The sequence below is a fragment of the Psittacula echo genome (assembly GCF_963264785.1).
Source record: "Psittacula echo genome assembly, chromosome: 8".
Classification (NCBI taxonomy): Eukaryota; Metazoa; Chordata; class Aves; order Psittaciformes; family Psittacidae; genus Psittacula; species Psittacula echo.
Window position 1 is genome coordinate 22789042 of NC_137744.1, and position 285240 is coordinate 23074281.

Consider the following 285240-nt stretch of genomic DNA (forward strand, 5'->3'; position numbering starts at 1 on the left):
CGCTGCTTAAACCAGGAGGGCTGGGTTTTGTTATACACGAGAAGTGTCGCAGCCGTTGGATGCGGGTGCCAAGGGGCTGAGGCTGCTCCCGGGGCTCTCACAGGGGCTATTTCTGGGAGCGGGACGTCAGAAAGGACTCGGCACCAGGCATTTTTGACTGGAAGTTTATAAATAGGGACAAGCGCACGCAGATGGGAGCGAGGGCTCCTCGTGGAAAGAGGCAACTCCGGATCTGGAAACTTCAGAGGGCTTTTTATGGATTGGGAATATTTGGGATCGCTTCCATCCCCTTCCAGCCACACAACTCTGTGTTATTTAATACAAGTGCGGGTATTCCCAGCTGTAATCAGTGTTTATCTCTCGGAACATCCAGCAGGGACTTTCCTCTTAAAGGAAACTTGTTCCAATCGTTCTTAGTACTGAGCTATCATTGCTTTTTAAAGCATCTCCTGGTGCTGATGGTCCTCAGGGTGTGTTCTGTAGCATGTTCATGTCTCCATCAGTGCCCTAAGCCCAGGTGAGCGTTTCTAATCTCTCCCAGCACACAGCCCCTGTGCTCGCTGCTGCTCTTCATCTCCTGTTGCTCCCAAGTTACTTTGTCCAAAGTAGTTACAGTGCATCCATAAAACCTGGGTTTAGTTTCCATCTGTTATGGGGTTTAAATCACAGCTGACAGAAAGGTGTAAGTGTTTCTGATTTGCTTCTATTGGTCACTGAAGGGTTGTTTGGATCCAAACCAGCTCTCAACCCAGGCCTGCTGGCTGAGGGAGTGATTCCATCCATCCTTGTGCTGCATCTATCCTTGGTCTCCTCCCGGGCTGCGCTTCCCTTCCCTATCAAATTCCCTGCAGTGACACCCTAGGATAACGCGCTGCCTTCTTTTTGGCTTTCTACATTTCCTACTGATTTAAGCTGCTGTATGTCTGCAGCCATGATGGGGGTCACCAGTTATTTGGCTCATCACCTTTCCCATTGGAAGTGTTGCTTCTAAAGGTGACATTTCATGTGCCAAAGGATTTTATAAGATGTAGGGAATTGCAGCACTGAACCAAAGGGGAAGTCACCAGTGCTGGTTTTACATACATATATACACACATATACATATGTAAGTATATGTATAACATCATATAGAATCATAGTATGGGTTAGAAGGGACCTCAAAGCTCATCCAGTTCCAACCCCTGCCACGGGCAGGGACACCTTCCACTGGAGCAGCTTGCTCCAAGCCCCTGTGTCCAACCTGGCCTTGAACACTGCCTCCCAGGGAAGAACTTCTGCTAATGCCTCATCTATTAGTTAATTGCAGTAACTCTGGTTGTTGCATTGCCCCAGCTCTGCTGATGGGCCATTCCCAAGGCATCAAAGCTGTAAACAGCCCTGCTCAGAGGGATTCCTATGTACCAAAATCTCTTTTACCCGGTTACACCTCCCTCCCCAACTCAAACATGGGCCTGGCTTGTTTTAGGAGGTGATGACAAGCAGATAAAATGGAATTAGAGCCTCCGCTGGCGTGTGGGCAGGGCTGCAGTGCTGCCTTTAATAGTTCCTCACCCGGGCAGTTTATATTGTGGTGCTGACGCTCCGGCTGCTGGAAGGCTCTTGATGGGAGATGGGATGAGCAGGGCTCAGAACTCCTGGGATGTGGACTTGGAGCTGTGTGAGCATCCTGCTCTGTGGACCTGAGCCTGCTCATGTGGCTGCTCTGCCTGCGGTGCTCACAGGAAGAGTTCCCTGGGGGACCCATTGCTGCGAGGAGCTGGGTATCGGGGTGAAAACGCTGCTGCTGTTTCAGGCTGTAGAACACGAGTGCCACCAAGGCTAATGCCATCTATGGCATTTCCCCCCTCGTTTTCCAATGGGCTGTCACAAATGGGGCTCAGTGGAGGCTTTGGAGCTGCGTGATGAGGCTGAGTTGGAGCTTGGCAGTGCTGACTGCCATTGAGGAGCATTGCAAACGGGAGAGTTCGGTGAAGGGCATTGGGAAAAGTGGGAAGAGTGATGGTGCAAGACCTCCGGGACCCGCCTGTCTTTGTGAGAGTTGATCCTGGGTTTCAATCAGAACCAGACCCACTTTGCTTGTGTCCCATCGGAAGCACTGCGGATGCACAGGTACGTTATCCTGCTGGGGTTTGGGTTCCTGCAAGCCCCAGGCAGGACGTGCTGTGCTGTGTCCTGTTGGCATGTGAAGGATCATGTCTGAGCTGCAGCCCCATTCGGATGCTCGTGTCAGGGCTGGCTATGAACTGTCTTGCTCCTGGCCTCGCAGCATCACCCGCTGGGTTACTGTCCTGGCTGTCACAGTGCAGGCAGTGTGCTCTGCTCCTCGATGCAGCCTGGTCTCTCATCAGGGCTGGTTTTTCAGTGCTGATTTGGAAGGTACCCATAAATCACTGTTTAAAAGAAGAGTTGGTGAAGCAGGGAAGATTCTTTTGTCAGATCTGTTATTTGCCTTGGTTTTACTTATTCTGGATCATGTTCATTCTGGGTAAAGCTTCCATCCCCTTTAATAAGCTGAGGCTGCCTGGAAACCCCTGTATGTAACATGGGTGCCATTGCATTTGTGACCAAGCCTGTACCCTCTTGGAAAGGGTTATCAGAGCTGTTCAAGAAAACTACTCAATGTTCTGCCCATAAACTGAACTCAAATGGGGCTTTTCGTGGACTGGTTTGGGTTGGAAGGGTCCTTAAAGCTCATCCAGTTCCAGCCCCCTGCCACGAGCAGGGACACCTTCCACTAGAGCAGGTTTTCCTCATTTCAGATGCTGGACCCTTTGCTCCGGTGCTGCCCTGGGCTCTGTTGGGTCACTTCCCTGTGGATACCAGGCGATTACAGGAGAATGGGGGGAGCTGATGGATGGGGAGGGAAATAGGCAGGGAAACGAGTGAGGAAGCGCTGTGTGCAGCGGGAGGGGGCCTGAGCAGCGGGAGGTGGTACCCGACGGGCTCCCGGTCACTGCTGCAGCAGCTCTATTGGGCGGGTTCAGTCCAAACTCCTCATCCTCCTGTTCCCCATTCACCACACGAGGGCAGGCGGCTGCTGAGCAAAGCACGGCGAGGCACCGGCTCACAGCGAGTGAAGCCTCCCCTCCGCGCTGGGGAGCGCTGGGTGCTGCCTGCGGCCCCGTCCAGGTTTCGGCCCCCATAGACCGGGGGCTCTGCAGTGGGTGAGGATGAACGCGCCTGTGATGGGTGTGCGAAGTCCACCCCAGCGCTGTCACCACTGCAGCAGGAGCAGGGCATCCCTTTAGCAGGGTTGAGTCCCAGAGGCACCAGCCCATGCAGCGGCTTCCCCGGCAGCAGCGCGCTGCAGGGGTTTGTCAGGTCACTTCGGCGTATCCTGGCCGGAATGAGCCAAAGCTCCACGGGCATGGCTCGGAGAGGGTTTCTGAGCGGTGTTTGATGAATTGGCCTCAGTTCAGGCCGAATCCCGGAGAGCTCAAGGACATTGGTGCCATAGGTCTTTTGATCTGAAGGGAAGTTGCTGTATTTAACCGTCAAGGGGTGATGCTAAAAAACGGTCACTAAAGCCAGGAGGCTGCGTGTTAGCAACACCAGCCTGTTGGAAAGCACGGAATACAGCGATTGCCCTGGTTTTCTGTCCCTGTGGTCATGCATTTACAGATGAAACCAAACAGCTAAAACCAGCCAGGTCAGGCAGTCTGTCTCCTTGGACATTTTAAGCCATTCTGGAGGAGCCCTGGGTGTTCACAGGCTTGGGTCTGGAAAAGAGCTGAGTCTTGAAGTTTAATCATGAGTATTTTAAAGGTGCAATGGATTGCAGCAGAGCCTGGTGCCAGCGTGAGGAGGAGCCAGGGAGGGACCCAGAGAGGTCACCAAGTTCCTAATCTAGCAAAAAGAAACCATAGAACCCCAGCCTGGTTTGTGTTGAAGGGACCTCAAAGCTCCTCCAGCTCCAACCCCTGCCACAGGCAGGGACCCCTTCCACTGGAGCAGCTTGCTCCAAGCCCCTGTGTCCAACCTGGCCTTGAACACTGCCAGGGATGGGGCAGCCACAGCTTCTCTGGGCACCCTGTGCCAGCGCCTCAGCACCCTCACAGGGAAGAGCTTCTGCCTAAGAGCTCATCTCAGTCTCCCCTCGGGCAGGTTCAAGCCATTCCCCTTGGCCTGTCCCTACAGGCCCTTGTCCCAAGCCCCTCTCCAGGTTTCCTGCAGCCCCTTTAGGCACTGGAGCTGCTCTAAGGTCTCCCCTTCAGGAGCCTTCTCCAGGCTGCCCCAGCCCAGCTCTCTCAGCCTGGCTCTAGCCCTCAGAACATCTCCGTGGCCTCTTCTGGACTCTTAGAAGACATCAGACCCTGATCACAACAGGGACATCCAGCCTGCTTCATAATCAGAACAAGCAAAAGGTGAACTCCTTGGACAAACCTTTGTAAAGGACCTCAGACCTGCCATTAAATACTGAGCTAACCTTGGCTTGTTCTGCTGTAACACAGCGAAGCTCTTGCAAGTCATAAGGGATGGTCTGAGGTCTCCACGGTAGTTACAGACTCTTCCTCTGTAAAGGCTGTGATGCATTTATAGACCGTAGCAGTCCAGCTGATATAGATATGGCAATCCCTGAGCTGACAGGCTGCAGCTATGGGCTATCCATCCTTGAAACACAGGTGCCCAGAGCAGGGACTGATCCTGTTGTGCTCAGCCCGGGCATTTGCTGTCCTTAACTCAGACCATGAAGCTCAGCATGGTTTCATCGCGGTGCATCCCAGTGTGATGCTGTGCTACCACAGGCTCACGCGCGGCAAAGTGCTGTTAATTTAATCATTATTCTGTGTTTCCACAGCAGATGCTGACATTTCACTCCTGTCTCGGAATGAAAGGTCAGAACTGCCACTGAAATGTCCAGGGCTCCCACCTGCAGCTGGATTTGGAGCTGCCTGCCTGCATAGGCAGCACTTCTGAGCAGGTTTGTAAATGGGTGCTGCTGAGCTCATGTGTGTGCTGGGGGCTGCCTGGGTCAATGAATTCCATTTGCAGACCCTATAACCTGCACCAGTGACTGCTTCTGTGCTCGGGTTTTTCACTTCTAAGACTCCTGCCTGGATACGCAGAAGCTCTTCCCTGTGAGGGTGCTGAGGCGCTGGCACAGGGTGCCCAGAGAAGCTGTGGCTGCCCCATCCCTGGCAGTGTTCAAGGCCAGGTTGGACACAGGGGCTTGGAGCAAGCTGCTCCAGTGGAAGGGGTCCCTGCCCGTGGCAGGGGTTGGAGCTGGATGAGCTTTAAGGTCCCTTCCGACACAAACCAGGCTGGGGTTTGCACTCACGCCTGCTTTCCATGGGATCACTTTGGACTGAAGCAGTTCTGTGGAAGGTGTCCCAGAAGGTCAGGTGCTGCTGGGCAATCTGCAGTGCATTGGTGCTGTGCTCGTGGTGAGGCCCAGGACCTCTCTGTGGCAGGATTTTGTTTAGCACCACGGCCTGCAGTGAGAACCGATCCGTGTTCCCTTGGCACTTGGTAATGCCTTGTCTGGCAGAAAGTCTGCAGAACAAAGCGAACCCTTTATGCATTTGCTTGCGCTGGCCCAGTGCGTTTGGGTCGGTTCAAGGGTTTGTATCGTGCAATGATGAGATATATTTGCCCTTAAACTGAATGCACTCTGTTGAATCAGGGTCTCGCTTTCCAGGGGCAGCTAAACCAACGCCATCCCCACTCACCCTAAATACCGGTCACTGCCAGCAATTCTTATTTATGAGAGCAGCTTTTAGCAGAGCCAAGCCTCCTTATCCCCGAGCCTTTCCTTCTTACTCTTGCCCAGGTCACATAAGGGGACAAAGCCCTGGAAGGCTGTCATTAGACCCAAATGCTGCTCGCTCCACTCGGCCAGGAGCAGCAGGATGTTCACTACTGGCCTCAGAGGAGCTGCAGTGAGAGAAAGAGGGGCACAGGGAGGAAAAGTCACTTGGCTTTAAGCATGTGTTGTTTAAATTATTCAGTTTCTCCTAAAACAGCCCATTGAATAATACATTGCGGTCATTTTTGCTTCTAAATGCTTGCACTTAGACTGAGGTTAAGATGAGGTCCTGAAATGCACTTGCACTCAGGTTCCCCTGCAGATAGATGCCCACCAAGCACTGCCTTGGTCCTAGCAGCTCTTCTCCTCCACATTTTAATGCTCTGCGTCCTGTGTTTGGGCAGTGCCAGCTCCAAGCCTGGTACTCAACACCTCCTGTACCGGGAGACCTATTCTGACAGCCCCAAAGCACTAACAGTCACAAGCTGGGGCTTGTTTCTCTTTGCTTCCTCTACTGCTGGCTAACCCCTCTGGAGTCATTTGTCAACAACTTTTATACCTTCTTCATTATAGTGGAGTTCTGGCCTAGTTGCAGTAATCCCTAAGTCTATGGAAGTGCCCTACACCAGTCAGAGAATGAGTGATGGAGCACAGCAACTCATTCTCCCTTTCATCCTCATCCTGTCCCCAAAACATGCGCACAGAGAGAGATGTCTGCAGCTGAGGAGCATTTCTACTTGAGACACCACAGCTCAGGTGTGGGTTTTCCAGTCTTATTTAAAGGGTAGGGGGAAGTCAGAAGAAAGGAGTCTGCTTCTCACTTACCTGCTTAATGTTTAATAGTAACCACAGAAAGAAATCCCAAAGAGCTGTTTGCAAGGCCTGCCATTGATGCCCTGTGTGCGGGAATGATTAAGCATTGAAAACCAGATATATGTAAGGGGGCTTACTATTCTGCTTGGAAATGAGACAAATGTGGACGTCCAGTGAGGCTCCTTTTAAAAGGAAGCTTTCCTTCTGTTGATATGCTGTCCTGCTCCATGGAAGGTGAAACCTGGCTGAGCATCCAGCCGGATAAAGAGTTGTGGGTTGGGAAATGCCCTCAAGTGGGTGAGTGTTGAATCTTATTGGGTTTTTCATTGGATTATTTGGCTTGTGCAAGACGGATGCAACGTGAATAGCCAAGCCCTCTGAGGTCTATTCATGTCCTCACATCATCAAGTGAGGATGCTGATAATGACAAACCACAATATGAGCTCCAAGCCTGGCCAGCTGGGAGCGGTGCTTGGATGGCTTCTGGTGTAGCTGCTGCTGGCATCACCTCTGGAAGGGTCAGGCCATGAATGCAGCTGAAGAAAACCAATTCAGTGCAAGGTCACGATGGGCTGGAGCAGGGATCAAGGACAAGGGAGCAGAGATGGGCTCTGCGATACAGGCAGGCACGCTGGGCACAGATGTGATGTCTGTGCTGGGAGACCTGGAGCAGGAAAAGCCCCAGCAGGCCAAGAGAGCCTCTGGAAGCAGCAGGCGCCTGCAGCAGAGGGGCAGGTTGGTGCTGTGCCCTGCTGTGAGCTAAATGTGTGGCCAGTGAATGCCAGGCCAATTCCCCAGCTGCAGGATAGGGCTCACAGCAGCCTCAGGTGTCTGTGGGCACTGGGAGAAAGTGGCTGTAAGAAGCAGAAGCTCCTCTGGTTTGCAGCTTTTGATCCTTACTGTGGTGTGCAGTGAATTTTCCTTGGTGAGAAAGAGGAGGGTGAGAAGCCTGAGCGGGAAGAAGGTGCGGGGCAGACACGTAGCAAGGAACAGAGATGTCCATCCTGCAAAGGGTAACTGGGCAGTGCAGGAGCCCATCACTGGCCCCAGAGCCACCGTACCATTAAGGGGGGCTCTTCATGGTGCTTCACATTGCTTTGTTCCAGGGTGTCCTCCCTTACCAGGGTTCATGGCTCTCTGGGGCTGCTCCAAATCCACCGGCTCCAGCAATGATTCCTCATCAGTGACGGACAGAAACACTGTGTCCCTATAATTCCTTGAATTATTGGGTATAAAAGTTGCCACTGAGTCACCCATCCACTCTTTTACCCGCAGAGCAGCATTTGAGGGGCAGTCTAACGCTCCTGATCCCTTTGGAAGCACCTCATTACCATGCAACTGGAGACAGCTTCTGCATGAGCCGAGCAGAAATACTCCTCCATTATACCTCTTCATAGCGTTTTTGCATATAATATGAAGCAATAATATAATGTAAGAAGGCATAAATCAAGTTTTACTGTGGTGCCACTGCACAGGACAAAAGCACTCCTGGAAAGGCACCTGAATACATCACGGCCTCCTTTGGAGTGGGAGCAGTTGATATATTCAGTAGAAGATTTGTCAGTTCTGCTGTAAATCCCATCTCAAAGCTCTTCACATCCTATAACGGGGCTCCCTTAGTGCGTGCAGCCACACAACTTGTACCTGGGTTACCTGCAATGATCCAGGCTTGCACTGTGACCACGGGCTTGCACCACGTCGCCTGCTGCTGCAGCTGCTTGCGGAGCTCACTCTGTGCTGCTGAGCCTGTGATGGAATCAGAAGTGCAGCATCTCTGCAGGGTTCAACCCAGAGCTGGAGGCACCGATCCGTCAGGCTGCTGGCTCCGTGCAGAGCCAGTTCACAGCAGAGCCCTGTAATTCTACATCCCCGCTCCCTTGTGAGCGGGGTGCCCGTGGTGTGACAGCCCTGTGTTGGTAATTGTCAGCAGCACTTCATTTCCATAGATGAATGCTCTGGGTTGATCCCTTCTGGGCTGTCTCCTGGCAGCGTCTCTTCAGTTGATTAATCACCAGGAGATGATAAATGAAAATATCAGCTTGAGAAACGCCCGCCCTGTGCTCCCAGCAGAGGCAGCAGTGCACGGGGAATAGTTCTCTCCCATCTTTTCTGCTTTGATTCCCTCTGTAAAGCATTCAGGAGCTCTGCTGACGTTCAGCCCCACTCTCTGTGGGCTGGAGGAGAGATGGGTGTTGCAGTCTGGGCAGTGGTGAGGAGTGCTGCGAGCATCCTTCCTCCCTGCGGGCTGTGTCGTGTGAGCGGCATGGCCCAAACTCCAGCACACTGCCGGTTTCATCCTCTGCCGTGCTTTGGGGTCTTCCAGTGATGGGGGTGTGTAGAAAAGCTTTTAAGCCACAATGGCTGTGTCTGTGCATCTTTAGTTTTACAAAGGATGCAAAACTCTTTAGATAACCAGGCAGGTTGGATGGGGCTTGGAGCAAGCTGCTCTAGTGGAAGGTGTCTGTGCCCATGGCAGGGGTTGGAACTGGATGAGCTTTAAGGTCCCATCCAACACAAACCAGTCTGTGACTCTCTGATGATGGGTAGCTGTGTATGTAGCTGCCCCTGCAAAACCTGTGCCCTATCCACAATTAAAAGCTGGTTTGGATCTGGCTGGAATTTTACCCATGAAATATTCTGTAATTTCAGCAAGTTTTGTGTCCTATAAGTGGGAGAGAAAGAAAGAGGAGATCCCTAGGACTGTAGGGCAGAGATTTTCCAAGGCTCTAGGAGGCATTTCTGGTATGAGTGTGACAGAAACTGGTACACTCTTGCAAGAACAGTTCCAGTTCTGAAGTATCTCATATTTGGACAGGCAGTGTGGTTTGTTTGTGCATTCTTGATGTACAGCTCTATTGGCATCTGTGGCGTCTTTAAGTGATGCATCTCTCTGAAGGCTTCGCTGCTTCTGCTGTATGATCTGTTCCCAACAAACCCTGGAGAGCTAGTGATTTATCAGCCACTGCTTTTTGGGGTGAGGAAAAGGCTAATGCTTTATGGATCTGTCAGCATTCCAATATGGCACATGGAATACAATATCCTGCCAAAGAGGGGAGGGATGTCTGCTACCTGGCCATCCATCATTCCTCGCAGTGCCCCATGGCAAATGTGCTCTTCTTTTTCAGACAATGTGTGAGTACTTTTACATAGTGAAGAGCTTCTCCCTTCTCCTCCCCCACAAAACCTTTATTAACACCTCAAAATGTAATTCTGCAAGGTGCAGAGTAAGATGGAAAGGGTCATTTTGACAGGGAGAAGCCATCATTGCCTGCAGCTCTTGATTTCAGCAGGACATAGGAGATCTACAGTGATGTAGCTGGGCCATAGTCAGCATAAGGTATTGCAAGAGGGGTGAGGAAGCCAGGCCAAACATGCCCATGCAGGCGGTCAGGTATGTGCTGAAAACATGCACATGGGTCAACAGATGCTCCAGGTTTCTTCTTTTCTTCCCAGCCCCATGGTGATTCCCTCTGCTATAGGCATGGCTCTGCTGGCCATGGAGCTCATCCACCCTGTTTACAGTGTCAAGGTGGACTGTGTTGATAACCTGGTGAGCACATCTACTGGGGAGTCTGAGTCCCTCTTCTATGTCTCTCCTTGGTGTTTTAATTGATTCAGGGTTTCCCAGTGGAGAGCTTCATAAGAGCATTTGATCACATCAGCTACACACGATCCTGCCTCTCATTACCCACAGGCTTGTGGCAGGTAGATGATGAAGTGAGTGTTTTATGGTGTGAGCAGTTGTAACAAGGGAAATGATCATCCTGGATATGAGACAACTTGGCTTTTACTGCATCTGCTGGCAGACAACTAGCTCAGTGACTTTGCCTCTGATCTTGGAGCAAGTCGCCTGCTTTCTCCTCTGGGACAAACCTGCACTTGCTACCCTCAGCCATTAAAAGGACGAGTGATGTGGATGGGCAGTGCTCAGGGAAATAGCTTCAGACTTTCTTTGGGTTGTTGCAGTCTCTATGCAGGTCAGGGAGTCTGCAGTTTTCACCTTGGGAACGCTTCTGCAGGCACCAGGGTGGAGAGCATCCTTTGGATGCTAGAGAACACAATATTGTTGGTCCATGGATGGGATACGATTCACCCCCCATCTCCACCCAGCTGCATCCTTGAGCTTATTACCGCAAGGAAAGTCAGTAATGCTGGAGTGAAAACTGGGGGAAACAAGTGCAAACCACTTGCTCCGTTAGGGCAAGTCCTCAGTTAAAATGGGAGCTCTTGTTTTTGCCTGCCAGTGGACTTCGGGTATAACCTAAACCAGTGCCTGAAAGAAGGGGTTTGCCACTCGGTTTTGTTGTACGTTTCCACAAGCGCTCACTCACTTCTGCCGTAACTGCTGGTGGATAAATAAACTTCCTTTTTACAGGGAGTCGTTGTCAGGATAATGACAGATCCCACTGTGAAGCCAGATCCAGCCATGAGCACTAATGTTGTTTGCTAATTTGGTTTGAAATCTGCAAGCGCTCGCTCGTCTTAGCACAGATCCCTGAATACGCCTCTTTGGCGCCGTGTGTAATTCTTTGCTCTAATGGCATGCCTGACAGCAGCCGTGTACTTACCTGCAACGGTAAAAGCCTCCTGTACTTAAATGCAATACACACAGAGGTTTGAAGATGAACCCAGGAGGTGCGTGAATACCTTTCAGACGCCTGTAATTCAGCTCACAAAAACAGTACAGATTGCAATAGTGTGTGTAAAGCAGCGCTTCAAACACCAGCCTTTGTATTTGGCAATTTGGTCGCATTGATTCCTAACTTAAAGCAATGCTGTACCTGAACCTCAGACTGTTGCATAAACATAACAAATCCATCACTGAATCAATGAGGGAGATGCAGAAAAGATGCGTGAACCACACAGTGCGATGCAGCTGCATGAGCTGAAGGATGTGTGATGGTGTTGCATGCGAGGAACTGGGAGAAATGGAAACGTGTAAAGGATGGATCCTCATCACTGAGCATCCTCCTGCCCTTCTCCCTTTTGAAATCAGGCACAATTTGCACTGTGGAGCACCTGCGCCTCAGAGCAAAATGAGATTTCCAGGTTCTTGTGAATTCCAGGACTTTCTGCTGGCCGGTTAATGAGAATCTTGTCAGCAGCACTTACCAGACACGATAAACGCGGAATAAATAGCGCGGGCTGCAGAAAGCAACAGGCTCCCACAATCCATTCACCAGCGAGACGTGTTGCACATTCCGGCTTATTAGTCTCATATCCATAATGTATTTTAACAATGTCTCCCTGGCAGGCATTTTCTTAGAACAAACACCCAGGTTGGGCTATCATTTGTCATCCCTCTTCAGAATTTCAGGGGGAAAAAGAGCTGGTAGCAAGCCATTAGCCATGATTTGATCCTGTGTTTGCACTGCAAATCTGACAGAGATTTTTCTCCTCCTTATACTTGCTCCCTTGTTGGTTCTCTGTGCAGCAGCAGCCTTGTGCAGGCTGCAGGGCAGCACCCCGGGCTGAACACATGCTTGGCAATTTTTCATACGTGGCTCTTGCTTTGTTTAAAATAAAGTCTTTCCTCACCCTGCTGGGTTTGCTTTGTACAGCTGAGGAATGAGCAGTGTGAGCCCTTCCAGCTCAGTGTGCACGGCTGGAATTCAGGGTTTATTTTCCTAGAATCATCAGAGAATCCCAGCCTGGTTTGTGTTGGAAGGGACCTTAAAGCTCCTCCAGCTCCAACCCCTGCCACAGGCAGGGACCCCTTCTACTGGAGCAGCTTGCTCCAAGCCCCTGTGTCCAACCTGGCCTTGAACACTGCCAGGGATGGGGCAGCCGCAGCTTCTCTGGGCACCCTGTGCCAGCGCCTCAGCACCCTCACAGGGAAGAGCTTCTGCCTAAGAGCTCATCTCAGTCTCCCCTCTGGCAGGTTCAAGCCATTCCCCTTGGCCTGTCCCTGCAGGCCCTTGTCCCAAGCCCCTCTCCAGGTTTCCTGCAGCCCCTTTAGGCACTGGAGCTGCTCTAAGGTCTCCCCTTAAGGAGCTTTCTCTTCTCCAGGCTGACCCAGCCTTGTTGAACTCCATGAGATTTGCCCAATCCCACCTCTCCAGCCTGTCCAGGTGCCTCCAGATCCCATCTGTTCCCTCCAGCATGCTGACAGCACCACACAGCTCAGTGTCATCGGCAAGCTTACTTAGGGTGCTCGATCCCACTGTCCATATCACCAACAAAGACGTTAAACAGGATCTATCCCAACACCGACCCCTGAGGAGCACCACATGTCACTGGTTTCCACTTGGACATCGAGCACAACTGTTGAGCACAAGCCTTTGCGCATGGCCACCTATTCCTGATGGTGACTCGGAGCTGGGTTGTGCTGCCCCGGCTGGGGGTGCCAGTGTCCCATTGTCCCCGTGTCCCCGTGTCCCGGGGGTTCATTGACTGCTCCGGGCAGCGCGGGATGGAAACTGCCGCGCGCGGGGCAAGCGTGCGGGTGGCGGGGCGAGCACCAATCAGCTTGCGGAACCGGCTGAGCGGGGGCCAATGGGAGCGCGGCGAGGCGGGGCGGGGCGGAGCCGTGGCGGCGCTCCGGGCGCAGCGCGGGGTTGGACTCGGCTCCGCTGCCGGTCGCGATGCCTGCGGGTCGGGAGTAGCTCCGCAGCCCCGCTGCCCGGGACGATGTCGGGGAGCGGCGGAGCGCTGCTGCTGCTGGCAGCGCTGCTCGGAGCGCCGGCGAGCGCGCAGCCGAAGGGGGAAGACTCCTGCCGCCCGGTCCGCGCCTCCTTCCAGGTGCTGCAGCCCGGAGCCAAGTGGGTGCCTGAAAGCCCAGTGCCAGGTGAGGCCGCCCGGCACCGTGGCGTCTGGCCTGCAGCCCTCCCCTCCAGGGCTCGCCGGTGCCCCGGCGCGGAGCGAAGCGGCGGCAGCGCCCCGGCGGAGGGGTGCGGAAGGGTGTCGGGGGGGTCTCTGCGCGGTAGCGGGACAGTGCGGAGCCGGCTCTCCCGCCGGCCGGCAGCTGGGGCTCGGGGTGCCGGGCTCCGCGCTGCCTTAAATCTGGGTCTGGGATCTCCGCGCTGTGCAGCCCAGGACTCTCACCCCCCGCCCGGGCTCAGGAGCTGCCACGGCTCGGGGAAACAGGCTGGAAACGGACAGCGAGCACCGAGCCGGGCGAGGCGTTACTCCGCTGTGCAATTAGCATCACAGGTGGTACCACACCAAACCTCATCACCTACACCCTGCTAGGCTGCTTTCCGTATATATGCCTCGTTGCTATTATAAAATGTAAGTGAAATACTTGAATTCCTGCTTTTTAGAGCTCCTTTTGCAGCTTTTTTGGTAACGAGTGAGGGAGTGTGAGCTCTTCTGGGTGGGTGCCTGTGTGTACGCAGAAGGATGAGGCTCTGGTGGCTGCATTATAGAGCTGCCTGGGGAGCTCTGGGGCGGTTGTGCTGGGTTAAATACGCAGCGGAGAAGCCTGCCCTGGAAAGCTTCTGATCAAAGTATGATAAGGAAGAGACAGCAGGCAAATGTGACAGGCAGGGGAGATGCAATGAGGTCATCACCAGCAGTAGCTGCTTCTAATAAGCATGTGTTGAGTTATGGTTCTTGTGTTCGGAGTCAGGGCCAGAGACGCAAGAGTTGCTCCAGCAGTGATCTGCTGCAGCGCAGGAGAGGAAGGGGAGAAGCTGGGACTGGAAGGCGGGGTGTCTGCTGGTGCACATCCCAAATCCTTTGGGCTCTAGGACTGTAGCAATGCCTGAGGTCATCAACAGCTGTGAGATCTAGGACAGCTGGGATGTAAGTCCCGGTGTGAGAGTACCTCCCCTATCCTTTCCTATCCTTACGTCCCCTTCCTATATAATATTAGACTTCTAATGTGCCCTTTGGACTAGCAGCAGGAACAGCATCTCTTCTTTCTCCGTTCTGCAGGGCCTCGGTCTCCTTGTCAGTACAGAGAGCTGGAAATACTTTGTGATTAAATGCTTGGATGGAGAGTTGCAGGGAGGGGAAAGAGCTGCTCTTATCACCACTAAACCGACAGATTTTGTTCTTTGTAATCAAAGAAATGCCTTCCCTTCCTCCTGTGGGAGGCAGTGAATGCCTGTTTTGATCCCTAGGTAACTGTCTTGGAGTGTATATTTACAGGCAGATGTGATAGAGGGGCCAGCAGTGGCTGTGCTGCATGTGGTGAGGGACTGCTGCAGCTTCTGTGCTGCACCGTGGTGGGTCCTTCCCAGGAACCAGTGGCATCCTGGCCCAGGCTGTGATTTCGGTGGGTGGTTTCACTTGGAGACTTCCTTTCCTGCTTGGGTTCAGGTTGCTGGAGTTGCTCATGCTGCTCTGGGAGCCCCAGGTGCATCCAATGCTGTTCAGGAGGAGGAAGGAGCCCTTTACCTCTCTGCAGAGCCTATGGGTAGCTGGATCAATATCTTGTAACAGGGCTGGTGTTTCAAGTGAATGCTTCCAGCTTGTTATGATGATAAAGTTCCCACATATCAAATCGAAGGTGGATTTTACGTTTGCCTAAGTACATAAACTTGATTATAATTAAAGCAATGAGTGCTTGCTTATACCTTGGATCTGGCCCATCTTGCATGACTCTGTAGTAATTACACTTCAGAGCGCTCGCTTCTCCTAGTAGCAGCTGCATAAATCTCTGCAATAGGGAAACATCACTCAAGGACTATTTCCCAGGCTTCTGTTTATTGCTTTCTTCCTTTCATACATCTGTCAATTAGAAAAGTTTTGGAGCTCCCAGCCACAAATCACCACAGGATCAATTCTGAGAGCCTCTGCTTATAGATCACATCACCCTAGAGAAACTAAGGGCTGAAACAACCTACTTAAAACGTGTCAGGGTGTTTTTGACACAGAAAACCGACTTCTGGAAGCCACGTTTTGCATTATGAGCAGTTGTGGCTCAAGGCATTGAAGTTGAGGGAACACTGCTGAGTTGCAACACATGCAGGAGAAATGTCCCACGGCTCCATTTTACTGGATCAGTGGTGCATGGGCTTGGGGTACATCAGCGCAGTGCTCCCTGGAGAGGATCCAGCCACACCAGGCTGATGCTTTGAATGATGAAAAAGGCAATTCTGATAAATGGGAGGAAAGTGTCGTGCTGTTTCATGAGCAATAGTAATGTTCCGGGAATAATTCTAGCTGAAGGCGTGCATCAGGCAGTGAGCAGGAACTCAGTCCCCTCTGGTCCTAAAGCCTGGGGACTGGGGTTTTGTAGCTCTGGAGCATGCTTCGGCGTGCTTGGAGGTGGGGAGCAGCACGACTGAACTACTGTCAGCTGTGGCTGACTGTTGGGAGCGGTGGGAGGATGTAATTCATGGCAACAGCTCGACTCGAGCTAAGATGAGAGGTCTGTGCTGGAGAGGAGTGAAGGCAGGGTGATGGGAGAGTGCTTTTCATAGGTTTTTGGAGTTGAGACTTCGTGCCAGCTCATGAGCCACCCGCAGTTCTGTGCTGGGGGAACTTTGCATTCATTAATAACTAAAGTCTCGTCTTGGTTTCCTTCTTCCTTTTCTCTTTTTCCCTGCGTAATTTCTCATGTATAAACAGTAGCTGGAATGTCAGTTTCTTCCCTGTCTGCTCTTCTCTCCTCCTTTTTCTTCTCTGTCTCCTCCTTGACGTCTGGATTTCTTTGTGGTGACGCTCCAGATAATGGGGCTGGTGAGTGTGGATAGAGGGGAAAGGGGCAAGCTGTTGCCTCGATGACTCGGGGGGACGGGATAGATGTGTCTGCTCTGGGCTGTGTGGATGCCGAGGAATACTCATCTCGGCAGAGATACCTGCAGCGTGTCTCTTCTCCTCCTCCTCCCACAGCAGAGTGCAGTTTCTAGCTTTTTGTTCATTCTCTTTGATGGAAGCAAATATGGATTCACCCAAAGAAAATAGAGGACACGAGCCTTTTGCTGTTGGAGTTGAGGTGTAAAGCTTTACAACCGGCTGCCTGAGCATGTCAAGCTTTCTTCTCTCTTTTCTTCCTTTCGACAGCTGCTGTGTGCCAGCACACAAACTAAACACCCCAGCTCTTTCCGCTGGATTCAATGCACCTTTGCTCATGAGCTGGTTCCCTTTGTACTCCTACTCTTTCAGTCTGCTTTTCCTGAGTGGGACTAACGATTCTCCTCCCCGTGCAGCCTTTCTGTTCAGCTTAGCGTGCTGGTTTCAGATCTTCGCTTACCAGCTAATTGAGTTTTCTGTTCTTCATTATTTCAGGCTGCCAAGTTGCTCTCTTGCTAGTTCAGAGAGCAGGAGCAGAACCCTAAACCTCAGTAACCTCCCCAGGCAGTGGTTTTATAGCGAGATCATTCATTTTATCTTTGTTCCCAAGGGTTGATGTTAACAGCATCCTGAACACTGTTCTTCCCAGCCTTTGGAATGGCTGTGGGGTGTGTGCATGTGGCTGCAGCAACCATGTGTGGTGAGTGGGTGCCCACAAGTTAAGCTCCATACTTCGGATGATAGTATCATTGATAGATTTGTTAGAAGGAAAATTCTACTCTGTCAAACCTATTTTCTCCACAACTTCTTTTAAAAGGCATGGTGTTATAGTGTTATATTTGCCTGGCAATGCTGCAGGGCTTAGGGAGGCATCCAGCGTCAGATGGCCTTCTGAAATGCAAGATGGAATAGAAAAGAAAGGATAATTAAGCACTAATAAATATCCCATGTAGTATCCATACTGTTCCGACTTGAATCACCTACCGAATGAGGTTGGTTTATATCTCTTTAATTAGGTTTTAAAAAGATAAGCACTTAACCTGGGTTCTCAACAGTTGCATTTCTTTCCCTCTCCACAAACGCTGAGCATTAAAAGCCAGTGGCAAGATGCATGGCCTCGTAGTCACATAAATTAAAAGCAGGGTTTTGATTTAAAAAGAGGGGAATGATTGAAATGGCTGGGGGGAAACCCACTATATTTAAAGGTTGAATCACTGCTTTTATCTGTTTAAAGCATGATGCTGAGTGTGAAACAATTAGAGAGAGAAAAGCAGCAGCTTTCTGATGGGTGCCATTAGCAAACTGGTGAGCTGGGAGGGGGGGAATGAAGCCCTCTGACATTTCCCGACTGCAGGAAGCGAAAGGTTCTGCTGCTCCTTGTGGAGGAGGCTGCGGCGTTGGAACACGAGGCAGGGATGGGTTCTTATTTAGGCAATGCCTGGGGTGAGTTTGGGGAATGTGAATCCGATCGAAGCTGCCATTGGATCTGGGTGGGCAGGCTCGTGTGATCCAGTGGGAAGCATGGCTCCTCTGTCAGGGTCTGATGACAGGGTTGGAGCTATCTTGGGATGCTGAAATCCAAATGCAATCCTTCAGGCTCACGAAGGAGCTCACAGCCGCCTGCACAGCATCTCAAGGAGGGGTTGACATTTAATCCACTGAAGTTTGACATTTAACCCACTGAGAAAGGGGAGGCGATGGGTGGCCATGAGGGGAGAGAGGAAGATAGTGAAGGGAGATGAGGGGTGGCAGTGAGGGGCAGCTATGGGGTGTGAGGGGTGGCCATCAGAGGAAATGAGGGTTGTCTGCGGGTGGAGATCGTGAGGGATGGCCATGGGGGGAGATCAGTTTGCCTTTAGTGCCATGGTTTAGTGGTGGGCTTGGCAGTGCTGGGGTAATGGTTGGACTCCAAGATCTTAAAGGTCTTTTCCAACCTGGTTGATTCTATGACATTATTTTCACTTCTGCTGTGCTAGCCACCTATCTGGGAATAACTGTGCACCAAAGTCACATTTAATGCTTTAAATTCACTGCTACCTGGGCTTCAGGAGAAATTCCCTTTGTGAGAAGGAGGAGGAGGAGGCAGAGCAGTGCTGGAATCACCAGAGCTGTTGAGATTGGTTCTGTCAGGTAGGAGCGGGTGCAGAACTGCTGGAGCATTTACACTGCGGCTCCCCAGGATGGCATAAATGGCACAGCAGTGCCTGGCACCCGTGAGCCTGTGGAAGGGGCCACATCCAGCTCCTTCCCCCTCGGAGCTGGCTGTTGAGCTTAGCATCCCGTTGGTATTGCCTTGCAGAGATTGGGATGTGAGCTTCCAAATGCCATTTCGTCAAACTGTTGGAGGAATTCGTGGGATGCTTCTTTCCAAAAATGAATGTGTGATGATTTATAGCAAAGGAGAAGGTTGTTTGCGAGGGAAGAGACTGGCATTCCAAGGTGGAATGGCTTGAATCTTTAAGTAAAAGGGGAGTGAGTAGGTTGGGAGATAAAACAGTAAGGGCCATTAGGCAGCTGAATGGGCTTTGCTATCTCACAAGTTGGAGCTATCACTGGAGGTGTTTGTGTTAGATAAAATGCTTGGAGGAGGTGGATTGGGAGGCAGGGGTAGGATTTGATGACTCACAGGACATTTTGCATTGCATTTATGGAGCCAGAACATGTGGCAGTTTAATTCATGCTGATGCCTGGTCCGTAGGCTTGTCGTGGCCCTGTCTCTGCATCCACATGCTTTGGAGCACACGTAGGTTGGGATGCAGGATCTGGGTCTCTTGGGTGATGCTGCAGTGTGAGTGCAGAAGAGGGGACCTCCAAGCAATGGTGTGAATAAACTGGGGTCTTGGGCATCAAAACCTCCTTTCCTTACTGTTGGGACTTCCAGATGGAGCTGTTAGGGTCTGCTCACCATCGGGGTCTGCTGAGCACCGAAAGTAGCTGACAGATGGGAGTCAGGCCCTTGTTCCCTGGCCCTCTGTAGCCGTGCTCTGTGCCAAGGAGGACATTGTCCCTGGTAGCTTCCAAGAACCTGTATTGACCTGTTGCATTTCCCATGATGTTTTGGTCCCTGGTGTTAGTTGGCTGTGTCTGTAAAATGTTTTAAGCTGTCTGATTTGATCCCCAGGCTTTTCCTCCTGCCCCGTGATGGCTTTGCTGCAGCATGTCTGTCTTTTCGCTTCACAACAATAAAGATCCACTTAAGGGGAGAAATTGGCTTAATTGCTGAAAAGAAGGATGGGATGCGAGGGGATGACCTTGCTGCTTCTTATCCCTGGCTTGAACTTGCACAGATCTCTTAATTGCCAGCTCTTGGATTTTCTATATTGGAATTTCCATTAACCATGGAAGGCTTTTTTTCCCCCTTCATTTGAAATGTGTCCTAATATGATAAATGTAGGAGGAAATAAGTTCTGTATGAACAAGGCATTTCCGGCTGTATTGTAGTGTTAAAAGGACCATGCTAAGCCTCTTTGTGGTGTAAATTGACTTGGACTTGACTTGAAAAAACCTCTTTAACTTGCTGTTACAGAGCTGCTGCTCTCATTAAGGCCATGCCTTGCTGTTAGGTGGTTTTATGGTCCCTGTGTTTTTGTTTTGATGCGTGAAATACCTGTCGCTGTGCTCCTCTGGGGTGGGTTAGTTCATGAGCCACTGAAAGTCGATCTTTAGGTTCGTGGTACTGACTTCTTTTCTCCAGAGGGACCGATCAGAGAATCCCGGACTGGTTTGGGTTGGAAGGGACCTTAAAGCTCATCCAGTTCTAACTCCCCTGTCACAAGCAAGGACAACTACTGTGACAAACTGCAGTATGATTTCAAAGGCCATGATCTAATGTGGCTTGTCTTCTTGGTGCCTGCTCCCCTCTTCCCCTTCCTCCAAACAGGAGAAGGGAATCATGGAATGGTTTGGGTTGGAAGGGATCTTAAAGCTCATCCAGTTTGAACTCCCTGCCACGGGCAGAGACCTTCCACTAGAGCAGGCACTAGCACAGGGCTCCAAGCCCCATCCAACTTGGCCTTGCTGATGGAGAAATCAGTGCTGCACATCCTGCGTTGCAGAAGGGGAAGCTGAGGCAGCCGGGATGGTGCTGTGGGCTTTCTCGCCCTTTGCCGTGTGTTGTTTTGCAGTGATGACAGGACCTGCATTGGTTAAAGCTCATTTCCATGTGTGATATTCATGTTGCAGATGAAGCGTTTCGTTTTGTTTCCCCCAGGCTGTGCCGGGGAAGGGATGGGGCTGAAGGCAGGAGGGTTTCTGCTGTCGCTGCTCCTGACAGCTGGTGTTCCCTCGTTGGTGTGCACGACTCCTCCTCAGGAGGTGCACGGTGGAACTGATGTTAATATTAAGCCCGTTGTACTTACAAAAGTGACCTGACCCTTTGTAGTAATTAGGGAGAGAGTGGATGTGCTAAAAGACTCTCGAGGAGAGGAGATCCTGAAAGGGTGAGCGATCCCTCCATAGCAAAGATGTAAATTACCAAAGTGGCTTTTGTAGAGGGGGAAAAAGGCTTCTCAGGCAAAGGGGAAGGCAAGGCGAAGGCTGAGGGGTACGGGGAGCATTTGCCCTGTCTGTGCTGTCAGTCAGTTGCTTGGGGACTGCTTCCTAATCCTCATTCTGTGCAGCGCTGAGTTTAAGAGGGAGCTGTTGCTACTCTGGGCATGGTGCACTTTAGATGGCAGCCACTGAACTGTGAGGTCCTCGCTGCTGCCTGGCCCTGGATAGCTGTTTTTAATGGAGTTGTTGCTTACTGTTTGAGTTCCCAACAGCAGCATCAGGTTAGCTGTGTTCTGCATGATGAAGGTTCTTTGCTTTGATAGGAGCTCATTGCTTTGCTTGTGTTTGTGGGGCCACGGTTTGCTATTGAAAGTTGATTCAGAAGGAGACTTCTTCTTGCTGCTACTTCCAGTTCTTCTGTCCCGTCTTCTGCTGTTGTCTGAATGCAAACAATGAGCATTCTTTTTTTCTAAATTTGATTTATTTTTGGCCAACAGCACTTTTCCTAAAATTTGTCTACTACCTCCAGGAGTAAGAGCTTTGGGAATGTCTAAAACCCAAAGTTTAGCATCACTGACCAGTGCTTTGAGTTACAGCTTGAGATGCTAGAGCAAGCGATGTTCCTCTTGCCTTTGTCCTCTGGCTTTTCTACCATTGTGGCGAATGGGTGGAGGGGGTTTGTTGCAGTGAGGGGAGGACGGAATGGTGGCACTGGTGGGAGGACTCAGGGGATGTGTACAGTTCAGAAGTCTGAACTAAGGAATGGTAAATTATTGTTGTGTCGTCCTGTTGTTGTTGTTGCTCTGTTCATTGTAAATCCACAGCTTCAAATCCTGCCTCCTTTCCTCATCTCTGACCCCATCTCTCTGGCTGCCTGCAGCTCCTTACCAGTGTGCTGGTCAGCATGCGGGAGCAGCAGGGTGATGCTCTGTATCTCTCTGCTCAGCACCAGCACGTCAGTGGATAGGGTAGCAGCGTGCTGGCAGGAGTACAAAACACGCTCCCAGGGGCTATTGCTCAGCGATCCTGGCTCTGCCTTATCAATCTGCTCCTTCGGCCAAGCTGCTTGCTCAGGACAATCCCAGAAAAGGCATCGATTTGCCCAAGCAGTGATTGCAGTGATACCGATGTATGGAGTTTGTTGTCTCCCACTAATTCCAACCCCTCAAGCAAATTTTGTGCCCTTCTTTCTTCTCCAGGCTCTGATCTGCAGGTATGTATCCCCAAGGGCTCCACATGCTGCTCCAGGAAGATGGAGGAGAAGTACCAGGCAACAGCCCGCCTGACCATGGAGCAGCTCCTGCAGTCTGCCAGCATGGAGCTCAAGTTCCTTGTCATCCAGAACGCTGCTGTCTTCCAAGGTGGGTGCTGGGGGTGGTCCGGAGAGGAGGAGGTGTTTCTGGTGCTCTTCCTCAGCATCTCACGATCAGAAGTGCGGGTGGCTGGAAGCTTTCTGGTTTTCATGTGATTATATATATATTATGTATGCTAATTTCTGATAAATAATACACCTCAGGTGGGATGTGGCTGCTCTGGCAGGCTTGTCCTATATATTCCTGTCGCTGGAACAGCAAATATGACTTTAAAGACTAAACCTCTTCAAGTGGAAATGTAACAATAAATGAAAACCCCACTTCTCCCAGCATTTTAATGTCTGTGCAAGCACCATCTGGGCTGACTCTGCCGGTCCCAGGCTGCAGTAACGTGATCTGGTTGTCACCCCAGTGTCATGCTTGGTAAGCATCTGACTGAAGTGTGTGCATGATCGTTGTTATCCACCGCAAAACAAAGTTGGTTGTTCCATGAGAGAGGCTGACACGTTCACAAGTGCCATCCCTGTGGCTCACCAGGGGTTATGTGAGGGCTTGGTAACCTGGTGCCGCTCTATGGTGGCAACTCTCTTCCTTTTCTAGTGATAATTTGATGTATTTTCTTCTTCTAATGTGATGTATTGTCCTTTTGGCAAAACTAAGCTTTGACAAATACCGTTCTGCGGATACACATGAGTTCATGGCACTTAAATCTGCTTCAGTTTTTTTTTAGGGCCTTTACACAAGCAAAACTTACTCCATCCATGGTTAATGATAATGAAATGATTGCTTGTTTATTAAGTGCTTTCCTATTGAGGCTCCATTGTTCCGTATTGATGGTACTTCTGCCCATATTTAAAGAAGGCACGAGCAGTCAAGTGGGGCGGTTTTTCCTTCATGCTGATATTTTTGCAGAGTAATCGATTCATTTTTGGCTATGCATCATTAATAGCAAGACCCAAAGCCTGCTGAAGCCTGAGAGATCATGGCAAAGCTCTGCTCTGGTCCACTGCTGCCTGATGCAGTCTAATGTGTTGTTTTATGTCAGGGTAAGATCAACTGGATTGCTGAGGAGTTAACAGTATATTTTTTCCCTATAGTTGTCAATGCAGTGACTATTAAGTTCCAATTCCTCTGAACAGAATGGAGTAAAACTACTGAGAGATTGGTTTTCCAGGCCTTGGAAATGTGGACTAACTTCAGAGATTAATAACCTGGCTGGAATGCAAAGTGCTGCCTCCTTGCCCTACCATTTAACATGAACATCGCAACGGCAACTCTTACTGCATGTAGGAATGACACCCTATGTTACTGCAGGTTGTGCACAGTATAGCAGAGTTGGGTGCTCTAGCTTGGAACTTTCTGCCTCTTCAGGAGAGTTGAATCCCTTGCTCTGATATTTTTCCAGCCTGGCAGTGAGAGCCCTTTTCCTGTGCAGGGATTTGGGAGCTGATGTTACTCTGGAAAGCCTTGGTATGCAGAGTTGCCATTCGTGGTAGTAGGGATGAAAAGCATTTAATGGAAGAATTCCTGACCACTTCTGCTTATAAAAAAAGTTTATGGCTAATTTTCAAGGTCTTTTGCAATCTGTTGAAGAAGAGGAATTCCTAGCTAGAACCACTGAAGAGCTCACTTTAATTACCTTGTATAAAGTGGTTTGGACTTGAAAGAGCAATTCATTAGACTTTGAAAACTGTGTACTATTTGTTATCTTTAAATTCAGTCTTAAAGTCTATAGAAAACCACTTTGTTAATAGGTGGATATGTTGATTGCTGCTTGTTCCAGAGTGTTTTGATGGCTTTAGTGCCAGAGGCTGTTCCAGCTGTAGAAAGTGGATTCAGCATACAGCAGTCTGATTTCTTGTTTCTTGGCCCTGCTGATGGTAGGGGACAGGTTTCTATCTCAAGAAATCGCTAAGGCTGTTGTATCTCAAATCAAATCCCACCAGTGTGCTCTTTGCTTCCTCCCACACTGCCAAGGTATGTGCTATGACAGCTCATTGCAGGTTGGCAAACCTGCTGTTGCTGTGGCACAGGTGGAGAGTGTGGGATGCCCATTGCAGGGGGTGCCTGGAGCTGAATGTGGTTACTGAGGGGATGCTGGAGCAGTCCTGGAGTGCTACTGGAGCCCACCGTGGTCCCCAAGCATCTCCTGCAGGTCCTGCTCCTGCGTGGTGCCTTTGCTTGGAGCTGGGGACGGATGCCCTGTGGCTTCAGGTGTTGGGACTGCAGGACACGTGTGCTCTGCTGGGAATCCTGCACAGAGGATGTGTAATACCCTGCCTGAGAGAGCAGTGCAAGGATGTTGGAATGGAAGCGTACCCTAACCGCTCATGGTAAAAAGAAACACAAATGTGAAATCCTTCAGAATGAATGTATTTTTAGCTTGGCATCTGAAGGGACTGCTGGTCTGACAAGTGAAATCTCACCCAGATGTTGTTGTTTGGCACCAAATTGAATTTCTTCCCACAGAAGCTAGAGCAGCCTTGCTGCTGATAAAGATCAAGGGAAATTGTCTGGCATTTACAGAAACTCTTATCCAGGCCTATCTGTTACAATGTTCGTGTAGCAAAGTTTATTGGATTATTAATTTTAGAGCCTTGGGCTTTTTCTTTATTGCAGTTAAGAAGGAAAAATCGTAACCCAAAGAATCCTCCCTTCACTCGGTCTCACTGGTACAGTTAACTCCTGGACTTCTCTTACAGGCATTTTTTAAACGATGAAGATTATTGAAGTAGTGATTTAATCCTTTGGAAACTGGCTGCGTTTGACAATGTTGGAATGGATCGTAGCTGCCTTTGACTGCACCTAAATCTTACACCGGAATGTCTTTGAGGGCAGGGTATTTTTACTTTCATGTATTGTATCCATGCTGGTATCTGCCTGTGTGCCCACCTCCTGGTTCGGGTTCTCAGCTGACAGCAGCTCTGTTGCATACCATGAAGCTGGACATGAGCTGAACTTGCTCATGGATCTTTTGGCAAGTAACATATAGCATTGCTCTGGAGTTCTCATCCAAACTAACCCTTGAGTTACTGCATTAACCTGCTGTGGCGAATGGTGAGAGCCTGGCCTGCCAGTCACCCTTCTCCCCTCTCTTTCTCTTGACCTTAGATCTTGGCTTTTTGGTTGGTGCCCTTCTGCAGCCTCTCCTGTTGATGTTAGTCAAACCTGGAGCAGCCAACCTCTGCATGGAGCACATGCCAGGCTGTCGGAGCGAGTCGATTGCTCTGTGATCCACTGGTGCTGATGCAGAGGTTGCTGGAGGCAGCAAGGTAGCAAAGGCCTGAATCTTGAGATACAGCATCGCCTGTTTGTGATCCTGAATCCACCCACTTCCCTGTAGGGCTGCTGGGACTTCGGGAATGAGGGGATGGTGGGAAGGCAGGAGTATAACTACTCAAACTGGAAAACTGAACAGGATGCTGCAGTTGAATCCCCCTTGGTGAAAGCTTGACTGAAGGCCTAATCTGCTGCCCTGCAAAGGCAATGGCATTTAACCTTCTGCAGATGGCAGCTGGAAGACAACAGGAGCTCTGTTGGGTACCTAAGGGGAGTTTGCAGGGACTAGGGAGATTTGAGGGGCTTTTGGTATGTGTCTTTGGGAGTAGTTTCTGGGAAGACCATGATAAGTCAATACAGAGAAACTTGCCTGTCTGTGTATGGTATCCTCTTATTCCTGGCAGAATCCTGTTTCTCCTCTCTGGAGCTGAGCCCTCGGTGGTTTGGGAAGAGCAGGTAGTGTGAGGAGGATGTCAGTTCATTCCCCTTGTGTGCTATAGTAGGATGAAGGCAGAGCTGTAACTCTTAGTCCTACCAGGTGGCTCTGAAGGCTGTAAATCCTCCACTAGGCATAAACCATAGAATCATAGAACAGTTAGGGTTGGAAAGGACCTTAAGATCATCCAGTTCCAACTCCCCTGCCATGGGCAGGGACACCTCACACTAAACCATGGCACCCAAGGCTCTGTCCAACCTGGCCTTGAACACTGCCAGGGATGGAGCATTCACAACCTCCCTGGGCAACCCATTCCAGTGCCTCACCACCCTCACAGTAAAGAATTTCTTCCTTATATCCAATCTAAACTTCCCCTGTTTCAGTTTGAACCCATTACCCCTTGTCCTGTCACTACAGTCCCTGATGAAGAGTCCCTCCCCAGCATCCCTATAGCCCCCCTTTTGGTTATTTACAGTTATTAGTACTGTCCATTCCTACCTGTCGGGAGTGAAGCTGGTGTTGACATTGTAAGCTTCTATCAGGTTATCTCTAATCAGCTTAGAGACACCTAAGCCACAGATGTATCAAATAGCCAGCCCTAACGGTGGAGGCCTCTAAAGCATGGCTGAATTATTTATTTTGGTATGATGCGAATGTCTGGGCTTTATTGGGTTTTCTTTGAAGAATTGGGTTCCTCTTGAAGTCTGGAAGATAAAAGATCAGTGATTGTCTCTCCAAATCTCTTATTCGGAGTCCTTCAAGACTTTTCCCTGTTCACAAGCTGCTGTTACTGCTTTAGAGGCAAGGTGAGGGAGTTGAGGCTTCTTTTATTCTATTGAAGAGGTTTAAGTATATAAAGCCTTCGATCTTTAGTAATGATGCTTTGGCTGGGTGAGTCCAGGATGCGCGTTGCATCCATTAGGAGAGAAGAGATGGGCACCATGGTGGGAGTGCTGCTGGGAAGGGTCCACTGGTACGAGTGCTGCGCAGCAGAGTCGTGTCCTATTGTTTGGGATAGTTTAATACTCCAGTGTCTTTAAGCCAGTGAAGTCTGACAGTGCGGGAGGGTCTCCCAGGTGTTGGCAGCAGCACTTCAGCACAGCACCATTCTGCAGGCCACTGTGTGGGGAGGAGGCTTCTTGCACAGCTTCCCTATGCAGGAGAGAAGTGATTGTGGTTAACTGAATACATGTAAAGCCAGATGCTCAGCAGTAGCCAAGTCTCACATGAGCGGGGTGGTCAGCTTCAAAGCTGTAGGTGTGTTGTGAGAGTGCACGTGAAAATGTGAACTCTTGCTTATGGGCTTGTGAGAGATGAAGCTGAGATTTTAGAGTGGATTCAAAGCAGGAATTCAGTTTTTGGAACGAGAATATTCAAACTAATTAGATTTTACAAGTAAACAAGCACCACAAATAGATCTTTGTGTCATCTTCTGATTCCTGCTCCTGATTACTCCTCTGCTGGCTAAAGCCTTGCTGCCTCCTTCCTTGCTGCCGTCCATACAGTGGCAGTTCTCCTCTTTGAAAGCTTCTTAATTTGTTGTTGATTTTGTTATTAATGCGTTAAAATAGTGCTTGTGTCACTGGGTCAGTCCAGGCTGGCGTCCTGCCTTTGGCAGGTGCTTAGGATACACCAGGCTTGCAGTGCAACACTACGGTGATACAGCTGCCAGGTTGGTGATGATGTTCTAAACTGATGATTACAGATAGGTGGAAAGAGCTGTCTGCATAATGAGAGCTCCCAGTTTGTCAGGATCAGTATAGGGAAGTGATGTTTCCTTTCAAATAACCAGGACTTATTGTTCATAAATCACAGTTAATCTGTTTATTACACTAGCACATGAAGCGGGGAGTCTGCAGTGGGCTATAATGCTTAGCTTTAGGAGCAGAGCTGTAATCGTAGCAGCAGTTTCAAGTGATTTGAAATTGGGGGATCAGCAAAATGCAGGAGTTTGTGGAGGCTCTGGGCATTAGAAATGACTGCTGAGGATTGATGAGTTTCTCTAACAAATTGTAAAATCCATCATGCAGGAGTTAGGGCATGAAACTGCCCTCCTGAGCCACATAAACCATGGCTTTGGAAGTATTGCATGCACACTGCTGGGAAGAGAGATTTGGGAAGATGCTTGCTTTTGCTTTTGTTTCTTCTTCTTTCTGCCTGGAGTTTCAATGCCAGCACGGCACTGCATGCAGCTTATGAGGCTCTGGGTGTGCTGGATGGGGCTGCTGCCTCTCAGTGCTCCTTGTGGTGCTGAGCCTGAGATGTGAGGCTGCTCCCTTGCCTGGGCTCCCTCTCCGCTGCTTCAGTCTGTACCAGAGTGGTCACGTTTCCCTTGATCTTCCAGAATCCTGGTGCATCTCAGGCAGCTTTGCACAGCCCTTGCTCGCAGCTGATGGAGAGCTCAGCAGGCATCTTTGGGGCCCTTCCTTGCAGGATGGAGCTTGTTGGCTTTTGCTGCTGTTTTCCTGCATCCTCATTTGAGATCTGCAATACAGCCCCACATCAATGGCCCCTTGTGCTCCCATCTGCGTTTCCACGCAGACCCAGTGGGGTGCCCATGTTGGGTATCCAGAGGCTGGCTGCTGTAGGAGGAAGCTGTGTTGTGCCCTTTGCAAAGGGCTAGCAGCAACTCCCTGGCACGTCTGTGGAGCAGTGAAGTGTGTGGTAGATGCCACCAGCCCCTCAGCCCCTGCTTTTGGGCCCTCTGTGGCTTGAAGGGTGCAGCCATAGGGCAATGTGTATGGTTGAGATTCCTCCATTCCTTCCCTGTGTCCTGCCTCTTTGTTCTTCCCCTGCAGTTAAATGCTGATGCCCTTCCCCTCATCAGTGAAATGAGGCTTGGAGGTTAATAGGAGGCTTTTTGGAACTGCCTATGTGCTGCTTCAGCAGCTTTTAAACACTGTGCTTGGTGTCTGGGCTTAGAGGTCCCCAGTCCAAAGTGTGCAGAGGAGTTCCTCGATACTTGTGGACCTGCCTTCTGCTGCTGGGGTACCAGCCCCTGCCAGCTCTGCTGCGGCTTTTCTGCTCTGAAAGGGGATGGTGCTTCCCTTCTTCTGCGGAGCATAGGGAGGCATTGGCCATGGGGCTGCTCCCACTTACTCCGTGTGGTGCTCTGCCCCCATAGGAGAGGGGGATGTTTTGGATGGGGACATGTTCAGACAGGGTCTCTGCAGAGGAGCATCATGGCCATGCTGAGATGCCTGCAGTGTCTCCTGCATGATGCAGCCTGGTGGTGCTGCCTCTGTCCCAGCTGCTCCAGCAAAACAGGATCCTCTGCCTGCATTCCCTGTGGGAACAGGAGTTGGGAGATACACGGGAGCCCTCACTCTCTGGTTTCCTCTGTTCTACAAGTGGGCTGTTCTCTGTAGTTACCTTCAGAGCTGCATCTTTTGACAGTTCAAGTAATAACATTCTTAAACGCCTCCTAATACTATAAACCAGTCAAATTACATTTTGTTTCGTTTTTTCCTTTGTAATTCTAGTGCAGAGATGGGCACGGTGGCACCTTCCATCTCTTGGCCTGCAAGAATAAATAGAGGCATTTTCATTGTACAAAGTGTTTAAAATACATTTGCTGTGCAGGGAAGGGGGGGAGAAGGCAGCACCCGGCAGTAAAGGCAAGGACTGTCTCCGTAAAGAAAACATTTTGCTTTTAAAGCAGCAATAAGCTCCAGCAATGAAATAGCCAATGGTGCATCTCATCGGAGGGAAATGAACTCTTGCGGAGCCCATTACGCTGTCGATACGCTGTGGTTTCGCATTCCCCTGAGCAGATGGGGTCACCTCAGGTGTGTTACTCACTCTGACTTCACTGCTGATGTGAAATCAATTTGAGCAATTTATAACCCTTCATTTTACTGTGAAAGTATATTAATCTGTGAAAACACGGCTCAAATAGGGCAGATGAGAGCTTTCCACATGAGTGTGCGTAGCTGGCAGAGCCTCCCGCATTATCTACTGCAGAGAAGCCTGTGGAACTTCTGGACACACTGTAGGCACTGACAATCCAGTTTTCAAGCTTTGGGCTTTATCCTTGAAATGTTCTAAAGCGATAGGAATGTCTTGGTCTGACTTTTCACAACTGTGCTGCTTCCCCTCTGCTCTAGTGCCTGGAAGTGGTGTTGGTGGGATGGTGATACCTTGGCATGCTCAGGTCTTATCCTAAGAAGGCCCAGGAAAATACTTCAGGGTATATTTATGCACTTACCTGAATGACTGCTAAATCCAGCCTTGAGAGTCAGAGTGACTCTGTCAGTGCTGCATTGTGCAGCAGTTCTTCACACAGGTTTGATGGGATGCTGGATTGGGCATTGAGAGTTAGAGTGACTGTCATTGCTGTATTGTGCAGCAATGAGAGTTAGAGTGACTCTGTCGTTGTGCAGCAATGAGAGTTAGAGTGAGAATCAGAGTGACTCTGTCATTGCTGTATTTTGCAGCAGTTCTTCACATAGGTTTGATGTGATGCTGGATTGGGCCCATTTGTCCCATGGAGCAGTGGTGGGTCAGAGCTGAACGGTGCTGGTGGGAGAGAGAAAGCATATGTGGAAGTAACTGCATTTCCGTGAAGGAATGCATGTAGGAATCAGTGCATCTTCTCTGAGCCATGAGATGTAGGAAGCACCACGTTTAATCTGTTAGTATTGAAAACAAAGTCTGAATTGGAAAACTGATAATCTGAATGTGTGTTTGGGAAAAAGCATCTCACACAGACCTGTTGGCTGGAAAGTGAAGAGTAGAAAAGCCCAACTCTGAGACAGAGTGCCCTGGGTTCAGCAGTAGCAGTCATTTTTCTCCTTCTTAGTAGCTGGTGCAGCGCTGTGTTTTTGACTTCTGGCCTGGGAACAGCGCTGATAACACCGATGTTTTTAGTTACTGCTCAAATGTTTACTCTGACCAAGGACTTTGTGAGTCTCATGCTCTGCTAGGGAGGAGGAGAAGCCAGGAGGAAGCAGAGACAGGACACCTGACCCAAACTAGCCAAAGAGGTATTCCATACCACAGCACGTCATGCCCAGGATGTAACTGGGAGTTACCCGGAAGGGCTGGATCACTGCTGGGTGGGGGCGAGGTATCAGTTGGCGGGTGGTGAGGTGTTGTATTCTCTTCCCTTGTTATTTCCTTTATCATTATTATTATTGGTGGTAGCAGTAGTGATTTGTGTTATACCTTAGTTACTAAACTGTTCTTATCCCAACCCATGGGAGTTGCATTCTTTTGATTCTCCTCCCTGTCCCTCCAGGAGCGGAGGGAAGAAAGGGTGGGGGGGGAAGTAGACTGCGTGGTTCTAATTTACAGCCTGGGCTTAAACCATGACACAGAGCAAACCAACCAGCAGTGCAGAGCAATTGTAACCGGGTTCTGTTGCTGGTTTCATTCCCAAACTTGTCATCTTCAAGTCAGGAAATCTGATTGAGTGTCACAAAGCAGCAGAGAACGGTGAAGCTGCCCCTAGGGTTACAGCTCCCAGCTCTGGAATTCCCTCTTTCTGAAGAAAGTTGGTGAAGAACAGCTTGCATTAATGCAGCATATTTGTATTGGTCAAATTCCTGCTATGATTAGAGGGAAAATTATGTTCCTTTTCTTTTTAGGGAAAGGAAATGAAATCAGTAATGCATGTAAGGAAATCTGTTGTCACTGAAAAGGGAGTCAGGAATGTGAAGGCTGATCAGATCAATGCATTCTCTGGAATCTGCCTCATTAAAACAACAAAATCAAATTGCTACTGAATTTGCAAGGAATTCAGTTGAAATGGCACATGTGTTTTTCCTGCCTTTGCATGATGAAATGATTCCAGTCTGCTCAGTCTCCCAAATTAAGTGGTTGGCAACTGGTGTTAAATACTCATCAGTTGCAAATAGTTCTTTAAATGGAAGAGAACACTGGTGTTGGTCCTTCATCCAGCCCAGAGCACAGCAGGGTGGGAGCTACCATATACTAGAGATAGCGTCAGTGGCTACTTGAGGTGCAGAGCTTCCCTCTGGATGAGGCTTTGAAGGTGATTATTCATGCTGTCATTGTCAGGGGAGTGCTGGTCTCTGATGTCCAGCTGCACAGCTGAGATCAGCCTCCTTATGGACCTTTGGGAATTACTCTGTACTTAGTGAGAGCTGACTGGAGATCTTTGAGATGGCCTGAGAGGATTTCCATGTGGTGTGGGGCATTGTCCCCCTCAGCTGGGGATGCACAGCTGGGGAGTGGTTCTGTAGCTCAGCCTCTTCTTGGGTAGCAAAGAAGTTAAAACCCATGAAATACAAAGCTCTTGTCTAAAGAGAAGAAATGACCAGGGGAATGCTGAATCTCCTGCACGGCATTTCTTCTGTCTGAAGTGTTCGCTGTAAGGAGCAGTTGGCTCCTGCTACTAATGCATCAGTAGAAAGCACATCCTGTTTTATTTCAGTTGTTTTGGCTGACGGAATGGCCAGAGCCCAGCACTGGGTGGTGGTGGTCTCCTGCTCAGCCTCTTGTGAGGCCAGGCTGAGAAGCGATGATCCTCCCTTTCTTTGCTTTTTGCTTTGCAGACCTTTCCCCCTTTTTCTGCCTGGAGAAGCACTTGTGCTGCTGTAGCCTCCGTTGTCCTTGGGAATCAGCTTTGTGACTCCTGAAGTGAGATTAAAGGTGTGTTTCCATACAGAGGAGCTCTTCTGTTCTCTGTGTTCACTGAGAAATGGCACTTGAGTGTTGGAATTTGCAGCAGCTTTAAGGCTGGAGGTGATAAGATGCTTTTCCCCTCTCTTGCTTTGTTCATAGGCTGTTTGTTTAGATAGCAGCCTGGAAATGATATTACTAGCCCTGTACCTCACATTGTGCTGGCAGTGAAGAACAAGCAGTGCATTTGACATTTGGGGAACTGCTTCATTTTCAAAGGGATGTGATTTAGAATCTACTTCTTGAACTGATAGACAGTAAAATGCTATTTTTTTTCTTACTGGCTTGCACAGATTTTTACCTTGAAGATGCCCTGTAAAGCTCACTGCATTACCAGTATTAAGTCAAAGCAAATGCTTCGCATCAAATGAGAAGGCAGGCTTTGAACTGGTGAGAGGTTGAAAACCATTTACTCCCTCCAGCTTGTGATGCTTCGCTGTGACATAGGCATGGAAAATAATTGGGCTCACTAGTGAGTAAATATTTGATCCTGAAATGCCTCTTCAAAATACAGAGCTGGGAGAGCGTAACTTCTTCAGCTGCACGCTGGTTCCTCTGGATTTGTCTCATGCCAACAGCTAGCTGGCAATCAGAACCACAGTGTTGAGGGTGAAAAGCCCATGAAGGGTGTGGAATAAACCTCTGTTTGGTTTCTTGTGTCCTGTGCATTAGAATACAGCCTTTCATTATCGCATCATGTGTATTTTCCCATCAACTTCTTGTGTAAGGGCACTGGGTGAGTGTCCTTAATGAGTCATTTTATGTCTCCTCCATGTTTGGTGCCTGGTTACTAATGCTTTAAATTAACACTTTAGGCCAGAGTTCTTCAAGACTGTCAATTCCATAAGAATTGACAATCTTGAAGAATTGACAATTCCATTGATTTTCATGCTGGTTTGTGATGTTCAGGGCTGATGTTCAGAGCTGAGCTGGTTTGTGATGTTCAGGGCTGAGCTGGTTTGTGATGTTCAGGGCTGATGTTCAGAGCTGAGCTGGTTTGTGATGTTCAGGGCTGATGTTCAGAGCTGAGCTGGTTTGTGATGTTCAGGGCTGATGTTCAGAGCTGAGCTGGTTTGTGATGTTCAGGGCTGATGTTCAGAGCTGAGCTGGTTTGTGATGTTCAGTGCATGTTTCTTCCACAGATAAACCCCCTGAAATTCAGAGGGAGCCTAATTGAGACCTTTCCTGACTGTGTTCAATGCAGTGTAGCAACACACATTCAAGATGTAGACCTTGGGTTTGGGTATGGCCTCTTTTGTACACTCCACATCTTTTGACCCCTGGAGCTGGCAAGGCTGGAGGAGCAGTGCCTGACTTCCAACTAGAATCATAGAATCACAGACTGGTTTGGGTTGGAAAGGGCCTTAAGATCATCCAGTTCCAACCCCCTGCTATGGGCAGGGGCACCTCACACCAGACCATGTTGCCCAAGGCTTTGTTCAACGTGGCCTTGAACACTGGCAGGGATGGATGCTTTGGGCAACCTGTGCCGGGCCTCAGCACCCTCACAGGGAAGAACTTCTTCCTTAGATCTAACCTGAACTTCCCCTGTTTCAATTTGAGCCCATCACCCCTTGTCCTATATCACTATAGTCCCTGATGAAGAGTCCTTCCCCAGTGTCCTTGTAGGATCATCTCCTTAAGTACTGAAGTACTTCAGCTTTGCCTTTAAGTTAATAAAAAGGAGGAATAATGCACCAAAACCTGGGTTCTCTTTTAAAAAAAAGCAGGAGGTTAAAGGCTGAAAACAAAAGGTTTCAGCTCTTCTCAAAGCACAAGTGAGTTGGATCTGGGTACATTCTTGCTGGTACAACAAAAACCCTAACCTCAAACTGCACCCCCAAACTGTGACAGTGCTTCACGTTCATACAGACTTACTCACGTCCTGTCGAAAGCTGAGTTCTGTTCCAAAGGCTGGGAAGTGCTTCAGCTCATTAAAGAGAAGGTCATCAGGTTACCTTACTGTAGGCAATAAAAGAGAGAAAGAAACCTTTCTCATCTGCCTTATTATCTGCCTTATTCTCGGGAACACTTGAACCATTTTGTCTGCAGTGCAAATCAGCCTGAGGCAGATAAGAGGCATGTAAAGTTGCAGTCCAGATGGTTAGAGCTTGGCAAAATCACAGGTAAGTAGGCATAGGGTCCAAAGATCAGAAGCAGTAGGCAACTGTGACAGGCTCTGCCTATAATTAGTTATAATATTTAATCTAAATGTCTGTCGAAAGATATTGTCCTGTTCTGAAGTGTGATCATTCATTCAGAGATGTGGAAGGGACTCAAAAGCTGGAGTTAAAGTGAGTTTGCTTGTGGAATATGAGAGGGGCTTTTTATCTTCTCTCGTGAGTCTTGGGTGACATGGTCTAGTGTGAGGTGTCCCTGCTCATGGCAGGAGGGTTGGAACTGGGTGATCTTAGGTTCCTTTCCAACCCTAACCATTCTATGATTCCATGTGGCAAGGAGCTGGCACAGAGAAGATCTGCAGTAGCCCAGTGTCACCCTTTGGTGGACAAAGCATCACTCAATTCTGTAACATCAGTCATAGGGCAATAACAAGTGGAAAAGCACCAGCAGGAAAGCTTCGTGTTTAAGTTGTACCAGAACTATGCTTTTGAGTTGCTGTGGGTTGGAGCTGATCTGCCCTGTTAATACCAAGTTTTGGCACTAAATCAGCTTCGGCTACACAAAACAATGAAGGCAGGTGGTGAGCTGAGCCCTTAGATCTTCACGTCGTAAAACTCTTGTGGAAGTGGGGTTGGTGTCTTCATGGCCAGTGCCTGTTGTGCCTGAGCCTTTCTGCCAAGGCTGGCCTGGGGAAGCACAGATACATCTCTTTTGTGTTTATATAGAGGTCTGAAAGTGCACATAACTCACTGTGCTGGATTTGAAGGCTTCCGGAGGAGTGTTTGTGCATGTCTTGGACCTGGGGTGTTAGTACAGCAGCAGCAGGTAAGCTCAGTGGTGAAAGGGGACAGAAAACAGGACTCCTGCGTGTTAATTCTGTACGTGACCCCCTGCCTTGTCTTGGGTGAGGCACTGAAGGGAGGCTTAAGGAATCCTTGGGAGACTCATGGAGTGAACATTGCACTTTCATCCTCTATCCCCTTAGTTTTGGCTTGCCACTTCTGCATTCACGGGTGGTACAGAAAGGATTGAAGAGTGACTGCGGAGCAAGTCTCGCCTCCCTGCTCTCCTCTGGGCTTTGCACCCCCCTTCTCCAGAAGAGCATCCAGCTCTGCTAAGGCAGAGGCACTGGCTCCATGCTCCGTGCGTTTTAACCTTCTTTGCTTTCCTACCCTGCCCGTGGCTAATGCTCAGCTTAGCTTCCTGTCCCCCTCCCCTCCCTGGCCTTGTTGCACTCCCTGCAGAGTGCCCGGTCTCCCTCTCCCGGAGCGAGGTGGTTGAGGAGGTCATGCAGCATTAACAGGGCAGCAGAGCTCTGCTTTGGCTTCTGCTGATGGGCTCTGACGTTCCTGACGTGTTGTGCAGTGTAAAACGTTGCAGAGAAAACAACAACTCCGCTTTGACTGAAAAATTAATTCTGTCGGCACTTCCCCTTTGTGGTGGGCTCTTGTCAGAGGGCAAAGCCGCTGACCCTGGGGGGCAAGGGTGAGATGGTGGGAGAACAGCAGTAACGTTAGAGAGAGGAAATCTGCATTAAGGATGCTGGAGAGGGACTCTTTACCAGGGACTGCCGCAACAGGACAAGGGGTGATGGGTTCAAACTGAAACAGGGGATGTTCAGGTTAGATCTAAGGCAGAAGCTCTTCCCTGTGAGGGTGCTGAGGCGCTGGCACAGGGTGCCCAGAGAAGCTGTGGCTGCCCCATCCCTGGCAGTGTTCAAGGCCAGGTTGGACACAGGGGCTTGGAGCAAGCTGCTCCAGTGGAAGGGGTCCCTGCCCGTGGCAGGGGTTGGAACTGGGTGAGCTTTAAGGTCCCTTCCAACCCAAATCAGGCTGGGGTTCTGTGACTGATTATCAGGGAATGATGTAAACTCTTCAGAAGGCATCGCCTTCTGTGCGCTTACTGTATAGAGAGAATTTTACATCCAAGTTTATCTGCTTTGTAAATTAGTCTCTCCTCTAATTATAGTTAATGGTCTATGACTTTCTCTGCTCTTCAGTGGTGTCCTGAGTTCCTCTGCTCCCCTTGATGCAGAGATAGACCTGTGCAGCAAAGCACATACTGTTCCTTCTGTGCTGCTTTGGGAAGTATGTGGAGGTGCAGGTGGGTTTTCCCATGTGTGCACTTCTTCAGAGTTAAGAGATCTAGTCAAAAGTACAAGGGGAGGTAAAGTACCCAAGGGCTGTGCTGTTGGTCCTCCTGACCTTTGCAATGTTGGTTTTCCTTTTGTCCTTCAAAATGAAGGGGTTGTCAGGGAGCCTCAGTTTAAGCATAAGGACATGATGGTGCAAGTTCTCCCTGCTGAAATTGAGGATTAGGGACACTTGTCCACCTGAATGACAATGATGTAGCATCAGACCATAAATACACACACAACTGTTTGTACCCAGCGGTGCTGTTGTGTTTGATCTTGCTTCTTTCTGGGGCTTGCAATCCAAGCGTGAAAGAGGGGACAGCAGTTGCATATGGACCCACAGGGCAGGCAAAGAAAGGGGTATAGTGATGAGCGTGTGAAGAGCTGTGGTCTCAGCATCACGGCAAAGAAAGGTGAGAAGGAAGAACCTGAAGGCAAAGCAATCAGTAGCTTTGCCGTGTGTGTGGAAGCCCTTCAGGTTTGGTGGAACATGGGAGGACATTTAGTCAGCTAGAGCATTCACATTCCTGGTTCAGTCCTTCAAGAAGAAACGGAGCTGCACTGTGGGCTGATGACATGAATGGGAAAAGGAATAGTTCTTGTACTGGGAGGCTACTTGGCCATTAATATTCTATTAATTTCCCCGCTCCTTCTAATGGTATGAGAACACTTAAAAGGATGATGCATATCATCCAAATGGTGTCTGACAACACTTCCCCCACTGCTTATGATGCTTCTGATTGTTAATATAGATAAAATGTAACTGATCAGAATATAAACCCTCTCTTTTGTCTTTGTAATGTTTTCAGCTGCCTGTTAAACAAATTGCATGGGAAAGTGAGTAGCCTGTTCTCAGTGCAATGGTGTCACCCAGATAGGTTGCAATGCTTAATGCACAACATGAAGTGTCCTTGCTTGTTTATTTTCTTAGTAGTAATGACATTTTAGGCTAAGCCATTGTTGCTCCTTCAGAATGCAGTTGCTTTGTCCTTATACAGAGTGGTATTTTTTATGCATTATAATAACGTCTTGCTGAGTATTATGTCACGGTTTAAATAAGCTTTTAAACCCCTGCAGCATAGAGGGGTGGTTCTGTTGGGCTGAATTCTCCTTCACTGTAAAGCAACCCTGCACAGAAGTGTCCATCTCTATTTTGTGATGTGTGTCTGCAGCCTAAGAGCATGCAGAGGATGCCATGTGGAAACGGTTTCCTGCCCAGGACCTTACAGCGTGTGCGTATGTCAGGCTCCTGTTTGGCTCTAAGAGGTGAAGGGAAATACTTGGGCACTAAATCTGTTTTCAGCCAACAGGCATCTTATTTTTCATTACTTGCTGCTGCAGGAGTCTGTAGGTTTTGCTTGTTTTGCCTCCTGGAATGTTATCATGGTCTATCTTAACTTGCTTGGAGGAGGAGACGATGACCTTTGGGTGGATACTGGAGAGGGGCTCTTCATCAGGGACTGTAGCGATAGGAAGGGAGTGATGGGTTCAGACTGAAACAGGGGAAGTTCAGATTAGATATAAGGCAGAAGCTCTTCCCTGTGAAGGTGCTGAGGCGCTGGCACAGGGTGCCCAGAGAAGCTGTGGCTGCCCCATCCCTGGCAGTGTTCAAGGCCAGGTTGGACACAGGGGCTTGGAGCAAGCTGCTCCAGTGGAAGGGGTCCCTGCCCGTGGCAGGGGTTGGAGCTGGAGGAGCTTTAAGGTCCCTTCCAACCCAAACCACTCTGTGTTTCTATCTCAGCCCTTCATCGACTATAGTAGGCCATAGTAGGGGCTGTAATAGTTGCTGGCCAACACCAGGCATATTCATGACACATATAGGTGCAACTGAACACTTCTGGCAACCATTCTGTTGAGAGGTCCTCTGCACGAAGCAGGTTTGGACTAGTTTGACTGAGGTGTAGTTAGTTACTGTCTCATTGCCCTTTGGAAACGGCTGGAAGTGGCTCTCCTGCGGTGACTTCCACAGCAAGACATCCTGTACCAAGCTCTCCCTCCTGCCGTTGGATGCAGCTATGGACCAGTGCTGTAGCCTCCTTTGTGCTGTTGAGCGAACTTCACAACTCCAACCCAAGGTTCCTACTGTTGCAGAAGCTGCTCATTACTTCAAACCAGATGTTATGAGTCATTGTGAGAAGGGTTGTCTAATATGATTGCAAGAGCTGAATAATTACAGATTGACAAAGCAGTTTAATACATGTTTGACATGCATGGTGTCTGGGGAGTAGGCAGGAGCCTTGTTTTAATCACTTAGTTTCATAGGCAAGGCAGTGTAGTGGGTTGAGGGCTGTTTGGAAGTGCAGTGATGCTGGAGAATTCAATTGGATTAAGGGACCAGCTCAGTAAACAGGAGCTGGTTTGCACTAGGGAACATCAGCGCACCTGAGCTGCCAAGTGCTGCTGCCCTGGGGCACGTCCTGACTTGTACCAGGATGGTTGTTGCAGGCCACCAGGATGAGTGGTGAATAGGATGCTGTAGCAAATAGCAAGGAGGCAGTTTTGAGACTTCCTTGTACAGAAAAGTACAGGTTGTTCAAACTTGAACATGCTGCCTTAAAGTCAGCTCCCTGTCTCTCACAAGGCCAGATTTGCCCTTCTTGATACAGGATTTTTGCATGCAGTTCCCTGAAGCATGGATCTTTTCTTTAAGGAAAGACAAATACCATCTGCTGCTGCACTGTAAGCAGAGTCTTGGGCAGATCTAATTGGTAGCTGTAAGGTCAGACTGATGCTTTCTTCTGCTTTCGTTTTGGTTCCTTCTGTCAGGAAAACTGCAGAGGTGTCCCTGGGTGCATGGCACAGCTTTTAGGTATTCCCTTTCCGTGTTAGTAAGGGTTAGATCCAAATGGAGTGAAGCGTTTGCCAGTCCACCCTCTGCAGGCATTAACATTTCACACTTCCAAGGCAGAGTCTTCCTTGGGGAGCTGTAACTGCATGCTGGCCTAGATACACATTAACTGCAAGGATTATCTTCCCTTTGCTGTTTAGGGTGCATGGAGCCTTGGGATCTGCTCTGTTGACACAAAGAAGTGCACCATTGCAGATGCTCAGAGGAAAGGCTGGTTCTCAGCCGTAGGGACCTGCTGGCTGCTGCTTTGCAGCGGTGGAGACTTTGGGGTGGTCTCTAGGGTGGCAGAGACCTCACCAGGCATCTTTCCATGACTGGTCACTGATGAATGCACACTTCTGGTTGCCAGGGTGGAAGAAGCAATTTGGGGGGTTTTGCATTAGTTTGTAGCTTTCCTGTAAAATAAATAATAGTGGTTCTGTATTGACAGCTTGTGCATCAGCCACTTGCTTGCCAGACAACGTGGCAGTGCCTTAGAAGCACTTTTGTGTTTTAATTCCAGGATATTAAGAGCCTCTTTGCAGCGGTGCACAGGAAATAGAGCACGATCTCTGCCAGGCACCAGGACAGGGAGGAGGAATCGCATCTCTGAGGGTCTGAGAAGGGCTTTGCAGAGAAGCTGCTACAGCCCCAGGGAAGGGGGAGCGCTGGCTTCTGGCTGTTCATTTGACTGTTTAAGGTCAGATTATGTTGATCTAAAGCAATGCAACTCATTCCATCATCAAGCAAGGTTATTTACACAGTAAATGGGATTTAATTAGGGTGCTGCCGCTCCTGCGTTTCTCCCTGGTTTTGTGTTTAGGATGCACCTGAAAAAACAAACTGCTGTGTGTGTTTGGAGTGAGTTTCTTACGCTTACCTGGCTGGATGGGTGGTGAGCTGGGGATTTCCCGTATGGCAACTTGCTTTCTAGTGGTGTTTTTACAGCCCTTGCTGTAGTTGCTATTCATCTTACTCGACTTCAGAACTGATCCTCCAGTTGCTCTGTTTCTTTGATTGCAGTGAAAGGAGACAGCTTCTTCTCCACATGTGGAATTGCTTTCTTTTGGCCTCCCTCCCCTGCTTCCCAGAGTCCTACCCAGAGTTCATTTTCAAGCCCTTGTGAATCTTTTCAGTGTATAACACAGCAACAGTGGCACTGTGTGCAGGGAGTCCAGGAAAAAATCGGTGTGAGAGCTGGACACAAAAGTGCCTCTTAGCTGGAAACATCAGTTCCAGCACAACCCAAATGTCACCGCCTCTGTTCTCCATAAGCCCAAACTGTCATCTTCCAGCTACTCTGACTGAGGAGAGCTGCCCTCACCTGGGTACCCGCTTTGTGGCCCCGGGTACCTGCTTCATGGACCGAGCTGGGGTTTTCCAGGGCATCCAAGAGGGGAATTTATGGGAAGGGCTGAGGTTGTGCGCACATCTCACTTCCCCTCCCTCTTGCTTTACTGCGTGATACCTTCTGCATACGGGCAGGAATGACGCAACACCTCCAGCATCAGAGGGCTGCACAGAAATGTTGTCCTCTGGCTGTTGTTTCCTCTGAAGGCCAAAGCAGGTGCCGGGATGTTAGAGTGAGTTTAAAGGGAACACGTAGCTTTATACAAGAACAGCAGCATGTTCGAGGTCAAAAGCTCAGTGCAAGGGGCTGTGATCAGCACTTCTGTACTTCTCAGATCAGCTTTCATTAGAAGATGAGTGGACGTGATAGGATCTGATTGTTCGTTAATGATTACAGTGTAGTAGACTTTATCCCATTAACTGAAATCTCCTTCATATTCCTCTTTTTGTATTCTAGTTACAGCAGCTTGTTTTGGGGGTGCCCACTCTTCTCTTTCCCTTCCTTCCCTCAAAAAGAAGGGAATCCCAGCCTGGTTTGTGTTGGAAGGGACCTCAAAGCTCCTCCAGCTCCAACCCCTGCCACAGGCAGGGACACCTTCCACTGGAGCAGCTTGCTCCAAGCCCCTGTGTCCAACCTGGCCTTGAACACTGCCAGGGATGGGGCAGCCACAGCTTCTCTGGGCACCCTGGGCCAGTGCCTCAGCACCCTCACAGGGAAGAGCTTCTGCCCAATGTCAAAAATCCCACAAAACTCTGGAGAAGCAGCTCAGGTTGGTTCCTTGGATTGGAGCATCCCACCCTTGAGGGTCTGCACTTTAAGGCTGCCAAAGGAAAGCATCACCCTTGGACCAGACACAGCAGCAGGGAGACTGGCCCCAGGGAATGTTTCTCCATCACAGACTGGTCGCCTGTCCCAGGTCTCATCGCTGGAGCTGACTGGGGTGGGAGAGCTGCTGCTCTGTTCCTCACAGGTGATGGCATTGTCTTGCCTCTTTGGATTCCAGGTAGATAAGATGTTAAATGGGACTAAACCAGCTTTCAGCTCCTGAGGGGGAAACGGAGATGTTTATCTCGCTTCAGACTGTTGTCTCTGGTATTGTCTTTCTCCCGGAGCCCTACTAAGTGTTTAATAGGAGCACTGGCTTCTGAGATTACACACACTTTGCCGGAACCCCCATTTTGGACACTGATATCCCCAAGGGAAAGCAGAGCTCGGGTGTTAACACACTGGATTCTGTTTCACCCACCTCATATTATTATTACAAATCATATCAACTCAATGAAACAGGGATCCGTGTCTGGGAGAATCCGTTGTGTTGGCAGAAATGAAAGGTGCATGGGAATTGTGCTCGTGTTGCAGTAATTGCCTCGGTGGTAACGTTAATGCTTTTTCACTTCAGTTGCTGCTTGTTGATTGAACAGCCCTTTGCTGTGGGCTGTAACCCTCAATGGCTCTGCTAATAAAGAACTAAATAGGCTAATAATGTTTCCAAATGTAGCATTGCTTCATTGTTTTAGGAGACTGCAGTCTTTCCTCCAACCCCCAGTCCAATCTGGAAATGGGGCAGTGTCAGAGCTACGCAGTGCCTTAATGCAGTGTCTGCGTTGCTTTAGCTCTTTGGGAGACAGAGTCAGGATTAAAAGAATTGTATAGTTCCCAATACTAGAGAATTTTTAGCTGTTTCAAGTGGGAGACCAAGAACCCCAGTGACGTGTGTGGTGACAGTGCCCTTCTTGCCGTGTATCCGGTGCAAATAAGCTGTGATATAAACATGGTAGATGCTTGAAACCTGTGTTTTATATTCCAACTGCAGGACTGGTTTGTGTTCCTACCAGACCAGTGCTCATGGCTCCGTCTGCACGGATGCTGCTGCAGGCAGAGGGACCTGGGTTGGATGCAGGAAAACTGGGCACTGGGGGTTTGGGGCAGGAGAGCTCTGGTCATGCAGAGAACAGGGCTGGTCACAGTCAGTGCCTTTCCTCACAGCAGAGAAAGCAAAAGCTCTCCCTGGAGCAGCCGTGCCATCTGCCTGGGCTGCAGGGAAGCTGTGGCTGCCCCATCCCTGGCAGTGTTCAAGGCCAGGTTGGACACAGGGTCTTGGAGCAAGCTGCTCCAGTGGAAGGGGTCCCTGCCTGTGGCAGAGGGGCTGGAGCTGGATGCGCTTTAAGGTCCCATCAACCCAAACCAGTCTGAGATTCTATGGATAACGTTTGTTTTCATATCCAGCTGACATTGGAGCCCAGCAGCACTCAGTGTAGCAATATCTATGGGATGTTTAGTGGTGGTGTTTAAGTGTTGAGTGTACCAATCCAGCCTTTTTGTAGAAATCCAACAGGAATTGAGTGTCTGAGGCAATGAGCAGCACATGCATTCTGCTCTCAGAGCTTGGCGTTCATGTGGACACATGGATGCTGCGGCGTGATTTCTGCAGATGCAGCAAGAGCTTCCTGGTGCTGAAGTCAGTTTGCTGCCTGTGAGTTGAGACTACCATGAATTCCTGCTGCTGAATCAAGAACACGGTGATTTTAAAGCACAAACTTCCTGTAGAAACACCCTGATCTTTCAGCCTGACAAGTGCCTGTCCTGTAGGCAGCTGCTATCTCTTCTGAAGCTTCGTTCTGCAGCTCTTTTTGCGCATCCGCTGGTCCCTGGGCTGGGGGCTGCAGCCTGTGCACATCCTCTCCTACCAGAACCAGTGCTGTCCCTGCTGAGGAGCAGAAAGCTTGGCTGGGTCTGCAAACCCCCATCTTATGCAGGGACTTCAGTAAACGGAATTATTACTTGTGAGTGTGTTATGAAATACAGCATTATATGGATATAAGGAAGAAGTTCTTTACTGTGAGGGTAGTGAGGCACTGGAATGGGTTGCCCAGGGAAGTTGTGAATGCTCCATCCCTGGCAGTGTTCAAGGCCAGGTTGGATGAGGCCTTGGGTGCCATGGTTTAGTATGGGGTGTCCCTGCCCATGGCAGGGGGTTGGAACTGGATGATCTCAAGGTCCTTTCCAACCCTAACTATTCCATGATTGTATTTTCGTACTTCTTTTCATGTGGGATAAAGAGCTTGGTAGGGGGATGATTTTGGGACTTGCTGAAAGATGGGCTAAAAGGGGCAGATGGAGAACACGGTGACATCTGATGCCATGGTATGCTTTCCATATAGCAAACAATCCTGCAGGCAGTTAGTGCTGCTCCTCTCTGTGAAGTGCTCCTGCGCACTCTGGTTCAGCTGTTAGGATCCCAGCTCATTACCAGGCTGTGCAGCCCAGCTCCTTTGGTACTTCACAAGGGTGGGAATGACCTTTCGTAGCTCTTTCTTTGTGCCTCTAGGATACAGCAGCTCCCTGTGCTGTGACAGACTACAGGAGAGCTAATGTGTTTTCCAGGAAGCTTATCTGCGGGTTAGTAGGCTGCAGAACATGAGCAGTGGTGAGGTTTACAAATGGGCTGACATCTTCGGTGGGCTTAGTGGGATTTTACGCACTCTGGCACTGCACTTAAAGCTCCACGCATGGAGAAGCAGGACACAGACCAAAAGCCTCCCTTTGCAGTGTTTTCTTTGCAACCTGGGAACTATTCTGGCAATAGATGATAAAGGAATGGGGCTTAACATGTAAGAGATAATGTTAAGCTTGCGCAGTGTTGGGAGCAGCTGAGCACAGGGAGCTTCGTGCCTGCATAATGTGGGGTTTGCTCTGACAAGTTTGACTGTAACTTCAGGGCAGGCTGGTAGGAGCAGAGAGGTCTGTGAGGGAGCAAGGCTCAGTGAAATCCATGCTAAGGGGGTGCAGGAGGATGGCTGCAAGTAGCAGAGTCCTTCAGGGAACTCAGAAAATGAGCACTTTGTGTTTGATGTCTTCATTTCACAGAACCCCAGACTGGTTTGTGTTGAAGGGACCTTAAAGCTCCTCCAGCTCCAACCCCTGCCACGGGCAGGGACCCCTTCCACTGGAGCAGCTTGCTCCAAGCCCCTGTGTCCAACCTGGCCTTGAACACTGCCAGGGATGGGGCAGCCACAGCTTCTCTGGGCACCCTGGGCCAGCGCCTCAGCACCCTCACAGGGAAGAGCTTCTGCCTAAGAGCTCAGCTCAGTCTCCCCTCGGGCAGGTTAAAGCCATTCCCCTTGGCCTGTCCCTACAGGCCCTTGTCCCAAGCCCCTCTCCAGGTTTCCTGCAGCCCCTTTAGGCACTGGAGCTGCTCTCAGGTCTCCCCTTCAGGAGCCTTCTCTTCTCCAGGCTGCCCCAGCCCAGCTCTCTCAGCCTGGCTCCAGAGCAGAGCTGCTCCAGCCCTCGCAGCATCTCCATGGCCTCCTCTGGACTTGCTCCAGCAGCTCCACATCCCGCTTGTGCTGCCCCAGAGGCTTCTGCTGCAGCATCCTTAAAGATCTCCTTATGCCTTTACCCATTTACAGGTAAAAAGTGCATTTTTGTGTTACAGACAACAAATGCATCCCCTCACATTCCTGTTCCCTGGCTGCCTGCAGAAAGCGAGTTAAAGCTTTGCAGGTGTACCCAACATTTCCATTCCCTGTCAGTGATACCACTCTGAGCTCTGGAAGCTGAAAACCAGTACCTGGCTAAAATGTAGTGGCAAAACTAGCTGGAAGCTTGTCTGATTTAGCAGGGGCTGGTTATGGAGTGTGGTGACCAACTCTGCTGTTCCAAGCAAGGCAAAACGCTGAGCCAGCTTTGTTAGTTGAAATGATTTAGGTGGCTTTAATGTTCTCATTGCTTAAAAGTGGCAAATGAGATGCTTTTTGCTGTGGTTTTAGGGGTTTTTTTTGGGGTGGGGAGGTGGTGGTGGTTGATAAAGTGCATAGGGAAATGCACTTGAAAATCCTTATTTTGCCCTCATGCCACTCGCATCTTAGATTTCCTGTCAATTTATCTGCTTTCTGATCTATGCTGCCTTTTGGTGTAAACCAACCTGAATATTTAAAGCATAGCATTTTGATTAGCTGAACTATGGATTTGCTTTGATGTGTCATTTCTTTTGTTCTAAACTGCCCTGACAATTCATATCTGTGGCAGCCAAACAAGAGCATTTATGTCTGAAGCTGTTGTTCATCCCCGAAGTGTCACTGCTAAATGAGACAGAGTTTAAGCATTTGATTTCCCTCCCTGTCTTTGCATGCTGGGAGGTCCATTTCTCAATAACAAAAGCAGTTTTCTTGCAAAATTCAATTAAATGGAATATCAAACATAAATCAGGACTGGGCTCTCATTGTGTTTCTATATGTGCCTACTGCTGCTGTGATAACACTGGGAGAAGCATCCTTCGACCTGTTATTTTTGTCTCAATATTCTTTTTCTGGAGGAAACCCACCCCATAAGACACCAGTGAAAACCAGTGGGAGCAGTTCAGTGGCTGCAGAGCCAGTCGTGGTGGTGCTGGGTCTCCCTGGCTCATAGATGCTATGTAGTAGGGTGGAGGGTGCTGAGGCGCTGGCACAGGGTGCCCAGAGAAGCTGTGGCTGCCCCATCCCTGGCAGTGTTCAAGGCCAGGTTGGACACAGGGGCTTGGAGCAAGCTGCTCCAAGGGGTTGGAGCTGGAGGAGCTTTGAGGTCCCTTCAACCCAAACCAGGCTGGGGTTCTGTGATTCTTTCTCATCCCCTTTCTACCTAATAGCAGGTTTAAATTCCCCTCCCTCACTCCTGCTGGGCACTTGTCCACGCTGGCTCCCAGCCTTGGAGGAGCATTGGTCCCTCCAGAGCACAGCGGGGCTCCTGGAAGCAGGAATGGTTCATTGGAAAATGCTGTTTTCCCATCCTCTGGGCTCACTCGGGTCACACCTGTGCTCCGTGCACTCCTCGCAGTGCCCTGTTTGTGCCTTTCTGGGAGCCCTAAAATTGTGCGTCTTGTTTTGAGACTTACTCTCAAGGAAGTGTTAATGCCTTTGGGAGCCTGATCCATTTGAGTGGAATGGGAAAATGTGACTGGAAAGTCCTTCCTCAGGTCCTGATTTCTGAAAACCTTTGTTGCCACCATAATGTTGGGTTTTCTTTAATCAAAAGCCTCTTCTTAAGGTTTAAAAATCTGCTGCCGGAGCTTTTAGTGTGAAAATTCATTTTTCCCATGTTAGAATAAGCTAATATAAATGGCTTGCAAGGAAAGAGAGGTTAAAACAGCCCAGATATATCTTTGCAAATCTATTTCAATTATGTTCTGTGTGCTTTTAGTGGAGACTATAAATCCTACGGAATTAAGAAAGCCATAAAGAGAAGTGTTAGAGGAGAGTGCACCTCACATTTCACCTTCAGGAATGAAAATGTTTTCTGTGAAATCAGACTCTGGAAGGGAAGGGTCACTGCACTGCTTGTGGCCATTAACAGCAGGAGGTGACTGGTAGAAGGACTAAGGGAAACCACTTTACATGACATGGAACTGAAATGTGCAGTGTACTGAAAATCCCCTTCCTTTGCTTTATACTTCACATTTGCATGTGGATCGTCTCAACTTCTGCCTGCCTCGTAGGAATTAGTGACTAAATTACCCTAATTAGGAATTAGTGATTAAATTACCATAACATGAGGTCATGCTTGGTCTGCCCAGTGCAGCTGGGCAGGAAGGAAGCCACAAAGGAGTTGGACCCAAGATGCTCGTGTTTGTAAGTGAGAGTACAAAGTGGCTCAGACGACCGGTACCACTCAACCATAGAGCGTGTTTGTGTGTTTGTGTATCTCTAGGGTGTACGTCTCTGGTAAATGCTGCTACTCTGCTGCTGTTGAGCTAAAACGTGTAGGACAAGTTGGCTGAAGGCGTTGTTACTGCTGGCATTGCGCTCAAAACACCCCCAGACCTTCATGTAACAGTGTTTTCCACCAAAGAGACAGTAAAAGCAATGAGGCAGAGCAGGCCTGGCCTCCTCCTTGTGTCTGTGGGGGTGCTGGTGCAGAAGTATTGCACAATATTTCTAATGTGAGACTTAACACTGTCACCAGGCTTTTGGATGCTCCCTTTGGTGCTCATCTTATTCTCGGCTAATGGGTTCCGGAGGGTTCCCATCCTGTGGGACAGGGACGCCTTCCCATGTAGCCCAAGGCTCTGTCTTCTATGCATCACTCAGCAGCACTGCTCGTACCACTTGCATGTTCTTGTCCCATAGGCAGCCTTGGTTGCTTTTGCTGCTGTGCCTCTGCCCTCCTGGTGTTTGGTCCATGTAGGTCCTGCTGTCCTGGTGGAGGGCATCCCTGGGCTCATTGAGTCATCTCTCCAATTTGCCAAGAGCATCTTGAATTCTAGCCTTGTCTTCCAGAAGCTAAGAGGTGTTTGACTTCCCCTCTCCCCAGCGGGGCAGTATTCGGGCTGAGGACAATTCCCTGTTCCAGAAAGAAGGACAGCCCCAGGCCAGCCTGTGCTATTCTCTGGCTCCTCCGTGGTGGAGCAATAGCCTCTCTGAAGTTGCGGTGTCTCTAACAACCACCCTCTCTGGAACTTGTGGTATCTGCTATTCATTAAGCAGTGAGACCAGGGAGAAGATGATTTGCCAAACCCAGCTAATCCTGTCTCATGCCAAGGCTGCTTTCATGCCTCCTCTGATGCTGTTAACCAAGCTCTATTGCAGAGGACAGTGGCTTGCAGGTCTGTGCTGTCCCTTGAGCCAGCCCTCTTGCCTGCCGGGATTCTGGGATGTCTCTGGGATTCACCAGCAGCATCCCCAGCACCATCACACCCTGCTTCGGGGTCCCTTCCCATGGGAATGTGTGAACCTCTTTCTGAGCCTTCCCAAGTCCCTCAGTTCATGTGGAAATAGTGGTCAGTCTGCAGCAGTGTCCCTGCATTCGTTCTGTCTAAAGCCTTGGGGTTTAATCTGTGGACCCCTTGCTGGGTCTGGGTCTGCTGCTGAGGATGCTGTGGAACTAAAGCCACCTGATTGTCACTTGGCACAAATTTGCCATCCGGGTGCCTCTCTGTGTCATCTTTTCATGATCTTTAAAGTGCAGGAAAAGGGATGATGTGGGAAGGCAGTGGGATGCTGGGAAGTGCTGTGCCTGGTGCTGTGCTCGGTCTCAGGAGTGCCTGTGCCTTGGCAGACCTCTCTTCTGTATTTGTGTATAGAAATAGAAACTGTGATTCAGAGGGGCCCAACCTGGCCTGGCCTTTGTGATTCAGTGCTGAGAGAGGCTGTAAATACTCACAGGGTGAACATACAGTGTGAAATGTGTGAGGTGGTGTAAGCAAGTCAGTGTGCTGAGATGCTGGAGGAGTGTGGTGTTCCTGAGTCCTCTGCTCCTCACTGGGCATCAAACACAGGCATGAGAGGAGCGGAAAAGAAATACCGGCCCCTTAGGAGCCTCCTGTGTAGCTGTGTCCTCTCCAGCCTGTTCAGTGACCGATTGAAGCTGGACAGGCTGTTTGGAGCCCATCTGGTCCTGCTGCCTTCTCAGGGCAGGGGTTGCAGATCCCAGCTCACCCATGCTGCCCAGTGCACTGCCCCAGCCCACCTCCAGGCTGGTCCTGGCAGAGGGAGCTCTGCTATGCACTGTGTGCCTCCTCTGCCCATCGTGGTCTCTCTTTATTAGTGTTGCTGTGTGCAAAGATGTCTTCTCCCTAATTCCCGATCCATGCGCAGCATTGCAGGGTTTAGATGCAGAGGTGTTTTCCCATTGATTTCACTGTGCATGAATTTTTCAGTTCAACTTATTGAATTAACTTGGGTCAGTAAGTTTGCAGGGGGCACCAGTTAAACCAATAGAACCAGCTTCAGATGATAACCAGTGCAGATTGCATCAGTTAACAAACATGGTTTAGGGCATGTAGGGCTCACAGGGTATAGTAATGTCCAAGTGCACATAACTGAAATATTAAGCTTCATCTTGACACCATTAGATGTGATGAATCTTTGCCTCTGACACCATCCTCTGGTGAGCAATGCCTTGAACATGCATGACTCTAATGTAAAAATACTCACTGTCTGGGGTGACATATGACCATTTGCAATGTTGGCTGCTTTGTGGAGTGCATTTCCTACCTTGGGACTGAGTTTCCTCAGATGCAGCCTCCTCGTGCTCATTCTCAGCATCAGGATGTTTATGTTCTCATTTCTCATTCTTCATTAATGATGCACACAAGCATCAGTGGAGCTTCCTCTTGCAGTCATTGACACACAGCCATGTGTGATAAAGACTCATCAAAGTTGTCGTTACTCTGCACTAATCTGCACTGAACTGTCTGGTTTGTGTGTAAACCTCTTTCTGATCCAAGCCTGTTCCTGGCTACGTGACTAATCATTTGCTTTCCTGTAGCAGTCCCTTCTGAAAAGCACACTTCTCCTCTTGTGTTTAATTCATGATCAAAATAGAGCAGTGCTCGTATCTGTCTCATTTCTAGCACAGTGCACACAGTAACTTAAAACCCACCCCGCTTTTCACTGCTGCTCTTGTCTTGGTCGCACACTCAGGTGCCTCGCAGCTCATCTCTGCTCACAGCCCCAGGCTGGCTGTTGTGAAGTGACTGTGGGGCTGTCTTGGCTCCTCACTGGAGGGGCTTTGATCACCGCCAGCAGACAGACCTGGGTGTGTGGTTGCCTCCTGGCACAGCACAGAATCCATGCAGTGAGTTTTATTTCAGGCATAGTTGTGTTTTGCTGGGGAAAACTGACAAAGCCAACAGCAGCTTGATTTGTCTCGTTTGGTTGTATTGCAAGGAACACGTTATATATCTATCCGGTGGGGGAAAGGATGTGATATGGTGGCGTAAAGCATGACCAATCCATCTCCTTCTTCAGGCAGATGTCCCATATCTGTCTTTAGGTGTGCGCCGGCGTGGCCCGTAGCAAGCACCAGCACGCTGGCACACAGCCCTGTATACGATCCTAGAGCATCATTCCCAAGCAGCTCTCCCACTGGCCTCCAGTGAGCTTGAGAAGGTGACTCCCTAAACATCTGCCCATCAAAATCACTTTAAACCGGGTTATGTGGAACAGTTGCTTGGTGCTGGATGGGGCAGTGGTGGCCATCGGTGGTTCTCAGCTCCCAGAACTCCTGTGTGCTCAGTGCATCTCCTCACCCTGCCATTGGGCTGCAGCAGCGCTTGGGGCTTTCCATGGATTTGTGTTTGGGAGAAGGAGGTGGCTGCAGGGAGACAGGAGAAGATAAGGCTGCTCAGATAATGTTCAGACCTGACGCTGTGCTTTCAGAGGCAATTTGCACACCGGTGAGTTGGCTACACAAGATTGTGAGTTTTCACTGTCAGTGTTTTCGGCAATGAAAAATCAAGGCTAAGGGATAGGAATCCAGGTTAAGGGATCTGGAAAAGTGTGTGATGGGAATTCTCTTCATGGAACATCTCTTTTGGGTGGTCTGAAGTCTGGGTATTCCCATCCCCTCCTCTGTTGTGCTGGTTTGCAGGTAGGTGGAGGTGTGGCAGCTCTTTGGCCGTTTTGAAGGATTTATAAAACAAGATTTATGTTCTCTAACTACTGTAGGCTACAACTAAACATGGCAACTAGCTGGGTGCTGTTCAATGCTGTGATAATTACAGAGTGTTACATGACAGTGAGATAAATCCCTGCTGAACGCACAACGGCTGTCAAGGTCAGGGTTTAGCAAAGCTTGTCATTCCCATGGCTTAAAATGCAGATTGCATCCCAAGTCCCAACTGGCTTCCTAACAGCTCTGAAGCTGTTCCCAGCCTGCTTTTCCCAGTTGGAGCATTCCCCCTGAAATTACTGAACCGTTCCTGAAGTCGGGTCCTGGTACAAATGTAGCTGGGAAGAAGAGGATTTAATCCTACATGGACACTTGGGAGCTCGCTGGTTAACAGCAGTGGTCGCTTTCATCCAGCACTTGGTATGCTGGTAAAGGGGAGTCTGTGCTCCTAGCTTTAGGCAGTTAATGAAGGAAGAGTGGGTTTGGGTTTTTTTTCCCCCCAAATAAAAACTTAGTCTGGGTAACTGCAGGGAGAGGCTGGAAACCCCATCCCCCGTCTTGCTTTACAGTCTGAGATGTCAGGAGACAAATCATGGAATCATAGAATCATAGAATAGTTAGGGTTGGAAAGGACCTTGAGATCATCCAGTTCCAACCCTCTGCCATGGGCAGGGACACCTCACACTAAACCATGGCACCCAAGGCCTCATCCAACCTGGCCTTGAACACCGCCAAGGATGGAGCATTCACAACCTCCCTGGGCAACCCATTCCAGTGCCTCACCACCCTCTCAGTAAAGAATTTCTTCCTTAGATCCAATCTAAACTTCCCCTGTTTCAGTTTGAACCCGTTACCCCTTGTCCTATCACTGCAGTCCCTGATGAAGAGTCCATCCCCAGCATTCTTGTAGCCCCCTTCAGATACTGGAAGGCTGCTCTGAGGTCTCCACACAGCTTCTCTTCTCCAGGCTGAACAGCCCCAACTTTCTCAGAGCCTGCCTTGGTTTTATTAAATGCTCTTGATTTTTAGCCGAATGACTTTCTTTTACTTTGGGTGGATGCACAAACCCTCTGCTGCAGAGCAGGACGATGTCTGTCCCAGCCCCAGCTCTCCTCTGAGCTGCTTTCCCCTCTCTCCATGTGCACTGATGTTGTCCCCAGTGTATGAGGTTCCAACCTGCCCAGGCTGCCTCAGGGAGCACCCTCTGTGTGTGCACAGAGAGGACCTCGGGCTCTCAACTGCCTCTCCAGCATCAGCTTGCTGACACATTGCCACATTCCCTGGTGTTGTGGGATGTGATGGCATTTGGAGAGCAGAGGGACTGCCACATAGGTATCACTGTGTGCCCCTTCAAATGTTCCCATCCTCAGCAGCTCACCTGGCAGCTCCAGCCGGGAATTCCAGCTCCATGCTTGTATGCTGGAGCTGCAGTGGCTGGGAGGCACATGCTTTATAACTTGGTTTAGCCACTCTGGAGGGATTACACTGCTTCTGCTGTCACTTTGACAGATGCCTGCGCTTCACCTGCTGAAGGGACTTGCTGTGGTTACACTTTAACTGAGGTATCACATGGAAAGAAGTGAAAATAAGAGAATCCCAACAGCATGCACAGCCTGGCAGGGACCACGGGCTGGTGGAGGTGGGGAAAGGAGCCAGCAGCCTGGGGCAGCAGTTTCTCTTCAGATAGGCATTGCTGACTTTAAGAGGGACTGCAGGCACTGGCTTTGCTTCTGCTGGCAAAGTCATGCTTCCTGAAAGGCTGATTGATCACAACAGTTTTACTGGATGCTGGAGAGGGGCGGTTCATGAGGGACTGTAGTGATAGGACAAGGGGTGATGGGTTCAAACCGAAACAGGGGAAGTTCAGGTTAGATCTAAGGCAGAAGCTCTTCCCTGTGAGGGTGCTGAGGCGCTGGCACAGGGTGCCCAGAGAAGCTGTGGCTGCCCCATCCCTGGCAGTGTTCAAGGCCAGGTTGGACACAGGGGCTTGGAGCAAGCTGCTCCAGTGGAAGGTGTCCCTGCCCGTGGCAGGGGTTGGAGCTGGAGGAGCTTTGAGGTCCCTTCCAACCCAAACCAGTCTGGGGTTCTGATTCTATGCTCAAGTCTGTTTGAAACTGGTTTTGGCTCTGAAATGGAATTGGATCTCTCAGGAGCATTGAGGTCGGTCAGGGTAGAAAGAGCAAGAGGGGAAAGTCACTTTGAAGTGGAATAAATTGTGGGAAACTTGCATTAAACTTTGCCTGGATTTATACCCAGAATACCTGGATTTATACCCAGGGCTTATGGTGTTAGACTTCTGCTGGTGTAAGAGCAGAATGTGGCCTGGGATTTGGGCTGCTGCTATTCACTCTGGATGTCAGCTACATCAGCCAACATGCTCCTCTTCCTCCCTTTATCCTGATTTTGTGCACCACACAATTGTCTGTATTGGCCTTGCTTTAATAATACCTGTTGAGAAGGGCGAAACTGCCCCACTGATTATGACTTTCAAGTAGAGTATTTGTCTGGGAGCTGTTGCTTGTTCTTTGTTTCTCAGCACTGTCCTGTCTCCTTCTGCTGCTCAGTGGTTGTGGGGTTGTGCTATTCCAAAATCCCAGCTCCCCTTTGACAAACCCCTCATTTCAGTCGCATGCAAGGAAGAAAGCTTTCCAAACCACAGGGTTGTCTGAATTGTTAGCAAAACTTGATGCAAGAGCTCAAAATTAGAGAGGGGAAATGATAAAATGCTCCTTTTCCCTCTCTTTTCTGAGTGAAATTAAAATATCCTCCTGGTGCAGATGGTGCCTGTGCTGCAGTGCCCCATATGTGCATCCTGTGTGTGCAATTACACATTTCATCTTGATGAGAAGTTCGTGTTTCTGTAGCTGCCTGTTTGTCAGTCATCCGCTCGAGCCCCCCTCCACAGAGCTGGGGTTCTTTGTCCTTAATGACATTTTAGGGCCTCTTTCTTCTCAGCTGAATGACAGGTATTAGCATGTTCCTTCGGAGGGTGGCTTTGGGTGTCTGTAGATGGTGAAGAGCAGTTGCTGGGGTACAGGCAATCACAGCTTGTCTGTTCATCAGTAAGCTCAAGAAGAGAGAAGTGTTTGCTAATGGAGAACACAGAGGCAGTGCTGGCAGCCAAACTCCTGCTCTAGCCCCAAATCCTTTCTTTCCTAATAGGAAAACAAATCTGAAGTGTGGCAATGCAATGGAAAGGCTTCATCAGTGGGAACTTGCAGGTACTGATGTAACTCAGCACATGGGGTTTATTGGGCTGAACGAGCTGTACTCCTGTTTTGGGGATTTTATGTTGTTTTGAATGAAGAAAACATGCTTTCTTTTGGAATAACTCTTTCCTGTGGGGCTGGGCTACAGTTCCTGTTGCTTCTAATGTGGCGGAGTTGGGTGACTGTAACTGCCCAGCAAACCCATCTGCTTGGGATTTGGAGGAAATATAGGAAAAGCAGGAAAACGCCTGCTGTGTCAGTGGTGTAGCGTTAGAGCACACAGTGGGAATAGTTCTAGTTCATCAGCTGCGGAAAGGATGTCCATAAGTAACTGCCACTTTCGTGCAGTATCTGCTTCACTCTTCATGTGTGAGCCTGAGTTAAGAGTTACGCTCTTGAGCTGTGAGCAGAGGGGAGTGTGTACACAAGGAGGGAAGGCTGCTCATGCCTGATCCTGCAAGGAATGCAAAGGGAGGCAGGTCCCCTCTCTCCTCACGTCTGGGGGGCTCAGCAGAGGTGTGCTTGTTGCTTTGCACGTTGCTTTGCTGAGCTCTTCACATTCAGTTGGCATTACAAGACAGAAATGAATAACCTTGTATAGAAGTTCCTGGTCCCCTTCCTGCTCAGAGGAAACAATCCCAGGTCACAGCTAACAGTGCTGTGCAGCGGCACAGATGAAGGTGGGGGCTGTGGGGTTATGTCTTTTCCCAGAAGAGGTAGAGGATGAGCAAGAAGCACATAGTTCCTGCTGCTGGCCATAGACTCATGGAATGGTTTGTGTTGGAAGGGACCTTAAAGCTTATCCAGTTCCAACCCCCTGACATGGGCAGGGATACCCTCCACTAGAGCAGGTCATTCCCTTCCTCCCCTCTGCCCTATACCCAGTATATACATCGCTCTCTTCCTCTGCTTTTGTCCTCACCTCTTTGTTGAAGGCATCTCAACCCACCTTAGTTGTTCCTTTGCAAGCCATCTTTTCCCCCCGTCCCAGGACTGGGGACAGAGTGTGGGTACCCAGGGCTGGTTAGGGAGGTATTCACTTACGTGCTGCCACAAGGACTTGTGGGGTTCTTTGAGGCAAGCACAATGAGGAGACTGAGTTTATTTCAATCCTTCTTAGTCTTCCATCTAAAAGCAAAGTTTTCTTTTCCTCCTGCCTGTCCTCCCCACAAATGCAGCCAAACCTGTGTGAGATGGCAGATTAAAAATGAAACCCTCATGAATGGGAAATGCAGCCTGCATTTTTTATGATGCAGGAAAAAAGTAAACGCCGTTTAAAATGTGCATATTTTGAAGAAAGTAAATGGCTAAGTAGGAGGGAATGTGGCTATCAATAAATATTTATTCCAGAGAAGTAATCTCTCGGCAGAATTGGGAATTGTCTCGTCCTTTGAGGCAATTAAATCAGTGTTTGGTTTTGGGAGTGGAAGTAACATTTTACAATCGCTTTTGGAACGTGGCCACAGTCAAATGAGAAGTTTCACCACTGCATGGCATTTGTTTCCAGAGTAACTGCACTTAAAGGACACACTGATTTATAGGATGGGTTGTAATGATCTTGAAATGAGGGGGAGGAAAAACGCCAGTGTTAGTCCAAATGCTGTGTGTGTTATGGCGAGATTATAGCAGCCTTCCAATACCTAAAGGGGCTACAGGAAACCTGGAGAGCGGCTTTGGGCAAGGGCCTGTAGGGACAGGCCAAGGGGAATGGCTTGAACCTGCCCGAGGGGAGACTGAGATGAGCTCTTAGGCAGAAGCTCTTCCCTGTGAGGGTGCTGAGGCGCTGGCCCAGGGTGCCCAGAGAAGCTGTGGCTGCCCCATCCCTGGCAGTGTTCAAGGCCAGGTTGGACACAGGGGCTTGGAGCAAGCTGCTCCAGTGGAAGGTGTCCCTGCCCGTGGCAGGGGTTGGAGCTGGAGGAGCTTTGAGGTCCTTTTAACACAAACCAGGCTGGGATTCTATGGAATTGCTGAAGTGCCTCAGGGCTGGTCAACACCAGGCTCTGTGGCCAGAAGCTGGTCCTGTCTTCCAGGAGTGGTCAGCACTGTGGGCGAGCTCACAACACCCAAAAGACTGCACCAGTTAGGAGAGAGGCATTTAATCCTATGGGAATAATCGTCAGGAGGCCTTTGCTTTCCTTCCCACTTATTTCTTTAAAAATGTGACTCCTGTTCCTGTGTGATGTGCACATACCTTGCTTAAATGGTGCTTTTCCACCAGCTGCTCTAAATGCGTGTTAAAGAGATGAGGAATGCATACCCAGCAAGGTCATATAAATTAATAACTATCTAAGTGCTTTTGCCCTTTTCTGCCTCCAGAAAAGAAGTGAGGAGGGAGAGATCTTAAAACTGCCTTTCCCAAACGAGATGTCAGCGAAGAGCTCAGGCACCATTGTTCCAGCTGCAGCCTGGGGACCATTTCTACTTGGTCACCCATTGCACTGTCACGTTGCCTGTACTTGAGCCAGCACGTGAGTTTTCATTTCCAAATGTGTTTGGGTTTGTAATTCACCCAGTGCAAATAGATTAATCATGAGGCACACAGAAGTTGTAATTATCCAAGCTTGGAGTACAGAAGAGGTATAAATCATGAGAGCCCTGCTTTCCAGCTGCCACTTAGGAATGGGAATTGAAGCTGCCTGAGCAGGGAGGGTTTGGGCTGGGAAGTGTCTGTTCCTGTGGCTTGCAGAAGAGTTAAGGAGGTAAAGGGCTCACTCATAAATGATTTCTCATTAAGGAGCAGCTGGATTTATGAGATGTTGGCACTACTGGAATCATTTGGAGTTTTCTATTCGTGGTGGGTTGGACTTTAAGAGAGAGATGCGTTATCTCCAAATGCCCAGATCCTGCCTGTGCTTCGTGCGGTGCTGGAAGCGTGCCTGAGCTGTGGTGCAGCACTGCTGTGCAGGGTGCTGGGACAGGAGTACATCATCAGATGGGCTTCCCTTGCTGCCAGGCTAAACATACTGTCTTTTAGGTGATACGGGGTCAGGCTGGTTGGGTACAGAGTGGGGAGCAGGATCTAAACAAGTGCGTACCTCCAATCCTTCCTCCATGCTCATCATAGAATCCCAGCCTGGTTTGTGTTGGAAGGGACCTTAAAGCTCATCCAGCTCCAACCCCTGCCACGAGCAGGGACCCCTTCCACTGGAGCAGCTTGCTCCAAGCCCCTGTGTCCAACCTGGCCTTGAACACTGCCAGGGATGGGGCAGCCACAGCTTCTCTGGGCACCCTGTGCCAGTGTCCCACCACCCTCATAGAGGTCACTTTGGGATGATGCTTGGGGGTAGGAGCATCATTTCCCAAGGGGTGGGGGCTGGCACTGCACACTGTTATCATTGCCTCCGAGCCATCAAAAGAGAAGGGTTAAACCTGATGAGAAGAGCCAGGAGAAGCCTCAAGTGCTGTTTTTTCCCCATCCTTATATATGTGTCAGTGATGCTTCAGCAGTACCTAGCACCCTGATGCTCTGGGCACCACCAAAGCTGTGCCCATGAAGCCAACATCAGTAACCACAACTGCTGCTGGCTGTTAGTCCCAGTCAGGATCCCTCACGTCATGGCAGTGGAGTTGCTCTTGCGGGATCCGGGGAGCCTCAGCCTGCAGGCACTGAGGCCAGGCAGTCCCATGTTGCCCATCACAGTTCCCAGGGACAGTGGGGACGTTGGTCAACCTTGTAAGCCTGCTGTAATTCAAAAGTGTTTTGCTAATGTTCCCCTCAGCTTTAATGTTACATATCCTGCGTATGCACCTCTGGAATTGAAAGGGATATCGGGCAAATTTGCTCTGTCTGCCTTTGACTTATGCTGTCCTTATCTTGGCCTTCGTGTCGTTAAGAAAAAAATTGCTATTGATCTGAGGCTGTAGCACTACATCGTGCTGCAATTTCTCTTCCTTGCTAGTAGAATATAAATCGATCCCAAGCAGCTGTTTGCAACACGGGCCAGATACAGTGCTGTCATTTATATATTGTAAATCCAATGATGGCTGATCAAATCAGTGTGGCTGCTGGTCCAAACCTGACATGATTGAATTGTCAATAAAGCAGACTGTACAGGAAGGGAGGCACTGCTGGCAGCATTCAGGCCTGACAGCATTACCACGGTTGAGCCAAACCAAAGCAAGAAGCGAGGCTGGTATTGTGGAATTCCAACAGGCAAGGTGTTTGGATACTTGTGTTGTTCTTACATGGATCTGGAAGGGTGTGGGAGAAACCTCTCAGTGACAACTGTATGAGAAATAGTTAGTCTGAGGTTGAGGAATATGAATGGCTTCTGAGATGTTATTGGTACGAGCTAATAGAAATGGTATAGGACTGGTTTGAATGAAGACGTGCAGCTTCAGTGCATTAAAGAGACAGGTTATTAGTGTTTGCTCGGAAACAAATGGTGTAAGAAGGAGTGTGACTGATAGTGATAGGACAACGGGTGGTGGGTTTAAACTTAAATGGGAGAAGTTCATTTTAGACATGAGGCAGAAGTTCTTCCCTGTGAGGGTGGCGAGGTGCTGGGCAGGGGCACCTTCCACTAGAGCAGGTTGCTCCAAGCCCTGTCAGCCTGGCTTTGGTGATGTTTTATATGTGGGAGACGTGGTCTCTCTCCAGCCTTCCCAAGGGATGCATGGGACTGGCAGGATGCTGTTAGCAGGAGGGTGAGGGCAGCTCTGTGCCCCTGTGCTGCTCCGTGCAGCTCCTTAGTGATTTCCCCCAGGCTCTGCTGGAGGAAGCCCCCTCCTCTGCCCTGCATTTCTGCTCCCCCTTTCCCTGCTTGGTTATTACTTTTGGATCTGCCGATGACTGGCAGCTTTTCCAGGATGCTCTAACTCAATTGCTTGTGATTGACCACACTCTTCATCTTATTACTGTGTTGCACCAGTTTAACTAAATCCTAAATCCATTAGGTGCTCTCAGATTGCTTTACGAGTGTCCAGAGGAGGTGTTTGCAATAAATCCAGCCTAATTCTCTCTCCAGACAGGGTTTTACAGCTTGAAGCTTGGGCTGGAAGCAGTGGAGTGCTGCAGGAGTGGGTATGCACAGGAATGCAAAGGGTGAGAAGCAGTTCAGCCTCTGCTTGTTTGCTTTTCCTACCACCTACTTGAGATGTCGCAAGTGGGGTCTCTGTGAACATGAAACCAGAATATGGGGCATGTTTTTATCCCCACCGTTTTAGGATGAACCTGTTCATGAGCCTTTTCCTGGAAACAAGGCTGGAATGTTCTGCAGCCCCGTGTCCCTGTCTAGTTCTCTTGGTGGACAGAAAAGCTTTGAGAGCAGACACATAAAAACCAGCGGTGAGGACTCCCAGTCCTCTTCCACCAAACCCAGTGAGGGCTGGAAGCGATGCTCTGTTTATGTGGCTTAAAAAAGCACCAAAATCTAAACTTGCAAATAGTTTTGGCCTTTGCCATCCAGCCTCAGCACAAAGAAATCCCATGGATGCACCCCATCCATGCCGAGACCGCTCTGCATGTGGCATGGGGTGATGGCTGCAGATGCCCTTCACACAAGGCATGGGGTTTGCCTGGCTGGTGATTTAAACCAGACCTTTTCTCCCTTGTATTGCTGTTGGAGGAGTGTGTGCAGTCAAATCCACGTCAAAGTACCTTTAGGAAGGCCCACCTTCTCCAGTGAGTGTCACTGACCCCTCTGTTAACGAAATCAGTTATTTGATGGTTATGTGTGGAAGTGAATTGCTGTGATATATATTCCATGTGAGGCCTGGGCTGGCTCTGCTTACAGCTACAGCTACACCTCCCTGCTCGGGGTGTTTGTGTGGGGATGACACAGCAGTGCAATAGCTCGGTGGGGTTGTAATAACTTTACATACATGAGGGATTTTCAGCTTTAACCTCCCATTTTCTGCTGTCAAATCTGCAATAGCAAAGCTCAGAGAGCAATAACAAAGCTCGACATCTCCTGGAATTCCTTTTGTGCTTTCTTTTCCTGCTGTTTGCAGACTAATGCAGTAGCATTGCTAAAGACAGACCTCCCTCTTCCTAACTCCTTTTCTCTGTGTCCACTTTGCATCGCTTTCCTGCTGCTTAGCCCAGCAGAGAAGCTTTGTTTAGGACAAGCACTGTAGCTAATGATTCATTCAGGATGGAAGGAAATGAGCTTTTTCTCCTGAATTTTCCTTTCCTAGCTGAGATCTTGCTGCTCTGGGGGGAAGGATCCACATCCCAGTGCTGGGAATGGTGCATTCCCGGCTCCGGTGCTGCTCAGCCTGCGGGGGAAACATGTTGGAGTTTCCAGTGCTGCATCTGGGAGGAATCATTTGTGGTTTGGGGCTGTTTGAAATCCCTTCTTGGGCTTAGATGTTGCTTGTTATGGCCAGGGGGTAAATAGTCCATCAGCCTGGGAAGCAGGGAAGAGTGAGCTCCCCATGCTTTAACACTGAGGCGGGGTTTGGGACTATATAAAAGTTAAGGCCGGGACTCTCCCACGTCAGCATGGGGTTGCCCTGATGTTTGGGACAGAAAAGGGGGGGAAAAAAATGCATGTTTTGTGACACTTCCCCATATCTCAAGCTGGTAAATCTCTGGGAGGCTGGTGAATTGTTGTCTTAGCAGAGAGGTTAAAGATAAGGGTAAAACACGAGTGTGTCTTCATAGGAAAGATGCATTTGCAGCATGTTTTGCTGTCTCTTTTGAGTGGAAGCATGTGGCTTTTAGTTCCCACAACCTCAGGGCATTCCAGAATCCTGATTAAAGCCCTAAGAACAATGTGATCAGCATTAAAACTGGGAAGTTTGAAAAATGATACATTGTGAGGTTTGCCTTCATTCGCTTCCCTCCTCTCCCAGCGCTACAGGTCACAGCTTCAAGCTTTTTCCCACAGCAGCAAGGGCTGAATTGTTTTGGTCTTTAACTGTAAACTCTGTCCAGAGCTGGAGCTTCAGGAAAACAGATTGTGCAAGATGTGAGAGCAATCCCAGTGCTTGGGAGTAGATTCAGCCTTTGTCCAAGGGGGAACTTTGCTACCGGTATCACCTATTGGAGTGGGGAATATGCCACTTTGACTCCGGATGGTATTTACATGCTTAAGATGATGTCCTATGGAAACATTCACCCTGCGAAGAGCAAGCTCTCTCATTAAAGCTCTGCTTCATAGGTATCTCTGTTTGAGACAGTCTCTTGTCTGGATATAGAAACTGGGCAATAATTCAGGTGGTACCTGATGACCCGGAATCAGAAGCGCAGCAGTAGCTCTGAGCAGCAGAGATGTCGATGCCACTTTCAGCCTTTTATATTGTTACCCGTGTTTTTAAGCTCAGTCTACCTGGATGGTTCATTCATGTGCGATTAAAACCTTAACGCAGACTTCATGGAGACAGCGCATGAAACACAGAGGCTTAGGAGGGTATCAGAGATGCAGCTGGGTGCCTGAACACAGAGGATCTTTGATTTGGTTTGTGTCTAAGTGCTCTTTGTTTAACTGATAGCTGCTAACATTGTTTAACCGGTACCACATGTTGTGCTGTTACTGGTCTTGACCTTTTCCCAGTTAAACTGGCTTCAAATGAGAGTGTTTATGGGGAGATTCTGCAGCCCCGGCGTACGTGGCCTCTTTGTCTGGCCTGAGGTGGGGGCTGCTGTCTGGGGAGAGTCAGCAGAGAGCTCTGTGTTTGCTAACCTTAATGGCTTCTGCTCCAGACGGCTCTAAACATCCACCCTGGGCAGGAGCTGCTTTTTCCATTGCCAGTTTTGGTTTTGTCCCTGTGGTTTTACTGCACTTTTAAGCTTCTTGGGCATGTAAAATGCCATCACGTCGGTGCCAGGGAGAGGATGGAGGTTTGCAGCGCAACCTCGGGCTTAGCAGTAGTGGAGGGGCAAGGGAAAATGGAAGGAATGCTTTGTGCTTCACAGAGAGGCTGTGCCTGTGTCCGTATGGACCTGCTTCGAGCCACTGCTTCTGGAAGTCAGGAGGAGCTTTCCCAAAGTCTGTTGCAGTGAATGGACCGTGTTTGGGAGCCGGGTCAGCAGCAGAGCGAGTCTGTCCATCTGAGCCCTGGCAGCAGTTTAACTCTGCCTTTGACTGAACCTGCAAGTGCTGCTGAGCAGCCCTTCTCTGTGCTGGGGATGCTGATAGTTTGGCTCATTTCATCTGCTCTGAAGACAGATTCCTGAAGAAGGGAATCTGTGAAGTGGTTTGTAATGGAAAAGCACATGGGGAGTGTTGCAATGTGTGGTCAAGTGTGTTTTCCAAGGCAGCTTTTGTGGGTGGGGGTATGTTGTAGAGCATCTTTGCTCCTCTGCTGGCCCCAGCTCTTTCCCTGCCTGCAAAGGTCCCTCCGTTAGCTGATGGATGGGGCGGGGGGTATCACCAAAGGAGCCTGGGGCACCTGTAGATGAAGGGTGGCCAAGTACCCATCACGTGGGACAGAACTGCCCTGATGCTTTGCCCTTTCTGGCCTGGCTCAGGGTGAGGCTGTTGTGGGGTCCTTCTTGTGTGAAAAGCTGAAAACTTTGAGGTAAAGTGAAGACGTGTGGAATAATGCTATTTACTTCAAATAGGAAAACGTATTTAGACCTACAAATGGGATAATCTTCCTGGCAGGAGCTGTGGGGGGCTTGTGGCAGTGAGGGCGGTTGCCTTTGCACCAGAAATCTCTGTGTTTGAGCCTTGAGCTCTTTCCCCACTGAGTTTTTTCCCCCATAAAGAAATATCAGGTGTTGATTCCCAAAGCAACTGAATGATTGTACCCAGGTTGTTGTAACCTCTCCAATATGCCAGTGCTTCCACTGCCAAAGGACACTGCGGAAGGGAAGAGAAGCAATGGGAAGGTTTAGGAGAAGGTGATGCCTTTTCTTATTCAGCAGCGTGTCTAGAGAGGGAAGCAAACACTTACCCAAAGCCTCACTAACTCATTAAGTACCTGGACTGGAGCCTTTTCAGGTGGGCCATGGTGCTGTATGTCTTTGAAATGACCCTCATGGGCTCTTCCCTCCCTGTCCAGCAATAAACTAATTCTCAGGACTGATGGTGAAATTCTGCAAGGCATGAATTCCCAACCTGAACAGATTTACAGTGAGTTAATAGATTTTCCAGCATATCTCTTGCAGCCTATTTGTGGTGGCATCACTTTAACACGCACAGTCATTGGAAAATTGTCAGGAGATAGGATTTAGAATCCTTTCTGACCAGTGTTTCTCCATCCTGGGGAAGGCTCCATAATAAACATGACATTTGCAGTAAGGGAGTAGCTTGTGTGGAAGTGTTCAGGTTAAGGAGTCTCTGGTGGTAGCTTCTCTATGGAAAAAGGTGATCCTGCCCCTCTACTCTGCCCTTGTGAGACCCCACTTGCAGCACTATGTGCAGTTTTGGTGCCCTCAGTGTAAGAAGGACACGGAACTGTTCAAGTCTGGAGGAGGCCACGAGGATGCTCAGGGGCTGGAGCAGCTCCCGTATGGAGCCAGGCTGAGAACATTGGGGCTGTTCAGCCTGGAGAAGAGAAGCCACGTGGAGACTTCAGAGCAGCTTCCAGTGTCTGAAGGGGGCCTACAAGGATGCTGGGGAGGGACTGTTCATCAGGGACTGTAGTGACAGGACAAGGGGTAACGGGTTCAAACTGAAACAGGGGAAGTTCAGGTTAAATATATGGAAGAAGCTCTTCCTGTGAGGGTGCTGAGGCGCTGGCACAGGGTGCCCAGAGAAGCTGTGGCTGCCCCATCCCTGGCAGTGTTCAAGGCCAGGTTGGACACAGGGGCTTGGAGCAAGCTGCTCTAGTGGAAGGGGTCCCTGCCTGTGGCAGGGCTTTAGGACTCAATGATCTTAATGTCCTTTACAACTGAAACCATTCTATGGTTCTGGAGTTAGGAGAAGCTAAACCAAATGCTACCAAGAGGTCCACATACTTGCATGTGGAGAGTTACAGAATAGGTGAGCTGGCACACTGTGATGATGGAGCTGAATCTTCAGCTTCATTAGATAACAGAGTCTGTGTTGGTTTCCAGTCTTCGAAATACAGTCTTTGCAAGGATTACACTGAAAGGACCCTTTGGAGAAAGTGTTCATTTTTAATCCCAAACTTATTTGTCCTTGCTCCTTTTGTTGTCATTAGTTATACATCCAAAGCTCTATTGATCTGGAGATGATGTGTTAAACCAGGCCTGAGCAGTGGCTGCTCTATCACTGAGGAAACCAGCTGCCATCAAGCTTTTGGTAACTATTGATCCATCTCCCTGTTCCTCTTTAGGAAAAGAACACGTTGAATTCTAATGCATTGGCAACGGGGCTGAGCACGTGCCCCCCCATTCAGCAGGGATTTGAGCCTGCGAGGAACTCGGGAGAGATGAACAGTGTCATTGCTTTGCAGGGGATTATTCATGTTCCTGAAGGAAAACCCATCTGGAGCAGGTGATGGAACCTTGGATCGATTCCTGGCAGTAGTGGCTGTGCGCTTGGCTTTTGAACACCAAGTGACCATCTTATGCTCCTGTTCCAATGCTGCCTTGCTCTTGCAGGGGGAGTAAGGAGACAATGAAACATTTTCCCTTTTGAAATGAGTGTTAATCAGCACACAGGGCTTTGAGCCAGGGGAAGCTGGCTGCAGGAGCCACGTGGGATGATGCTGGTTGTGGTCCAGCCATGGGCTCAGCTGGTGCCACCAGGATGTGGTGTCTCACCTTCTGCTCCTTCCGTAAGCAGGGACCTGCTCATGCATCAAAAGACAAAACCAAAACCAACCAAAGAAACCCCGTTAAAACCCACCGCAAAGAAAAACCCACACCAACCAAAACCCCTCAGCAAACAAACAGAAAACCACCAAATCCCCCCAAAGCCAACCAACCAAACCTCCCTACCAACCAAGCACATAAACTCCACAACAAACCCAAGCAAAAACCCCAACAAACCACCTACAATTGAGCAAACAAGACAATATAAACCAGCAAAACAGCTTCTGGTTTTGGGAGCTCTGCTCAAGATACCACAGAGAAGGAAGGAAGAAGTGAGTCCAGTTTTTGGGAAGTGCCAAGTCTGGAAACTGGGACCATGGGTAGGTCCTTTTTGTGTATGGATGAGATCAGTGCCTGGGGTTTGTGTGTCTGGGATGTCCTGAGCCTTGTCATGGTGGTGCTGGTGTGGGTATGGTGTCCTGTGTGACCCTGTGGTGTCTCAGGCAGGATGTGCATTGGGTGCCCTGCTCTGTGCTGAGCAAGATGCTCAATGAGTCGGTTGTTCCCCGGGGGGCATTGGAACAGCCGGTTGCACTTGTGCTCCTGAGATGATGCACAGTCTGATTCCCATGTTGGAAATCCCTATCCTTCCCAAGTTCTGCCAGCACAGGCAGGAACCTGAAATCTCAGAAGTAAAGGGGCTGAAGAGATTTAAAACCAGCCAACAAATGCCCTTAAATAAGTGCAAGTCCTTCCTGTTACTATAGGGATCAAGAGCTGGTCTTCTGCCTTTTGCTTTTCATCAGACACTCAGATAACTTTAAAGGGAATTTGGCTGGGGGAGATTACAGAGGAAGGAATTTGCTTCTCAAATAAATAGTCTGCTCCCCATTGTTGGAAGCTTAACAGGCTGATAAAAGCCCTCTGGAATGAAAGGGAGCCTGGAAACCCATCAAGAGCTGCCTTGCTCTAAGCTACTGAGACCAATGCACTTCCAAAGACTTTGGGTTTTGTGTTGTTTGAATACTTCAGCAAGAGGCTTCATCCTCATTTATTCTGATGGATAAAGGAATTTGCTCAACATGCATTGTTTTCAGAAGCTGCTTCTAACTTTTACTTGAACATAACTGGAGGAGTTCCCCAAACTGGTGTCCTGGTAGTTAGAAGTGCTTGGCCTGTAGATATAAGGATCTAAGGCAGAAGTTCTTTACTGAGAGGGTGGTGAGGCACTGGAATGGGTTGCCCAGGGAGGTTGTGAATGCCCCATCCCTGGCGGTGTTCAAGTCCAGGTTGGACAGAGCCTTGGGTGCCATGGTTTAGTGTGAGGTGTCCCTGCCCATGGCAGGGGGGTTGGAACTGGATGATCTTAAGGTCCTTTCCAACCCAAACTATTCTATGATTCTCTATGGGAAGGAATGCATGCATTTGTTTGCTTTCTGCTTGAACTATGGCTCATCAGTCATGTTTTAAGAGGCATGTGGCTTTTCTGATATCTCTGTAACCCCATCAGGTAGATGCTGGAGCCTCCAATTAGTACAACGTGGCTGGGAGGTGACCCCTTGCTGCTTTCCTTGTGTCTCCTCTCTTTATTTTTCTGTTTCAAAGTAAAACCCAACCAGAATAACCCCAGATGTGGCTTTGCAGTGGTAAAATACCTGGGTCTGACGTATCTCTGCCTGCTCAGTTACCCAGGGCGGGGATGCTCCTTTCCCAAGGGTTTGGAAGCTCTTCCTGCTGCTCTGTGTTCGGTGGGATCACTCTTATCCCAGCAGCCTCTGCCCTGTGGAACAGCAGTTTATTCCCTGCTCTCTCGATTGCCTGGACTTGAACCCCAACCCTTATGTGGGCTTCAGCACTAGGATGGGGTGCATGAGGAGGGGTTTATCTATCCTGGTAACAGGTTACCAGCACAGCACAGCTACCTTTTTGCTGCAGGAGCCTCTTGCATCCTTCTGTCTCGGCTTTTCCGACTTGTGCTCCCAAGGCTTGGTTTGGACGTGCTTCTCTGGGCCCTTATTCCTCACATTCCCCTTGATTTTAAGAGGGAATCCTCTTCATCCACCCTTTGTTCCAGCTCTGTTTGTATTTTTAGCTTTGTCCTCATGAAATTTTCAGGAATCTCTCCTACATTCACACATCTGTCACTGCACAAAGCAGAGTATCCCTTGATGCTCAGGGGAAACAAATTACATGTGTGCAACCTGTATTTCATCACAAGCACCACAGCCGTGTGCTCAAGCACGAAGTTCCCGAAGAGGTTTCCATGCAGAGTCATTCCTGAGAGGTGTTTGCTGGGAGCTATTTGGGGATTTCTTGGAAATTTCACTTAGAGTGTAGGTTTCACCACTGAAATGAGTACTCATAGAACCATAGAACGGTTTGGGTTGGGAAGGACCTTCACATCATCCAGTTCCAACCCTCTAACACCTTCTGCTAGACCATGTACTTCCGAGTGTCTCCAGGGAATCTCTCAAGGCATCCTGGTGCCCATCAAAAGAAAAGTTCCTTCCCTGTGCTCCAGCATCCCTGCCCCTGCCTTTTGCTGCTGTGAGCTGTGGATGCCTGTGTGGGGTACGGAGCGCTTCAAGAGCCCCCCTCCAGGCAGGGCTGGTCCAGGCTGGGGCTGGTTGGAGCTGAAGAGCTGCGGGAGCAGTGTTTCTTGTCTCCTTCCTTCTGGCTTGCAGCAGCTTGTGGTGCTGGGCTCTGCTGTCTGCATTAACAAAGGTTTTGTGCATGGGATGTAAATAATACATGGGTGAAGCACAGTGTGACTAATTGCTCAGCAGTCGGACTGTTACCTAGGATGTGACTGTGGTTTTGGGGTGTTTGGAGTGGGTATGATGAGATGTAGAATACAGGGGTTTTATTAGAAACCTCAGGGATTGCGTTTCAAAGTAACAGGGCACTAAATAAGCTGAGCAATTAAAAAGGAATGGCTTTGGAGCTTGGCGTTTTGAAAGGCACAGCTAATGAGGAGAAGATGCTTCCCTGACAGGAGCATAATGGTTTGGCTTTGGTGAGCAGCACTGCCTTTGGAGCCTAACTCCCATGGGAGCGAGAGTGGTGGGCATGGAGCTGGGAAGAGGAGGAGCCCCCTCTCATTTAAAGGCTGGACTGAGACCTTTGCTCTCTTGGTCTAATGGAGCAAAGGTACAAAGTGCAAACCTTGATGGCTTAAAATGTAGAAGAGAATAACTGAATTGTTCTAATTTTTATTACTAACAATTTGAAGTGAATCTCATAAGCTCCCGAGCTTATGAGTCCATAACTTTAATAGTGACAATATTGTAAAAGTAATTCCAAAAGCTCTGTCATAGTTGGGGCAAAAAAGAAGCATTTCCTAAGCTCTAAACCCAAATGTGCTCAGAGCAAAACCCTGTAAGAACAGCAGTGGCACCAGCTGATGGGGTTTGTAATCCTCAGACAACAGTAATTATGCTGTTTAGAAGAGCTTTTGTGCCCTGATAATGTTGTTGAAGTCTTGCAGTATCGTGTAAATCATAACAGAGCAAATCTGGAGTCTGCTTTTCTTGCTGCCAAGGGAAAACCTTTTGGATTTCGTTCCTTTTGTTCTCAATATATGGCAAACTTTCCCAAGATTGGAGATGAATATTACCTGCTGTTTGAGCAACAACCCGCGGTTCCTCTCAGCAGCAGTGCCTGTGGCAGCCAGCCCCTTCCTGCAAACACTTGTCTCTTGGTGAGCCCTTTTGTGTCTTGCAGGAGCAGGGGCTGCTGTGATGAGTCTGAAGCTGTCTGACTCATTGAGCTATTAAAGAAGTGTTTCCTCTTCAGAGCTCACTCACAGGTGGATGCTGATGGCTCCTTAGCTGGTTCCAAGTGATGCTGCAGCAATTGCCGTGTCAGAAAAAGCTTTTTACAGAACCTCAAACTTGTAGCGTTTCCTTTAGGACCGTTTGAATTCCCATCTGGGAACGCTGGTGGTTTCTTTTCTGAGGGGCTGAGCATGGTTTGAGGCCTGTGGCACTTGTACAGATGTAGAAAGCCTGAAGGGGATGCAGCAGTTGTGTTAGGACCAGATTAACTGAGGAGTTCTCCACTGCCCTGCCTGCAGACCCATGTTGTTGCCTCAGGATGGAAATAATTCCCATGGGCTGAGGGATTCCAGTGCCTGGTTCTTTGCTGATGTGATTTGTGTCCTAAGGAGTGAAGGGAGAGGGGTTTGCATCAATAGGTCATTGCAGGAGGTTTTGCCATTGGCAGGGAAGTGCCAGAGAGCAGGAATTGCTCACAGGAGAGGTCTGACCATGCCAGAGGCTCTCCAGCTCCTGTGCTTATTGCTATGCCTTGCACAGAGAGTTTGGTGCCAGGTCCTGTAAGTAGGGACCCTCCAGGGAAGAAGTCTGGGGATCAGACCAGGGACACGAGGAGAGGGGCTGCAGCAAATGCACTGAGCTGGTTCACTTGCAGCCCTGGAGCAGTTGCATCCATAGATGAGATTTACTGGGGCAGAAGGGGCACATTCACGCCTAAAAGGCGTTTAAAGTGTGTTTTGTTGTGTAGAGCTCCTGAGGTTTGAAACTGGTCCCAAGTGCAGCACTGGGCAGTGCTGTGTATAATGTTGCACAAGGGGCGCATCGGAGCAGCAGCATGCAGGGAAAGGTGCAGTGAATCACAAAACGCATCATGTGCGGAGGGTGGAATTCAGCTGGATGCCAGGGATCCATGCTGAGTGCAAGGGAGAGCTGCTGCATGGAAATCAGCTTTTTGTTTTACAGTTTGGGATAGTTTGGGAGCGTTTGCCACTCTGCCGTAAGGTCCTGGAGGAGATAGCCTTGAAGCTTTTACAGGGAGGTAGCAACATAATGGTGATGCTGTAAACTTGTCTGTGATGATCTGCTGGGCCGGCATCCAAAAGATAAAACTGAGCCTTGTCTTTACTAATGGAATAACAAACATGTTGTAGTTCCTCCACTTTGAAAGCTTATCTTTATGTGGTCAAGATAAGGCTTTAAATGTGGGGAGATGACTGCCTGGCCTTAGAAAACCATCTTTTGCAAAGGGGCAGAAAGAACAGAAAGGTTTGTATTGGAAAGGACCTCAAAGCTCCTCCAGTTCCAACCCCCTGCCATGGGCAGGGACACCTTCCACTAGAGCAGCTTGCTCCAAGCCCCTGTGTCCAACCTAGCCTTGAACACTTCACTTGATCACTTGAATGCAGTGATTTCCTTTTCCTGCCGGTGATCCGCACTCAGGGCACTGCTCTGCCTGCTTCCAGATGAAACAGGGGAGACTGAGATGAGCTCTTAGGCAGAAGCTCTTCCCTGTGAGGGTGCTGAGGCGCTGGCCCAGGGTGCCCAGAGAAGCTGTGGCTGCCCCATCCCTGGCAGTGTTCAAGGCCAGGTTGGACACAGGGGCTTGGAGCAAGCTGCTCCAGTGGAAGGGGTCCCTGCCCGTGGCAGGGGTTGGAGCTGGAGGAGCTTTGATCATCCACTGGATGATCTCTGTTATCACTGCTATGAAAGTATTTACTGTGTTTCATCTAGACCTGAGAACCAGATGCTCTTAAATTGCAGCTTTTGAAATGATCCTTGAAATGAAAAGAAAAAATTAATAATAGAACAAAGAAAATCTTCAATTGTCCTCCAGAAACAGGAGTTTCAGTAATGCTATGTTAGGAGAAGGGCAGGATTTTACCAGCAGCAAATCCAGGCTGTGGGATGCTGTGGGGGATCAGAAGCCAGTGGTGCTTTATAACAGGGCGTTCCCTCCATCTCCACACAAGACTTACTCATGGGAGCACAGGGGACGGACCCACACAGTTTCCTCCTCTTTGAAGCACTCAGGGTCTGGTCATGGTTCACTCCTGCTGCTGGAGCTTGAATGTTCTTGCAGCCAGCCCTTTGCAGGCAGTATTTCAGACGCAGCAGCCACGGGGCTGTTGGGTGCGAGAGGGTTTGGATGTACAAGATTCTCCTTTTATTTCCTGAGTTTTATTACTTCTTGCATGTATTAATAGGGCAGCAGGAGGCTTCATGTGCTTTTATGGTGCCTGTTGCACTCTCTAATGGGTATATGCCAAAGCTCCAAGGCACATAAAATAGACACACTTAGCCAGTTATTATGATAGAAACGATGTGCATGCCATGACCTCGGAAGCAGTGGGACTCTGTGTGCACGCTCCTGGGCTACGCCACTGTTCTCGGCTCCTTTCTGAAGCGTTCCTCGCTGCAGGAGGTTTACACAGGAGCTTGGACTGGTTTTCTAATCAGCAAAGAGTCTCTTGGCTCTGAGGGGAGCTTGCAGAGCACAGAGGAGCGAGGGAAGGGAAGAGGATGGCATTTTCTAAGGGAACTAAGAGAGAGGAGGTTAAAGGCGAACGGTGAAGCACAGCATGACAATTCTGGCACCAGCCGCAGGGCTGGCAGGAAAACACTGGTCCAAAAAGTTCTTTGTGCGCTTTGAGGTGAAAGCTCTTCTGGGGCTCTTGAGGATAAAGAAGGGAAAAGTTTCGTTATCCATGTGCCCTATTTAAAGAGACTTTTTTGTTGTTTTAAAACTTTTAATAGCAGTGCAACCAGAACTTGCTGTGCTGCACATCGTGTGTGTCAGTGCTCTGTAGGGAGTGAGGAGTGAGGTGTCTGCTGCGCTGCTCAGGCAGGCGTGGAGGGAGGGCTCTGTCCTTGCTCTGCTGCATCCCTCAGTCTGTGCTGGTGGGAAGGACTGCTCCATCTGGGAATGCAGATGGTTGCTCTGGGCCAGTCCTGGTGGGGGTGTTGGGTGCTGTGGACAAAATGCTTCAGTGGCACGCTTGGGAGATATACAGGCACCAGATGGGATGGAGACTGTTGGCAAAAGTATAGCTGTGCTTTGATCCCTGCTTCATAGAAGCATGGAATGGTTTAGGTTGGAAAGGACCTTAAGATCATCCAGTTCCAACCCCCTGCCAGGGGAGGGGATGCCTCACACTAGCCCATGTTGCCCAAGGCTCTGTCCAACCTGGCCTTGAATGCTGCCAGGGATGGAGCATTTACCACTTCTCTTGGCAATCTGTTCTATTGCCTCACCACTTACACCACAGCTTTCTGCATGCTGGTGTGGGGCTGCAAACGGCTTGAGTCTCTGTCCCTCCTGCACAGAATGCACCAGAAAGCAAAAGTTGGAAGTCCTGGAGATGTGATGGTTTCAAAAGCGCTTGAGGAACGTGAGGGGTCCTGCAGGGCGAGCAGCAAGGCCTGATGTTGCTCAGATTGGTGTTAATGCTGAGCCCCTGTGGAGATGCTCAGCTGCATCCCCAATGTAACAAATGAGAAAGATAACACTGAGGGGGTTAAAAATTAAGCGTTCCCTTGACATATTGACCATGAATATTGACCATGATGATCTTCATGCAAATTGAGCCTGGATGTGTGTTTCCAGAGTGACGCAGTTGGGAGCGGTTGCATGGCTGGGTGTCAGTGACCTGTCAGCTCAGAGGCTCTTCATTGTTCTTAGCATATTACGAACAGTATCCTGGAAAGGGGAACACAGGCTGGTAGAGAGAAAGCCTTAGGTTTGCCCTGGTGGCTTCCTCAGACTGGGGTGTCTGTCGATAGGCTCGCAGAGTCCCAGCCTGGTTTGGGTTGGAAGGGACCTTAAAGCTCCTCCAGCTCCAACCCCTGCCATGGGCAGGGACACCTTCCACTGGAGCAGCTTGCTCCAAGCCCCTGTGTCCAACCTGGCCTTGAACACTGCCAGGGATGGGGCAGCCACAGCTTCTCTGGGCACCCTGTGCCAGCGCCTCAGCACCCTCCCAGGGAAGAGCTTCTGCCTAAGAGCTCATCTCAGTCTCCCCTCGGGCAGGTTCAAGCCATTCCCCTTGGCCTGTCCCTACAGGCCCTTGTCCAAAGCCCCTCTCCAGGTTTCCTATAGCTCCTTTAGGTACTGGAAGGCTGTTATAAGATGGTTATAAGGTCTCCCTTGAGATGTTGTCTTTACATATATGGGTATTGATATTTTGGAAGCCTGGTGAGGAGGGCTGTAATGAAGGGAATAACTGCTGCTGCTGGAGGCATTCCTGTTTGCTCCGTGCAGGAGAAATGGGCAGAACGTCCTCAAGTCTTTGAAGGTGGAGAGGGGGAAATGCAGCCTGGCTTTTCCCAGCAAACTGATGGTCCCTAAGCTTCATGGGGCAGTGTGGCACAACCTGCTGTGTGAGAGTGGCCCTGGCTGGGCACTCATGCTGCATCTCTGATCCTCAGCATCACTTTGGACCACAGAGCAGCACATGTCCAGGGCAGATGCAACTTTGGATGTGTAGCTGAAGTGAGCCTACTGCATTCAGGAAGGCTATAGCACTGCAGGGGCTTTTCAAATGCCTTTGAGGACACTTCGTGCACGGCTGGTGCTGGGGGTAGAGTCCAAATATCCCGGGTGCGATTACACTCCTATAAATATTTTCCTTTTCATAATGGAATGTCAGCATTTACTGTTTCCTGATTTTAAACACTGTACACTTTGTGAGCCATTTATCTGTGTCTAAAATTAAGTCTGGAGATAGGATTCCTGTTAATATCAAATCAATGTGTAAGGGGGGGAGAAAGAAATTGCAGTCTAGCCCTTTTGTGGGATCAATATTTCCTTTAAAAGCTGAAATGCTGACTGGATCAGAGAGTTTTGCCATTTGAAACGGAGCTGGTGTTAAAGAACACAGGGGTTTCCCCTGAAGATGGGTTTGCAGCAGGCGCGGCTGCCAGCAAGTGTGTGACCCAAGTTGGGCAGGATGGGATCACTTTGCAGCAGCAATCCCTGTGACTGAGCTCATCTCTTCATAGCTCTTTCCTTTTCTGTTGTGTTTTGCAGAAGCCTTTGAGATTGTAGTGCGACACGCAAGAAACTTCACCAACAGCATGTTTCGGAGCCACTACCAGAGCATGGGGCCCAGAGCGCTGAAGTTTGTTGGAGAACTTTTTACTGATGTCTCTCTGTACATCCTGGGCTCTGACCTCAGTGTCAATGACATGATCAATGAGTTCTTTGACAGTTTATTTCCTCTGGTTTACTCTCACTTGCTGAATCCCGGCTTCCCCGAGCCCTCCGTGGAGATGGCTGAATGCCTGCGGGCAGCCAGGAGAGACCTCAAAGTCTTTGGGAACTACCCGAAGATGATGATGACGCAGGTGTCCAAGTCGCTGCAGGCCACCCGAGTCTTTCTGCAGGCTCTCAACCTGGGGATTGAGGTGATCAACACCACTGACCACCTAAAGTTCAGCAAGGACTGTGGCCGAGCCCTGCTGAAGATGTGGTACTGCTCACACTGCCAGGGGCTGCTCCTGGCCAAGCCCTGTGCCAGCTACTGTGCCGTGGTGATGCAAGGGTGCTTGGCGGGTGTCATAGAGATCGATAACCACTGGAGAGAGTACATCAGGGCTCTGGAGGGGCTGACCAAAGGCATGCATGGCATCTATGACATGGAGCATGTCCTCCTGAACCTGTTCTCCTTAGTACGGGATGCAATCATCTATGTGCAGAAGAACGAAGGAAAGCTCTCCACAACTGTGAGTAGTTCCATGAGCTTGCTGCCATGACAGGGCTGTTTTGTACCACAAACTCTACATGTTGAAACCAACCTCCCCCTTTCCTCCAGGCAACAAACTCTAAATGCTCCTATTACCAGCTCCTCTCTCCTTCCCCACCCCTCAAAAACTTCTGGTAGTATTTGAAACTGGGGTTTGTGGGGCCTGGGGCGGTCAGAGGAGAAGGACCATGGAAGTATCAGCTTATGGATTTTGTGTTGTGTGCCATTTAGCCAGCAGCACTCTCCTGTGCCATCTTATGTGCCACCTCTGCTTGGTGATGGCCTGAGACATACCAGTGCAGTGTGCAGACAGGACTCACGGGCAGCCCATGAGGCTCCGGGATACAGAGCAGGACACTGCTTTCAGCCTGCATGCCTCAGCCCCTTCCTGCAGGAAACCCCTGTTTCACAGCAGCCTGCCAAGCATCTCTCATGTCCCCAGGACCAGCTGATAGGGTCCAAGAGTGGTGGCTCTGCTAGGCTCAACTTCTGCTGCCATGGAGCCAGGGCAGGATCTTCTCCCATCAGTCAGAACCTGCCAACCCTCTGTGGAACAGCAGAGGGGCAGAGATGTAACTGTAGGTTTAGCTTGAGGTCAGGTGAGATGGAGAAGTCATGTTAAAGGTGTGATAATGGCATATGCAAGAGGGAGCACTCAGCTCAGCTCTAAGCCCAATTGGGACTTCCAAGGCAGTAAGAGATAAAACCTACTTCTGCTTGTAGTGCGAGCCTATTTGATCTCAAAGAGCAGCTGACATATTCAGCTGTGAGCGAAAGCATCCAGGATGCTATGCACCAGCAAACCTGCTCTGCTTTGTAGTTGCTAAGGCAGAGCAGAGCCCTTACACGCTGTATGGCAAGTTTTGCAAACACACTCATGTTCATTGTTCATGTTCATTACAGTCCTCAAAGGAGAAGTATTTGTCCTCCTTTTTATTGAAGATGTTAAAACTTAAACAGGGGAAGTTTAGATTGGATCTAAGGAAGAAATTCTTTACTGAGAGGGTGGTGAGGCACTGGAATGGGTTGCCCAAGGAAGTTGTGAATGCTCCATCCCTGGAGGTGTTCAAGGCCAGGTTGGACAGAGCCTTGGGTGGCATGGTTTAATGTGAGGTGTCGCTGCCCATGGCAGGGGGGTTGGAACTGGATGATCTTAAGGTCCTTTCCAACCCTAACTATTCTATGATTCTATGTATACAGTGAAGGAACATGGTTATCAGTTATATTATTGAATATTGAGACCTTGATCTGCCTACAGAGAAGGTGTTTGTGGGACAACAAGTAGCTGGAGTGCCTCTGAGGTCAACACAAGCCATGGCAGTAGAGCCATCATCTGCCCATCCTCTGCCAAAGCAGAACATTGACTTCCTTTAAAATAGGAAATTGCTGACGATTGCAAAACCACTCAGTGCTTTCATACTTACAGAGCTGTTTGAATTCATTACTGCCTTACAGAGGTAGGTACTCAGCTAAACATAACTCCTCTCAATTATTTAATACTTACTGATTCTTTTATTTGCTCTAAGGCAGTTTTTAGTTGTAGAAGTGTAGAGGAACAGAAAATCTAAGGCAGGCCAGCCAATTGTCTGGCAATTGGCACTGAAAGAGAATGGCCATTGGGTTTTTCAAGCTTACTTTTCAAACACCAGTGCTGCTCAGCCGAGGCTCTTCTGTCAAATCTGAGCCCAGAGCAACTTCTTCTACGAGTGAAGGACTGAGCTGTTCATAGAGAAGTATGACAGCATTGGCAGTGCTGACAGTTTGAGCTCCAGCCCTGCAGGTGCCTGATGCTGGTCTGCACCTGGGTCTGGAGTGAGCATCTCTGCCCGTGAGGGCTAGAATACAGGTTTACTCTTCAGCTGTGCTGGAATAGAAGTTTCTCTGTTAATCTTATCAGCACACATTGGGTTTTAAAGACTGTATCAGTGGCAAACAGTTGTATTTACTGTTATCCTGTAAATATGATTGGTTTTAGACATCATCATCAGATCAACGTGTAAAATGTCATGAGAGTTGTCTTTGAAAATGTGGGATTTTGCTCTTGTGCTGGATCCTCATATCAACCTCTGTTATTACTGACTATGGCCACCACTGCTTCTGTAGGCAAAGTTCAATGCACATGTATGTTATTAAGGCTAATGACAGGTTATTTAATTGTCTTTAAAATCCTCTGGAATTATGGAAAACTTCTCTTCCATGCCCATAGTGATTACAGCCTGAACAACAACACGACTGTCCTTGCCTGTCCTATGGGCTGCTTTGGTTTCTTGCAGCACTGGTGGCACTTCTGTGGCAGTAGTATTCCCTCCTGGTATTTCAGGTCCTTGGGTGCATTACCTGACCAAGCATCCTCCCTCCAAGTGACTGCTCCTCTGTCCCCCTGTCCTGCACCCCCAGCCTGGGTGCAGGTGTTTGCGTGGGGACATAGACCCCTTTTATAGCTTGCAGCAGACCTGGCTGCCAAGGGCAGGTGAGTTGAGCTGCAGAGGTGTTGCAGGGCCTCCAGGCAGGTGTCTGAGGAGCTCTGCAGTCCCCACAATGAGGAGTCAAAGTTGATCTGCTTTTGGATGCTGTGTGCCTCCAGGCATGCATCTCAATGTCAGCCTGTGCTGGTGCTGTGCTGCTCTGTACACAGCAATGTGGAAGAGTGAATTCACTAAGATGTCAGCAGGCAGTTCCCATCCCAAGCCCTGCTTTAACAGCTGATTTGTCAGGGATGGATGGGGTGTGTTAGAGCTTTATTATTTCTACACTTCGTTTGTTTAAAAACTTCCCCTCTAAAATGGGCTGTTAAAATACTGCACCAGGGAGGCTGAGTCTCAGGGCAGAGTGGGGAAATTTCTGTCTAGGGCTGTATCTCTGTTAATTTTCTTACCTGTTGTATTTTTTCTGGTTGAAAATGTGCCTGGTACATCTACCTCTTGTGGCTAGTTTAATCCTGAATGCAGAGGAGAGTGATTTCAGTCTGTTCATGCTCTCTAGCACTGACAATCAGAGGGATGCACTACACATAAACTTCATCAAATATTCAATCCCACCCCTCTTGAAGTTAATGCTTTGTCTGCTGTTGGAAGTGCAAGAGAGACAATAGATCTGGGTGTCTTACATAGCCAATAGTTGATCTCCTCTGGGGTTAGAATCACAGCATCCCAGATTGGTTTGTGTTGGAAGAGACCTCAAAGCTCCTCCAGCTCCAGCCCCTCTGCCACAGGCAGGTACCCCTTCCACTGGAGCAGCTTGCTCCAAGCCCCTGTGTCCAACCTGGCCTTGAACACTGCCAGGGATGGGGCAGCCACAGCTTCTCTGGGCACCCTGGGCCTCACCATCCTCTCCACTTGGCCACTGAGCTGTTGACCCCAGCTCTGGGTGCGATCATCATCAGTTCCTCATCCACTGAACGGGTTGAGCTGTCCCCGTTAAGCCAGCTCTATAGATGCGTTTGGAAAGGTTACAGAATTGAGGTGTGAAGGCTGTTGGATTATTTATCCAAGGAAGTATTTTTTTTCTCAATGCTCTTTTCCACCCCTGTAACCCATCAAGGTTTTGAGCCCATCCCAGCAGAGTGGGAACCATCAGCACCTCACAGCATAGTGAGACACGAACCAAGACAGGTGGGTGGCTTGTGGTGAGGCTGTACCATGTATTGCATGTGGAGAGGAGGATGCGCTGCAAGTGTGACTCATCAAAGAGAGGGATGGGGATGCTGGCTGCATTAACTTTTTTGTCCTGCATGCCCAGCCCTTTGGATGGAGGTGGCAGGATTTCTCCTGCCCTTTAGCTGTGGTGTGGTGTGTCTGCATCTGGACATGGAGCTAAAGTTACCTTGAATAGCAAGATTTTCTGCTTGGCAGGGCCTCTGCGTGTTAGTAGGGTCAGGCACAGGAGATGCTGTGGAGCTGATGTGTCTGGGAATCATACAATCATAGAATGATTTGGGTTGGAAGGGACCTTAAAGCTCATCCAGTTCCAACCCCTGCTATGGGCAGAGACACCTTCCACTGGAGCAGGTTGCTCCAAACCCTGTCCAACCTGGCCTTGAACGTGTGAATGCAGTGATTTCCCAGTCAGGGCACTGCTATGCCTGTTTCAAGCTGAAAAGGGAGATTGAGATGAGCTCTTAGGCATCACTTCTTCCCTGCGAGGGTGGTGAGGTGCTGACACAGGTTGTTGTAGCTCCCCAGAGAGAAGCTATTTGCTCTGTGGCAAACTAGTGTATAGGAATTTGCAGTACCAACAGATGCGCAAGGATGCAGATCAAGAATAGGTAAGTAAAAGGACTTTTAGCACCCACGGATGAAGATGTCACTGTCACCATAGTCACTCAGTGTGTTTGTGAGCACAGCCGTGCAAGGGTGATTTTGCCTGGGAGCTGCTTTTGGAGTTGGCTCACCTGAAGGCTGCTTTGCCTGGTGGGTTACAGCAGCGGGGAGCTCCAGTGAGCTTTTCCTACCTGCTAATGGATTTATTTCTGTGCTAGAGACTTGTGAGGAAAGCTTTGAAACTCCAGGGCTGTTCAGGAAGTCATTCCCTTTGAGACACCGAGGTTGTTTTCTCTATATTTTTGATACAGGTTGCTTTCTGTTGGCATCACTCCTGGGCTGGATGTACAGCCTCTGTATTCTCAGTTTCTTTATTGGCCAGGTTTAACCCTCAGGCTGTTCTCTATTGCTTGCTGGTAGCCAGCTCAATTTTTCACTTACAGCTGGGAAAACGGGAGGATTTGGTTTTCAGTAATCTCAGACCCACTCAAAGTTATCCCAAGGTGTGTTTAGCATCTACTTCTGTTAACCATTCTGTGAGAGGTGGTGGAACGTGCCTGAGAACGCAGAGGTTAAAGCAAGCCCCTCTTCCTGCTACAGGCAGGAAACAACCAACCTGCTCACCAAGGACAGTATCAGCAAGGTCATGAAAACACCTCAGTTGTATTATGATTAGTTTTCTGAAGAGGTTTCAGATAGTAATGATTTTCTTGTAGTTGGGAAGCACACGGCAAGGCTATGAGGTGTTGCTTTTCATATAGAAATCCCCATGTTGTTGAAAGAATAAGGCCATAAATTCTTCATGCCTGCAGTTTTGCAACCCAGTGTCAACTGTTTTTATCCGACATGATGCTGCTGGCCTTAAATCTTTGGTTTAATGTTGAATTACAGAGGAGCAAATTAAGGGTCTGCGTCTTGGTTTTGAAAGGGGCTTTTGGCATGGATGCTCTGGACCATCCCTTGCCTCTGGCACTGAATATCAACATGGGTTTTATTTGAAATAGCATTTGATTTTGCTTCTGTCTGTAAACTTTTATATTGTCCTCTTCTTCTTTGCTCTCCCTCTGTCACTTCAACTGGACGTGCTCTGTCCTCTAGCACCTTGTGCCATTGCAATGGAATTTGCAGTGATACTTTCTGTTTGTTAAATGAAAAGTAGAAGATAGCTGCTAACAGTTTCCCCTCCTCCCTGCACATACACACAGCAGCATGGGGGGTCATCCTTTGACAGTGCCTTTAATGCCCAAGCCAGCTTTGCACTGAAGCTCACACGAATCCTTTCATTGACTTCAGTCAGAGGCAGATCACTCAGCTGGTGACAACTTCATCCCTGCTGTGCAGCTTAGAAAGAGCTTCTGGGGCTACTGCATCTTCTGGGAGGGAATCTCATACATTGCCCGCTGAGCCTGGCTTTATTTCACTTCACATCATGCCTTGGTTTGCAGGTTGCACGTGGTGGGATGTCTTGCATCTTTTCTGAGCTGAAGTCAGAGCAAGCCCAAAGATCTCATGGAGATGTGATTAGTGGTTCTGTGTACCTGTCTGCATGTACTGTGCCTTGACCTCTGCCTAGTTTCAGTGGAGGAGCTGATTTGTTGTGCAGTGGGCTCCCAAGCATTTAAAAAGATGCTTGGTTCCAACATGCCCTGGCATTGTTAGGAAGAGCTGGTGGAGGAAGTGGTGCAGTATGGGGTCTTACCATTTGGAAATGAGGGCGCACAGCTTTGCAATAGTGAAACATCGAATCAACCCGGTTGGAAAAGCCCTTTCAGCTCCTCCAGTCCAACCCTTATCCCAGCCCTGCCAAGGCCACCACTAACCCATGGCACTGAGGCCTCATCTCCATGGTGTGTGAACACTTGCAGGGACGGTGACTCCAGCACTGACTTGGGCAGCCTGTTCCAGTGCCTGACTGCCTTATGCAGCTTCCTGCACTGCACAGAGCATCTTTTTTCCTTCCTCATTTCTCTTCTTTTTGCTGGCTCCCATTGCAGCTGGATTTGGCTGCTGGACATGCGATATTTAGGAGAGGAGAGAGCTGACGACCATGTCATCCAGTCCAGGCTGTGTGCATTGCAGGAGGGGCTGTACAGGGCTGTCTGTTCCTTGGGCACTGGGCTTTGAAACTTCAAACTGTCTCACTTAGTAATAAATTGTAATGATCAAGGACATAAGGTGAGGTCTTGAAACGAATCGGATTTAAGTGGAAAAGCCACGAGTTTCAGGCTGAACCAGAGATCATAGCATCGGAAAATTCCCTCTGGGTGTCTTGAGGCTTCTGCTGCTTCAGGAGCCATGGGAGACTTGCTGTTGCTTGGGAATGGGGCACAGCCCGTTTCTGGGGGGTGTTTGCAGCTGGAACTCCTTCACAGTTAAACCAGCCTCATGCTCAGGGTCCTTGCTGAGATCCAGATTTGGGTTACCTGAAAGATGCCACCAACTGATGCCGGAGAGAAACAGGAGGTTTTAGGTCAGGGCTGACCCTTCCGAGAAGCCTGCAGAGAAGCTACATCCGTGCCATGAACCGCCTTTCCTTTTACTTAGCTTGATCCAGATTGTCCCTGCGGACAAGCCATTGCCCTCCACACTTACTGGGGAATCAGGGAGCTGCCTCTGGGATTTGCTCTTAAACTGGCCACACATCTTTTCTTTCAGCAGAGCTAAAACCTCCAAGTAGCAGCCCCATGGACACGGCTTCCTCGGTCACTGTCCTGATTGCTGCAGCCTCTGCAACCTCGATTAACACAGATGTCTTATTAGCAAAATATATTCTGGCCCATTTCCTTTCCTGCAGATTTTTCTCCTTGCTAAGTCCAATATCCATCTCTTTATGCTTTTTAAGCTAAACCCTCTTTTGGCCTCATTATCCGTGACTGCAGTTTCCACTACGACCTCCATCCGGGGTCATTCGCCGGGCATCCTTCATCTTAACCACGCTGAGTTTACTCCCAGTGACAGTAACCCCCGTGAGTGTTGCTGCCTTAAAACTAGAACTAACTCTCCTATTAGCAATGCTGATGAATGAGCCAAGAACAAACCAGAAACTTCAAAGCAGCCCTCTGCAAAGCAGCAGTAGTGCCCAGAGCTGCCCAGGTGGAGCTGAGGCATCTTGTTTTGTGCTGGAGAGGATCAGTGGCTGGGTTGCAATGAGCGTTTTGCTTCATTCTGAATTCTCTGCCTGTGTGCTGTGAATTATATCATTTTTACATCTTATTGTAAAGTGGCTTCGAGGTATGAGGCGTGAAAGATGCACCCCTACAAATGCATTTAGCTGAAGGAAAAAGATTGCAATGAGCAATTGAGGCAGGTTTTCACAGCACCACAGAATCACTGGGGTTGGAAGGGGCACCTGGAGATCATCCAGTCCAATCCCATCCGCTGCAGTGATGCCCCCCTTGCTGCCAGCAGACCTCTCAAGCAGTCCTCTTGACCTCTCTGTGCTACTGAAGAATGAACCAGTGGCCTTTCCCATCCCTACCTCTTGTGTTGCTCCACTAATAACCCCCTGAGGGCTCAGCCCCTGCTCTTGGATGGTGAAGTTTGCTGCTAACTGCGTTATTCTGCCAAAGAGTCGTTGGAGTGGGAGCAGGCTGGCTGCAGGAAGCTGTGCTGATAGCCTACAGCTACTTTGGCAGAGTTATTTCTGTTTAGAAAGGAAAAAATGCGAAAAAGAAGGACTAAAAAAGAAGCAGCAAGCTGTGGCAGTGGGGATTCAGCTGTGCTTTGTGCAGAGGCATCTCTGAAACACAATCAATTTCCCCACCTCATTCTCTTTCCTCACCCTCAGCGGTGGTAGGGATGATGCTCTTAGCCACTGGCCTGGAGAATGTGAGGGAGCCTGCTGGTTACTGAGGGTAATTTGGGGGTGACCGATGTGCTGTGAGTGATGTCTTCCGAAAGCTTATTAACTCTTGGATTGCGCCTATTGATCTGTATCAGTGCGCAAATAAACTTCATGCTGCCACTCTCCAGAGCACCAGAGAGCAGGGATTTCTGTAGATACCTCAGCTGCCTGTGCTGGTATTTAAGTCAGAGCAGCTTCCAGGGTCTGAAGGGGGCTACAAGGATGCTTGAGAGGGACTCTTCATCAGGGACTGTAGTGACAGGACAAGGGGTGATGGGTTCCAACTGAAACAGGGGAAGTTCAGATTAGATACAAGGAAGAAGTTCTTTACTGTGAGGATGCTGAGGCGCTGGCCCAGGGTGCCCAGAGAAGCTGTGGCTGCCCCATCCCTGGCAGTGTTCAAGGCCAGGTTGGACACAGGGGCTTGGAGCAAGCTGCTCCAGTGGAAGGGGTCCCTGCCCGTGGCAGGGGGAGCTTTAAGGTCCCTTCCAACCCAAACCAGGCTGGGGTTCTATGATCCATCCTCTGTCTCTTCCCCAAGAGACAGCCCCAAAACCAGGGAGCGGAGGCTGGGATGGCTCTGACCAGCACCAGTAGCTCACAGGAGATGGGCGCAGAAGGGTTTGCCCAGAAGATGTTGACAAATGACCGGAATAGAGCCTTGCTTCATGCAGTTCCCATTGCTGGTCAGGAGCCAGACAGCACTTCAGTAGCACTTCCTACCTGAAGGTTTTGGTGCAAGGTCTTTCTCTCTTCAGGAAGCTGCAGCAATGTCCAACTTTCAGCTTGCAAGCTTAGTGGAAAGTCCAGAAGATGCACAAAAATACATATACAGATGCATTAAAAGCATTTAGTAATTTTTTTTGTTTTTCCTCTAATATAATGCTCCCTCCCCCCCCCCCCTTTGGAATTGTTGCATATTAGTTTATTGGAATTCACTTCTCATAATCAAATCCTAGTACTCGGTTTGACAGCATTAAGAAAGGTGTTGTGATAAATTGGAATTAATTTCCTTGCTGTCTGCAAACAGCCTATTGTTGAATGAGTCACGTTAATTTATCAGGCAGATAATACAGCATTGTAACGAGGTTAAAAGTGCAGAGCAATTTCCATGATAAAGCTATTCTCAATCAAGCAGAAGCTCATCTAATGCTGTAAATCATTCTTTAATTCAATTGTACTAACCACAGTGCATGTATGAACAAGTGGTTCAACAAAGTGGGTGAAAAAGCCCTGCAGATGTTTCTGTCTTTACAGAAAAGAATGATTTACATTCTCAATAAGCCTGATTTGTCCCTGGGAAAAATGTAATTCCTTTATCATGAGCAAAAATCTAATGGGAGTGTTTTTACCTTGTCTGCCATGTTTTGGGGAAATGATCTCGATGCTGACCTTTAACTGGGTTCGGGTAGGACTGACTGTCAGGGGGAACTATTACTGTGCATCTGGTACCTTCAAAAGAGACCTTCCAGGGTGCCCGGAGAAGCTGTGGCTGCCCCATCCCTGGCAGCGTTCAAGGCCAGGTTGGACACAGGGGCTTGGAGCAAGCTGGTCTTCTCCGCTGTGTGGAAGTATTCTCACCACTTCCTGTTAATAACAGCTATTACACTTCTAGTTTCGGCTTTGCTTGGGGAAGGCCATGGCATTGCCATGGGGAGAACCTCACCAGAGGATGCTGTGGCATTGCTCTGGGCTCAGCTGGAAAACAAATGCCTGTAATGTTTTCTGCTGAGGATATTCAGCAGCTTAAAACCCATTCAAATGATTTGGTGAGTTTGGTGCCTGCAGCATTGTTGCTTTAGCAGAAACTGGGCTTTGGAAAGGGAAAGGTGGATGGAGGGAGCTAAAGTGGGCTTCTGCTGGGGAGTGTGTTATTCCTATGGGGAGGTTAAAATAAATAGGGTTGTAGTCATTTGTAAGGGACAGGCAAGTGGGGAGGAATTTCAGGTACCAAACCCTATGGGGTTGGCAGGGTTTTCCATTCAGCACAGGAAGTGGGGATGGCATTTTATAGTGGAAAAATGCTATTAGTGGTGTAAAAACCTTTGGGATGGTTTCACTACAAGCATTTATTGAAGTATAAATCTGCAAATCTGCATATACCTGAGAGGTTGCAAGCCAGGCATTGCTTTTACCTGCTTGTTTTAAGGTGATAGCCTTGTGTGCTCTCTTAAATAAATACTACACTTGCTATTGGATTGCTGATAGAGAACTAATTGAGGAGATGGGATATCATCAGGAAATTCTTCTTCCCTGAGATTTTATGAGCAGCAATTTGAAAAGAGCCATATTAAAGTCATTGAGGAACAAGTTAATGCAGCGTTTCTAAGAATATTGCCCTTCTACTCACAGATTATACTGAAGAATAAACAGTGTACAGTAGCTAATTGCTGCTTGACACATTCTAATGGCTTTATACTTCCAAAATCGAATGGGTCTGGCTTAAAAAAACGACAAGAAAAACGTCAGGCAGTAACATTTTAATTATTAAAGGATGTATTTCTCCAAGACTGAATGAATCTCTGCAGATGGCTTCAGGGGGAAAGCTGGACTGGTAGGTATTGACCACATTTGCAACCCAGCTGACACAGCTGCTGTTAAATAACCTATTACAGGCCCTGTCTCTCGCTTTGCTGGCTCATGTTCCACACTGATGGCAGGTATCTGGTTTTCCTCTGCAAATTAAGCTGCTGGGGATTCCTTTCCTTGGTATTGTTCCTTTCTGTAGCGCCAGAGGCACAAACGTCGAGTGATATTAAACCCCACAGAGATCTGTGAAGGAAGCCCATTAACCAGGAAAGAGAAGAACAAGCACCCGGTGCCTTCCCCTTAGCCCAGCTTGGCCCCAGCCTGTTTCCTCGCAGGGCAGAGCTTCTGCTTAAGAGCTCATCTCAGTCTCCCCTCGGGCAGGTTCAAGCCATTCCCCTTGGCCTGTCCCTACAGGCCCTTGTCCAAAGCCCCTCTCCAGGTTTCCTGCAGCCCCTTTAGGCACTGGAGCTGCTCTCAGGTCTCCCCTTCAGGAGCCTTCTCTTCTCCAGGCTGCCCCAGCCCAGCTCTCTCAGCCTGGCTCCAGAGCAGAGCTGCTCCAGCCCTCTCAGCATCTTCTGGCAAGCTAGGTGCTTTGGGGCTCATGTTGCAATAACCTAGTCGAGTTTGGAATATCTTCAGCCTCTGCAGGGAATCATGGTCCAGAAGGCACAGCAGCAGCCTGGATCAGGAGCAGCCTCTGCCACGGTCCCACATCAGCCACACAGAACGTTGGGGACTTGGGGCTTCTCCATTAGCCTGGCTCCAGGTACTGTCACTTGTCACCCTGGCTTTGGTCAGTCTGTCACCCTCCAGCTTTTCTCTGGATCTTGCTCCTGCATCTTCCCTTTGGCTCTGTTGTCACCTTTAGGCAAGGCTGATGACTCCTTCCGAGAACAAAGCCTTAACTTTGGTTGTCTAAGAAACAGATCGAGCTGTTTCTATTGGCTCTTTCTATTGTTTCTGTCTGTATCTATTGTGCAGATCTATTTTAAACCCAGAATGGGTTCATTAAGTGATCCAGGAAACGTCTCTGCCTGGGCAAACTGCTGAAAATGAAGCAAATGCTCTTTTCTTGCCTGTCCCGGTTGGTCTGGGCCATGGCTGGGGCACGAGCCTCCTGCCCTGCGGTGTGCTGCTGAGGTGAGACCATCATACCTGAAATACCACATTCAGTGTTAAATATGGATTAGCAAAACACTGGAGGGAAACACTGACTTGAAAAGTTGTGCTTTAATTATATGTCATGGATTATAAAAGCAGAAAGAACAACTGTGCTCATTTAGTCCAACTTCCTCTCTACCTATAAATAACAATAAACAGCCTTTTGCTCAAACACAAAGCAGCTTTCTTCCGTGGGTGAAACGCTGCATGCTGGGAATGCCAGGAAGAAACAACATCTTGTTTGCATTATTTCATGTAGGTTTGAAAGGGCTCCACTCAAGCTGAGGTCACGGCTCCTTTGAGGGAAAGGGCATCCTGCCCTGGGAGAAGCTGGGTCTGCACAGGGGTCAGGATGTGGTTGGATGCAGTGCTGGAGGTACCTTGGATGCTGTAGCATGTGTATGGAGCACCGGGCAGCAGGTCCTCCTGGGATCAGGGTGGCATGTCCTAACGGGAGCAGTGGTGGAACTGCAGTCTGGTTTAAGCTATTTGAACCCTGATGCAGTAGGGGGAAATGCAAATGGGGATCATCCAGCTTCAGCAGTTAGCATCAAGGGTTCAAGCCCTTCAAAACTCCTTTGCTTCTCTTCATAGAAATATATTATGGAGTGGTTTGGGTTGGAAGGAATATAAAGATCACCTCATCCCAACCCCTGCCACGGGCAGGGACCCCTTCCACTGGAGCAGCTTGCTCCAAGCCCCTGTGTCCAACCTGGCCTTGAACACTGCCAGGGATGGGGCAGCCACAGCTTCTCTGGGCACCCTGTGCCAGCGCCTCAGCACCCTCACAGGGAAGAGCTTCGTAGTGTCTAAACTGAATCTCCCCTCTTTCAACTTACAGCCATTCCCCCTTGTCCTGTCACTGTAAGACTGTAAAAGTCCCTCTTCCATCGAGTCTTGAGCCCTCTCTTGTTTTCCTCTGTTGGTGGTCAGAGCTGTCTTTGCAGATGAGAAATGAGGCCAGGGAAGGAGCACCCATCGGTCCTTTCTGGGCCCCGTGTTCCTGCTGTGATGCTGCAGTGTCTTGTGATGCTCTATGTGAAGGATGGACTATAAAAATGAGGTTATATTTCCTTCTAAAAACGCTTCCTTAATGCCTTTATGATCTGGAGGAGTTTGAAGAGCTGGTGGTGATGGCCTTCAGCATAACCTGGTGTGGCCGCTGCAGGGGTCCCTGAGCATGTGAAGCGTGTGTTGGCAGCACGTGGGGGGCACCACCGCGGGCGCTGGTGTGACAGGCACTCTGTTATTTTAAGCATTAGTGTTTGTGTGCATTTTACACGTTATAGCGTTGCATTATTTAAAGGTGATGCATTATTAAAGGCTCTTCTCCTGGGCACGGAGGGGAGGAGGTCACTTCCTGCACTTCCTGCTGCTCCGCCTGACTGAGGATGTTGTCTGCTATGTAATCCTCCAAGGTGATGTCTGAATAATGGAGACTGGAATCCTATGGAGCTGATTAATAACACTGAGTACTCCATTAATGAGGAATTTCAGTGAAATGTCTGTAGAAGACATCTGTGTCACCATGCTCAGTTTGTTCCTTCTGCTCGAGTGCCTGGAACCAGCGCAATCATCGCTTAGTTAATAATGATGTGCTTCTGAAAATAAAGGCTTGTAAATGCATTTTTATGCCCGTAATCATATTTTCTGCTGTGAGAAGAGTGAGGGAGTGGGAATTGTCTCTTTGCCATCTTCCTGACAAAATGTATGTAATGGTTACAAGCACATAATAGGAATGTTTGTCCCAGCTAAGTGCTGCTTCGCCTCTGTTCGTCAGCTCTGGCTGGGGAGCCTGGCGTGATGCTGTGGAAGGCGATGCCATCCCTGGGCCACTGTGGCAGATTTAAATGCCTAATAAAAGCCCTGGGGAAATTAACACGACAAAACATTAACCACAGTCTAAACATTACCATAGATTAGCATTTTTATTACACCTGTAGAGATGGTGAATGTGCTTGGTTACTACTATTAAAAAGTTTATGTTCTATCCCACATCATCTCAATGTATAGTTTTGGTTTAAGCCCTTTAGAATTTAATTAAGCGGGTTTCTATAGCAGTAATAGACTGTAAGTTCTCTTTTATGGTTACTTTGAAGATAAACAGGGTGCAAATGTGTTCTTTGTAATGCTAATAACACGCATGATGTGTGGCAGAGTAGGTTGTTACAAGAACTGGGGAAGAAGCACCAATGCAGGCAGCTGCATTGTTGAGTCTTACTGGTCAAGCTGGGCTCCATTGCGGAACGATGCTCAGGTTTTCGTGGGCACCAGTTGAAGGCAGCAGGTTTTCTTGAGGTCTGAGGCTGTCTCTTCTGTGCATACCGTAGCAAATCACCTTTCAGAGGCTGTGTTCAAATCAATTAGAAGAGTTAATCGCTTTTCAGTTTCATGTGCAGCTTCTCCCAAAGGAAACTTGGGAATAGGTGTAAAATGACATCTGGGACCTCCAGAGAGCAGAGAAGATTGCAGGAGGAAATCTTCAAAAATGAGGCTATCCCCTCGAGGGGAAAGAAATACTGTGTCTTCCTGGAGAATGAATCTATAAGCAGAAGAGCACACAGAGGAGACAAATGGAAACTCCATGTAAAGTTTAAGCAAAGGTCGAATAAAGCAAGCTCTCCGTTAAAGCAGAGCAGAGCTCAGGGACTGGATGAGAAGCGTCAGCAGCAGGTATTCAGCAGTGTCTAATGCATTCTCTTCCGAGGGGAAGTTGATTAGCTGTTTTTGTAAATCTCCTGGAAAATTGCCTTTAAAACGCTCTTACTCTTCAAAGCGATGCTCAGATTGGTGCTGAGGATCACACGTGTGCTGCTCTCCAGTCTTTTTCCCCCTGGATTTGCTTGCTAATGTGCAAGGTGAGAGGTTTTTGCCCCATGCCTGGGCAGTGGAGTGGGTTCAACTGGTGGCCCCAGTGCTGATAATGATCCTATCCTGCTGTAGCTGGGTTGGGGGTGCTTATGGGGGTTTAGCCTTCCGTCAGCTGCACTGAGGCTGTGATGCTTTGCACAGAACCTGCTGCTGCAGTCAGTACTCTCCTTCTGACATGATTTAGAATCCCGGACTGGTTTGAGTTGGAAGGGACCTTACAGCTCATCCAGCTCCAACCCCTGCCATGGGCAGGGATGCCTTCCACTAGAGCAGCTTGCTCCAAGTCTGTCCAACCTGGCCTTGTAGTTTAACCCTAGCCCAGTGGTCCCAGTTTGTTGGCTTGCAGGCCCTCACATGGACCATTGTTGTGCTTTACCCTTGGAGCTGAGCCAGCTGGAAGCAGCCGTGGTAGCTGATCTGGTCCCTGCTGCTCGTGGTGTGTCATTTCCATGTGGTCACAAACAGGCTCCCTGCAGTCCTCTGGCACCTCTTACTTTAAATTAATGGGGAAGCATTAGAGCAGGCTGATAGTGCTACTCCATTAGTGTCATCCCTGTGCTCCTCTCAAATCAATGTTCCCACTAAAGCGGAGCCATTCCATGGCCTGCAGCTCCCGAGGGCATCAGGAACCAGCTGCTTCCCCATCGGGCTTAGGGACATAAGGATTGCTGGCCACCAGTGGGCTGGGGAGCTGCTGGATCCCCGAGGTGCTCTGCTGACCTGTGGGCATAGGCTTTCCCTGTGGCGAGAATAAAGAACTGGAGTGGTTGGCAGGAGGCAAAATGTTCCCCTCGTGGCATGGGTCACACTTGCAAGGAGGAGGCTGATGAAATTGGCTAATTAGTGGTTTGTTAATGAGCTGGGGCAGGGAAACCGTGCTTCGGCTGTTACAGTATTGGTGTTTGTAGCTCAGGGCTTTGGGAGGGTTTTGCTTGTGTCCCCTCGCAGCGGTTTATCAGTGACTGGCAGACTCTCTTAAAAGCAAGCAAACCCTCAATCCCCATTGCCTAAAACCACGCTGCTGTTTGGTTGATGTATTCCTCTTCCTGTGGCCTGATGTTTCAGACTGCAGCAGGTTCTGGGACTGTGTGTGTGACATCAAATAAGAGACTCTTGTGCCGAGTATACTTTAGATAAGGGCTTGTGTCTATTTAGGATTCCACTGATAGCGTGCGGAGCCCGAGGAGAGGAGTCAGTGGTGCCATTCTGTGGATTTGCTTTGAAGTTCCCATTTATGCTTGTGTGGCAGGAGTCAGCCACGTTCTACTGTTTAGTAGTAACTGAGTTTACTGAGTAAACTGCTGCTTAGTAGTAACTCAGTCCCAGTTTTGGCTGGGATAGAGTTAATTCCCTCATAGCTGGTGCAGTGCTGTGTTTAGTCTGGGAATAACATTGGTAACACACCGATGGTGTGGCTGTTGCACAGTAGCACTCACCCTGATCAAGGGCTTCTTGTTTTCCCATGCTCTGCTGGTGAAGAAGGGCACAAGAAGCTGGGAGGGAGCACAGCCAGGACTAGCCAAAAGGATATTCCATACCATGGAATGTCATGCTCAGTCTAGAAACTGGGGGAAGTTGGCTGCGAGGTACTGATCTCTGCTCAGGTTGGGCTGGGTATCAGTCAGCAGGTGCTGAGCAATTGTACTGTGTCTCACTTGTTTTCTGGGGAGTTTATTCGTCTTTGTTATTTCCCTTTTCATTACTATTATTAGATTTAATTTATTTCTATCATTAAATTATTACCTCAACCCTGGGTTTTATCTCTTTCCATCCTACGGAGGGGCAGGTGGAGCGAATGGCTGCATGGTACTCAGTTGTCAGCTGGGTTTAAACCACAGCAGCATCACACCTTTTCCCTCCCAAGCTCTGAGGCTTGTGTCATCCTTCTCTGTCTGCCCCACAGGGCCATTTTTGTGGACTTTGTAAAACTTAGAGCTTGCTTTAAAATAGGAGGAGACTGGGAAACCGGGTTCATGTGTTGCAGCAGGGACTCAGAAATGGGAGAAAGACTGAAACAGGGTATCTGAGCTGTTGTCCTCGGACCACTTGTGGCCCAGCAGACTTTGGCAGATGGTTTGTGAAATCCTTCTCTCCCCTCCCAGAGCACACGCCACGCTGGCCCTGCAAATGAGCTGCAATCTGTTACTGCTGCCTGTTCTCACTTTAGTTAAAGTTCACATCGCAGCCGGGTTGTTGTTTGACTAAAATGTGACAATCGTTTTCACCATGACTTTGCAAGATGGGCTGCAGGGTTGGGTTTTGTTCCTGAAAAGTTTACTTGGTCCTTGAATAGATAAATAAGTCAAAAGTTGGATGCTCTGCTCGAACTTTCCACCTTCAGATTTCATCTGCTGACCCATGTCAGGGACACTAACTCGAGCCTGTTTGTGGTTTCATCCCTTGCAGGAGCCTGTGGTACCCAGAGGCCATGCAGGGCTGTGAGGATGCGGCTGAGCTGCATCACTCCTTGCTGGAGCTGGGAGCAGAAGGGCTGTGATTCCTTCTGGAGACAAGGCAGCTCTGGTCTGCCCGGCTGCTTTGCTGTTGGAAGCATGCCCTTGGGGGGTGCCATTGTCCCCACTGTTGCTCCAGCCCTCCCCACTCGTTCGGTGCATCTCAGCATCCTTGATCCTGGACTGGCTCTTCTGTTGGGGTTCAATAGGCTTCACCAGCTGAAAGGCAGGCTTTGGGAAAGGGAGGGGGGGCTTTTCACAGAGCTGGGGAGAAACAAAGGGAGTCATCACAAATGGTAGCTTAAACTATCTAACCATTTCCCACCTCTCCTCTGCTTTCCATGCCCATGCAGAGCGTGGCTGCAGCGACGATGCTGTTGTGGCACTGCTGCTTCTGCGCTCACGTCCTGTAGCTCTGTGTACCTTGTGTCTCCTCAGGGTGGTTTCATGGCAGGTCTCATCTGTGATCTCTCCGTGGGCATCTTTGAGGAGGAAGGTCCACAGACCCCTGTGCACCCTCACAGTCTCCTGCTGATCTGCTCACTACAGGGATGGTGGCACCAGCCAGCACAGAGCATGGAATGTGCAGACCCATTCTGCAGCAGTGGAGTCTTGGGTATCCCAAATGCCCTTGTCCAGATCTCCTGCTGCCCTGTAGTTTCCTCCTAGTCCTGACTGCCTGCATCAGGGGACTACCTGGGAATGAGGGATGATAGGAAAACCCAAAAGGCAAAGAAAACAGCCCAAAATGTGGCATTTTTCTCATGCCTTTCCTCTGTTTTCAAGCCTGCCGCATGATTCAGGGAAGGCAGTAGGGCTGATACATTCTTCTACAAGACTTGGTTTGGCAAGGTGGAGAGGAAACACAGCCAAGGGAGGGCAGTGAAGACAAAAAGAGGTAAGATGCTACAGGAAGTGCTCCCTGGGCAGCTGCAGGAGCTGCTTCGGCAGAGGGAGCTGCAGCGGCAGAAAGGACCGGTGGCAGCATCTCTTCCCACTGCACTGTGGACCAGAAGCGGCAGCGCCCAGCTCCCAGGAGGTTTCTGTTTTACTCTTTGGTGTACAGCAGCCTGAGCAAACAAACTGGGCTGCTCTCGATAATGAAAGAGGTGACATTACTAATTCATTTGCCCACTCAAATGCAGGATGTAATAGAACAGAATTAATCTCTTCTCTTTACACATCAGATGCTTGTAGCTTCGGGCAGCGAGTGTGCTTTTAGCCTCCGGTATGCATCTACCTGGAGTTTAGCTAGCTGTCTTGGTTCAGTGTGGTGTGAAGATAAATGAGGTGCTGCAAGGAACAGGTATTTTATGGGTATGTGGCTGTCCCAAGCCTGGACACGGGTATGGGACGAGGCTCAAGGAAAGAGGGGTTGGTGTTAGCTGCGGTGTCTGTGGTCCTGGCAGTCAGAACCCAGCACGCTGAGCCCTGCAGAACAGCACAGGGTGGTTCTAAAGGTGAGTCTCTGAGCATTAGCAGTGCCTCAGGGGGCAGTTGGAAGGAAACTGCTGCAAATCCACGTGCAGCAGGGCCTGCAGTGGCAACCACGGTGCTGCTGGCTGAGTCTCAGAACAGTGGCCATGTGAGAGAGCTGTAATGAGGTGTTTTGGATCGCTTCCCTCACCACTGCCTCACTATCACCATCGTCTCTATGCTAATGAGCTAATTTGTGTCATTAACACAGCCCTGTTAATCAAGACCTTCCGTGCTATCACTCAGCTGTAGCCACACTGTTTGCTGTATTTTAGGCCCTGATGGTTTTTCATTGGAGATGATGTGTATGATGCTTGTCCCTGGGCACCTGGGAGCCCACTCAAGGTGCAGAACTGGGGTCTAAGGGTTTACCTTCAGTGTTACCTAAAGCCTGGCTAGAGAGGTGGAGCACAGAGTCTTGAGATGCTGTGGCTTTCAGCCAGGGAGGATCAGGGAATACCTTGAGCTCCCATCTGCCAGCATGGGTTTAATCTGGCACAGGGAGATTTGCTGGTCATGCCTGCAACCCAGAAGTCTACATTTTAATCCTACCTGGGTTTGGAATCATCTCACATGTAGTAATGTACTACCGTGGGTTTTGATAGCCACAGGGGCACTTTGATGCCCCCAAATCTTGCCTGAAGTTTCCTGCCTTCCCTCCCACATGGTATTTGTACAAGAGTGGCGTTCTATCCTTAGGGCAGCAGTTTGCCTTCAGATGCTTTTGAGAGATGGGGATGATGGGACAGCAGCGCAGCTCACAGGCAGGCACCAGTGCCCAGCTCAGCCGTGTTCCCGCAGTGTTCTGGTCCCATCCCTCCCTCATGCTGCTGTGTCTGTGTGTTCCAGCTCAGCCGGTTGTGCGGCCACGCTCAGCAGAGGCAGTACCGAGCAGCTCGTTACCCCGGGGACCTGTTCGTCGACAACAAAGTCCTGAAGACGACTCGCATCGAGCAGGAGGAAACTTTGTCGAGCAGGAGGAGGTGAGTGCTGGGGCTGAGCGCGGTGCCTGCATGGGCTGCAGGAGCGATCACCATACAGCACGGTTCTATGGAAGCTGATGGAGAAGCTCCTTGTTTCCCTTACTGCAGCAGATTTTGGCTCTGGACGCCAGCGCTGCTCTGTGACTGGCACTGAAGTGCACTGAGGTGTCTCCATGTGGTTTCTCACCCAGTGTGAATAGTTTGGTTTTAACCTGCAAAACTGCCTCTTGCATTTCTGCACCCAGGTTCATCCACCAAATGTCTTCTCTGGGTTTCTTGGGCGCTTCAGTGGCAGAAATGCTCTTAGGTGTAGTTATAGGTGGAAATGGTCCCTTGAGGCTGAAATGCTGTATGTAACACTGTGGGTGCAGGCAAGGAGGACTCATTTTGCTTCTTTGTGCAGCCTGATAGAGTAGCTCAGGAACGTTAACAGCCTTTTCCTGACTGTTACCCGAGTGAAGCAGGTGCCTCCACTGCCGGTGCTGCACCCTCTACTCCTGCCCTCTGTAAATAGAAGCCGTGGTTCAGTGAGCTCACATCGGTGTGCCAGGGAGAAGCATCTCCCCCCTGGATCTGGAAGCACACCCAGAAATGTGCGGTGCCTTTCCTGCTGGTTGAGTGCAAGGAAAATCCCTGTGGAAGAGAACCAGGCTTGGCAAGTTTTGGAGCTGGGGATAGATGGAGTTGGATGGATTTCTCTTTAAAGAGTAACAGGGCCACATTCTTGTTACACTTCCCACAAGATACAGCACCGGGGCCTGCATTCCTCTGTTGTCTCAACACGTTGGAGGGTCACACAGCCCAGGCTCTGCCAGAGATGTCCTTTGAGACTGGGAAGTCCAATGAAACCTGCTGCAATGAATTCTGTGAGCTCAGACCCGCAGGTACAGAGGAATTTCTCCCTTTCCTTCCCCTCCCTGCCCGGTGGGGAGCTCTGCCCCCAGGGAAGTTCTGCCCAGCACTGCTGGGGTCTGTGGGACAGGGAGCAGGGCAGTGCCTAGGATGTAAAGAGCTGCGTGTGATGGGCAGTGTAAGACTTGCCCTGTTTGGTGTCTGGCATAACTGAAGACTCAGGTCTTGGCCTCAGTTGGGCTTTCAAAGTGATTTTGTCAGGACCGCCGTAAGCCCAGTGCGGGAGATGCTGCGGGGGGTGGTTCATGCAGGAAGGGAATGTCTGAAGCACCCGTCCGGTCCATGCAGGGGGGTTGTGGGCTGAACTCCCACCCCCTGGACGTGCCTTGGCTCATCCCACAGGCTGCTCTGAGCGGAGAGGCAGAGCAGAACAGCACCGACTGCCTTCCCTGCGCTGCTTCTCCTTGTTTCGCCTGCCACCAGCTGGCCGCCGGGGGCCTCGGCTGGATGGAGAGGGAACCCCACGGGATCCCCAAGCAAACAGAGGCGAGGAGGGATGGAGGAAGCTGGGTGCCTGCTCTTGGTCCCAGCCTGCCCGAGCTTGCTGTGTCTGACAGCAGCTTCCCACAGCTGGCAGCACATGGAGTCCTGCCGCTGCCGGCACCCAGGGGATGCCCCTCACGGTGCTGCCACAAGAGGTGTTGCTCTCTCATCATCATCCCCAGAGAGGAAGGAAGCCAAGAAATAAGCACTTGCCAAAGGGAAAAATGGGCTGAACCGAAGGCAGGGGGCCATGAGGCCAAGTCTTCCTCCCTCCAATCCCTGCTATTCATATGATCATCTTTTTCTGCCATTTACCTGGTTAAATCTGCCAGTATTTTCCAGTGACAGCTACTGAGTGCCCCTGAGGGGACTGACCTGGGCTGGTGGACGGGCACATCCCACCCCTGTAGCCCCTGTCCCCTTCCTGGTGGTTGTGGGAGTCCCTGGGGTCAGCCTGTGTCCTGGCATATCTGCACTGAAGTGTACCTTGCCAGAGACAGAGGTCCTTTGACAGTGCAGCATGAAAGTCAGCGTGACCCATCTGTACAGGTCTGCGCTGAGCGTCTCTGCTCTGCCGCCAGAAATGCCACCTGCCGTTGCAGGGATGTTGAATGGCTGATGTCAGGCAGGCAGAGTGACAAGGCTGTCCCTTCCTGAAGGGCCTTCGTTGCTTCCTACAGAGCAGAGAGGACTGCTGGCAGCCTGGGCACTTGCTGCTCAGGTTCACCCCATGGGCTGAGCCAGCAGCACCTTTCCCTAAGTGCAGCGGGAGCACAGAGAGTGTATCTGGCTCTCGTGTGCTGCAAGGTCCTTTCCAACACTAACTGTTCTATGATTCTATGATTCTATGGTTGGGCTGAGGTTCTGCTGCCTCCTGTCACAGCCAGTTTTGCCCTAAGAAACAGGGATTCAGCCCTTGACTGAATGACATCAGGAGATGATGCCAAATCCTGCTTGAGATCAGAAATAAGACCAGCGCTTCATGGCTTGTTTGCAACCACTGCTTTCATGTTGCGCTTGTGTGACTACCCTCAGTGAATAAAATGCGCCATAAAAGAGGCTTTTCCTCTTTTCCTCTTTTAGCTGAGCACCGTTTTTTCCCCTTTCTTCCAGGGAGCTCATCACGAAGCTGAAGTCCCATGGCAGTTTCTACAGCAGTTTGCCAGAGTACATCTGCAGCCACAGCTCTGCTGTGCAGAACGACACTCTTTGCTGGAACGGACAAGAAGTCGTGGAGAGGTGAATCCCATCTCCCTTCCCTGCATTGCTTGTCTTATGTTAACCAGGCAGCGACCAGGGCGCTGCTCCTTCCCCTAAAAGCCCGGTTGCAGAGCTGGTATCCACCCGTGCTGCAGCTCAGATGGATGTACAGCCTGCACGGAGAGAAGTAGTTGTGTGCTGCCCTCCACCGAGCTTTCTGCACTCTGCTCTGGAAACCCTGCAGCAGTGACTGGCTTTGATTGGGGTGGGTTGGTAGCAGTGAGCCAGAGAGAGGAGAGCAACAGGAGGGTGCGCCGTGCTACGAGGGGTAGTGATGGGGTCATTGCCACCGTGGACTGCATTGGGATGGGGATGTCTCCAACCTGGCTCCGTGCAGGAGCATCCCCTGCGCCACCCAGGGAGTGACAGTGAAGACCACTTGTTGGGTTTTTGGCGAGGAAAACCACCTTATTGGGTTTCTCCTTGGCCATAGCTCTGTGCTAGAGGTCAGGACCACTGAGGGAAACACAGCATTCATAGCATAAGGAGGAAGGAAGTGTTAATAGAAATGAAAGTTTTTCTTGCAAAAAATGCCCTTTGGGAATGTTAAAGAATGTGGAAATAGAACTTGGGAATGGTTTTTTTAGAATAATACATAAATCTGCTCTAATCACCCTCGTGTTTGCAGAGCATCTTTTACTATTAAGCAGTTTGCAGAACTGAAGGAATAGCAATAAAATCAGGAAGTGATGCAGTGTTAAGGTATTAATTATGCTTAATTGCTCAGTACCCTCAGGTGGTAATTAGCCTGTACGTGCAGTACTGACCTGGAACACCAAAGGGACTAGAAAAGCATCAAGCTATAGTTTGAAACAAAATTGCACAAGCATCTAAGATCACACAGTTGATAGAATTCACTCACTTTGCCTAAGGAAAACTGTGTCCTCTAGCTGTACTTATACCTGGGAAATCTGGAGTTTCTATTCCTAAGAGAGATGTTCAGTTGGAAAAAACAAGATTATTTCAATATTGTCTCACTGATTCTTAATTACAACTTCTTAAGCAGTGCTATGAATAGTGCAGGGGAGGATGTAGGATGAGATCTTTGGTTAGGACAATTCACTGGGGCCATCACCAGTGTCTGGTCCAGGTCCTGCTGATGCCACGACTGGGTGAAGTGGCAGCAATGGAAAGGTGCTGAGTCCAGACCTTCCTACAAACATAAGTTCGGAGTTACTTGCAGGTTAAACATAGCTTTAGATGATATACACCTACAGCTTTCTGCTGAGAATGCCAGTGGACAGTCACAGGCTAAGATGTCGCTGAGGTCCCTGCTGCAGTACAGCGGTGTTGGTGGCACAATGCAGCAGGTCACGTAGGTGCCACAGTGCATGGAGGGGAAAGGCAGAGAGAGGATGAAGTGTGTGTGCATGAAGGGAGCACCAAGATTTCAGGTCCTTTAAGTTGAGAATTAAGTTGAGGGATGGAGCAGCCCTGCTCTGGAGCCAGGCTGAGAGAGCTGGGCTGGGTCAGCCCATACTGGACCTTAGAGCAGCTCCAGTGCCTAAAGGGGTACAGGAAACCTGAAGATGGGCTTTGGATGAGGGTCTGTAGGGACAGGCCAAGGGGAATGGCTTTAACCTTCCAGAGGGGAGACTGAGCTGAGCTCTTAGGCAGAAGCTCTTCCCTGTGAGGGTGCTGAGGCGCTGGCCCAGGGTGCCCAGAGAAGCTGTGGCTGCCCCATCCCTGGCAGTGTTCAAGGCCAGGTTGGACACAGGGGCTTGGAGCTCCTCTCCCAGAACCCAATGGCAGAACATCTCAAAGAGAAGCAAACATGCGGTTAAACTGCTCTCTAGAGCCATTGTATTGCTTCACGTGGAGCCAAACCTGCCTGCTTCACATGTTTGGACTTCCCAGTGCGGCGCCTCTTTCAGAGAGTCTGGGAGTATTCCTGGAAACCAGGATCATGTAAGGTAACGGTAACCACCAGCTTCTTGATGTCAGTGTTTTCCCCAAGAGGGAGCCAAGCAGCTGCTCGCTGTGGAGGAGCCCTGTCACAAGCTGCTCTGAGAATGTGCATCATGCGGGAGCGTTTCTGGCATGCCTATAGCAATTCTGATGTGCACTTGGTGGTCACAGAGCTCCATCGTGCTGCTTCCTGCAAGAAACTTGGTGGGTTTTGAATATCTCACTTGAATTTCAGAGCTGGTCGTTGTTCCACACGCGTAACAGAAAGAAGGGTCTGATTTTCTAGGTTTTGTGCGTGTGAAATCCACTTTGTATCTCAGTGTTTCCCTCTTTGCTTTGTTGGGTATTGGCTTTTGCACATTCCTGACTGAAGGGCTGGACTGGAGGAAATACTCGTGCCTTGCACTTGACCTGCCCTGCATGGTTGCTGTGGCTGGATTATGTTTCTCCTCAAGACAGGATTGAGTTGCCTCAGCTGCACCGTGTGTACTGTGAGACCCCTTTGAGTTTCTGGGATATCCATCAGCAAATCTAAGACCACCCATGTCCTTGTGTGGTGGCAGCTGGGGCTTGAGGGAGACACCTTATGATTCCTTTAGCAATATGAGGTGCCCACTCTAGGGATAGATTAGGAAGCTGCTGGAGGCCTTGCAGCATCAGGTGGAGACCAGGGGAGAGCAATGGTTGGGTGGATGCTGTGTTTCCCCGTCTGGTGCTGCTCAGATGATGGATAAAACTGCTTGGGCATTGCTGTGTCAGTGAGCTCGGTGTGAGCATCCATATGGGCATGTCTGGGCCCTGGCGGTGCTACTGGAGGGTTTGTCTGTTCATCTCTCACATCTTTAATGCTGTACCTGAGTGTTAATTAAGTTAGAGAGGAGTCCTCCTGGTTTAGCTGTGTCCTGACCCCTCTGTCACAACAAACTTTGATAGTTATTCTAAGCCCTTTTCCTGTAACACGTTAAATCAAGCCTGGAATAGCAACTTCACAGCCCTTTGCCAGTGCACTCAAGTGCAAGATAACACTGACAGTGTGCATCCTGCTGTCTGACACAAACAGTCCCTTCTGCACCCTGTGCTCCTCCTCTTGTGGTTTCTCTCAATCGGTGTTTACTTTGTCCTGTGTATTCCAGGGCTTTGTTATCAGCCTTTCACTGGGTCTCATTTCCCAGTTTGAGCCTTGACCCATCCTTCATTTCCTCCCCACTCTGAACTCTGCCCTGATGGATCACGTTCATCTGGGACTCCAGAGCAATACAGCTGGCTGGTTGAACCATCTAATGGCAAGAGTTCATCCTCCTTGAGGCTTGCTCTGGGGGTTAATAGATTGATCACCATCTCTTCTGTGGGTTTAGAGCATGCAGAGCAGTGCCTGTGTGTTTTGCTGTGTTGCTGCTGTGTGGTTGAAGAACATAAGCCAAAGTGAGAAGAAAAAATAAAAGGCAGCGCATTCCTGCTTTTCACACTTTTCAGAGTGTGCAAAACCACACTGTGCTCTTGTGGGATGCCACAAAGTTTCACAGCAAAAGCCACACACTGCACATTCCACCACGAGTGAAGAGCTGCTTCTGTGAGCACCAGGAGGGGTCATAGTGCTTGGGTGTTTGTGGTAGCTGGGGACCAGACCTGCTGGCTCTCCCTCTGTGCATCCCTGAGCACGTCTTTGCAGCTTTCCTGGGCTTAATCAATCGACCCGCACTTCCCCGAGATAGCAGGGGGCTGGATGTGTAGGATGTGCAACAGCTTAAGACAGGGTTCAACCTGCCTGAGAGAGGGCTCTTCCTTACCGCTGTCTTTATGCCCTGTCCTCCCACCTGCCCTCATGCTGGTGGTGTTGGATGCTGAGGTGATGTTCTCCGGCCTCTCTTATGTAGAGAAAAAACAGATGGTGATCCTTATCACTGAAGTTCTGGCTGAAAATTAGCTCATTTAAAGAGTACAGCTTAAGTCAAGTGTGTATTGAGATACTGAACTCGGTTTCTGTGGGAGTTAGGCATCTGAATCTCAAAGGTGATTTGAGCCTTATATATGGTATCAGGGTTTTGCAGCATTTAATACTAAAAGCCTCTTAAAATCTGGATTCTCAGACTTTAATAATCTGCTTACATGAGACTATTCCTTTCAAGCTGTTCTCAACAGAACAACAGCAACGTTTGCCCACTGCAAAACTTCTAAGCACATTAAGCTTTACTTTAGATACTGCCATTTCCACATTGCTCAAGACTAACTTGTACATCACTCTAAATCACCAGCATAACTCTTGTTTGCTTTACACTGAGTCCAAATCGATATAGTTTTAGCACCTTGCCAGATTCTCCTCTTTGAGTTTGAAGCATCAGCTTTCCCTGCTGTTGCCAGCGTACTGGGGTGTGTTTTAATCATACAACTCATAAACAATGAAAGCACAATTGGAAGCAAGGGAGAAAAATGCGGTTCTGTAATTGCAACAAAGGCAATTCCAGGCCAGCAGTAACCCTTTAGCTCATGAAAGGTTTGGCTATGTCTGGCAGTGCTGCGAAATGTCTGATACAGCCGTGTCCCCAAAGAGGCTGTGTAACTTCCCAAGCACATAAACCACAGTTCTGTAGCAAATGTAAGCTAGGATGAAAGGGTAGCGGTGAATTCAGTGGGTTATGGAGTGGCCAGAATTGTTTCCAGAGTGTTTCAGAATGGAAGATCATGAATTTTCCTCTATTAATCCTGCTTTTGGTCTCCGGTTTGGCCAATTTTTCCCTAATCTGTTTGTCTTGAACTTTACTCACCTGAAGCTGAATGGAGGAAGACTTCAGGCTGTCCTTTTATCCTGCAAACTCCCATTGTTTTGCTATGAAGATACCAGGTTTTGCTGTTCTTTCTTCAAGCCCCATCTCCCAGAACCAGGTGATTACCTGGGACTTCACCTTTATACCCAAGCCAACATCTGCAGCACGCTGTGTCGCTGCATTGCGTAGGGTGGCTGGGAAGAGGCAGCACTTCCCTTTGGCAGGGACCTGATGCAGCAGGACCTCAGCGGGCTCTCCTGATGGTGAGACCAGGCTGTGAGGTGTTGCTGTTTGGAAATCCAGCAGCAAAGAGCTCCTTTTTCTTTAGGTGAGAGTGCTCCCCACTGAGAGCGTTGGATCTTCCTGGTTGCTTTTGAAGCAGCTTGCTCAGAGCTGCTGCTTCATGTGGTGTAAATTGCCTGCAAGCACCCACTGCGAGCAAGCAGCCGAGCACGTGTTGCAGGCTAGGAACTGAAGTTATGAGCTCTTCTTGGTGGCTTATGGGCTCGCCCCTGTCTGTGGGATGGGATGAGTGTGTTGGAAGCAGCTCTTCCAGCCTTTTGGCTCCTGCTGCTTGTACCACTGATATGACACTAAGGTTGTCCCACTAAACCAGAAGGCAGCAGGGCCAGAGAATGAAATGTTGGCATCACCACTGCACCCGCCTTCACGGACTGACTGGAGGTATGGTTTGGGCTTGTGCCAGGAGTGTATAAGAGAAACTTTTCTTTCCTGTCTCCCCTTTTACATCTCTTTATTCCTCCTGTGTGCTGAGGACTCAGTGTCACCAGCCTGCATGGCCTACAGTAAGTCTTGTCTTGAGATTCAGGGTGGCTTCAGGGCATTGCAGGTGCTGCAAATTCTGTTCTCTCCTCCTCAGTTATTAAATCCTGTGCAATGAAACCTCTTGTATTGCAGTCCTGTCTTATAGCAGTCTATGTTGTATTTGTCCCCCAGCCACTCCCTCAAACAACTATCATTCAGTGAACAGAGATAGTAGAGGAAGAGCCTGCAAGGGATACTGCGTTGGTTAAACTGTAGAGCTGCATTTGAGTAAATACTTTGCCACTGGAAGGCAAGCCTAAATTAATTATGATTTGAATGACAAACTTACTTTCCTGCTTCTAAAAGGTGTAATTCTTTCTGTTTGACTTGCAGGATTACTTTCTCTAAATCACACGTCAGGCATTGCCATAACTCATCCCTGAGCTTAGCGTGGCCGAGTAGGATGAACACACATTTTACATTCGTTGCCATATATTTAAATAGCATTTGTCATCTTGTCTCCCTTGCTCTGAAATGAAAGCCTGGAGAGAGCTGTATTTGGGCTAGAACGACCAAACATTTGTTTGTGGATGGGGAGGAAAGAAGGAGAAAATCCCTTCATTTGCCTGCATACTTGGGCGTTTATGGGTGAGGAGGAGCAGGAAGGCTCTGTAGTTGTGCTCTTCCCGCAGAAGATCATTAGTGTTTTCATCAAGTGGGTGTCTTTTAAAGCCATTTTTAGCCGGGGCTGCTCATCAGCACATTTTACAACGTGACATTTGTCTGTGGAAAATACCACGTCCCCAGCAAGAGCCCATACCCAGAGAGCCCAGGCAGGGGGATGCTGCTGGCTGACGTCAGGACACGTCAAAGAGGGATATATTTTGGGCTTTGCTTATGAAGTGGAAGCCAGACCATGCTCATGTTGCAGCATTGATACCCCTTTGGTGCAGGGACCCCCTGGGACCATGGGGTGGTCTTGAACCACTGTGCATATTTGCTGTTCAATGCTGATTATCACCATGGCAGAGGTATGTGATGGGCTTTGTGGAGTGGCACAAGTGTTCTGTGGAAAGGGCTGTTTCGTTGGCATACGTTGAAAGCAGCTCGAGATGGCTCTGAGGTTTCTCCTTGTCTGCACTGTGGCTGGTGGGAGGAAGGTGACACTTTGGCATTGCATTGCATTAGGACCTGCGAGCCCATCAGCTGTGCAGCAGCTTGGTGGGACACAGGGGAGCTTGTATGGAGACCGCCTTAGGAACCCCCATCCTCCAGCTCCATGGGGGCTGCAAAGGCAGCTCTCTGCCATGTTAAGGGCTGGCTGCTTGGCCCGGGCTGCAGGGAGGGGTGCCAGCTGCCTTTTCCAGCTTTTCTGGCATTTCAGGAATGCCCATCCCTCACTGAAGCTGCATTTCAAAGCCTTTAACCCTTCGGTTGGCTGCATCCCATGCCTGAATGCATGTCACCAGTCCTGGTGCTGGGGCAGAGGAGGGCACAGCTGAGGGGGAGCTGGTGTCCCCCTGGTACTGAGCACACCAGGACACCTCATCTTAGCAGCACAGAGGTGTCCTGAAGCTCCCAAGCTACACAGGAGCATGTCTGGCTATTCGGACACAGCGTGTCCCTATGCATCTGCTTCTTGCATTTCATGCTCAGAGATGTGCAGCTTGCAGTGCCCACTGCCTTGTTGTTTCACCAGACTGGTGTAATGATGCAAATGGTTCATTTTGGGCTGAGTATGTACCCTGGGACCTGGGCGGTGAGAAGGTCAGCAATGGCACTCTGCTGCTCCAGCATCACTGGTTTAGGGAGAGATCCCTCTGTGGATGCTTTCAGGTTTCTCTGGTAGACTTGTCCCTATGGGGAGAGTGATCTGAGCTCCTCATCACCCTCCTGAGGAATAGTTTTAGTCTGTGGACGCGTAGTTATGGTGTACTACTGTGTTCCTCCCTCCTGTACAACACTGCACAGGCTACAGAAACTCTCTGGCAGTCATTGCATGGATTTCAGAAGGGGTTTTGCCCACCCAAACCCAAGCTATTGAGTTGCTATGGAACTCCATTTAGGAGAGAGATTGTATTCATTTAGGTGTGCACCAAATGGGATTGGTTCTGCTTTTGATAACCCTGTGCTAGTTAAATCTCTCAAACCACAGGAGACTTTTCAGCAACGTACTTAGGTTCCATCAGTGTTCCGTGTTAAATTTGCAGTAACACCAAAACTGGTGATTCCGTTGGCATCTGAAGTCATGCGTCTTGTGGGTGTTTATGTTCAGTGGCCAGATGTGTCACAGTATCACAGTATGTTAGAGATTGGAAGGGACCTCAAAAGGTCATCTAGTCTAATCCCCCTGCCGGAGCAGGAACACCTAGATAAGGTCACACAGGAATGTGTCCAGGCGGGTTTTGAATGTCTCCAGAGAAGGAGACTCCACAACCCCCCTGGGCAGCCTGTTCCAATGTTCTGTCACCCTCACTGAGAAGAAGTTTCTTCTCAAGTTTAAGTGGAACCTCTTGTGTTCCAGTTTGTACCCATTACCCCTTGTCCTATCATTGTTTGCCACTGAGAAGAGCCTGGCTCCATCCTCGTGTCCATCAGGTTGTCGCGGTGGCATTGAGGGGCTGTGACAAGCAAGCAGCAGGTTTTATGCTCTGCTCCCAGTGCCTTATTTCCCTGCTCTAAGTTAAGCCCGAGCATTCGCAGAGCCGGGCAGGTTTGTGCTTGCGGCAGCAGCGTCTTCCCACGAGATGGTGCTCTGAGCATGTGGTCCCGCAGCCAGATCTTCTGCCGGGCAGGGAGAGGGTCCAGCGGAGGCCACAGGGATGCTCAGGGGTCTGGAGCATCTCTGTTATGAGGAGAGATGGTGGGAGCTGGGCCTGGTTAGTCTGGAGCAGAGCAGATCCCGTCAATGCAGATCAGCGTCTCAGAGGCGGGTGCCAGGAGGATGGTGCCAGACTCTTGTGTGGTGCCCAGCAATAGGATGAGGAGCAGTGGCCATGAACTAAACCACCACAAGTTTCACCTCAACACAAGGAAGAACTTCTTTGCACTGAGTGTGTCAGAGCACTGAACAGGCTGCTCAGGGGGGTTGTGGAGTCTCCCTCTCTGGAGACATCCCAAACCCACCATGGACACGTTCCTGTGTGACCTGCTCTGGGTGGCTGTGCCTTGGCAGCAGTTGGACTGGATGACCTCAAGGTCCCTCCCCACCCTGATGGTTCTGTGATGCTGTGGGCATGTGCTGCTGCAGGCTGGCATCCAGCTGGGCGCTCTCTGGCCCCACTTCTTCCAGTCACTTTGTTGTCAGCCAACAAGTCTAATAGCATGCGTATGTGCTTTTCTGAGCTGGGAGCTCTGTGCTGCAGGTATAGCTGTGATTTGTGCTTCCCAGGGTAACACAACTGTTATAAATGTGTTTTCAAGTGTGTGTTTTGCACAATGTTGAGTCCTAACAGGGAGGCCCCAGCATGGGGTGAGGTGTCTGAGGGAGAACAGAGCTGCTGGAGTTGATGTGCTGTGCCTGAGCACTGTGCTGCAGCAGGGGGGGACTGCAGGCAGCTGCCCTGGGGCTTGGGAGACTCAAGGTGACGTCTCTGCTTTGCAGCAATGCTTCTCCTGTAGCTGGACAAGTTCTTTATGTCTAGAAACAGGAATATGTATAGGTGTGTGCCTCTCTGTTAGAGGCACAAACACTTCCTTTCTCCCATCCTTCTTTGTCACTCCAGGTTGGACACAGGAGCTTGGAGCAAGCTGCTGTAGTGGAAGGTGTCCCTGCCCATGGCAGGGAGTTGGAACTGGATGAGCTTTAAGGTCCCTTCCAACCCAAACCAGTCTGGGCTAAGTCTGAATTCCTAATTCAGTTTAAGTGGTGCCAACCCCCTGTGTATCCCCCAAACCCTCAGTGTGCCCCAAAGCCATTGAGGCTGCATGTTCTGTGCCTCTTGCTGTTCTCCCACAGCAAAGCATCCTCCCATAGCTGGCCTCACCATCCCTCCCATCTCCCTCCCCTCCTTTAATTCCCACTGCCTCCCCAAAGCCTGTGTGAAATGGAATGTCACCATCTGAGCTTGCCCAGCAGTATGGGAATGAAGTGGGCAGGAGAGCAGGGAGCTGGCAGACAGGGAGGCAGTCACTGGGGCTGGAAGTTCCATATGGACATGAGATGTAGGAGATGAACTGGCGTTATCTGGGTGATCTCCCTTTCATAGGCTGTGCTGTGCTTTGGCAGCATGTGCCCTGTCTGTCAGCTCTTGCAGAGGAGGACTCGTTTTGTGTTTTAAAGTGCCATGGCCCATCACTGGGGCTGCAGTGAATACCATTAACCCACAGCTCAAGATGGCACTGGTGTGCTCTGTGCCACTGTGCAGCCGTCAGTGGTGGCAGCCGCTTGCTCTGGTCCTGGAGCTGAGTTGGAGGTTGGTGTGGATGTGCTTGTTTCACATCCTGAGCATCATGAGCCAGGATCCAGTACCCATCCAGGTACTGAATGGAGAAGCACGTTCCTCCACAGGCAAGCATGCAGCAATCCCTCCTCTCCTCACTTCCATCGCTCTGATAAACTTTGCCATTCCATACGTTTTGCAGCATTGAATTTATGCTTCTTTCCCAATTGCTGATGAGAAAGCTGAGCACAGGCTTGGCTGCCTTGGAGAGCTGCATCTGAGATTTCCAGCCTCTTACCTACTGTCCGGGTGCTTTCCTGGCTTGCACAGTACCCCTGTAAAGGGAGATACTTTAGGTTGTGCAGAGCCTAGCACTGTACCAAAGTCAAGGTATGTTCTGCCTAAGCAATTACTTTGATCCCCAAGGCTGGATCTCATCAAAGGCTGAAATCAGGATTGTTTGACAACACCTATTTTCCATTAGCAATGTTGACAGCATTAATTATATTCTGATGCTTTAATTCTTTATTATTGAAATCACACATCAGTGGCAGGCATTGCTTTGCAAGGGGGGGGGATGTTATGCTAATTAGCTGGAGTTAACTGGGTCATCCCACTCAGTGTTTGGCTGTGGGCACAACACTCCAGCTCTTGTACTGGAGTCTCTGGGTCTGCCAAGATTCACTTTAAACAAACATGAGCAAGGCAGGATTTCTGAGCCAGCTTTTTGGGGACTCTTGGGTGCAAGTTATGTGAAAATATTTATGCTTCTTGTATACTGTTTAACGTCTTCCTTGGTTACTAATGGACTGGAAAGGACTTCATTGTCCTCAAGTGATACAAGTACATCATCTCGCTACTTTGCGAAGGCAGAGCGGGAATGTTTATGGGAATCTTCTGCCTTTTCTTTGTCATTATTAACTGTCTTGTGCTCTCTGCTTTGGACGTGGCTGGTGCTTATCTTGGGATTTCTTTTGTTTGCACTGAATTTTAAACATCTCCTCTATATTAGCCCATCACATTGTGGTTTCCTTTGTTCTCACTCCCACAGGTACAGTCCCCACATCACAAAGAATGGAGCAAAAGCTCAGCCTGGCAATCCTGAGGTGAAGATGAAAGGTCCCGAGCCAGTGATCAGCCAGATTATTGACAAGCTGAAACACATCAACCAGGTTTGTTGTGCCAGCAGGGATGGCTCCCGACTGGGTGGTTTCCAAATCACTTTGGCCTTCCCCACGCTGGGTCAGACAACCCGGGGCACTGAGGCATCTCCATCCTCAGCAGCAGGGTATGAAGTGATGCCATCTCAGCCCTGCACTGTACCAGGCTCCCAGCAGTGGCAGGTCCTGATACATGCGCGCTGGCAGGGTTTGTGTCGCATGTGCCCCGTGTCCCCTCTGGTTGGAGGAGTCCCCTTTGGTATTCCTTGTGCCTTGCAGGGAGGGTTACCCATTTCTTTGCTGTATCTCCCTGGGCATCCATTCCCAGTCACTGCTGGGACAAGTTACGTTGAGTGGGGATGTGGCAGAGCTGCATTAGACTCTTCCCACTGCTTCTTTCCCACCGTCTCAGACCTGGCATCCTTGCTGGGACAAGCAGCATCTTGTCTCTCCCCATTGTGCCAGGCCACGTTAAGCCTGTGAACAAGGCTTGCTGCTGCCAAGGGCTTAGGTGGCACCTCGGTGCAGTGTTCAGCTTGCGATTGTTACCCTCCCAGAGCTCTCTGCAGAGAGCCAGCCGAGCTCTGCTCTGCCTCTGGGCTCTGCTGTGCTCTCTGCATCGAGGAGCAACTCAGAGAGGGAATGTTTTCATGGGCTGCTAGCTTGGACCTCTCTGCTTTCCAGGGACAGCACTGGGACCTCACAGGGCAAATACCGGGGTGGTAATGCTGTCTGTTAACACAGCTGCGCTGCCCAGGCTCTCCCAAGAGAGCTCTTACCAGTGGGGACCTTGCAGAGGGCTGCTCCAGCACAAAGCTTTGGGCAGTGATGGGTTCCCCGGGTTAAGCCCAGCTTTGCTTCCCAGCCGGGTGGGCTGCGAGTGCTGCTCGCTCCGAGTTGCTGGCTTAGCGACTTTTCTGCTAACCTCTGCTTTCCTGCTCCACCACTGCCAGGGACTGTTTTCACAGCAGTTCCCAGTTTAACCCCTGTGCCCTGCGACACAGGCACGCCTCATTAGGCACTGTCTGGGAGCGGGATGCAGCCAGGGATGCAGGGTCCTTGGGAGCACCCCGACACGCAGGAGCCGATGTGGGCAGCGCATCCTGCTGTGCCTCCCTGTGCCAAGCTGTGCCATCTGCCAACAGCCCATAATTATTAGGGGGGGGAGAAAAAAAGCATCATCAGCTCCCTATTAAATGGGGTAGAGGGCAGGCTTCAACCTGCAGGTGATAATGATATTTTGCCGTTCACAGTGAGAAAGTCACACTGAACAAAACACGGTTATTAGTGTACTTGAAACTGCTGACATAAAGTGGTTGTGAAATGCTGGCTGCCAGATTGGGTCAAGTTAGGTCTTTGCTGAACAGTTCAGGCTGCTGAGGAGAGGAGATCTGTGGGATGGGAGACCCTGGGTAAACACTGCCGGGCTGAACTCAGCTGTTTGCAGCAGCAGAGTGTCTTTGCCAGCTGCTGCTCGGAGAAAAGCAGTGGTAAAGGGTGAACATGGTCAACTCAGTCACGGCCTTTTCCAGTGCTTCCCTTCCTCGGTGTGCAGCATCGGATTAGAGCGTGCTGGGGGGGGGGGGGCAGGTGAGTTCTTTTGGTTTAAATGGCATAAATGGGAGTCTGAAAGATATCAAACCCTCTTGTAAAGTTGTGTTGGAGAAGGAGGGAGTGTTGAGAATAAAATCAGGAGAGACTAATTTGTGAGAACTAGTTATGAACCCAGCTATTCCTGTGGAGGGTCTGTGGTCCATGGTAAGTGGCTTATACACTGGGAAAGTAACTGCAGAGCTGGGATTTGGGTGTCAGAGCTCAGCATCACACTCATTTTCTTGGCCTACCGAAGCTTTGTGCTCTCCTCCACATCTGGAATGCATCCTGAACACTAAATAGTAGGAAATGTGGAAGGAGCAGCAGCGCTGGCTGAATTACAGTTGTGTTTTTCAGGTGTTGGCTTCAGATCTGGGAAGCAGCAGGGACTTCAGGCTGGGGAGGGGTGAGAATCTCCTCATCCACCAAGCTCAACCCAAGGGGCTTTCAAACATCCAGAATCCTTAGGAGGAAAGAGCATCTTTTCAAGTGTTTGCAGTGCTCAGAGCTGTAAACGGGACTGTGGGACCAGTGAATTATGAATCTAGGACCATGTGATGACTTCTTCCCAGTGTGTGGTGTTGGAGATGCAGCTTGGGTTCTGTGGCTGTGGGTAGGCTCAGGACCCATGCTAGGCGGTGAGATTTTTGTAGGGTTCCATAGCTTTTACTTGTAGGTTTTTGCTAATGTCTGTAATTTGCCAGTGATTTGGCTTCAGTTTATTGCTGGCTGCTCACACTGATGAGAAGTGTGTGCTCTTTTAGCAGTGTACCATGGTTCTGAGCTCACTTGAGTTTGGCAAATATGTTCTGTATGGAAATCCTGCTCACTTATTAGTTCATATCTCCTCCAGCTGAATCTGGGTAAGTGTGCACATATGTGATGGATTCTCATTGAGCTTCTGCAGTTTGAAATGGGAATGGTGTTTGTGCATGGGGACTGAAAGGAGCATAGAAAACCTAATCCAGAGAGAAAGGGAAGTAAAAATGTGCCAGGTCGTATTAGCTTGGTTCAAGCACCTTTTATCAAGCTAAAGTAAACGAATCAGTAAAGCACGAGTAGTGCTGTCTCAAGACAGTGCTTTCAGGATGGGTCCCCCTCACCTTATCAAGGCTCCAGTCTATTTCTGTTTCACACAAACGTGTGGCTGTGCCTGGTGCTATTTTTCATGCCATGTTGGAAGTAAGGGTTATTGGTTTAATTTCTTTTATAACTTCCTCTAGATGCCCACCAAGTTTGGGGTTAAGTTATTTCTGCTGTCTGCCCAGAGGCATGAGCAGCCCATCCATAAATATTAACGTTGTTATCTCAGCTGGGAGGCCAAGGGTCACCTCCAGGAAAATGAGTTGGAATCGGTTCCTGACTTTTATTTCCCAGAGCGGATGGGCTCTGTTTCTAGCTAGAAGGGTTTTCACCCATCCTACGCATGAAACTATATTGAAACTGAAAGGTTATTTGGTATCAGGACAAGGTCTTGCTCAGGTTTTACTGGGACTTGGTAGCATCCGTAGGCAAAAAGCAGGGTGCAAGGTGAACTATTTCCTCTGGTCATTTGAATTTCTTCCCCCCATGGGGGCATTTGAATGGCTGTCAGATGGCGATGAGCTTCAGGTTTTAACATATGCATGGAGATGGGAGACATATGTATGTCCTGGGTGCCCTTCCATGTTGGTGACACCCTATTGATTCTCCTCCTCCAAGAAAGGCTCTGGAGAGCAGACCTGAGTGATGCTGGTGTGAGGATGCAGCAGGGATAGAGACTGCGGGTACCAAATCAGCCAGTGTGACCCCCTTGGTCCTCCCTCCTGTCCCTCTCCATCCCAAGCTGTGCTCTCTGCAGTGCTATGGGGCTCTGACACTGTCACAGCAGATGCTTTGCCCTACCCTTACCTGTTTAAGCCTGTGCCCAGTTCCAGTCCCTTTTTATGCTTAGGAAAATGCTGGTATTTATCACAGGACCATCTCTAGGAGGAAGAGGGCATTTTTGGAAGAAAAGGCAGGGGGAAAACCCCACCAAAAATGAACAATAAAATCCATAAAAGGAAATTTAACTGGGGAAGATGTATCTTTACAAGACTGAAGGGCCTGGAAACATATTGTACATTTCCAGACACTCGAGTTAAGGGCTCATTTAGATTATTTCAGATACACTGGAGTTTGACAGTTCCTTGGTTTCCACATCAAACAATCTGTAATTTATTGCCCCGTATAGGGACTGTGTTTTTATCATATTGCATATTCTCTAGCCAGAAATCTAACTACCATATAAGCTCTTGAAAAAAAGAACCCCTTTGGGGGTTGGAATCCAGGCAATGTGCCTTCCCAGACCCTGAGAAACCCCATTTGATTTATTTCCTTGGAAATAAGGGGAACACACAATTTCTTGGAGCATTACAGCTGTTCCCCAAGCAGGATCTCGCTGCCTTTCTTCACGTGCTTGGTGTAAAGACCCGGGTCCTGTGGCGAGCCCTGTGTGAAAGAGCCTCGTGTCCTTCTTTGTGGGGTTTACAGGGGGATGAGAACAAAACTTAGACCTTTTACAAGGCATAAACCACGGAGCTTTAGCGGCAAGGGAGCAAAAAAGACAAAGGAGGCCCAGAGGTGCAAATGCCCAAAGACAAAGTAGGCTGGAAGCTTACAGAAAAGCAAGCCCTGGTGTTTAAATAGGCGTTTGGAGCTGGTTTGATCAACCCATGTGTCCTATATTTGTTTGTAGGTTTAATGGGCTGTTTCCCTGGGGGCTGGCCGCTGGGAGAGGGCAGGCTGGAGGTCACCCAGAAGTTAATTTGGAAGAAGGCCAAAAGGCCACAACTTGATGGAATCAAATCTAAACAAGATAGGGCTGGGAACAGCGCGGTGCCCTTGTGCCTCAGCCTCTCACAGCTCCTCTGCTCTAAATAGAGTGTGATGGAGCATCAGGGACCGGCGATGGGGGTTTAACCTCACCATGGGCAATGATGCTCAGGGTGGGATCTGGATCCTGCTCATGGCATGCAGGGAACCTGGGAATGGGCTGCCCCAGCAGTGCAGCCGGTGCTGTCTGGGCATGGGGCAGCTCCCAGGGGGAAGATGTGGGGTCCCCAGGAGCTGCTCCACCAGACCCTGTCCCAGGCAGCTCCAAGCAGGGAAAAGAATTGAGTTCATTATGGGAGACCCTGGGGAGCTGGGGAGTTTTCAGGACTGTGTTTCGCCTTCAGCAACCTCCGTGACTTTGAGGGATTTGGTGGGATAGTGTTCCTGTGCCCTGCTAGGCCCTGTGAGCTTTATTACTCCCAATGTATTTCAGCTTCCTGACCAGAAGAAGCGGCATCTTAATGACAAAAACGCACAAGCTGCCAGATTGTTAAACCAAGTGATGCACAACACTTAACACTTGAAAATATAACCCTTCCTTTGCACCAAAACGAGTTGCTTTTTGTTATCTTCCCCCTTTTAAGTTCAGTCAGTTAACACTGCAATGTCTGGAGTGCTGCAGAGATGCAATAGAATTCATCAGGTCCTCAAAAGAAATGTTCGTAAAGACAATAACTACTTGGAAACGCCTTTTGTGAACATTATTAAACAGTTTGTAACAATTAGAATATTAAAACCACACGCTGTTGAAAGCAACCAGACATTGCAATTATTTCTTACTAAGGCTATTAACTAAAATGACAGAAGAGTTTTAGTTTAATGATAAATGCATTTTGGAGTGGATCAGCTAATTCTTCTTTTACTACACCAAATAATCTATAGCTCCACCAAGTCTGGGCCTGGTATTTAAAGATTAACTCCCTCATCCTTCTGAGCCATGCCTCAGCCCTCGGTAACACACCAAGTAAATGCTCTCCCGCTCTGTGTGCAAGTGGCAATTCCAGGATTTTTCCAGGCCAGTTAAATCGGGGGGAATGTGACCCTCTGTAACGAGAACATCGTTAAATTTGAACATATCTGACTGTCAGGTTGCTTTTTAAACCCAACCTCTTCCTTCCTTCTTTGAATCCTAGCATTATAGAATGGTTTGTGTTGGAAGGGACCTTAAAGCTCCTCCAGCCCCAACCCCTGCCACGGGCAGGGACCCCTTCCACTGGAGCAGCTTGCTCCAAGCCCCTGTGTCCAACCTGGCCTTGAACACTGCCAGGGATGGGGCAGCCACAGCTTCTCTGGGCACCCTGTGCCAGCGCCTCAGCACCCTCACAGGGAAGAGCTTCTGCCTTTTATCCAATCTAAACTTCCCCTGTTTCAGTTTTAACCCATTACCCCTTGTCCTGTCCCTACAGTCCCTGAGGAAGAGTCCCTCTCCAGCACCCTTGTAGCCCCCTTCAGACACTGGAAGCTGCTCTGAGGTCTCCACGCAGCTTCTCTTCTCCAGGCTGAACAGCCACAATGGTCTCAACCTGTCCTTATACAGGAGGTGCTCCAGCCCCTGATCATCCTTGTGGCCTCCTCTGGTCTCGCTCCAACAGCTCCATGTTCTTATGTTGAGGACACCAGAACTGCACCCAGTGCTGCAAGTGTGCCCATGGCAGCTATCGCCTGTCAGGACCATACCTGCAAACGCGCCGGCTTTGTTGGGGTTGCTGTGGGAACATGGTATCTGCACGTCACCCACAATGAGGTTTCCTTAGCAGCCAGAGATTAACTGGACCCAGTGTGTTTGTGTGTGTGTGTTTTCAAACAGAGCTGTCACCTGGGCTGAAGTTTCTCTCCTGTTTTACCTTATGGTCTTGCCTGACCCTCCTTCCTTGGAGTTCCCTGGTTCCTGTGGTCTTGTGCAGGAGAAGGGATTCAACTTTGCCCCCGTGGCTTCAGACTCAGCAGGGATCCAAGTGCCTCAGGTGTGTCCTGCAGGGAGCAGACTCCAAACAATGCCGTGGAAATCAGCTGGGAAAAACCCTACCTTTAAAGGGGATTCATTGGCTTTTGTGTCCAAAACATGCAGCTGATGCACAGCGGTGCTTTAAAACAAACACCAGACATCCTGTACCAGCGCTGGAGTTTATCCTGTTGTGGAGGAAACAAACCTGGAGGAATCCTTGTGCAGCAAAACACGGTGGAAGTGGAGCTGTTGATACCAAGTTAACAGTTAATTACAGCTGTTCTGGGCCTTGTTAATCACATCTGCTGTGATTGAGGCTGGTAACTTCATCAGTAGTTGTCTGAGGGAGGTGTCCTCTCTGCTGGTGCCAGTAAAAGCCATGCAGCAATCCCTGCCATTAGTGGGGTCATTGATAGGTTTCTCATTCATGTGGATTTTCGCTCCAAAAGTTGACTTACATCACGTGTGGTCCAGACTGGGAGGGGACTGGCATTCAGGGAGCTGACCTCCATCCTCCAGAGCAGGCCTGGCAGGTAACCTGTGGTCTTCTTGGCCACAGAACAAATCTGATTGCTTTTGTTCCTGAGAAGAAGCCTGGTTAACAATAATAATGATCCTTGTGATTCCAGGCTGGTGCAGCAGCACAGGGATGATGTTCTCAGGGGAAGGGAGGAAAAAGCAGCGCTGGAACCTGATGTGGGTAGGGAGGGCCAGCTCCAGCCAGAGGTCAGAGCTGCCTTCCCAGGCTTTGCTTTGGGAGCATTGCTGGGATGCTTGTGAGATTCCCACTCTATCCCTGGCTGCTCCATGTGCTGGGAAGGTTGGACCTGGGCATTTCTTCAGTGCAATTCTGCCACTTCAAACCATTCTGTCTGCAGTGGGAACAAGATGCGCTTACGGCATTTTCTTCTCCCAGAGGCATTAATGTGTATCTGATCCCCAACACCAGCCAGGCATGGGTAGTGGAGGAGTCCTTCCACATCCTGGCTGCTCAGCCTGCTATGGGTTTGTGTGTATCTTGTATTGAAGGAATGGAAAGCACTCACTGGGTTGGCATCCCTTTGATGGAGAGGGCAGTGTAAGGTGTCCTACTACTGTGTGCAGAAAGACGTTAGCCATCTGGGCTAAAGAAACCTGGAGAGGGGCTTTGGACAAGGGCCTGTAGGCACAGGCCAAGGGGAATGGCTTGAACCTGCCCGAGGGGAGACTGAGATGAGCTCTTAGGCAGAAGCTCTTCCCTGTGAGGGTGCTGAGGCGCTGGCACAGGGTGCCCAGAGAAGCTGTGGCTGCCCCATCCCTGGCAGTGTTCAAGGCCAGGTTGGACACAGGGGCTTGGAGCAACCTGCTCCAGTGGAAGGGGTCCCTGCCCGTGGCAGGGGTTGGAGCTGGAGGAGCTTTGAGGTCCCTTCCAACACAAACCAGGCTGGGATTCTGTGCCCTACACCCCACTGAGCAGCCCTGCTCTGGGAAAGGGTCGCCCATGTTTAGAAAGCATTTGCTTGGCTTGGTGAGGATCCGAGGCTGCCCCTGGTCCCTCTCCTGATGCTCTGTCCCACCTTGATGGAGGCAGTGGGCAATGCAGACGTTGCAGCTTTCATCCCAGCTGTGCTGCTGTCAGAAAGTGCAGGAGGTTTTGTCCATTTTAGGCAGTGAATAATTTGTAATCTCCCTCCTTGTGTTGTACCTGCTGATGAAGCAGATGGCTGGAATCAGGCAGGTTTCTGCTGGCAAACCCGGTCCCCACTCAGTGGCACTGCTTTGACTGCATTGGGGCAGGTGTAAATAACCCTCATGGCTCAGGAGGATTTGCTCAGTTAATGCTGTTGCTCATTAAACTTCTTAGCTTGGTTTTGACACACGACTGATTCCAAAGGCTGACCTGTGTTTTAGTGCTCTTGCCGTTGCAGCACGTGCTGCAAGAGATGGCCATTGCAGCGCATAAAGCTGCGAGCAGACAGGGAAGGTTAGGTTGCAGCAGTATTTATTGCGTGTGCCCTCACTGCACTGCATTGTGAGGGAGCAGTATTTAAAAGCAGCAAATGTGCTTGGCTGGCCTTTCTGAGGACACATGTGAGAAGATGCTGTCTGTGAAGCACAGTCAGCAGTGGAGGTGGGAGGCAGGAGGCAGAGGATGGGTACTGAAGCCATCAAGAAACACTGTGATGGGCAGGAAGTTGTCTTTCTGGCAGGGCTCCTGGAATGCCTCCTGCCTACGAGCAGGGAAGGAGTTTGCTGACCTTTATGTGCAGCTCCTACATGCTGAGGGTGAGACTCTTGTAGGTGTGTTTCGGGGCTTCCTCTGGGAGTGTTGGCTCTCACTGGGGGAGGGTGTAAAGTCACCAGCTTCAAACCTAATTTAAACCCTGAGCAGCTTCAGCTGCTCAGTTGGTGACTGTGGATCTGTGTGGGAGAACCACGCCGGGCAGGGCTCCTCCTGCCTCCAGCTCTGGAGACCTGAGGTTGCAGGATCTGTTTCTGTGGGATGCAGTGTGTATCGGTGATGGGTTTTACTCCAGTGTATGAGCAGTGCCCGTGCTGGAGCCTGAATATTTCCTTATCCAATTCGTATATCCCTCCTAGGTGCCAGTATTGACCCTGGGAACGCTGTGTCTGGGAAGTTAAAGCCTCTCCTGTTTGGGCTTTAGCAAGCAGCAGCCACTCTGAATGCAGAGAAAAGCTGTGACCTTGCCCAGGAGCCAGCCCAGCCGTCAGCCGATCATTGGGGACCATGGAGCTGGAGAGACCCTATCCCAAGATCGCTCCTGGTCTGACCTATCTCAGCTGGATGCCTGTTTAAAGTGCATAAATACCTGTGGCAGCAGAGCCTGGGGCTCAGGTCTCCCTGCTCCAGCTGGGCACCCTCCCCAGCAGCACCAGTCTCATCCTGCCTGCAGATCAGACCCCAGCTCTGCTCTCCATGCAGGAGGGAGCAGTGGCTGTTGGGTGGCAGAGGTGGCCATGGGATGCTGGAAGCCTGTGGCACCCCTCAGCTCCCATGGAGAACATCCAGGGCTCAGCTGGGTACAACCTGCCCCGGTGAGGTGGCCACGGGTCCTTATGGACTGCTCATCCCTTCCTGGCTAACAGGTTTTGGGGGGTGTTTGCCTCCCTCTGCCTGATTGAAGTCTCTGCTGATATCAGTGTCTCAGTAATCAGCCTAGCACTGGGTTTGTCTTGTCTGATAAGAGGTAACTGGCTCATGAGGCAGTTGTTCAGTCCCCTGTGACAGCTCTGTGGAGCTGAGGACGCTCGGCAGAAGTGCTTGACTCAGCTTTTTGGGATCCCAGTGTCTTGGGGTGAAGTGAATGCAGAAGTAAAGGGAGAAAGAGCAGCCCTGAGAGCGCAGAGGGCGATGGGTGCTGCTGCTCAGGCAGGAACCTCTGTTGAAGGCGCACAAAACCACATGGGTGGAGAAGTCCCTCTCTGCTGGGAGCTCTTAGGGAAGAAAGGAGTGGAACATCTCCCTTATGAGGAAAGGCTGAGGGAGCTGGGTCTCTATAGTTTGGAGAAGAGGAGACTGAGGGGTGACCTTATTAGTGTATATAAATATATAAAGGGGGAGTGTCACGAGGATGGAGCCAGGCTCTTCTCAGTGGCAAACAATGATAGGACAAGGGGTAATGGGTACAAACTGGAACACAAGAGGTTCCACTTAAACTTGAGAAGAAACTTCTTCTCAGTGAGGGTGACGGAACACTGGAACAGGCTGCCCAGGGGGGTTGTGGAGTCTTCTCTGGAGACATTCAAAACCCGCCTGGACACGTTCCTGTGTAACCTTATCTAGGTGTTCCTGCTCCGGCAGGGGGATTGGACTAGATGATCTTTTGAGGTCCCTTCCAATCTCTAGCATACTGTGATGCTGTGATACTGTGAAGGGAAGCGGATGGGACAGAGATTTACCTCTCATTTGTGTGGCAGAAGGAGAAGGGGGGAAAAAGATCCTTCCTGCCCAGCCCTGGGCTCGCTGTTTGCTACCTGGTGCCAAGGCCAAGATGTTTGTCTCGCAGGCAGCCGCTGCTGACAGCGGGCGAGCGGCCACGTGTGCCGGAGCCTGAGCCAAGAGGAAGTGTCCCAGGGCTCCAACGCGGGCTGGGTTGAGCCAGGAGGCTGCAGGGACCCACTCGCTGCTGCGTTTCCTGGGCATGCTGGGCTGTGGGGCTTTCTCAGTAGCTGGCTCGAGGTGGTGTGTGAGGGTGCTGAGGCGCTGGCCCAGGGTGCCCAGAGAAGCTGTGGCTGCCCCATCCCTGGCAGTGTTCAAGGCCAGGTTGGACACAGGGGCTTGGAGCAAGCTGCTCCAGTGGAAGGGGTCCCTGCCCGTGGCAGGGGTTGGGGCTGGAGGAGCTTTGAGGTCCCTTCAACCCAATCCATTCTATGATGCTTACATGTCCTCCAAGACACTCTTGCATTCAGGGCACCTTCCTTCTAAGCCATCCCTGCTCAGATGCCTGAAGGATGTGATGGCAGTGAGGTGGTTGATTGCTCCACCTCTACCCATGTTGTCTTCTTTTTCCTTGTGCTCCCATTTTGCTTGTTGTCTCATGTTTTACCTTTGGTGACGTGTGCTTTGGGCCTTCCTGAGCGGTGTTTGGGTGGCAGAGCAGGGCTCTGCTCCAACAGAAAGGAACAAAATATGGAAAATATGGATAACAGCATTGATGGGTCCTGGCCCATGTAGGCTCCCACCCCCCTCCTTCACTCATCTGCCAACACCCCAGGGGTGGCTGCTTGACAAGCGGAGAGATGGGTCTAGGTTCTCCTGTCTGGGGACGCAGAGCAGATGGAAAGGAGAGGAGACAGCAGCTGGGGCTGCTGGTAGGTGGCTGAGAAACTGTGGGGAGAAGGAGCAGGGATACAGTGCCAGTGAGGAAATGGGGTGGAAAGGGGTCAAGGCAAAGACAGGCCTTGCAGGTAGCAAGGAAGGGAGCATCTTTACCATGCCTTTTCCACCATCACCAGGCGTGGATGTACCTGGTGGGGATAGCTCTTCTGGTGACTTTCTTGGTTTAGTGGTTTGATCAATGATGGGTTTAACTGGCTTTTGGCATTTGAGGGGTGTCTGTGTTTGATGGAGGTGGATGGTGGTGTAGGAAGAGACGCTGAAGGACTGGTGATCGTTTGGTCTCAGAAATGCAAAGGAGGAGAAGGAGCTGTAGCAGCTCAGAGAACAGCAGTGTTTCTCCAGCATCAGCATGGCTGTGGGGCTTAGGGGGCGAGCCACAAGCAGATGGGGACTGCCCAGGTCCCCAGCCCTGCTTGGCACCCACCTCGGCCTATTCCTTCCTACCACGGCACAAAGCCAAGCCAGAAATAGCTGCGGGGTGGAAGGGGAAGGAACTGGCTCTAAGGTGAAGGAGCTGATCCGAAAGCTCGATTAATCTCTTTTTCGCATGTGCCCTGTGATGAATGAGCATTTGTTCGGGTCGGGGAAGTGACACTCCCCTGCCTGGGGACAGCGGCAGGAGCCGTCCCTCTGCCTGCACCGTGCCGGGGAGGGCTTAACCTCTGTGTCCACATCCACATCCTGTCCCGGGCATCGGCCTCCTGTCGCCAGAGCAGAGCGATTCATAACGGCCTGGCAGCCCCTTCTGCTGCTGAGGGAGATTTACTGGCCAGGGCAGGCTCGTTTTAATTACTGCCAGCACTGAGGGGTCTTTATCTGTCTTCCTTTACTCACTGGGATGGTGTCAGTTTTGATAGCTAATCTGGAATTAAGCTGATGATCCCTGAAGTAGGGCCACCCTTGGGCCAATAATTCACTGCTGTCACCAGCTCCTTTGTGCTATCCAGGGAGTGACCAGGAAAACTGATTTACTGGCAGCCGAGAGCATCTCCTCTGGAGTTTGTGAAGAAGTAAAGGGGGTCCTGCTGTGCTGGTAGACCCCGAGAGATGCACAGGAAGGACTTTTCCTGCTCCAGGAGATGGTATTATGAGTGCCAAGAGCAGTTCCAGTGCCTAAAGGGGCTCCAGGAAACCTGGAGAGGGGCTTTGGACAAGGGCCTGTAGGGACAGGCCAAGGGGAATGGCTTGAACCTGCCCGAGGGGAGACTGAGATGAGCTCTTAGGCAGAAGCTCTTCCCTGTGAGGGTGCTGAGGCGCTGGCACAGGGTGCCCAGAGAAGCTGTGGCTGCCCCATCCCTGGCAGTGTTCAAGGCCAGGTTGGACACAGGGGCTTGGAGCAAGCTGCTCCAGTGGAAGGGGTCCCTGCCCGTGGCAGGGGTTGGAGCTGGAGGAGCTTTAAGGGCCCTTCCAACCCAAACCAGGCTGGGGTTCTGTGGTTCACTCCTTTGGTCACCCTTTGCCATGGGCTGTTGTGGAGCCCCAGAGCAGGAGTGACCCCAGACTGGTGCATGGGGAGCACATCCTTGGGTGATTCCTTGCTCATAGAAGGTAGAAGGTGCTACCTGGGCTTGGTCTGATGAGTGCAGCTTCAGCAGTACAAAACCTGTGATGTCTCCAGCCTCAGCACAGGAACGTGCAGGATTTGCCTTTAGAGCAGCTGATAAAACAGCTGACGTGCCCAATTCGTTGTTTTTCCAAGCACTGAAATGACTTTTCCAGCTCCAAAGCCTGCTCCTACTTTATTAAGATCTGATTAGCGATCACTCCTTGTTGTGCTGAGCTTGAAACCAGAGTACAATTAGGAACAGGTTTCTTCTCTGCCACGTCTTGTGCTGCCAAGGTGCATGCAAGTAGAAGGGCTGTACGGAAACCACAATATGGGTGTCCTTGTGCCAAAATGGGCTCGTCTGTCCTTGGGCTAATGTAGTGGTCAGAAGGGCAGTGATGAAAGGGCTCACGTGTGTACAGAGAGAAGTACAGCTCCCGGTATTTACAGATACTTTTAGAAGTCTCAAATCTCCTCATTTTCAAATGATGTTTGATGCTTGGTGCCAGGAACATTGAGTTTTTCTGTAATAGGCATTGTAATTGTGGCTGCTCAAGAGGGGGAAAGTTCTCAGGTAATGGTGCTGTTGATGTTGCAGAGGGCTTCTGCCAGGGCATGGTCCTGTGCACCAAGGCCCCTGTTCAGAGGCAGCATCAATCAGAGCTGGGTGATAGGGAAGCCGAGTGGACAGCACCGGTGAATCCCATTGTAAGGGTTGCTTAAATAATATAGTATTTGCTAATAAAAGATAACTTTTTCCATGCTATTTCCAGCGCTCATAAGCAGAGGAAGTGGAGAGAATCGATTCTGCTGTTGCATGCTTGTGTGTGATCAGGCCACAAAATTCAAACCACATGAGTTTGCCCGGAGTCCCCAGCTTCAGCCTTTTCCAGTGGGTTCCTTTCCCCCGTTCTTGCCTGTGATCAGATAATGACCTTTGTGAGCAAACCAGCCCCAGCTGTATTTCATAATGGGAATATACTTCTGTACAGTGTAATGAGCTGTTAACAGGCAACAGCATCGTGTGAAAATCTGCACGTCTCCCATGATACTGCCCTCATTTAAAAGCCACCCATAAATTACTCAGTGTTGCAGATTTCAAGGTCAGGATTGCCATAAGAGCTAGGGGTTTTCTCCCCCCAAATCCAATGCTTTCAGCAGGAGGGAATTTAAAACAGAAAAACCTGACCTGTCAGGAGCCAGTGGGGTCTGTGTCAGGTACCTGGGTGCATGTGACCGGAGCAGGCGGCTTGTGTAAGCAAGGGAAATAACACCTTTGCTCCTCTCAAATTCCTTCTTGCCAAGGCTCCTGAAGAAAGGCATCCCAAGTGTTGTGGACAGTCATTTTGGTGAGTTTGGTTGAGTTTTGAGGGGTTTCTAGCAGAGCCAGGGACTGGGTTTTATGGCTGGGTTGAGTTCCCAACTCAGCCTTGCAGCCCAACTCAGCATCCCTTCAAGATGCCAAACAGCACATGGACACACGGCCGCGGATCCGGGGGAGTTTCTGCACTAAGGCTCTTTTTCTGCTGGGTGGGAATATTGGATTATTAAGCATATTGACGATTATTTTAGCTTCAGGTTCAGTCTCCAGCCTCTCCAGCTTTTTAGGTTTGATCGTATTCCAGAGGCTTACTAAAAACATGCGAGGAATTTCAGCAAAACTCTATGGAACACTTCTTGTTAAATTCTTTCAGTCAGGCAAGCTGAACTAAATGGCAGCTCTGCCCACCAAAGGATCACAAATATCACGCAGCCTGCCCCCCTAAACTCATGCAGGAATTAAATCCTTTTCTAAAAGTCTTCTGTTCCCCATTAATAATCTGTTTGCCTGTTCTCTTTACTTCGAGTATGTTGAAAAGTAACTTTACTTTTAACTATGTTGAAAAGGAGGATTTCTGCCCTAAAGGAGCACAGTGCTCGTAGCTCACTGTGGATATTCAATCTGAATTTGTGGGCTCGGGTTTGGGTCTTGCTCACATTGATATTTGCAATACCATGGGTGTAGTCTCTGGAATGAGAAAACAGCTCTTAAACGACAGTCCAAGAAACACAACGTTGGTTTCTTGTCAGAGACAGGAGATTAATGATGAAAAGTGTGTAGCAGCTCTCACTGTTTATGTTAAAATTGGGAAAACAAGCCCAGGTGGCTGGTGGGATGGTGAGCTCGGAGTCAAGTGGTTGTAAAGAATGAGGAGTGATAAAGATTTCAACATACAGTGGCCCCGTCCAAATCCAGCTGAGTCATCCCCCCACGTTGCTGCATCTGTTTTTGTCTGGTCACTGCATGGTTATGAATAATGGTGTAAATCATGCTGGGATGCCCTGGGGGGCTTCGCTTGCAGAAAGGCTCCGAGCACCGTTCCTGTCTGCCTTGGGTTTTAAGCTGTAGGGAGACTGCAGGACAAGCCAAGCAACGCAGATGTGTATGGACACCAGCCAGGATGGCCTGGGGTCCCTCGGACCGATCCCCTGATGGCTGATGTGGCAGCAGAGGTACCATGGCACTGCCCACGCTACTTGGGTGGAAATAAAAGCTATAAGGGAGATCTTGGAGCAGCTCCAGTGCCTAAAGGGGCTACAAGAAGCCTGGAGAGGGGCTTTGGACAAGGGCCTGTAGGGCCAGGCCAAGGGGAATGGCTTTAACCTGCCCGAGGGGAGACTGAGCTGAGCTCTTAGGCAGAAGCTCTTCCCTGTGAGGATGCTGAGGCGCTGGCCCAGGGTGCCCAGAGAAGCTGTGGCTGCCCCATCCCTGGCAGTGTTCAAGGCCAGGTTGGACACAGGGGCTTGGAGCAAGCTGCTCCAGTGGAAGGTGTCCCTGCCCGTGGCAGGGGTTGGAGCTGGAGGAGCTTTGAGGTCCCTTCCAACCCAAACCAGGCTGGGGTTGTGTGATTTTACACAAACATAAAATAGCATAGCCGAGCCATTGGAGCTTGTAGTCAGGAGCAAAGGAAGTTTCGTGCTATAGTGGTTGTGGAGATGGGAGATGCATGCCCTGCAGACACCTCAGAGACGTGTGCGTGCACTCGGACTCCCACAATTAGTGCTGTAGTTTACATCGGGTACATTACAGTGTATTTTTGCCATTATGGTTTAGCAAAGAGTAGAAGATACAACTGTAAATTCTTACGGCTGGATGAACTGTGATTAAGTTAAAGTTATCTCTCTTGCATACTACTTTAGTGATCACCAGACTATGTATTTTCCAGCCTCTTACCATAGGCTTTAAACCACAGGACATGAATAAACGGTAATGTTAGGGTACAGTCAGCTCTGCTTGCTATTTAAGGACGGGCAATCTTATGTTCAGTCCACCAAACATCATTCCATAAAGCATGCAGACCATCAGGGAGGTTGTATAATGGTCGATGTGCAGGACTGTGGCTGCTGCTGCAGCCAAAGTTGAGGCTTCCAGCAGCATTCCTGGGTCTGAAAGCACCACCGGAGCGGGGTGGGATTTGCACCCACACCAGGTCTCCTGCTAACGGTGCCAATAGGTTTTGTGTCACAGGCTTCACTTCTCCCAGAGCCAATTGAACCTCCCTGTGGTTGTCAGTAGCCGGAGAGCGTGTGGCCAAGGATGGAGCCTTGTCCTGGAAAAAGAAGGAGCAACTTGGCACAGGGATGTCACGTTCACTCCATCTCAAGTTGGGGCCCATGTGGCATTTCTCAGACAGTTCCTGTTTTATTGTTTCTACAAAGTGGGAGAAATGAAGCTGCTAATTTATGGCATGCCAAGAAAAAAGTAGTAACACAAGAAATGCTCAGTAACTTTAATGCTGGAGGACACACAATTGAAAAATCCTGATTTTCCCTCACCACCCGCTGAGTTTATTAAAGCTGAAAATATCCCAAAGCTTAATTCTCTCTGCCAGAAAGTTGTTCTGCTGCTTTGGGTATGGAATGAAAGTTGTGCTGCTGAGCTGCACAGTGGGGTCCCGGCTGGCTTGCTTCATGCCTTGGATACAGAGGAGTGAGCATCTTGCAGAGCATCCTGCAGAGGAGTGAGCATCCTGCTGCTGACTGGCTGTGGTCCACTTCCACCCTGACAGGCTTGGTTTTAGAGCAGTGGTGCAGTGGGTCAATGAGTTTGAACTGGTGCTGTGAACAGGGAAGAGCTTCCTCCTTAGATCTAACCTGAACTTGTCCTGTTTCAGTTTGAACCCCTCATCCCTTGTCCTGTTGCTCCAGCCCCTGATGACGAGTTCCTCTCCAGCATCCTTGTAGCCCCCTTCAGACACTGGAAGCTGCTCTGAGGTCTCCACGCCGCTTCTCTTCTCCAGGCTGAGCAGCCCCAATGTTCTCAGCCTGGCTCCATGCGAGAGCTGCTCCAGCCCCTGAGCATCCTCGTGGCCCTCTGACTTTTGGGGAGCTGAGCTGTGTTTTACTCCCTACCACGGGTGCAGGACCCAGCGTGGTTGTCGCGCACGCCATGAAGTTTGCCACATTGTTTGCCGCAGGCAGGGAACCCAAAGGGGTCTCACATCCAGCCATTTGGTTTTCATTATGTTATGCTCCTCTAATATAAACACTGAGGTATGTGGACATTGCCGTGGACAGGGCGAGCCAGATGCCAAAAGCATTCCTCTGAGGCTGTATAAACTTCAGCAGCTAAAGACTGGAGAAACTCTTTTCTAAGGCTAATAGTTTAAAAATACAACCTAGATTCCAGATATTAAAGAATGCCTTGAAAGGCACGGGTACTGCTGTGAGAGATGGAACTCCCTAATCCCTGGACTATGTGGAAAGCTCCCATTTTGCAATGTCTGTTCTTCCTTATCCTTTTCATTATTCAGGAGTTTTTTCCATGCTGAGATTAAATTCAAGAAGGTTTTTAATAGCAGAGTGGTAGTGAGAGAAATTTTCACCATATATTAACTGCCTGACTCACGCTTTTCCAAGTGGAGCTGGGTTTATGATGAAATAGCTGCCTGCTTTCAGCAACAGCACAATGGGAAAAGGCAGCGGGAAGAGGGAGCTGATGCCTTCAGACGTGCCTAATCCCTCTATATGCTGTGAAGGGGCAGCGTGGGGAGCTCCCACCCGTGTTTCCTCTTGCCACTGTGTTTTGCCCCATCTGGCCTATCTTTGGACATGTGTTCTATAGCCAGCTCCAGAGCTTTGGCAGCGCTGGGGTCTCACAGGCTGGTAGAGGTGCTCCAGCTCATGCAGTGCTTGCAGAGCAGAAACCAAAAGGCAGAGTTACTCAATGGGGTTTTTCTTACTCCTTTTGTTTCTTCCATTGTGGTTTTGTGTGCAACTTTGTCTGTGAATGAACCTGAGCTCATCAGTGCTTTGGCATGTGGAGCACCATGCGGTCCTATCCCACTGTCCTGGCTCCACTGAACCCCTCTTGTCACGCAATCGTAGGGATGAAGCGGGAGGGGAGGTGGATGGAGGCTGTTGAATGACCGTGGCACCTCTTGTCTTTCAGCTGCTCAAAGGGATGGCTTTGCCTCGCAGAAAAGCTCTAGGCAAAAGCTCAGAGAAGGAGGAGGAGGAGGAGAGTGGAGACTGCGATGATGAAGATGACTGTGGCGGAGGCTCTGGGGATGGAGAACTGCGAGTGAGGAACCAGCTCCGGTTCTTAGCAGGTGATGGGGATGGTGGTTCCGCAGTGGCTGCCCCGCTGTGGGCTGTAGGTCTTGGTGATGGTGCGGGGAGCTGCTCTCTGGGATCTGCTCAGTGCACGCACCACCGATGCCAAGGCCCAGAGGCTGTTGATGCCCAGTGTTGTGCTGGAGAACAAACGCTGCTGGTTTTCCAGGTTGGTTTTGCAGGGCTGTGTTGAGGGCAATGTTGAGGGCAACCCATGGCAGAGGGTTTGAGACAGGTTGCAAACCTACAAACCATCTTCTCTCCTTCCCATGGCTGCCCTCCTTCATGGGCTTAGAGATGAGCTTTTCATCTTTCTGGAGGGCATCAGAAAGGTGTAACGATTGTTTGACTGTAGCCATGGTTGTTTCAGATCCAGGCTTTAGAAACCTGTGGTCATTTTTTACAGATGACAAAGGCTCATTTTACAGATTTAGGTACTCGGCAGCGTTCAAGGCCAGGTTGGACACAGGGGCTTGGAGCAAGCTGCTCCAGTGGAAGGGGTCCCTGCCCGTGGCAGGGGTTGGAGCTGGAGGAGCTTTAAGGTCTCTTGCAACCCAAGCCGTTGTGTGGTTCTATTATTCTATGGCTACACTATTAGTAAGGTAATCCCTGGTTACCCATCGGGAGAAGAAAGCGAAGGACCGGTTGTGACTTGGGCCGTCACACGTGCTCTTGGTGTGTGCCTTCTCCCTGACCCACCAACCACTGTCACCATACTCCAGGCTCTGGAAATCTCAGCAGCAGCAGCAGCATCTTGCTCACATGAGCAAGCCTGGGCTGTGAGAGGCTGTGTCCATCATGGATGAGCGGGATCTGCTGGATGTGGGTCTGCAGGGGGAGGCCTGACCCAATTAAAGCTGCTACACCGGGCTCTTCAAGAGACCAGACAACTGAATCTGGATAAAATCAGCTTTACAGCTTTGAAGTTTAAGAGGCAAATTTGGGCTCTTAAACGAAGCACAGATGTTTATAAATTCCCTTCCATTGGTCTGGGATAATTAAAATATCCTTAATGAAGTGAGAGGTGAAATATTAAATGCCAGTTTCATATCGAAGATTATTTACACATTATGTAAAATATATCAAATACATATATTCAAATATTGGGTAAGGGAAAGAAAATACTTTTTGAGTCCTCCAATTCAGGTCTGAAATAGAAATATAGAGTTCAGAGAAGGATAAAATGTACTTTATTTCATCCAAAAGCTAAATATCAAAGTGTATGTTAAAGAGATACAGGTGATCCACAGCATCCTGAGTCGAGAGCAGAGATACGTGTTTCATTTTCCATGATCTCTGTGTCGCACCTTTCTGCTGTTTTAAATGTGTTTCTGATTCCTCTTATAGCCTTGTCTAGAATACCATCGGTGATCTGTGAAGCCAGGTCTGTAATCCCTTCTGCCTTTTTCTGTCTCTGTAGCCTCATTTAATCACTGTATTGATCTCCCCACCAACCGGCCTGTCTAGCGATTTAGACCTCTCTTGTCACTGCAGTATGTGAACATGTAGTAAGGAAAAAGGACTTTCTCTCCTGGGAGGGTGTTTACTATGGATGGGTAAATATTAACCTGAAAGCAGCAGTGCCTTTGGGGCGTTGTGTTCCTGGCAGGTTCCTGTGCTCCTTTCAGGTTCCTGAGAGCAGGAGGTTTGTCCAACACAGCTTTTAGGCACTGCCTGGCCTCAGAGGACAAGAGCTGTGCCATGGAGACAGCCAGGGAGACTTTGTGGTGCTTCCTCACTTGCCCATGCCATAAGGCTCTGCTTTCATGTCTTGCTTTAGAGCGGAAAGGCAAAGCTGATCTGACAGTGACAGAATCCTATTCGGTTGGTATTGGATATAAGCTGCGAATCTGCTCAAGTTTTATGTTGGAAACCAGCCCAGGAAAAGTTGCTGATGGTGTGGAAATCCTCACTTTCAACATTGTTGAGGATGAGGTCTCTTTTTACTTTAAAAGGATAGTTTTCAATTAAGGTTTTTTTCCCATCATATCATGTCATAGCACGAAATAAAAGGGGACCAGAAACCACTCCGCAGCTCCCCCCTCCCCTTCCCACATAGTCTAAATTTTAGGCTCGCATGCTGGTTTGAAAGGATGCCAGGCTGGGAAATCTGGAAAGAGTTTGCAAAATGAACTTTTACGTTTAGTGTGGCTTTATCTCTCTCTTTCCCAAGGTAGTTACTCAGTAATAGAGGCAGCAGCAAGGACTGGGAGTGGCTGGGGTTGAGTGGCTGCTTCCCTGGGTTTATCCGTACTGGATGCTCTGCGGCATTAAGGCAGGAACACCGCTGGATGGATGTGTCATAGTGCAGTGGTGAAACCCCCAAACCCCCTCTGAGTGTGTTTGAGTGCCTCTGCCAACCCTCAAAGGTTTGCAGTTGGGGAACACAGTTTGGGTGCTTTGCTTTCCTGTTCTTAGTGGCTTTGTTCAGCTTGGTCCTCTGATGGGGAGGTGTCCTCCTTTACAAAGGGTTTCCCAAGCCTTGCAGTTGGACTTGGTGGTGCCCTGATGAGGAGGAGAGGTGTCTGCATTGAGGTGGCAATGAGCTTGGTTGGCAGAGTTTGCCACCTTGGAGGTCTTTGCATCCCTTGGATGCAGTGGGCATTGCTCCTGCTCCCTGGTGTAGGTGCTAACTGCGAGCAGCTGCTCCCTCCTGCCCTCGCTGAGATGTCCCCTCGAAGGTCTTGAAAATGTAGAGATGAAAAAGAGCAAAAGAAAGGAAAAAGTCAATCTCAAACACAGCCTACCTGTGATTTATCACCTGTGGTATAAAATGTAACCTTTGTTTCCTATTTCTAATGAGCCTGTAATAACTGGACAGTCAACTTAAACTTTAATGATTTAAACATACTTGTAAACTGTCAAGTACCAAGTTTGTGAGTGACTATAAACATATGGTGGTGAGCCCTATATGCTAATAAATTCATTATTACATTGCCCCAGTGGGAAACACAGAGATGGCAGGCTTTTTTTTCTGATAGGTCTTTTATTGTTTGTCACATCTGCAATGCATTAAGGATTTTGAAGGCAGATAATGTTTGTTATAAGGGGAGGCTACTGCAAAGCTCCCAGCTCAGAGAAGAGCACATCCTGTTTGTCAATGGAGCACCCGGATCCTGCAGCTCTAAAAATAGAGCTGTGTCCATCCATCCACACAGAGATATTTTTGCCACACCGATGGCAATTCATGCCTGGGAAGAAATGATAGCATTTCCCCCCAAATAGTGAATCAGTGCAAATGTATTCCATGTTGCTTGTCCTGCATCGGGCACCCAAAGCAAAGAGCTATGGATGGCTGGCACTTCCCTGCCACCTCAGCCAACCACCCATGAATTAGCTCAGCTCTGTTTTCACTCAGATGCCACTTACAACCAACAAGCTTATTGCCAGGAAGGCTGAAAATGAAGCTGGAGAGGCTCCTGTGCTGGGTGGATGGCTCTAGCAGGCACTGGGGTTAAGGAGATGCAGGCTTTTTTGGGGGTGGGTTGCAAAGGTGATGTGGTCCAGCTCACCTGTGAGGGGATGCTGTGCCCCTGGGCATCGCACAGACTTTGCCAGGAGGAAAAGAATCCTTTTTAGTGACTGGAGCATCACCCAGGGAATGTTGTGAGCAGTCAGCAACCAGGGGGGAGTTAGGAGGACAAGGAGAAGATTTACCCCTCCAAAATGTCTGTATTAGGCAGTAACAAAAGTTGTCTTGGGAACAGATGGATTTGGCAGAATTAAGTAGAAATAGCTTGTCCTGGGAAGGGAAGTTGGCCTCATCCCATGAGATATGTAAAGATAGATGTGTGCAATATATAAAGATGGCTCTGCAAGTCTGTGTGTGTAAAACAGCTCCCCTGCCTGGCTGTTGCTGCTGCATAACCTGCACTTGGCTTTGCCTTTCTGTTCTCCCTTGGTTATTTCTAAGGGAGAGGAGGAGTCTGTAGTCCGAGCCCCAGGGGCAGCCCCGGGTTTTCCTGCACCCTGCCTGTTTGATGGGTAGGCTGGGATTCTGCACTGCTTCCCAGCTACCCAGCCATGCCCAGGTGCTGCAGGAAAGTCAAGATGAACACAGGGTGTCCCTTGATCTACCCAGATCTGTAACTCCTTAATAGCTCCTGGCTTGCTCTGCCACTGACTTATCCTCTTGGCAGGGGTTTTTGGGTGCCCTTACCAAATTGAAGGCTTGTGAGACCGCCCTCTACTGTACTAAATTCAGCTCTGAGGCCTCCAAGAGGGATGTGGAGTCTAGAGGAGGATGTGGATGTGAGTCTAGAGGAGGCCATGGAGATGCTGCGAGGGCTGGAGCAGCTCTGCTCTGGAGCCAGGCTGAGAGAGCTGGGCTGGGGCAGCCTGGAGAAGAGAAGGCTCCTGAAGGGGAGACCTGAGAGCAGCTCCAGTGCCTAAAGGGGCTGCAGGAAACCTGGAGAGGGGCTTGGGACAAGGGCCTGTAGGGACAGGGATTGGGGTATGCTGGGGCTCAATCTGTGCGTGTGCTGGAGGACAGACCAACAGCAGTTAAAGCATTTACAAGATTGTGTCTTCCCACCCCTTATCACGGTGATCACTTCTCTGCAGATAGCTTCAGGCTACCTTCTGACAGCGCTCTGCTCCATGTAGTGCTGGCCTGGGGATGTTCCTCTGGCTGCTGAGAGAGATGCTCTCAAATACCTGCTCGACTTCCCAAACACTCCTTCCGCAGGTGGAAAATGTCCCTCCCCACATCCCCGGCTGGATTTGGCTGGCTCGAGGCCACGTGGCTGCGTGCCTTCCACTGCCCAGCCTGCAGGCTTGGCTTGTCCTGCTGGAAACTAGCAATATCTATTGCGTATGGCTCTGCTCAGCCTTCAGCAGCGGTGCCCTGTGCTTGGCTCTTGTGTCGGTTTCATGCAGCAACTTTCCATTGTTTTTTTGCTGTTTTACTGAAAGCTTTAGGACTTTTAACTATCATTTTTGCAGCAGCACTTTTATATTTAACTATTTTTGTTATTTGTTTCCAAAGAGGGTGTATGGAATGCTTGACTGAAGCAGGGATAGCAGAAACATTACAAGACATTCATCCTGTCCCAGGGTGAAAAATGGCAAGGCCAAATGTCAGCTAGTTTATCCCAATGGAAGAGATGGAATCGTACCAACTAAAACCACGCAATAACTTGATTCCTCTGTTTCTGTTTCAAGTGTTTGTGTTTGTTGAAACATCTCCTTTTCCTGAAGATTTGGTCAGAAGTCAAGAATTCTTTGTCACTGACCAAATACAAGCTGAAAGATGGAGAGGAAGTCACATGAAGCAGTTGGATGGAGCTCTTAATTGAGTGGCAAGTTCATTAATTCACTTTTGACGTCAGCAAAAACGATTTAGTGTTTCTTTATTGACAGACTGGGAAATTATCAGTGCCTTTCAGAGATGAGCTGGTTCACAGCATCCTTCAGCTGCTGTTTGTGCTGCCGTGGCTCCTCCAGGCCTCGCACTGCACATAATGTATACATTGTGAAGGGTTCTTGTACCTTCTGTGCTGTGACTTGCTCCAAAGAAACCGTAAATCCACAACTGAAGAACTGAAATATATCTATTATAATGTTTGCACTTTGAGAGAAGCTACTCATATGCAACCCCCATCTACAAAATCAGCAAGGAAAGCCACTGGGCATGTTAATCCCAAGCTCCTAGTTTTCTGGTTTCCATTTTTAATTGTTTTTAGCAACTTTTCCAGTGTTGTGCTCGCAGGCTGCAGATTCAGGTCCCTCTGAGCAACTTGTATCTGGGATCTTTAGGAGCTGACTATCTGCTATCTTTAGGGTCCATTCTGACCCAAAGCAAAGAATGATGTACAAGTTCTTATGAAGCAGGATCATTGGAGGGCGTGTAAATCCCAGATATCCTCATCTCCGTAAGTCAGATGCATCGCATTCCCAGTGTGAGCACACCTTGGCCTAAGTCCTCTTTTTGGAAGCCCAGATCAGTGCAGATGAGACTGGTTCTTGGGCTCCGTATAAGGTGGCCGGATGAGGTTGAGGGGTTGGAGACACACTGAAGGTCAGACAGAATGATGCTTCTGCTCCTTTGAGAATCTGTGGCTTCTTATCAGCCCCAGATGTTTATAATGCCAGTCTGCTGGCAAAGGGTTTACCCTCTAGTTGGGTTGTGAGTTTGAATAATAGTGTGTGTATCAAGGAGATCCTTTGAACAGTGTAATTTGGGAGCTGATGCAGCTTTCAATGGTCACCAAGTGCAGCATTTTACATGACTGAAGGCATCAAACCAATTTCAAGCGTGCAAAAATCTGCCCAGTTGCAGTAGTGATAGTCACAGTTATCTTTAAAGGATGATCAGTCTGGTTTTGGTGGCTGAAAACACAGGAATTCTTCCAAAGCTGGGAAACACAATTCCCGACTTGGATGCAAACCTGCTTTTTGGTTTTTGTTGCGAGTGACAAAATAGTTGAACTGGGTTTCTTTTTAAGGGACCACAATAAAGAAATATTTCAGACAGAGGCAGCCCAGGTGCTACTTGCTAATGGACCGACAAGATAACCTTACACTGATAGTCAGGGCATCGTATCTGCGCGGGTTGTTGTACAAAGAGAGGTTTGTCTATGAGCCTGATAACAATATAACGTGTTGATTGACTTTTCCCATAGGAGAGGGTGCCCCTTTCATGAGTGGCTTGGCTTTTACTAATACCTGACTGCAGGTAAGCTGATAAGAGCGATTATGGGGATGCAATAAATGAGGCTGTAGAGTGCAGCCCTGCTCAGCCTTGCGGGAGAGGGTTCTGGCCCTGGAGCATGTGCCCAGCACTCATGTTGGTGTGCCAGCACTCAGCTCTTAAACATCACAGGGACATCATCCACTGGCACAGGGTGCCCAGAGAAGCTGTGGCTGCCCCATCCCTGGCAGTGTTCAAGGCCAGGTTGGACACAGGGGCTTGGAGCAAGCTGCTCCAGTGGAAGGGGTCCCTGCCCGTGGCAGGGGTTGGAGCTGGATGAGCTTTGAGGTCCCTTCCAACCCAAACCACTCTGGGATTCTATATCTGCTTATACTTCAGGGGTCTTAGACCACCTGGGCACCCCTGAAGGGCATCAGACAAGGGCCAGCACTATAACTGAGCTGCTGCTCAGTGATACTACTGAGAAACCACAGCCACCAGCTGAGCACTAGACTGGGGTCAGCAAGATTGGGATCCTATGGCACACACCACCATGGTGCTGGGGATTTGGCTATGGACAACGACAAGGATTGAACAGGAGGAGCATCACACAGCAAGTACACCCAAAGGTTACATGCAAAGACCCAAGAAGACAAAATCACGGAACTAAGGTCCATCAAGGACCATTTAACACAGCTTGGCTCAGGATGAGCTTGACATGTGTCTGCTCAAAGTGTTTTGGGGATATAGAACTAAGTGAATAACAGACACAACTGACATTGCACCAAATGGCCCTGTCTCACTGAGAGTGGCCTGGGATCTCAGCTGTGGCTGCTCTGTTATTATCCAGCATCTTGCCCTGAAGGAGATGTCCAAAAGAAAAGATGGTGTTTGAGTTCAATCATGGAAGCCAGCACTCACTGGAATACTTCTGGGTACAACTCTCAGAGAACTCTTGAACCCTAAAGGAAAGCAGATGGGAAATGCTGAAGTTCTCCAGAGCTGCCTTAAAACTCCTGCCCTCTCCATTCCCCTGTTCAAATATGAACCAATGTGTTTGTTTTCATACAGGACATTGTGGCAATGACCTGGCAGGGCGAGTTACAGCATTGCATTATGGCAGCAACTAAAGGCTCTGGGGTGCTGGTGTTTACTTAGATGTGGTTGAATGAGAGCTCTTACACGACAGCAATCTCGTTACCCAGGATCAAACAGGTTCCTTCTTGCTGCAGACAGCAGCACTGCAGTCTTGAAAATGAGTTTTTACATGTTTCCATCAATATAAGCATATATGTCTATACGCTACTCAAGCCTGATTAAATGAGGCAGTGACTTAATATCTGGAAGATATCTGCATCTTTCCAGACAGTGATGCTCCCTGGAAAGCCATGGGTTGTAGCCTTGTTGGAGGAAGAGCCCCTCACCTGAGATGCAGGTCTCAAAATGCCATTAATGGAGATACCATGCTGGATTTGTGCACAGGCCTGATCCTGGAGCCCAGCAGACGGTCTCCAGCAGAAGGAAACACAGATGTACAGAAAGCAGTCTGTCTTTTTAGTCCTTGCCAAAAAGTTATTGGAAAGAGGGAGAAGGATGCTCCTCCGGAGATATCTCTCAGGACTCAGTGTTTTTAATCCACATTTCTGCCTCTCTGCTTCCCAGCCCTTGCTTTGGAAGTGAAAATGGTGTGTGTTTGGCTCTGGCCTGCAGATCACTCATCAGTCAGGGTATTACCAGGACACGATCGGTTACTGAGTCAACACTGCTCTGTGTGTTCCAGAAAGGGATTCATCACCCGTCAGGCAGAAGCTCTCCTCAACTGTGGTGCATTAGCCCTGACCTGTGCGCGCACATCTGCCACAGTAACATGAACTGAACCAGATGTGTCCATGGAGTGCTGCCTCCCCCGTTCCCAGGAGGAGCTCAGCCGAGCCCTGACCCCTTGTGCGGCTGTGAGCTGCAGGAGAGTTGTCCTCCTTCCCAAGCAGTGGCTGCTGGTGGGCTGTGCGCTGCCTCCACCATCCACTGCAGGAGCAGTGCCAGGGATGGGGCAGCCACAGCTTCTCTGGGCACCCTGTGCCAGCGCCTCAGCACCCTCACAGGGAAGAGCTTCTGCCTTATCTCCAACCCGATCTTCCCCTGTTTCAGTTTGAACCCACCACCCCTTGTCCTCTCAGTACAGTCCCTGATGAAGAGCCCCTCTCCAGCATCCTTGTACCCCCTTCAGACACTGGAAGCTGCTCTGAGGTCTCCACACAGCTTCTCTTCTCCAGGCTGAACAGCCCCAATGTTCTCAGCCTTTGTATGGGAGGTGCTCCAGCCCAACCTTTTAAGGCAGGTTGGAAACTTTCTGATGGGAAGACTTTGTTCTGCAGAATGCCTCTCTGCTGCATCCGGGATGCAATGAAGGCCGCTGGGCTTTTGGATGGGCCTGTTCTGTTTTGGAAATCAATTAAGACATCTTTCCCTGCTCCTGCAGTGGGAAAATGCAGCTACAGCCTGACTGCCCATGCCACAAGGTAATGCTGTCAGCTTCACTCCAGCACAGCTTCTGGTCTGAAAGTCCGCTTCAGATGATGGTTTTAGTTATATCACAGGAAAACATGAAATGCAAGTGGATTGATTTGACTTTTTGCAGTGGGATGTTAACTTGCCTTATTGTTAAAACCAGCACAAAATCTGGATGGGTTTTGCCTTTGTTCAGCTTTGGAGCAGTAGCATATTCCCCCTTTTCTGAGGGAATGGAAATCTGGCATCTTGACCAGCTTCTGTTGGTTCAGAAAATGTCTTCAGTTGCATTCAGGGCTCTCCAACAACCTCTTGCTGTCTGCTCCTGCTTTTCCTGCATTCTGCTTCCCACAGGACCGGCGACGATGCTGTGCCCTTCTCTCCTGTGGTATGCTGGCTCTGCACCCACTGCAAGCTTGAATGCAGACCCAGCAGTGCCTCTTCTTTCCACACCTTCCTTCCTCCGAGGGCCTTTCTTTGTATCCTATCTCCGAGCAATCAGGAGCCAGTGCCCAAAGCACTAACTTGGGTCTTACTCTTTGATGCTGAAGGATCCTGTGCACTGCTGCGTACCCAGGATGCAGCTGCATCTCTTGGCTGGCTGTTCCCTTGGGGGTTATATGCCATGATGTTAGGTGTTAGTTACATGAGACATTAGGCAGTTCTTCCCTGTGAGGGTGCTGAGGCGCTGGCACAGGGTGCCCAGAGAAGCTGTGGCTGCCCCATCCCTGGCAGTGCTCAAGGCCAGGTTGGACACAGGGGCTTGGAGCAAGCTGCTCCAGTGGAAGGGGTCCCTGCCCGTGGCAGGGGTTGGAGCTGGAGGAGCTTTGAGGTCCCTTCCAACCCAAACCAGGCTGGGGTTCTGTGTGCAGGGATGTATGTACTATGGGGCAGCTACTGCTGGCTGCCATGGAACCTCAGCTGGACACACTGCCAGGGCCTCTGTCACCCTCTCAGCCCAGCACAGCAGTCCCAGCAGAATTCCTAAGCTGTAATTACACCTGCAATGTGATACACATCCTTCTTCTCTTTCTCCGCGCCCCCCCCCCCCTTTTTTTCCTCCCTCCTTCCTGTTTTAATTCAGTATCTCAAGTCTGTGTAAAATTGTTGGACTCGGAGCTATTTTGGAGTTGCTTGTGTCCCATGGATACTGGAGATGCTTCCTGTATGGGGAGGCAGACATCTGCTGCAGCCTGTTTTCCGACTCCTCTGTGTTAGGCAGGCTGCAGTTGGCAGGTGGGAGCTGGTGGTTATTATCAGAGTCTGAGTAATATCCTCTGCCTCCCCAATAACTGCGCCGGCTGCTCGTCCTCTTCTGGTGCTATGGAGATCACTGCAGTCAAAGGTAAATAAGTTGTGTGCTCCCCAAAGTGGCTGCAGAACACAGCCTGCAAGAGCTCTTCCTCTTCCCTTGACCACATAAATCATCTGTTAAGGCAAGTGCAGGGAATGTGAACAAATGCATTTCTATCTGAAACACTCTCCGCTCCTCTTCCCTCTAAGGGGAAACTTCCCCGCTCATGCTCCCACTTGTCAGGGAGCATCTGCTGTGCTGCTGTCACCTTCCATTCCCCTTCCTGGCACTTGCAGCTTTGTTTCTGCTGTTGCAAAGATGAAAAAAGGGTCAAGGTCCAGAGGAGGCCATGGAGATGCTGCGAGGGCTGGAGCAGCTCTGCTCTGGAGCCAGGCTGAGAGAGCTGGGCTGGGGCAGCCTGGAGAAGAGAAGGCTCCTGAAGGGGAGACCTTAGAGCAGCTCCAGTGCCTAAAGGGGCTGCAGGAAAACTGGAGAGGGGCTTGGGACAAGGGCCTGTAGGGACAGGCCAAGGGGAATGGCTTTAACCTGCCAGAGGGGAGACTGAGATCTCTGGTGGGACTTTCCTTGCCTGGTTTTGATGGCAGTCAGAAAGCTTTATCCTGGAGGTGCACGTGTCCAGGGCAGTTGAGGTCTCACAGCTCTTGTAGGGATGGAGGTCCTGAATCTGCCCTCTCCAGGCACCTCCTTTCTGGTTTTAGTTCCCCCTTCCTACTCCTCCTTTGCTTTATTTACCCCAGAAAGTCTGGGGAATGCTCTCCAGCCTCTCCATAAAACAAAGCTGGATTGTTTCTTCTGGGCCTTAGACCAGTGCCCCAGGTCTGCTGACCCTTGTGTTTCAATGACTGAGTAGCCAGCTGGTGGGTCAGGTTTTGATCTTGGCAGCTCAGCAGTGTCTTTCTCTCTAATTTGCTTCTCTCAATGTTTTTAGTGGCAGCACTGAGTGGCTGAAGGTGGCAGAGATGGGGTGGCACTGTGGGCAAAGGTAGGGCTGGTGCTGGAGTCCCCAGCGACAAATGTCCCACACACATAGGATCACAGCATCCCAGCCTGGTTTGTGTTGGAAGGGACCTTAAAGCTCCTCCAGCTCCAACCCCTGCCACGGGCAGGGACCCCTTCCACTGGAGCAGCTTGCTCCAAGCCCCTGTGTCCAACCTGGCCTTGAACACTGCCAGGGATGGGGCAGCCACAGCTTCTCTGGGCACCCTGTGCCAGCGCCTCAGCACCCTCACAGGGAAGAGCTTCATCTTTCACACAAACAATTCCACTCAACTCAGTCCTCGGGTTCCCCTGGATTGGACACCAGTGAAGCATCGTGCTGATACTGCAGCTTCTGCTGGGCCAGGCTCTTCCTGCCATTAGCAGACATGAACTGGGTCTGTCGTACTTAGTGGCCTTAATGTATGAAATCAGGCAGCAATGCTCTCGGAAGAGCAGTGCTGGGAAAGGGAACAGAGCGGGCTGGAGGTTTCCAATTTCTGCTAGATCAGGCCCCTGGAGATCCGTGTGATCTGGTGCACTGGAGGCAGTGCTGTTGCAGTGACTCATAAACAGATGTGCCCAATTTACATTGCAGCTTAATACCTTTGTTTAAAAACGCAGTGTTTTTTCAAGACAAATGTGTTAAAGCAGATGTTTCCAGTAAAACAAAGACTTGCGTGATTTACAAACAACTTCCTACCGCCAGAACTCATTAGAAAATGGGGGGTGGTGGGGGAGGATAAAGAAGAAAAGGCTCTGTATATGAACAAAAAGATGAAGTCCCAAAATAAGGACATAGCAAGGAGGTATTTCCACACATTGAACCGAAAGAACTGCGCTTGCATTGGAAAGCAGAAGGTTTGAGAGTGACTTCAGTTAGAAGTAGCAGTAAGACTAACCCTGACCAGTTGTGTACATTAAGGAGCAGAAACCAGCCTGTAGAAATGCTTAACCAGCTCCTGCAGGGTACAAGGTAACTGTGGCCATGGTGTGGGATCACCCAGAGGTTCCGAAATCACTTTATCCCATTGAAACCTACCCTGGAGGATTGCACTAACCCTAAAGCAAAGCAAACAGATGCATCCGCTATAGCAAGCCCTGCTCCAAGGAATCCCTACCTGGGCATCCCCCTACCGCATCCCACAGCAGGATGGGATGCGCAGGGGGATGCTGTCTGTGCCTTGACCTGCAGCTCAGGCTGTCTGGGGCCAGGGTGCCTCAGCATGGCTGTGCCCATTCACCTGCTCCTCACAGGTTTTGGGAGGCAAAGGCACGTTTGTGCTGAGAAACTCTGGTTTCTACGGACCCACTTTCCGCCTGGCTGCACTGCGGGGCTGCCCAGCATTCACGTTACATACAACTTGACACCCCATGTGGCCTTAATGGGTTTCCCAGGCTGCAGCTGCAGCACAGTCACCAGTTTTTGGCAATCCCCCTTTGCCTTGCACAGGTATCATGGGTTTTTATGCACTTGTCACCTACTTCATCCAGGCTACTCTTGCTAAAGAGACAGCGTCAGATGTTTGGGGTTGGCAGGCTCGTCTAAACCCATCCTTGCTTGGCACCTGTGGCCAGGGCAAACGGCTCACCCAACATCTGCTAGGACATGAAGGCATCCAGCAAGCCTGAATGGAGCAAAACAGGGGTTCAGAGAGGGGTTTCCTGCTGTGCTGGAGCATCGCAAGAGAGGCCTCTGGAGCAACCAAGGTTGAGGCACATGAGGAAATAGCAAGGGTGATTTAAGGAGCTTCTCAGCACATGGATGCAGGATGTCTCATCAGGGCTGTCAAGGTCATCGTTAGGAAAAATGACCACTAATGGCAGAGACCTCTTGAGGTGTCCTTAGGAACAGAAATTGAGAGGGTGCACTGGAAGGTGGCTATGGGACAGGACTGCTCCTCACCCTCCCTGCTCCCTGGTGTGTCTGGTTTCCATGTCCTGTGTCTTGCCATAAAGAGCATTTTCAGAGGAAAACGTTGATGGCTTCACAGGGAAACTTGCAGGGATGTGTCCGGAGGAATTAAAAGCATCCAAGGAGCAGAAGGCCACTGCTGTGGAGCAACTTGGGGCAGTCAGGTGCTTGTCCCAGCTCACCCATCAGTGCTTATGAAGCCCCATTGCAGCCTCAGCTCAGTGTTAGCCACTAAGTGAATGAAGGCTGCGCTTGGGGATGTGAGGCTTCGGTGCTTAATTAATCTCTGCAAAGCAGAGAATATAATTAATATCTGGAGTGTGCTTTGAGCCCCTTGGGTGCAAGGCAGGCACTGTGCTTTGCCTTTCCAGAGCAAAACCATACAGCTGGGTGTGTGAAAGTCATCACTGGCTGGTACCATGGGCTGTGCGTGGCCATCCCGGGATGGCTGCTCCTCCTACCGCAGTGTTCTGGAGTCTTTTGGTCTTTGTTGGTTCTGAGTCCTAGGCAGATGTAGCCCAACACATCTATTCCCTCCATGCTCCCCAGCCGGTGCAAACTGACCTGGGGACATAGAGCTGACCTCAGACCTTAAAAAGGGGACATCTCCATCTGCTTTCCTAGTGTTCCTACACAGGCTTTTGTACTTTCTTCCTGAAATACCTTTATTTTCCAGCCATTTCTTCAAACAAAGAGGGAAAATCGCCACTAGTTGCTTAATGCTGGTTTTACATTAAACCAACCTGCAAAGACTAAGCAAACTGGATTAAAAAAAAGACCCTACAAAGGGTATATTTTGGCAGCTTAAGGACAGGCAGGCAAATTTCCCTTGTGATAGCTATAACGCTTGTTTTCTCACTGTCAGCAGTGATTTGGTGGGTGTTAAACATAAAGGAGAGGCAAACAGATCGCAGGTACGGTGAGTTCCAGCACCATCAACTGTCCTGATTTCAAGAAGATGCTTTTAAGCAAGTCTTTCAAATCCCCTCCTCATTTCCCAGGCATCAGGTGTGGAAGTGCCGGAGTTGTTCCCTGTCACACGCCGCCCTGCCGCCGTGCTCACGCTCTGGGGGATCTGCAGGCGTTTTACACCACTTGCCACCGAGCAGTAACAGCAATAAATTAACACTTTAAAAGCATCAATGCTTTATTCCATAGGAGCCGGGCAGGACGTTTGGAAGGGAAAGAGATGTAAATAGAATGAAATTCTTAAGCAAGATTATTGATATGACAGGACTAAAGAGCTTGGGATTCTGTGAAAAGTGCCTCTTTTCATCCCTTTAATAAGTCCATTACTTGCACTCGGGAATATTTTAAGGTCCTTTTCATGCTGAATCTGGAGTTGAGCATGCTTTGCATTTCAAGCTTTGTCTATGAATCAGGAGAAGCCAAAGTTATTTCTGCTTTAAAATAACAGGAGCAGGGAACAGCTAATCTCTTTTCATTCGGAGTCCTTACATTATTTTACTGGACAGAGTTTGTGTTGGCTACAAAACAGGGCATTCACCAAATCTATGAGAAGGAATTTAGGCTAAGAATGAAGCCGAGATTGCAGTATGCATAAAGGCTCCTTCTCCTAAGGCCATTAAGAAATTCCAAATCGGAGCTATTTTGAACAGTGACATTAAATTAGCCTTGCTAATTCCAGTAATTCAAGCCGATAGCTGAGTTTACAAATCTACCAGATGAGGCCTTCCCATAATTACAATCTCAATGTGCTTTTCAGCAAAGGTGAGTCGACACAAGTTAAAAAGATAAATAAATGAAAGGGGAGAAAATGTTCTTTCTGTTCTGGCTTTTGAGATGAGTATCTCCAAAGGGCAGTTCACTGACTGTATTGCACCACTAAGATGTCCCCTGCCCTGGACTGGTGAGTTCATTTTGCCTCTAATGTGTGAGTGAAATGCAGAAAAGAGACGGGATTTTCCCCTGCTTTGTTTTCCCTCTTGCATCTTTTCAAAGGAGCATTGATGCTGCTGCTGCTTGTAGCTTGGGGTTTAGTTGTTTATTTACAGGTAGTAATTCCTACAGGGAAAAGAGAGAGTCTGACTGTGTCACCCTCTTTTGTGTGTGTGTGGGGAAACCCCAACCTTTTGGTGGGTAAATTCATGTTAGAGCAGGTGGAGCAATGATAAAAAGCAGCAACCCCCTTTATGTCATTATAAAGTTGATTTCCAGATCCCAACACAACATTCCCAGAGCAATGCAGAGGTTTGGAGGATATGTTTTCAAAGCCATAAGGCACAAACCCATGAAACAAAAATTGAGTGCGTTATTTAAAAGGGTGTTAATTTTATTAGAACTGAGCTAAGCTAATATAAGGGCAAATGTAAGTATTCACATCAGCGCTTAACTCGGGCTGCAACGTTCATAAAATGTCCTTTTGATCAAGCTCTGAGTGTTTTGATCCTTATTCTATGAACATCATTCAAAGTGACCTAACTGTAGCTCCAAACAGGCATCTGCAGCTGCAGAAGTCCTTGAGCAATAACAGGTCAGGAACTTGAATGTGTGCTCTGCTGGGAATGCTAATATTGCAACCCTCCTTTTTTTTCCTGTTCCAGCACAAAAACTCTCATGAAATAACAATTCCCAACAGAAAATTCTCCTGCCACCATTGCCTGTGGATACTTAAGTCAAATATTAAACCAAGCACTGATTTTAATCTCGCCGAATAATAACGCCATGGCTGCTAAATATTTTGATATCATCAGCACGTGAGTGGTTGGCCATTTTCCCATTGATATAGTTGTCACCATTGGCACAGCCAAGTGAAACATCTTGATTTTTAGGAGCCCACCCTGATTTCAGATGATGTTTTTCTGTGGGGCACCCACAGGGCTGTGTGCAGTTCCTGACTGCATGGTCCTGCAGAGCCCATCTGGAAAATGGATGGAGCACAAAGCTTGCAGGAGCTATCAGGCATCTCCTCTCCCTGATGCAGGCAGATTTCCCGCCACCAATGCATGTTGCCCATAGGCTTTGGTCCATGCAGCAGATAATACCCCCAAATGGTTCTTAGGGCAGAATCAGGGGCTGGAGGGAGCTTCTGTTGCGCCCTGAGGCTGTGGTGATGGCCAGGGAGGAGTGGGCACAAGCTCATCTCTTTCTTCTGGGAGGCTGGGAGGGGAGGGAGGCTGAAATGCAGTTCTTGATTTCCAGGAAACTCTTTATCTCTAATCTCTGTAATCCGTTTGAGAGAGGATTTTGTATTTTTCAAGGGATTTACAAACTGGATTATGTAGCCTTTTTATTCTGATTTTCCACTATGATTGTGACATTCCTGAGAGTGAGCCGAGAATGAGATGTTAGGATGGAGCTGAAGGCATTCATGGACTTGGACCTCGGAGCATTCTTGCCTTGCCACCTCCTTGTGTCACTGCTCTCAGCTGGATGATACTGGGTTTCCCATCGGAGCTGCCACTGCCATCCAGCTCTAGCGTTCAGCACCATTGTTCTACCGGAGCTTTGGGACCAGGGCTTGCTCTCGGTCCAGGAGGGAGGCAAGGAGCAGGAATGAGCCCTGGTTTTGCAGCTGGGTTTAATTCAGGTCTCTCTCTGCAGCCATGCAGAAGGCATTACAAAGCTAGGTCCTGGTTTCAGGATACAGCGGCTGTTCCTGGGGCTCCTTCCAGCACAGGGAACATGACCTGAAGCTGTTAAGTTCCAGCCTAAGAATTCAACCCTTCTTTTGCTATATAAAGTAGAAAGCCGGGTATGGTGATGTTTCCCAGGGCCTCCTGCATTACCCCATTTTTATCGGCTCAAGTCACTTTAATATTGGCTTAATGCAGGGCCAGGGTTTGGTTTATTTCTTTATTTATTCTAGCAGCTTAACACAGTTAAAAAGCCACCAGTGCTGGAGCCTCTCAGCTCCCTTCCCTTGGCAGCTGCCTCACCTCAAGCCCCTGCTCTTTTCCCCTGGCATAGGGAGCTTTGCTCCCCATCCACACCAGTGATCCCAGGCAGTGAAACAGCACAAAGCTCCAGGAGGCACTTTGTTCACGTGGGTGCTCAGGGAGCAAAGCGCCAGCTGCCTTTGATTTCATTTCTTCTGTACAAACATAAGTCAATGATGGCTGTCCAGGAACATCTGAGCGTAGGCATTGCGCAAAGACCTGGTTGCCTACTTGAAGCATGAATGCCACAAACCCACTCCACGGCCTTGGCCCCGTTCAAGTCTGGTTTCTGCACACAGTGAGTCACGAAGGAAGATGTCAGATGTTCCTGAGTGCCACCATGAGTTTTCTAATCAAGCATTGAGAAATACCCTTCTGCCTTGAGGGCTGCTTTTAGCAGCTGGCATCTGGAAGGCAGGGACCATTGCTGTTCCCAGCTGCCTGTCCTGGTCATATCTAGAGAGCTTTTAGGGGAGCAAATATGAAGGAGAACATTTCAGTTTGATGTGATGATGCTGTTTTCTGTCATTAGAGGCAATGTATGAAGCATTTCATTCTGCTCTGCTATCACTGGGAGTGTTACCTCCCAAACTGAAGACTGTCCTGAGATGTCTCAGGTGATAGCAGAGTGATCAGAAGGAATCACTTTGTGGATTTAGATCTTTAGGGTCTCCAAAGAGGGAGAAAGTGACTCCATGTCTGGGTGGGCTGAGGTACATGGGGCATCTGCAGGAATATTGCTTGAAACTTCACTTCCATTCATACTCTTCTGTTTCCAGTTTTCCTCTTGACTCCTGCCTCTGTAGATACTGTTGGCTGTCAATGTTTAGCTCGCTCTTTTCCAGTGCATCTCTCAAGAGTTCTTTGATGCAGCAGCTCTATTTCTGGGCAGTCCAGCTGATTATCAGACCAGGACATGCTGCTTCATCATCAAAGCACAAGGACTCCAGCTCATCCAATTAATAATGCTAATGAGATTTGTTAATTTTTAATAGGTTACATGAGCGTGTTTTGCTAAACACACTTCTGTGGCTCCGCTCTGCGAGCACAGTTCAGAAACCCTTTCACTTGCTGCCAAAGGGAAGATGATTAATGCAATTGCAGACGCCAGGTTCTCTTCAGGGTAAATCTAGAGCACACCAAGGAGCAAAGAGGAATTTAATGAGTATGTTTTCAAAGTAGATATAGCCCACGTTATAAATGATAGCCCTTCCTCGCCACCAGCCTCTGGCCAAGGTAGGGTAGAGGAGTAGTTGTTTGAATATGGGTCATGGTGCAGCCCCTCTGCCTGGACCATGTGATGTGTTGGGGTTTTGGGGGTGTTTTGTCTCTTTTCCCCATCAAAAGCTTGCGGGTGTCTGTGGATGAGACTTTAGTGGTGGTGCTGGAGGTTGGGGAGCCAGGGTGTGTGTACAAGCTGCCTCCCAGAGCTCGCATACCCTGAGCAGCACCCAGTTGTACCCTTGGCACGGGGCTGAGATGGAGCTTCCTCACCTCTCCATGTGCATGACTTGGTCCCCCAAATGAACCTGATTTCTGCCCTCTAAATTGCTTCAATCTGGGGGAACTTCTCCCAAACCAGTGCTGGTTTTGTAGTGATGCCTGAGGGCCTCAGGTCAATGGCAAACACTCTTCGCAGGCTGCGGGCCAGCAGTGCCAAAAAGGCAAGCAGGGGGGGAAAAGTCTTGGTTTGCAAATCAGCAATCCCAGACCCAATTCCCTTGGGATTCTGCCCAGGAAGTTGGTTTTACCTCTTGCTGCCGCGCTGTGCCAGGCTCCCTTGGCCACGGTGCCAGCAGCAGCAGGATGATGCTGTTGAGCTGGAGTTTTCCTTCTGTTTCTTTCCAAATCCATCTTGCCAAGAGCCACACCTCTTAAATTGCTGTGGAGGAGGTGGAGAGGCACAAGACCATGCACATGCTGCACATCCATCGTGGTGATCTCGCAGCCGTGCCAACACAAGCACCGTGGCCAGCCCCGGCTCAGAGTTTAATTACACGCCGGGGCGGCCGCACCTATGGCTGGGCTGTTGTAGCTGGTTGTGCAAGAGCACAACTGGCAAACCTGTTGGTGCTCCAGGTTTCTAGTGGTAATAAGCCAGGGGGCAAAACCTCCCTGGTGAGATGAAGCCGTGCTTGGCTCTTTGGAAGCGTTCAAGGTGTTTTGGAGAAGCAGAGAGCTGGGGATCCCAGCTGTACCGGGGCTGTGTGTGCTGTGTAACGCTGCGGATGGGTTCCGATGTCTTTGTGGAGGCAGGGTGTGTTTGGAGTATGAGCTGTTTGTATGAGAAGCTGGGTAACTGGAGGCTGAGGTAGGCAGAGCTTTCGGTGTTCCAACAGGAAGAGTTTGGGATGAAATCGGATTGTTCCAGCCTTCAGGTGTAAACCCCCGTAAGAAAGAAGTGGTTGGTGCTGTAGAGGTGGAGAGAGTTGGGAGCCGGGATCTCTGGAGTCACAGGCTCTTATGCTTTCCCTTGGAACAACTCAATGGTTTGGGCTTGACTCAACCATCTCTACCTTTAAGAAATCCAGCCTTGCTTTGGAGACAGCCAGAGTCTACTGCATCCACTGGCCGCTTGTTCCCCGCACTGCTGAGGCTTGCTGCTTACAACTAAATAAAGCAACACACCCTGGAGGTTGTAATTCTCGTTGGCGATGCAGCGTGTGCTTCCCTAGAGCAGTCCTGAAGGGCAGAGGCAGGCAGATGTTCACAACTGACCACGCAAGCTGCAGGAGCTTGCCAAGCTGCCCTACTTGTCCCTGACATTTCTGCTCCATGTGTTTTGTGCTGATTGGAAACAATCCATTCTCTTGTCCCTTCAACCACAGAGTATCCATCATCTGCAAACAAGGGCCATCACCACGTCCCCGCAAGCGCTTTGGCCCACTCGGTAGCCTTGTTTGGTGAGCACACACTGCTGGGCATGATGGTTTCACCTGAGGGGGATCCCATCGCACCCTGCTGCTGCAAGGGGCACCAGCAGAGCTATCAAGTGACATGGCAAAGTGGTTTTCATGCTTGGCCATCCATTATGACTCTGTTACTATATTGGGGCCATTGCTGGAGCCATCTGCCTTGGCAGGCGTGCAGCCCAGATGCCTGCCTGCGAGATGACATTCCCTGGCTCTGGGCAGCAGCCGAGCCAGCCTGCGGGAGCCAGGCACTGTTCTCTCGGAGGTCATTTGCTGCCAGAGGGGCATTTGCTGGCAGTTCTTTGCTGAAGACCGTGTTGTCCTTTTAGGGGTGAGAGGGGGTGTTTGAGGAGGCAGCAGTGGCTTTGGCACAGGGATGCTGCCCTAATGCAGCCTGTGCACAGTGCTCATCCTCCTGGGTGCTTCTTCACCAGCTGCTGTGGGACTTTCATAGCTTTAACCCAGCAGAGGGGAGACTGAGATGAGCTCTTAGGCAGAAGCTCTTCCCTGTGAGGGTGCTGAGGCGCTGGCCCAGGGTGCCCAGAGAAGCTGTGGCTGCCCCATCCCTGGCAGTGTTCAAGGCCAGGTTGGACACAAGGGCTTGGAGCAAGCTGCTCTAGTGGAAGGGGTCCCTGCCCGTGGCAGGGGTTGGAGCTGGAGGAGCTTTGAGGTCGCTTCCAACCCAAACCATTCCATGATTCTATACCTTAATAAACCAACTGAAATCCAACTTCCCCCCACTTCATCCATCTCCAAAGCTGGCTTTTAATGATTGCTGCCCGATAAGCTTGTGCAGTCACTGTGCTGAATTCTAGTCCTAATCCATGGCGGAACGCTGCCGCTTTACCTTGCAGACATGGGAAGTGTGTGTTGCAGGGCTGGCGGCAGGTTTTGTCCTCCACACTGCGAGACCATTGAAGCTTTTGCTGTCCTGGAAGCCCGGCACAGCAGCTTTGTGTTAGAGGGGCTTTTGTTACAAACGATGCTTCCGGAGGGACCGGCTTGTGTTTGACTGGAGACCTTTCACCAGCTGTGTAAGGACTCCGGGAAGCGGCCAGGCACGCTCGGCTCCATGAGGAAAGGGGGGGAAAAGCAGAGCTAATGATTGACTATTATTTTAAGGGGATTATCTAATCCGCAGCCCAGAGGACAAGAGGGGCCAGAAGGAGTGCAGATTGACTATGTAATTAGTGCAGCTTGTTGGGAATACCCTCTGGACTCTGATTATAAACAGAAACAGATTATTCTAGTTATCCCCCCCCCCCCATGAAAAAGCCTGTGCAGGCCAAAGGGTCACTGTGTAGTAGAAGCTGCTGTAAATTAAGTGGGTGAGCAGCGCTGGGGCAGTGGAGTGTAAAGGCAGAGTTTTGGGTGGAAGTGACTGAAATGGTGTTTGTGGGAGGTTAGTTTCTGTGACCCCACCACCCGTCCTGCAGCTCCATCTGTGGTGCTAGGGCTATGGGAGCAGGATGTGCAGGGATGCAGGAGCGACCTGGACTAACCAGGGATCCTAAGCTGGAAACCATAATGGAACCTTCTCAAGAAGTACCTGGTTAGGAACATTTGCAAATTTGGATTCCTGGGCTTGAGATATGATTATTATTGTTATGTATTTGTAATGTTGCTGTTGCCTGGACCTGCTTGTCTCTGCCTTGGGTCTGTAAGAGGCTTATTTTCCTTTCCTCCAATGTACCAAAGGTCATTAGGAGTGAAGTGAAAGGGATTTGCAACAGTTACTATCCATTATTAATACAAAATGAAAGATGTATCCATCAAGACTAAAAGTACAATTGGGTGCAAATTAGCCCAGAGAAGGAAACAATGGCAGGAACAGCGACAACAAATGGCACACCCAAGCACTAAACTTCTGAAGCAGTTAAATGAGGCTAGGGAACTAGCTCTCACATCATTGATGACAAGAGGGTTTCTGTTCAATTTGGTCAAAGAGAATGAATGAGAGAATCACCATTCGCATGGGGGTGGAATGCTGTGATTTTAAACATTGCCCTTACCCAAGTTCAGGTGAAATCTCAGAATCTGAAAAATTCCCAGGTAAAAGATGGTGTTTGAAGCAATCTGCTTGGGACACTTTGGCTGAGCGCTTCCAGCACAATGGAGCTGCTGCATTGCAAACTGAGCAGGAGCTCCCATCTCATAAATTACATTGCAGAATGAGACTTAAAGGGGAACGTCAAAACCCTTTGTGCTCTTAAGGACCTTGCTGAAACACTCTTTTGTTTCAACTTTCTTTCTAAACCGAAGGCAAGAAGAGTTACTCAGTTCCCCCGGAGTTTTCTAGCTTTGCCAGGATGTTTGATAAGAGACTATTCTGCCCTAAAAGCTCTGCTGATGGGCTGCAGATCGCTGGCCTGGAAGCCTGATTGTAGTGTGATCCCCTGGAGCATCTTTTAGGTTTTAGGAGTGTGTGGAGGGTGTAGAAACACTTTCCGAAGCATGCTAGGGCAGGCATCATTGCCCTGGTGGAACCTTGTATCAGCTGAGGGGTCTGCTGTAAACCAACCAACCGTGGAATAATCTGCTGTGATTTTTGTTAACTCAAAATCACTTATTCCACAGAAATGAGCTTCGGAAGCAAAATGATGCAGCCAGGCTGCTCCCAAACTGTCCCAGAGCCTGAGCATCCTGTGTGCCGGAGGGATGTGCTCTTTCTGTGCTTGGAAAGCAGCACAGGACAGGCAGTGGTGGCCTCCTGGAGCATCCCTCTCAGGGTGGCACCTTCTGCTCTGCCCACGGCTGTGCAGCTCTGAGCACAGCAGCGCATCTGTACTCTTGACAGTGGGATTGAGTGCGCCCTCAGCAAGTTTGCCGATGACACCAAGCTGTGTGGTTCGGTTGATACACCGGAGGGAAGGGATGCCATCCAGAGGGACCTTGACACGCTTGTGAGGTGGGCTGATGCCAACCTGATGAAGTTTAACCATGGCAAGTGCAAGGTCCTACACCTGGGTCGGAGCAACCCCAGGCACGGCTACAGGTTGGGCAGAGAAGAGATTCAGAGCAGCCCTGCGGAGAAGGACTTGGGGGTGTTGGTCGATGAGAAAATGAACATGAGCCAGCTTCAGTGTGCGCTCGCAGCCCAGAAAACCAACCGTATCCTGGGCTGCATCAAGAGGAGCGTGACCAGCAGGTCGAAGGAGGTGATCCTGCCCCTCTACTCTGCTCTCGTGAGACCTCACTTGGAGCATTGTGTGCAGTTCTGGTGTCCTCAACATCAAAAAGACATGGAACTGTTGGAACAAGTCCAGAGGAGGCCATGAGGATGATCAGGGACTGGAGCACCTCCTGTATGGAGACAGGCTGAGAAAGTTGGGGCTGTTCAGCCTGGAGAAGAGAAGGCTGCGTGGAGACCTCAGAGCAGCTTCCAGTATCTGAAAGGGGGCTACAAGGATGCTGGGGAGGGACTTTTCATCAGGGACTGTAGTGATAGGACAAGGGGTGATGGGTTCAAACTTAAACAGGGGAAGTTTAGATTGGATCTAAGGAAGAAATTCTTTACTGTGAGGGTGGTGAGGCACTGGAATGGGTTGCCCAGGGAGGTTGTGAATGCTCCATCCCTGGAGGTGTTCAAGGCCAGGTTGGACAGAGCCTTGGGTGCCATGGTTTAGTGTGAGGTGTCCCTGCCTGTGGCAGGGGGGTTGGAACTGGATGATCTTAAGGTCCTTTCCAGCCCTACCTATTCTATGATTCTTCAGATCTGTACTCTTCATCGGTACTCTTCAGAAGAAAATCAGGAAGGTTGTGGGCAAGGGGAATCACAGGTTCTGTGAGAATCTCCTGGAGAAGCCAGGGTTCACCAGGCGGGTTCTGCTTGCACCTGGCCCTTTGTGTGTGTGTGGATGTCTGCTCCCATTCAAGCATTTCCGACCCTCTGTGATGGCCTGGGCTGGCTCACTTGTCACGCTACCATCCTTCTGCCTTTGTTTTGCAATGTTTGGCTATTTTTGATTAAGAAATACTGCCTGTTTGCCTTGGCAGTGCTGCTCGTTGGATTGATGCGGCGTTCTTCAGCTAGAGTGTTTGTTCAGCCTTTTGGATGCTTTCTCAGGGGTGGGGTGGGATGATCCAAACCTATCAGTATGCTGCTGACCCATGGGGGCTTCTGAAAGGCTTGAGCCAGGGTATGTTCTGATGGAAACCACCGCCTTCCTCCACTTGAAAAGGCCAGGCTCTGGGGATGAGATGAACTGGCTTAAATGAGTCCCATCCAGGAGAGAAACGTGGCTCCCAGAAGGAGACTGCAGCAGCATGAGAAGGGGAGTGAGGGACCCATTGCCTTAAGTGAAGCATGGGGACACCCAGTCGGTCCAGATGCTTGGCAGGTACAAATGCCTCAGGTGGATCTGGCTAATGGATGTTAAAACAACTTGAACTTTTTGTTCTTGGCCCTGGTAATTGCTGGTTTCTTGCCTTTCCCCATGGTCTCTCTGGACTATTTTATTCCTCCCTGTCCCTGAGAGACCAGGGTGACTGTGACCATTAATGCCATGCTCCTCTGCCAGGGCTGTCATAACCTTTATACTGAACATGGTTTGGGCTTGGAGCTCTCGTGCTTCACCTCAAAGTCCCCATGTTGCAACGCCAGCATGCCTGTGGTGCGTGATCCATTCACATTCCACACTCTCCAGTGCTTTGATGAGGTGGACAGGGATGGGATGGATGTGTTGTAAGTGCTGCAAGGAGCATATTTTGCACGCACTTCACTAAGACTGCAGAAATGCAGAGCTCCTCATGTCCTCCAGCCGGGAGGTGTTTGGTGAGCAAGCTCCGGGGCTGGCTCTGGGTTTGGGGGAACTATGTGGGCTCGCCTGGATTTCCTCACTCCTGCTGTCCTGGGGACTCTGGCATTGGTGGGAGCTGAATGTGCCATGTGTTGGGATGTGACTAACACTAACCACCTCTCTCCTTTTCTTCCAGAGCTGGCATATGACCTGGATATGGATGACACCTCTGCAAACAAGCAGCTTCTAAACCAGCAAAGCAAAGGTGGTGCCACGATCTCCAACAGTGACCCCAGGAATGCAGCCCCCAGCCCCGGGCCTGCTGCTGCCATCACCCTGCTGCTGCTGCTGGGCCACAAGCTGTGAGCAGTGCTGGTGGCATTGCTCCATGTCCCTTTTTTTAATGAGGAAGACATTTGGAACCTCTTCTGGAATATATGCACATTTCCAAGGACAGAGCAAACGACTTGAGTGGGTTTTATAAAGGAATCTGGTATCTTCCCACAAAAAAACCCCACAACTAAAAGGGGTTTGTTCATGGTAAATGAGTAAATACGTAACAGTGCTTTTTAAAGATAATCCTGTTTAATATAAGAAGGTTCGTATTCAATTGAGTTCCTCACAGGTGTGGAAGACTAAGGTCTCCCTGGCTGTTCAGTCACAGACCGTATTTCATCTTGAGTCATTTGAATGTGCGTGGGGCTTAGAACACCTACGGTTTATGAAATGCTCTCAGCAAGTATCAGACCCCTGATCCTACTTGACTTAATACAGTTTTTGTCTGTAGTTCAAGCAGGTTTTGTACTAACTCCAGTTTCAAGGCTCACCCCTAGGAATCTGGCCAGGCACACAATACAGAGGGCAGGTGAAGACAGGGCAGAGAGAAAGTCAGACGTGCAGCAGGAAGAAAGATGCTGCAGATGAGGAGTTGTGGTGCACCAGGATTACCGTGGAGGTGTGCTCCCGTGGGCACCAAGTACACCTGCATTGTGGCAAGTTGAAGGTGATTTTGCTGCTCGCATCCCAGCCAGGTCCTGCAAAGCCCTTCAGTCCCCACAAGCATCCCCATGGCCTGTGCAATGCCCTGGTTGTGTTCTGCAGAAGAGGAGCACCTCCTTTCCCACGGGAAATCTGCAAACAGAGCTCCAGCCAAAGGACAGACAGCATGGAGATACACGCCGTGCTTTACAGGGATGAATAACAGCATCCAACTCATTGTGCTGCAAGGGAGGAAAAGAAAGGGATTTGCAGAAGCCCAAGGCAGATGAGACTCTTACTCATGTGTTTCTTTGCATGTTACTTTATTTAAGCTATCTCCGAAATAAAGATTGATTGCTCTATAAAGGGTGTGCTGGAAGTAGTCTCCCATGTGTGCAAGGTGATGCTCTGCCTTGCTCCTGGCGTGGGCAGCCTGGAAAAGCCAACAGTGCCCGGCTCAGGGACACCATGGAGAGGCTTGAGCCTTGGCTTAGCCTCATTAAAAGGATGGGCCAGGGCCAGGGAGGGTTTGGTTTGTTTCCTGGCCAAAATTGTTATGTGTTTCTGTCTAAGATGCTGCCTTTACTAGAATGATTATATCCACAATATCTTAAGCCACAGTGTGTACCTGCAGGCGTGCACGCACACATACACACATGCGTGCTTTAAGCATGTGTGTGTCTCAGACCTTGTTAAAAGCAATTTCATGTTTAGGAGAAAGCAAATAAATCCAAACCACACAATCAGATGGTTTGGAGAGCAGAAGCTTTGCCCAGCCTGAGTGGTGGGGCTGATCTGGTTGTCCCTGATTTAAAGTGCTGGGACTGTGTGAAGTGCTTCAGGAGCTGTGGCAGAAGGAGAGCTGGCTGCTCACCCCGCTCCTCTGCATGGGGACCTTCACTTCCAAGTCACTGCTCCTGATGGAGAGGAGAGGATTTGGGCTAAGCCCCGGCGTGACCTGCTGGTTAATGGTCAGAGAGCTGGATAGGGTCTGGGTTTCAAAGCCCTCGTATCCCACCTGCACTGGGGTGAGTGCTGGGACTGTCAAGGCATGGATGGATGAGGCCCTTAGTGACGTGGTTTAGCGGCGGACTGGGCAGTACTGATGAACTTAAAGGTCTTTTCCAACCCAGCTGATTCTGTGATTCTATGGATGTAGATGTGTATTTGTGTTTTATATGTTCACAAACCAAATTGCAATCCCTCTGTCTCTCAGGCCCTGCTCTCCCCATTAGCCCTGCTCTCTGCACAACAGCTGGCTGTGCCCATGAGCCTCTGCTTCACCAAAGGGAATATTTTATTAGCACCACTTGAATTTCCATCACTTCTTCCCTTCTGATCATTTTCCTTTCATCCCTCTGGAGCACTGGAGGTGGGAGCAGGATGCTGGGTTTGTTGGGAGATTATGTGCTCCCTCTGCCTCACCAGGTACCATCGCAGGGACATTCTCTCCTCTGTGTTGGAAATACTCTGTGTGCTGCTGCTGCCTTAGATAAGCAGCAGGATGGGATGGTGGCACTGGCTGTTCAGGCTAGCGTGCTTTCATTCTCTCCTAGGGTGATGGTGTGGGCTGTGCCTTGCTGTGTGTCTCACAAAGCCTGACTGCATCACCACAGAGGGATGCTGATGCTTCTCAGCAGAGACCCCTCTGTAGCGTGCTGAGCCTGGTTTCCCATTGCACAGACATGCTGTTTAGCAAAGCTACGCTTGTTGGAGACTTTGTTATGATAAGAGATCACAAAAAATACAGCTTTTGAGCTTGTTACCTGCCAAGTTTATAACGTAAGGCATTATAACTGGTAAAAACAGCTGCTGAATTTTACCCTGCAGTGGGTTTATGTGCATGTTTTAACAGGGTTTTGGCAACGGATGCCATGGCCACCAAGATGGAATAAAGCTGGCGTTCAGTTTGGGCAGTGTTTCATTCCCATGTCAGGAGAAATAAGGAATAATTGTTCCCTGTTGGTTTCTCTACACCACCTCTGCTTACTGTGACCTGCATTGGCATGGGATGTCTTCATCAGAAGATGGGCACTGTCACCTTCCTTGGACACATGTCCCTGGAGCCTTGTCCCAGGGCTCGCAGGTTTAACACTAACACAGGCAAGATTATCTGAAGTTTTCTTTTTCAACAGTAGTAGCAGTAATAGCAGCAGGAGTGGTGTATATTAGCATATGTATTGGTAATGAGTATACATATCATCTAGATGATAAAGTGTTTCTATGGGTCGAGGTGGTGCGGGATGGAAATGTCACGGCTGTACTCCCAGCACCATGATAACGTGGTGCTGTGGCTCCAGCACTGGCAGTGGCCGCGTCTGGCCAGCAAGGCTATCACCAGTGTTAATACCTGCCTGGTTTTCTACCAGTGGATATTTTCTCTTCCCAGCCAGGGAAAAGCAGCTGAACAGAGGGGTTACGTCATGGAGGCACATCTGGAAAAGAAAAAGAAACTTGGAAAACCCCTTTTCTAGCTGGTTTCAAGCCCTGCAGTGAAACGCGGAGCTGGTCCTGAGCTGTCAGTGGCTCTGATCCCTGAGCCTGGCTGCCAGCACCATGTCCTGGTGATGCCTCATGGCACTGGCACCTTGTGCTGGCGCTGCCCAAAGGCCCAGTGACCTGGGGAAGGTTTCCAGTCTTCTCCAGTCTCAGGCGGTTGAGCCTGTACTGGTTAACCTTGCTGCTTCCTGGCCAGAGCTGCAGCTCTCGTTAAGCTCCATTGGCAGCAGTGGGGTGACAGGAGCCCGCCACCACCGTGCACATCTCATGTGCAGGTAGGGCTGAGCAGCATCAAAGCCACTGCCTCTCTGGGTGGGTTTGCAAGCAGCCTTGAAAAGGTGCTGAGAGCAGCACCTTTCCCCGTGTCTGAGGCCGGGGATGAGATGCAAACATGTGCTTAGCATGTGTAATGTATTTCTGTACTAACTATGCACCAAATTAGAGTTTCAACCCAAAATATTGTTGTTGGATGGGAAGTCCCAGCTCATTAATCAATTGACTAATAGTTTAGTGCTGGAATGGTGTCATCGGAACGCACTCACCAGCTGCTGGGAACAGCTGGTGCTGGCGGCTTGCGCTGTGTTGGGAAGTGAAATCCAGTGTCTGGAGGTTGTTTTTCAGGGGATTTTTCAGAGCTGCTCGTTCATCTCCATGAGCAAACCCTCAGGCACTCTGGAGCGGGCACCCAGCAGGGATGTGGGTCTGGATTCACTGGGGCTTCCAACTGAATCAAAGTCCCCCCTGCATGGAGGATGCTGAGAGCGCCAGCTGCGTCTGCAAACATTTCAAGTGGACACAGGGTGTTCCTGAGGGTTTGCGTAAGAGGAACACGTGTAATCCTGTGCTCTCTGGTGGTTTGGTTTGCTCTTGAGTCAAACCGGTGTGTGCTGAGCTATGGGAATGGCAAGGGAGATGCCACCAACCCAGAGGGCAGGTTCTGGCTTGGAGGGCATTGGGTTGGGGCACAGGCGGGGGTCCTGATGCGGTGGCACTGGGGGCTGCTGTGTCAGGAGGGGAGAAGGTGGCCCCTTGCCCTACCTCCTGCCCTGCTTTCTCATCAGCTGCTGGTCCATGGTGAGACCTTCACAGCCATGCGGCAGGCGGTGGCAGATGGGGCATGAGATAAGGCTGCTGGTGGGGACCAGCTGTGGGATGTTGTTGAAGTCTCTAAAACAGAATACAGGAAACCACACAAAGACCTCAAAATGCTTGAAACAGCTGCGTGTGCTGCTGAGGTGCCTCCTTCCAACCTCGGAGCATGCAGCTGGTGGCGGGACCGGCCATGGCCAAATCCACTGGATGAGTCCTTCCCTGCAGGGTACCCAGCTCACCTCAGCTAAAGCACCTCAGAAACAGTGTTTGGTCCCTAAACACTTGGGTGCCTTGGTGGGAATTTCCATAACCTTTCCAGCAGGGCAGCAGCTTAATGATTGACAAATGCTGCTAAAGCTTTACCAGATCATGCACTGTACACCCAGAGGTGTCTGCTCCCAGAAACCCAGGGATTTATCCTTTTGAAGTCCATAGCTGAGGGGCACTCAGGTGGGGATCAGCGAAAACACCAACCCTCCTTGTGCATTATTAGTTCCCTTAACAAGGAGTCAGCTGTGGCGGTGTTGGGGGGGATGAAATGCGCAGCCAGAGGGCAATGAGGTGAAACCATCCCATTGGAGGATGGTCACTGGTCCTCAGCTTGGGAATTTGGGTTTTCTATCAGGGACATGGTGAAACTCTCCTGTGAAGACAAGTGGTGGGATTGGTTCAGCTCCAGCTCTTGGGAGACCTCACTAAGAAGTAGAAGTGGAGGGAAAACCTCAACCCAAACCCACAAACAACCCCCTAAATAAACTTGTCAAATGTCACTGAAGGACATTCCCTGGAGATGAGGTAAATGGGATATATGCTGGATACAGGCAGATGGAGCAGCCCTGGCGTGTTTACACAGGCAGTGAATTTACTGCCCTCAAAGAAGAAGCCCCGAGAAGCAGTGGGCATTAATCAAATGGAGTTTATTTGGTCAGCCATGGTCAACTGAAAATAAACATCTTGGTGTTGTTCTGCTGAGAGCACACCAGGATCTGGAGTACGCATCCGTGCCTCTGGGCTGCAAAGCACCGCATCCCATAGCCCTTCCCAAGGGCTAACACCATCCCTGTGAAGCTATGGCTCCCTGCGAGGCTCCTCTTGAAGCCTGTGCCAGCCCTGCAGCCCAAAGGGTTTGGAGAGGAAACAGAAATGATTCCTGATGTGGGGATTTGCTTCCCGCGTACCGTGTGGTGGGGTGGGAGCTGGGGCTGGGACCTGAGAGCACTGGCTGGGAAAGGAAGGGTCCCGTTAAGGACTATTCAGGGTTATTTCAAGGTACTCCTCGGTGGTCACAAGGCCACAGAAGACTTCTGCCAACTGCTCCAGCACATACCCGTGTTGGAAACCAGATTGTTCCATAGCAGAATCATGGAATGATGTGAGATGAAGGGACCTTAAAGCTCCTCCAGCTCCAACCCCTGCCACAGGCAGGGACCCCTTCCACTGGAGCAGCTTGCTCCAAGCCCCTGTGTCCAACCTGGCCTTGAACACTGCCAGGGATGGGGCAGCCACAGCTTCTCTGGGCACCCTGTGCCAGTGTCCCACCACCCTCACAGGGAAGAAGGTACCAACCTGGGCTCAACCTCGCAGGTTAGTGGCTGTCTCCTCCCTTGTAGGAGCCCAGCAGGGACCTCAACAAGTGCTTGCAGTGAGTCAACACGTTTGGGGATCTCTGCCAGTGGTTTCTGTTTGCTTTCACTGTCCTCTTTGCTGTTGTTATTTCAGCTCTCGGAGATGCTGCACATCCAGAGAGGAAATCAGCGCCGGATCCAGCAGCACAACCACCCTCCCCATCCAGCTCTCTGCAGGCACATCACCAAAAAGAAGTCCAAGGCCTTCCTGTAGCAGCCTGTATCCCTTCAGTGTCATATTATATTGCCATCCACCACATTAGCAAACAGGAGAATAAACATGGGCTGGATAGCAAAGCAAGAGGCTCTTTAACTACAGATGTTGAGGAGAGTGACGTTTGTGTACATTCCACCCTGAAGTGGATTAAAGTGGTGACCTTTCCTGTGGTGTGAAATGGGTTTGTTGTGGAGCACAGGCATCTCGCGTCACTTCAAGATCTGCCAGACATTTTGTTGCCCCCGTTGTTTATGGTTAACGTTGGATGATGTCTCTTGAAGCTGAATCTCAACAGCTGACAGGGTTTCCTGAGAGCTTGTCATCTGGACTCTATCGAGCAGAATTCCCGGGTTTGGGTGTATTTGTTCCCATCGGAAGGAAAACCAGTGTTTTCTGGAAAAGAAGAAGTCAAGGGAGGATGGTGGCGTAAGTGACTCCTAATGCTGAGCTGAAACCTGCAGAAGGAACCAGGATTTGACTGAGGGTACCAGACCTGTGGTGTGAGTCGCCGCTATTGCCCATCACTGTGTGTGTGATAAACATCTCCCAAGTGTGGCAGCCAGCACAGACACTTCTCCAGGATGATGCCAGCTTTGCCATGCATGGCCTCCCATGACCATGTCAGAGTAGAGGGATGCTACTGCCAGCACACCAAGGTACCAAGGTATAATCTTGTCTTGCTTCCAGCAGGGCCCTTGCTCCAGGTCCGGTTTTACTGTGCTGAACATGCACCAGGCAGCTCTTGGCTGTTCTGCTCCTGGCGAGGATGGTGAAGCAGGAGGACAAGGGAAGAGGAGCTGTCACACTGGTAGCACCAGCCTCGGTATTGTGTGGTGCAGTTGATACGCTGGAGGGAAGGGATGGGATCCGGAGGGACCAGGACAGGCTGGAGAGGTGGGACCTTGTGAACCTCATGGAGTTCAACAAGGCCAAAGGCAAGGTTCCACCCATTCCAACCCAAACTGCTCTGTGATTCTGTGATGCTCTGGGAAGAGATATAAGAGATAATATAAGAGATATATATAAGAGATATAAGAGATACAAGATATATAAGGAGAAACTTCATCAGCAAAGAGGGATTTCTTTGCCCCGCGGTGCTCAGGCAGAGCAATGAGCCAGGCTGTGCAGGGCAGCCGAGTGCTGCAGCTCGGAGACAAATGTTTAGCAGCCACATATCTGCTGGTGAAAGACTAAACAGAGACATGGATCTTGCACCCTTTAAACACTGCATGGCTGCGGGCTGCAGACGTGGGGATGAGATGCGCATGCTGCTTTATTTAGCGTTATATGAGCTGTGGTGCATTGATGGAAACCGCCCCGCAGATACCAAATGTGTGACTGCAAAGAAATGCAGTGTTTAGAAAACAAGGGGAAAAGAAAAAGGGAAAAGAAAGATAAAAAAAAAAAACAACCCAACAACAAACCAAAGAAAAAGAAAAAAAGGGGGGAAAAGGGAAAAAACCAGCAAGGAAGTGGAGGGAACCTCTGCTCTCCAGCCCCAGCTCCAGCCCTGAGGTGATGCTCAACAGCAAAGGATTGCAGATCTGCTTCCCCTCATGCTGTTGCTGTCATGAGGCTGGAGGAGCTCACCACAAATAATCTGTGCCTTTCCCAGGGACAAACAGAAGCCACTGAAGTCAGGGACTAACTCGTCCCCTGGTGCAGGGGGTAGACATGGGGGAGATGTCAGGGGATGCTGCAGGTGGCAGGGCTGGTGTCCCCAGGTCTGGGGGGGCAAAGCAGGGGGCAAGGGAGAAGCAGGAGGGCTCTGGGAGGTCTTGGCATAGGATGCTAGAAGGGTGTGAGCATCGAGGGAAGGAGGGGACCCTGAGCTGCTCTGTGTGCTGTGTGGAGCAAGCTGCTCTAGTGGAAGGTGTCCCTGCCCGTGGCAGGGGGTTGGGACTGGATGAGCTTTAAGGTCCCTTCAACCCAAGCCAGGCTGGATTCTAGGATTCACTCAAGCCCCGGTCCTGTGCTGTTTGTCTAAAACTGGTTTTATGACCTTTAAGGAATGATCGGTTCAGGCGAGATACTGGTAATTGAGTTACTTTTAAGGGCACTGATTGATCCCTGATCTTGTTGCCTGTTGGGCTGCCAGACTGCACCTCAGGCAACTGCCCGGCAAAAGCCGCTGGTCATTGTGACACTGACCTGCTAATCCAGTCTCCAAAGGAGTAACTCAGTGTCCTCAGGGTCCTCTGTCTGCTGACTTTGGGATGAGTGGATTCCAGGGCACTGTTTAGATGGCTCTTCCCACCTCTTTTACGCAGCCTCACATGGCATTTTGGTTAATGCTCTGCTGTTTGCTCTTGATCCTGCTCCTGACAGCGTGGGATGGCCATGCTGATGGTTTGCAGGGAGCGCCTAGCTGGGACTCACTCCTGATCCCCTCCTTGTTCCCATTATCCCGATGAAACCCAAGGGCAATCCAGCTGCACAAGCAGGGGCAGCCACTGCTTGAGCAATAAAATGCTGCTACCTGGGTTGCAAAGCAAAGTCAGAGCAAGCGATAGCCAGAGTGTCCTTAAGAGGGTGCCTGGATGAGGGGATGCTTCCCATGTCAGCCCTGCCAAACCCCCTTTCCAGAGGATCTCCACCACAACTCTGCTTGTCCCTGGGCAGTGTCTGGCCAAGGCATCCGTGCAGTTTGTGGTGCTCCATCCATTCTGTTCTATGATTCTTCAGCACTCTCTTCCCCATCAGCCTCCTCCCTTCCATGGGGCCCTGCCTGGGTACATCCCAACACTGAACATACCCAGCCCCAACACTGCTTATGGGGGCACCTTTCCCAGGAAAACAGTGCTCCAAGCCCTGGGGGGTGCTGCGGCAGGAGGGGGGGCTGGTGAAGCTGCCTGCAATAAAGCATCCCTAGGAGCCCGTGTTAGTGTGAATGCGGTATCGTCATCCCAGCAGTGTATGAGCTGGGGGATGAGGCTCCGAGGCAGCCTTAAAAACCAGAGTACATGTAAAAGAATGTTTAAATGAAGCGATATTTGGAGTCCCATTCCTGCCATCTGGCTCTGCATGGTTCGGGTGTGAGCTTTCAGTTTTCCCAGTGCAGCTCTGGAAGATGGGGAAAAAAGCCCTCAACTCTAAAGAGCTGAGACAACAGTTTCAAGTTCTGGGCTCTTGGATGAAGCATTGTGAAACCTCAGCAGCAAAAGCTGAGCAATGGATGAGCTTTAAGGTCCCTTCCAACCAAACCTATGGTTCTATGATCCCTGGACCTGCCATTTCAGACCAAGCTGGAGCCACATGGGTGCAGATCTTGGCTGTAACAGGCAGTGGGATGCCCCGTCACCCAGTGGAGGGCTGTGTGGCTCCTGTTCTGCACACCCATCATCCCCCCAAGTTACTCCCCAGGGGAAGGGGATGTGGGGCTGTGCCCAGCCCTGCACTGCTTATCCTGGGGGGTTCTGCACTGGAAATCCTGAGCACTGCTCCCATGGGTGCTCTGGGAAGTGGAAAGACGGAGCAAGTAAAGTCCTTCAATCTCCTCCTTTCTTTTCTTCCTCCCAGTTTTTACTTTCATCCTATCCTGTCCTGGCTGTGGCTGGAGGCCATGGGCACTCCCAGCCTCCATTTCCATGGTCGGGAGAGAGAGGACCTTCACTGGGGCAGCACATCAAAGGGGCAGTGGCTGCTCCACCATCTCACCTCATGTGGGGCACACTCCCAGCCCCATGGCCAGGACCCCCTTCCCCGCTCTGCACATCAATCACCGAGGATGCATCTCACCACTGGCCACCTCTCTGACCCCAGATCTTCCTCCTTTCCCCTGGGATTCAGGTGCAAACGCCTCAGAGCCATGGGCTGCACAGCTCCTGGCACCAAACAGCCTCAAGGTTTGCCCGGGCTGATGTGGGATGCGGGATCACTGCATCCCGGCAGGGAATAGGGACCTGCAGGGTAACGAATGCCTGATTCTGCTGCTGGTGGTGCTCTGTTTGGTTTTCTTTCCTTCCCTCCCCATCAGCTATTACAATAACAGGACTTTCATTTCCCCCACCCCCTTTTTCCCCCAATCTATGCCCAAACCGCAATATCGGTTAGAAATATCATCTGTGAAAAGAAAAGGCAAATAAATGAGCACATCAAAGGCAGCAGCCTGGGGCCGTTCAGTTGGGAGCAGGAACAGGGCTAGGCTCTGGGCCCATTATCTCGCTGATATCTAATGCCACCACTTCAGAGTGTGAGAATGGAGCCTTTTTCCCCCTGCAGCGGAGCGCGCTGGCCCCGCTGGTGTTTGGGAGCACAAAGGCCGCCATCCACCCGGCTCTCACACAGGCTGTTGACACGTTGCGCTCAGATTTCATCCCTGAAAACCTGGAACTTTATGCCGAACAAATAACAGGACCTTTTCCCTTCATCTGGAAAGGATAAAAACAATCGCTGGCACTTGGAGCGGATCGCTCTTGCTTTTCCTTCCTCCCCGCTCTCCTCCCAAGCCCCTGCTCGCTCCCCGCAAGTCACAACTTGCATATTTTCATCTGAGAACTTAAACCATGGGGGGTGAGGGGCAAGAGTGGAGGGGAATGAAGAAAGGAGATTAAAAAGGAGGGTTGTAAGCAGCACTGATGCAACCATGAATGCGTAGCAGCGTATGCGCTGCCCTGGCCCCACGGGCAGTGTTTGCTCTTTAGAGGGACATAGGCAAGGGCTGCCTGTGCTCCTCATGGAGGAATGGTACCCAGCCCTGCAGCACATCCCTGCTGTGGGATGGATGGTGCCTGACCCTGCAGCACATCCCTGCTGCGGGATGGATGGTGCCTGACCCTGCAGCGCATCCCTGCTGCGGGATGGATGGTGCCTGACCCTGCAGCGCATCCCTGCTGCGGGATGGATGGTGCCTGACCCTGCAGTGCATCCCTGCTGCTGGATGGATGGTGTCCTGCTTCCGCCATTTAGGGGCTGGAACATTGATCAGGGTTGCATCCTCCAGGAATCACACTGTACCCTCTGATGGGAATCACACTGTACCCTCTGATGAGCATCACACCTGGGATGGGGATGCAAGCTATGACTTCGTGGTCCAAGGCAAAGCCTGGTGAGCCCTCCTCAAGCAGCAGGACAGGCTGGCGCTCATCCTGTGCCCTGTTCCTCTGGGCTGCTCCTTCCTGGCCTTTGTTTTCAGCATGGCACTGTCGGAAGAGGAGCTGCAGCAGCAAATCCAGCCCATGAGCGGGTGTGCACTGCCCACACCTCCTGCTGCCGCCGGGTGCATTGAGCAGGTTTTGTTTCCTTTCACCCAGGTAAGTACACACGGTTTCCACTCTGTGTTTACAAACCCTTTTGAAACAGCCTTTAAACACAACGAGTGCCTGGGGGAACAAAAGAATCATTATTTTATTTTATTCATCACTATTTTACTGATACCGAAGCCCTGCACAAAGAGGTTCGTGGGTGCTGCGAGCAGTGCTGTGGCCAGCCCACACCCTCTGCCTGTACTTGGGTTGGTCTTGCCCGTTAATGGGAATTCTCCCAGTCCATGGATAAGCACATCCCGAAGCTGAGAGGTTCACAAAACCATGGAGCTGCAGAGATTAGGACTGGAAAAAGCTTCAGAACCCTGGCCCAGGCCCAGCAGCGCTGACCTCGAGCTGTCCTCTCTCTGCTCTCAGAATCCCTCCTCCATCAAGACTCCACAGCCTGTCCCAGCTCCTGATTCAGGATCTTGTTGCACAAAGGCATTTCTCCGTGGCTAACCTAAACCTCCCTGGCCACCACTCAAGCCCATTGGGGTTTTTTCTCCTATCTCCTATCCACGGAGAAAACAGACCCTGCTCTTGGCAGAGCCCAGGGCTCGGCACGTGCGGCTGGCACGGCACAGCATGGCTGGACATGGCCCTGTGTGTGGCACTGGCTGTGTGGCCTCAGTCCCTGCAGGGCTGGGGCAGAGGGGAACAACACCAAGTGCTGTCTGGAGAAGCAGGAAATAATCTCCTACCATGGGAAAGAGATAGGGAGAGGCACTCTCAGAGCAGCAGGTGATGCAGCCAGCTGGCACTGCTTAAAATGAGTAATATCTGGGTATACCTGAACACCCTGCTAAAAACCCACACAGCACAGCCAGGGGAGAAGGGACCCCGCTGCTCTCAGTTGTCAGCAGGACCATCCCAGTCCCCTCTGGTGCTGTCCATCCCTACTGTGGCAGTTGCTCACTGGGCAGGAGGCTTGTTTCCACCAGCAGCACTGGTGCTGTGCTCCGGGTCAAGCTCTGCTTGTCCAGGGATGGAGCCGCACTGTGATGATCAGCAGAGAGGTCAAAGCTGGCTTCTTATGAAGATCAGTGTGAGCTTGCTAGGGGCAGCTCCAGCACCCTCACTGCTGCAGCCACCGCTTCGTCCAGGGCCTTTCAATGCCCTCAAAGCGCTTCTACCCAGGCACTGGTCCAGCAAGCGCTTCATGCACAGACATCTGCCTCGCTTCAGCAGGGATGCGCATCAGCCCTTGAGGGCTCCATTAGCAGAGAGGAGCAGAACTGGCTCATCCCTTCAGCACCAACCAGGACACGGAAGGCAAAACGGGTTGAGAGAGAGAAGGGGAAACATCAGCTCCAAGTGGGACCTTGCCCAAAGAAGTGGTGAATGCCCCATCCCTGGCAGTGTTCAAGGCCAGGTTGGACAGAGCCTTGGACAACATGGACAAGTGTGAGGTGTCCCTGCCCATGGCAGGGGGCTGGAACTGGATGAGCTTTAAGGTCCCTTCCAACACGAACCAGTCTAGGACTCTATGGATGGAGGATTAAACTCTGTGGCTGTAATTCACACCAACAAAGGTCCCATCCTGTTGTCCAGCTTCCTTGCTGACATCCAGGTGTGTGGCCACCTGTGGTAGGGAAGATGGTGACACAGCCCCAGAGATGCTGGGCTTTGGGAAGGGATGCGGGTGATCCGGTGTGGATCCAGGATGCCAGTGCTGGTCCAGGGAAGCACGTGGTGGCCACTGGGGAGAGGCAGCCCAGGGACCTCCTCTGCAGAGCTGCAGTGAGGGAGTGGAAAGAAGAGGAAGCCGTGGCCAGCTCTGGAGCAACGGAGACTGACGTTCACTTGCCGGGAATCTGTTGGGGAATATTTTTACCCACTGGGTGCGAGTGCTCTGCACGTCAGAGCCATCTGCCTGCCACAGGGTCCCTTCTGCCAGAGCCGGGAAGTGCAGGCACCAGAGCCTGTGAGAACTAGTGCATTCCTGTGCCCTCCGAAGCTCTGTGTCCCCACGTCTCCTCCCTGCGGCGCCTGGGGACAGAGCTGGGACCACATCTTGTCCTGCTGCGGGAGAGACAAGTGCTTGTGTTCCCTAAAATGGAGATGGTCCCGAGCTCCGCACAGCAAGCCCCGTGCACTGCAAGCCGGTTTGGACATGGGAAGCTGCGTGACAACCTTGTTGCACATCCAGCTCGCTCCCCTTGTCCTCTCAGCATCTTCCCATCTTGCTTCCGTGGGCACAGCACTGCAGAAGGCAACAAGGACCTAACCCCAGTTAACGAACCAGCCGAGCAGCTCCGGGGGGTTCTGTTCACTGGATGGGGTGAATGGGCCCCAGGATAAAAATAAGTGGTAAAAATAAATGGAGCCGTCAGCCAAGGCTGAAACATCAGCTCTGCTCACCCTAAATTATCAGGCCATTGACATTTAAAACCCAGAGTGACAGCCTCATTTTGCAGATCCCCCCTCCTCGTGCCAGATGTCCTGCATTAAACACACCCCCGATCTGTGGGATCTGGGGTTTTATCAAAGGAGCCTGTTTCCACTGGAGCCTCCCTGGTTCCAGCCCGATCGCGCTGCCGCAGGATGGGGAACGCTCCTGGCTGGGGTTTACAATGAGCCGTCTCCTGCTGACGAGCTGGAGCTGGGAAGACGCCCGTCCAGCTCCCTTTCAGCACTTTCTAACCTCCTTGTGGCCCAGGCTCTCCTGCCAGTGTGCAGGATTTAATCACCCTTAATGATAGCCAGCCCAAGCACTGCATTCAGCCAGGTTTTCCTAAAGGGAATCTTTATCCAAGTACAACCCCTCCCCACTGTAAATTCCCTGACAGACGGCTGGGAATGCCGCAGGGCTGTGGCAGACCTCTGGCAAGGGCCAGAATTAAATCAGAACCAAAGTTTAAGCCCTGGTGGGGCTCCAGCAGGATTTTCAGATGTAATCAGTGCCTCTGCTGGGCTTGGGGCTCCCCTCTGCCGCCAAGGGACTGCCCCACTCCACCAATTGGAGTTAAAACCCACCCAGCTCACCCCACGCGGGTGGGAACGACTTGTCGTGATTTGTAGTGGAAGCTGGTGCATCACCAATGGGGACTCATTGGGTTTGTCCCATTTCCTCTAGAGCGGATTGAAAGTGGTTTTAGTTAAACTGACACAACTTTGTGTGTGGACAAAGGCTGTGGCAGGAGGTCTGTGCTGGAGAGAGGTGGCACAGAGGGGGAAGGTCAAGAGGAAGCACAGAGGAGCTGGGTCTCCTCTGCTTTCTCCTTTCCTACCCTTCCCTCTCTCCCAAGGGCTGGCAGAGCTGCAGTTTTTCCACTGAATGGGATGCCGGAAACTCGAAATGCCAAGACACCAAGGCATCTGCAGGAGGAGGCTCCGTGTCAGCGCTATGGGGTGACATCACCTTGTCCCTGTCCCTTGTGCCGGGGCCAATAGTGGCTCTGCCCAGCCCAGAGGTGCCCATGCTGGTGGCAGGGACACATTGGGGGTCCCCCACAACAACAGAGGAGCCTCGCACTTTGTGAGCCAAAAGCCCTGCAGGAAGCATGAGCTCGGCTCCCTGCCAGGTAGGGGAGATGGGGACATGGGAGCATCCCATGCATCCATGGCTGGAAAAGAAACCCTGAGTGTGGGGCAGAACTACTGATGGGGAGAGGAGAGCTTGGGGGAAGGGGGGGGTGTTCAGAAGTTTCCACCATGAAAAATACCAACCCTCAGCATCCTTTAAAACTGATCTCAAGGTTTTCCCCTCTGCTTTTCTCCTGGGAAAGGGAGAGGAGCGGGGAAGGGGAATCGCTCGAGTGGTTTGGGGCGAGGGGGCTGGGGAGCTCCTGCCAGATGTGCACAAATGCTGTAGAAGAGAAACAAATCTCTTCTTCTGAGCGGGGCGACTTTGCTGCTCCTTGAAAGGGAAAGTAAAAGGAGTTTTCTCATGAAAAATTTCAGGCAGAGCCATTGTCTCGCTGCAGCCTTTGATTGAGCGACTTGATCAAGCACTGGACAAAACCCTCCGTGTTTTTCAGGAGGTTCCTTAAATCCCGCCGAGGTATGGGATTATGAGGAACAACAAATGGCGAGCTGCCTCTAACCCCGCAGACTTTCTCACTCTTGTTTTCTCTCTCACTTTGGAATAAGAAATGCAGTGCTCCCTGCTGAGTTCTCTTTAAAATTCACATTGTCTCCTCAAATAAAGGCGGGGAGGGTGAGGTAGCGCTTTGAAAACCAGAACTCAGTCATACACTGCAGGGCCAGATCCTAGAGGATTATTCTCTCTCAGGACACTTTATAACTTCATGAGAACTTCTGGCCTGGCTCGTCTCACCAGCCCGGCGTGAGCGGCCCCAGCGGAGGGCAGGATGGCTGAGATCCCTACACCCCTTCCCATCGGCATGGCTGGAGTTGGCTCTGGAGGCTTTATAAAGTTAAAGCCAACTCCAGCTCTGCCCCTGGGGATGGCGTGGGCCCGTTTCCCATGCAGGCGGGAATGCATCTCTCCCGCAGCAGCACCCTCTCCATCGCAGCTGGACCAGGCCTGGCTGTGTTAATGTGACTTTCTCCTGCTTTTGGGAAGCTCGGAGCTGCACCAGCATTGTGCTCCTATGGCCTGGCAGGGCAGCGTGGCTGAGCTTTGCTGTTGGCATGCTTTTGCTGGGAAATGAATGGAATAGGAATGGTCTTTTCTTCCTGACACACACACATGGCATTCTGCTGACAAAAGCTTGAGAGCAAGGGGGTGAAGCTGGTAGCTTTGCTGTTGTTTCTCTCTGTCCTTCCCCAAAGTGGCAATGAGAGAAATAATAAAGGAGCATATTGAAATGTAAACCGCTGGTTTTAAATGGTGCTGCCACCAGGCCATTACACTGCCATGGGGCAAATGACACTGTGGACACACAGACACTGCAGCAGGATGCAGTTGCCTGCATCTGCATACAGATGCCTGTGCAGCATCTGCCCCCAGGGGACACAGGCACTGAGACCACACCAGACAGGGAGCAAGGTCTTTATAAGCAAAGCCTTGAAGTCACATTATACTGCTCCTGGAAGTGTTCGCACACCGTGTAGACGAGGCCCTCAGTGCTATGGGTTAGTGGTGGCCTTGGTAGTGCTGGGGAATGGTTGGACTGGATGAGCTTAAAGATCTTTTCCAACCCAGTTGATTCTACGACTCAATGGTTACAGCGCAATGACGGCAGTGCCCGTCATTCTTGCAGTGCTTTTTCTGTGATTGTCAGTAAACAGAAGCAGCAATTGTTGAACTTCAGTCCCTGGTTCAAGGGTTTAACAGGGCTTGTTTACATCTACGCATGTGTCTGTGTGCAGGGCCAGGGTACAAAGGAGGAGGAGCGGCTGGAGCACCTTGGTGTCTGTGTTGCCCAAGCCTCTGTCCTGCCAAACTCTTTGGGAACAGACCACCAGCGAGAAGGAACAGTTGGTTTTGACAACACATGGCTCAAACGTGTCACAATGATGTCAAAATCCATCACCTGAGTCGGCCTGTTAAACCAGGGGCAGAGCTGAACCATCTACAGCCCCAGTGAGGGAACAACAGCCTGCCCAGCCCTGGCCAACCGCGGCCAGGGAATTCCTCTTTCCCTTTGCTGGGGATGTGCGGGACCGGGATCTCCCGCGCCGGGGCACGCTCAGACCCAGCTCCAAGATGCGGGAGGTGAGGGGCTGGGTGCCCCACGGGGACCGGGCTGCGCGGGGCAGGCGGGGGGAGCGCGGCGATGTGGCGCCCGCTCGGGGCGGTGCGGGGCGCTGCGGGCAGCCCCGGGCTCCGCTCCGCCTCGCTGGGCGGGCGGATCCCGGCTCCTGCTTTTCCCGGGGGCTGTAGAGGCTTGTCCCGGCCCTGCGCGATCCTGCTTGGCTGCCGCCCTCCCCGCCTCCCTCCTCCCTCTCCTCCTCCCTCCTCCTCCACCACCCCATGTGCTTCCTGCCGGGCCAAGTTTGCAGAGCGCCGCCGCACGCCGGGCCAGCGGAGCGGAGCCGCAGCGGTGCGGGGCAGCGGGGTGCGGGGCAGCGGGCGCGGTTCCAGCGCGGCGCGGCGGGGCAGGCTCGGCCTCGGGCCGGCTCCGGCCTCGGGGCGCTCTCGCCCGGCCCCTGCGCGGCCGCACCATGCCGCGGCGGCGCGGGTGCTGCCTGCCGCCCCTGCTCTGCACTTTAGCCGCGCTGAGCCTGCCGCTGCTGCTGGCCGCGGAGCCCCGCGCCAGAAGTTGCTCCGAAGTGCGGAGGCTCTACGCAGCCAAGGGCTTCAGCCAGAGCGAAGCGCCCAGCCACGAGATCAGCGGTGAGTCGCGATCGTCGCCGCCGCCTTTGTGCGCGATCGGCCCGGACGCGGCCCCGCGGGGTGCGCGCCCGGCTCCCCCCAGCCCGGTTCCCCCCGGATCGGCTCGGTTCGGTTCGTTTCGGTTCACCCCATCCAGCGGAGCTCGGCGCTTGTCCCGCCCCGGCTGCACGGTGCCTGTTGCGGCTCCGCGCCTCGCCGCTCGGCCGGGGCTTTACGCGGCGCTGCCGCTTCCCGCGGCCCCGTCCCGGCGCGGGCGCCGCTCGCCCGGGGGCTCCGCATGCAAGGGGACGGGGAAAGGTTTCTTTCTTCCTTCGCTTCTTTCCCTTTCTTCCCTCCACGTCCGACCCGAGGTAGCGGCGCATCCCGGGGACGGGAGTGCTCGCAGCCGGCAGCGGTAGGAAATGGTAGCTAATGTGCTCCCACCCAAAACAGGTTATTCTTTTTTGTTCCATCCTTCATCTCCCTCCCAGGGCCGCTGCTTTTATTTCCCCTTCTGAATGACCTACTGGACCGCATTCTCCGCGGAACAAAGGAAGTGCCTTTTTAGCTGGAATCCTCGGAGACCACCAAGGACTCCGGCTCATGCACTGCAATTTCGCACTACTTTCAACAATAACAAAAATGCATGACTGAATGGCTCAAAAATGTGGAGTGTTAGGGGCATTCATTTCGGTCTAGGACACTGTCACAACACAGACAGACCCCGAGTAAATACCTTTAGACGGCTAAGAGAGGAGCTGGGGGTAATCTTTACCATTGGTGTGCCCTCCAGATATGCATACATTATCCTTTAGACTGACAAAACTGCAATGATTTCAGGCGGTTGCGCTTTTACATTGTCAGCCTAATGATATGCGTTTAGCTTACATCTGTTTGAATAAAATTGCAGGCCTGTTTGCTTCTCCAAGAAATATTTTAATGAGAACCGTCTGACTGGCTGCAGTTAAAATACTCACTCCCCCCTTCACCCTCCTTGCTTTTAAAATGGTCTCTAATAAATAGGCTGGGATTTGATTTGAGTCCAGCCCTCATCAGTGGAGGATCAGGACCCGGAGCAGGCTTCCGCACAGTGGTCGGTGGTGGGAAGGTTTGACCTAGTCCTTATTTTATATGTTGTTGTTTAAGATGACTGGGTGAGCTTTGGAGGGTGTCAGGAGTGGATTGTGCTGCCAGGGCTTCCATTTGAAGCTCTGCAGCTACGGTCAGTTTGACTGCGTGCTTTTGGAACAAGGGGTCAGAGAAATGTGATGAGCAAGGTGAGATTATGTGACAAAAGAAGGGCTTTCTGCAGAGACACGCTGGAAATACCAACCAGGGTTGTGTCGCCTTCCCAGGGGCACAGGGAGGCTGTGTCTGGCCTTGCTTGGAAAGCAGCAGGTCTTGCAAAGTTGGGTTTTAAACATCATCCTGCTCCCCAGGGTGTTCCGGGCGGGATGGTGGAAGTCTTGAGAGGACTTGTGCTGTGTAGAGCTGTAAAGTGTGGTGTGGAGGCACTCAAACCTCGAGCAGGGTGCTCTGTTGTTGTCCCAGGTGATGGTGTGTGTTTTCATTAAGGTGGGTAAATGGATTGGAGGGGCAGTTACCTGAGAGCCGGGCTAATAGGTAAGAACAAGGTAAATGTGTGTGAGGGGAAGAGCTGGCTGTGTTTGGATGAGTTGGTTGTGATGGTGGAAAGGGGTGATTTCTGCTTGGTAGCACCCCTCTGCTCACTAAACTGTGGTGGAGAAGTTTGAGTGAATTCAACAGGCTGTGATGCTGATGGGATGATGCATGGAAACATGGTTGCTACCGGTATGAAGTCCATCAAGCTCTTTAGGGTTTTGTTTGGGTTTGTATGGTGCTCTGTTCTCCCATTCTCTCACAGAATTGCTTTAGATGCCAGGGTGCAGACAGAAGCTTCCTACCACCTTTCCAAAACAGTGTCCTAAAAGCTGTGGCACTGTCAGTGTAGTGACTTCTGTCCTGTCGGGAATCACCGATCCTACAAAACATTGGCCTGGAATTGTCACAGTGAAGCAGCTGGGTGGCATGGGCAGACGTGCCCCCACACTGGGCTGTGGGACAGAAGTGAAACATCCCCACCAGATGGGCATGGGAGCTATTTGGGGTTTAGCAGCATCTCACATGAGGTTTTTTGGGCCAGTTTGACGTTCTAGAACAGTAGATACAACTCTTTTCCTTCAAGGAAATGCCTGTTCCAGCAATCTTTTCATCTGGATCATTGCTGTATCAGTCGCATTAAGAGGCTGTTTAGTGTTGATAATAACCCAGCAGTTCAGTTTAATATTTGTTTAGGCCAGGTTTAGGACCTAATTAGAATATGCATAAATGACAGGTTGTATCTTGCTGAAGTACATAAGCATTTTGGAGAGAAGCACGCGGCTGGTCAGCTCATTGCTGGCTTGATAAGAGGTGTAAAATGTGCTATCTGTAGCGTGGACCATACACAGACTGTTTCCTTTTCTGTTAACTTGGTGTTAGAGGTGTCAGGAGACTGATACTATAAATCTGCATGGAAGCATTTCAGAAGTCATGGCCCTTTGGTACCGCCTTGTGTCCAGGTGATCTTTACCTCCTGCACCTATAGCTGTGTGATGGGTACTTTGCAAAGCTCAGGGCAGTGGTGAGACGCAGTCTTGGTGCTGCTGCTGGAGAGATCAGTGTTTATGTAGAGCTGATGTAGATGGTTGGTTTGTGAAACTGACTCTTGATGATGTATAGAGAGTGGCTGGTATGGGGAGAGCACCAGCCTGTAGCTGCTTTGAAAATGACTTTAAGTCGTTTAAACTTTCAAGTTTCCTGAGGAGAGGGCACATCTTGGGAAGGTCCAGGTCCTGATGCCTGTAGCTACTCACTTTGTTCAAACACTGCCTGAAGAGTATCACTCCTTATTGAACCCATGTGTGTCCAGGCTGTGGTGATGATGGAGCAAACTCCGTGGGATGACCTTAGCCTGGTTGCCCTGCTGTGGCTGCAGAATGAAATGCAAAGCGAGCTGGTGTCAGTGGCATCCGGAGACCCACAGTAGGTGGCAGTGATTTAAAAACAAAAAAGTTTCTTTCAGGAGGCTCCTTCATGCCCTCAGGTGTTAAATGGATGGAAATTCCTTCCCTTTTCCTGCTAATTGGAAGGAATAGATGTTTCTTTTCCTGGATTGTAAAGAAACGGGTGGAAAGTGTTATCAGTTAACCCATGAGTTCCCTGCGGAGGTGTAATGCCTTCTCTGGCTGGCACTGCTGTCCTGAGTTCATGGAGGCAGGCTGGAGTGGAAGATGCCCTTTGGGGAGTACAGAATGAGCCTGGAGCTGGGTGCAGGGAGCTGGGCACAAGCACCATTCCTTGCCCAGTCTTGGTAAGGATGCTCAGTGTAATCTTTGTCTCTGAACTGGATTAATGTAATAGTTGCATTTATCTGTTGGGAGCAAGGAGAGCAGTTCTTGCACCGTGCCAGAGAGAGTCACTTGGCTCCTTATGTTTGCACTCATGGGATTTTGCCCATGGTGGCGGGGTGCCCCCATGTCCTGCTGCTGCTGCTTGTTGTGGTTGTGAACCGGGTGCTGGTGCATCACCTGGATGTGCCGCCTTGGCTGGTTGGGAAGGCCGCTTTGCAGGCACTGCTGTTTTATGTAGTGAGTTCAGCAAAGACTTTCGTAGTTTTTCATGTGCTTCTCTTCCATGTGGCCTCTTCCAACTGAGAAACTGGATCTTGTCCAGGCAGTCTGGCACTGTGGACCCTGTTGCAGTGGGTTTGCATGAGGCAGCTCCTGAGTTCCTTGGGGTATGAGAGGTAGCAGTCAGCGCCTTGTCCTCCTCACCATCCCTTTGAAGGTGTGGAGCTACCTTGCCACCAGCTGTAGCTATTTGCACTGACTCATCCAGTGAAGGCCGTGGTCCTTGGTGTTAACGCAGCGATCCCCTGCCCTGCCGTGGGTGGAGAAGTGCCCATTGCAGAACATCCCCGTGGCGAACACCAAGTGCTGGCCATGGAAAAACAAACGAGAGAATCGCTTGCAGTATTTTTAGCTGCTCCTAATGTCATTTAGCAACTGGAAACAGCGGGAGGGGGAGCTGGCAGCGTGCAGGGTGCCCGCAGGCCACTGGCGAGGCTGCACCGGGTCCCGGTGCTCGCTTGGGACTCCGCTTTCTCCCTCTGTAGCTCTGCAGCGCGGGGTTTGGTTGGGCGGCAGCAGCGCCGTGTCCTAGCAGCCGGCAGCGTGAAGCATGTGGTTAGCCCCGACTGCCGGCAGTGGTCCGGGCTGAGAGGGAGGATCGCTTTCCTTGGCACACGCTTCATAGAAAGTTCTGTTTTTTCTGCCAGAATAAGCAGTCATTACATTCCGTACAATTCGTAGGCAAATTATTATCTATTGTTCAAATTGCCTTAATTATCAGATGTTTCCTTAGACGTGTAGCTGTTTTCGAAGAGGCCCAGTGGATGTGTGTACATGGGGCAGGAGGCTGGAGCTGCACAATGTTTTCAGGGCTGTTTTGTAGTTTCAGGGAGATTTTCTGTGGCTTTCATATGTCAACAGACTTTTTATTCTTGCTGAAACAGCAGCAGAGCGGGGCCAGCGCGGCTGCGAGGTGCTGGGTTTGCCTCGGTTCCCTGCCTCTCCCCTCTGCCGTGGTATTTATCCCTCCTTCTACAAGGAAGTTGAGCCTGAAGCATCGCTGCTGCGTGCAGGCACTGGGTGTGAGATGGCTCCGATGGGAGAAGGTCCCAGACAAGCATCTTCTGTCTTGGAGGCGCAGGTAGCGCCTACCCAGGAGGCTAGAAGGGTCCCAGGTTGTTTTGGGTAATGATGTCCATGGTCTTAGCCTGCTCCGTGGTGTTGTCTGCTGGCTCGTGCAGACCCCACTGTCCTGGTTATGTCCTGGTTGCCAACCCTGGGAGCATCCTGGAGCCTGCACGGATGGGGAAGGCCTGCCAGGGCATCTGGAAAGGTGGTGGATGTGTGGCTCTTGCCTCCTGTCCCCTCCACCCGTAGCCATTCCCCTGATAAGTAGAGGGGTGCTTCCCAAGGGAATTCTATGGATGTGCACATTCACATAAATGTCGAGTTGCATGGGCTCAGTTGTTCGCATCTCCCTCCTGCTGTGCTCCCTGAAACCCACAGGATTTGGGATGGAGCATCAGGATTATCCCATCTGCTGCAAAATCCTTCCTCTCCTCCCAGAAGAGGAATGATGCTTCAGGCCCAGATTTCTGTTCCTTGCTTTTGTTCTGACTTTTTTTTTTGGGGGGAGGATAAGGGGGTGTTAGTTGGAGGGGGGGCAAGGAAATTCTTGTCAGCCAAAGGGGTCAGTGTGTGTCTCCTCGCTGGCTGCCAGCACTGGTCTCCGGGGCAATAACCTCCTCGCATTCCTCACATTCCTCCTGCTTTCTCTTTCTTTTGAGATTATGAAGATAACTTCCTTCTCCCATTGCTAAGCAATGCCAGAGCCCAGCAACACTTAGATTTCCCCCTTTGCTCCCTAAATTACCTTGTGTGATCCAACATATCCCATAGCAAACCCTTTTGGTGCCCTGGAAGGGGCAGTTTATGCTGTTTGCTGAGATTGTGCATCTTGGAAGAAAGCTGCTGCTTGTATTATTATTATGTTTTGTAGTTGCCAAGCACTTTAAGTAAAAGAGAGCAGCTTTGTTGTAGCCCATCTTTCCTGCTTCCCAGTTTGGTAAAGACTTTCCTTAGTGTTTCATGACACTATTTTGCCTTTCTAGCTGAGATTTTGGGCTGTCTGTGTTGTTTTTCTTTGCCCTTGCAGCCCCACAGGGGCTGGGGCTGAAGCATCGTGTTTGTTCCAGGGGATTTTCTCCTTTACGTCTTTCTAGTCTGGGAAAGCAACGTGTTGGGAAGAGGAGAACCAGAGAGGAGGTATCGGAGGCTTTACATGCGCAGAGGGGGCTGGTGGCAGCTGTGTGGGATGTCACGAGGGTTTGTCCCCACGAGGATATGGTTGTGATGGGTTTCATGGGATGGTGGTTTCTGTTTGCAGATGCTACAGGTGTCTTCCCCATCGGGTTGTGCTGTGAAGTCCTGCACGTTTCATGTCCCTGTGGGGCCCAGGAGTGGGGTGAGGTGGGATGGGGAAGAGGTGGTGGTCCCCATGGGCAGGGGTCATCCCCATGGGCAGTGATGCTTGAAAGGATGGAGATGGCTCTTAAAAAGTGCAGGGGGCCCGGGTACCTACTGATGGGATTGGCCTTTAAGAGCAGCCCAATGTTGATTATGATGTGAGATTCAGATTGTAGTGCCTCTGTCCCAATGTAAAGCATAGCCTGTCTCCCCAGTCACTCTTAGAAATGCTTTCTTGTTGTTCATCTTTTAAGCAGAAAGTTAAATCTGTTCCCTGTCTTTCTACTCGTGTTTTCTGTGGCTGTTACAATTGGGCTTGTGTTGGTTGCCTGTGAGGGACTTCTCTGCTGGCTTTGGTGGTGAAAAGGGCCATGGACGGCAGAGAGGAGCTGCCCTTAGCGAAGGGTGTGCAAGCAGTATTCCTCTCAGTGTTTCCAATTTAGAAGTTGAGAATTGTCTGGATTTTAAGCAAATTCAGATGGGAGCAAACAATGATGAAATGTTTAAAATATATTTCAACATTTTTGTGGGAATAGGAACTGTTCCTACCCAGGCAAGGCTGCAGCTTTCGGGAGGTGGAAATATGTGGCCCTTACACATTGTCAGCATTGTTGCTGTTCATTTTCTTCTCCTTCTTCTTCTTTTTTTTTCCTAAATGCTCATAGGAAATTGGCTTTGGTAATTGAGTTTCTACAGAACCACAACATCCAATAGCTGTTCCTTTCCAGGGGTCACACTTAGGTTAGCTTAAGTAATGTGCAGTCAGTTTAACCTCTTGTGGTTGGCAGTGCTATTCTAGAAATTACTGGTGATTTGGGGTGTGTTAAAGTAACAGCTTCACAGGAAAACCCCAAATGTCAGGGTGTCTGCTTTTCCCAAAGCTCTGACTGCGCTGTGAGAACCGGGCGCCTCTTGGTACGTTGGGCTTGCCTTGGGAAATGTAGTGAAAGCCTTTATGGCCTGTTGACTTTCCTTCTGGAATGAGACAAAGTTACCTTTGGTGAATTGTTTGCCCACATTGACCTGTAACATCCTCCTGCTTTGGATGCGGGATGCTCGGTGTTGGATCACCTCGCGATGTGACCCAACACCGAGCATCCCGCATCCGAAGCAGGAGGATGTTAAGGATGTTATAAGTCAATGTAGCAGCTCTGCTGGAGGAGCAGCAGTGCCCTGGAGCCCCAAATCCCCAGGGTTTAGGGGATTTGCTGGCAGCAGAGGGCCAGCTTTAAGAAATTATGAGCTGGGGCTTTAGCTTGGTAGCATTGACAGTTTGGTATAAAAAGCTCTGTGTTGCAGGCTGCGATGACAGGGGGTGATAAATCACTCTTGGCTGGTGCTACAGGTTCTAATAATGGTGTTTTAAAAAGATTACATGGGTTTTAATACAAACTTTTTGCTTCTTTGTACTCTCTTCTTTTTAAAGAGCAGAGCCTGTTTTGATTCAGCATTCTTGGAACATAAAGATGGAGCCAGGATTTTTACTGGGCTAAAAGGCAGCTTTTTGCTTCTCCTGCAAACATGAGGATCTTGTTTGAGTGTCTTTATAGCCAACTGGCTGGCAGTGTCCTCTTTTACAAGGGAGCTTGCTTGTTTGTTTGTTTTAAAGGTAACTTTGCTCCATGGAAGATTAAAGAGCAAGCAGCTTCATGCAGCTCACTGGGGCTATCAGAAAGAAATTGGTGATAGGGAGAGACTTTGCATGATAGCAGTAAGGGGGGAAAAATAACCTCCTGCTTTCCTTGGCCCGTTCCCATGGGAGGACAGGGTGTTTATGTGATCAAAGCAACCAGCACAGTTACAAGCCTGGTGGAACATAATTCCCTTGCCAGGTACATGTGGGCTTTACCTTTGCTCTGAGCAGTGTGGGGTGGATTTGCTTGCCCACCCGCCAACCTTTGAGTGTGTAAAGTGTGTTGGCTGGCAGTATCAGGGGAGCACAGTGGGAAGAGGTGGTGAGGCACCGATGGCAATGCCCCTGCCTGGGCAGAAACCTGCTGTGCAGATCAGAGCTCAGCACTATGGCACTGGTTTGGACTGGAGGAAAAGGAACGGGCATCCTCCTGAGTTCTGGCTTGGAGCTCAGGGTGCTTTTCCTCTCAGTGGGGTTAAAAAATGGCTTTGATAGCGTCTGCTAATGATTCAGTGCTGTTTACATAATAACTGTGGTTCGTTTTCATTAGCTTTCATAATGAGATCACTTTTCTTCTCCTGCAATCGCTTGCTGGTTCCATTGCCCACGTGTCTGCTCCCCTGAGCACACCAGCGGGCCCTGGCCTCCTTCCCCACTCTGGGTGTGGAAAGAAGGTTCACAACTTGTCACTGCATAGGAGAGGAGGCAAAGGGGGCTTGTGTTGCTGAGATAACTTCTGGAAGGACCCAGGAGGCAGTTTGGAGCATCACAGAGGTTTGGAGCATCTTCGAGGAGTTGGGTTTAAATCTGGTTTGGGTGATTTCTCAGTGCAGCGCTCATCTTTGTACTGAAAACTCTTGGGTTTAGCTATTTGCAAGGAAGGGAATCCACTGACCTGCTTCCACCAGGAGGAAGAAGCCAGGTCCTTTCACCTCCGACATCCACCATATCGGAAGCACTAATCTGTGACAGATGATGTGCATCACGGATATTGTTTGGGTATACAAAGCTACTGGATTAAGTGCTGCAGCCTAACCTTGATCTAGTACTTGCTTGCTTCCCGTGCGTGAGCAATTGTGAACCGTGACAGGCTGCTAGCACCTTCCTCCTGCAGCATCCTGCTGTTGGAGCAGCAGTGCCAAGATAACACCCACCCTTGAGCTCTTATGAAATAAATCATGGCACTGGAAGCAGAATACAACAGTGTGCGCGCTGCCTTCTGGAAAGGTAAGGCTGGGTGTTGGTTTGGCTTCTGTGTTTTGGTGGTTTTGTTCGCTTTTTAGCTTATAGGAGGCGCGTTAAGGTTTCGGAGCAGCCCTGACCCTGCTTGACAGTGGTGCTCCAGAGCAGGCTGAGTCCTCACAGGGCAGAGGGTGCCTGCCTGGTGAGTGCTATTGGGAGGATGGGTGGGTGCATGGGTTGCTTTGCAAATGCCTGTCCCAGGGAATGCACACCTTCTCCCTTTTGGCCGCAAGTGCCCGTTCCCTCAGAGATATGCCCCAAGCTATTTGCTGTCAGTGGTAGATGATGGGCTCAGGTGCTGGAAGGAGGGCCTGAGCAGAGGATGAGTTGACCACCTCTTCTTTGTGGGTGTTGGGGAAGGTGGCAGCGCTCTTGGTTGTGTGGCTTTGGCTGATTAAACGGAGTTAATTGGGGCTGGTTGAAGAGCTGTGGTTTTGCGGGTAGAGACGGCTCAGGACTAATTCTGCCCCATTGAATCCACCAAAGGGACACAGAGGTCCCGGTGGCAGGCGCCTCGCTAGCAGGAGCTCCACGTAACTCAGCCCTCTGCTTTATTAAAGGCTCCTTTATAGCACTCTTTTGCTGTAACCCGTGTGAGAACAGCCAGCCTTTTCAGCAGCCTGAAACCTCCTTTACTGGGAAGGCTGCTCCGAACCAGCCCGAAACTGCTTAGGAAACACAGTCTGTGAGCAGGTGAGGATGCCAGGTGAGCCTGGTGCTCCTGGTCACCTTTTGCCAGCCTTGCTGAAACCAGGGATGGGTCCACTCGCCAGCCAGCCCAATGGGATACTGAGAAATAGGGGTTAATTTCTAGGTATCAAAATATGCCCAAAAGGTTAAACGAGACTTCCTCTTTGTCAATGAGTTATGGCCTTAAAATATTTGCATTCTTTCCTGAAAGATTTAGGAATAATTATATAGCACTCAGGGGCAAGGCATTGCCAGATAAACTTAACAACTCTATAATTTGTACTCGAGGCAGGGTTTCCTGTAAATGATAGCTTTGTTTAATTTTACAATACTGCTTCCAAATGTTTGCTGGGTATGGATTGCCAGCTCAACTGGGCTTGTGACTCTGGAAGAGCATTTATTTGTTTGTTATTACAGACAATAAAAGCTGCTGTATTAGGCTAAGACTTGGCATCGTCCCCCTTTACGGCTTCTAAGCATCCTTCCCCAGGCAGGGTTGGTGATGGGGTGGGCAGCTGAGGCTGGGTGCGAGCAGCTTTCCAACCTCTCCATACCAAATCCCTGAGCTGCTCTAGGATCTCCTCCTGCTCTGCCTTTCCTTTCTCTGGGGTTGGGAAAGGAACGCTGCAGTCGCAATGCACATGCTTTATTTCCATTACTCAAAGCCGGAGTCATGCATAGTTACAGCCAAAGACACTTCAGCAGCTCTGGGGATAACAAGATAGCTGACAGACTGGAATGCGGATTTATCAGGGGTAAAAACTGGCAAAATTCCTCATTTCTGAGTCTTCTTTTTAAATAGGCCCTTCATGCTCCCATGGCATGAGCCCACCGTGGGCTTTAACCCCTTGCGTTCTCCCGCTGGATGCAGGGATGTGTGTGGGACCAGCCCTGTGTCTTCTGGGGTTAAATTCCTCAGTCCCACCTAGTGCCTAGGTGCTGTTTGGAAGCTGCGGAGCTCCTCCAGGAATGTTTTCAATGGGTTTTTATTTCCAAGTGCGAGCCTTTGCCCCAGATGCGTGTCTGAGTGACCGCAGAACATAAATTTTACTGTATGTTGCCTTTGGACGGGCAGTTTGGGAGGCTACTGGGCAGTTAACATAGGCGGATTGTGCCATGAAATGCACTTCCTTGGGATTTGATTCACATTCATTTCTTTCAGAGCAAATCTCTTTATTGGTTTCAGTTACATTCTGATGTCGAGCTACTTTTCCTGTGCCTTTGTCAGGACAAGGAAGTATTTATATTGCTGTGAGAAATAGGTCATCTTTGGCTCTATGGCTTTTCAGTAGTACATATATATACTAATATTCGGAGACATGAAGCAATTTCTGCTTGGGGAAACGAGTTATGGCAGAAGCAGCACACTTGGAAGCTCAATGGATTAAGTGGAATGCCTCAGTTGCAGGAGCCAGGCTCGGGAGGCAGCTCGGGCTGTTTAGGGAAAGACTTTCCAGTTAAAATTTAACCTTTCCCAATGCTCCGGGAGCAGCCGGCGGTGCAGCCAGACCTGCCTGGTGCCAGCCCATGGGGAGAGGGCTCTGACGTGGCCGTCTGCAGGGTGGGAGGGTTTGGAGCTGGTGGTTGTGCCTGTGGTTGTGCGTCTGGGCTGGCGGGGAATGAGGAGAATGTCACTTGTTATTGGAAAAGGAAAGGGTTGCTCCAGGGTTGCGAAACACTTTGCTGGGGAAAGAAATGTCGAATAGCAGGAGAGCAGGAGGGGGCTGTTCCTGAGCCTGCGGCGGGCTTGGAAGTGTTCTTCTTACCTGGGGCTCAGGTGGAGTTTCAAGGCTTCGGTGTTAGCTTGGACTTCTGTCCCAGGGTGCCCAGGCTGGAAGGCTATGTCCCTGCCTCTCCCTTTGGTATGACCATGGGAAACTTTGCTTGCCCGATGGGCAGAACCTGATGCTGGCTGCACTGAAAGCCCCTGCAACCTGGCCGTGGGCTCTCGTGGGAAAGCTGCTGGCTCCTGCTTCCCTGCCCTCTGTGTGCTTTCTGCTGTGTCGCTGCATTTATCCCCTTGGCTGAGCCCCAGGCATGTCCATTAGAACCAGCGTGGCTCCTCACTGCTTTGCTGCGGGTGCTTCTTGGCCTGTGTTATCCTGGTGCACCCACAGGGCAGGTTCATCCCCGCAGTGGGAAGCTGCTCTGGTTACAACCCAGTTCCCACTCGAGACACCCAGCCCACATGGGATAACCCTCACCAGCAACCCTCATGCTAAAGCCTTATCTCAGCCCTGCTAGCATCACTTCATATCTCCTGTGGGGACTGCCCATCTCTCCTCTGCTTTTTTAGCCACAAACTCTATGAAGACCATTTTTGCTGATGGGGGATACTGGGGCAGCACAGCAGCACTGCATGGAGCATAGGAGCTCATCTCTATGCCTGGGAAGGACTAACACAACTGGTAAATGCATCCCGTCCTTCTGCTCGGCCATCCCTTCCCTGGGGTTGCAGTGTGCCACGGGCTGTTTACCTTCCTGACAGTGGATTTTGGATGGTGCAGCCTGGGAGGTGGATGGCAAAGGTCTTGTTTGCACTTGTGCCTGCCCCAGGTTGCTCAGGACTGTGCTTAGAAGGACAAAATAAACCCCTTCGATGCCTGCCAGCAAGAGCCTCGGTGCAATTGTCCCTTGGCAGGGTGAGATGCTTTCAGTCCTAGTTGTTTTTCCGCCCCACCAAAGCTGTTTGCAGAAAATTTATCTCAGATGTGAAGAAGGAGAGGTGCCACGTTCCTCAGAGCAGTGCCAAGAGGACATGTGCCCATGGTGAAACCTGCTTGGAAGGAGGGTTGGGAGAGCAAAAAGATGGTCTTGTCTTAAAAGGCTGAAGTGGCCTCCTGTGCCCTCCCTGCGGGTGGCTGTCCCTTCATCTGGGATGCCGCTGTCCCTCCTGGCATGATTTTGTTCAAACAGAAAGTCGATGGTGCAGATGCTGGCTTGTGAATTGTTGAAAAGATGCTGGGATTTATCTGTGCTAATGTGCGGAGAAGGAGGAGTGCCCGTGTGAACCTGCCGGCAGATAAGGCACCGAGGTGAGCAGGGTAGATAGGGAGAAGGGGGAATTTCTAATCCTGTGATACCCTTATCTTAATCCTTTCTCCCTGCTCTCCCACCCCCTTCCTTGGCTTTTCCAGGGTAGTTTAAACTACTCGGCCTCGCCTTTCCCACAAATACTGGCAGGTTGCTAGTTCCAGACCTGGGGAATACATTGGGAGTCTGTTGCAGCAGCAGGATGGGGTTTTGGATGTAGATCACATTATGCTGGCTGAGCACAGTGTGCTGCTTGTGTGAGCTGGGTGGCTTCTGCAGCAGATGCCCGGGCTGTGAAAAAACTAAATCGTGGTCAGAGGAGCAGGCAAACGGCTTAAAAGCACGTTTTCCAGGCAAAAATCTCATTTACAAACTCAGCTGTGGCCTTAGCTCTGAGGAGGTTTTCTAAGGGGAGATAAAGGCGAGATGTGGGAGGTTTAGGGGATGGTTCAGACCATCACTGGTGCTGCATCACCCATAAATGCCCCCAGGCGAGGAGGCAACAAGCCTGGCATTGGGCTCTGCCACGGTGGCATCTCCTGCCCAATTTCATAGAATCATAGCATATTGAAAGTTGGGAAGGACCCATAAGGATCATGGAGTCCAATTCCCTGCTCTTGGTAGGACCACCTCAAACTTCAGGGGCGTTTCAAAGGTCTTGGGAAGGTTGCACCTTGGGTTTTTTGGTGCTGGACTTCCCCCGCCTCCTGTTTTGTGGCTTGTTTGCCATGCTCCATGTGATGCTTCAGTTCAGGCTCAGCCTCGTGTGTTTTTGGAGGTTTGTCTTATTTACACGAGCAGTTCTCAGAAAGTTCAGCTGAAAAGCAGCTTTTCTTCCTGGGAACAGCCAGGAACCACTGGCATATGTGCTTTGTGTATAAAGTTGCCTCTTTCTGCTTATAAACAGTGGCCTTAGGATGGATGTGCGGTGGACCTGTTTAGATTTAAATCTGACCCACCTGCTTGTTTTCAATGCTGGCGTCCCCTTTGAGCAACGTGTTCTTTCCTGCCTTTTGCAATCACATTGAGTTATTCAATCACTGAGGTTTTTAACCTTTTAGAATTGGAAAGCCATTTCAGATGGTGGTGTTCTGCTGCAGACAGCTCCGTTATGATTTTATTTTCACTCTTTTTTCCCCGCACAATGTCGCATGCACAGATTGCTCAGTAATTTCCCATGCAGCCTTTATTCTGATGGCCTGGCAAGCCAGGACCTGATAACCACAGGAAGCCAGTTGTGTGTCTGAATAGCCCCTGGTAGCTCTGGCTGTATGAGGGGTTGAGCTGGAAGCACACGTGCACACCTTGGTCCTCCAGATGTGGTGGTAAGAGCTGCTGGGAGGTGAAGCTCTGCTGGCTCTCCCTCCCAGAGCCCTTCATCTGGGCTTGTTTCCCCAACCCTGGTTTGCATCAGATTGATGGGAGCTAATTATTTCTGAAACCCCTTTAATTGGTGCCTCTTTGTGGTCCAGCTGAAACTGGGGAATTGTTTCTACAGTCGTGAGCAGAGGGGGAGACATGGGGCAGAGCAGCATTGCTTTCCTTCCTGGAAAGGCAAACTGGAGCAAGGGGTTGGCAGCATTGCTGGGTCACTGATGGAGCATGCAAAGCCTTTGTGTTTTAGGTTGAAAACCAGTGTGATGCCTACTTGCTGCTTTACTGGGTGTTTGTAGTGTGCAGCTGCATAGCGAGATGTAGTGTGGGTTCCTTCAGATAAACTCCATTTCAGGTTGTGGCTGTGATGCTCTGGAAAAGCATCTCTGGGTCAGTCAATAGCCATGGTCCCTCCAGACTCCTGTTCTCAAAAGCTGCTCTGAAAGGGGGTATTCCTGGCTGAAATATTGGGCCCAAAACTGGCTGGGCTGAGGTCACCCTGCACTAAGCTAAAATGGGGGACAGACACAACCAGGGAGCTGCAAGTGTTGAGCAGCACAAGAGCTCTGCCTCCCCTTTGGTGCCCAAACAGTCTCCGTGTTGCTATGAAAATGTCCTTATGGAAAACATTCTGCTTATAACTGAAGTCTCATTTATGTCTGCCCAGGACCTGCTCTTGGGCTGAACTTTATTTTCTCAGCAAATGAGGATTCTTGGTCCTTGATGAAGGAAGGGGAATAAGTGCTGGTAGCCAGGAGCTGGGAGGGTTCTGGCAGAGGCGATGGCTTGCTCACAGGAGCAGGGTAGGGCTGAGTGGGGCAGTGGGTAGCGCAGCTCTCTTGAACTGTCTTAGCTCGTGAGCCCTCTAAAAGTGAACTTCCAGGGGGGCCACAGCCCCCTGTATTACGAGCTTCAGACTGCTGCCTATGTGTGTGCTTCCACAGACCCCTCCAGTCACCTCTTAACCTGGTCTGAGGTCTTGGGTTATCTGCACTGTTACTCTGCTTGGCAAGCTCTGCAGACAGGGGAAGGGCTTATTAATGTGGGCTTTTACATAGATAAATGTGGTTGTGCAGTACTGTTGACACATGGAAATGTTGGTGGATGCTTGGAGAGGAATCAGCTGCTTTGTGATAGCTCTGTGCCGGTGCCCACATTTGAATGTCTTTACAAAACCCAGTTGTTGCAAAGCATGTTGTAAGAAAAGGGATGCATATTTCTGTGGCTTAAAGAGAAGAAAAATCAACCCCCAAAAACACTCCCACCCCTTAGTAAAAGTTTTGCGCACATCGGAAACAAAGGCTTCAGCATTTGCTTGTCAGAGCTAATAAAGTTTGCTTGGATCTTAATTTTTCTGCTTGATTTCACAAAGTAATTGAAACTTCCTTTTTGCTGCGAGCTCTTTCTTTTTTCCAATATTCTTAAAAGAACATCTTTTGGTCAGTGAGCTGATGGAATTTTGCTCACAAGGCAGGCACGGTTTGAGCACACGGAGCCACTGGTCAAAGTTTATAGGACAAATCACTCTCAAGTCGTTCTTCCCAAGTTGAAAACCCCCTAGACCAAATAAACCTTGAACTAGGGGTTTTATAGGAGCTTTTGAGCATGTAAGGGAAGCTTTTGTAATCGCAGTGATCTGATAAAAACCTTAAAAACCAGGGTTCCCATAAAGAAAAGAGTGGTTCCACTTAAGGTGATAAACCCCACATCTGGTAATCTTTGCTTGCTACCTCCTGATGACCTGCGAAGCAGCAAATAGTCCCTGCTCCATTGGAGAGGGTGCCAAACTGCCGGTGCCATACCCTTATTGGGGGGGGAGCTTAGACCAAAAGAAGTTAATTTGAGAGCAAACCCATCAGCTTTTGAAGAAGGAGCATCCTCCAGCTCCCATTTGGAATTGCATGACTATGGTGTCCTGCTGCCTGCCTCCCGGCCGGTGCGACACAGGGAGTTTTAGAGGTTAGGATAAGGAGGGGCCAGGGTAATTGAAAGCAAACAAACAGCGAAGACAGAAAAAGAAACATAAAGCAGCAAACGCAAAGCCGCAAACAGAAAACAGGCTTTGCGGATTGATCCGTTCAGATTTGTTTATTTGAAGTCCCCAAAGTTTGCATCGTCGCTCTTTCGGGGCGTCTCTCAAACTTGGCAATATGTTCACCATGTGTTTTCGGATCAGCTTTGCTAAGCAAGACCCTGGGGTTTTGTGTGGTGGTGTTGACTTAAACTTTAAATGGAAAGGAGGGTGACAGGCTCCAAAACTCACTTGTAGCCTTGATGTGTAGGTGCTGCTCTTGAGAGAATCACGCTCTGTCAAACTTTGGTTTTGTGGAAGGTTTGCACTGAGCATTAAGACGTGGCACCAGTTGCTTTTTTCCTCATGTCCCTAATGGAGACCAGTTTAGGAATACTGATGCAAAGTGGAGACCTGATAAAAGTCTGGTCTTACTTCTGCTTTTCAGGGTGTTTTGGACAAGAAGGTGCTTCCTGCCTTCAGTAACAGACCAAAAGTGCAGCTGTAATAGATAGAGCTTTTACAGATTTGGCTTAAACACCCCCCAAATCCCCCAGACAGAGGAATTGCAGCCTATTAACTGTTGGCCATTAATGAATCGGGTCTAAATGCCTTGATTGTGCCTGAGCTTTCTAAGCTGAAGCATTTGCATAATACTAGTATGGCAAGAATGCCTCCCAAGCACAAGCAATTCGCCGCGCCTCTCCAGGAAGGAGTAAGTACATTTTGGGTTGCGCCGATACCATCTCGTGCCTTGGTGCTATCAAAGCGGGTGGAAGCTCCCCGCTGCTCTGGCAGCCCGGCTCTGATGTTTTTTCACATCCAGGCGTGTTGTTTATCTTTAACCAAGGCTTGGATAAACTTCCAAAGTAAATGAATGTAGCCGTCCAACTCTGTGCTTTGGCGGAGCTTTTCTGCAGTGACTCAAGCGTTATAAATATGAAAGTAGCTAGACTTCAAACGCTGCTTTTGGACCAGGTTTTCCTGGGTGTCTCCTGAAGCAAAGGGAGCTTTTCCTTGAAGAAAGCCTTTAAGTTTTGCCATTTAGCCCCCCTCCTCCTTTCTCTTTTCATCTGCACCCTCCCTTCACGTCTGCCTTCCTGATTAAGAACTAATCAGTGAAGATAGATTAGCCGGGGAGCATTGCAGCCCTTGGGACTGGTGCAGCTCCGGCAGGTCAGGAGCTGGGAGGCACCGCGGGGTCACCATCACCATCGAGGAGGAGGAGGCTGAGCGCTTGAGTGCCCAGAGGAATGTGGTAACGGGATTTAAAGGAAACCTACAGAACTAACGCGGATTAAGGCTAATTGTCTTGCGAGGGGCGGCAGGATGTGGCCACGTGGGGAAAGACTCTGTTCTGCAAGGGGCAAGTCTGGTAGTTAGGGTCTGCTCGTGGAGGACTTGGGTAGGTTTTGTTTGGTTTAGAAGTGGAAAATAGTGTATTGGAAAGGGATGTGGGGGGAGGCAAGTTCTTCCTTAAAGACTTGGAGGTTGTTGGAGCAAATATTTCTGCCGTTGGTGGGGAACATCCTATAAATGAGTGATTCTTGCCATGGCCAGGCTCTGGTCTTGCTGGCGTTGCACAGCTGTCACTTTGTGCAGGGAGCTGACGTCCCCCAACTGCTGAATGCTCATCCTGGGGCTGGTCTGAGGCCGCTTACTGAAGAGCTTTGCATGCCTGTGAGTTTGCTTTGACAAATGGGGTGATGCTGTCAGAGGTGTTTTGGGGACCTTGCTGATTACTTGGGTCTTGCAGAAAGGCCTCAGGTACCCCTTGTCTTGAATAAGGGGGGATTTGGGGAGTGAAGGCCCTCAGCAAGCCTCCTGGGCAGGGTCATGGGCTGCATTGGCCCATGTGGATGGGGACACCTGCCCAAGCAACCTCATTCTTGCTTGGCCCTCAGGTTTCAGCCGTTCCTGATGGAAGCAGTCCAAAGCTCATCCTTTTCTGTCTTGTGAGGTGCCTTTGGGGATGTGCAGCAGCAGGGGAGGGTGCCCATTTCCTGGCATGAGCCGGCTGTTGGGTTATAGCTGGACTTTGCTATGCCTGAACCCTGAAACCTTTACATCTTCCTGTATGTACTTTCAATAACCAGAAGTTGTAACTCCTGCCCCCCCGAAAACCCAAGTGAGCAATACTCTTGCAAATCAAGGAGATAGAGTTTTCCTCCTCGTTACAGAGCTTGGGCTCGTTTTTGCTCCCCATTAGTGGGATTCCCAAGGATTAGTGGCCAGTGGCACATGGGGTGGCAGGAGGAAGGAGGTAGGGAGCCTGTGCTCTGGTCCAAAGTCCAGGTTGCCTTTGCAGGGAAATAAGCCCTGCTATTGGCAGCTGCATGGAGCAAGGGATGCACATGGGAGCAAAAGGAGACCTCCTGTCCGTGTCACATAGGACATGGGCATCCCTGCCTGGTGCTGAGCCCCTGCATGCTGCTCACTGTCCTCCCTGCCCAAAACCACCCAATGCAGGGTGAAGGAGTGTGTCCTTATGGATAAAATACATCATCCGGCTACTTTCCAGTACCTATTTTGGGTCCCTCCGTAGAGAATTAATCTCTGGGGAAGTTAATTAACATCTCTCTTGTGTTCCAATTTATAGATTAGATTATTGTTTATATAAAGCCTAAGCTATGTTTTTTAATTTTATTATAAGTCGAAAACAGGAAATTGTGGCTGAATTTCACGAGCTTTGTTTCTTATTTAAGGAATTGAAAACATCTTTAGCTTTTGGGGCTTTGTTAAATGTTTGCTTGGGTTGTAGCTGCCGGTTCACATGGATTTAGTACTCCTGTTCCTGCTGGTGCTCTTAGAAAATGTGGCAATGGAAGTGTTGCTTTGTGAGATGGTGCGGGCTTGGTTTGGGTTTTGCAAGAAGGAAAAGTTCACTTCTCTTAAGTCCCTGGTAGGTGGCAACATGGGAAAGGTGAGGTATTTGGGGACATTGACCACATGGCCAATGCAGCACTGCCTTGGGACAGGGGTCCTTGCCTTGAAATATGCCTGTGCCACTACTTGAGCGTGTTGTGACTTTCCACAGTTGTGCAGCTCTCAGCTGGGGAGATCTTTATTGTAGAACCCCAGCCTGCTTTGTGTTGAAGGGACCTTAAAGCTCCTCCAGCTCCAACCCCTGCCACGGGCAGGGACCCCTTCCACTGGAGCAGCTTGCTCCAAGCCCCTGTGTCCAACCTGGCCTTGAACACTGCCAGGGATGGGGCAGCCACAGCTTCTCTGGGCACCCTGGGCCAGCGCCTCAGCACCCTCACAGGGAAGAGCTTCTGCCTAAGAGCTCATCTCAGTCTCCCCTCGGGCAGGTTAAAGCCATTCCCCTTGGCCTGTCCCTACAGGCCCTTGTCCCAAGCCCCTCTCCAGGTTTCCTGCAGCCCCTTTAGGCACTGGAGCTGCTCTCAGGTCTCCTCTTCAGGAGCCTTCTCTTCTCCAGGCTGCCCCAGCCCAGCTCTCTCAGCCTGGCTCCAGCCAACACCCCAAGTCCTTCTCCTCAGGGCTGCTCCATCTGTTCTCCCCCAGCCTATGTCTGTGCTGGGCTTGCCCTGACCTGCTTCAGGACCTTTTACTTGGCCGTGTTGGACTTCATGAGCTTTGCCAGTAGATGACCGCTCTGCTGGCAAAAGGCTGTAAGCCTGGGTGCATGTCACAAGAAGCTACTGTGTGTGTCTGAGACGTGTGTTTGTGCATTGAGGCTGGAATTGGCTGTGTTTGAAAAGGGGAAAAAAACACTGGAAAAGCGGTTGCGAGCCGTGTATCCTGCTTCTCCTGCCTGCCCGTGTGTGGTGTGAGCATCCCAGGTGGAGGGTCCCTCCCTGAAGGAGAAGGACCGAAAATGGAGGGAGAAGATGTGGTTAAGAAGGAAAAATACTGCATTTTGAATGGCAGTGTTTGTGGTGGAATCTGTTTTGGTGAAAAGCTGCTTTTTGGGCAAATAGCCCAAAAGTTTATGGAAAAAAAACCCCAAACCCCAACCAGGCAGAGTTTTGGCTTTGTTTTGCTTTCTTCATGGGGAATTTGAGGAAAAAAATGAGAAGTCTCATAAGGAAAGTAACTGTCTCCCAGCCAGATCTCTTCTGTTTACTGTTCCTTGTGCTTGAGGCTTCACTAATTCTCTGTGTGTGCAGTTCGCAGGGGATTCTCTTTGCTTCCTCCCCCTCCTCTTAACTGCATGAGGTTATATTTGGTGGCGTCTTTTTGGGGGGTTATCCCTGTAAAATCTGTTGGACAATTTCTGTGGGATTCTGCACTCTGATCACTGGCTCTGTGCAGGCTTGGGGGCTTTTTTAAATCATAACCTTTATTTTTTCCTTTATGTATACTCAAAATTACTGGCAGCATTGGGCTTTCCAGCTGCTCTTTGGTGGTTGATGGAGGGACAGGAGCACTACCTGTCCTCACTGTCCCATAGATGCGTTGTTTCTGCGCCTTGTGTTATCCATCCTCCTCACCAGGGAAGTGGAAAAACCCCAAGCTACTCTACAGCATAACTTGTCTGTTGTGTAACACCTCTTACATTGGGCATATAGGCAGAGACATGTTATGAAAACTGTTTCATGCCTCAAGAATTTGATGATAATAAAGAGCATTTGCATTTCCGAAGTTCTCACTCAGCAGTGTCAAGTAGGGGGTTTTGGTTTTGTGTTTTAATGAAGAAACAACTCTTGGTTTTCATTAAAGGTTTGTGTCTTAGATAGAGCCAGGGAGAATCCTCTGCTTAACCAGAGCTATTTTAGTCTCCAGGTTTGCTTAAATAATAAGTTTAATTGTGTAGTAGTATTATTTTTCCCTCGCCTTATTTGTATATTCAGGTCTTTGTGTGGTTGTGCTCTCTTTTGATGTTTGCAGAAGTGCATTATCTTCATCTGTCTGGTTTGTGTTTGGTGTGCCACTAATTGACTCAATATCCTGTTTGTTGGAATGAAAGCATGCTCTATTATGGCATATTTTTCCCTGGTGTAAAACCTCACAGTTTTCGGGCCACCCTGTTGGGAAGGAAATTGTTGGTTGTGCTGTGGAAATGAAGCAGTCATGGTATTTTTCCTCAGGTGAGCAGGGTTTTAACTTGTAAATGAACTCTTAAAAACCCTACTGAAGGTGAGATCCTGCATCCTCCTTGCTTGGACACCACCTGCAAAGGGCTCACATGCGCTGTAGAGCGTTTTTGGGGTTGGTCATTGGGGGTCTCCACCTGAACCTCCTTGTTGCCGCAACCACAGTGGGAGAGGAGGGGACCTTGGTTGACCAGTGATGCTTCTCCAGGGTGCTGCAGAGAACAGAGACAGGCCCTTGTCTTTCATTTTCGGGTGAAGAGCTGCATTAGGAGCATGGGAAGGGCTCTCCTGGTCTGCCCCTGCCCAGGAGGGGTATCCCGAAATCACTGCTCAGCCTGAACAAGTGGAATTTGCCTGGACTTGGTCCTTCAGGGACCTGGCTCTGTCATCAGCTCAAAGATGAGCTTCATGGAGGGAATTTGGACTTGAGTGGGTGGAAGGCAAGAGCCCTCTTTGTGTCCTAAGTTGCTCTTTCCAGTAGAAAACTAAGGTTCCTAATGTGAGTTTAGCTTAATGTACACACAAGGATATAAATCTCTCTTGTTCTCTTAAGTCCCTGACTCTCTTGGCAGTAAATTTGGGAACCCAACACTGTCAACAAGGCAAAACGGAAAACTAGAAGCCAGACAGACCTTGGTTGTGTACGGTATTTTAAGTAACTGTAGGTACACGCTATGGAAATAATTAGGATTATTTGTTGTGTTGAAGGGAGGTATGTCACTGAGGTATTGTGTGCGCTGGCATTCCCTGCGCCTGCAAGATGGATTAGCAGCTGAGTTAACAGATGCAGTAGAGCTCAACTGAAAATAGTTCACTGTTGTTAAGCGTAGGTGAAAGGGCTTTGGTTTGGGTATCAAAGAGTGTGTTTTGACCGCTTGACAGGTTTGGAGGGAGGGGGAAAGGGAATTTCAATATTATAAGCTTGCTCTGTGAGTCTGGGGAGGTTTTCTGTGCCATTAGAGTAATCAGCAAAGAGCTGAAACGTGCATTGATTAATAACCCAAGTGGAAGCACAGGGGAAACAAGTGGCTTTAACATTAATAAGGCAAATAAACCATTTCTATAAAACGGTTGCTAATTGAGTGGGATGTTAAATACGCTGCACGCTGGCACATGCTGCCAGACTGTGGTACTTCCATAACCCTACCAGTCAGCTTTGGGAGCTGAGTGCACGTGTGGATGTCTTCTGGCTTAAAAAATCCTGGGTGCTTGGTAAAAAGGGATGCAGGAGGGGGTGAGCATCCTTGATGGGCGAATCAAGGACCAGGTCTTCCATGGCTGTGGAAGGGCTGGAGCTGCTGTGCCGGGCTGGAGCTGCTGTGCCAGGCTGGAAGGCGATGCTGGTTGCTGACTTCCACGGTGAGGACCTGGGTTTGGGTATGTGGGGGTGCTCTTTTGGTGCTTTTTGGGTTTGAGAGCACAATGGTAACGGCAAATGTTGGAGGAGGGAAGAAAGGAAAGCTCACTCAGGTTGTGTGGTGGTGGCCTTTAGGTTGGGAAATGATTTGCATTGGAAATGGCGTATATTATTTTGTGCCTGATGGGGATGGATGTAGGGAGGATGCTGCACAAAGCAATTCTTCTGGAAACATGCAGTAGAAACAGTGCTTTGGGCTGGAAATGGCACCGGGTGCTTGGCAGCATTGAGGAAGATACAGCTCCGAATGTCCCAGCCTGGTTTGACCTGCTCTGGCCAGAGGATACCAGCAGCACTGCATCATTTGCAGGATGTTTGCTTAGAAACTTCCCACTCTGCTCTTGGTGGGTGCATCACCTCCGTTAGCAGAACCTTAGTGCTGTTTTACATCTCTTCCTTTCTGGCATGCCGGGCTAAAAAGCAGTCCTTGAGGCAGCATGCACGCGTGACGGCTGGGGAGGAGGCAGTAGGGTCGCTTTGGATGTGTGGTGTACACCAGAGCTGGGTTATTTTTCTCCCTTTGGCGTTTGCAGCTTAGTATCATTTCAGATGGAAAGATGTATATGCCGAGACGCTTGCTATCTGCGTTTTTATAGTGCTCTTCATTAGCAGGTATGCTTCTCTTCTACAAGCAGCATAAGGAGTGGTTAGGATGACCCAGCCTTCCCTGGGGGACAGGGGCTGTTATGTTTGTACTGATCATCTGTAGGGTTACAGCAGCACCGAGCTCACAGTCCATTCCCAGAGATGCTGAGCATCCCCAGCTCATTTTGTAGCCAGGAAAACTGAGCTGGTTTTGGTATTTTGGGTGTAATTAAAGGTGATCGGATTGGATGGATGGTTCAGCAGCCTTGTCTGTCTCGATGACTCTGCTGGAGTCAATCACAAGCTCACGCTTCCCTTTCTTCTTCTCACCCCTTGTTAATCTGGGGCCGGAGCAGTGGAGCTGTGCTCAGGGGTGATGCTAGTGTTTCTTGTCATCTTTGTTGGGGGTTTTGTAAAGCCTCAGTAGCATGTCAATTATATATGATGGGTGGAAGCCTAATATTCTGTGATAATTAGAAGGCAAGTCTAGTGTGAAATCGGATTAGAGCCTGGCATTACAGTCCAGGATTCCTTTGGTAGTTGGTTCAGAGGAAGTCATAAAACTCTTAAAGATGACACAAGCCCATGTGTTCTATAGGGAAGAGGCAGAGCACAATGGTGGCACTGGTCCCCCAGCAGTGTTCAGCTCCTGCTCCTCCATCAGCCCAGCTTACCCAGCCTCTTAACTCGCATGGGAGCCCAGTCCAGCACTAACATCTTGGATGATAAACTACTTTTGGCTTGGTTACCAAGCTGCAGTGAAGGGCTAGACTGTGTAAAGGAGTCTAACCCCTGCCTCCCAGTAAAGAACTCCTGCTAGTTCTGCATCTAGGTATATATAGGTATATACCCTAAAATATGAACTTGGCCAAAGCAGGCTGGGAAGCCACATTAGACATCCAGAAACAACATCTGAAAAGGTCTTGGGAAATGGATGAAGAGAACTGCTTTTCAGGACCATTGAGCCCCTGAGTTTGCAGGGCACGCTTGCTCACTCGATGAGAACTTGTTTTCCAACACACTGCAAAATAGTTACTTGATTTGGAGGAAACTCTGTGCTCAGAGCCTGCTAAAAGCGGTGTTTCTGTAATGGCTTAAATCATAAGTTTGCAAGATTACCTTTCTGAGGGCATTTCCTTGGTTGTACCGATGGCAGCACTGTGTACCGTTGCATTTCTATCTTTAAACCTCCACCTCCGTTCCCCAGAGGTGTGCTGTGAACTGGCCAAGCTTCTTCCTTAATTTTGGTCCCTCCTTTTTCTCCCTGTATTCATCTGTAGTGTAAAATAGAGGAAAAGGCTCGCTGCAGCAGGCCATGGGAACGATCTGCTGCAAATCCATGGCAAGCTGCAGCCATGGTACGCACGTGTGGTAGATACTTGGAGTCGTTCTCTGCTACTTAAGCTCTTTTTGCCATGCAGCCCCTGATGTGATGATTGCACACCCTGCCAAACAATTCAATAAGAAGCCTAACTTGAAAGGAAGCTGTGGCAGGGTTGTGTTTTTGCTGTGCTCACATGGTGATAAATTACAAAAGCTGTTGAGTCTTTAACACTCAACAGTAGATGAAGAGTTGCCTTCTATGGGCATTGTTTGATGAGTTTTAACTCGGGAAGTAATTGTTGCCGAATGTGTCCTTGACAGTGAGCGCGCACCAGGAGGGTTCTTTACATAATGTACATAAGCATTAGGTCTCTGTTTCAGTGGAACTAAATAATCTGGTTTTCACTCCTTTTCCATAGAGGAGTTGGCTGGAAAAACAAAGAACGTTGTCTTTGGTCTTGGCTCTGGATCAGTGTTTTCTGTGTGTGACTGGTCCGTGCTCACGTGGGCCATTGGCAGTGGCTGCTTCATGGTTTTCATTCCCCTGCACGCCATGGTTGTAGCACTTTGTGTTTTGAAGCTGTTTGACACCGTGCTTTGGGATCTGTCCTTGGAGGCATGAACAGTTCCCAACACAACCGCTCACCAGAGGAGCATGTGATGGATCCATCACCCGGGCAGGTGATGGGATGTTGTGTTGCTCGCCCTGCAAACTCGGGCATGGGATGAGCCCTGTGGATGGATGCTGACTCTGTTAACTGATGTAAAACAAAGGCTAGACATGACTTCTCACAGGCTGTGTCAGTGCCTGTTGCTTTGCTAAAGTGAGGATGTATCCTTAGGGATGTGGAGGTGCTAAGGACAACCCTTCCTGTGGGAAAACTGGAGCCCCAGTGTCTTTGAGTGGCTTTCCATTGCTGTCTCCCACTGTGGCGTAAGAAAATGGCAAGAAAAGCAGCCCACAGCCCTAAACGCTCTGGTTTTTAACACCGGGTAACAGAGTGCATCTTCTATGATTAGCACTGAGTAGCCAGAGCTCCTGGGCTCCAGACAGAGCTAATTCTTGATCACGAGCCAAGACCACATAGTGCTGACATGACTGAGAAATATCTTCCATAATTAGATTGCTTGGTCATTCATTTTTGAATGTCTGAGTTGCATTTTGGAGCAGAATTTCTTAATGATCAACCAAATGGGATCTGTGCAAGCTTGGTTTACTGTCAGTAGTGCTCTCTTGGCTTGGCTTTGCATGTGTGTCCTGGGGAGGCACCATGCAAATCAGGGAGGAGGGGGATCAAAGAGAAAGGATTTAGTTTGTAACATTAGGTGCCTGGTAACGTTAGTTTAATGGTATAAATAGATATAAAACTGTTATTTGTTTTTGTGAAGTGCATTGGGCTTGTATGTTTTTTGCCATAAATAAATGGAGTAGTTGTTAAAAACAATTGTTTTAGGGAGCCCAGTGAAGAACTTGAGAAGTTGCCAGTGTAATGAGTGTAACCTGCTGTCAGTAGGTTTGAATTTGCCAAGTAGGGTAGAGGCTTACCACTCAAACACAAAAGAATGGGAAGTATGTGAGTTTAACCATCAAAGGCAGGCGTACGTCATGGAAATAGGACTGAATCTGTGAAATGTATTTCCAGCATACTCCCCCCATAAGAAATACAGGAAAAAATCAACCCCAAACCATTACAAGAGCTTTGAAATGGAATTATTTTGACACCTCAAAACTAGCTGCCACTCTAGCTGAAGTTATGACTCCAGTGCTCTTTGTTTCCCATTGTGTCAAAGAGCCGTAGTCTTGTACTGAAATAAAGCTATGGTGCTTGGGCATTTTCCTTTTGTAACGCTTGCTAGTAAGGCAGGCTCATTCCAGGTACGTTCCAGGATGGATTTGGTGGTCAGGCTGTGAAAATCTGCTTCTTCCTCTCTTAATGCCTTGTCAAGCTAAATGGAGCCACGTCCCTCGGTGCTTCTCCCCTTAATGCATTTGCTGCTGGAGGTGCTCCTCTGAGGTGGAAAGAAATAGTATCCATGGAAGGAAAATGTGTCCGTAAGGAGATTGTGAGCTTTTTCTGTGTTTTCTGAAGGCTGTGCCCAAGTGGTGCTGTTTCCTGTAACAGACCCTGAGCTTTCTGTAACTCAAGAGCAGCGGATGGTCTTGTGCCATAAATCAGCTGTGGCAGAGTTATCTGTTGGTCAAAGTCTCTGTAACACCAGGGAAAACAAACAAACCCCATAGCACAAGAGGAAAATAGATTTAGGAGGAGAGGTTCTTAGGAATTCTATCTATAGATATATTTATAGATATAACAGTACATATAGTGTATTTTAAAATGGTCCTTAAGTGTTTGAAAGGAGTGATACCAGTATTTCTGGGCTGGAAAGTGATGCAAAGTGATGCAGAGGTTCCATAGCTGAGTAAATGATGTTGGTATGAGGTCTGGCACAAGGCAGGCAGAGAAGTAACTGTTAGGCATGGGTAGGCTTTGATTTGCACTGTGCAAAACCTGCTTTTGTTTCTCTAAACCCACTTTTGATGCTCTTTAGTAAGTGTACGATTCACGGCTCTGTTGAGAAGAGGTGGTTTGCTTTGCATTTGCCATGAGTCCCTGAATCTTGGTGGTGGTTGTTGGTGGCTTTCAGGGTGTGAGCAGGTAGGGAAGAGCCTTTGCTCCTCCATCTGCTTCTTCAGGATGGAGGATAAGGTTTGGCAGCGGGGTGTGAAATGGGAGAGAAGGCAGCAGCTTACATGTAGGCTGTGTCTTTTAAAATACCATCTGACTTGGAAGGATGCATTTCTCATGTTAACTGCTTGTTTTGATCGGATCTTCAGAGTTGACAATGATTTGCACAGTTTGCCCAAGATTGAATGAGTTTAGTGTCAGCCCATGGTGGTGCTGCTGCTTTGTGGGACCCACCAGAGAAGCTGGAGCTGAGGATTGCAATGGAAAGAGTTTATCTTGGCCCACCAAATTCGACGGCAGCATTTTGTTGGTGGTGCTAGAAGCAGCTTCATCCCACACTGCAGCAAGATGCTTTAAAAGCAAATTATGTGGGGCCAGATCCTGTGTCCAGATTGCCTGTGAAAGTTTGAAATGGAGCTCTGGTAGATAACTGAAGCACTTGATGATGGCTCTGACCAAGCCATCTTGGGCCAGATAACTCTTAGGAGAGAATCATCCTTCAGGGTGAAGGAAGAAAAATCTGTTCGAATTTTCCAAAACCAGCCCCTGGTTTCACGCAGGATGATGACAGAAAACTGTCAAATTGGGAGCTGGGAAAGATAATGCTTTTTAATGAGCTGTAGCATAAACCAGGTGTGTTTTAGTATTGGCGATAACTGTGCTTCTGAGAGGTGACTCCTCCTGTGGTAATTGGCAGTGAAGGAAAAAGGATTTATCTGTACAGAAAGGACTGCTGGCATTGATATTGTGTTGAGTGCAAACTGAGTGAATTGGAAGTAATTAAAATACTCAGCAAAAATTTCATGGAGGATATCGAAGAATATAGAGGTCAATTTGCTGGATCTTCAAATTACACTGTGTGAGATGAGTATGCGTTTATTCCATTTATGAACTGAATAAATAGGAGTCCCCTTTTTAATGTTCTTGCAGAAAGATCAGGTCATATTTATGTGTGTTGCTATAAGGTTCTTCTACAGAACCAGGTTTTGATACACTCGGTGCAGGGCTCGCAGTGAGGGGCGGTCTCCTCAGAAGGGGATGGTGCTGTGGGTCCTCGCTCCCCCTGCCTCACAAGCTGACCTCTTTGCATAGAGAATCCTTCTAATTCTAGGGTATTTTCTTCCCTGCTTTTCAGGTGACCATTTGAAAGTTTGCTCACAAGGCTACACGTGCTGCTCCCAAGAGATGGAGGAGAAGTACAGCCAGCAGAGTAAACACGACTTCAGGAACGCCGTTGTAGAGCTCAGCAATCACCTGCAAACCATGTTCAGTTCCCGCTACAAGAAGTTTGATGGTAAGTGCGGAGACCTTGAACTTGCTTTCCTTGGGATCAGATGTAAGAAAACCCTCATCCTGTTGTTGCCTGTGCAGTCGTTGTGCTCTGCCTCCCCTTTCGCTGGGAAAGTTCATGACTTGTGGCTCGGAGGGCAGAGCATGCCTTGTTTTGCAATCCCATGAGAGAGGAGTATTTGCTGATTATGGCTCTTTGTTTCCCAAAGATCTTTCCTTCTGATTAATCTCTTGAAAAACCATTTCGCTCTTAATGTAAGCTCGCAGTGAGTTTTGTTGGTACATCCCTGCAGTGTGTGTAATTGTAACGTGCACATCTGGCAGCCCCGATCCACAAAAATGCTGATCTTTCCCAGCATGTTATGAACCAGCAGGATTTGTATCCATCTCACATAGCCTTTGGGGCTCAGCAGAGCAGCAGATTAAGTACAGAGCTGGTTTTGTGAGGAGGCCAAGGGTTCAAGTGTGATGCAGGGTCAGAAGGAAAATGAACAAAGTCTTTGCTGAGTTCCCATCCTTTGACTGGCATTTACTGCTGGCTGATAAGCAAATGCCTAGTCCCAGTATTGTCCTCTGATCCACAGCAGTATCTGGTCAGACTGGGTCTCCATAGAGCTTGCACCCATCTGAGGTCTGTGCAGCATCTCTTGGTTTTGCTGCTCAGCTCCTGATTGTGGCAGTTCCTGTGGTGTCCCCGGGCACTGCAGCCCCAGCACCTTGGCATCCCCCCGAAGGAGGAGCAGAGCATCAGGCTCCTGCCTGGGTTGTCCTCATTGGCTGGGGGATGAGGTGGCACCCACTTGCACATGGCAGTACCTGACAAGTCAGGTGGACTGGGTTGCTGAGATTGTTCTGCTTGTACATCGTCATCGTCGTCTGGTGGTAGAGGGAGATGCTACCACACAGCGCCTCTGGGCATTCTTCTCCCTTGTTCAGTCATTAGTACAACATGGATTTTTCTATTAATATTGCAAAGTCTGTGCTTTGAAACCTCTCAGAGACCCCCTCTACCCAATTGCAGCAGGTAGCAGCCTCTTTCTTTCGAAAGGGTAAGTAAAAAAGTCTCTGGGTATGAAATTGCAGTGAGTCACAGTGGAGTGATGCAATCGTCTTGATAGCATCTAAATCTGCTAGCTAAATATTTCCCTCTTAACCTCTGTTGTCTCTACCTGCTGGTACACCAAAGGGGTGATATAGAGAAAACCAAAGTGTCTAGACTTGCAAGCTTATTAAATGCAGAACAAGACACTTAATGAAATCCAGCCCACAGATAAGCCCTTTCAAAGAGACCAGAGGAGCAGCATCTGCTTCACCTTAAATGAACGACGAAGCTTTTTGAAATGCTACCTTGAAAACAAAGCATGCATGCAGGGTGCAGTGTCTTAGCAGCCCTGACGTGGTGCAGACACACTGTGAGGTGTGGCTGCCTGTTTGTAGGGCGAGAGATGGCTGCAGGGCTGCGTTTTGTTTTCTGTCTGCCCCTCGCAGCGTTCCCTGTGCCGGTCTTACCCTGATCTTGGCCCTGGGAGTCCTTGAGAGGCAAATCCGGAAGGGGATGGTGTGATCCTATTCCCAGGAGCTGAATTTACTGGGCCCAGCCTGTCCCTGCAGGGAGTTTCTCTGCCCTGTACAAAACTAATGAAGGAGAATTAACAACCTCCTCAACCTAGTCCCAAAGCCTGATGGCTCCGTCTTTGAACATTTGCTAATATCAGGTCTAAATCTTCATTTGCTGCAGACAAAGCTGATTTAGGGAGTTTTTAATCTTACCTGGGCTGGAAGCAGAGATTAACTGATTACTGTCCTCCATCATTTACCTCTTGGAAGACTGAATCATGCCTGCTTCTCTCCTTCCAGCCCAGTCACCTGGAGGCTGAAGGCACACCTCCTTCAGCAGTCATGCTGGTGGCTGGGCAGGTTGAGGAGTCTTCCCTCTGAGGTCAGACTCTTCCATAGCAGCTTTGGAGTGCCCAGCCCTGGGTAGTTGTGCTTGTTTAAGAGCCTCCTGTTGAGTGATCAGCTGCTTTTGGTGTGGTGTTTCCTTCCCTCAGTCCTGGTAGTTGGTCATCAGGTCAACCGTGGTCAATTCTGCCGTGCACATTTGGGTTCTCCTTGTTGAATGTAATTCTTCCCACACTGCTTGGTGTAACGTGCTCAGACTCCAGGAAGGAGTGCGTTACAGCTGTGTAGAGGGGCTGAGCAGGCAAGACGAGTTATTGCAGAGACCAAATTCTATTCCATGAACTGGTCACTCAGCAAGTGGGATGAACACTCCTCTTGCAGGCCAGCACATCCCCATGCTGCCAAGAGACTCTCCAGGATGCAGCTCAAGCAGCAAACTGCATCCTCCAGCTCTTTGGGAGTGTTTGTTGTGGGTTCTCTGGCTGTTAATCTCTCAGCCTTGACATTGAGGTCGAGAGGAGAGGCAAAACCGTGCTGCCTCTGTTATATGCTTGACCTTTGCAGCAGTTGCCGCTGCGGAAGGACAGTTGAAGTCCTTTGGGTGGAGGCTGGGATGCCCTGTGGCTTTTGGAGTGTTTGAATCAGCTGTTGCTGGAGCGCTGTGTGCCGTTGGAGCCGTTGCCAGAATTGCTCTGCTCTGACACCAAAGCCATACAGAAATGGATTATCTCCTCTTAATTGGGAGCATGGAACAAGCTACTGATTATCCATCCCCATAGGGCTGACCAGAAGTCATTTCGGCTCCTAATGCGTAATGTGACAGCGTCAGATCCTCCTCTGTGTGTTTGGTTTGCAGACACTGAAGCTTTGGAGTCCGATATCTTATGTATCCTGTGTAAATATTTGCTTACAGTACAGCTGTGTGTGCTTCTGGGGGTTTCTCCTGTTGTAATTTAAACCACTAGCCTGATTCTAGGGTAGCAGTAAGGTATATAGATATAGCGTCAGCAGTAAGGAGAAGGCTTTTCTGTTATAAAGAAAAGCACTTTGAGACTTGTTGGGTTCCCCACTGCGAGATGTTTTTAGAAGCGAGCATCTGCTGGGTTTTATGGTGTACATGATCTCAGGTATGTTTGTGGGCTTCACTGAGAAATTACTGGGTGAGATTCTCTGGCCACGTAAGCATCTCCATCTGATGACGAGAGCCCTGGGAAAGCCACAGAGCTGTGTGACTGTGGTGACATCTCATGCCACAGAAGCAGCTACAACAGTCAGGGCTTGAAACGTACCCCACGCACCACACTTCTTGGTTTGGGGTTTTTTTCCCCTTTGACTTGTCTCATCTTCATCAGGCAGTGCCCTCCCCTTTCCTCTCCCAGATTAATAACATCGGTAGGATTAACGGTGACATTAAGGCTGCATAAATGCTCGGTCCCATTTATTAAACTCGAACTTTCACCTCTTTTGCCCTTTCAGGCTGAAGTTTTCCATGCCAGGGGCTGTGCTGGCCAAGCAGTGCTTTGGGGAAATGGCTCAGCTGTTTTGAGGAATTGAAGCAGGGACAGGACATAGCCCATGACTCTTCCGCAGCGTTTCCGCTGTTCTGTTGCTTCCTAGATAAGATTTCTTAGGGTTTTTTTCTTATTAAAGACACCTCCTGGATCTCTTGGAACACAACTGTTGTGCCAGGCCTTTTGTGGGAGGAGAAATGGTCTGTTTTGTAGGCTGGTTGTGGAGTGATTGGGAAGGCAGAGCCCAAGCCCTGGTGAGCAGAGGAACTGCTGAGTCCAGTGGCTGCTCATTCCCTGCTCCTGTGTTTTACAAGGGCTTTTGATGCTGCACTTAACCCAGGTCTTGTCCCTCTCTTCTGTGCACTCTGGATTTAGGAAAGGCAAGCGAGCTTCTGCAACCCTTGTTGTATGGGATATGTACAGGAGCTGAATGTGAGCTGGTTTGGCAATAGTTTTTAGTGTTCCCAATGCCCAAGCGACAGCAGGGTTTGTACAAAACCATACAGCTTGAGCCAGCACGTGGAAAGCTATTGAATGCCAAGAGTCTTGTTTCTGATCTGCTCACCCTGACTTTTCCATTAGCATTTAAGATAAAGCAAATACGGAAGTGTAAAACGAAACCCCATCAGGACGGTGAGCGGAACGAAACCAAATCCAAGCAGTGGGAGCAGCCAGGGGTTCCCAAGACTGTGGTGCACCCACCCCTGTTCTGTGCGGGGACCAGGCAGAGGGCCTGGAAGGGACCCCTGTCCATGGGCCCCGTGTTCGTGTTGGGCACAGTGGCCACAAATCAAATAGGTATAAAGCACAGTCATGCCGTGCATCTTTAGAGCATCCCCTTTAAATGGTGCCCTTTATCTTTGACTATGAGTGCTGTGTTACTCCTGGGTGTATGAATTGCTTCCACTACTGGCATGTGGCTGCGTCTCAGTCACTGGTCATGGGGGGCATTGGCCAAATACCATCAAGCTGCTGAAACTGGGGAACAAAACCCCTCCAGAACCTCATTTCTGAGTGTAATTTTTGTTGTTCAGATAACCCCTGGCTTCCAGCTGCTGCCTCCAGGTAGGAGTTAGCAGGGAGGTGTGCCGGGACAGTGGGACACAGAGCAGGGAAGTATTAATAACTGGGAATGAGGCAGAAGGGACCAGGGAAAGCTTTTTGTGGTCTCCTCTCTGCAGGCAGTGCGGAGGCAAACGGTGACAGACGAGCCCCGCAGGTGCCCAGCCTGCTGCTCCTATAGTTAGAATTTGGCAGAGCATTGGGCACTCTGCCTCACCAAAATAACTGCCCTTTGGGGACCTTCATCTAACATTAACTTATGGATTGGAAACTGCCTGCAAGAGCAGAGACCTGGGGCCTCATCCTGCTCTTGTGCCGGAGCACCCCGTGTCCGTGGCACCCAGCACGGAGGGGTTGATTCTGACCTCTGCAGGTAAATCACAGAATCCCAGACTGGTTTGTGTTGGAAGAGACCTTAAAGCTCCTCCAGCTCCAACCCCTGCCACGGGCAGGGACCCCTTCCACTGGAGCAGCTTGCTCCAAGCCCCTGTGTCCAACCTGGCCTTGAACACTGCCAGGGATGGGGCAGCCACAGCTTCTCCAAGCACAAGGACACTGAGAGTGGAGACCTGGTGGACCTTTGATGCTTGCTGTGTGCTGTTCCTGCTCCTGAATCAATCTGTGTTGTGGAGAGAGCTCTGCCATTACAACCCAGCCTCTGGTGTGCATGCTGATGACAACTGCATCACTAACATAGAAATAATAGAGTGGTTTTGTCTATCTGCTGCTGCTCATGTCTAAATGAAGGCACAGCCTTGTTCTTCCCTCTCCAGGCACCAAACCTCATACCAACCAGGACAGAAAATGATGAGAAGATCCCTAAAATGTTATAGAAGAAGCAATTGCTGAGATCTCGTCCTTCAGGCTTGGGGTCAGACCTGTGTTTAGCCGGGGTAGGGATGGGGTGGTTTAGAAGCAGGAGGGAGCAACCACCAACACACTTCCTTTAGTAAATCCCACTTGTGGGCTTTTGTTTGTGCTTTCCCACTCTCTGCAGCAATAATGAAGCACATTGTCTGCTGTCTGCGCCTGGAAGTTTGTCTATTCTTTGTTTTCGTTTAAGTGGCTCCTCTCCATCTGGAGGTTTTTAAGGAGGTTCATAAACCACTGTGAGTTTTAGCCCTGTTCGTTGAGAAGGGTGATGCTTATGCAACAGTGGTGGGGAGCAGGCTGCTGGTTTGGAAGATGCGGGAAGATCCTGAGGTCAGGTTATCTCAGGAGGAGGAGATCTCAAAGGAGGATGGGGGGGGGCTCCTGCCCTGTAGGTTTGGGAGGGGGATGAAGGAAACCAAAGTCTAGATTTTGTAACTGGGCAAAGACTTCAGCAGTGGGCAAACCCACTTTGTGTATGGGCTTGGAGGGATCAGTGTTCTGCCGTCTCAGGTCCAAGCTGTTCAGATCACTGGTCAACTGCTCTTTTGGGTTATTTTGTTCCAAAAGCAGCGGTGAGGGCAGCTTGCTTTACACACGGCTACAGGAAACGTGCTTGGTGCTATCTGGTTACTAATTGCTGTCAACCAGTCAATGAGCCATTGTTTGTCTGTTTAAAATTAACTCTCTCTTCCTCTTCCCTGCACATAGGAGCTGCCTCTATATGCAGCCTGTGTGCAAGCTGGGATTGCTTGTGTAGTCCTGGGATCCCCTGGATGATGCCTTTTGAGTTGGCGGTGGTTTGGGCTCTTGCAGTAGGCTTGGTGATAACCCACCAGTGCAGAGCTGGAGTGATTGCGTTAGTGTTAAATGCACTGTAATGTCTTAGCGTTTGGCTGTTTGCATGCTGGATGTACAAATAAGAGAGGTGGCCCTAGCTACAGGAGCTCTCTGTGCGAATGTGAGGGGATGAGGGGAACTGAGGAAACGGGAGCAAGGAAGCCCCACTGTTCAGGAGCACAGGTTCTCCTCAAGCTCTTCAACAGCAGTAGGAAGGGAGGCTTGGAGAAATACATATGTGTGAAATGTCTTACTGAGTGTCCCAGAAAGCTCCTCTGAATTGGGGATATGCAGGAGGCAACCTGAAGGGACTCACTTTCAGGTTTTGCAGGTGATGTTCGCTGTTTAGGGTGGGAATTTGGTGTGTTATGGATGCAGGTCAGCAGGCTAAAGCAGCTGAGGGACAATCCATGTGTTTGAAAAGTCAGTTGAGATGGAGGAATGGGTGCAGTGAAAATCAGACATGGGGGAGTGGAGGCGCAAGCGAGCAAACAGAGGGAAAAGAAGCAGCAGCAGGGGAGGTGCATTGGGGAAGTTGAGTAGTGGTTGTGAGGAGGAGTATGGAAGAGCTGGGAATGATGAACCTGCTGGAGAAACCCACTATAGCTGACCCAGAACAGGATGTGTGAGTAGTGATGGTGCCTGGAAACAGAGATGAGGAGGCTGCGAAGTCGGCTCATCCCGCTATGTGGGATGCGGGATGGACCAGGAGGGGACCAAGGGCATTTCTGTTGTCACCGCTTTCCTAATTTGTGGAATGCCTGCTATGTGCAACAGCATGCAATGTGCTGCTTCTTGAACCACAGACAGCAAACTCCGCACTGTTTTCCCCTCCCCTTTCGTTGGTTCTTACTCTTCTCATGAGCTTGGTCTCAGTGTGATGGTGATGATCTCGCTCTGTGTGTTATCTTCTGCCCTGCTCTTTTGGGGTCCTGCCAACCTCAGTGTGCAGATGAAGATTATTATAGTCTTGGGCCCTCCAGAAACAACAAGTTCTAGAAATCCTGTTTTTTAGTGGTTGGGATGTTTCCTCCTATGAGGCTGCAGCCCAATGGTTGTTATTGTCTTGAAACCTTTCACTGATCAGGCAAAGTCTGGAGAGATGCTGTTTTCCCTCCCACCTCTCTGTGGAGTTCACATGTTGGGGCTGTTGCTGCGACACTGGCATGATTTAAGCCTGTACTTCTTCAAACTGTGTGGATGAGTTCTTCCCATGTCAGTAAGTGCTAACACATGTTTGAAAACAGGACAGAGAAACAGCTTGTGGATTCGCCCTGCCCTTCCTGAGTTCATATTCAATAAATGTGTTAACACTGCGTATGCATGGGTTTCTCAACGCTTCCGGAAGAAGGTTGTTAAGCCATGGTTTGTTTTTCCCTGGTGGGAATTACAAATGCAGTATATGCAATAGAGGAAATGAAGGCATATTCAAAATAATGAGGCACACTTTTCCTTTGGAGTCAGTGGCACGGCTCCGGGTGGCTTCACCTTTGAGGTGAGAAGAGCTGTGAAACATCTGTCTCCTTCCCTCCACATCCCTTTTATCTGTCTGGATTGGGTTTTGCTCCGCATGGTAGGAGCCAGCTGCAGGGTGGAGTTTGCATCCACACAGCGAAGGCGCTGGGATCATAGAATCAACTGGGTTGGAAAAGACCTTTCAGATCATCAAGTCCAACCATTACCTCAGTGGTGCCAAGACCACCACTAAACCCTATCACTGAGGGCCTCATCTACACAGGTTTTGGGATGGTGCCTTCAGGGCTGTGGCTCAGGCAAGAGCATTCGTCTGGGAACATGAATTTGCTGTTGTGGATGTGCTATGAAAAAACCATTTAATGAGAAAATGTAATTAATCTCTGGCAGGGTTCTGTACACACTAGAAAGCATAATTGTCTATGCAGACAAGCAAATTAAAGGTTTTGGTAAGACAGACAGTCCTTAATGACCCATAATCTGGAAAGCATATTAAGAGGATACCTGAAAAGCTGGGTGGCAAATTAGCTGAAACTAATTAATTGTGTCTTTAAAAAGCCCCTCTTCGTGCTTGAGCTTGGGTTTTGTGTTTTAAGGTGTGTTTGGTAATCGCACATTTACCTGGTGTCTATGTAGTTACTTTGGAAACCTCAAGCAGAATAAGGCCGGTTGAAAACTCCGTTCTAAATTAAGCAGACCTGGTGCATGGGAAATGTAGCTTATCCAGTGGCTTTGGGGAGCAGAAGGGTGCATGGTGGACCTGGTCTCCTTTTGGAGGGGCACCAGCACATCCAAACATGGCCAGCGGATGGGCCTCTGTAGAGAGTGCACTGGCTCAACAGCCTGGCTGAGTAAGACCCTTTGGGAGTCTTGGGTAAGGCTCTGCCTTTTCCCCACCTCAGTTAAGGTTTCCTCTGCGCTATGAAGTGGGTTTTTTTGGTGCTGAGCCCTGGGTCGCTTGGGGTTTGTCTCTTTGCAGTTGCTGAAGAGGAGCAAGCGGGGTCCTGTGGAGCATTCCTGAAGATCAGGAAATGCAAGGCAAAACTGTGCGTCCTATGGTGGTTAGCTGTGGATCCAGCCTGGGGCTTGGCTGGAGGGGTAAAGGACATGAGGGCTGTGGTCCTGCCGAGGGACAGCTGAGGGACAGCCGGTGGTGGCAGGAGGCAGCTCAGGCCAGGCGGTTTTGCTGCTTCTTCCTTTGTCACCAGCATGCATAGGGAAATGCCAAACCTGCCTTTTAATGAAGGTGACTGTGCCCCTCGATGTGGTCATCTAATTTCCAGGAGCTGCCTTTGATGGAGGTAGAACTGTGCCTTCCAGCAGCAGGCTCTCCTCATCAAAAGCCCTCTTGTATGATAACCCCACTCTTAAGGTACCTGAAAACGTTATCAATGGGAAAACGTTGCATCCCTTCTTACTTGGATGCTATTTTCAGATGAGACCTTTGGATCCAATATAAAAAAGTACTGGGTACAGAAGTGGAAGGGAGTGGATGTGTTGTCTGGAGGTGGGATTTGCCCTGTGCCTTGCAGTGGGTGGAGTAGTTGTGTGTAAGTAGCTTGTGTATCCACAGTATGGAAGAAAGAGTGTTTTGAGTTATTCTGGCAGTGGATGCTGATGTCATGTGGAAGCACCTCGGGGAGGTGCGGTGCTCTCCTGCACTGGGTTACTGGCAGGGCTGCTCTGCCCTTAAGCTGTAAACAGGTAGTACAACTTATTACCTGGAAAAAGAGGAAATTGCCAAGTAACTACAGTTATGTTTCCCACTGTGCTCTTTTATGGAAGTTGTTTTGTTGTTGTTTGGTTTGGTTTTTCCAGAACTCTTACTGCAGGAATACAATGTCACATCCAGTCTTACAGTTTCATGATACAGAATCCCAGCCTGGTTTGTGTTGGAAGGGACCTTAAAGCTCCTCCAGCTCCAACCCCTGCCACGGGCAGGGACACCTTCCACTGGAGCAGGTTGCTCCAAGCCCCTGTGTCCAACCTGGCCTTGAACACTGCCAGGGATGGAGCAGCCCCAACTTCCTTGGGCAGCCCCTTCAGTGCTGGGCATTGAAATTCTACCCTGAAATCAAACCTGTTGGAAGAATAAACAGGGCCCACAGCTATAGATTGCCTCACTGTAGATTCCTGCCTTTTCTATCTCTGAAAGTTAATTGCTTTGGAAATGTCATCTTCCTTTGAACATCAAAGACCATAGCATCCACAGGATTTATTTTGCAGTGGTCTTTTTTCTTAGTGTTAGGAAAGGTTTTGTGGCTCTGGTACTCTCTCCCCTGCACTCATCCTCCTGAGCATCACCACAAGGCATAAGATGACTTTGCATCCGCAAGGCTTAGGTGGGATGGGTTGAAGCTGAACAATGTGAACTTGCTCCTGTGTCAGACTGGACCAGAGCTGGCTGAGCCACGTTACCCCAGCACCTGCTCTGTGGTCCCTCCGCTCCGTGTACCCCAAACATCTCTCCACGCTCTGCACTCACTTAGGAGAATCAGGGAGACCTTCAAGCCATGTGCTGCTCCTATGGGTTGGTTTGGGAAGCCTTTCCCAGTGGTGTGTTTGCCCACAGAGGGGCCAGCCCTTGTTCTGGGAGTTTAAACAAGATAACCGGAGGGCAAGGAGAGCCTGCCATCCCTCCAGATAGCAGCATCTCGGAGAGCACCAGGAAACTATGGTTTGTCATCTGTGAGAAATGTTTGCGTTTGACAGCTTTTCACAGGAAGCCTGTCAGAGTGATAATTTAATGAGTACAGATTGCTTGCAACACAGCTGTAAAACGTGCTTTTACAGTGCTGTAAAATAAGCAACTGAGGCTTTTGTGTGTTTGCTTTGTTTGAGAACAAGTCAACTTCTAATACAAATAAAAGGTGGTCATTTATTTTACCCAGCAAACAGTCAAGACTTAAGAGAGGAACCTGCCATTTTTCTTCTTGTCTTGGCAAGGTTAATGCTGGGTTATGTTGGTGTTTGCTGATCAGCTTGTTTCTGTGGAGAACTAATATCTAATTAGATTGAGGGAGTTACTAGTCAGATTAGCATTTAAGTCATAAAAAGGACTTTTTGGCTTTTTTCTCTTCATTGCAGAAATCTATGCTCTTGGTTTGCACAGAGAAAAGCTTGGTGTTCCTTCTGTGCCCAAGCTGATTTCTTGACAGGGAGACAGAAGCTGAGGATGCACACTTAGAGTATGCCAACAGCTAGAGTAAAGCAGATCTATATTTATCGTTTAATCTGTGCTGCTGACCAAGTGAAATGCTGTGCATTGCGTGGAGGAAGATATTGCTGTGAGTGTCCCGCTGCTGGGTTCATCCTGCGGCCCCCCATTCCCAGAGCTGTGCTGGGTATTCCTTCTTCCCACATTCCCAACCTCATCCATGCCCCAGGAACCTCGATGTGCCAGCAAGGCCATCTATGTGCCAAGCCACTGGCACCAGGGCATCCTATCTGGCACGGTCTGGGATGCAGGCATGTGCTGGTGGTGGGAAGCCTCATGGGGCAGGAGGGTGGGTGCTGCCTCTGTGCTGCAGACACGCAGCCTCCTCTGTCCTCCTTCTCTCCTGATCTGGAAAGGGGCACTTGGAAATGGGTGTTTCCTGCCTATGGAAGCGCTGGCTGCTGCTCGAGCCAGAGGTGATGGCTTCTTACCTACCTGGTGCCTCCTTCCGCAGTGTTGTGTTGGGGCTTTAGAGGTGGCTGGTTTTGGGGGGAAGTTTTCATTTCCTTTACCTTCCTTTTGGGGAAGGTGAATAAAGGTGTTTGCTGCTAATTAGGTTGTATTTTATTTTCAGGGTAATTAATGAACATACCTGATTCTAACCCACGTGAAAAAATTGCTAAGAGACCAAGTGCTCTAAAGCCCGGGTTCAGTTTATTCGACTTCCATTTTGGAGTATAACCAATAAGTGAGTTTGGGCAAGAGACTAAATTGATTATGATAATATGGGTATATTACTTGAGGTGACCTTCCTGACTTAAAACAGTGCATTTGGGTTCCTTCAGACCAGTAGTTGGAGCTATCTAATAGATTTCCCATCAGTAGAATTTCAAGATCTTAATTCTTTCTGAAGAGTTTGCTGATGCATCTGCCAGCTCTTGTGCTGGGCAAAAATGTCTATTTAAATAAACAACTGATTTGGTGATCCGAAAAGCTCTGAGCAAAGGAAGGAAGTGAGCCTTCAAAATGATGAAGTGAATTAGAAATTAATATACACCAAGCTAATCTCTATAGTATAAACTCCACGGAAAAAAACCTTCCTGCAGAGGAAATGCCAGTCATGGGAACCAAAGTGGAGGTTCCTGCTGATATTGGACAGAGGACGTGTTGGGTGTTTGAAATCAATCTCTTCTTCCCTGGATCATTTCTCTTGTGCTCCTAAGAGGCTGCATTATATACAGCCATGTCGGGCCCTGAGCCCCGAGCCCCATGACTCTGCCGGTCAGGAACTCCAGGAATGTTTCAGTTTTTCCAGAAAATGTTTTCTGCGTTAGGCTTTGTTTGTACTGGAGCGCTTTGAAGACGAAAAGCTGAACTTCAGCATACTTTTAATACGTTTGAACAAGGTTTAAATTCACACCGGGCCAAAATAGCCCTCCCCGACCCCCTCCTTCTAACAACTTCTGGCTCTAAACGTGGCTCCTTTGAGGATTAAAAAACCCCACAGAGGCATGTTTTAATAAAAAATATTTAGTGACAATGAGTCACAGAGAAGCAGAGGTCGCAATCCTCAATTGCTGGTGGCATGCATGAAATAATACACTTCCTTGCCGGTGCCGTGCGTGGTGGTGGGGGCCATGCCCATGCCCTGGGGTGCCGGTGTCTCCACGGACCTGGAACAAGCAGGCGGTAGCACCACCGGCACGTGAGGGTTTGTCCTGGTGGCACCCACACATAGCTCCTTCCCAAGGCCATGGAGTGTGGAGTTTTGTTCCAAAATGGCCCAAAGGTATTTGGCTTAATGGACTCTTCCCTGGTTTTGTTTTATTTAGTTTTATTTTATTATTTTAACTTATATTATTTTTTATTTTATTTTATCTTTATTTTACTTTAACTTATTTTAACTTATTTTTTAATTTTATTTTATTTTATTGTATTTTAACTTATTTTAAGTTTTTTTTATTTTATTTTATCTTATTCTATTTTATTTTATTTAGTTTAGTTTAATTTAGTTTAGTTTAACTCATCTACACCAAATCTCCACGGCAAAGGGTTTGTGGTAATCGCAGAATCATGGAATGATTTGGGTTGAAGGTGCCTTAAAGCTCCTGACTTTTGGGATGGGATTCAGATTTGCATCACAAGAGGTTTCACTCTTGTGAGTCTTTCAGTCTGGAGAGAGGTTGAGGGGTTGGTTTAGGAAGAGTAACCCTAAATGTTGAGATCTAGAAAAGGTGTGAAGTTTTTTAGGGAGCCCGTTACCCTTCCATTTCACACGGGCGATGGTCTCGTTGTGGTGAGTTTCCCAGCTCAGCAGTGGTTGTAGCAGTGTGCCAACACTCCTGGTCACCAGATCTTCTCTTCCTCTTCTAGAGTTCTTCAAGGAGCTCCTCGAGAACGCAGAGAAGTCCCTGAACGACATGTTCGTGCGGACGTACGGCCGCTTGTACATGCAGAACTCGGAGCTGTTCAAGGACCTGTTTGTGGAGCTGAAGCGGTACTACGTCGGCGGCAACGTCAACCTGGAGGAGATGCTCAACGAGTTCTGGGCGCGCTTGCTGGAGCGCATGTTCCGGCTGGTGAACCCCCAGTACCACTTCACGGATGAGTACCTCGAGTGCGTCAGCAAGTACACGGAGCAGCTGAAGCCCTTCGGGGACGTGCCCCGGAAGCTCAAGCTACAAGTGACGCGAGCGTTCGTGGCTGCCCGCACCTTCGCGCAGGGCCTCGCCGTCGCGAGGGACGTCGTGAGCAAAGTGTCCGCGGTGAGCAATGTGTTGTGGTTATTCCTGTGTCCTAGGTGATGGGTAGCGTCTTTCCCTGTTGTCCTCATTAGGTACCTAAAGGTGTTGGTGGTAGTTGAGTGCAGGTAGGACCAAAGTCCATTGATGTAGGGTGTCCATAGAATCATAGAATGGTTTAGGTTGGAAAGGACCTTAAGATCGTCCAGTTCCAACCCCCTGCCATGGGCACGGATGCCTCACACTAGACCATGTCGCCCAAGCTCCATCCAACCTGGCAGTTCTTCCAGGTTCATCCAACCTCCAATTCTTCCTTATATCTAACTTGAACTTCCCCTCTTTAAGTTTAAACCCATTATCACTTGTTCTAACACTACAGTCTCACATGGTAGATTCACATTCTGGGGACACCACCATGCAGTGCTGCAGCCTGGCAGCTGGAAAGTTCCCCAGCTTGATGCTGTCCTCCTGTCTAGGGAACAGCAGTAAGCAGGAAATTAAATGCCTGCTGCAATGGAAATAACCATGTTTACTTGTGTAGTGGCCCTATCGTCTTCTTAATATTGCCTTCAAATTACAGTGAGTCATGGATGCTATGGGCATCTATTATGGAGCAGCTGGTTATTTGCTCCTTGCTCCCAGGCATGGGGAGAGCAAACAGTGCTTTTATGATAACAGTGAGCCAGAGTCACATGCACAAGGCAGGAGCCAGTTGTACTTGGTTCCACACATGCAGCACAAGTTAGACCCCAGACTTTTATGGTCAAGTCGTTTGGGGGGAATCAAACAGCTGTGGTGTGTTGCTCACTTGTATGTTTACCTCCCTGTTCTTAGAAACCACTTTGGAGTGGTTTAAATAGGGTGACGTTTTCTTTTGATATAAGATCTGTCTTTAATTTTAGCCTAAGGAGCAGGTGTAGTCAATAATCCCTTAAAGTGATTGTGCAAGATAACAAATATTTGTGATTTCCTTTGAACAAACCCAGCTAATTTCCTGTGGGCTCCGGAAGATTTGGTACAATCATTGAATTGGGTAGAGAGCGGTTTACTTCCTCTCTACCTGCTTACGGAGTAATAAACCACCAGGCTGAAAGAGCAGGCAGTAGTTTGAATCACCCTCGGCGCCAGGAAAGGGGAAAAAGGGAAGGCAAACCAGAAGAGAAAGGAGTTCAGGTGTTCTTAGAAGCAGACTGCAGTTTTGGAGGCAGCAAAAGAAGCATCACTGAGGGATAACCACTGCAATTGCTTTGACTTGCAGGGATAATGTTAAAATACTGTCTTTCTGGAAAGGGAAAAAAGTCTGCTTCCATTTTAATTCTTCTTGAAAAATGAGAAAAGCCAGCCTGTGATAAGCCTGCATGCGTGTGATAGGGCAGAGGATATTAGCAAGGACAGAACTGCCATATCCAGGCTCCAGGAGCAAGTTGCACATTAGCGGTGCCAGATCCCTGGACACGTTGACTACCCATCTGATAGTGCTGGCTCTTGGGTGAGACATGTATACGTGCCCCTGGTTGAGAATGGGTGCTGTGGAGCTCCATGGGTGACACAGGGGTCCCTCTGATGGGACCATAAAATCCTTCAGCCTCAGGGACACCATCCTGCGATGGGAAGATGTGGGAGGGAGGGACGGTGCTGAGTGAGGCCAAGTGTGATGTCTCCATGCCAGGTCACTGGCCAAGACCTGTTGGTTGGGGTTTCAGCTTTGGTGGCTCCTGTTTCTGGCTCTGTGGCAGATGCTGTGGTCAGGGATTGGGGTTTTCGCTGCCGGATGTGGATGAAGTATTCGAGTGGGAAGTCTGTGTTAAGCCCCAGCGAGGTTTTAGGGGATGTGCAATCACTTGATAGGCAGTGAATGTGCATGGGTGAGGGATCGTGTTTATGCTCCATCTGCTCAGAATTCATCAAAACGTCTCCAGACTTGACACGGAACCACGAGGGCTTCGGTCCCCGCATCTGTTACGAATCAGAGTCGTGGAGCTGAGGTGGTGTCGTGATTTCTCTTTCCCTTTGAAGATCCTTGAGTACAGAGTTGCTTTCAACCCTAGAATTAATTGCTCGAGTGGGGAAAGCTACCCAGAGACCCGCTCAGCTGCCAAAATAGCTCACGTGTCGTGGACAGTCACTGTTCCTGCGCTTCCCACTTCACTTTCACAAGTTGCACTGGAAATCCTGCAACAGATTGACTTTTCCAAGCAGTAGCCGAAGTCCCTGCTGCTGAATAAGCTTTGGTTGCAGCACTTGAAGGAATAATAATCTCTTCTGTAGAGTTTTAATCTCATTCAGTGGAAATCTAACATCACGTTTCTGCAGGATACAATGGGAAACTCTATATGCGAGTTTAAAAGCTGCTGGTTTTATGCCTGCCGCTTTGCGGTTGTGTCTTGGGGCTTCCCACATTGCATATAGATCAGCCAGGCTTTGCTGAGCTCTGTATAATGACTCTACTGACTTTGCTTCCTTATTATTTTTAGTCGGGACTTGTAGTGGAATGGCTGCTTCTACCAGGGATTAACTTGAGGGATAAATCTTCTGTTCTTCTTGATGAAAAAGTGTCCAAAGTGAGGCAAATGAGTTTTGTTTTTAGTGCATTTTGTAACAAACAAGTTAAAAATGCTTAATTGAAAATCCTCAGGAGGAGAAATCCAAACTACTGCAAGGCCCAGCTGCTGCTCCTTACTTTCCTGGGGTGCTATCAGGAGAGCGAAGAGCACTTTACAGTAGAACAGCCTTGATGGCTTTTTAATGATCCTACGTGCTTTTACATCTTTGCTTGGGAGATGCGTTTAGAAAGGTATTGTGAGTTTGGGAGCTAAGGGGGAAAAGGAGTGCGAGTATTGAAAAGCTGCAAGTGTGCTTGATTTCTGAACCAGGATGACAGAAAAGAACTTTGAGTTCAGCCTTGGATGGCTCAGAAGCCGTGTGCTGCTGCCCAAGAACGCATCGGAGAGAGAGCCATTGGGTTCTGAGAGAAAGCACAGATTTGTTTCAGACTGTGTCTGAAAACCACGCAGTTTTTGATGCTCGAGTGTTCACCTCTCAAATTCTCTCCTTTGGACCCAAAAGGTACAAAATCCTCCAGTTCCATCCTGAACAGCAGGTCTGAGAAGAAATCCCAGGGCACTGTTTGTGCCTGCTAGAGATGTGTCCTGCATCTGAGGTGGGCTGCAAGGGGCTGGGGGCCTCCAGCCTTTCCCTCCATCGCCTGCTGATGCCTGGTGCTTTCTCTGACCTTGCTGCCCCTGCCTTGGGGAGACGGAAATCTGCCCATCCCCTAATTGCTCGCTTGCTACTTAGCCCTTGACAAGCACTGAAATCAGCCGGGTTAAATTGCTGCCAGCAGTGACATTTCCTGGCCCAGCCAGGGTGGGGAAAAAGGAGCAGATACAGGCCAGAGCCCAGAGTGACCGAAGAAAGGATGAGAACCAGCAACTGGGCAGTTCTCAAGCTGCAGAGATGTTCCCATAATTACTTACATGCGATTAAATCCACCGCCTGGTCGAGGGTCATGACACCTTTGAGGGCAAAGTGCCCTCAATTATAGGCACAGGATGGAGATCCCTGTTATGGGGGGAGAAGAAGGTGGTGAAGTCAAGGACTGAGCTCCTGACAGTGTTCTGTAGGGTCTGGAGGACCCTGCTTGCCCTGCGTGATGAGATCAACAGCAGAGGCACATGAAAGATGAAGGCACCAGACATCGAATCCCTGTGTTTGTGCTGCCATCTCTCCATAGTGTTGCAGATGGGGACCTGCAGATGGGACCTCCTGCAGTCGCAGCAGTGGTGAGAGTTTTCTGCAGCCCCCCCCCAGGAGATTTATGCTGATGAACTGTTGTTTTGGGGTTCTTTCACCACGTTTTCCTCCTGCCCTTGTGTCTGATGGGTTGAGGAACTGCTGGGAGCACAGCTTCTATGAGAAATACACCTACCCCCCTTTGGCATCCTCAGGAGACCGGCAGCCTAGAGGAAGCTGCAGGGATGTTTGTTCACGGGGGCTGGAGAAGGCTCAGCTTCCTTCGTATCAGCATTTCTCCCCTAATGAAGTGTGATGATAGCAGCCAAGTAGGGAGTTTTCTTCAAACCGTTTATGGAAGAGAATTGCGGAGGGGACACTGGTGATTGCCTTCCCACAGCATTCCCAGAGCTGGAGCGAAAGCCCGGAGCCTTAACTCCTTTTGATCTGGGCTACCTCATCTCTAATGAAGCATCTGTCCATGGAGAACAACTTGAAGCTCTAAGCCTGCATAAACCAACCTACCACTGACCTGTGTGAGCTCCCCTACTACTACTGTGTGAGCTGCATCTCCTGAGCCCTTTTTGGCATGGATGCTCAATGTGGACCAGACATTAGCTTGGGAGAATCATAGAGTGGTTTGTGTTGGAAGGGACCTTAAAGCTCATCCAGTTCCAACACCTGCCATGGGCAGGGACACCTTCCACTGGAGCAGCTTGCTCCAAGCCCCATCCAACCTGGCCTTGAACACTGCCAGGGATGGGGTGAAGTGATGCTAAAAGTAACAAACCCATGAATGAATAAGAGTTAAGGCCTGTAGGATAAAAAATGTTAAGACACAGAGATCCCATTAGAGTAAAAGTTATGCCCCTTGTCAGCACCATTTGAGTATCTAAAAGTTTAGTCAGACAGCAAAGGTCCAATCTCCCGTTGTGTGGTTTTTGTCCTTGGTTTGGCTTAAAGGGAATGTGACCTTAATCCTTTCTCCGGGAAGAAGTTCCTATTTCTATACCCAGTGACGCTGGGCAGCCTCTGAGCAAGAGCAAACCCTCCTGGGGAAGTGAGAGAAATGAAATGTGTTGCTTGAATGTGTAGAGAGGAGCCAGGGGGGCAGATGCTGCTGCTTCATTGGCAGCTGAGAAACAGCCAGGAGGAGCCCTTTTAGTGTTGCAGAAGGACCTCCAAAGAAGCAGTGCTGTCGGGGCAGCAAGTTACGAGCCATGGGGCCAGATTGAGGGGCTGCTCTGCACAAGGACATCGCCTTCCATATGCCAAGGGCAAACATCAATGCAGAAAACAATACCAAGCACTTCTCCACATCAAAGATGACCCTGAGAAGACCTGCCAAGAATGTGGCTGCATCTGCCTCAGCTCCAGCCATCTGAGGGTCTGCGCTAGGCATAGCCTTCAAAGCATGCTTAAGCAGGGTTTAAGGGGCTGAGAGCGCGCCTGGATGCGGCTGTGGATTGGAGCTGATGGCATCATGCAGGAGTGTTTCAGTCCACTGTTTTTTGGGTAGGTTTTTTTCTGTTTGGTTGGTTTTCCATTTGGTTTCTCCTTTTTTCTGTCGTTTGGGTGTTTTTTCCTTTCCTTGCCTCTCCCCCACTCTGTGGTTCTGCTGCTGATTTTGAGAGCAACGTGAAGGGATAACTAAGGAAGTTTTTGGGTGTAGCTGCCAAGATAAATGTTCTCCCTGGTTTGCTCATTAAAGCAAACAATGCTCCTGGGTATCTGCAGGGTGTCTGGGTCAGGGAGAGGCAGGTGCTGGAGAACAAGCTTTGTGTGAAAGGCACTTTGGTCCTGGGGACACAGAGCAGGAGATGCTGACTTGGCACCCCGAGGTCCCTCTGTCCCACGTGGGCTGCGGGTGCTGATTGGGAAGACAAGCAAGACTTGCTCCCCTTTTGACACATTAATATTACAACTGAGCAGGTTGAGCGACTGGTGGTGTGATTCTTAGGAGCTCTGCTATTCCTCTTGCAGTGTCACATCATGTGGGGAAACAAGGTGTAAGTAGGAAACGGGGCATAAATGTACTCTTGAACTACTCCTTGCGCAAGACAAAGCTGCAGCAGACGTTACCATCAGTGAATACCGAGGCACAGAGCTGCACAGTTCCCAAAATCCCTTCCTTAATATGCTCCTTTGTGCAAGGCTTTGGAGGCCCAAATGTGTGGTTGAACCAGATGCTTTTGGAATTATTCATGTGTTAGCACTGGGCCAGAAAATTGGTTAAAGGCATAGTTAATTCCAAAACACTTTCATTGGAATATTTGGGGTGGGGAAGCAAACCAAGAGCCTCCCAAGTGATGATCTGCTTCACAGCGAGCCGAGCGTCTGGTCCAGCGTGTGCCAAGATGATGCTCTTGCACAACACTGAGGGAAGGAAGAAGTGATGTACGGAAGGTTGTGTTGGTCCCAGAAATGGATGACACTTGTCTAAATGGGCGGCTCACCTGGAGCATCCCACAGCCCCTTTAGTCAGCTTTGGAGTTAGCTTCGGGAGTCAGGAAATCCATGTCACTGAGAAGTCATCCCTTTGGTCTTCCTTATCCAGTATTGCCCTGATTTTCATTTACGTATTTATTTTTGCAAAGGAAACAGTATAAATCAGAAGTAATTTCCTCACAATTTGTTTTCAAATCACTGGATTTTTATGGGTCTTGGTGGCTGTGCTGCTGGCATGGCAACGCTGCTGTTGTGCGAGCTGGGAAAATAAGCAAGCCTGAGCTATCAGTGGTGTTATAAATAGTTATTAAAGCTGACAGGTTTCTAAATGTTGTTATTAACATTCTTAATGTTAACTTGAGGGTAGAGTGAGGGAACAGAATGTGGCTCTGGCTGTCTGGCGGCTGGTGGGAGCTTCCTGCAGGACCATCCGTGGTTGGAGCTCTGTCATCCTTCCTCAGCTATTCCTTGCCTTAGGAAGAGGAGAAAAAGAAACCAATTGCTTGTCTGAACTTGCAAAGATAGGTTTACTTTGAGTTCTGGTGGCTTTCTGGTAGGCTGTTGCAAGGCATTTCAGTTGATAGCTGTGTATGTTAATGGTGGAGTTTCTACCAGATACATGAATCCAGATGCAATTGCCAAGGAGCTGGAAAAGGCTAAGGATGCAAGGCAAAGCATTTCCCCTGTGTGAGACCTTGGTGTGGGATGGGTGTGACAAGGTACCAACAAACCCCAGATTTTACTGTACCAAGAGCATCTTATTTTTCAAAGAACATGCTTGTACCGTCACCAGTCAGTGTAAGCTGTGGGCGTGTTGTGGTTTAAACGCAATGGAATGTAAAACCAGGAGGCTGAGATAAGAACAGTTTAACAACTAGAGTACAATATGATACTACTACTACTAATAATGATAAGGGGAAATAACAAGGGGAGAGAATGTAAAACTAAAAGGAGAAAGGGAAAACAAAGACTGACCAGCAGTGATGCCCAGTCCAGTTGCTCAGCGCCTGCTGACCGATACATGGCCTGACCCGTGCAGCAATTGGTCCTTTCCAGGTAACTCCCCCCAGTTTATATCTAGGCATGATGTGCTGTGGTATGGAGAATCCCTTTGGATAGTGTGGCTCAGGTGTCCTGTCTCTGCTCCCTGCCGGCTTCTTGTGCCTCCCCTCACCGGCAGAGCACGAGAGACTGAACAGTCCTTGACCAGGGTGAGTGCTACCAAGCAAGAACTAAACCATCAGTGTGTTACCAGCATCATTCCCAGACTAGAGCCAAAGCACAGCACTGCACCAGTTATTAGGAAGAGAATTAACTATCCTAGCTGAGACCAGGACAGGGACTATCTCAATAAATACGACGTGAAACATTTGAATCAAGCCCAGAATTGTTTACTTTTCACTTAAGTCTTGTGGATTGTGTGCAGATCTGTATTTTTAAGGAGCAAGTTTGATACGAATGTGAAGGTTGGTGCCAGAACACATCTGTTAGCAGCTTTTAATCTTCACGTTTGACAAAGCATAGAGATCTGGACAAATTGTAATTTACATGATGAAACCACAGGGTGATGGATTGCTGCAGCGGCGTGGAACGCCAGGCAAAGCAGATAAAGTTCCGAAGATAAAAGGAAGGGGTTGGAGTGCATTTACTCCTATTAGAAGGTTTTACAGGGTCTGTGCACTGCAGTGTAGTACTACCTGGGCTCAGATCTACCAGGGTAAATCCTCTTCAGCAAATAAAGCTTTCTTTGGGACTCTGCTTTATTAGAAAGGAGATTATTTGGTTTTGAGGGTCATTCTAGAGTAGAGTTTGAATGAACTCGAGTTGCTTTCCAAGATAAACACAACCCCAGAACAAAGCGTATCTGGGTTTACTGTTACACACAATGGTGTGTTAAGAGCTTGCACCTGGTGTGGCAGAGGGAACATGAAAAGCTTGTGAAGAATTGCCAGTGCAGCATATGGCACATCCCACTGACAGATCCAGAGCTGCTCCGGACCGGGTCTGGGCCGCTTGCCAGGGCTAGGGTTCTCATTGCAGTGATACGCAGCAGTGAAGCATTTATCACTATTGTAATGAGGTGTAATTGCTCTTAATCTTCCCCAAAACTCTCTCTTGGAGGTGGTCTTGCCTTGCACCTTCCTGTTGCTTCCTGACACTATCAAATGCCAGAGCTGCACTGATGGATTTCCCTTTTGTCTTCCTGTTCACCTGCAACTATTGCAAACAGCTTCCCTGTGGGTTACATCCATCAGTAGTTAGTGCTCGGTTTGGTCACTGCTGGCTGGGGTTTGTCTTCTGCCATCACTCTGTACTCAACTCTGTGTAGGGCAGCAGAGGCACAAACCTGTGTGGGGAAGGAAGCCAAAACCCATTTGCTTTTAAAATCATCCAGGGTCCGAGTGACCATCCCATGTTGTCCGCTGTGGAATGTGGGAAAGTGGCTTCAGTTTCCACTGCATCTGTTGGGATTCACAGAGATCAACCCCTATGAAATATCAAAGCTGGGGGGATGCAGCAGAATTGCAGCCGCTCAGCACTGATGGGGCGAGCTTGGAACCTAAGCTGGGAAGGGTCCTCCCGGGTCACTGCTGTGCAGCAATTGCTTTCCATAGGGCTGCAGCTTTCCATGATAGGGTTGGGGAAGTCTCCTGTTCCTTGTCCCATTTCAAACTGCTCTGGCACCTGCTCGTGCTATCACCATTTTCCTAACTTCCTTCCCAAAGGGGATGTGGAGCAGCAGTGCTAGAATAGCTGGGATCTGCTCATAGCCATAAGGACTAGGTGTTGGAGGTCCTGGCACCTTCCACCAAGTGATAGAGGAAGGGATTTTTATCAGAGAAACGTCTAAGCTACTAAACTGGGGCATCCTTCAGAGCTCTGTGTCTGGGTGGAATATGTTATTTGGTTCCCTCTTCTCCCTGCAACTTTTTTGTTACGCAAGGGCTGCACCATCTGGATGGCAGATGATATCTTTACATTTGTCTGTTTTCAGTTTTCCAACTATAAATCATCTGATTTAGCTGATTTCTGTTGCTTGAGCTCTTCCCAGTGTTTGAACTAAGCTCAGCTTTAAAGCTACCCTGCCCCAATAGGGAGCTTTCTGCTGGGGCTCCTGCTCCTGCTGCGCCTTCCAAATATATTTTTTTATATATATATATACACACACAGAGATACACATATATATATATATGCGCATATATATATGCTCTGAAGCATCTGAGTCAGACTCCACCATCACCACAAATAGCTTTCTACATTGAGTCTCCTTTTGTGCCATTCAGTCCTGTTGTCCTCTGCCATGAAGCTGATTTCCAGTCCTCCAGCAGATGAGATGTGGAGACCATCCACATCTCCATCTGTTTGTATTGAATAACTTCTCTCTTCCTTAGGGCTGTGTGTGTGTCTCCTCCTTCAGCACAGTCTTGGATCATAACCTATTAATGGCGCTCTCCATAAATGCCTTACAAGAAGTCTTGAGCACATTGCTTTTAACACCAGAGACCGCTTCTATTTTATCGGTGTATCTCTGATTGCATCTTAATTTTCCATTTCATGTGTGACTAATTAACACTTAAACTTGCTCTTTGGGGAGCTTCTCTCTTTTCGGTGCTTTAGACGGACCCACCACGTGGCCGGCACTGGTACGTGATGCTGGAGCTAATGCTCCTCAGACTGGCTGGATGGAAATGGTTTCAATGAACGTTTTGAAGCTGGGCCAGAGAGTGAATCAAACATGAATGACCATGAGTCACATTGGAAAATAGCCCTGTGGAGGGCTCGGGGGGTGACGTTCCTGCTGCAGATAGCTCCGCTTGCACACCCAGCGATTGCACATGGGCTTCGAGGGTCCTCCCGGCTTGTCCTCATCTGCTGGCTCTAGCTGCCACCTCCGTTGGGTGTGGGGAATGGTGTTACTTAGCATGATGAGTCCAGAGTGTAAGTGAACCTGGATATGTGTCATGTAAATGCTGTGTTGAGGGAGCAGAATGTAAGATAAAGGAGCTGGTCTCTCTGCCGGAGAGCCCTGCTGGGCAATTGTCCAGACAGAGCCGAGCCTCAGCACCCAGGAGGAAGCAGGCACACTGGGTGGGTTTGGTGCAGGGATAGAGGTAAGCACCCCGTCTCGCCTGCTTTCTCCCCAAGAAATCCCAGCATTGTCGTGTTTGGTGTGTGTTTGCAGCAGATCTTGGATCATGCAGCCTTGCATCGTGCCTTTTGGGTTGGTCACGTTTTACTGCTTCCCTTGAGCACTGTGTGTCCCCTTGGAGTGCCTGTCCTTGTACAGGTCCCACAGTACACAAGGTGCATTGCAGTGTATCTGCAAAGCAGATAATGCTTTGCAGAGGTGGGAACTGGCTGTGCCCCATAAGTGGCAGGTACACCCGAGGACGTAAGCCAAGATCTGCTCCCCAGATCTCTGGACAACGTAATGGAGAGCTCTGATTGGAGGGTGGTGGCTGACCCCATTGCATGTGCTGTGCACAGCTCTCTTCCAGCCCACCTGGGGTAAATGCATGGGGTTTTTTGCTGTAGTGACTACGGACTAATTCTGTTCTCCTTTCCCCTTTCCATCTTGTACAGGTGAACCCCACGCCGCAGGGGACACGAGCACTGTTGAAAATGATGTACTGCCCGCACTGCCGAGGTCTGGTGTCGGTGAAACCCTGCTACAACTACTGCTTTAACGTCATGAGAGGCTGCTTGGCCAACCAAGGCGACTTGGATGCTGAGTGGAATATCTTTATGGGTAAGGCAATATGGGTTAGAAATTCATGTGAGTGTGTATTGATACCATGTCCCTCACCTGAATGGCTTTTGTGGGTGGCTGTGCTGAGCTATAGCGAGTTTTTTAGGTGTCTGTGATGGGTATCTTTTCCTTCCACACCTCTGTATGTGTTTTGCTTCCACATCTTCTGCCGTTCGTGTTCATTTTCTAGAATCCCAGCCTGGTTTGTGTTGGAAGGGACCTCAAAGCTCCTCCAGCTCCAACCCCTGCCACGGGCAGGGACCCCTTCCACTGGAGCAGCTTGCTCCAAGCCCCTGTGTCCAACCTGGCCTTGAACACTGCCAGGGATGGGGCAGCCACAGCTTCTCTGGGCACCCTCTGCCAGCGCCTCAGCACCCTCACAGGGAAGAATTTCTTTATTAGGATATATAGGATATAATATTAGGATATTATTTTCCTCATATCTAAAGGAGAAGTGCATAGAATCAAGTACATAGAATCATTCCTAAATAAATGAGACTTCTCTTGTGCCAGTGATCTCTGTTGCAGCAAGCTTTAGACGGATGGAGCTGCCAAGTGCTTGTAGGATTGGAGTATCTCTTCTTGCTTGGCCAAGCCTGTGTGCAAGCTGTTTTTCCCATACTGCTCCTGTCACCATCAGCTGTCCTTCCTGAAGCCAGTTTTCTTGCTCAGCAGCCTGGAGTCTCCCCGCCAGCGGGGGGGAGCTTTGGGAAAAGCTGTAGGCCTGTGTTTTACATTAAACCATTGAATGGGATGTGTGCCTGAATCTGGTTTTTAAACAGCTCATTGGTGCTTGGCCACCGTCCTTCTGAACGCTGGTTTATGTGATGCTGTGTGAGTGCTTTCGCCATCTTCTTCCTCCTCTTTGTTAATTCTGTGCTTAGAAATGATGTTACACGAAATCTAGACTGAAATGTTAAATTCTGCCTTGGGTCAAGAAGCGATGATGCATCACGTCTTGGGGCACAGGCAATAGATAATGTTAAATGTTTTCATTTGAGTTCCTTTTCCAGGAGGCTTGATTTATCTGTGAACGGGCATCCTTTGGGAGCACTCACTTCACTCCAGTTACTGTGTGATCCAGTGCACATGTGAAGTGTCTGCTGCTACTGGCAAGGCTGTGGTACTCTTCCCGTCCCGCTCATGGCAAAAAGAGACTGTTAGAAAGAAAAGATTTCCCTTTCATTGAGCTGTGAGATTAAAAAGAAGGGAAATTGCTGACAATTGGCATTTCAGGCTAGATTTAAATCTTAGAGCTTGTTTTGCACGCTGGCTTTTCACTTTGCCCGTGCCAACTGGATGTGCGCAGGGTATTATTTTCAGAAGGCCTTTTTTGCCTGTGCATTCCATGTAGGGAGTTAAACGTGACACTAAGTTGGGTTTCCAAGTCATTCTCTGGGATGCTGACACCCCCCTCCCTTCCTCCCAGCCCTCTTTCTCATGAGAATATTAAGCATTTCAGCTACAATTGTTGCTGAAATAGCTCAAAGCCAGGAGACTTGCAGACATCTAGTCCAAGTAGAAAAGAGGAATCCCATGAAAGGGAAGGGCATAATGCCAGAAACCAGACAAAAGCACAAACAGCTAATTGCTGTAGGTGGTATGCAGCTAAAAATGAACCTCGGGGGAAGGCAGCGAGCCCTGTCACATGAGACTGATCAGCGACTGCATACAATAATTAAGATTATTAAACAAGACAATATGGATAACTGTGATTCCAGGTTGGAAGCAAAGCTTTCTTCTAGCAGGGCTTCCTCCCCAAGGGAGGAATTCCCCATGGGAATTCTTGCCTATTCATTACTTAAGTGTGGTATTAAGCTTCGTTACATTTATTGGCAGTATCTGCTTGGTTCTTGCACTCTGGGTTGATTCTTGCAGTACACCAGAAACTTAAGCTGCGTTATCTTTAGTTGAATGACTGACCAGGTCCTGGTTGTGGTCCAGATTTTGGGTTCTGTCTCAATTTGCCACTTGAGCAAGGAAAATGGAATAGATCAGGTGTTTGGGGCAAGGCACGTGTCGCACATATCCTGTGTGTAGGGGCTGGAGGGTTTAAATGAATCAATAAATAAAACAACCCCCAAATTGCCCCTCAAAACCCACCCCACAAGAAAGAAAACCGCACTCCACCTGCATGGGCTCGGTGGGATTAAGTGCTAAATGATGGCAATGATTTATTGTGCGTCAAAACCAGCTTTTGAATATAGCAACATAATTTAAAGATAGTTAAATGGGAGAACTTGGAACACATGCTGCAAGAACGTATGAATGGGTGCACGTGTGTATGAAATGCTCATGTGTGTGTTAGTGGGTCTGTACGTGAGTCATTTACGTGAAGCTTTTCCAAACTCGGATGTAAAGTTTGTGGAGTTTTTTGGGACAAGAAGACTTTTAATTCCTTACCTCGGGAAAGTGCCATTTAAAGTTATGCTGTAGGAAATAATGAGGGAATTGTGCTCTTTTCTCCCATTTAGCTGTTTGAATTATTTCGCCCTCTATTCCTGACACAATTACCCCAATTAGACAGGGGTATACTTTGTTTCAAACAAGCTGTTGCAGGGGTTGGAGCTCTCCTGAATGAACAGTGTTAATCTCCAGTGCCTTTTCATCATTTTTATTCTTAAATATATTTCCCCCCCTCCCCCCCAAGGTTTATTCTGCTCGGAGATGTCAAATTCAGGCTCTATATATACATATCGGGAGTGCGACTTTGTGTGCAAAGCATTTTTTTCCCCTTTAAGAAAAGATTGGTGTTAATGAATGGTCAAGGTCTTCCCCCTCCTTCCCTCCCCTTTTAAATCAGATCTTGGGGTTAAGACTGAAAACTGCCTTTTGTTCCTCAAGTCAGACAGTGAGGCTGAAGATGTGGGTTTCTGATTATTGGGGGCACAATGCAAAAGAATTGCTTGCCTTCATGAGAGCGAGGTGCTTTGTTGCCAAGGATTGTCTCAATGCCAGTAGCAAGGACAAATGTATGCAGAAGGAAAAGGGTCTTTAAGGGGTGGTGTGGGTTGGAGGGAGGGGGGGTCCCTCCCCAAATCCACTTCCATCTCCCCATCACAGGGAGGAAACACTCTTTGTCATGCTGTGCGTTTGTAATAAATGACCTGGGTACATTTTTCACTCTGCCAGACTTTCGTTTTTGTGAAGCACCTCACTATGGCTTATAAATACCAATTATTTTGCACCAGAAAAATCATTGATATTTGTAATCAACGCCTCTCTCCCAGCAATGGGAAAATCACTCTGGGAGGTGAGTTTCTGGTGTTGCTGCAGCCTGCCTCCCCTCTTGTGTGCTGCGATGCCAGCGTTATCCTGAGCCCCAGCCAACCTTATGAATGTCAGACATGGCTGCTGGGGGGAATCACTGCTTACCATGGCTGTGGTGGGGACACCAGCCAGCTCCTGGTGGGAGGTAGGAGCTTGCAGGATGCTTCCAAAATCAAAGCTGTGGATGAGGTGGAGCCCCCCCTTTCCCTTTTTTTTTCCCCTCCTTTCTTTCTAATGGAAGTTTATTTCCTTTAGCCCTCCTTGCCAGTATCAATCCCCGCTCCAATTATTACTCTCCTTATCTTTCCCCGGCAGCTTTGGCAGCTCTGCTGGAGGCCGAATGCATTTTCTCTATGGGCAGTCAAAGCGGAGGCTGCATTCCTGGGCTGTGATACATGGAACGCCATGGCACCCCTGCTAACAAAGGGCCCAATTCGCTCTACATTCCCATGGTCTTGTGGATGGCCTGCCCGGCTCAAAGTTTACAAAGATGCCAAACAGCCAGAAGAATTGGGGTTTATGTTTCCTTTCAGGCTTTCACAAACACTTTATTGATCTGCGGCCTTTCCTGGCCACTCAGAGAATGAAGTAGTGACAAAATGGAATGATTTTTGGGTCGGGTTTTCCTGTGTCGGTTGAAACTCTGCATTTTGTGTGTTTTATTCTCTGCCTCCTCATAATATCTTTATTTGAAATGAGCAGCTTCCTCCAAGCCGGGCCGGGATGTTCTTTATGCGCGTGAAAACCCCCAAAAGCATTGACAATGATGAACACATTTAAGTTGTGCTCCACTTGTTTACAAAAAGTCTCCATTTGGTAGCACATCAAAAGCATTTTTCTCCCCTCCGGCACAATGGTATATTCATGCTAGCAGTCATTACTCAGAGATTTGAAGCATCACTTTATTGGAGCCCACCACAATACAGTCTTAAGACTCTTTGTTTCATTTGTTATTACCTTCTTTCCCTCCCTCCCCCCCCCCCTTTCTTTTTAATGCATTTAGTTCAGACCTGTTTGTAGTCCCTGATGGCTGAATTCTAGGCATGCCCTGCAGCAGCTCTGTCATTGATGCTGGTGGTGTGTGCCTGCAGGATGAGGAGGCTTCCTGCGGGCTCCTGCTCCTCCTAAGCACCTTGGGGTTTAGGATGGGGTTGATCGACTGATAGACCTTTAAGCAACAGCCAGCAAATCTTGACAATATTGAGTTGGGTTGTCTTTAAAAAGTGGATTTACAGGCTAGGAAGGTATCTGCAGTTTGTGGGGTTTTGAATAATATTAACAACAATTATTATTATTATCATTATTATTATCATCATTACCATTATTACCATTACTATTTTAAATGCAAAAGTAGCTTAATTGTCTATTTGTTCTCAGTTTATGGCTTTTTTTAGTGTAGTTTAACCTGACTTGGGCACTAAGGCAGAGCTATTACTAAATTGTTCAGTGTATGGAATATCTTTATAGGGCTTTAAGAGGGAGCCAGAGCCCACAGCAGTTTTCTGCTTGTTGAAAGTACCTTCTGCACTTGGAGGATAAACATCATGAGAAAAACTTTGCAAGAGAAATTCGTAGAAATGGGAAACATGCATTTCTCCTTAATGGAAGGGAACAGGAGGGGGGAAGAGCTCCTCAGGAAAGGGTTTCTTCAGGTCCAGAGTGAAGAAACAGGCTGCGCCCTGCCCTCTTACCTCACCCAGGCTAGGAAAAAATGAAGAATTAAATGCAACTGGGAAATGATGAGTTTGTGCAGAGCATCATGAAGTGATGCAGGAGAGGAGACGAGCAAACGGGGTGCTTTGGGGTGGAGGGACCGTGGTGAAAACTGATGTGAAATAAAGGTTGCGATGGGCAAGAAGAGGGGAGTGCTTAGCAGGAGGTGTGTACCTGGAGGCACCTTGTAGAGAAGAACCAGAGAGAGGGATTAAATGCAATGCAGAGCGAAAACCTTAATGCCAATAATAATTTCCCAGAGGAAGTAGTGGATGTTCAGTAGCTGCTGTATTTAATGATGTATTTGATGAGGACGTGCGTGTCGACACGGGAGGAATGACCTAGTGTTGGCTGGGGGACTTTTCCGTCTCCCCTTGCCTAGAGTTTTGCCAAAGACATCATTAGTGCACAGTGAGGTGTATGTGTATATATATATATATATATATGTGTATATATAGATATGTGTGTGTGTATATATATATGTGTGTGTGTATATATATAGTGTGTGTGTAAACAGAAGCAGCATTTACCCCGGTCTCATGCAGTCTCCCTCGTGCAAATTGTCCATGCAATCCCTTGGCTTCCCCAGGCATGGCAAAGCCTGTAGCTTTCCATTAGGGAGAGCTGGTAATGATGATCGTCTTGAGCCCTTTCCCATTGGTGTCCTGCATTCAGGAGCACCATGAGGAAGCCGGTGGCTTTGAAAGCAGTCTTGAAAAACAAATGACACAAGACATCCTTTAATAACCGAGGATGGAGAGGAGGGTGTTAGTAATGCTTGTTCTAATGGGAGGAGCTGATTACAGGCTGCCTGTTGGCAGGCTGCGATGGTTCTCTCTCCTTTAACATGGCTTTTGATGTATATGAGCCTGCAGCTCGGGGCTGGCAGCCTGGAGGTGCCTGGTGATGGCTCTGGGAATGGAGCAAAATGCTTCCTGGAGATGTGTGCCTGTCAGAAGCAACGTTGTGGTGGTGAACATCTGTGTGCTCCATCTGTTGTCCTTGTTACCTGCTAGTCTTGAAGCCCCTCCATTAAAATCCCTCATTTCTCTCTTTGTGTTAGATTCGATGCTGCTGGTAGCAGAGAGGCTGGAGGGTCCCTTCAATATCGAGTCAGTCATGGACCCCATTGATGTGAAGATTTCAGATGCAATCATGAACATGCAGGAGAACAGCATGCAGGTGTCTCAGAAGGTAAATGGGCCAAGGGGACACTGTGGTTTATGTATCCAATGTATTCTATTTCCCTGTTCTCATCAGTGGGTTATTTCTTTAATGCCCTTTCAAGTATATATAAAGCTGATGCATTATTTGGGGCAGGGGCCGGGTGGGAGCCTGCAGAAGGGAGGCTCTTGTGACCTCCCATCTCATAAAACCCTTTCCTTCTCTCATGTAGGTTTTCCAGGGATGCGGCCAGCCAAAACCTCTTGCCCAGGGCCGGGCTGTGCGCTCCGTCTCCGAAAGCAGTTTCAGTGCTCGCTTCAGGCCCTACAACCCGGAGGAGAGGCCAACTACAGCCGCCGGCACGAGCTTGGACCGGCTGGTGAGTGCCTGGTCCTGCTTCGCACCCCTGTACCGCAGCGTGTAATTTTCCACTTGTAATTTATAGGGTTTCTTAATATTCCTTGGCTGTCTCAGGCTCTCGGAGGGGTGTAATCTGCCCATGGCTCTAGACGTGAATTACCTCAACACTTCTATGTCAGAAAAGTGCCTGTTTTAAAGGCTTGGCTTATGAGTAATGTGTGAGGAGCGGTGTTTAATTTTGTATTAAAGAAGTAAATCAACCATCAAAACACGCAGCCTGAAGATCTGGCCTATACACGTCTGTTGTGATGAAAAATACCTTTCCAGCTTCACTTTTAATGAGCGTTTGGTATTCTGGATTATGTCCTGTTTTCTTTTTTTTTTATTTAATAGGTTACTGATGTGAAAGAGAAGCTGAAGCAAGCCAAAAAGTTTTGGTCATCTCTCCCTGGCAACATTTGCAACGATGAAAAGATGTCTGTAGGCACTGTCAATGAGAATGAGTGCTGGAACGGGAGCGCCAAGAGCAGGTTTGGCGATGCTGCTGCGCCTGCTTAACTCTCTCCCTCTCACCTCAGCCTTTCCCCAAGTGCTCTTCTCCTACAGGAGTGATCCCAGCTCCCGTGAGACAAGTCGCTGCCATTATCCCTTCATTTCTTGTGGATGGGAGAGCTTGAGCACAAAGCTTAAAGGGTTGTCCAAGCTCTGCATGGCAGTTTATTTTAAAGGAGAGAGCTGAGTATAGATACCCAGACATGGCATCTCCTCTTGGACTTAAACCGCCCTCTTAGTGGTTGCTCATGGGTTTGGGAAGGTGATTTGTACAACATCCGTATCACGGCTGCAGGGTGGGGATGCTCGCGTTGCTGCCCAGTTGAGCAAAGGGAGATGGAGGCTGCTCAGATGTCCTCTCTTCCGCTGCAGAGGTCAGTGGCATGAGGGGGGCAGTGGTTTCCATGCACGCTTTTTATGGAAAAATAGTTACAAACCTTTTTTTTTTTTTTTTTTCTTGTAAGGAAGAAATTGCCAACACATGAATAAGCCAAAGGTTTTCTGTCATATGGTTTATGTAACTGTTTGAGTTTGCGTTTGGAAATGGAAGTGGGTTTTTTCTGTTTGCTTACTGAGGAAATAAGCAATATCCAAGATGTTCCATTAAAACAAAAAAAACCCCAACAAATCAGTCATCCAGGCTGTTCCAGCAGTTTTTCTAAGTAACAGTAGGTTTTACCCCTGGTAGTTTTGGGGCTCAGGACTGAGCCATCCCACATCCACTTTGCACCGTTTTGTGGGTGCCTGAAACTGCCTTGCTTGGCCAGGGTGATGGTTTGGGTGTCTGCAACAAGAAATGAATGGCTCTGCCCCCCTGCGGACTTGGTCAGCGGCTTGTACAGGGCTTTTCACAGCTGATCTCCCCAGTGTGCATGCAAAGCTGGCCCCAGTAAGGAGGGGAGATGGAGACTTGGCAGCCCTGGGCAAGGATACAGAGGGCAGGCTGGACATCCTGTGTGGGTTGTGCAAGATGGTTTGCTTTGCTGTTACCATTTTCTCTGTGGCTCCAGTAAGCTCAAAGTTCAGTTGTCTTCCATGCTCTGGTTTCTCTTTTGGCTCTCTGACTTCTTTGAAACACAATATTGATCACAAATAATAACAAAACCACCACCATCACTAATAATAGTGATAAACAACCTTTCCATATACAGGACAGCGTTTGAGCCCTTTGGATGTATGCTTGTATCTCACTGCCTGGTCTTCAGGATCTGTAGATAGTTCTAAAGGCTTTTCTCTCCTGTGGTGCTGCTATTGGCATCATAACTAAGAAAAGAAATGTTTTCTTCTCTTAAATGATGAATTTTCTTGCAAGTCAGGTAATTGAAGGAGGGAGAAAAAGTGTCATATCCCTGCTCGATAAGATGGAATACCCATTTCAGGAGACTTATTCTGTTGGGCTTTGTTGCTCAGTCTCTCTTTTAAGCCAAGAGGCCATACGTGTGATCAGACCCAAGCACACACTCCTCAGACCAGCAGCTCAGCTCTTCTCTGCCATAGTTACGTTACCTTCAACATCACAGGCATTTCTTCTGCTGGGGTTATTAGGGATATTGCATCTCATGTCTGCGTGGTGAGAAATACACATTTAATACCCCAGCTTGGTGGTTAAGGTCCATTATGCAAAGCCAGAATGATGTTCTTGCCCCCAACAGTTACTATAGGCTTCTCTGGGATAACTATAGCCCCAAAGGTTGTTTTCCCTAAAGTGTCACGTATGTGGGCACCTCAGCAGCTTGTTTTGCTCTGTGGCCTGCAGCAAGCTGATTTATGCTATTGTAAGCCCTGATTATTACAAACCCCAGATCTCCTTCTCTTTTCAAGTTGGGGAGAAAATTGTCTTTCCCCTGCCTTTGTGTCATGGGCTATATGAAAACAGTATTTAATTCCACATGTTGCTCAGGCTGCAGGGAGGGAAGGTGGGGTAAGAAACCAGAGAAGGCTCTGTGAGGATTCTTAGCTCTGGTACCAGCAGGAATGGTTTCTTTGCAGGTATGACTTTGCGGTGACTGGGAATGGCTTAGCAAGTCAAGTGAATAACCCCGAGGTGGAAGTCGATATTACGAAGCCAGACATGGTGATTCGCCGGCAAATCATGGCTCTGCGGGTGATGACCAACAAGCTGAAGAATGCCTATAGTGGGAATGATGTCGACTTCATTGACATAAGTATGTTTGCTGTTGTTTGCCTTTTGCTTTTCATTGTTTTCCCTTTCTATTTGGATCTCTTTATTTGGGTAGCTGCTTAAGCTTCAGCTGTGAAGAAGTGTGTTAGTAAAGAGGGTGGGAGCAAGCGTCTCAGACAGGGTGTATGAGGAGGGTTCTTCCCATAGGATTATAGAATGATTTGGATTGGAAGGGACCTTTAAAGGTCAGCTAGTCTACCCCACCTGCAGTAAACAGGGACATAGAATCATAGAATAGTTAGGGCTGGAAAGGACCTTAAGATCATCCAGTTCCAACCCCCCTGCCATGGGCAGGGACACCTCACACTAAACCATGCCACCCAAGGCTCTGTCCAGCCTGGCCTTGAACACTGCCAGGGATGGAGCATTCACAACTTCCCTGGGCAACCCATTCCAGTGCCTCACCACCCTCTCAGTAAAGAATTTCTTCCTTAGATCCAATCTAAACTTCCCCTGTTTAAGTTTGAACCCATTACCCCTTCTCCTGTCTTCATCTTCAACTAGATCAGGTTGCTCTAAGCTCCATCCAACCTGGCCTTGAATGTTACTAGGGATGGGATGGGGTGTCTGTCATCTCTCTGGGCACCCTGTGCCAGCGCTTCAGCACCCTCACAGGGAAGAGCTTCTGCCTGAGAGCTCATCTCAGTCTCCCCTCTGGCAGGTTAAAGCCATTCCCCTTGGCCTGTCCCTACAGGCCCTTGTCCCAAGCCCCTCTCCAGGTTTCCTGCAGCCCCTTTAGGCACTGGAGCTGCTCTGAGGTCTCCCCTTCAGGAGCCTTCTCTTCTCCAGATCATCAAGTCCAACTTGCTCCCCTTTCCCCAACCCTCTCCAAAGCCTCGTGCTGCAGCGCAGGGGAGGATAACACGTGTGTTTGTGCCCGCAGGTGAGGAGAGCAGCGGGGAGGAGAGCGGCAGCGGCTGTGAGCTCCAGCAGTGCTCCTCAGAGTTCGAGTTCAACGCCACCGAAGTCACTGGGAACTCCAACAAGAGCGATAAGAACGTGAACACTTCTGCCGCTGCCCGGGGCAGTCTATCACAAGCAGCCTTGCTCCTTAGCATTTTCTTCTTGGCTGTGCAAAGACAATGGAGATAATTGTGCAGCGTAGGGGTGGGGGGAAAGACTTTTATTATCAAAGTTAGAAGGCACCTGCTTTCACTTTTATACCATCTAGGGACTTGGCTTTTTAAGTTAATGGACAACAGTGTACAGTTTTTACTATGTTGCCACTGGTTTTAAGATACTGGTTATTGTTTTTTTCCCTTGCTATTGTGGGAATAACAGGAACGGGGGCTGCCAATCTGTCCCGTTCCCCACGAATCCATGTTAGAGGTGGATAACAGAAATGTATATACAAGCCTGTAGTTAGCTCTGCATTTGTGTCTTTATCATTTTTTTTTTGTTCTTTTTTTTTTTTTTTTAAATTTTATTTTATTTTACCATATTTCCTACAGAAATGAAAGCGCCCTGGGGTCTCCTTGGCCTGTAACAAGTCTGTGTTTCTGAAATGAGAAATATCTGTACAGAAGCAGGTTTTATTTATCATGTTATCTAATGGGGGGAAAGAAAAACAATTGCCCAACAAGCAGAAAACGTGTTTCATGTAGTTAACTTCCCATTTATCCACATTATGTTAGTTGCCTTATCTGGAAAGAGGTGCAAGTAATTTGTCTTTATTCTGCGGTAAAACAAGAGGCGAAGGCAGAGCTGGTCAGTGTGCCAGGTGGCCTGCTTGCACAGGGCGTTAATGCCAGGAGCAGGTTGTATGTAAAGAAACAAGAGGTTTGGTGAAATTGGAAGAGACTACGGAGAATTCCAGTTCTTGAGACACCGAGAAGAGTTGTCGTTTGTCCCCCAGGATCCTTGCAATTAGCTGTAACTCCTGTAGGTCAGTTCCCGACATGCATCCCCCTTGGGAATAAGGCATTAAACTTGTTCAGTTGGAAGCATCTTGTCGTCTCGCAGATCCAAATGCCAACATGTGTCTCGTCTGCAAACGTGTTAGGTGAATGCTGGATTCAGTTCTTAGTGTTGGTTTGGTTTTAAGGGATGCTAAGTGGGAGGGAAGGTGGGGGGTGTTGGATTGGTTTGTGCAAGAGTTGTGTTTCCTCTCCCATGGGGGACAAGGGGGAAGGAGCAGGCGAGCAGTGCCCCGTGGCACTGGTGCAGGCAAATCCAAGTTGGAGCAGGCAGGAGCTGGCAGGGCTGAAACTCCTCCTTTTCCATGTATTTGATTTCCTGGGAGCCAGTTCCCAGTGACTGCAGCTTTTCGGCATCACTCGAGGCACCCTCCTCTCCTTACCTGTGCTTTCGCAGTTGCAGCAGTGTTGTGGTGGATGGCAGCAACTCATTGATAAAAGAAATGTATGTTTTTAAGACAAGAGATGAAATAGCTTGTAAAAGAGTTTAGGGAAACAAGAAAAGGCTTTGGAAAGACTCAAAATCATTCTGCACATCTCCTCTTGCTTTAGGTAGTCTTTGGGTCTGGCTGGATGCCGTGAGAGCGATCCAGAGAGGGAGGCTTTGCCCTGTTCCACCCTCGTGTTGTAAGGATGATTTTCTATTTTTATATTGAAGCGTTATTGTTAGCTCAGGGTCAGCGTTACATTCAACTTTATATTTTCACACCAAATTGCTGCAAAGCTGTAAAGGAGGAGTGTTCTTGGGCTGGTATCAGCAATGCTGGAGGCTTAATTTTACTAGAAGTAGCCAGTTATTTATTAAAACATGCTGTTAGTAGAGGTAGGGAGATTCTGGCTGGATTATTTTTCTTTAGAAAATAAATCATGGAACCATAAAATTGGGAAAATTCTCAACTTATGTGTGGGAAAAAATGGATTGTAAATAGCGAAGTTGCCTTGCAAGGCATTGGAAAATGTGCTGATGCTTAGAAACTACCTCAGTTCTGAGGAATTTCCTTTCTAGCTTTGAGTGCTGTTACATTGACTTGGTAGAAGTGAATCTGGTTTCCAATATGTAGCTGAAAGAGTTATCCCTATAGACCTTGTTAGATTGTTTTTAATTTAGAGGGTTGAACTCCATCCAGCTGTTTTCTTTCAGCTCAGTTCCCTAACAGAGCCAATTTCTGCATTAAATATTGCTGATGGTTTCCATGACTTTTCCTGATTTGTTTGGTTTCATGGCATTTTCTGATTGCCCTTTAATTAGTTAAATGGTTCGAGCCGTTTGAATTTGAATCCTGAAATAAACAAACCTTAGATGCACTCCCCTTGTAAATACATCCCAGTGAGGGCTGCCTGGATAACCCGCCTGGCTTCCAGCCAGCGGACGGGCCAGTGAAGTTAAATGAAGAAAAAGAAAGAGAAGCGAATGAAACTTCATCAGCGCTCAGAGAATGGGGGAACAAAAGCCCTTGTGTTCGGAGGGGCTGAATCTCCAACATCTTCCTTCTGGCAGAAGTGTTCATATGTAAGAAAGTTGCTTGTAAATGCTGTTTTGGAGCGGGTTTGCTCAGGAAAAAGAACCCATTTCTGCATTTATACTTATCATTTTACAACTGATTGCTTACTAATTGTTATTCCTTAGTTTGGTACAAGCCACCAATGCAAAGAGCTGCGGTCAGTTTTAAGTGTGTCCGGTTGACTTTGTTAATAGCACCAACGATCCTCTGCTATATAAAGGGCAGATTTGTCACCTGGGGCTACAGGAAATGAGAGTAAACATCACTGTAGGATGATCAAAAGTTGTGTTCCTGCTTTGATTCTGTGTGTGTGAAATCAGCTTGTAAACTAAACCATACGGGTAGGGATGAGGCATGCTGCTGGCTTCGAGGAAGGCATGTGCTCCCTTCCTTCAAGTATTTCTTGTTTCCCACATAATCAATGATATTATGAGGATGATTTAAAGAAAAATTCCTGGGCATGGAATTAATAATTAAAATCAATGGAATTAGGAATGAGCTTAAGAGCTGGAATGAAAAATCCAGCCCTTTGAAAGGAGTTGCTTTGCCAGCCCTGTGCCTCTCCTGAACACTGCACTGGATCCTTTCTGCTGACCTGCCTCCAGCACAACACTGCAGGTAGCAGTGAAGGGGTAAACAGAGCACATCATGGCACTCCTGTAACCTCATGTTGTGCTGTCTGGGTCGTTGGAACAAATAACGAGGACAGCAAGAAGTGTCCTCCTCCATCCCCGGGGCAGGGTTTGGCTCCTGCCCCTTCCTGGCCCATCCAACCCAGCTTTTGTCCTCCTGGGCTACTTGTGTTCATTCTGGAAGGTGCAACCTCTTGGTATCATGGAATGGTTGGGGTTGAAGTGGCCTCAAAGCTCATCCAGTCCCAACCCCTGCCACGGGCAGGGACCCCTTCCACTGGAGCAGCTTGCTCCAAGCCCCTGTGTCCAACCTGGCCTTGAACACTGCCAGGGATGGGGCAGCCACAGCTTCTCTGGGCACCCTGTGCCAGCGCCTCAGCACCCTCACAGGGAAGAGCTTCTGCCTAAGAGCTCATCTCAGTCTCCCCTCTGCCGGGTTAAAGCTATGAAAGTCCCACAGCAGCTGGTGAAGAAGCACCCAGGAGGATGAGCACTGTGCACAGGCTGCATTAGGACAGCATCCCTGTGCCAAAGCCACTGCTGCCTCCTCAAACACCCCCTCTCACCCCTAAAAGGACAACACGGTCTTCAGCAAAGAACTGCCAGCAAATGCCCCTCTGGCAGCAAATGACCTCCGAGAGAACAGTGCCTGGCTCCCGCAGGCTGGCTCGGCTGCTGCCCAGAGCCAGGGAATGTCATCTCGCAGGCAGGTAAATGGTTTAGCAGTGCTGTGTCCCACAGCGTTTTCTTTCAAGTGGCTGTGGGTGAATGGTGTAAGGTACCTGCAAGCCTGTGCAATAGTGGCATCTTTAGGACCACCTGAATGTGAGCTCACCCATGTAATGGTTTTCATGTCTTGATAATGCTGTTTCAGGCATCGTGTTCTCTGGGTTTGGTTGGCTCTTTTGTTGCTGCTGCTGTTTGGTTTGTAATTCTCTGCTGTGGTTTGTTTGAGGCCTTGTAACAGTGTAAATTGCCTGGGAAGACGCAGCTCTTTATGGGCTTGCTGTAATTCTGGGTCAAGTGTGCTTAAATTGCTGTAATTTGTATCTAATGGATTACATGGGTTGAGAGCCCTTTGTGTGACTGCTGGTGCGAGGAGGGGCTGCCCGCCCTGGCGGAGGGGAAGGCAGCCTGGGCATGGCCCGTCCTTTTGTCCCTCTCTTGAAGGCATGGACCATCCTTTCCAGTGGTCCCTTGGGCTGTGAGGGAGAGCTGGGGATCTGCCAGGCCCCGGAAGGGCAGGCAGCCGTGGGGAGGAGTTTCTGGAGGATGCTGATGGTGTGTCCTAACATTGCGTTGCCTTCCTCTCTTTACAGTCCACGTGCTGTAGGCTGGGTGCCGGTGGGTAGCTGATGAAGATGCTTTTTCCTCCCTGAACCTGCTGTACCTCAACAGCCTTTGCTCTTTTGGGCTTCTTCCAGCCTGCTCATGGCAGCTTGCCTTGTGTTCCTCTCTGCCTTTCCCCACATCTTTGCTTTTTGTGGTGGAGCCTGTTGTGTGTGCCCCATGTCCCAGCAGGAGCATTGTCACCCATGGACTTTGGTGGTCTCCCCTGCAATCCATCTCCATTTCACCTCCAACCAGAGATTGCTGCCACTATTAAAACAGGGGGTTTCCTTTAAAAAGCAGCTCTTAATCCTTACATTGGCAAATCTACCTCAGGTTTTTAAGCCATTTTGACAGCCAGGTAATATTTCTGCTTCCCCAATGGTTGCATAGGAGGTGAGTGGGAGCAGCTTCATTCCCATCATGAAATCTGGGGTGCCTGTGCCCCTCTTTCATGTGTTGTGGTAATACAATTCCCGGAGTAGCTGCTCATCTTCCCATCGTGTCCCGCTACGTGTGTCATTAATTCATATAATCCGATGCAAATCAATGTGCTAAACCCCTCATTAATTGCGTAACTGCTTTATACTAATGAGTCTTAGAATCCTGGAGAAGTTTGAGGGGATTTGTTTCCCCTCCAAAGGGCTCCGCAAGCTATTGTCAGCCCCACAATGGCTGGCCCTTGGCTGGGCTGGTAATTGCCTCGTGACTGTATTTGCATCGACATAATGGTGAGGATGTTAGCAGGAGTTAAGACATCTCCTCTTTTCCTCTGAATAGGAAAGTTCGGGATTAGCAAGGTGGAATGCATTCGGCTGCTGGCAGCGCACTTGTGTAGGGTGGCAGCTCTTCACCTATAACTCGGCTCTTGTCGGAGTTTCCATTAGAAACCTGCTTTTTATAAGCCCAGCCATAAAACCCAAGCCTGCTGCAAACTTGGCACAGTAGGACTTGGCCAGGCTTTTATTTTTACTGGTGGGAAGAACTGATGATTATTTTTAGAAGAAATTGTTTCGTCTGTGAAGTTTAATGGGTTGAAATGCTGTTTTGGCATTCGCAAGCCTGCAAAGCAGCTCTGTTGAAAACCCCATTTAGCATCATCAATAATACACTAATGCTGAGGATCCCCAGGGGCAGGCAACTGAAACAATAGCCGAAATCCTACATTTTTAAAGCTAATTGTGGTGCATGTTCAGCCGTTTCCCCCACGCCGGTGCCACACACGTACTTGCTGTCTTGTGCAAGACGCAGATCTGAGGATGGTTAAGTCCACAGGAGGCATTTCACTGACGTTAACAGGGGGTGCATCTGCGTTTCCAGGGGCTTTTTAACAGAGGCAACATCACAGATACACAGCAACTGCAATGCTGCAGTAGGAAAACTATTCTGATTTAACCAAAATCTTTCCTTTATTTCTCTTTTTATGGCTGCGTTCGTCTGCATCCCTATTAGAGTGTCTGCTTGTATCAGAGCTGGTATGTACAGTCCTAAATAAATCGAACCCTGTCTGGCAGGGCTCTGGAGGCAGCTTTCAATGCATGTGTTTTCACACCACCCTCTGATGTTGGGCTGAGTGGCCCTGTTTGCAGATGAGGAGCTGAGCTGGACACCCTGATGAATGCATGGGATAGTGGAGTAAGAGGAAAAGTGGCTCTCACTTCAACAGTCCTTACTATTTTGTTGTTTGCTCTGAATTTCCCAGGTACGAGCATAGGCCATGCTGCTTTCATGAGGATGCTTCAGGTAGAATGTCTCAGAGAATGAGACAAGGAGATAAACTGGGATAGGCTCCAGTGCCTCCATGTCTTGGGGCAAGTGGGGACTCTAGCTGGCATGTGATGGATTTGCTACTTTTGCTTTTCCCATAGGAAAAAAATAACCCAAATTTGGAAAAAAATGAAAATGCATGATCACTGTTTATTCATTGTGGGGTTCTTTTGGTCGGTTGTGCGGTCAGAACCACTTCAGTGTTCAGTAAGGATTTGCTGCTCCAAAGTTGTGGTGGAACTGTCAGGTTTGAGCAGGAACAGTTGGGGATCAGTGTTGGAGAGCAAAGGGCTCTGGGCTAGCCCGAGGCCAAGAGAGTTCCTATGACAAAGAAGCTGTTGTCTTTGATCGAGGTCTTCCGGAGCCTAGCTGTCTGAAAATAATGAGCCAGATAAATTAGGTGTGTTCCATGCGAAGTAACCCTGACATTTGGCTTCCTAGTGAAAGAGATTGTCTGTTGTTAGACACCCCTGCTCACTGCTGCCTGCCTGGAGGAAGCCCCTATGGAAGACATGGAGTGGGATGTGCTTTGCACAGATGAAGGGCAGGAGGAGCTGTCGGGAGCCTTGTGCTGACACAGGGATGGGGATGAGTCCTCAGGGAGCTTGTGGTGGAGGGGTGCAAGGGTGGGTGCATGTTTAACTGCAAACTGATGGTTAGAGAAGGGGTACAAAGTCCCTTCCCGAAGGTGTGCTGCATCACACTGGTGCAGGCTTGGCATGGGGGAGTTTGTGGCTCATCCAAGAGCTCCCAGTATAGTGCGACTGACAGGCAATGGGTTAGAAATGAGAGGAAGACATGAGATGGGCAGCACTTGCGCTGCATCTCTGCCACCTACTCGCTTCTTGTCCTTTCTTTCCCTCTGTTATTTAAGGTACATTAAGTGCAGGTCTGTATTAGCAGCTTCTGTCCTGCAAGGAGCTGGTGCTCGCATCATTTGGCCCACGCTCCTGTGCTGGTTTTCCCTGTGACATGGCACAATTCCCATCCAAAGGCAGCAGGGCTGCAGCATTTCCTCTCGTTGGCCACCTTTGGAACAGCCAGTGCAGAGGCTCTCGCTAACCACGCTCCCAGCAGAGCCATGCTCACCCCGTGTGTGCTTCTTCCCACCTTGTTTGAAGCCTGCTGGGGTGAGAGCTTTTCATTTGCAGCTCAGATGGGGAGGGAGCTGCAGCTGAGAGCAGAGCAGCCAGGTTTGTCCGTGGGTTTTGCACTGCACCCTCAGGTGATCACAGGAACCAGAAACTAATTTGAGGCTTCTGGAAAGGAAAAACTCCTCTGTTCAGATTTGTAATGTTGCATTGCAAAGGGTGATTTGCTCCTTTCCTCTATTTCGTGCCCTTGCTGCTCACATGCAGAGCGTTAAAGAAGCAGGAACCCCAGCTGGGAGGAGTTGCTAACCCTATAAAGTTGTGAGGTGCATGGAAACCTTGTGTGAAACCATGACCAAACCTGTGTATTAGTCCTGTCTCAACGGATGGGGGAAGCAATGGATTGCATCCTTTGGTATTCAACAGCATTAAAGGGGGAAACCCCTCCAGCCCCAGTGCCCCATGCGTGTGGGTTGCGTGAGGCACTGCAGGAGGCTTCTCAGGAGGTGCAGGGATGAAGGTTGTGCCGAGGCTGCGCATCCTGGGCAGGAGCAGGACTACAGCACGGAACTGAGCACAGGAGCAGCCCTGGCCATAACGAGCCCAAGCTCCTTATTGTGCAAGTAAGCAATGAAATGATGTCTTCACCATAGGAGTGCGGATCGGAAGGTGCCCTTCCTCCAGGAAGATGGGGATTTCGGGGACCCATGTAAGCAGCCCCAGGGCTTAACCTTGCGCAGTGAATCTGTGGATGGTGGATTCATGGCTCTCCTCTTCTGGGCCCGGCTCTGAGACAGGGGAGTGGTTTTAATGAGAGCACATGAGCTAAAACTGGTCTGTGTTTGCTTTTCCTTTCAAAATTAGTGGCAGACTGTGGCTGTTCAGGTTGCTATTTTAACTGCTCCAGATGTCAAGCTCGGCTCAGCCGAGATCAATGCGTAATCCAAAGGAAATACTATTAATTTCAAAGGAATGTGGTCAATATTTAAATGTTTTGGATCTTCTAAATACGTAGACTGTGGTAGTGGTCTAGCTGTGCTCATTAACTCTGCTTTTGGAGCAGTGATTCTATTAGCGTGAATTAATGTCTATTAACATTATTGATTTTCATTGATTGTAACATGTGGCCTTGTAACGCTATTGGTTATTTTAGACGTTCTCCAAGGCTGTACCGAGTCAGGAGCTGTTGGTTTAAGGCCTGATCCCACAAGCTTTTATCCTTCCAGTTCCTACTTAAACCCTGACTTAGCTCCAAGCCTGCAGAGCAGCTCCCACTGACTCCAGCAGCAGACGGATTGAACCTGCTCTGGATCTTGCTTCATCCAGCCCCGATGGCTTCAGCTTCATCTACAGAGAGACTTTGCTGCTGGTTGCACAGCCAAGGTGGATTTAACCCTTCAAGCATAGCAGTAGCCACCATGAAATATCCCCTTTGCTTCAGCTCCACATCTTTCTGCTAATTCAGTATTACAGTGTGGAGCCAGCCTGGCTCTTAGACCCATAACCTTCAGTAGCGATGAGTGGGGTGGACCTGGTCTATCTATTAATCTCTATTTCTAAATCAAGCTCAGGTAGACCCAATTTGCACCCCATCCTCTGACATTTTGTGCCCATTAAATGTATGAAGCGCATGTAAGGCAAGGAGTTTGTCATGAGGAATGGGATCTTCTTGAAGGTTTTGTTAAAGGTATGAGGAAAAAATGGAAAGCTTTAAGAACAAAAAGTTGTCTCTTTGCAATCAGGATGAAAAACAACAGCAACTTCCCGAGTCAGAAATGGATCTGGTTTTCAACAAAACAATAAGTTCATAACTTGTTTGCTTACCAAGAGATCTGTTTTCAATAGCTGTTAAAATATTTTGCTCGTAGAGGTCACACATTCTTGGAGAACGACATATTGTTGGGGTTAAAAATATATTTTTAAAACAAAATGATTTCCATTTAGCAACAAAAAAAAAATTGTTTGAGATCGGTGGTGAAATTACAGAAAAGTTGCACAAGAAGAAAATTCTGATCGGCCTGGATGTATTTTTGGAAAAAGTAGGAGCTCAGGAAAAAAAAACCCAACCCAAAACGCCCAAGATCTTGGTCTGCGTCAGAGAACGCTCTCAATGAAAGGAAACCTTTTGGTTCCTTTGTCTGGAGAAACCTCACCCTTTGTTCATGGCGAAGAGAAGTGTTTCTCGTTACTGGGTGTTTGCCTTGCACGAAGAAAATCTTTCTGTGGGAGATGTTTTGCATTCGAGTGACGCCAGAGAGCCAAAATGTGGAGCTATATTGGCTGTAAAGAGCACAGGCTGATGGAAGCTGGAGCAATTCAACTGGAAGCTTTGGTTCCACAGGAGATTTCCCCTCCTCAAGGCAAGCAGGGATTTCTGGATAAGGCTCTTTTTGGGTAGGAAAAATCCAGGGCAGGGAATGTATCAGCCTGCATGAATGTGGGGCACAAAGGCTGCGAGTGTGGCGAGGGCACTGGGGCCATCTCCATCCCTGCTGCCCTGGCGAGGGCACATCTGGAGTGCACATCTGGCACCGTGCAGGCCTGCCCACGGAGGACACTGTGCTGTTTCTGCCTCTGTGCACTAGATGGCATTGCCAACTTAGCTACGGGGAGTGGGCTTGGGCTGGGCTGTGGGCAAGGGGCTCACTGGGCACCCTGACCCTGCTGCCCGCTGCAAGAGCATCCTGTTGGGTAGGGCTTGGTGATCATCCAGAGGTGAACACGAAACCTGGAGAGAGGCTTTGGACAAGGGCCTGTAGGGACAGGCCAAGGGGAATGGCTTTAACCTGCCCGAGGGGAGACTGAGATGAGCTCTTAGGCAGAAGCTCTTCCCTGTGAGGGTGCTGAGGCGCTGGCACAGGGTGCCCAGAGAAGCTGTGGCTGCCCCATCCCTGGCAGTGTTCAAGGCCAGGTTGGACACAGGGGCTTGGAGCAAGCTGCTCCAGTGGAAGGGGTCCCTGCCCGTGGCAGGGGTTGGAGCTGGAGGAGCTTTGAGGTCCCTTCCAACCAAACTGGCACTGGCTGAGCACACAGCAATAAATAGCCTTTGCTGCTGCTGCAGGTGAGTTGGACAAGCATGAGCAGGGCCAGGTCGCTGACATCTTAAAGAGGAACCTGAATACCAGAGACATCAGGAGCACCTCTTGGCTCTGCGCTCAGGCTATTCCCTGTTGCTGTTTCTGGTAAGAGTCTTGCACCCATTCTCTGTGTCCCAGTTTCCCACCCCGCTGTGCATACTGGGATCACTAACACTGAAGCCGAATGGAAAGCTGTGGAAAGAGAGTGCATCTTGAGTACTCTGAGCTGCTTTATAAGGGACAGAAGTACTTTGCTGCTATTTGTGTGCTCTTTTATCCCTACACCAAGTATAGAGAGAGCCAATGAAACAGGAGGGATGCTTGGGGTGGATCTGCAGCACAGCCGTATCCCTCGAAGCACAAAACGCATCCATTCCAGAGCAGGTTTTGCAGGGACCCACACAGCCCTGAGGTGCTGACCAAAGTGGGGACAAACTCCTGGGGCTGCATGGTGCCAGCCCTGAGCCTTCGCTGGGACAAATGCATCATTGTTTGTACCCTGCCTTGAAGTTTCTCTTGAAAACACAACCCTGAGAAGCATTCAAGTAAAGCAGAGTTCCTGCTTTCCCAGGGGTTCAGCGAGGGATATGCTCCTCTACAAGGGTTTGCCATCCTCAGCTTGTGTCCTTCCAGGGTTGACCCTGGCTTGTTTTTCATCCAGAGTTCCCTCTGGGTTGCCTGGGGTGTCTGTACAAGGCACTGGTGTGTGGCTGCCAATAGATCCAATGATCAACAAGTGTGTTATCCATGTTGTGTTTGTGTCTCAGAAGTATCCGTGTGACTTTCCAAGCTGCTTGGCTACGTTATCAGTGTCGGCGTTGCAGAAATGGTCGTGATAAACCTGCCCCTGGGCAGCAAGGTCGGTGTTCCTACTGCAGCCTCTATAAGCTATTGATACGGGAGGCTTCAGGATGCAACTGCTGGCTTGCAAAATACTTTCCTCTGCATGTAAGTGTGTATTTGGTTGTGGGGAGCTGCTCGCACCGCTTTGGGTGTTCAAGTTTCCATGGAGAGGGAGCTGGCTGCCTTTCCTGCCCAGGAGATGCAAGGCTTGGAGCAGAGCTGCTCTTGGAAAATGAAGCATTTGTGCTCAGTGGAGCTTCCCGGAAGGAGGACTTGGCCTGAGTGTGTTGTTTGGGCCATTCCAGCGCTGTCAGTCAGCAGTTCTTGGTTTCGTGCCTTGTTTTGTATGAGATATACTTTGTATGATCTTTGGCAAGTCACTTCTGTGTCTCTGTTCCTCCTCGTGGAGGAGCAGACATAAAACCTTCTCTGCAGCAAAGAACTCGGATCGCTTCGAGCTAAAAGTGTTACTGCAGGACTCTCCCCTCCCATTAACCCGCTGCTTTACTGCACCACTGGCCCCACCAGCGTGATGTGTTGCCATTTCTGATGGATTGCCAACTGTCTTAGGAACCAAAAGAATCTACCATTGTAAAGCACATATATTTGCTGCCCCTGCCTCATTTGACTAACCTAAAATGCAGTTCACTCCTTGGTATTCCTGCAGACCTGGGTAATGTGACATGTTGAGAGAGCCAGAACATCTGCATTGGGGACCGTGAAGTGGTCAGGAAATGTGCATTTTTACTGCGCACTCAGGAAAGAAATCTCATTAGATTCATGTGGTCTCAAACCAATTATATTCCCTGTGCAAAAGCCAGGCCTCAAGCAGTGCAGCCTTTGTCTTTAAGGCAATGGAAGTAAAGCAGCAGCATCTGTAACGTCCTTGATGGATGAATTAGGAAGCATATGCATGGGCATAATCCTAGAGACTACTGTAAGCAAAAGTGATTGTAGAAGAAGGGTAAAAGAGTGTGTCAAAGTCTTCAGCTTTATTAGAGGAGTCAGTTATGCGTATGCATGAACTTGGAGTGCCAGTATCCAAATGTTGTGATTGCACCAGTTACTCCGAGTGGTGTCCATCTACTAGGTAAGGAACAGTGAGATAGTCATGTTTGCAATTTAGACTGTGAGCATTCAGCTGGCTCTCACATGCCAGCCTGGGCTTCCTTTCATTGCGTGTTACTCATCATCTCTGGATGAGACTTTCCTCGGAGGCTGCAGGACCATGTTGTTACTTCATTTGGAAGGGCAGGTTAGGGACTCTCCCCAAGGGTCTGACCCAAAGCTTCCCACTGAACTCAGACAATTCCCAGTAATGTATTTCCCAGCCAGGGCCAGGCACTGTGCATGGATGCATCTTCCCACCTGCACTGCTGCCAGTGGCTCTTGAGCCATCTCAGCACATCAAAGCACGTGGTGGCAGCCCGGGGAGGTCAGCGGTGTTTGCAGCCTGTTGCAGTGGAGCTCCCAGGACTTCACTGAACCACAGACTGAAGATCCTCACCATGGTCTTTCCAACTCAACCATCAGTTGGAGATGGACTATGAGAATGGTAGCATGCATTGTGACGGTAACTTCTGCATCACTTTGTCAGTGGCGTGAGTGGTTTCTGCTGTAGGGTATGTTTGCAGGCACAGGCAGTCTTTAGAAGTTAAAAGAAATGCCCATGGCAGGGGGTTGGAACTGGATGACTTTAGGGTTCTTTCTAACCCAAACCATTCTGTGATTCTATGATAAATTCAAATAAAGACTTAGAAACTTATAGGATCCTAAATTGTGCCTCCTTACAGCACTGTTCAGGAGTAGCAGCACAGTGGGGTTTAAGTTTATTTATACTGATTTTTTAGTTATGTGTTACATTTCTGCTATTCTGAAAGGGTGTAAAACTGCATCGCTGTTGGATTATAAGAAGTCTTCGTTGTCTTTGTTATGGACATGATTTTGTGTTGAAGGATGGTGCCCGTTTGCTGCTCAATGACATCTGCCCCCATCCCTCCTGCCCCTCTAGGTAGGGTTTCTAAGCAGAGGAGCTGCAGCAGGTCTGGAGGCTCCTGATGCTGTTCCGCTGAAGAAGCTGTGCTGCAGTCTGCTCATCTGTCAGCGTTGTGAACTCTGTTGTAAGCTCAGAGCCAGCTCCATCTAAAGCTGGGGGCTGATGTTAGTGCTTTCATAGCAGAATTAATACCTAAGAGTACATTTCAGAATATGCTGGAGACATGAATCTGTCTTTCAATGTGTGAGCTCTATCTCAAAATTACAGCTAAATCTTTCCAGTTCAGTGTGGAGGTGAAGGTTTAATTATCTAGGAAGAAAGAAAGAAATCTTAAGCATACAGCGCTGAACAGTGGGGTTTATCTCAATGGATTTTGTTTGTAACCTCCTTGTGGAACTTAACAGAAAATTAGATCTCTGCCACTGAATTCTTGAAGGCATTAGAAAACACTGTGGAGAAGATCTTACCTTCCATCAAATTCCACTCCAGTGACTTTTAAAGAATGCAGCTGTTCCACTCTCTTTGAATCCTGTCAGACTTTTCCATAGGGGATATTTCTAGTTTTGCAAATGGTTTCCCATCAACTCAGTGAGGAGGGGAGTAAACCATAGACATAAGAAAGGCATTTTGTCCTGGGGAAAGTCTTGTGTGCTCAGCTGGAGCCCTTTCCTGCAAAGCTGCTCTCCCAAGGCTCAGGGAGCTGCTGGAAGTTCCCATGGCCGCTCCTTTGCTCTGTGCACTCGGGGCTTGGGATGCTCTCCCTGGGTGAGGATAATGCGGTTATGTTGTGCTGCATGTGCAGGAGGGATGCAGATGGATTTCCAGGGCTAGAGCCCGCAAGGACAGCGGCCTGAAAACCTCCCCCATGCCCCAAAAATCACCACGTTTAAAAAAGAAAAAAAAAAAAAAAGAGAAATATGGCAAGGAATATGTTTAGCTTTGGGTTTGGGCTGGCAGTGAGTTTTCAGCCAGGGAAGCCCCTTTGGTTCAATTTCAATGGCCCCACTGTGGGCAATGAGTAGATCTCCCTCCTCCCCCTGTGACCAAGGGGGCTTTCCTATGAGAAGTTGTCCTTTTTGGCTGAAGTTTTGCCAAATCTGGTCCTAGCCCAGAAGATTGTTGTTTAAAGTTGTAGTTCAAATCCAGCCAAGTGAGCTGGGTAAGGAAGAAAGAGTAACGCATGGGAAGGTTTGCAGCTGGGCCCATTAAGAAGCTGACTGAGCCTGAGTATCTGCCCCAGCCCAAAGACCAGCCAGATTGAGAGAGTTACTGGGAGGTTTTGCCTTTCCCTTACCTCTATGCAGGTGACTGGGATTTTGGCTCCACCAAAGGATGACAACACATTGTGCGCTCTGGCAGCTCATGGTGTTCAGCTGGGGAAGGATGGAAATGGGCTCCAGTGGCAAAGGTATGAGGGGAGTATCATAGCATCCCAGCCTGGTTTGTGTTGAAGGGACCTTAAAGCTCCTCCAGCTCCAACCCCTGCCACGGGCAGGGACACCTTCCACTGGAGCAGCTTGCTCCAAGCCCCTGTGTCCAACCTGGCCTTGAACACTGCCAGGGATGGGGCAGCCACAGCTTCTCTGGGCACCCTGTGCCAGCGCCTCAGCACCCTCACAGGGAAGAGCTTCTGCCTAAGAGCTCATCTCAGTCTAATTTGAGAACAAGGTATTTCCTTGTGCTTTTCCAAAAGAGCCCTGCAGGATGCTGACTACGAAGTGAAAATGAAAGACATCTTGTGGTATGTGTTGGGTTTTTTTTTTCCTTCTTTAAATGCATTCACACATACGGAGGGGAAGGGAGAGCGTTTGGCTGGTGGCTTTGGGCAAACAGAAGATCGCCCTAGCAGCACTGCTTGCAAGTCAAGGAAATGAATAATGGAGCTGAACCAAACTTATTAAAACAGAACTCGATGTGCAGGAGAATCGTGTTTCCTGAGGGTTCTGCTGCTCCTGGGTGTGGTGGTCTCTTTTGGCTGGTGTTGGGCTGAGCTCACCGATGGGCGGTCACCACGTACCCCGCTTGGTTCTCAGCACGCAGGGTGGGGAGTCTTATTTAACCAGATATCTTAGAGCCCCGGAGGACTCCAGGCTGCCCTTTATCTTTCTCAGTGTCAGCACTAGTACTGTATTCCTTCCTTTTATCTGGGATCGTTTTACTTGAGAATGCTAACCAGAAATGCGTGCTTTCCGGGGCTTCTCTCACAAATACAGCTGAGACTTGGGCTTACAGGCAAGATAATGGGCAAACAGGAGCTTGTGGGAATGGTGAGCCCTTGCCTGCAGTGCCCTGGTGCGAGCATGGTTGGGCTGGGGAGCAGATTCTTGCATCACGTGGATGCTGGAAACAAGAGCTCTTACTATTGCAGAGCTCCTTGAGGGAATGTTGTAGTTGCATTTTCTTCCCCATGTTTCTCATGCTACCCCAGCTTTGCTCTATCTCTATCCCATGGCAGGGGGGCCCAAAGCTTGTGCACCTTGGGTGGCACACTCTACCAGCAGCTCCATGAGGATACAGCGTGCTGCCTCCTCACGTGCCCAAGGAACGTGCTCCAAGGCCTTGGGGTTTTCACTTGGTTTCATAAGAAAATGGTGCTTAGGTAAAAAACGGAAAAGCTTTTGACCCAGTTGCCTGATTCCAGACCTGTTTGTGTGTGGGTCACTATCCCATAGAAATTAGGCTTTTCTAAACCTCCTAAAAACAAATAACAGGGTGGCGGTGAGGGACTCTGGTCGCTGTGGGGAGAAGGCTGTAGTGTGAATCTCAACCCCTGTTAGTTGCTTTCAGAAAACCCACAAGCAAAAGCTGCAGAAAACTGGTGTTCTTCCACAATTTAACTGCTCACAGGTCTGCTTGTTTCTCTTGTACGTGTGCCTGCAAACAAGACCTACATCTATCTTTCCCTCTTTCCATTTCACGCTTTTTCACCTCGTGTTGAAAATGAAATGTGTTGCAGGCAAGATCCTCACCTCTCAACAGGACTGATGTGAGGATAAGAAAATGACAGCAAGAAAAGCTGGGGATAGTTGAAGGAAAACCTCAGGTCAAGTGTAAATACCAGCATGGATGTGCTGTCCATACCCAGGCGGGGAGCAGGAGTGGTGCTGAGGCATATTTGGGACTCAGTCACCTCTGAGCTATTTAGTACCTTGTGAGGAGGCACAGAAAGAGCATTAACAATGAATCTGCTGCCATTGAGGGCATCTTGAGTCACTGTGGTTTAAAAAATGAATTATCATATAAATAGCCGCTCAGGAATCTCAGCCCAAAGACCACAGAATCTCACCAGTGCAGAGCTCTTTTGGCTTGTGTAGCACCGTGTCTACTTGTGGAACATTTTGGCCACATGTTGTAAAACTGCTTCCTATTTAAACAAAATACTATAGGAAAAGAATGAAGTCTATTGTCAGTGACAACTGCTGGTGGTTTCCTGGTGCCTCTCATTCCAAGAGGCTGAGCCATATCCTAACTGGATTTTGCACCCTGTCTTCGCTGAACCCACCCCAAGATGCTGCTGCCTTGTGGGGACCAGTACCCCGTACACTGATTACCCAGGTGAGCAGGAGCAGCACGGGTTTGGTTTAACACACTTTCTGGGTAGTTTTTGTTGAAGACTGGTGGGTTTTGAAAAGCCAGAGGTTGGGAACAAGCAAACGGTTGTGCTCCTGCAGTTGAAAACTACCACTGGGATTTTCCTTCGCAAGCCACCTCCTCGTGAACGCATCCTGTCCTGCTGTCCTGAAGCAGAGCTGAACACGACCCGTTTGAATCTGGTGATTTTGTAACATGAATATATGCCAAGGCGTCTGTCACAGGCCTATAGCCCTCTGCCAGTGCTATAGATGGGTAACAACAACGTTTTCACTGAGTAATGGGAGCAGGATCAGATACCAAGAGTGAAAATCCTCTCAAGAGAACTGTTGTGGGTGAACTGCAGCCAGCCAGCTTGAGCATATAACCCATCCTTGGGTTTTCCCACTGTGCTGGTTCTGGCTAATAAACGGCTGATTTGATCTGCTTCTCTTTGGGTTTGTTTGCTTTATTTGCTTATTTGTGACTTCCCTTTAGGAAATAGCAGAGCCTGGGAGGTAGAGCAGTGCCACCGGAGCCTGTGGGACATGGAAATGACCCTTTCAACAGGTTTGTTCTCAGACGTCCAGCAAAGGTTTGCAATCCCAGCACAAAACGTGCAAATGATGTCTGTATCACAAAGACATTTTCCCAGCGTGGCTGAGCTGGGATGTGAAACAAGCAGATTGTCTCAGGAGAGGGGAGTAAATCCTTGGAAGTGTTCTTTTCCTAATGTTTTACTTGAAAAGTACCAGAGTGACCTTTTCTTGATGCTGCTTTTTCTTTCTTTCTCTTTGTAAAAACCCTTGCAGGATTGTGATTAGCAAGATAATGAATCCCACCTGCTTTTAATCAATTCCTTCCTTTTCCTCCAAACCCTCCTGACTTCTAATATTAATGGAAACAGATTTGAATACTGGAAGGGGCCGCTCTGGAGCGCTTGGGTATTTACTAGGTGCAAAGTGAAATTGCACAGGTTTATTTCGTGGGGTAGGGCATTTGACAGGTGCAATTTTTCTTCAAGATATGTTGCATGCCTGTTTCATAAACCCAAATGCAGACTGACACATGCGATTATAATTCTGCGTGGAAATGTTAAGAGGAGGAGGTGACCTCTCACATGAGAGCTGCTGCCCAAGCCCTTCCAAAAGGGCTGGCTCTTACGTACCGCTGCAGTGATACACCTGGGGGAAAACGTGGTTTACAGGTAAAGCAGGGAAAGCAAAGGATGCTTTTGAGGAGGAAAGTGATGCCCATGGTGATTTCAGTGTAACCCCTCGTTTTGTTTTGCCAAATATCCAAATGGGACTTATCAATACAGCTTTCTCCGTGCCTATGCATCCAGATTTGCCTTGTATTAGTTTGTCTTGGAAGCTGAAAAGGTTTGAATTCATCTCATGTTAGGCCTTGCTTCAGATCAAACCATATTTTTTTTCTCCTGGATAGGTCTTGGTTTGATTTGTGCTTTACTCCTAGGTTGGAATCAATCATCTTGCTCTGATTTGAGTTACCATTTTACCCCTCTAAAGGTTCGCAGTAATAGGCATTCCTGGGATGTTTTCTTGATTGGGTTCAAGGCATTGTGTGTTCCCATCTGTCCTGACTGATTACGAACCTGCTCTGCCAGCTAATGTTGGCTGGGAAAGCTTTTCTTTCATGCATTGGTCCAAACTGGGCCCTGAGAACAGAAATGACTGTTTCTACCACAACCATGTCCAAACCTGTTGAAACTGTGATGAGGAGGTCCCGGCTGGGGTGCTCATGAATGGTGGTGTTCCGTGCCTGTTCATGGGGTGGGTGCACAGTGCAAACACGCAGAGAGGCCACGGGTGCTTGTCCCAGAGAGCTTACACTCTAGAAAGACAAGAGGAGCTGAGAAAGAGCTGAATGAGAATCTCTAAGGACTTGGGATCTGCAGTGTAACCAGAAGTGATGCAGAGTGAAGGCTCTGAGTTACCCCCAAAGACCTGCATGAGGCAGTGTAGGCACAGGGCTGCTTAGGTTATCAGCTCGAATCAAACATACTGATGTTGTTTGCCTTTATGGTTCCTACAGGGAAGTTGTACCACCATGATGAGAGTGTGTGTGTGTAGTAGCTGTTGATCCTGCTTGCCTCCAACAACATGCATGTGTTTTTCCTGCTCCTAGGGACCTCTGAGAAGCTCTGGTTGCACTTTGGAGAGGGCATTTTTGGGATGCCTCAGGAAAATGCCACCTTCTTGGCTTGGTGCTGAATATAACGCACATGAAAGCATGAAGGCCATGAGTGGCAGGAGCTTCATATCCCATCCCTGCATAGAGGATGCCCCTGCGCTTCCCGTTGGCACCCAGGTGCTGCCAGCCAGCCTGCAGTGTGTGAAGGTCAGGAGGAAATAATAGCTCCTTTTTGTAAGGCTGCTTAAATGAAAGCAAGGGGTGGGGAAGAGAAGGGAACAAAACCGGTTGTGGTTTGCCAAGAAGCCTACATCTGACACCTCCAGATTGCTCACAGGGGCAGGCAGTGGCTAATGAAAAGACCCCTTACCCTGAGCTTAGACTTAGAGCTTCCTTCTCTGCCCTGCTCCTCTGCAGCTCCAGTCAAGGTGGGTGTGGAGCTTGGACCTTTCCCAAAGTCAGTGTTTCTGGCCCCGCTGAGGCTGTCCTGGCTCACTGCGATGTCACCATGCGGGAATGTGCTTCCCTGCACTGGGACATCGCTGGCCAACACCAGATACCCTTCCTTCCTGCCTGCTCCCATGGTGGGGATTATTGCTTTTGGCTTCTCCCGGCTTTGAAAGGCATCCAAAGAGCTCAGCTCTCACAAGCTGGGAGCAGAGACAGAAAAGCCTCTCCCTGCCTCACCTGGTTGTGGTTATTCAGCTCCCTCCCTTCACGCTTCGGCACAATAATGGCCTGAAAGTAAAACAAGAGGCTAAGTTCTCCCCCTGGCTCAAAGCGCTGAATGAAACCCAGCCAGCTCGGCCTATTGAGACAGCATCGAGACAAATGTCAACTTTAACACAAAGAGGCTTAAATGACTGACACAGAAAGGAATAATCTCGGATCTGTTTTCCAGGCTGCTCCCCAGCATAGTTGTGCTGCAGACGGAGACAATTTTCAGTTCCCCAGGGAGATTGTATAGCCAAAAAAAGATACTTGGTGGTGATATGCTATAAGACTAGGTCATGAGAATGGATGTTTGGAATAATGACAGAATTCATTATAGGCAAACTAAATTAAGAGAGTGTCTTGAGAAACATATGGGGAGGAAATTGCCACTGAAGCCCTGCAAAGTGTAGCCTTATTTCTCATTGTACTGGGCTCTCCCAAGGCCTCCATGAAACAGGACAGGGGGTTATAGGAGTCATTTTGTGGCAACTCTCTGAATCGGTTGCCTTTTTGTTTGCAGAGAGGGGGCTGTTATGGCTATTTGCCTCTGAATCTTCTGAAAAAGTCATTAAGGCTCATAAATAAAGGGACTGAAATGAGAATATAGCCACCTTCTGCCCAGAAGTGAGAAGTAAATAACGTCCTAGTTGGTGTCTTCTTAACTTTGCTCAGACCTTAGCAGTGAAGCGGGTTAGAACATGGGTGCTGCACTTATCCATGCCAAGCACCAAGAGCATCCCTGCCTGCCTTTACTTACTCATATTCCTCTAGAGAAGAGGCTGCAGGACTGGAACAAGGTTTTAAGCTCATGGAACTGCTGGAGTATGAGGAGAAGTCCTGGAGAAGGACTTGGGGGTGTTTGAGCAACCTGGTCTAGCGGAAGGTGTCCTTGTCCTTGGCGAGGGGTTGGGACTGAATGAGCTTTAAGGTCACTTCCAACGCAAACCAGTCTGGGATTCATTCTATAACAGGGTAGCATTTAGTATTAAAAAGAGCCTGGAGAAACTCAAGATGAACAACCGAATAAAGTGGAAATTAGGGGAAATGAATATTTACATTCACATTTATTAGCACACAATATATAGGCAGCACCTCTATGTACTAAGAAGGAATGAAGCCATGTCACAAATCTAGAGCAGTGTTTGCCCAGAGCGTGGTGCAGGAAAGGTGGAAGGATGCTTTATGTAGCCAGCACCAGTTAGACTGGCATCTACCCTGCGCTACGTATCAGCAAACGTGGTCCCAGATTCAATTAGTGAAGAATTGTAGAACTGAGATTCAATTAATGTGAAGCATTATGGAAATAGGTCTTTTTTTTCCAAAGAAACCTGCTTTAATTCTTTATGTCCCCAGGATCTGTAAATCAAGGTGACAGGGAGGCATGACATGTTCTGAAAGATATTTAGCTTAATATTTCAGGAGCTTCTAGCAGTGGGACATGACAAAGTGTTTAAGAACAAGCTAAAGATGCAACCTCAAAAAGGGGCTTAATGGGGGTCTACTGCAGTAGCCTCCCTGAGTCTGGAAGTTCATAGATCATAAAAGTCCTATTGGATTTTTGTGGTTTGTTTTATTTTGGATCCAAAGCCCTTTCAGAGTTGAAAGGGTTTGGTGCTTGGTCTATTGGGAGTTAAAATTGTATATATATTGGATGTGATCTTCAAAGGTCTTTTCCAACCTAGTTGATTCTATGATTATCTATATACAGTCATATATATATATGCACTATATATATATATCTCCTTTTTGCAAAGTGTTGGCACTTCAGCTGCCACTGAGTCCAAGACCTTTGGAGAAGGCTCTGCCTTCTCCTGGGTGGTTTGGGAGGCAGGGAGTGAGACAATGGGCTAACCCCAGGTTTTCTGCCTGTGCTTAAAAGGATTTGCCCCTGCGGCTAGCTCTGATGCGGTGTGGAAAAGGGAAGGGACGGGGAAGCTCAGAGGAGCTGACAGAGGCAGAAAAAGAGTGTGAAATTCTCCCTATCTGGTGTGTCTCCTTTGATGTGTCACGCAGAGATTGTGCAGGCGCTCAGATGGGAAGGGGTTAACTCGTTTCTCAGTAACCATTGAAATGGGGGCTGTTATGGTCTATTTAGGCAATGATCTGTTACAATATCAATGGCATTTTCGATGGCAGTGTCTCCTATTCTTCTATTGAAACCACAATAGCTTTGGAAGTTCACGGCCATGGCAGTCTCAGGGACAGATTTCTGTTCATTTTTCTTTGTTGTGAAGATTTTTTCTTTCTTTTTTTTAAAGTAAATTAACTCACACAAATGCGAAAGAAGCATCAAGTGTGTGACCTTTAGACAAAAAGCGTCAGATTTGTCATTCTCTCTCCTTCACTTATGCCGCTGCTCTCAGCAATGCCCTGATACAATATATAGCCCAGCTTGGGCTACCTGGCCACAAATAGCTGGGCAAGGCTGGAGTGACAACGTGAAATCTCCATTTCTATGCTGTTGTCAGCTTCTAACACTCAGGGGAAAAAAGTCAAAGTTGGGGAGAGGTTTTAGCTGTCTGCCTCTCATGCATTTAGATAGAAAGGCAGCCTCTGGGCTCAGCCCCTCTCTGCTTCTTTAGAAAGCAGGGGCTAATGCAGTCCCCAGGACTGTCTGGAGAGGTTACTCGCCCAGCCTTCACTTTGATGATTGATGACAGGGCAGAAACTAATGATATTTTATTCACCTGTCAAAAGAATTACTTGCCCTGGGCAAGGCCAGGCCAGCAGGGCTGGATCTGAGCGCTGCTCTTGTTACCACAATGCAGTTATCCCTTTTTCCCTAAAATATCATCTCAAAGGCAGAACTGCCAAGCTCATCGCTCTGGGATGCTGGGGAGGGGAATCTCTCTCACCTATGAAGTGCTTTGAACTTTGTTTTGGGAGCATGAAATGGCCATTGCAAGTGCCTTCCCGTTGCCTCTGCCCCTCAGTGCGTATGAGCAAGCAACAGCCACCAGTGGGTGTTCCAAAGTATCTTCCAAAGAAGGGGAAGTATCTTTAGATCCCCCAATAACTATATTAGTTGTGCCTTAAATGCTGGGATTTGGAATCTCCATCACAGACTATTTTCTTGTGTTTTATCCCACTTGGGTGACTTATTTTGACTGTGTGCATTGCTATTTCTTGATTCCATGTTATTACCATCATCTCTTTCTTGTCAAGGAGCAAACTAAATGTTACCTGCTAGTGCAGCTGTCTGTTATAGATGGCTCTTCCTGGACCTGACATAATGCATGCAATTGTTAACAAAACCATTAGTTACCCAACTTTCTCTTAGGTTGTGGAGCCATATCCAACTGCATAGGCAAAACACTCCATCTGAGTCTTTCTTGTGGTTCAAACTGAGTAAAATACATCGGAAATGAGTCTGGCATAGTCATGGAAGCCATGAGGATATCCCTGCACCTGTGGTGTTGTTTCCCATTAGAAATGGCAATAGCACGAGGTCGCCCTGCTTAGGGTCCCGCTGCACTTGCTGGGGTTGGACCCATGGCAAAATGCTCCGGGTTGTCTCTTGGCACGTGCTCCTGAGCCTTTCATCATTCACAGGGTTGGCAAAATGTTTCCTCGAGGATACAATTGAGAAAGCGGATGAAAAGGGATCTAAATGCCTAGGCAGGCTCAAGCTTTGAAAAGCTGGATTCCCGCAGCACAGCTTAAAGTGCAGACATCTGAAAAGCAAACATTTCCTCTGAATGCCAGCACAGGTAGAGCTGTTCAAATGATCTCAGCAGCTGAACTAATTCGGGGTACCATTAAAATTCATAACAAGGAGATCCACAGCACAAAACCTGCCTTCTTTTGACCAATTTAGATCAGATGTTAGGAAAAATATTCTTCAGTATGAGTGTGGCGAACACTGGAAAACGCTGCCCAGAGAAGCTGTGGCTGCCCCATCCCTGGCAGTGTTCAAGGCCGGGTTGGACACAGGGGCTTGGAGCAAGCTGCTCCAGTGGAAGGGGTCCCTGCCCGTGGCAGGGGTTGGAGCTGGAGGAGCTTTAAGGTCCCTTCCAATCCAAACCATTCTGGTGTTCTGTGATTGATTATATGATTCTATTTCTGAGCTTGCTGTGTCAGAGTGCTGCTGTGGTCCTCATGGGCAAGACAGGGGGCCCCCGTACATGCTGACAGCAGGATCTAGGGGTCCAAGAGCATCTCTGCGCTTAGGCTGGTGGTCCTCCTCCTCCACTCCCCAGGATGAAGTTTAAAGCTATGCAGGGCAACGAAGAGCTGCAACTTGGTCCCGATGTGATGAGATCTCCAAATGAGAATGAAATGGAGTTAAGGTGTCTCTTACTTGCTAGATGTGAGAGCAAAAGGCAATATGCATTGCAGGAGCCACTGCTGGGGCTCAAGTGTGTGCCAGGTCAGTGTGCTAAGGATGTCAGTGAGCAGTGATGCTTACTGGATGCAGGAAAGCCCTTCAGGTGACTTTGCAAGACAACTTGTGCAGGAGCTGTGATTAGAGCGAGAGGTGAAATTGAGGTTTGAATATAATGTGACCGCCACTTTGAGTTGAGGCTCTGGTTAAGAGGCCTTACCTCTATTTCACACCAAGAAATTTGTCTTGACACTAATCAATGCAGGTTAGAATAGAAAAAAGAGCAACTTGAAGCATTTGCAATGGGAAGGCTCCAGTGTGCTGTTACTTGTAATTTCAGCCCCTTTTCTTCCTCCTCCATGGAGAATACAAAAAAAAAAAATGTTCTTTTTTGGTATCTCCAGTGCAATTATGGAGATAGGAATGAAACTCATGGAAATGAATGTTGCTGCGTCTTAGGGATGCCAGGCTTCAAGCATGGAAAGTGTGCAAGCTCCCTCTCTTGCAAATCTCACTTGACTTCTTAAAATAGTGCTCTGGTGTGATAATTACTGTGAGGCTGCTCTTGCCCCCTGTAAAACCACAGTGTCGTGATTTATTTTCACAAGTTCCCCAGGAAATGTTGAGGTTTCAGCAGAAACTTAAACCCCAACTGTTTTGCTTCAGAAGAGCAGCCACAACACTGCAGGCAAGCGGGAGCTTGGATGTGTCCTCATGCTGGGAGCTCCCCTGGGATGTGGGAATAGGTACGAGATACTGCTGGAGTGAGGCCACAGGAGGCCATGGAGCTGCTGCGAGGGCTGGAGCAGCTCTGCTCTGGAGCCAGGCTGAGAGAGCTGGGCTGGGGCAGCCTGGAGAAGAGAAGGCTCCTGAAGGGGAGACCTTAGAGCAGCTCCAGTGCCTAAAGGGGCTGCAGGAAACCTGGAGAGGGGCTTGGGACAAGGGCCTGTAGGGACAGGCCAAGGGGAATGGCTTGAACCTGCCAGAGGGGAGACTGAGATGAGCTCTTAGGAAGCTCCTTACTAGGAGGGTAGTGGACACCAACCATCTTCTTCTGAATGAAAAGCACCATAAGATGGATATTGTCTTCATAATGGCCTTGATGTTTTTAATGCTTTTTCAAAGGAGATGGGATTCGGTGATGTTCTTCTGTTCTTCATAATCTGTGGAAAATGTGTTGGGTGAAAACTCAAGTTTTGAGCAATTAAACTGCCCCACACCTCTGGGGATAGGCAGTAAAATACCAGACCGGTTTGCAGGGCTGTGGGCTTGCTGATGCATTTCTCTGAGCTATTACTTTACATTGCCACTAAGTGGCAGTCGAGTAAAAAATATAGTAAACCGAAACTTGTCTGGGTAAGCGTTTCATTCGATGCCCATGCAAGGCGGAGAAGCCAAACAGAAAATTCCTAAGCCCTTGTTCCTGAACTCAGCAGTGCCCTGCTGTTTACCCGGGGAAGTTAAACCTTGGGAGGTGATGGCAATAGCAGAGATTGTAGGAATACATAAAGGTTTTTCTTAGAAGCTGAGCGTGCAGATGGGTGCGATGGGGACCAGACCAGCAGTTGAGCCCACTTCTGCCTCCTGATCTGGACAGTGCTGTTCAACATCTATAGGAATCAGCCAGAAGAGGTTTGGTATATTACAGAATCCTAGACTGAAGAGCTTCTGCCTAAGATCTCATCTCAATCTCCCCTCTGGCAGGTCAAAGCCATTTCCCCTTAGCATAAAGGTGTGCATGGTGGGTGTAAAGCAAGGAATCAGGGTGATTGTGTTCCCTCCCCACAGCACCAACAAACGAGGCTATCCACAAGCAAAATGAAGGTTCCCACGCAGCGAGCCCCTGGGTGAGCTTTGCCTCTGATGCATTGTTAACCAGTTTAATATTTAAGTAGTTTGAAGGATTCTCAGGTAGAACCTCCCCAAAGCGAGGCAGAACTGGGTCACACAAGGAGCGCGTTGCCCTTCATTAGCAACCAGGCAGATTTTCTTCACCTCTTGTGGAATTCAGGACCTTCCCATCTGTTCCCCCCTGCTCTGCAGCCGAAGCAGAGATGACCTCTTCATGGAGAAACCATAATTGGAAGTGTCAGTTATCAGGGACTTTTATCTGAAAAGGCAGGATCCCGGGTGCTGTTCCAAGGTCCCCACGTTTCCAATATTTGAAAGGATTTGAAGCCAGCAGCATGCATGGCATAAATTTTGATGTTCAAAGCACTCCGGAGAGAACTTCTTTTTCTCCAAGTGTAAAGCAAATAGTAGGAAGGGAAGATAACTGTCACAACGTCATCTAAATGTGCCGGAGGGGAGGCTGCCTCAGCCACCAGCAAAACCTGCTGGTGTGGACCTGCTGAATTCCAAGCAAACCAGCCCAAATTCAGTGTTGTAGTCACTGGTTCTGCATGGAGTTTTTCTGACTTGCACTTAAATTGTGCTTTCAGATGCAGCATCAGTCCTGAAGCCAAGGAGGCAGCCCCAGTGCATAGATTCTGGAGGCTTCCAGGAGATGCTGCACTGGAGCTGAGAGCAGCGTGGATGGAAGACGGCTGAGATACAGCAGCGCTGCCCGTGCGAGGCCTATGGTGAGCAGAGCAGGGAGCTTAAGGTGTGCGGTGGGTTGTGGTGTTCTCTTGGGCAGGATTTCCTTAGCATCCCCGCTTTGGATGTGATTTTTCTCCTTTCCAAGAGAATCTTTGTGTGGAAAGTTGCCTGGGGAGGTGCAGCACCAGCTGTGCTCTGCTTTGCCCTGAGATCTGGGCTGATCTAGGACTTGTCTGGGGCTTGTTTTCCCTCCTCTTTACCCCTTGGCGCAGGGGTTGGAACTGGATGATCTTAAGGTCCTTTCCAACCCAAATCATTCTATGTGTAACTATGCAGTTACACATGGGATCTGCAAGGGTACTGCCCCTGTTTGAGCTAATGACTACAAGCAGCCAGAAAGGGGCCAGGCATTTCAGCCCCTGCCAGGCTGCTGTTTTATCCAAAGGTCACTCCAAGTGACCACGTTTTCAGCTTTGGGCCCACCCATTCCAATGCCACTGTTATTTAACTTACGAATGGCCAGGACGGGGAATAATCTTGCTTCAAAATGTGATGGTTTTGGGAAGATTCAATAACACAACACAAAAGCTGGGCTGAATGTGCAAGATGTGCCCAGGCGCATGAGCCGGGTTCCCCGAGGGGCTCGGGAAGCTGTGAGATTCCCGGTGTTGTTTTCTGCAGGAGATGAACGTTTCCACCGCAGATTCGCGCCACATCCAGCCCGACCGGGTGCAGCAGCACTGCCCTGGCATGGGTTTGGTGAGGACTGGGACAGGTTGCGGCTGGTCCAGGTGCTGCTGGTGGTACCTGCTCCTTGGGGTGATGATGCACCCATCATTACCGCAAGAGGCCGGCTCAGCGGAGGGTCGCACTGTGGGAGGTTGGTTTGAACTGCCCTGAGCCTCGAGATAAAGCCCCGGGCGGGCAGCCATGGGAGCATTATCTGTGCTGTGCAGACGGGGTGCTGCAGCTTGGCCAGAGCCAAGCGCTGGATGTGGCAGCAAAGGCGCTGGCAGGGGAGTGCTCAGTGCTGGGCAGCCCGTCCTGCTGAGATACCTTCTGCTGGAGCTGCTTTTCATCCGAACTTGGCGTGTGTTTTCCTTACAGAGAGGCAGGGCCAGTCCCGGGGGGTGCTTCTGAGCCCTGCTGCTTTCCTAAGGGCTCCTTCCCTCACCTTGGGTCTGAGGTCGAGGGAGGGGATTCTTGCCCTCTCTGCTGCGCTATGGGGAGACCTCCCCTGCAGTCCTGATCCAGCTCTGGGGCAGCAGCACAAGAGGGACGTGGAGCTGATGGAGTGAGGCCAGAGGAGGCCATGGAGATGCTGCGAGGGCTGGAGCAGCTCTGCTCTGGAGCCAGGCTGAGAGAGCTGGGCTGGGGCAGCCTGGAGAAGAGAAGGCTCCTGAAGGGGAGACCTGAGAGCAGCTCCAGTGCCTAAAGGGGCTGCAGGAAACCTGGAGAGGGGCTTGGGACAAGGGCCTGTAGGGACAGGCCAAGGGGAATGGCTTTAACCTGCCCGAGGGGAGACTGAGATGAGCTCTTAGGCAGAAGCTCTCCCCTGTGAGGGTGCTGAGGCGCTGGCCCAGGGTGCCCAGAGAAGCTGTGGCTGCCCCATCCCTGGCAGTGTTCAAGGCCAGGTTGGACACAGGGGCTTGGAGCAAGCTGCTCCAGTGGAAGGGGTCCCTGCCCATGGCAGGGGTTGGAGCTTTAAGGTCCCTTCCAACCCAAACCAGTCTGGGGTTCTGTGATTTTGCAGCAACCTTTCCTGGTTTTGAGCAGAAACACTGTAGCACAGATCAATCTCTATCTGCTTGCTTCTTTTCATGTGCAGATTTAGACATCGTGTTTCCTTTGTAGTTTATCTCAGACTCCCATCTGGATTCAGTCAGACGCCGGGTACCACTCTCCAGCACTGTCACAGCAGACAGTGTTAGCTTTGCCAAGAGGACCTGCAGGCACCCAGGGGGTGCAGAATTAGGGTTATCTGGGATGTGCTTTTGGAGTTGATGTCACCCCATTTTGACCAGTTGTGCACCCAGGATTTACAGAGGAGAGTGGAGCTGTCCCAGGGTAGTTCGTCTCCAGCCTGTGACACCCCAAAAATCCCTATTTCCCTCCCGAACGCACCCTGGGAGTGATGTGCCATCCATCCTCCAGCTCTGCTCCTGCACCCTCAGCTTCGCTTTGATTTGGTTTATGTGTTTAATTCATTGGAAATCAAATGCTGGGCAAATAGAATTTAGCCCATGTCTAAATTCCTTCTGCTTCCCACCCAGGGACTCTGCCACCCATTACAAACATGTATTATCATACGCTTTTTCTTTAAACTAACATCTTGGTAGGCATTAGATACATAGGAGCAAAAACCCCTCTGTTCCAAGGGTGGCAACAATATGTTTCTGACTGTTTTAACCTTGTCAGCGAAGTACCAAAATGGATTGGCTGTTGGAAAGCCTACGGCACTGTTTGTTGCAGAGCACAGAAGGGGAAATTACCTTCCACTTTTCAGCGTGCAACTTCTGCCTTTTGCATGATGATGAGTACAAATATTGCAAGAGTTTCCTTTAAACTCGGAGGTATTAAGGACCCTTTTTACCAAAAGAGGAAAACCATCTGACTTTAAGTGTCTGATTACCCCATTATCTTCAAAGGGAGAGAGCTGTAGCTGGAAGTTAGGCTTGTCCTGAGATCCCTTGCTGAAACAGAGCCTGACAGCAGAAGAAATATGAGGAGCTCAAACTTGCCACTACTGGTGCTGAGACTTTGCTTCAAGCAGTTGGAAAAGTGAATGCATGGAGGGGCTGGTGCTGAGGTTCCTTCCCAGACACCAGCTCAGGGATACTTGCCATTAACAGAAAGTAAGTACCCAGAATCACATCCCCTGTGGTGAAAACTTGATGTGTTCTGCTGATCCCATTGGATCTGCACTGATGTATACCCAAGAAAGTCTGGCCTTGAAGGCTTCTAAGGGTATTTCAGGAAAGTACCACCTCCTGGTTTTAATGTTTTATATCCATCCTGTGAAGCATCATCTTATCTTTGCACCTTCATATTTATTTGCAGTGCACGTCTTGCAGCTAAATGGCACTAAATATTGTGCTGTTACTTCATGCAATCAAATTGATTTATATGGGGCTGCAGTGGTCTCATTAGGAGCAAGATTTGCTGCTTTCGTTAGTACTCAGGGTTAACTTTTATGCATGTGTATGTAGAAGATGATAATGAGGAAATGTTGATGGGGAGGAATGACTTCTACAAACACAAACATATCAGAGAACTCCGGGAGATCGTGTCAGTCGGCAGCAATAGCTGATCAATCACATCGGGCAGAACATTCCCTTGCTGAAGATGATCCATGTTGCTCCAGTGACACAACCCCTCACACTGCACACATGCTCGGAGGTTTACTGGTGCACTAAGACATGACAGGGGTGAAGAATGGTGAGTGTTCATCTGCATCTAATTGTGCTGACAGCACAAGGCCAAGCAGCTCATGCCCAGCAAATGAGGTCTAAGCAAATATACCACAACGTATGCCTGGTCTTCAGCTGATTTCTTACTCCCAGGAGTGTATGTAGATATGAGTGGCCTGGGTACCACTGGAGTGCCAAGGCCAGCTGTAACCCATCTGACATCTCTCCTTGCTCATGTGTCCCCAGGTTGCAGGACACTGTGTTGATATCTGTTGTGGGGAGCTGTAACTATGATTTAAGGCAGAGAGTTACTTTGGAATTCACAGCTTCGAAACCGGTTCAACTAACAGGAGTTTACTTCCAGATGCTTTTAATGTGAAGGATGCTGTCGAACGGCTTGTGCTGATCCCACACAGCTTTTGTTTGTGCAAGTTTGATTTACAGATTTCCTTTCTCATTTAAAGCGGTGGTGATATTAAGCCCGGGAATCCTTGATGGATTTAATATCGAATACTGTGAGGCTTGTAGTAATGCAGGCTAGCTGCAAATAAAGGAGGAAATCCATTAGCATGTGGTGTGCCTCATAAATATTCTATAACACAGAAGTGTTAATGCGTAATGATAAGAAAGGGAAAAACAAAGGTGTAGGAGTCGGGAAATGTCAAGTGCTGAAAGCCCACTCTGAACATCTCTGATTTCTGCATTACCAGCCCTGCAGATGATGAAGGCTGCGCCTGGACTTCTCACTGAGTGCTGCAGGTTCAGTTTGATTTTCTTCTTCTTACAAGACTTTAAAATCTCCTGCAAGTGTTTTGCAACCAACTCAGTTGAGTGAAATAGTTAATCAGATGTAACACTGCAAACCAAGTGATGGCGATGAATTCAGCAATGGGTTCAGTGAAGCTGTGCCCACTTCTGGCCAGGCATTTTTCCTGTGGTCCACAATGGGTTAATTGAAGCTCCTGTTTATTGGACGTTAACCCAGAACCATAGAACCCCATCCTGGTTTGTGTTGGAAGAGACCTTAAAGCCCATCCAGTTCCAACCCCTGCCACGGGCAGGGACACCTTCCACTGGAGCAGCTTGCTCCAAGCCCCTGTGTCCAACCTGGCCTTGAACACTGCCAGGGATGGGGCAGCCACAGCTTCTCTGGGATTTTCTGGACAAGCCATTCCCCCGTTGTCCTGTCTCTACTTGCCCTTGTAAAAAGACCCTCTCCAGCTTTCTTCTTAGCTCCCTTAGGTACTGGAAGCTGCTCTGGGGTCTCCTCAGGGTGAGGCACCATGCTCTATAACCACATGGAGTTGTGGGAAGCTGTGGTGTAGTGCAGCAAAGTCTGTGCCTCCAAGTCTGCTTCATCTGTTTGCACTGAGAACCTTACCACGTATAGGTAATTATGAGAGTTACATTACAATCAACCCAATGCATCTGCCTCGGAGTCTACAAACACTGAAGGGAGTGTGTGGAGCGTTCAGAGCAAATCCAAAGGGATGCAGCGTATCACCGAGGTGTGGAAGCCTCTGTGCCAGCTACAGAGACAAACGTTCTGCCTGGGTTGCGTAGGCGCATTCATTTACTTGTGCAGTTTTGCACGGTGAGGCAAGGACAGAGAAAACCCAGAGCAGCAAAGGCACAGCCACAAGAGAGCCCTGCAGTACCCCCAGAGCCCTGTGGTACCCAGCACATCCATAGGGCACAACCTGCAAACCTCCCCTCATCACGGATGCTTACATCCCTCATCACCCAGCAGAAGTGATGCTGTGCTCCTCACTGTGTGCACTGTTTTGCTTCTGGGTGATGTGCAGTGCACTGTTTTCCAGGGTTTTTTCCTGCTGTGGGTTACTCTCAGTGAAGAGGCTGGCTGCTGTTGCTCACCCTCCTCCTTCCTGCAAAGTCTTGCAACCTACCCCATCTCCTTGCTGCTGTTAACAGTCCCTAGCTGTTAGCAAAGCAAGGAAGGATTTGTGGTTATTTCCAAAATCCTTAAGGATGGAGAGGGTGGCAATGACGTGACCAATCCTTTGGCAAGCAGCTCCCGCCTGGTGAGGTGTTTCTCCAGCTGATGAGCACCATACATAGGGGTGTTTGGCCAGCAGAGGGGCTGGTGGCACAGACTGAGTGGCTGGCTGTGACACTCTCAGTTTTGATCTGTTTGCTTTCAACTCCCCTATCTGAGCAGAACAAGAAGTGGGCTTTGGGCTGGATGGTGCTGGTGCCACTCAGAACTTCCCCAGGTTATCCAACAGGGATGATGCCTGGGGCCAGGTAGAGATGTGGCAGCAGTACCTTGACAGGGATATGCTGCCAGAGATGCTCTGACCTGTCCTTCTGTTTCAGACCACAGCAGAAGAGCCCAGCACTGCAGCAGGATGGCACCAGTCACCGCCAGGGAGGCACGTTGGATACAGCTCAAGTGAGAGCCCAGCTGGGCAGGCAGCTTCCACCTTGCAGGGTGAGTGAGCAGCTCACAGCACTTATGCAGGTGATGGTACCTCTCCTGGCATCATCCAAATACCGGGATCACAAAAGCGGTGAAGCTGACAGAGCATGGGCTCAATAGTGGTCAGGACTGAGCTGGGCACTGGCTGTTAAGCCCACGTTAAGCATTTGCTGCTGCTGTCACTAGTGCTAACTGTGCTGACATCCTCCGGTGACATGGGTATTCTGCTGGGAATGCAGGACTTGGCCACCGGAGCAGTGAGCTTGGGCTGGGGTGCACCCCTGTTAGCACGGGCTGTATCCTCTCTAATTTGCACCTTGGTTTGCCTATGGAGAGCCCCTGCAGCTCCTCGGGGCTGTGATGCTCTGGAGGATGAGCGCTGCTGCGTGGGAATGCCAGCAAGGCAGATCTGCCTCTGCACTGCAGGGCCAGGGCTCCGTGCAGGCAGCTGACAGCAGCAGCGCTGCAGGCAAGGAGCCGGGCTCTCACCTTGTCCCAGGGCTCCCACCTATTAATACAACGTGCCCGGGTTGTCTCGGTTGTATTCAGAGCCTGTTCCAGATCATAGCTCAAGACTGACCATCCAAAATCGTCTAATGCAGTTTGTTCTCCCATGTAAAAACTGGTGCTGCCACTGTTGCTCACTGTTTTCACCCTGAAGCAGCACTCAGCCTGACTGAAGCTTTTGAAGCCTCTTTGAGACCAAATCTCTGATGATTGTTATCAAACTGGGTGGCAAGGACTGGAGCCAGGGCAGTGGGAGTGGGGAGCATCTTTCCCTCTTCCATGTGCTGTGTTTCTCCTGGGCCTTTCCCATCACCCAGGCAGGGTGCTGTGGGCTTTGCAGGCAGCGATCTGACTGTTGGGACAGAAGCAGGGCTCTCTGCAGCACACACCAGGGGATGTTTTCAGTTTGCTTTCGGATCTAAGGTGGTGGCTGGGTGGCTCTTTAGAGCCAGATGCTTGAACTGCCATCTCACTGAATGAACTGCTGACACCAGATTGGTTTGGAGGAGACTTAAAGGATCAAATCATGTTATGCCATAGATGAGACCCCAAATGAGCTGGCAGCAAGCCAGTGATAACTGAATGCATTGGATCAGCCTGGCTTTGGATCTAATGCTGGGGTTTCCTGCTGAATGGTTCAACAGGGGGATGTTCATCAAACTGCTGGGGTCCCCTTGTTTTGAGAATCTTGTCAGGAACAGAGCTACAGGTGGCCTATGGAGGTGGCTGTGCCTTAAAGCACTTCTGGGGAGGCAGGTACAGCAGGAAAGGAGAGCCCATCCTCGGCGCTGCCTCCCACTCCAGGGAGCTGCAGCACAGGTTTAGCTGCCCTGCATCAGGCTTGCAGGGCAACCAAAATACTCTGGGGTTTGCAATACTCATCAGACAACAAGAACTGACTCTGAGTCAATGAGGAAAGACCTTTCCTAGATTGAATGCCCAGGAAAAATCCCCACAAAGGCATTTTACACCTGCTCTCTCCATATACATTAGTGGTACCCTATAGCTCTGTAGGCTACCTGTGGTGTAGTGGGCTGTTTGTCTTGATCTGTTTCAGCATCCCTGACGGGGCACCCTGATGGAATTGCAAGGAAGTTTGCTAATGGGCTCATGTGCTTAGCATCAGGATCTGGTGAAACATAAATCTGATGAGAGGAAGACTGAGGGGCTGGAAGTGGTACGGCTGGTTGTGGTCTGATTCTGCCTGGACAGGCTGCAGATATATATATAGCAATGGATAGTGTTCTATGGATGTTGTCTCATACATGCAGAGCAGGTACATGAAGTTTACTTTGACCTTGCAGGGAAGAAACCTTTGCAGAAGATGTCATTGATTTAGGCAGAAGCAGGTGGCCTTTCGGTCACTTACAGAACAGAGATGCCACCTTTGTCCTTTATTTTTTCTCCTATAAATACTTATTTTTGTCCACAAGGCAAGCAAAGCCTGATTTCCCCTGCTTTTCTCTTTGTTGCCATCACTCTGTGGCTTTTGAAGGTGCAAACACTTGCTGGACTTGGGACTTTCTTGTTTTCGAATGTCTTGAGGCTATTGAGCACAAGGCAATGCAGGATGACCTTTCTCTCCAGGATGCCCAGCCCAGAGCACCATGTCCTTGGCTGAGGTATACAAGGCTTGAAGGGCTGCCTCTTGCTTTTGTGCTTGCGGTTGTATAAGGGGCAGGAGGGCAGATGCTGGGGAATAGAGCAGCAGTAGGGGTGAGCTGGTTTATGAGACTTTTTGAGCCCTGCCTGTGAAACCAACCAGTTTCTGCTGGTTTCTAAGATGTCTTCATAAAGTATAAAGGAATTCTGTACAATGAGCTAAAATGGTCAGATGTCCTGTGCTCGTGAGAGAGATGCAGCTTCAGTACAGAGCTAACAAGATGCTGTGCAATGTGATGGATAGATCAGATACATGAAACGTGACATGTTTCTTAGAAGTCTGTGGCTTATTCTTGGTTTACTGGTATGAAACAAAAGAAAAGAAGATAAATCCATGTATTGCAGAAAGTTTTCTAACAAAAAAAAAATGAGAGCTTTTGCCACATGCGTTACTTCTAATAACTGACACTTTCTTTCCCAGAAGCCTTTGGCGTCTTGGTCTTCACTCAGTGCACAAATTATGTGTAAGAGATCTAGTCAGATGATGCCTTAAAGGAACTGAGTAGTAGAGGGAAGAGCAAGGTTAAAATGGGGAAAAGACAGAAGTACAAATGGCCTGTTAACTGTGCAGAGTGCAAGCTGCTGATGTGTAGTAGATCACTGTGTGAATTAGCAAAGCAGCAGGAATGGGAATGCTCCAGCCCAGCTTGCTAAAGCAAGCCAGTGGCCAGGCTCATCGTGTTTGTCTCTTTCTGACCCACTTAGATTCCTTTCTCTTAAAGGACGTTTCTCCAAACGACAGTGTTTAACTGATGCCGAATTCTTATGTCTGAAGGGCAGTCTGTGATCCAGTCCATTGACTCCTGATTTCATTTAAACCGCAATTCATTATTTTCTTCCTGTGCTCATTCAAGAACCCTTTGTTCATTACTCTTTCATCCTTCTATGATTGGAACAATTTGTATCTGTCATTCATACATTGGCCAGATAATGAAATAATCATTTGTGCATCTACACAGTATTCTACATTTATTTTTCACAGTGTAATTCACTTCATAGGGTCGGTTTATCATTCTGGAACAAATTGTGATCTTGTTTAAGCATTTGCTAGATGGTAACAGTCTGCAACTGCCAATGTCAAGACACATGTCTGAATATTGCTGTCTGCAGACAGAACAGCCATAAAATCAGTGCTGATCCTCCAGCTAACAAGCCCACCCCATCTTCTAGGAGGAAGGATTCTGCTGGCCATGGTCTTGATCCAAAGTACACTGATGTTATTGAGCAAAGCCATGCAGTCTTTGCCAGGGTTTGGATCAGCCTTTTAGAGAGAGGCATAATAATAAGGGAGAAGATTACCTTAATAAAAATGAAACTAGGTGATAATGCACCCAGAGCACAATTATGGCACTATTCAAACGAGCTGCTATTCTCAAGGAGGGCAGCAAGGTTGTGGTTTCTAGAGGGGTCAAGAGATTAGGAGAATAAACTAATTATTCTGACATCAAATAGATAGAAAGGTGATTGCTGATTGGTTAATTCATTTTTCTTCTGTGAATCTATTTCTGTTCAATTAATTAAAATGACACATATGTTATACTCTCCAAATATCACACACATTATTATGGAAAGGTTGAGTTAGTCATTATGTTGGAAAAGGTCAGGGCTTGAATTTAATGCTGGAGGGAGATACTGTCTTCCATTCACTTGTCATAATTACCATCCAGTTCCTGTCCTACCCACTGGTGGGGTCTCAGCTATGGTTTCCAAAGGATTTGCCGTACAGTGTTTTTGGTCTTCCCTCCAAGAGAATCTCAAGCAAAAGCAGCATTCGATAAAACAATGCAGCCTTTAGACCCATTGTTTAGGCATGGGAGCTGAGCTGTATCAGCGGTGGGATGTGTAATTCTTCTGTCTTCTATCTATCTCAAGGTATCGCTGAGGCCTCTAGGAGAGATGAAAACTCCTTTGTGTTTGAGACTTTGCGTGAACAGTTCTGGGAGATATTTTATCCATTGGTGTATGGATGAACAGCACAGACCAGTGGTAGTAGAAGAAGAGCAGATACATAGAGGAATAGGTGACTGTGCAAGGATGACTTTGCTTCAGCCTCAGACCCATTGACCTCAGTATCTTACTTGATCAGCCCTGTGCTCCTAGGCAGGTCTGACGCATACAAACAACTGAGGCTTTTGATGGTAGTGATGCCTCTAAGTGACCTTTTGTTCAACCCTTCAGCTCCACAAGGCAACATAAGAGCAGAGAGTTCTGCTGCTGGTCAGTAGGTGAGTGTCAGTGATGAGTGAATGTAAAAACAAGCCACTCTTGCTGTTAAACATGGAGCACACGGATAGTTGGGCTCAGAAATAACCTCAAAATAGCTAGAAACATTTGCATGTGGCCACCTCTAGCAATGCAGACAGAAGAGAAGAGATGGACGTCAGCAAACCTGGGTTTGGTGTGAGTATGGACAAGGCATTGGAGACTGTTGTTCCCACTTCGTCCTGGGAATGACTCCCCATTTCAATTTCCTTGTAAAGGTGATGCTCTTGGTACATGTGCTATATGGGTATGTGGGGTTTTGTCTTCAGGGCCACCACTCCAGGACACTCCTGTACTCACATTGGCTCTTCCTCCAGGAAACACCAAATCTTATAGAAATGGAGAAGGTCAGATGGATATTTACTGCCTTTGTAAAGCACCTACATCATATTCCAGGTAACTGTCAAGTAAAGTGTTTAAACATTCGCTTAGACTGTTTGGACGAGGAGTGACAGAGGAGACATGTGTAGTCGTGGGATTTGCCAGAGTCTGTAAGCGTAAATCCGTGGTCACATTTGTAATTTTAATGCCTTATGTGAGACATTTTTACACTTATTTTAATGACCTAGAAATACTTCTTTTTGGTAAATATACCCCTTCTTCCTAGTTACACTCACTCTATTAACTGGTGTTTAGTTAACATGTGTGTAGACTGTATCAGCCGCTTTAATAGAACAAGAAGAGGAAGAAATGCTGTAAGACAGAAGCTGGCATCAGATTTATCTGGAGAGAGAAAATACTGGCAGAAACAAATTGTCACAGGATGTGAAAAAATCACCTGCTTCTTAGAGGAGATACAATTGGGTAACGATCCATGGAAACGGGAACATTTTGGATTGCATATCTTCGATTGGAATTTATGACCAGCTGTCAGAGTGCTGGTGCCCCTCACTCCTCAAGAGGGATTGCTCTTGCCAGACCATAATGAGCAGATTATGGGTGGCGCTAGGAAAAACCTGGGACTCGTTGAGAAATTGCAGTGCATCGTATTAACTTCTTTCTGATGTTAGCAATTTCCCATCATATTGTATTACCGATCACTGTCACTAATATACCATGAAATTCAGATGTATAATGTAGTGTACAACTCAACCTCTTATTTTAAAGGTTTGTTACCCATAATCCTGCACGAATCATTAGTAATGTCACTGAACAGAGTAAAACTCATTCACTTCTTACAGTGTTTCCTCTGCTGGCAAATAACTGACATATTCCACGTGGGCACAATGCTTAATTCTCCAGAGAGCTTTGATTGCAGCAGTGGAAATGTGTCTCTTTAATGGGCAATCAGGTCTACACACAGCCCTCAACTACCCTCAGTCCTGCCAGAGAGCTGAACAGCTGGGTACTCCCAGAGAGCACCTATTCTCTTTGCTTTGAATTATTTATCTATTGAAATGTTGGTTGTGGTATTTTAAAGGCAACATCAGACTAAAAGGTAAAAATACACACGCCAAGAATGGAAAAACTGAAGGGTAAGGTTAACATTTGGGAAAGAACTTAGACATTTTAATTTCATTTTTAAGACTCGGTCTCACTTGCAAATGTCACTTAAAGGCTTTTGGCCCAAGACTGGGGATGAAGGTAAGCGCTCAAGTCTCTCAGGAACCAGCAGCATGGGGCCAGGAGTGAGGCACACCACCATTCATCTGGAAACGATGTATGGATACTTTGCTGTCACTGCAAATCCTCTCAGTTTTAATTGCAAGGAGAATCTCTCAAGGAAGGCTCAGCAGAAGGTTTCACAAGGAAAGGGACTGTCTTTTCCTCCAAGAGGCAAAGGGATGGCTTTACGGTCTCAACCTACTTGTTGGTTGGTGCTATTCCACAAATGGCTTTATTGAACTTCACCATGGTCATGATCCTACTGGCATCATGGAGACATGGTGGGATGCCTCCTATAACTGGAATGTTGGTATGGAAGGATGCTCTTCACAGGGTGCCCAGAGAAGCTGTGGCTGCCCCATCCCTGGCAGTGTTCAAGGCCAGGTTGGACACAGGGGCTTGGAGCAAGCTGCTCCAGTGGAAGGGGTCCCTGCCCGTGGCAGGGGTTGGAGCTGGAGGAGCTTTAAGGTCCCTTCAACATAAACCAGGCTGGGATTCTATGATTCTTCCAGCAATAGCGTGACAGACCCAGTGGTTTCTGCATTGTCAATTCCAGTACTTAGCCTGTGATTCCCAATTCATTTCATGAAGTGTCTGCAGTCTCCATGTTTGCTAATGATGATGATCTATCTATTTTATTCCTGAAAGGGTGCAAAAGCCATTAGAGCCAGTGCAGCTCTGTTAAATATGTCATTGGCAGGGCATATCAGAAATGCAATCTGTTTTTCAAACACAACTTGCTAAAAATTCTATCTCATGGAGTACACGGTTATTAGCGGTGATGCCTGTGATGGTAACATGCATGGCATCTTAGCTGTTCCTCAATATGATCTGGCTGAGTGATGGTTTAGGACCTGATCGGCACACCAATATTTTTGCCTATAAAAATAACCAGGCAGCTATCCTCAACCTGCAATTAAAAATGAGAGCCAAGCTGTTACCATTTGAAATCAGACTAAAGATTTACAATCCGGGGAATGATAAACCATCGGTGACACTATCAGTCACTTACAGTAAATTAACTTCTGCAGCCCGACCCAGGCTGAGTGTCACAGTGCAGAAATGTGTTATCTGGCCAAGGCTGTGATCCCACATCTGGGTGCTGTGCGATAGGGAGAGCCAGTCAGAAACCTTCAGCAAAACAATTTCTCATCAGAAAATATTAGTTTATCGAGCCCCAAACTTTTGGCAGAGAATACGAACTCCAGCAGAGCACAAGGGTTGTGGCATTCACTAGCAATGACTTTATTATCTAAATCTGATTTGTTAAGTCCCAGGTGAATGCTCCAGCTTCTGCTGCACTCTCTCAATCCCCAGTTCATCAGGATTCAATTTTGACACTTTGGAAGTTTCAGCCTGTACCAGTATAGCCCTGCTTGGTGTTTAATGGCAGGAGAGATAGCAAGGAAGCCTTCACTTGGAATCCCAGCTCAGCTCAGCACTTCTGTAAATTTCAGGATTTACATAAAACCACCAAGTCTCTGCTGCGGTTGCTAAATTGGGCTTTAGGAGAAAATGACTTTAAAAAGCCTCATGAGTGGAACGGAGGGATATCTACTGTGCCTACATCTGCGTGCCTACGTCTATCTACTTGCCTGCATCTATCTACGTGCCTACATCTATCTACGTGCCTACATCTATCTACGTGCCTACATCTATCTACGTGCCTACATCTATCTACGTGCCTACATCTATCTACGTGCCTACATCTATCTACGTGCCTACATCTATCTGCGTGCCTACATCTGCGTGCCTACATACATCTCACACCTACATGGCTACTTTTTTGGTAGCTTTCTGATCCAAAGACCAGAGTGACTCTAGTGTGTTTAGGTAAAGCAGATGTTTAAAGACTTGTCCAGATGCTGCTGCTGAAATGTGGGGCCCATGAGAAGGTAAAACTTCAGCCATGCCCAGTTTTTAGTCGTTCATATTTATTATGAGCCACATTGGAGTTCAGATCTCATTCTGCCCTCTAATGATTCTCTTTTCCATTAGAAAGTGGTGGTGGGGCTGGTAGATATGGGTCAGATCCCGTGGCTGGGCTTTCTTTGAGGCTTGGAGACGAGCAAGACAAGTAGTGCCTGGACTGAGTGCTGGCTTTTGCAGAGGAGAGTGAACTGAGATGCATCTTGAGACCTTGTCAGCACAAATGAGGGAGATATTTCCTCTCCCAATGCGTTGTTCAGCTGTGGCACTCATTGCCATGGGAGGCTCTGGTGCCCGAAAGCTTAAATGGTGCAAAACCCAATTAGATGAGTTTATGGCAGAGTGATGCAGTGGGGGCTATTGCACACCAGGAGACTGCATCTGGCTCAGAAAGTCTCTAAACCCAGACTACTGGGGCCCACCAAAGCACCCCAGGCAATTATTGTTGTGTGTTTGTCCTGTTGCTAATCTTTTTTACAGATATCCACAACTATTTGGTGTTAGAGACATGGTATTAGGCTACAGGGATTTTTGGTCTGAGCCAGCTTGGCCGTTCTCATAAAGCAGAAGGAGGTGACTTGTTTTCATCTCTGTTTTAGACAGCACTTGAAGATGTGAAGTCTGTACGATCTCTTTGCTAAGCGATGTGAGCTCTCAGTGTCTCTGAAAGCTGCTTCTGCTATAAAGAGCCTCAGCTCTCTGTTAGGAGACAGTCCTGAGGAGGCTGGCTGTCACTCCTGTGTCCTGCTGGAAAGTGTTGTAGCTGTGCTGGGGGCTGCATCGGTTCAAGTTAGGAAGGAGAAGGGTGTGCGTGTGTGTATAGACAAAGCCCAGGCTCATTTGGCAATTCCAGTGTCAGGAGGATCCCTGCAGTTCAACATAATCACTGAAAGCAGAGAACATCCAGGAGAATTCATTGGAACTGAGAAAGAGCTTGACAGCTGGCAAATGCTAATGTAAGTAGGCAACTGGGAGTGAGGGGTGGAGGGAGGGTGGTATCGTTTAGCATCACTTATACAAGTGCTGTTTACGTCTGAAGAGAGCCTGTAGAAGATGTGCCACTTTCTGCTCAGCCTCCCTTGGGTGTCACGCATGTCTGCTGCCCGGTCCTGCCATGCTGGTGGGTGTTTGGCGCTGACAGAGTCTCATCTAATGCAAAGCATCTCCAGAGCAGCCTCAGTTCATCCAGCCTGAGGAAACCTTCCTCCTCGGGGGCTGCCTGGAGTGTCAGCACACAGATGCTTATGGTGGGAGGTGGGAGCATCCTCCTGCTTTTGCTGAACCACTGGTTTCTGCCTTGGGATGGGGAGGAGAAGTAGTGGCTGATGCAGGGCTGGCTCAGAGCAGAGCCTCAGCACACCAGCATGTTTTTTCTCATGTGCATCTCTGCCCACATAGCCTGTTTCTTCCAGTGGAATGAAGGCTGGTGACATCGGTGTGTGGCTGCTGGGCTTTTTCTGCTGGCAAAGTTTCCCTGTTTCTCACCAGCCCCTGGGTTCTCTGGACGCTCACCATCCAGTTCCATTCCTGTCTTACTGCCTCTCCATATGTCTGGCAGGGTCTGATCACCAAACAAAGCCAAATCTTTTTTTGATAGTTGCAAATGTGGCCATTTTTGTTGTATTAGGGGTAAATTTCTCACATAAACATCAAACCCAAAGGAATATCCTCGCAGCAGTGAGTCAGTGCCAAGCATCCGTGCTGTGCTGCAGACAAGATCTGCCCCAGCTTCGTCCAGGATTGCATCAGGGTAACTAACACACAGTATTTAGGCTGCAATAATATCCTCTGCATCTAGCAACATTTCTCTGGTTATTCTCCCTCTCTGTACAATTAACTATTTAACAAGCTCAGAAAAGCTTGATTGGGCTCCAGCAATGTTCTGTGAGCCCATTCCACAACCTAATGCTTCAAAATCACTTCCTGGCCTCTATTTCCAGCAGCCTTGTCCAGTGCATGAAACAAAGAACTGAAGTGATTGGACCATGTTCATATTCTATCATCAAAATGGATTTTTTTCTGCACCTAAATAGCAATTTTCTTGTTATAGGAGAAGTTTTTTTGGCCTTAGACCTCTTGCTTTGCAATTTTGGCTCACAAATACTTGGCCATGTTAAATATCCATGCTGGACACTGCTTTGCTAAAGGAAAAAATTCAGCAAGGCACGCGTGAAGGTCATAACTGCAAATCAGCATCCTTTCTCATTTCCTGTGTGGCATCGTGCTATTCAGAGTTTCAGAGGTATCCTTTCCTACTGTAGACCATACGTAGCATGGGATACATTCCAGTAAATCTCCGTAGAGGCTTCATGATGAACAGTTAAAAATAATGTTAAAGAATCAGATTTACAGGAAAGTGTTTTGCTTTGTTGACCATGTTAATCATTAAGATTTGCAGGAAGATAACATCTGGGTTTCTGAAATGAAGCCTGCTTTTGCGAAGGTTATTTTTGGTTATTAAGACTAATGTTAAGGTTCTTCGTAACATCTCCTATTTGGATGTTTCTGCAGGCATCCCCGACGTGACACTTTCCAATGAGAGGCTTCAGGAGCTTGTGGGTGTGTTAATTTGAATTAATTATAGGAGATTTGACTTGCTTTCACTATCAAATTGACTTGCCTAATTTCTCCAGTAGAAGTTGTCACTATTAAATCCAGCAGGTTTATGAGGATAAAGATCCTGGGATTCTGGTGACCATCCTAAACACTTAATCAGCCTAGAGCTGAGATCAGTCAAACATGAGGTCTCATGCCTGTATATAGGGTTGATGAGCATCCATAAATCCAGATGCATCTAAATCCGAAACATGTTATGATTTGATATTATTCTAATTCAGAAGGTGGTGGTGGGGGAAGTCCCCAGTCTCCTGGGGAGCTGCATTAACCATGGATTTTCACTTTGTGTTTTTCCAAAACCAGCAAGAAGTGGTCCTGGCAGTGGGGAATAGAGATCTGTGTGATCCTTGTCACTTCACTATGTGAGAGCCACGATGGGGACAACTCCATTAACCAGCATGAGGGCTCCCGTGGGCCAGGGATGCAGGTGGAGACCCCAGGTCTGGAGACCCTCAGGGCAGGCAGTTATCACATGGCAAAGGATCAGCACCAGCTGCTTCTGTAAATTAAGAGATAACAGCAGTTTCCAGAAGATTTCCCGTCTCTTAGAATATCAGTTTCTTTGGGATGTCTTGTGCTGAGCCCTCTGCCCTGGGCTGCGACTGCTGCAGGGCAGCAGGGGCTTTTCCTATGTCCTGTCAAGGAAAAAGCTTCATCAAAGGGCATGCATTGCTAAAGATCATTCCTTACCTGGTGTGCTGATGTTTCTTACAGGAAACAGTTGCTATATCAAATTAACAGTGCTGAGCCAGCAGCCTCTCTATTTGTGCACTTTGCATCTAACCGCTTAGAGGGGATGGTGTTCAGTGTCCATGTGTGGGAACACAGTCAAATGGGTAACGTGGGAAAAACCCAAAAACCAAACAAAAAAAACCCAAATCAAACAAAAAATGCCCCAAAACTAACATAAGGAAATATATATTTTAATAAGAGAGAGAAAGCCATGGATCATAGGGGTTAGGGATTTACTTGGGCAATACAGACATGTCCGACCTAGGGTCTCATGTGCCTTCCCTGGGCTGTGCTGGCAGGACTGTGCCCCTGCAGAACCAGGACCCTTTGTGCTGGAACAGTCAATCACAGCCGCCCCCTTTGCTTTTTCCCTGAGTGAGGAATAAGGGGAGCAGGGAAGAGATGAAGGTTTGTCAGCAGTTTCTGAATGAGCACTAATGTGAGGCTTTTACCTTGCAGTGAGAATGGGAGAATTACATACCGCCCTACTGCGCCAGCCTCCTACATCCTGCCCAACACACATGGGTGGCTAATTTGTCTCTTTGTATTGTTAACATTAAGGCACCTTACACCAAGATTAACTCTGCTGGTAATTTGACTTCATTGGTGCCTGGAACACTGCACTATGTAAGCTGCATTCTTACAGCTAATATGTGGAAGAAAACGTTTGTCCTTTTGCATGTGCTTTTCTTGGGCTTCGCCTTTGTTAGCCTTTGAGTATATCTGAGATAGTAAAAAGATGCACTCTTGCTCATGGGCAAAGCCAGAAGAGTTTCATAAAAGCAATGCTATAGTTTTGAGAGAGTACTGATTCCTTGACCAGACTTAAATGCTGTTTGATTAATAACGTGTTAATTTACAGCCAGTTGGAAAGTAAATAACAGCTCAGATGGGAGGCACAAAGTGCTCAGAGCAGGTTTGGGGAGTCCCTACTTTATAGAAGATACGGTGGGTTGCAAATGTGCCATGTTGCTCAACAAGCCCTCATGGGTCACTGATGCAACTGTCTCATCCTCAAAATCATTACATGATGTATATGGCAGGGATTCTGTGTGGGAGAGGTGGCACAGTCTGAGCTGCAACACCAAACTGGCAACAGCTTATTAAATTCTCAGGCTCTTCTGCATGTAATCAGAAAACTAAGGTAAGAATAAGATAACCTGTAAATGGATCAATTAGAATAACTCAAGCATTATTTAAGGTATGTTTTGCATGATAATCTGTGTGGTTCAGGCAATGTAGAAGAGAGTTTAGCTGCATCATGTTGCAGACAATTATCATGGATCAACGTGGAATTTAGGGATAAATAATCCATGGGGAAATAGAACCAAGATAAAACTTTTGCCAATAAGTTCACAAAATTGAAATAACTGAATATAGCATGGAATGATAAAACTCCGGATGGATGAGATGTGACGGATGGGAAGAGCAGTCCAAGTGCTGAGCGGGTTTGCAGCCAAGGCAGCGCTAAGCTCCTGCTCCTCCGTGGTGGGGAGGATGCAGACCTGGAGGGGTATCCAGGGATAACATTGCAGGAAGCTATCCAAAGTGGTATTTCTTCCCTGAATCTTGCTATGCTGGGGATTACCAATTAGTAATGATCTGTGGTTAGAGTCATTCCATATTTCATCTGTTGTGGTTATTGCATAGGGCATTAGCACACCAAGTAATGAACCTGGAGCAGCTGAGCGATTCGGCTGTTTGCTCAGATGATGAAGCCGGTTGGTGATCAATGATGGTTTTGTTGTTCAGGAAAGTGCCAGTTTCTAGGAGCATTAATTTCTGTGTGTGTAGTTACAGTGGAAAGCAATAGGCTCGGAGATTATTTTATTCTAACTAGTTCTAGAAGCCCCAGGATTAGAAAAAGTTATGCTTCCTCTGGTATTTTACATTTATTTTAACTGTATTATTCTTCCTTTTATGAAGCCTCTGTCTGGTGCTCATAAACCACACAAATTTATATCATCTTCTCTGGCTACAAGTTTATATAAGAGGTTCTTAGATGCAGAATTTTTTCTGTTTCTTTATGAGATTTAACACCTGAGTTAGTTTTGGCATTAAGAACATCTTCCACAACTTTGCTCATCGGTACAACCCATTCCTGTCTCTGAGTGTCCTTCTCACCCATCAGAAATGCACATAAAAATCAGACATCCATTATCTCAAGATCAAATCAAATAACCCCACAACCGCATGAATGCAATTAAGATAAAGGTACTTGTAAAAAGCCAACATGTTCCACCCTGCCCAGCCAACCTCTCCGCTTTCCAGATGAGCAAAAGGTGGATTTTAGGCTATAGTATCTGCCTTTCCTCTAAAATTACTGGGTTTTCCTTTTCCTTTTTCTTCCTTTCAGATTTCCTTCAGGTGTTTGTTGTGCACAAACTGGGTCTTTTCTTGCCTTGGGAGGTTCTGGAGGTTGCATGTGTTTTTAGCTGCCTGCTAAAGGCTGTCCATCCTTGAGCTCTTGAGCAGGCATGCATCCATCCCTGATGTAATCCTGTTTGCTTTAGGCTCCCCCGTCAGCTCCACCTTTGCCTCACGGAGTATGTGTTAATTAACCACCCTGTTGGCTGTGAGAGAAAATACACCTGCAAATCCAGGCGATGATGCACATGAGCACAAATAGCACAAAGGAAAGCTTGCTGTTGGGGGAAATAAAACTGCAACTAAAAGCTGGTTCACAGAAACAAAACAGTGGTTTTATTTCAATGACTACCTGCCAAAGGAGCTACACAGACTCATGAAAAATCAATATAGTTGATGAATCCCCTTCTGGTTTACAGTTAAGGATAATTCATTTCTAATGACCCTCACTAGCTGTGTGTATGAGCATCAAATAGGGAGAAAGCACAGTAACCATCCCAAAAATTTGGCTCATGCAGAAGACCAGGACACCAATTTGTGATTGTTGGCGCTTTCTGGTTGAACTCTCAGAAATTTAACAGGATTTAATAAAAAAGGGAGTTGAGTACACTGTTGAACAGCAAAAAAAGGATATTTTCTATATTAAAAAGTGCTTCTAACGACATTTATTTTCATAATAGTGTTTTCTCAAATGGATGGCTTGGACAAAAGTGCTGGTAAATCACCTGAAACGAGACTGCCTGACGCTCAAATAGCTGCTAATGGTAGGTAGCTCCTTGACTTCTTGTTATATTTCTTTCTTGCATTTAATTCTATCCTTCTCAGCCCATTATGGAGGAGGACACTGCTTTGCTTAAAGGGTTATCAATGTCACCAGGCATTGGAAAAGATCTGAGCAATTTAAACCCCCTTTTGCAGATAGGACTCATATGTCCTATTGAGATTCAGCAGAGCTTCACTGAGGTTGGAAATCTCTGGAGTGGACACCTGGAAAGGCTTTTCCACTGCTCTGTGGTAGTGAATCTCCCCAGGGGAATGGAGCTATCAGCAGTCTCTCCATCACCAACCACGTAGGACATTTTCTATTTGAACTCCTATTTTTGCTCCATTCCAGGGGAATGATACTTAGAGAGCAGGAGCTAAATCTCTCTTAATCTTAACAGTATCTTTGGGCTCTGCTGCCCTAATCTCGCCTTGTCTCCATCGGGTGTTTCTATGGCAACTCCCCAGGGAGTTTTCCTGTTATCTGGGTGAAGTTAACTGGAAACAAGTAAATATTCTGGAGATGAAGTGGTGTTGGAGGAGACTGATGTGGCCTTCAGAGCATGGCCTGAAAAATAAGGTGAATTATTTGCAGGAACACTCGCTTGGAATGGGCTTGAAGCTCCCACAATAAAAGATTCTGCCTAAAGTGCATTTGCCCTCCATGGTGTCAGCACAGCCCTAGGGACAGGCAAGTTTTGCTGCATTGATATTAAAGCACACGGAGCCCAAACCAGCCAAGCCTGGCATTCCCTGCCAGGGAATGGGATTTACACAGGCAGTTTGAGAAGATCAATAGTCCCCATTCCAACCAAACAGTAATAAACCTGGTGTCACATCTCATTAGCAGGCATCCTCATATGGTTTCATACCCTGTGGGTGATCCATCTCCCAGCTGGTCCTGGGTGTGCCAGGGGGAAGCAACACCTTTACCACCCATCCAAAGGCAGTATGAGAGGGGCTGGATGCAGCTCCACTGCTCGAAGGAGGCTGTGCTCTGGCAAGAGGAGATAAAGATGGGCCTGGGTGCAGGGATGTTTGAAGGGGAAAGAGACCTTTCCTGCAGCTTTCTGCAGGGAGCTCGGGGCTGTTGTGGCAGCTTTTAGAATCATAGAATGGTTAGGGTTGGAAAGCTCATCCAGAAGCAGGGACACCTCTCACTAGATCATGCTGCCCATGGCTCTGTCCAGCCTGGCCTTCATTTTCTCTGAATGAATAACCCAGATTATCCTGAGTCAGAAGATTTATCCCTATTCAAACCTACTCCCTTCACTTTCCCTCCTGTTTCAAGGCTGTGGATCGGACCTTTTCAGGCTGCTGTTGTACTTGACTCTAATACTCTTTTCTTCTGTGTTTTAGATCGCCATAGACCAAGCTGTTGGTGGGCCAGTGGCTATTTGAAAGCTGCCAGACCTTTGTTAGCTGACGAGTGTTTCCCTTTCAGGTTGAGCAATGTCTCTGATGGGGAGCTGTGACCTGCTGCTACTGTCACCCCAGGGAATGGAAAACCTGCCTCCTTCGTGGCATGATCTGCAGCTTCCAGCCAGCTCCTTTCCCTGCCGTAATGTCTTGGCTACCAGCCACGGGTTGCTTATCATTGGTTCTGATCCCTAAAGCCGAGGTGCTGATTCTAATCTGTGGCTGCAGCCAGGTTTAAATCTTTATCTGCGATCGGTGAGTCTGAGCGCTGAGTGTGCAGAGACGTTATTAGATTATTAAATCAATGACACTCAGGTTATTAGTCACACTCATCCGCATTACCTGACACTGTAATGATGTTCTATTTTTACTTCCAGCCTGCTAATGTCCCAGAGGTACTGAAATTATGTCCAGAAAATTAATTTCTATACATTTGAACAAGAAATAGAAGTATAGGGAATAATCCCACATCGACGGTATAAATCCTAATGGAGTTGTATAGAAAAGCAACGGGGAAAGAGAGAGGGGTGAGGGCTGTTCCTTGCATGCAGCCTTCCCTCTGTGCTGCCATGCAAAGCTCTTATGGGTATGGTGGTTGCTAATAACTGGGCCAGACTATTTTAGCTTCTAATTCATTAGGGGCAATTAGAACTCCTGAGCTGGCATTAATGATTTTCCTTGCTCAGCCAATATTTTCTTGCCGAATCCCTCCACCAGGACTTCACAATGGGCTTTTTTTTTTCAGGCATGAAATCAAACCCAGTGTCCTGGTATCAGCTGTAACAGCTCTTTTTCTCCTTCCTAGTAGCTGTGTGTGCAGTGCTGTGTTTGGCTTCAGTGAGAATGATGCTGGTAACACACCGATGGTTTCGTTGTTGCTCGGCAGCACTCACCCTGATCAAGGACTGTTCAGTCTCTCGTGCTCTGCCAGTAAGGAGGGGCACAAGAAGCTGGGAGGAAGCAGAGACAGGACACCTGAGCCACACTATCCAAAGGGATGCTCCACACCACAGCACATTATGCCCAGTATAGAAACGGGGGGGGAATTACCTGGAAGTGCTGGATTGTTGCTTGGGTTGGGCTGGGCATGGGTCAGTGGGTGCTGAGCAATTGTATTGGGCACCATTGGTGTTTTCTGAGCACATTTTTTTCTCTTGTTGTTTCCGATGATGGTGATGATTACGATGATTATTATCATCATTATTGGCATTCTTTCTCTTATCACTATATTTTTCTTTATTTTAGTTATTAAACTGTTCTTATCTCAACCCATGGGCTTTACATTCCTTTGATTCTGTCCCCATCCCACTCAGGGGGTGAGTGAGCAGCTGCTGGTGCTGAGCTCCTGGCTGGGTTAAACCACGGCCTCCAGTAAACAGAATAAGGCCAGCACATAGCAAGATGTTATTTATGTTCTGACAAACTGCTCCTCAAGCACAGGCAAACTCTCATCCCAGACCCCAGATTGAGGGGAGAAGGGAGGCCTGGTCTGATGCTCCTGGAGACTGAATGCGATGTTATTTGTGCTCCATGTGACTAACCATCTGCAAGCTGGGAAGGATCTGTTAATCGTGGAAAAACACCAGGGGAGATGCTCAAAGTCCATCCCCACCCTTGTCTAGCACTGAGGTACTTGCATCTCGCCCTTGAAGCCAGACAGACATAGCAATGTGGTCTGAAGGGCTCCATCCGCTCCTCAGGAGCCCTTGGGAGAGAGCTGCTGGGATGTATGGGCATGGAGTGATACTGGAGAGGGGTGGGGAGACAGAAACCCACAGTGCCCAGCCAGCTCGCAGCCGGTGCACACAGGGGGTTGGAAATAATGGTGATCATAAAATGAAACACCCCAAAACAGAACCACTCACACCCTTTCCCCACACCAACAGCCCCAGCTACTTGCAAGTTCCCTGAGTGATTACTGGGTGCAAACCTCCGTATTGCTTAATTACAACTTGGGTTTAATGCGTATCTTCACAGTGTATTTCTTTCTTGTTTGCAATTAATTCTGAAGTGCTCGCTGTGCCAGAAATGGAGCAGGGTGACTTTCTGAGATCTTTAGCTGAGGAATTTCCACTTGAAAACAGAGAGAGACATGTGAATATCTGTGTGGGAATAGGTGTCGTTGGTACCTGCTAAATGCATGCTGCAGGATGCTCTTGTGAGCAAAGTTTGTAGTAGGATTATAATGAGCTGAGTTGCTTAGGTGTAATTAAAAGATGGGGTGAGAACTTGCACCAAAATCCTTTCTTCCAAGCTTTGGGAAGCCTGCTAATAATAAGGCATAAACATTTAGCAGCTCAGCTGGAGTACAGTGTTCTCTTTGGTTAAACATTAAAGGGGCATTGTCAAGTGGTTTTAATTAATTAGCTTGGTTTTAAATGAAATCACATCAATTTGGAGCAGTTAGGCTCAGAATTAAAGTTGTTTTCACCTGGTGGGAAATGTCCTTCAAATGCTGAACATCTTAATGAAAATTAAAAATGCCTTTAAGAAACGGCAGCCACATGGTTCCCTTTTCTTTATCCATTTACCCAGAGCATGGCCAGTATTCTGATGATCTGGCAGGACTGTAATTGCTGTAACAAGTCTAAATTATGTCCAAATTAGCTCTTCAATCTACATCCGCCCCAGTTAGCATCATTTACACAACATCTTCTAGACATGCAGTACCCAGAACCCATCTTAAACCTGGTTTTTTAGGTCTTGAATATACTGTTCTCCCTCTTTATTAAAACTCGTGGTGCAACATAGCCCTTACACTAACAGGAGGAGGTGGATGCTATCCAGTTCAATCAGTGGAGGAGAGGGGTTTCTATTTTTCTTCTTGCTGTTTCCCGAAAACAAACACTATTCTAGATATTGACTTTTTTAAAGTAAAAACTCCCAAACAACAAAGAACAAAGTGAGAAATTAGGCACTTGTTAGGCCAGCACAATAGTGTGTACTATCTTAGATGCTTTGTGTTAGATTTAGGAGGAGAAAAATCAACACAAACTCTCTGCGACACAATAGGCCATAACTGCTGGAAGCTGTTACGGGCTATTATGCGAAGCCGTTACAGTCTATTGAGTAAATAATCTACAGATTAAAGCTTTCTAAGTACACAGTGACTTGATAGGTATCCAAAGAAGCTATTAGGATATGTCATGTCAATAAGAGGAGGATTAAGGTCCCCTACGCTTGGTGCAGTGACAGTCTGTCTGCTGGAAAGTGTGAAACAAAAGCCATCGCCTTTTAAAAGCACCTGCAGTTCTGGGACTGGGGATGATTTCAGGGACTGTAATGATAGGACAAGAGGTGATGGGTTCAAACTGAAATAGGGGAAGTTCAGGTTCCCCTTGGGCTCAGCTACTTCTGGGCCATGGTTGGCCAAAGCCAGAGCTACCTGTCATGGAGCAAGGAGCAAATAGGCAGGCCTGGGGGCACCTTCCAGTCCTCTTTATGGAAATAAGGTGAAATCTGGGAGAAATGTGTGTGCAGAGAGCCTTGCTGCGAGGCAGCAGGACAGGAAGATGTACACCTTCATGAGCCCAGGCACAGGGAGGAAGCAGCATGCTCAGTGGGAAGCCAAGGGGCTATCTCCAAGCAAGAGAGATTTTTGCCTTCCTTCCTTGTCTATCCATCCATCCATCCATCATCCATCCATCCACCCATCCACCGACAAGCGGCTCCTCTCCCCTTCTCAGGAGCCCACCTTGGCACTTCCCTAGTCCCCAGGGCATCCCAATTCCTCCTGGGGACCTTTCTGCACCTCCTTCTTTTGCAGGGGCCACCTGGCTAAAGCTTATCCAGCATCCACCTCCTCCCAGCATTTAATTACTCCAGGTTTCCAGTCGCTCTGCTGAGTTTAATATGAGCTATGTAAATTCCTCCCAAGAATGATAGGATTTTGACAGCCTGATTTGCCTTGCAGGCATCCTCAAACTAGCTCATTTTCTCTTCCCTGGAATTTTTGAGTGGTTGGGTGGCATTTGATTATCATTGGCTGGCATGTCTGAGCTCTGGGGTTGAGTACAGAGATATTTTAAATTTAATAGGTTTAAGATGTCATTATTTCCATGCTGATGAATTTATACTTGTAACCAGAGAAACTTAGAGCATTTAATGAACTTATTTAGATATCATGGTGCAAGCTTTAAACCCAATCCCCAGTACAAAATTAAATCATATTGGATAAAAACTAACACCCAGAAGCAAAAACTGAGCTTGGTAAATGAATGAATTTCAGAAGACAGAATAAATACAGACATAAGGCACCTAGGGGACAGATTTACTAAGAGTTTTTGCACTGTTTTCAATAGAGCTTGTAATAGCATAAAAGTGTTAAATCTGATTTACCAGAAAGGATTTGTACAGTATTTCATCGCCTGTTTCCCTGTGCCGGCAGCCCCTTACCCATCTCTCCTGGCTTGCTCGTAGGACCTCTGGACACGGCCAAACATGAGATGGAGAAAGCTCCAGCTTTGCTGAGGAGCACACAACCATTTGGTGATCCTAAAGGATTAACAGTGTGATTCTATGAAAATCAATTCTTATTCCAAACAGGTCAATATAGAGCAGCACCCGTTGGGAGATGGATGCTGCACCCTCGCTGCTGTGCTGGGGGTTTGGGTTTGCCAAGGTAGACTTGAAACCCCCTTCCCAGCTTCCTCCTGCCACAGCTTTTGAGTGTCTTTTAAACCCTACAGACTCCCAGAGTTCATGCAAAGAAAGTGTCCCTGTGCTAATAAGGGGAACTGGATGATCTGAAGGTCCTTTCCAACCATAACTATTCCATGAGTCTATGATTCAGTTTTCAGCATAAAAGTTGGTTGTGTCATGTGGGGTCATGGTTTTGAAAGACCCTAAGTGACCTTTTCTTTTCGAGACTCTTTAGAGAGCCCAGGTGAGGAGAAGCAGCTCTTGACTGATTCCTGAGGACCTCATTCGAGGTGTAAGTGCTGATGAGCTGCTCTAGTAGTGACTGTTAACAAATTCAGCATCCCTATGAAAAAGAACCCATCCTA

The 285240-nt window shown here is 49.1% G+C and overlaps 2 protein-coding genes across 2 annotated transcripts; both read left to right on the top strand.

The window, feature by feature from the left end:
* Positions 1-13189: 13189 nt before the first annotated feature.
* Positions 13190-157428, top strand: GPC3 (glypican 3; the record flags this gene model as incomplete). Its single annotated transcript, XM_080624486.1, has 10 exons — positions 13190-13346; positions 21934-22095; positions 73832-74526; positions 93989-94122; positions 96631-96756; positions 107646-107766; positions 125963-126122; positions 151217-151382; positions 154694-154772; positions 157309-157428. The coding sequence occupies 10 exons, from the start codon at positions 13190-13192 to the stop codon at positions 157426-157428; spliced, it is 1920 nt and encodes a 639-aa protein (XP_080480612.1).
* Positions 157429-168558: 11130 nt separating this feature from the next.
* Positions 168559-232956, top strand: GPC4 (glypican 4; the record flags this gene model as incomplete). The annotated part of the gene is given in 10 exon segments (XM_080624897.1): positions 168559-168648; positions 168651-168921; positions 197186-197344; positions 210529-210920; positions 221661-221826; positions 227873-228003; positions 228206-228352; positions 228727-228863; positions 230875-231050; positions 231951-232956. Coding segments are annotated over 10 exon segments (1878 nt in total). The 3' UTR covers positions 232160-232956.
* Positions 232957-285240: the final 52284 nt, after the last annotated feature.